Source organism: Physella acuta, unplaced genomic scaffold (genome assembly GCF_028476545.2).
Source record: "Physella acuta isolate Inbredline_101_S28 unplaced genomic scaffold, ASM2847654v3 ptg000913l, whole genome shotgun sequence".
NCBI lineage: Eukaryota > Metazoa > Mollusca > Gastropoda > Physidae > Physella > Physella acuta.
In genome coordinates this window covers 382,501-646,297 of record NW_026732430.1, presented here as the reverse complement: position 1 = coordinate 646,297, position 263,797 = coordinate 382,501, and the positions used below count along the sequence as shown (strand labels likewise).

The following is a 263,797-nucleotide window of genomic DNA, read 5'->3' as shown; positions in this document are numbered from 1 at the left end:
TCCCAGCCCAGTACCACACGTCACCACACCCCCAACATTACACCTTCCCCATTACAGTACACCTCACCACACCCCCAACATTACACCTTCGCCATTATAGTACACCTCACCACACACCCAACATTACACCTTCCCCATTATAGTACACCTCACCTCACCACACCTCACCACACACCCAACATTACACCTTCCCCATTATAGTACACCTCACCTCACCACACCTCACCACACCCCCAACATTACACCTTCCCCATTATAGTACACCTCACCTCACCACACCTCACCACACACCCAACATTACACCTTCCCCATTATAGTACACCTCACCACACCCCAACATTACACCTTCCCCATTTTAGTACACCTCACCTCACCACACCTCACCACACCCCCAACATTACACCTTCCCCATTATAGTACACCTCACCTCACCCCCAACAATATACCTTCCCCATTATAGTACATCTCACCTCACCTCACCACACCTCACCACACCTCACCACACCCCCAACATTACACCTTCCCCATTATAGTACACCTCACCTCACCCCCAACAATATACCTTCCCCATTATAGTACATCTCACCTCACCACACCTCACCACACCCCCAACATTACACCTTCCCCATTATAGTACACCTCACCACACATCAACATCACACGTCATGCCTCGCTACTATACACCCCAACACCCACTTAACCTCCAACACAACACCACACCCTCACCCCCCCCCCCCACCCCCACACACACCACACAACAGCTGTTGGTAAATCTTTCAGTTGCTGAATTCATTAATGAATTAAATAAAAACTCACGTCACAAAATTCTTTGTTTTGGAATCAGATGTATGTTGTATCAGATGTATGTTGCATGAGACGTATGTTTGATGTAGGTTGATGTATGTTGTATCCGAGATTGTTTTATTACTCTATGTCCAGAGTTCTGGTAAGCATAAGTGGATCACAGGAACCAGATGACCTACTTTAATGACAACTGTAATTGTAACGTCACCTTGACCCAAATACTTTGCCAAAAAATGGCACAAAAACAAGATTTTTTTAAATGGTTATGAATTGATTTTAACACCCCCCCCCCTTTCCCCCGGCAAAGGCAGGTACCCTTAAACCTGGTACCTGAATCTAGAGTTTCCAGAACCTTCTCCCAAAAATCTCTTTATGCCCAGCTAAGAGAGCCAGTGGCCTCCATGAGCAACAATTAAACTCGACTAAATTAAACACGACCAAATTAAACACGACCAAATTAAACACGACTAAATTAAACACGACCAAATTAAACACGACTAAATTAAACACGACCAAATTAAACACGACCAAATTAAACACGACCAAATTAAACACGACTAAATTAAACTCGACCAAATTAAACACGACCTAATTAAACCGACTCTGTCAGAGGCGACACACGCAATTCACGGGACAAAAATCTTTCCAATTATTAAAAATCAACAGTTTGAGAATGACGTCATCATTTTGGTGGCGGGAGATGAAATCGATGAAATAAAAATGGAAGTTTCCAGAAATCCACTGCGATCTTCTGACTGTTTGAACAGTTCGTGTGAAAATTACTCATTGAAATATTTAATCATCTCTGTTACCAAGAGCAAGTTGGAAGGATTTTAAAATTTAGTTTTTTGTTTAAAAAAAAGGTGACATTTCCCCCCCCCCCCACTCTCTTAACCGCCCCTCCCCTGCCCTACCCCCCGCCCCGTCCACAGAATTGCTATGATGACTAGAACATTTCTGCCCTCCCCACTTTCGGGTCCACGAAATTCTTAAAAACTAGAACATTTCTGGTCCGTCCTCCCCTCCCACATTTCTGACCCCCCCCTCCCACGCCCCCCACCCCCCACCCCATCCCGTCCCGTCCCTAGAAGCTATTATGATGTCCAGAACATTTCTGTCCCCCCCCCCCCCCGCCCATCCCCAGAAGTTCTTATGATGTCCAGAAAATTCCTGTCTCCCCCTCCCCCCCCATCCCGTCCCCAAAATTTATTATGATGTCCAGAACATTTCTGTCTCTCCCCCCCCCACCACCCGTCCCGTCCCCAGAAGTTCTTATGATGCCCAGAACATTCCTGTCTCCCCCTTCCCCCCCCCCATCCCGTCCCCAAAATTTATTATGATGTCCAGAACATTTCTGCCTCTCCCCCCCCCCCCCCCCACCCGTCCCGTCCCCAGAAGTTCTTATGATGCCCAGAACATTTCTGTCCCCCCCCTCGCCCGTCCCCTAGAAGTTCTTATGATGTCCAGAACATTCCTATCTCCCCCTTCCCCCCCCCCCATCCCGTCCCCTTATGATGTCCAGAACATTCCTGTCTCCCCCCTCCCCCAGTATCCCCCCCCCCCCATCCCGTCCCCTTATGATGTCCAGAATATTCCTGTCTACCCCCCCCCCGCCCCCATCCCGTCCCCTTATGATGTCCAGAACATTCCTGTCAACCCCCCGTTACACCGACCCGATGTGTACCGGCAGGACCAGATCGACAGCATGCAAATGATATTCAACGGCAAACATGTCCAGGCCGGGCCCGGCTTTCAATTACAACTTAGGACCAACCCCAGGAGGTCACGTGACTGTTTGACTTGCAAATACAAACATGGATTTCCTCCCCTTTTTCTTCAAATCATTTCGTATTTTTGCTCCTGCGCTGAAGATTTTGAACTACCTGCAACCGTCTTATGGTCTATCCCTGGCTTCAACGGAGATACTTCATGTTTATTAAAATATAATTATCAGGTCCTCTCTGTGTCCTGTCTCTGTCCTGTCTGGTACTTTCTTGTCTGTGTCCTGTCAATGTCTTGTCCTCAGTGGCGGATTAATGTGGGAGCTTACAGGGCTGTGTAGGGAGGACCCCATTTTAATTAAGGGCCCGATTTTAATTAAGGGCCCCATTTTTTTTTACCAAACTATAGTAAATGAAACTGAAACTTTTGTATGGACTTTTGTTTTTACTGGTTTTAAAATAGTCATCAAATCTTAAAATCACAAGATTATGTTCTGAATTGCCAAAAAAAATCACCAAAATTACAGTTATTCCCCGTGTAATATTTTCAAGAACGAACACACCTTCTGGTGCAAACTTTAGCTGTCAGCGCTTCCTGTCCAAACATGGTTCTTATGTTTGTTGTGGTTAAAGACTTACCAGAAATGACAAGCTAAAAATGGGAAGAAGCATATTAATGCCCTCTATTTTTTGAGCCACCAATTTTTTCTTGTCAACGGTTATCAAATTTTTATTATTTTTTTTAAAAAGTAAAGCTTCCTTTTTTAACCTGACAGCCCATGTGGCAAGTGAAGTAGAGTTCACCACTACCTGTGACCTCGGCGTATTATATAAGTTAAATAAACTTTTTTAATGCCAAATAATGAATGCTTCTTTTTTATTTCAAACACAAACAAAAATTAGATTTCACCCCCAAAAAAGTAGACGTTATACAGTATTAATATCGATTCCTGTCAAACATTGTTTATCTTAAGTTAGCTCTACCTAGGATAATACACAGTGTTGATGGAACAAAATATGTTGATTCCAGTCATATAGCCTGGCTAGAAAAAAAATTATCTTGAACCCTATAACAAGACATATTTTTGTGTATGTCACAAAGTCCATTCGTCTGTTATGATCCTGTACCGTACCATCGTTTTTTTACGAGAAGCAGCTGTATAACCCTATCAAAGCACTCAACATCTAGACAGACAGGACAGAGAATATTTGCAATAGCATTTACAAGAAAGAAGAAGTAAAATAGAGGCTACAACAAAGAGTCTATTTCTTTCTTTGACCTCAGTAAATACTAGGATCGTGTGGTCAGTGTTGTAACCTCCCTAGCCACGATACCAATATGACCTCCCTAGCCACGATACCAATATGAAAGCGTAAAACCACCTCGATCCTCTCAATATTTAGGATTTTAAAATCTTGCCACAATGGAACAGCAAAAGATCTCAAACACAAAATGTCGTTTTTCTCTAGAAAACTGCGACATCTGTGGTTTATCCCATGTGGTCTTCATTTGTGGTCAGCCTCGTTTGGAATAAAGTGATATGATAGACACAAGGAAGGTTTACACGTTTGTAATCAAGTGATAAGAAGGAAGGTTTACACGTTTGTAATCAAGCGATAAGAAGGAAGGTTTACACGTTTGTAATCAAGTGATAAGAAGGAAGGTTTACACGTTTGTAATCAAGTGATAAGAAGGAAGGTTTACACGTTTGTAATCAAGTGATAAGAAGGAAGGTTTACAAGTTTGTAATCAAGTGATAAGAAGGAAGGTCTACAGCTGTATGTTTACTATTCTATAAATAACCTTTGAACCTAATGGTTTGATTGGCTGGATCTAGTAACAGGAGTTTTGTTTTAAAATTTAATTCCTTGTCGAGTGTTATTTCAAAATATAATATTATATGGTCATTTTCCTTTATTAATAACTTTTATGGCCATTTCTTGCAAGTTAAATAATTAATTATATATATACATTTACAATGAAATGGAATCCAGTGTTAAGATATACCACATTAGGTGTTAACGTTCTTGTACGGCAGTATTAATGTTGTTGTATGCTCCAGTATGTAGAGGTCATTTAGTTGACTAGCCCAGTATGTAGCGGTCATTTAGTTGACTAGCCCAGTATAGAGGGGTCATTTAGTTGACTAGCCCAGTATGTAGCGGTCATTTAGTTGACTAGCCCAGTATGTAGCGGTCATTTAGTTGACTAGCCCAGTATGTAGCGGTCATTTAGTTGACTAGCCCAGTATGTAGCGATCATTTAGTTGACTAGCCCAGTATGTAGCGGTCATTTAGTTGACTAGCCAAGTATGTAGCGGTCATTTAGTTGACTAGCCCAGTATGTAGCGGTCATTTAGTTGACTAGCCCAGTATGTAGCGGTCATTTAGTAGACTTGCCCAGTATGGAGCGGTCATTTAGTTGACTAGCCCAGTATGCAGCGGTCATTTAGTTGACTAGCCCAGTATGGAGCGGTCATTTAGTTGACCAGTCCAGTATGTAGCGGTCATTTAACTGACTAGTCCAGTATGTAGCGGTCATTTGGTTGACTACCCAGTATGTAGCGGTCATTTAGTTGACCAGTCCAGTATGTAGCGGCCATTATGCTAACTTGCTAAGTTTAGTACTCTCACATACGAGCGTCCTACTAGGGGTCCCTAACATCGACGGAAACTGAAACAAACTTCTCAATTACCCAAATCACACTTGACACCCGCACCTCCCCTCAAATATCCCCAGTACCTTTTCATCCTCCCCCACCCCATCCCTTTCATCCCCCACCCCCTCCCCTACCACACCAATATCAAGAACTCTCCTGACAGAGAATCCACGTTTAATCAAAGTTGGAAAAACTGCCGGCTTAATTGACAGACGACAAAATGTTTCCAATATGTCGGGGATTGGAGTGATCTGCCCCTGATCTCGGCTCTATTGAAAACTGGGCACCGATCGACTCGCAATTTCAGGAGAGCTCCGTTAATGACGTAGGAGATCCAGCCAATGGTGGAGGGACCAGCTGTTGAAATTTCTCAAGATGGCGGCTGTATTTCCTTCAAGCTTCTTTTTACCCAGAGTTCCGTGTTGTTTCCCCACTAAGCTCCTGGCATATCGAGTGACGGGTGGGATGGCCAGGATTTCATAACAAAGCAAAAACAAACCGGAAAATATTTATTAAAAATCTGGCTTGCTGGAGTGATACTTTATAAAAGAAGGTAGAGTTTTTTTTTCTCTCCGTGGACTATCGTTTGATTTCTATGGAGTTTTTTGGTCATTCTAAGTTGGATAGGATTTAAAACTGTGTTTTTGGATTTTTAAATCAACTTCAAACGAGATAATTAGTGTTACAGTACAACTCTGAGCCGTTATATTTGGCTTTTAAAGTTTATTTTTATAGACAGACAAAATAAGTAGAACTAATATACATATTTTGTACGAGTTTAATTAATAATTGTTTTAATCATCTTTTGGGATAGCATTTTTTGGTTAGGGTTATATTGTTAAAAGCGGTTGAAAACTTTTGCAGGCCGATTATGACACGATTTCTGATAATTTTGTTACATAATTAGTGTAAGAAATCTTGTTACACGGCTGTAGTGAAAGAGCGAAGGGGGATGAATGGGGGTGAATGTTGTTGTTACTTGGTACCCTACCCCGTTCGTAATTGTTCAATTCTCGTGCCGTGAGTTGTAATAGTCCGGTTTGTACCTGTTTATGAAAGGTTATATAAGGTGTATGAAACGTGTGTGATTGCCTCAGTTTTGTCCAGATCTCCAAGGTGAGAATAGGTTAGACAGAGACGTTGCGAGGGCGGGGCGGAATTTGCGGACCGCACCGGGTAACACCACTTGGGGGGGACACCATGGTAAAAAATTACCAAATGTAAAGAAGAAAATTGCTTTTTGTCAGTTCTATTAATGACGAGTTAAATAGAATTTTATGTACAAATCGACAATTATTACAAGAGGGTGGGGGTGACACAATATGACTTGAGAGTGCTAACTAAAGAGAAAACAATGCTACATCCAACTGTATTATTAACAGACAACAGATAAACATTGGTACTGTTAAGTGTGCAGTGATTAAAGCTTATGCACATACATGTACGCGTATGCGCCATATATTATACGCCTATGTTCGCCGGCACAAACAACATTATATATATATATATATATATATATATATATATATATATATATATATATATATATATATATATATATATATATATATATATATTTATTTATATATATATATATTTATATATATTTATATATATATATATATATATATATATATATATATATATATATATATATATATATATATATATATATATATATATATATATATATATATATACTTTGTTTCTTGGGGGGGGGTGACACCACGGAATACCGTACCCGGTGATGACACCCGACCTAGCGACGCCACTGAGGTTAGGTCTATAATAGTTTTATGTACATTTTATACTGCTTGCTTGTACAGGTGAATGAAGGGAAAAAAGTCACAGAAAAAAAGTCACATAAGAAAAATTATATCGGAAAAAGTCATAGAAATAAAGTCACAGAAAAAAGTCACAAAAAATTCTAAGAAATATTGCAAACATATTCTAAGAAATATTACAAAAATATTTTAAGAAATATTTTTATTTAATTGTTGACAATTGTAAAATTATTTTGTCACGTATTCAGTTAAATACACGGTGGAAACTTATGATAAAATAAATGTAGGCTCATCATTGTGTTTGCATATGTTTTCGCTGAAGACCTGATCTTGGTTGGCTTCTCTGCAGCCGGTTTAGTCCATCCATATTGCGTGTTGGTGACGTTTTGCTTCAATCATAGCCTTTGTACCGTGTCGGCTTTCTCTTTTGATCCTAGGCTTTATTATGTAAAGAGCGTGATAATTGTGGGCAACAAAGGTGGTTGAACTATTGATGTGAATTGTGGAGGACAAAAAGTCACATTAACTACATCTTAATGCTATTTCACGCTAATTTAAAGTTAGTATTTTTAAAAAAAACGACTGAAACCATGAAGGTTCGAACATTATATTAACTTATATTAAATATTATATGAAAACGGAATTACAATTAAAACCTACAAACTTTATACTAAAACTCTTTTAGATGTGTTATAAATATTACTTTATGTATACAACCCACGCATATATATCTAAAATGATTACATTACATTTAATTAATCTTAAGTTGATTAGCATAATACATAAAAGTATTAACAAATTCCATGCAAATACACATTTGTTTTTTTCTGTGGGTTTTTTTCCCCTGTGACTTTTTTCCTACAATCACTTGTACAGGTGATAAGAGGGGTGGATGGCAAGGCCAGGCGTGTTTTCTAATGGACATTTTTGTAGAGTTTTCTGAATTCCCCCTCCCCCTCCCCCCTCCCCCGACAACATATTGTACCCGTCCACAACAAGCAACAGCACCCACGTAGATCACGTACGTGACATTAGCACATGACATGTGGCTAATGTCACACACCACACTAGTGGCTGCTAACACTCATCTTTAGAGTGTGGTTTAGGTAACAGGGCGTGGTTTATGTAACAGGGCGTAGTTTAGGTAACAAGGCGTAGTTTAGGTAGCAAGGCGTGGTTTAGGTAACAGGGCGTGGTTTAGGTAGCAAGGCGTGGTTTAGGTAACAGGGCGTAGTTTAGGTAACAGGGCGTAGTTTAGGTAACAAGGCGTAGTTTAGGTAGCAAGGCGTGGTTTAGGTAACAGGGCGTAGTTTAGGTAACAGGGCGTGGTTTAGGTAACAGGGCGTGGTTTAGGTAACAGGGCGTAGTTTAGGTAACAGGGCGTGGTTTAGGTAACAGGGCGTGGTTTAGGTAACAGGGCGTAGTTTAGGTAACGGGGCGTGGTTTAGGTAGCAAGGCGTGGTTTAGGTAACAGGGCGTAGTTTAGGTAACAGGGCGTAGTTTAGGTAACAAGGCGTAGTTTAGGTAACAGGGCGTAGTTTAGGTAACAGGGCGTAGTTTAGGTAACAAGGCGTAGTTTAGGTAGCAAGGCGTGGTTTAGGTAACAGGGCGTAGTTTAGGTAACAGGGCGTGGTTTAGGTAACAGGGCGTGGTTTAGGTAACAGGGCGTAGTTTAGGTAACAGGGCGTGGTTTAGGTAACAGGGCGTAGTTTAGGTAACGGGGCGTAGTTTAGGTAAAAGTGTGTAATTTAGGCGGCTGGGCGTGATTTAGGTAGCAAGGCGTGGTTAAGGTAACATGACATGTTTGGTTAGCAGTGCGTGGTTTTTGGTGGCAGGGCGGGGTTTAGGTGGCAGGGCGGGGTTTAAGAAACAGGTCACACCACAAAGTATGAATGTTTACCACTGACAGAGAAACCACCAACAAATCGAGGTGGGTTTTTTTTAGATTATCTCGGTGTCCTGACACTGGCGATCTGGTTAGTTTTTTATTTTCGACTTTTTAAATCTGCCACACCTTGATTGGACGTTACTGATACAACTACGCCCATGTGATGAGGCTTTAGTGAAAATCTTGTTGTGATCCACGTGTAACGATAATAATGTAATAATACTCTTATAATAATCATACTGTGATACGTATGTAAAGAATAATCGTGTATTGATGCGCCATAATACTCACAATATGATAATCATGTAATTAGATCCCACAATGCATAAATGCCAATGTAAATTTCTGTCACATTGATGGTGCAAACACCAGTAGTAGTTGATTAAATCAAGATTTTAATCAGCAGTAGGTAGACGATTTACTCATCATAATTTCTAATCAGCTGTCTGTTGGGCTATAAGGCTCATCACGTGACACGTGTGCTCCACAACATGCTGTGCTCAACCGTCTGGGAGTACTTTCTTTAACACGTCATGGAAAGGTGTTTTATATTTGTAGTTGTAGCACTTTGATTAAACAAGTTTACTGAAAAGGCGTTTTATTTTTGTAGTTGTTGCACATTAATTAAACTAGTAGACTGAAAAGGTGTTTTATTTTTGTAGTGTTAGCACTTTAAACTAGTTTACTGAAAGGGTGTTTTATTTTTGTAGTGTTAACACTTTAAACAAGTTTACTGAAAAGGTGTTTTATTTTTGTAGTTTAAGCACTTTAAACTGGCTTATTGAAAGGGTGTTTTATTTTTGTAGTTTTAGCACTTTAAACTAGTTTACTGAAAGGGTGTTTTATTTTTGTAGTTGTAGCACTTTAAACAAGTTTACTGAAAGGGTGTTTTATTTTTGTAGTTTTAGCACTTTAAACTAGTTTACTGAAAGGGTGTTTTATTTTTGTAGTTGTAGCACTTTAAACAAGTTTACTGAAAGGGTGTTTTATTTTTGTAGTTTTAGCACTTAAACAAGTTTCCTGAAAAGGTGTTTTATTTTTGTAGTGTTAGCACTTTAAACTAGTTTACTGAAAATGTGTTCTATTCTTGTAGTCGGTTGTGGTCTATTGTCGGTAACTTTTATTGTCGTTTGTGTTCTTTTGTCGGTAATGTTTAAATGACGTGGGTGTAGATATATGGCACACGCCATCAGCACCCTACATCCAACACAACATCAGCATACCACACCTAATACAACATCAGCATACCACATATAACACAACATGACTTTGATATAGATCAGTGCCTTCATGTGCGGGCCTGCAAGCAGCTGTAATTCAAATATGTCTGTGTCGTTTGGTGGTGATGCCCATATTTAAATACAATCAGTGACGTCAATTCGTTAGGGTGTTAATTCTTTGTTTTAATTTAATTTTTCAGGTCACATTACTTCGCCCACCTGTTTCATATAATTAGCTCATTATGATAATACATGTAGTAGATATGTAATATGGTAATTCATTAATTGATTTTCCCTAGAAAAATTCATCATTTGTCGTTATGTATGTTGTCATTATGTCTATTTTACTCATGTATGTTTTACTTATGTATGTTTTACTTATTTCTATTTTACTTATGTCTGTTTTACTTATATATGTTGGTCCTTATGTATGTTAGTCCTTATGTATGATAGTCCTTACGTATGTCCTTATGTATGTCCTTATGTCTGTTGTGTAGTTGTAATACGTCTGGTTGGTGGGTTGGTATGCTGTTTGAACCAATCAAATCATTTTTCATATTTACTTTCTCGTATACAGAGTATAGAGGACGTTTTGTAATCGTGTCGAATAATAAAGACAACTTTTGACAGTTTTCGTCGTTTGCACCTCCCTACTTTACCATATACCAGGGGTTCCCAACCTTTTTTTTACTCTTGAGCACATTCTAAAATACCGGCAGGGTGGCGGGCACCACCTTTTTTAAATCGACAAACTCCTTCCATAACTTGTCATTTTCCCATAATTTATTTTCTCATATTCTTATTTACTTATAGTCATAATGTATTAATAAATAATAAACAAAATTGTTTCAAAATAATAAAATTATTTGGCATTTTTTTCAAATTGCATACACACACAGAGAAACGTATTTACAAAACGTAAAGAAAGTAAACAAAACACATAAATACAAAGAAAACATTTAATAAAAAAATATAATAAAGTCAATGTGATCTTTGGCATTGCATTTCATTGGCCAGAGCTTCATAATTAGGAGCGTATTAAAAATTAAAACTGTAACAAATGGATAAAAATAAATCATATTTTAAATAATGTTCATGAAAAAAAAATCTGTCTCTGTCGAATAGTGAGAGGCGGGCACATACGAATCGTTTAGCTGGCGCCATGGCGCCCGCGGGCACAGGGTTGGGAACCCCTGCCATATACGAACATAAAGGGTGCATTGTAATCGTCCAAAAAAATTGTTCTGCAATTTTGTCTTTGTGTGTGTGTGTGTCTGTGTGTGCGTGTGTGTGTGTGTGCGTGCGTGCGTGCGTGTGTGCGTGTGTGTGTGTGTGTGTTTATGAACACGGTAACTTGAGTACCGTTTCAGTTATGTTGACGGAACTCCATATATAAGTATTATATTAAATGTGCAGTTCTGTATTAACTTTGGAGCGATTTCCAGTAACCGGAAATGGTACATACTCTACTTCCGGTTTGTTAAAAGCAAAGAACTTGAGCGCCGTTTAATTTAGTATTCTTTTAATTTTTGAACGATATCTGGTAATCGAGTGTCGTACTTTGTTTCCGTGTGAACACTTAAACTTAAGTACTGTTTCAGTTGGGTAGAAGATATTTTATATATTAGTAAACTTGGATTATATTCAATTTTTCAGTGACCTCTAATAACCGGAAGTGGTATTTTACTAAAATACCGGTAACGTAAGTAACGTTTCATTTAGATAAACGAAAATTTTATATAGATCTTATTATCTTGAATGTTTCACATTTTGATTGATTTCCGGAGACCGGAAGTAGTACTCTACGGTATTTCCAATTTCTCAAAAAATATCACATAAACTGGTTCGATTTGTTTCAACTTTTTACGTAGGTAAAGACTCGATAACAATGTACTGTGACATAAAATGTGACTTAATTAGATGTTTAATTAACTTTTTTAAATTTAATCAATGTTTCGTTTATAAAGCACTAATTCACCACACTATTATACACATGTTGTTTGCGTTCATTTGGTGCACACTTATTTTTAAGTATCATAAAATAAAATAAAAACACTTCTAAATCCCGATTGTACAGGAAGTGCCATATCCATTAGAGACATAGGCCTATAAAAAAAATTCGAGAAATTTTATAGGAGATCACTCCCGCTTTATTTATATTAGATTTTGAAACTTATGTTTAAAATGTTTTTTTTTTCCAGGCGCATGCCTGATAGACTGACTGGACAGACCCAAGCAGATCGACACAGACAGGCTGACCCTGAAAGACTAATTCTGAAAGACTGACCCTGAAAGACTGACCCTGAAAGACTGACCCTGAAAGACTGACCCTGAAAGATTGACCCAGAAAGACTGACCCTGAAAGACTGACCCTGAAAGACTGACCCCGGTAGATAGGCAAACTCAGGTAGATTCACCAACTATCCCTTGTTCAACTGACCCAATAAAGCTGACCCAGGTAGATGAACCTTGATACACTGCCTAGTTAGACTGACTCAAGTAGAATGACCCAGGTAGACTGACCCAGACAGAGAGACTGACCCAGACAGAGAGACTGACCCAGGCTCTACAACCATGAGCTGGAGAGAGAGGCTCGCCTACCTGGCGACCAAAACAAAAATTTCATGGCGACTTCGAGCATCTGACCTTGAGGAGGAGAAATTAGGATTTGCCAAGTTCATGGCCACTTCTCAGGTAGATAATTCATGGCGTTACGACATACGACTAAAGACCAGGGGCGGAACTACAGTGCCGCTAGACCCCGCAATGCCGGGGGGGGGGGGGGCTGCGCCATTTAGGGGCCCACAGCCGACCATAATAAAAAAAATTATAGTTAGAAAAAAAATTAATTTTTGAAAAATATTTTTCTAAAAATATTACTGTAGATGCGATTTGATTATTTTATAACAAACCATCCCACGCTCTTGTATATACTTTTTCCGTTTGTTATTAAACCACTGTGAAAGCCGATTCCTCTTTCTCCTACAATCAAACACACGCTGTTGTTGGCAAAGTTCTTTTGAAAAAAAGTCCGTTGCGCACGAGGCCACTAGATATTAAGACGACTTTTGCTTCTTTATAGCGTTGGGAAGGGGCCCACGATACATTGTGATTTTACAATGTAAAATGTAAGTTTTTTTTTGTATTGGTAGAACTATTATTCTGTACTATCATGTAATTAACAAATAATCATAAAGAATATAAAACCAATAATTTCGGTTTTTTGTACGTTTACTAATTTTTTTTTAACAAAATATGTGATAGTAAAAGTGTATAAATTGAACTCTCTCCCCTGAATGTTTTACAATCCCAACTTCGGTACTGATGGATAGAAACACATCGGCGTTTCGTTACTAAACAAATTATAAAGCAATTACTTCTCTTAATTATTATTATTTTTTAAAATACTAACTAAAGAATAACATTGTGTAAAAAGGAAAGGTATTTAAAATGAATAATATAAATATTTAAAAAAACATAAAAATAAACATAACACGAGATACCATTACTTACACAAAGCTTTCGTGTTAGATATACTTTTGACCGACTGGAGTTTAATGGCTAAAGGCAGATTTTCCTAACAGACTAATGTTCGCATACATGACAAGTTGTAATTTGTTTTAATTGAAAAAAATCATTTCTTTTCAAAACCCTATCAGGCCAAAAATAAGTATGCTATGTTCCTATTTTGTGTTTATATATATATATATATATATATATATATATATATATATATATATATATATATATATATATATATATATATATATATATATATATATATATATATATATATATATATATATATATATATATATATGAAGGCGGGGCCCAACACATTTTTTTGCGGGGTGGCCCTTTTTTTCTAGTTCCGCCACTGCTAAAGACGCCGAATTATGTATCAATAAGAACACAATTAAAATAAAAATACATTGTGTGTGTGTGTTACTCGTGTTCAAAAATTTTGAACTACATTTTTAAAGGAAATCGCAGGGTTTGTGTTGTTTATTTTTTATTTTTTTTTTAAGTTAATTTTGAGCGGAGGGGGGGGGGGGGGGAATGGCAGTCATGTAGGCTAAGATGTGACGTTATTTTAGGGGAGGGGGATCTTGCTTTTTTGGATGATGCGTGACGCTGGGGACTCCTTAACAATGTGTCATGGTAAATCTTAATTAGTAGACATGTAGTTTTATTGGTAGATAGCAAATGTCTTTAATACAGTTAGACATTATAACATTTTCAAGGTATTAATATGAGTAGAAAAAAACACAGGATATTTAATACATGTTTTACTTTCTCGTAAAATAAATAATCCATCGCTATTTTGTTTTGCCTAGATTGTTGAAGACCATGTATTGCCATTTGCTCCAAGTCTTGTGAATGTTGCTGTTATATTTCCTCTATTGCCATTTGGTCCATGTCTTGTGAATGTTGCTGTTATATTTCCTCTATTGCCATTTGGTCCATGTCTTGTGAATGTTGCTGTTATATTTCCTCTATTGCCATTTGCTCCATGTCTTGTGAATGTTGCTGTTATATTTCCTCTATTGCCATTTGGTCCATGTCTTGTGAATGTTGCTGTTATATTTCCTCTATTGCCATTTGCTCCATGTCTTGTGAATGTTGCTGTTATATTTCCTCTATTGCCATTTGGTCCATGTCTTGTGAATGTTGCTGTTATATTTCCTCTATTGCCATTTGGTCCATGTCTTGTGAATGTTGCTGTTATATTTCCTCTATTGCCATTTGCTCCATGTCTTGTGAATGTTGCTGTTATATTTCCTCTATTGCCATTTGGCCCATGTCTTGTGAATGTTGCTGTTATATTTCCTCTATTGCCATTTGCTCCATGTCTTGTGAATGTTGCTGTTATATTTCCTCTATTGCCATTTGGTCCAAGTCTTGTGAATGTTGCTGTTATATTTCCTCTATTGCCATTTGGTCCAAGTCTTGTGAATGTTGCTGTTATATTTCCTCTATTGCCATTTGGTCCAAGTCTTGTGAATGTTGCTGTTATATTTCCTCTATTGCCATTTGGTCCATGTCTTGTGAATGTTGCTGTTATATTTCCTCTATTGCCATTTGGTCCATGTCTTGTGAATGTTGCTGTTTTATTTCCTCCCTGTGAAGGACCAGATCTACGAGTCCCATCCCATGAGGAACGGATCCTTCCTCCACTCTAAGACCAGCGGGGGCGCGGCTGGGGGCACGGCTGAGGGCACGGCTGGGGGCTGCAGCAAGTCCTCCAGCTGTTCCCAGCTACAGGATGATGTACAGCTGGACGAGGCGGAGATTGGCGGAGATCCCCGAGACAAGATCACGGAGTGGCAGGCCGGATGGAACGTCACGAACGCCATACAGGTAGACATCCAGATATACAGATATACGTCTTGGTCGCCAGGCTTGGACCTTATATATATATATATATATATATATATATATATATATATATATATATATATATATATATATATATATATATATATATATATATATATATATATATATATATATATATATATATATATATATATATATATATATATATATGGTGGCATGAGATTATTCATGTAAAATTGTAATGTGTTTATCTACAATGTCTTTACGTGTATATATGAGCAGTTTGAATGTGCATGCAGTTATTACATACACTTACACACACACACACACACACACACACACATATATATATATATATATATATATATATATATATATATATATATATATATATATATATATATATATATATATATATATATATATATATATATATATATATATATATATATATATATATACACGCAGTGAATGAATTCTTAACTAAGGAACAGATTTTCTAGGATAGCAAGCAAAACTTATAGGTAGGCGGGTGGGGGTTGGGATTACCCCAGAGCATGCGAATGTGGGGAGGAGGGTGGGGAATTAAGCAAAGGAAAAGCAGTGTTGACGGGAATTTCCTGAGGGTTGGCTGTTGTGTGTGGGGATTATCCATGAGAAGACCGGAGGGGTAGGGATTACCCAAAGGTATGCAGGTGTGGGTGGGGATTAAAAGTTATGCAGGTGTGAGAGTTTATGGGTGGTCACGTGGGATGATCGAAGGTCACGATCAATCAACAATCATCTTGAAAATCCCAAAAACAATTTTTTTTATCGCGATGAATATTCGGCATGTGATCTTGATGGACGGGGGCGGGGGTGGAGAGGGGGAACTTCAGATCCCAAATCCCTTGTTCTGTGGTTCCTTGATTACCACTAGGGTAATCGATTACGGCAAAAATCGGTCTGGGAATTAGCGAGTAAGGCGCGCGAGAAAATCGAATGGCAATCAAACATGGTGTTTGTCGTGTACCGTTGGTGGGGGTCGGGGCCGTCTGTGGGGGTCGGGCGTGGCGGCAAGGTGCACGCGCTGGAGTCGATACCACTGCAAGATGGCGGTACATGGGGCGGCGGGCAGAGGCGAATGGGTAGGGGGTGAGGGTTGGTGACACCACACCCATATTTCATTCTCCTCCGCCCGTCCCTACGTCCAGAACATTTTTCAAGACGATCCTTCAACATCTGACCCCTCAACATCTGACCCCTCAACTTATGACCCCTTAACATATGACCCCTAAACATATGACCCCTCCACATATGACCCCTCAACATATGACCCCTAACATATGACCCCTCAACATCTGACCCCTCAACTTATGACTCATTAACATATGACCCCTAAACATCTGACCCCTCAACATGTGACCCCTCAACATCTGACCCCTCAACATGTGACTCCTCAACATATGACCCCTCCACATATGACCCCTCAACATATGACCCCTGACATATGACCCCTCCACATATGACCCCTCAACATATGACCCCTCCACATATGACCCCTCAACATATGACCCCTCAACTTATGACCCCTCAACATCTGACCCCTAAACATGTGACCCCTCAACATCTGACCCCTCAACATATGACCCCTCAACTTATGACCCCTTAACATATGACCCCTCAACATATGACCCCTCAACATATGACCCCTCAAGAAGTGACTGCTCAGCATGTTGACCGAGGGACAACCAGACCTAGCCAGTAATACTTGAATCATGTTGAACCGACTTCTTGGGATGACAATCCTAATCGTTGGCTCATCGATCCTCCCTGATCCCCAGACCTTTGATCCCAAGACCTTTGATCCCAAGACCTTTGATCCCTAGACCCTTGATCCCAAGACCCCTGATCCCAAGACCTCTGATCCCAAGACCTTTGATCCCAAGACCTTTGATCCCAAGACCCCCGATCCCAAGACCTTTGATCCCAAGAGCCCCGATCCCAAGACCTTTGATCCCAAGACCTTTGATCCCAAGACCTTTGATCCCCAGACCTTTGATCCCAAGACCCCCGATCCCAAGACCTTTGATCCCAAGACCTTTGATCCCCAGACCTTTGATCCCAAGACCTCCGATCCCAAGACCTTTGATCCCAAGACCTTTGATCTTAAGACCCTTGATCACAAGACCTTTGATCCCAAGACCTTTGATCCCCAGACCTTTGATCCCCAGACCCTTATCCCAAGACCTTTGATCCCAAGACCTTTGATCCCCAGACCCTTGATCCCAAGACCTTTGATCCCAAGACCTTTTATCCCAAGACCCTTGATCCCAAGACCTTTTATCCCAAGACCTTTGATCCCAAGACCTTTGATCCCAAGACCTTTGATCCCAAGACCTTTGATCCCAAGACCTGTTTCACAAAAGAGAAGCAGCGTGGGGTAGGAGGACAAGCTGCATTATGACGTCATACGTGTTAACGTTTGGTGAGAATGTGGCGCAATGGAGAGAGATCATTGGCTAAAATAGAAATCTAAACAAGCGTGACGTCATTTAGAGACGGCTCTCTGAGTTGTGTCCCCTATCCACAGGGCATATCGTGAGTTGTGCCCCCTATCCACAGGGCATACCGTGAGTTGTGCAACCTATCCACAGGGCATATCGTGAGGTGTCCCCTATCCACAGGGCATATCGTGAGTTGTTTCCCCTATCCACAGGGCATATCGTGAGTTGTCACTCCTATCCACGGGGCATATCGTGAGTTGTGTCTCATATCCACAGGGCATATCGTGAGTTGTCTCCCCTATCCACGGGGCATATCGTGAGTTGTGTCCCCTATCCACAGGGCATATCGCGAGTTGTGCCTCCTATCCACAGGGCATATCGTGAGTTGTCTCCCCTATCCACAGGGCATATCGTGAGTTGTGTCCCCTATCCACAGGGCATATCGTGAGTTGTGTCCCCTATCCACAGGGCATATCGTGAGTTGTGTGCCCTATCCACAGAGCATATCGTGAGTTGTGTTCCCTATCCACAGGGCATATCGTGAGTTGTGTGCCCTATCCACAGGGCATATCGTGAGTTGTGCCCCCTATCCACAGGGCATATCGTGAGTTGTGTCCCCTATCCACAGGGCATACATGAGTTGTGCCCCCTATCCACAGGGCATGTTTATCGTCAGCTTCCCCTACACCGTGCTGCAGGGCGGCTACTGGGCTGTGGTTGCCATGGTGCTGGTGGCCTACATCTGCTGCCACACCGGAAACATCCTCGTCGACTGCCTCTACGACCTTGACCCCATGGGTCAAAGAGTCCGCGTGCGTTCCAGTTACGTGGACATCGCAACGGCTGTGTGGGGAGCACGGTACGGTGCCAGAATCGTCAGGTGTGCCCAGGTAGGAAGTGTTCCTGATATTCTGAGACTTGTATTTGTTAAGCATATAATTTCTTCCAAGTTGATTAAAAACTACGCTAGAGAGATCCACTTTTCTTTGGTTGTTACAGTTGACAGATGTCTTAAAGCCACCTGTCTTACTATTACTTATACCCAAACTGTCTCACACCTGTCTTACACCACACCTGTCTTACACCACCTGTCTTACACCACACCTGTCTTACACCACACCTGTCTTACACCACCTGTCTTACACCAAACCTGTCTTACACCACACCTGTCTTACACCACCTGTCTTACACCACACCTGTCTTACACCACCTGTCTTACACCACACCTGTCTTACACCACACCTGTCTTACACCACACCTGTCTTAAACCACACCTGTCTCAAACCACACCTGTCTCACACCTGTCTTACACCACACCTGTCTCACACCTGTCTTACACCTGTCTCACACCTGTCTTACACCACACCTGTCTTACACCACACCTGTCTTACACCACACCTGTCTTACACCACCTGTCTTACACCACACCTGTCTTACACCACACCTGTCTTACACCACACCTGTCTTACACCACACCTGTCTTACACCACACCTGTCTTACACCACCTGTCTTACACCACACCTGTCTTACACCACACCTGTCTTACACCACACCTGTCTTACACCACACCTGTCTTACACCACACCTGTCTTACACCACATGTCTTACACCACACCTGTCTTACACCACACCTGTCTTACACCACACCTGTCTTACACCACACCTGTCTTACACCACACCTGTCTCAAACCACACCTGTCTCACACCTGTCTCACACCTGTCTCACACCTGTCTCACACCCCACCTGTCTCACACCTGTCTCACACCTGTCTCACACCTGTCTCACACCTGTCTCACACCTGTCTTACACCCCACTTGTCTCACACCCCACCTGTCTCACACCTGTCTCACACCTGTCTCACACCTGTCTTACACCTGTCTCACACCTGTCTTACACCAGTCTCACACCCCACCTGTCTCACACCTGTCTCACACCTGTCTCACACCTGTCTCACACCTGTCTCACACCTGTCTCACACCTGTCTCACACCTGTCTCACACCTGTCTCACACCCCACCTGTCTCACACCCCACCTGTCTCACACCTGTCTCACACCTGTCTCACACCTGTCTTACACCTGTCTCACACCTGTCTCACACCTGTCTTACACCTGTCTTACACCCCACCTGTCTCACACCTGTCTCACACCTGTCTCACACCCCACCTGTCTCACACCTGTCTTACACCTGTCTTACACCCCACCTGTCTCACACCTGTCTCACACCTGTCTTACACCCTACCTGTCTCACACCTGTCTTACACCTGTCTTACACTCCACCTGTCTCACACCTGTCTCACACCTGTCTCACACCCCACCTGTCTCACACCTGTCTTACACCTGTCTTACACCCCACCTGTCTCACACCTGTCTCACACCTGTCTCACACCCCACCTGTCTCACACCCCACCTGTCTCACACCTGTCTCACACCTGTCTCACACCTGTCTCACACCTGTCTCACACCTGTCTCACACCTGTCTCACACCTGTCTCACACCTGTCTCACACCCCACCTGTCTCACACCCCACCTGTCTCACACCCCACCTGTCTCACACCTGTCTCACACCTGTCTCACACCTGTCTCACACCTGTCTCACACCTGTCTTACACCTGTCTCACACCTGTCTCACACCTGTCTTACACCTGTCTTACACCCCACCTGTCTCACACCTGTCTCACACCTGTCTCACACCACACCTGTCTCACACCTTTCTTACACCTGTCTTACACCCCACCTGTCTCACACCTGTCTCACACCTGTCTCACACCTGTCTCACACCCCACCTGTCTCACACCTGTCTCACACCTGTCTCACACCTGTCTCACACCTGTCTCACACCCCACCTGTCTCACACCCCACCTGTCTCACACCTGTCTCACACCTGTCTCACACCTGTCTTACACCTGTCTCACACCTGTCTTACACCTGTCTCACACCCCACCTGTCTCACACCTGTCTCACACCTGTCTCACACCTGTCTCACACCTGTCTCACACCTGTCTCACACCTGTCTCACACCTGTCTGACACCTGTCTCACACCTGTCTCACACCTGTCTCACACCTGTCTCACACCTGTCTCACACCCCACCTGTCTCACACCTGTCTCACACCTGTCTTACACCTGTCTTACACCCCACCTGTCTCACACCTGTCTCACACCTGTCTCACACCCCACCTGTCTCACACCTGTCTTACACCTGTCTCACACCTGTCTCACACCTGTCTCACACCTGTCTTACACCCCACCTGTCTCACACCCCACCTGTCTCACACCTGTCTCACACCTGTCTCACACCTGTCTTACACCTGTCTCACACCTGTCTTACACCTGTCTCACACCCCACCTGTCTCACACCCCACCTGTCTCACACCTGTCTCACACCTGTCTCACACCTGTCTTACACCTGTCTCACACCTGTCTCACACCTGTCTCACACCTGTCTCACACCTGTCTCACACCTGTCTCACACCTGTCTCACACCCCACCTGTCTCACACCCCACCTGTCTCACACCTGTCTCACACCTGTCTCACACCTGTCTCACACCTGTCTTACACCTGTCTCACATCTGTCTCACACCTGTCTTACACCTGTCTTACACCCCACCTGTCTCACACCTGTCTCACACCCCACCTGTCTCACACCTGTCTTACACCTGTCTTACACCCCACCTGTCTCACACCTGTCTCACACCTGTCTCACACCCCACCTGTCTCACACCTGTCTTACACCTGTCTCACACCTGTCTCACACCTGTCTCACACCTGTCTTACACCCCACCTGTCTCACACCCCACCTGTCTCACACCTGTCTCACACCTGTCTCACACCTGTCTTACACCTGTCTCACACCTGTCTTACACCTGTCTCACACCCCACCTGTCTCACACCCCACCTGTCTCACACCTGTCTCACACCTGTCTCACACCTGTCTCACACCTGTCTCACACCTGTCTCACACCTGTCTCACACCTGTCTCACACCTGTCTCACACCTGTCTCACACCTGTCTCACACCCCACCTGTCTCACACCCCACCTGTCTCACACCTGTCTCACACCTGTCTCACACCTGTCTCACACCTGTCTTACACCTGTCTCACACCTGTCTCACACCTGTCTTACACCTGTCTTACACCCCACCTGTCTCACACCTGTCTCACACCCCACCTGTCTCACACCTGTCTTACACCTGTCTCACACCCCACCTGTCTCACACCTGTCTCACACCTGTCTCACACCTGTCTCACACCTGTCTCACACCCCACCTGTCTCACACCTGTCTCACACCTGTCTCACACCTGTCTCACACCTGTCTCACACCCCACCTGTCTCACACCCCACCTGTCTCACACCTGTCTCACACCTGTCTCACACCTGTCTTACACCTGTCTCACACCTGTCTTACACCTGTCTCACACCCCACCTGTCTCACACCTGTCTCACACCTGTCTCACACCTGTCTCACACCTGTCTCACACCTGTCTCACACCTGTCTCACACCTGTCTCACACCTGTCTCACACCTGTCTCACACCTGTCTCACACCCCACCTGTCTCACACCTGTCTCACACCTGTCTTACACCTGTCTTACACCCCACCTGTCTCACACCTGTCTCACACCTGTCTCACACCCCACCTGTCTCACACCTGTCTTACACCTGTCTCACACCTGTCTCACACCTGTCTCACACCTGTCTTACACCCCACCTGTCTCACACCCCACCTGTCTCACACCTGTCTCACACCTGTCTCACACCTGTCTTACACCTGTCTCACACCTGTCTTACACCTGTCTTACACCCCACCTGTCTCACACCCCACCTGTCTCACACCTGTCTCACACCTGTCTCACACCTGTCTTACACCTGTCTCACACCTGTCTTACACCTGTCTTACACCCCACCTGTCTCACACCCCACCTGTCTCACACCTGTCTCACACCTGTCTCACACCTGTCTTACACCTGTCTCACACCTGTCTTACACCTGTCTTACACCCCACCTGTCTCACACCTGTCTTACACCTGTCTCACACCTGTCTCACACCTGTCTCACACCTGTCTCACACCTGTCTCACACCTTTCTCACACCTGTCTCACACCTGTCTCACACCCCACCTGTCTCACACCTGTCTCACACCTGTCTTACACCTGTCTTACACCCCACCTGTCTCACACCTGTCTCACACCTGTCTCACACCCCCACCTGTCTCACACCTGTCTTACACCTGTCTCACACCTGTCTCACACCTGTCTCACACCTGTCTCACACCCCACCTGTCTCACACCTGTCTTACACCTGTCTCACACCTGTCTCACACCTGTCTCACACCTGTCTCAGACCTGTCTCACACCTGTCTCACACCTGTCTCACACCTGTCTCACACCTGTCTCACACCTGTCTCACACCTGTCTTACACCCCACCTGTCTTACACCCCACCTGTCTCACACCTGTCTCACACCTGTCTCACACCTGTCTTACACCCCACCTGTCTCACACCTCTCTCACACCTGTCTCACACCTGTCTTACAGCTGATCGAGCTGCTGATGACGTGTATTCTGTACGTGCTGCTGTGTGGCGACCTGATCCAGGGGAGTTTCCCCAACACGCCCCTGACCTTGACCTCCTGGATCCTCCTGTGCACGGCTCCCTTGCTGGCGTGTGCCTTCCTGACCTCGCTGGTCCGCGTGAGCACACTGAGCATGTGGTGCACGGTGGCGCACATGCTCATCAACGCAATTATCTTGATCTATTGTTTCACCAAGGTAATGTGACCAGCACCCTAGCTCTGTCTCTTCTCATTACCGTAGCATGGTGTGGTGGGCTGGGTGAGGGGTATCTTAGCAACGGTATAGACGCCTCCCCCTCTCTGATTATAAGGTGAACATTACAGTTTGACTAAATTCTTGCTGACAGCCATGATTCACATGACATAGTTGTCATATGACACGTAATATGACAACTGACATTACTGACACACGTAACACCTGTCATGTCTAGCCCTCGTTGATTAGAAAATTGTTAGCGACAAATTAGTCAGAACATGCATGTCAATAATTAGAATATCAGCTGCCCACTAATGTGTGCACTGGACGGTGTGCCCGGGAGGTAGAGCACACGACTTCTAACCCGGAGGTCTCCAGTTCGGACCCTAGACCCGAGTCAGTAGAATAATATGCTCGTCAATAATTGGTATACTAGCTAACGCCAGTAATGTTTATGTCATTTAACTCACGACATAAATATGTATGTCAACCAGCTAACAACATAAATATGTATGTCATCTAGCTCACGACATAAATATGTATGTCATCTAGCTCACAACATAAATATGTATGTCATCTAGCTCACAACATAAATATGTATGTCATCTAGCTCACGACATAAATATGTATGTCATCTAGCTCACAACATAAATATGTATGTCATCTAGCTCACGACATAAATATGTATGTCATCTAGCTCACGACATAAATATGTATGTCATCTAGCTCACGACATAAATATGTATGTCAACTAGCTCACGACATAAATATGTATGTCATCTAGCTCACGACATAAATATGTATGTCATCTAGCTCACGACATAAATATGTATGTCATCTAGCTCACGACATAAATATGTATGTCATCTAGCTCACGACATACATATGTATGTCATCTAGCTCACAACATAAATATGTATGTCATCTAGCTCACAACATAAATATGTATGTGATCTAGCTCACGACATAAATATGTATGTCATCTAGCTCACAACATAAATATGTATGTCATCTAGCTCACGACATAAATATGTATGTCATCTAGCTCACGACATAAATATGTATGTTAACCAGCTTACAACACACTTGTTTCTAACTTGAACGACTCCACAGGCTGACCAGTGGCGATGGTCAGACGTGCAGGTGCGGATAGACATCTGGACATTTCCCATCTCACTGGGCATCATCGTCTTCTCGTACACGTCACAGATCTTCCTCCCCTCCCTGGAGGGCAAGCTTCGCGACAGGTCAAAGTTCAAGTGTATGATGACGTGGACACACCTGACCGCTGCGGTCTTCAAAGCTCTATTCAGGTCCAACATTCATCCAACATTCATCCTACATACATCCAAATTGCATCCAACATTCATCCAATATTCATCCTACATTCATCCAACATACATCCAAATTGCATCCTACATTCATCAAACATACATCCAAATTGCATCCTACATTCATCAAACATACATCCAAATTGCATCCTACATTCATCCAACATACATCCAAATTGCATCCAACATTCATCCAATATTCATCCAACATTCATCCTACATACATCCAAATTGCATCCTACATTCATCAAACATTCATCCAACATTCATCCAGCATTCATCCAACATACATCCACCATTCATCCAACATTCATCCAACATTCATCCAACATTCATCCAACATGAATGCAACATTCATCCAGCATTCATCCAACATACATCCAACATGAATGCAACATTCATCCAACATTCATCCAACATGAATGCAACATTCATCCAGCATTCATCCAACATACATCCAACATGAATGCAACATTCATCCAACATACATCCAACATTCATCCAACATTCATTCAACAATCATCCAACATTCACATTGTACTTATTTCTCAAATGTTATGAAATATTCAATTTTGGTTGAAAAATGTGCTCTCTTGCAACAACTATTTGAAACTATTTAGAACAAACTTTTCAAGCCTATTGTAAATTTCTCTAACAAGAATATATGAGAAAACCGTAATGAAAACTTTCCTGACAAATGTTTAGGGCCTTAAACTCACTACAATCTTGAAAAAAAAAATTGTCCTGGTTTTATAATCTTGGTCTTTTAACCTTCCGTTGTTTTTTTTTTCAATTTCCTTGCGGTTTGGTTACATAAACATTCTCTACATCCTCCCACCCCCCACCCCCCCCACCCCCCCATTTCTACCAACAGCTACGTCGGTTTTCTGACCTGGGGTTTTGACACGCTAGAAGTGGTGACCAACAACCTGCCCTCATTGAGTCTCAAGCTCATCGTCAACATCATCCTCGTCTGCAAGGCCATGCTCTCCTACCCGCTGCCCTACTACGCCTCTGTTGAGCTGCTGGAGGCGGCCTTCTTCAGGGGCGCGCCCCACACCTGCTGCCCGCCCTGCCTAGACGACCAGCACGTGCTGCGATGGTGGGGCCTAAGTCTACGTCTGGGGCTGGTGCTGTTCACGTGCGCCATGGCGATCATTGTCCCCCACTTCGCGCTGCTCATGGGTCTGATCGGCAGCTTCACGGGCACCATGTTGTCCTTCGTCTGGCCCTGCTACTTCCACCTACGTCTGCGCTGGTTCGCCATGTCCCGCCCAGCGAGGGCGCTGGACGTCTGCATCATCGTCCTTGGTCTTGCCTGTGGGGGAATAGGAATTTATTACTCCGCGCATGCGCTGACGAGAGCTTTCCGTGGCTTGCCGCCATCGCCAGTTCACACCCTTAAGCTGCCGCTGAGTAATTGATGCTTGTTGCTTTAGCTGTGTAAATAATTTATCTGAGAGTAACATCGGTACATCACGTGAGCTCAAATGGTTAGGTCACTGGGTCATCAGAACTAGCAGAAAATGTTCAAGGCATAGGACAAAATGGCGTGGCATAGGACATAATGGCATGGCATAGGACATAATGGCGTGGTATAGGACACAATGACGGGTATAGGACATAATGATGTGCATAGGACACAGTGTTAAACAAAAGGAAATTGCCCAAGAAAGTCGAAAAGAGAACATTAAAAAAATGTCGATTTTCGTACTGGGAGAGGCAACGAATTTGGCTACGACAGGGGGTGGGGAGTGTGCCCCGGGCAGATCAGGGGAGAGCAGAATATCTGAACTGATGCCATAAAACTGCAGGAAAACACAGAAAGTCTACGGAAATATTTTTTTTAAATATAGCAACGGTACCGTAAACCCACCGCATTATTACAAGGCCGCTAAACTCTTGTCAAATCAGAATGTAGCTTAAGGAACTTATGAAGTACAAGTAGTGTCTGAAGATTAAGGGCTGATATAGGTAATGATATCTGAAACTGTGAACGCCGACTTGGTTTTAATTCCTTAAAGTTTGTATTTAAATATTGTATGTGTGAGGGGATTTTGTCAAAGAAAGATTTTAATTCCTTAAAGTTTGTGTTTAAATATTGTATGTGTGAGGGGATTTTGTCAAGTTTGTGTTTAAATATTGTATGTGTGAGGGGATTTTGTCAAGTTTGTGTTTAAATATTGTATGTGTGAGGGGATTTTGTCAAAGAAAAAAATGTAGATGGCCAAAGTGTGATAACATGCGTGGAGTTGGTTTGTGTGATAATATGTGTGGGGCGGGTATGTGTGATAATATGTGTGGGGCGGATTCTTTAAGTATACCACACGATGTTGAAAACAAGAGAAATTACATTTTAAAGGAATGTCAAAAATACAATTTGTAACAGAGAATTTGAAATTACATTTTCAAGGAACGTCAATAATACAATTTGTAACAGAGAATTTGTATTTTTTCTCCGCGTCAATTGATGTTTTTTTGTTCAAGCATTTTTACACAGGATTTTTGGTGAACGCATACTGGCTATTCCATCAATAGATCATCCTCACATAATTGTCTGGTATTATATTCCGGTTCATGTTTTTATTTACAACATTTCGAAAACTCATACCCCACTCATTACAAATCGCAAACATTATTTTTTTTAATTGTAACGTCCATTCTAGTCTATTTTCGTTTAAGATCCTGTTGTTAAAAAATAAATAAAAACTCCACAATAAGTTGTTATTTTTCTTTTCTGAGCGGATCTTAGTTGTTTTTTTTTCTGTTTGTTTTGGGTGTGAACAGCATTAGGATTCTATTTCCCCGTCAAAAGCCATATATTGATTGACCTTAATATACACATGAGATAACTAACTCACAAGCAAGTGTGTGTGTTTGTGCGGGTGTGTGACGTGTGTGTGTATTGATAGAGTATTGTGGACCTAACTAAACCCTAAATAAACTTTTGTTTAGTTTTGACGCCAACTTTCAGCAGCGGCTTGCCCTAGAGATGAAACAGCCGTGTCCACTCCCCCCCCCCCCACCCCCCCCCCCCCACCCCCCATTAGCCGACCCTAACCGTCTCCCAAATACTGGCGCTAGCGTCCATCGAACTCTCTCTGTCATATGTTCGGCATGGCCGCGGGTTCCAACAGACGTAGGTCAACTTTAATGACCCCAGCGTACCAACCCCAGTGTTAAGGTGATGGTCACCAGAGTTCACTGGACCGCAGGCGGCAACAATAATGTGCTGTGTCTAGTCAAGCGTGACGAACACACGTATGTCCAGGGTAGTGGACGGACGAGAATGTAACAGGTGGCTGGTAGGTGGGGGTGGTGGACGGTGGTGGACGTTAGGTCGGGTGTTGGTGAAATCCTAACATGTCTGATGTAGCCAACCTGTGGTAGAATTCAACCAGTTTTTCTGTGTGCTGTAAACACGGTGTTCTCACACGGTGTTCTCACACGGTGTTCTCGGCTTGAGACTTACGTGATTCTGAGGAGGCGAGTCTAGTGAGTCTTGGCATTGTGTGCTTTAAACAGTGTTAGTTTGTGGCTTTGTTTACTTTTTGTTGGTAGCAACCGTTGGCGTTTTCGTATTTCTTTGTTAAAAGTATCAATTAACCTGATGTTTTCTACTTCTTTTTTATAGTATCTCTTTGATAACTATTTGTTTCCCTTATTCTTTGTTAGTTTACATCCATTAAAATTAATTTTGTTTCGACGTTTGGTAGGCCAACACATCTTGTCCTGCTTACCATTACTGCTACTGGTGTCGACACGGTGTAAGTTTGCGTTTATTTCCTTCCTGCGTGTTTTCACTGTGGTTTTGGGTGTACTCAAAATGTGGGGTGTGCTCAAAATGTGGGGTGTGCTCAAAATGTGGGGTGTGCTCAAAATGTGGACCATATTTTCGCCTCTCAATAATCCACGGTGTCACTTCCTGGGCTTTGTTTACATTTTTTTTAATCTTCCAATTTTAAAAATTTCCTTCCCAAAACCTCGGTCAAGTGATTGCTGTTATACCCTTTTTCCTGGAGACGTATGTTCACACACAATTTATATTTGTGCCTAATCACGTGGTGTTTGTAATTTGAGTAAAACAGTCTTGTCTCAATAGGCTTTATCAGACGGCAAACATGGAGAAAGATGGAAGGTCAAGGTCGTTAAGTGGGTCATTGACACAACAGACTGACCACAGTGTGTGTCCAGATGGGTCTCCATTCTCATGTAGTGATGTGTCACCACTCTCATGTAGTGATGTGTCACCATTCTCATGTGGTGATGTCTCACCAGTACCCAGCACCATACGACCCCTGCTGTGTGTGGTGAATTTGTTGAATGGTGATGTACACAAGGTGACGGTAGAGGTAGGCGGTTTCAACACATCAACATCATCAACCTAACACAACGTCAGCATCACCAACCTAACCCAACGTCAGCATCACAAACCTAACCCAACGTCAACATCACCAACCTAACCCACATCAACCTAACTCACACCAACCTAACCCACACCAACCTAACCCACATCAACCTAACCCACACCAACCTAACCCACAGCAACCTAACCCACACCAACCTAACCCACACCAACCTAACCCACACCAACCTAACCCACATCAACCTAACCCACACCAACCTAACCCACACCAACCTAACCCACATCAACCTAACCCACACCAACCTAACCCACATCAACCTAACCCACACCAACCTAAACCAATGTCAACATCACCAACGTAATCCACACCAACCTAACCCACATCAACCTAACCCACACCAACCTAACCCACACCAACCTAACCAATTGATCAACATCACCAATCTAATTTAATGCTTGCAGTCTGTATAGTCTCATTATTGTATACATAACAGTTGTCTTAAAGTAACCTGTATTGGTTACTGATTAGTGTCTTATAATCACCTATATTGGTTAGTGTCTTAAAGGAAGTTAAAGTAACCCATATTGATTAGTGTCTTAAAGTACGTTAAAGTAACCTATATTGATTAGTGTCTTAAATTAAGTTAAAGTAACCTATATTGATTAGTGTCTTAAAGTAACCTATATTGATTATTGTCTTAAAGTAACCTATACTGATTATTGATTAGTGTCTTAAAGTAACCTATATTGATTAGTGTCTTAAAGTAACCTATATTGATTATTGATTAGTTTCTTAAAGTAACATATATTGATTATTGATTAGTGTCTTATACTCTGCCTAGAAACATGCAAGGGGTCAGCTGTTGTTTGATAAAGTGTGCGCCCATCTACAGTTGTCAGAGAGGGACTATTTTGGTTTGACATACAGCAAGGGAGCTAATCAAACATGTGGCAAGGGAGATAATCAGTTTAGAGGGGTATTTTTTTTTCAAATATTATTATGCATGTTTTTATTTCACTTATAATAGGCTATTATTATAGGTTACATACTGTTCTATTATATCCTAAAATACTAATTTTAAAGTTAGACAGTTTAGATGTAAAAACAGAAAGTTTTGAGAGTTTAGATGTAAAAACAGAAGGTTTTAGCAGTTTAGTTAGGGTCGTATGCTGTCCAGGCTGATATTGGTGACTATGACCCCATTGACCATGGCACAGGTGTGGATTACATTAGAGACATGCCTTTTGCCCCAGACCAGACTGAAGACTTAATCTACAAAATTGCTGCCTTACACAAACAACACAAGTGAGTGGTGGGATAAACAGCTTGTCTTGTTTCCATGGTTACGCACATTGGCTTGTGTTGTTTCCATGGTTACACTGATAGGCTTGTGTTGTTTCCATGGTTACATTCATTAGCTTGTGTTGTTTCCATGGTTTTACTCAGTGTTACTTCAGATATTTTTACTCTCAACAAGGGGGGGGGGGGGGGGGGGCATTCAAAATTTCAGACGGGCAACATTAGTTAAAGTAGGGTCCTATAAATTTTTCATATTTTGTAGTGATAAAAAAAAATCCTAAATAAATCTGACTACTGTTGCAACTCGCTTTATTTTTAAAATGAAATTAAAGTAAATTAGCTACAAGTTTTACAATGCTTAACCTTTGAACTCTAGAGGTCAAACTCCAGCACAAGCTGCCCTGCACTACCTGGAATACAGTCACAAAATGGACCTTTATGGCCTTGACCTTCATCAAGTCAAGGTAAACTTAGTTGCAGGTCTGAACTTGCAGTTAACAGGTTTTAGTCACAAAACTTGCTTAAGATTCAATTTTTGCCCATTTTTGATTAAAATAATGTAAAATGTATATGTATATTCATATAAATAAATAAAACTAAATTCATTTGGGAAAATGTTTAAACTAATTAATTTATTTATATTTACAGGATGCAGAGAATAAAGATATTCTTTTGGGAATAGGCGCTGCTGGAATATCAACTTACAGAGAAAATATTTTAATTAACAAATTTAACTGGCCAAAAATTCTGAAAATTTCTTATAGAAGGAATAAATTCCTTCTCAGAGTAAAACCTGCTGAAGTAATTAACTTTAAATAATTAAATATTTACATACTGTAGCAATCAATTTTGAATTATTATACATTTAGTTTGTGGAAGCAATTAACCTTATATTAATAAACATCAAATGTTTAGTAATTTTGATGTTTTACTCTTTTCCTGTAGTCTAGTAGCTTTGAAAGTTGGGTTACTTTCAAATTGCCTGATAATAAAGCAGCCAAAGCTTTGTGGAAAATAACTGTTGAGCACCATGTTTTTATTCGGTAAGAAAAAAATGTTTTAAAAACTGCTAGTTAACAGTTAAAAGATACAGTTGGTGTGGGGTGGTTGATATAGTAGTAGTAACAGTAGGGGGTGGTATAGAGTAATGTTCTACAAAACTGACTTCAACATTTGGCTGGGTGAGTGGGCTGCCTCAGCTAGACTACAAATCTTGTCTATTTAATGCTAAAAACAGTTCAAAGCTGTTTGAAATGAAGCTCTCATATCACTTAGTGTTATATGTACACAGCTCATGAAGCTGCCATATCGCTTAGTGTTATATGTACACAGCTCATGAAGCTGCCATATCACTTAGTGTTATATGTACACAGCTCATGTACTGGGGACTTACATTTTCAAGTGTTGTAAACAAAGATTTGTTTCACCAGTTTGAGATTAAACAAAGATGATTTGTTTCACCAGTTTGATATTAAACAAAGATGATTTGTTTCACCAGTTTGAGATTAAACAAAGATGATTTGTTTCACCAGTTTGATATTAAACAAAGATGATTTGTTTCACCAGTTTGAGATTAAACAAAGATGATTTGTTTCACCAGTTTGAGATTAAACAAAGATGATTTGTTTCACCAGTTTGAGATTAAACAAAGACGATTTGTTTCACCTGTTTGAGATTAAACAAAGATGATTTGTTTCACCAGTTTGAGATTAAACAAAGACGATTTGTTTCACCAGTTTGAGATCAGCTGACCAGGCAAAAAAAAGATTTTCTAGGTCTGGCTCCAAATTTCGCTTTACAGGACGGACCTTGCACCAGGCCAGGACTAATGCTGCAGCGCCACAGGAGAGCAACAAGGCCAAAACTAGACATTCTCTTGGCTCTCTGTTTCACAGATCCAAAACTATGAACTATTGTGAGTATTTCAGCCACCTAAAATATTTCACAAAACTATCAACTATTGTGAGTATTTCAGCCACCTAAAATATTTCACAAAACTATCAACTATTGTGAGTATTTCAGCCACCTAAAATATTTCACAAAACTATGAACTATTGTGAGTATTTCAGCCACCTAAAATATTTCACAAAACTATCAACTATTGTGAGTATTTCATCCACCTAAAATATTATATCTGTGAACAGTTAAAGCAACTTTAATGAAGAAAGCTTGTATTTTGAGCTCTCTCTCATGTAATCAAAATATTCTTTAGATATGATTAATCCTATAATTTATGCTTTTATTGACAGCCTTGCTGCCATCTTAAATGACAAGTGCCTTGTCATCTTGAGTGTACCGACCTATGTAACACCTGACAACCTATGTAACACCTGACGTCAGAGAATTGTCAACACCATATTAAAAGTTTGAAACTAAATCATTGTTGTTGTGGCTTGTGCTTCAGTTAAATGAACAGATATGAGATCCTCAAGTCACACATGGGCGGGGGGGGGGGGGGGTTCAGGTTTATGCTATAACTTCCGAATTTCAAAAACAAACTTGGAATTCAGGTTAAATTAAAATTTTTAAAAAAATGTCATTAGGATGTACATATTAATAATGTATTTAAAAAAAAATACTGATAAGACAAATTTAATTTAAACATTAAAAATAAAATTTTCATATTCTCTGATCCTTTTAATTACAATACAAATTATCAACAATAAAGAAATTTAGTAAAATAATCGTTAGAAGAAAGAAGGAAAACTAAAAATTGCAGTTGTTTTGAAATTAAAATTTTTACTTAAAATTGTATTATTGTACGAATTACTTTTAATTTATTGTACTAAATTAAATCCCTGTTAAACTTTAAAAACAAAATGTATGGCCAAAGGGGGACAAACATGAAATTGCCCCAGTTCATAGTTCAGACGTGGTTACTTCGCTTAAATATTTGAGTCAAAGTTATCCCTCTTTTTTTAAAACAAAAAAAATATATGGTCAAAGGGGGACAAACATGAAAATGTCTCAGTTCATAGTTCAGCCGTGGTTACTTCGCTTAAATATTTTAATCAAAGTTATCCCTCTTTAATTAAACATAAAAAATATATGGTCAAAGGGGGACAAACATGAAATTGTCTCATTTAATAGTATAGTCGTGGTTACCTCGCTTAATACTTTTGATTTTTTATTTGTGGGAGCGGGGTGTTATTTATAGAATTAAGCACAATACTCAATGAAAATCACATAATTAGAATTCGATAATCTCTTACTCTTAACAACCTTACAAATTAGATAGTGCCAAACCTAAATTAACCTTTAATATTATACAAAAATAGTACATACAATTTTACTTTTTCAAGGCTTTAAAATACAAACTAATCAAAAATATCAATTTAATTTTAATTTACTTACTAAATAATTGTTGGCTAAATACAATATAACAATTTCGTCAGTAAAATGTTCAATTTTTTCAGCTGCAACTATATACTAAAATTAAAATGTGTGATATATCTAGAATTTTAAATCTTTTGACAAAAACCTGAGTGGAACTTGGGATAAGAATAGGATTTTTTTAAATGTATAGCTTAGTTTTGTATATTGTATAGGTTAAACTGCTTGTTTCACAGTTAAAGAAAATGGCAATAAATGTATGTTCAAAAGGGAACAAACATTACTTTACTTAGCAGTTTACCAGATGGTGATCTAGTTTAATATTTGGAGTTCGTTCAGCTTGTGTGTGTGGGGGGGGGGGGGGAGGGGGGGCGGTCCATTAAAAAAATTAAAACCAGCTTATAATCTTTTTACATAATCGAATTTTAATATCATTTTTAAGCCTCACAATTTGTTTAATGCTTATGGTAAACAAGAAGATTAATCTAAATTCTGCTTGATGTTGACCATAAATAGCTTATAATATTATTTTTTTTTCTTCAAGAAAAATTAATATTTACCTGTACCAATTTTGTTGTTTGTTTTGATATTCATACTTTCTTTACTAACAATGTATTTATGACAACAACAAATAAAATACTTAAAAAAAACTTTTTAAAAAACCACGTTTTTCTTGTGGACTAAAAAGTAAAAAATAAATTTTCATACATTTGATGACAAAAATTGTGGGTACGTTCACCATCAAATTTCCCGACCCATCTGCCCGACCCACGTTTTTTGTCATCAAATGTATGAAAATTTATTTTTTACTTTTTAGTCCACAAGAAAAACGTGGTTTTTTAAAAAGTTTTTTTTAAGTATTTTATTTTCTCCTTTTTAGTCCGTTGCTACACACGAAAAACGTGGTTTTTAAAAAGTTTTTTATATAGTTTATTTTCTACTTTATCTAATCACTTGATTAAGTATGACTTGACTAAGTGTTTTTAAATACACGGACTAAAAAAATCTTGAGCGACCGATACGCTTTAAACAGAGAAAGGGTGTAATTTACGTTGCTGGCGTGGAGATCTACTCACGAATCACGTGATCAAATCTCCCATAAACAAACAAATAAACGCGAAGCTGAGTTAAGGAAAAAACGTGTTTATGTGTATTTTAGCATGCCCAGCGTACCAACCGTGTCACCGTTAACAATGTGTTACCGTGTCCGTTCTCCTTTTTAGTCCGTTGCTACACATGAAAAACGTGGTTTTTAAAAAAAGTGTTTATAAATACACGGACTAAAAATATTGAGCGACAAGGATTCGAACCTGGGTTGTCGCGGCCACAACGCGAAGTACTAACCACTATACGATCACGGCCAGCGCGCTCACATCGATTGGGGCCGAAGTAACTGTGTCATTAGGCCTCCAGTCTTGTCGGTATCTTTAGAAATCATGTCCTCAATTTTATGGTCCTTGGGGCGTAATTAAATTAAGCTAATTACGGTCACTAATTGCTAGTTTTTATGATTGCATCTGAAATTGTTAGGCGAAAGTAGCATGCATGCCAAATTTCAGGTCTCTAGAGCAATCAGAAGTGGGCTAATTTTCGATGTCAATTTTAACAACAAACATCCAAACAACCAAACAAACAAACGCGAAGCTGAGTTAAGAATAAAATACTTAAAAAAAACTTTTTAAAAAACCACGTTTTTCTTGTGGACTAAAAAGTAGAAAATAACTATTTACATACATTTGATGACAAAAAACGTGGGTACGTTCACCATCAAATTTCTCGACCCATCTGCCCGACCCACGTTTTTTGTCATCAAATGTATGTAAATAGTTATTTTCTACTTTTTAGTCCACAAGAAAAACGTGGTTTTTTAAAAAGTTTTTTTTAAGTATTTTATTTTCTCCTTTTTAGTCCGTTGCTACACATGAAAAACGTGTTTTTTAAAAAAGTTTTTTATATAGTTTATTTTCTACTTTATATAATGACTTGATTAAGTATGAATTGACTAAGTGTTTATAAATACACGGACTAAAAAAATCTTGAGCGACCAGGATTCGAACCTGGGTTGTCGCGGCCACAACGCGAAGTACTAACCACTATACGATCACGGCCAGCGCGCTCACATCGATTGGGGCCGAAGTAACTGTGTCAACAAGCCTCCAGTCTTGTCGGTATCTTTAGAAATCATGTCCTCAATTTTATGGTCCTTTGGGCGTAATTAAATTAAGCTAATTACGGTCTCTAATTGCTAGTTTTTATGATTGCATCTGAAATTGTTAGGCGAAAGTAACCTGCATGCCAAATTTCAGATCTATAGAGCAATCAGAAGTGGGCTAATTTTCGATGTCAATTTTAACAACAAACACATCCACGCGAAGCTGAGTTAATAATAAAATACTTAAAAAAAAACTTTTTAAAAAACCACGTTTTTCTTGTGGACTAAAAAGTAGAAAATAACTATTTACATACATTTGATGACAAAAAACGTGGGTCGGGCAGATGGGTCGGGAAATTTGATGGTGAACGTACCCACGTTTTTTGTCATCAAATGTATGTAAATAGTTATTTTCTACTTTTTAGTCCACAAGAAAAACGTGGTTTTTTAAAAAGTTTTTTTTTAAGTATTTTATTTTCTCCTTTTTAGTCCGTTGCTACACATGAAAAACGTGGTTTTTAAAAAAGTGTTTATAAATACACGGACTAAAAAAATCTTGAGCGACCAGGATTCGAACCTGGGTTGTCGCGGCCACAACGCGAAGTACTAACCACTATACGATCACGGCCAGCGCGCTCACATCGATTGGGGCCGAAGTAACTGTGTCTATAGGCCTCCAGTCTTGTCGGTATCTTTAGAAATCATGTCCTCAATTTTATGGTCCTTGGGGCGTAATTAAATTAAGCTAATTACGGTCTCTAATTGCTAGTTTTTATGATTGCATCTGAAATTGTTAGGCGAAAGTAGCCTACATGCCAAATTTCAGATCTATTGAGCAATCAGAAGTGGGCTAATTTTCGATGTCAATTTTAACAACAAACACACGCGAAGCTGAGTTAATAAAAACGTGTTAAAAACGTGTTAAAAACGTGTTAAAAATGGTAATAATGGTAATATTAATACATGATTCTCTACAAAAAAAGCGAGATAACCTTGGCTTTACTGCGATGGAAAATAATTTCATGTTTGCTTCCCTTTGACCATAAAAATTGTGTTTTATTTATTTTACCGTATAGATTATATTTTTTAACATAATAGATATAAAACCATTCTTTCTTTTATCAAAATAGCATCTAACAGGCTAATTTAATGAAAATTTACAGAAATAAGAATGTATGAAAATCTAGAATGCCCATTGATCACACTATTCAGATGTGAGCTAGAACACTTCTACTCCAGGTGTTAGGAGCTTTCTTAAATTAATGAAGGCGTCGTTTCGCTGTAAGATATTTGTCAGTTCCTTATTTTTGAATTATTGATCCCCCCCCCCCCTTTGCCACTGCTCTAGTGCAGACAATTCTATAGAAAATAAATAAACTTCTGGGGGGGGGGGGGGGGGGGCTTTTGCTATTTGGGTTGGAGGAGTAAAAAATCTTTTTTAAAAAGATCCGATCATTTAAAGCCCCCCTCAAATCCTAAAATTGCGATTTTTTTTAAAACAAAGCTTAGTAGACCGTGAGCTTACTCTAACACTAACCCTGATCCTGACCCTAACATTTACTTAGACCCGAATCCTAACCATAAAGGCGGATAAGGAGTTGTATTTATTTTTTGGCGTGCGTATAAATATTCAAATGTCTAGACATCAGAAATAGGTCATGGTTGCGTGCGTGCTGGCAAAAAAAGTGGAAGGCTTAAATTTTCGCCCGTGCACTTTTTGCACTAGTGATCCCAATTTTTTAGAAACTTTTACTGAGATAATTAGGCCTAATTAAATTAAATAATAGGGGTCTAGATCTAGTTATTATTACTGGATAAGGGAGGTAACCTTTAATATTAATTTCTTCGGATCCGGTTCCGGTCACTAGGCACCATTTTACGAAATCTTTTATCAATAATCATAATGATAATCTCATAAGAAGACATGTCTATCTAGATCTACTAGTATCTAGACTCCAAGCGTAGACTAGACTCTATTTCTAGATTCTAGAACCTAATCTATAATACTACAACTAAAAACATATTAAGATCCAAATATGTTAACAGAAATAGACAAATTTAGACCTGTCTAAAGTCTGGAAAGTGCCTTTTAAGATTAGAAGCCCACTTTCACTTTGACTAAAAAACACAAAAACAAAATTATTTAAATTTAATAATTTGAAATTACATAACATTCATAACAATAACATAATCGAACTGTTAACAAACACAAGAACTTTGAATTTAGTTAGATAGTCTTAGTAACTCTTAGAAGAAGAAAGAGTTAGAATGAGAACTGAACTGCATGCCTAGCCCAGGACATTGATCTAGCTAGCTAGATCTACACTTAGGTTAGGACTTAGACTTTAGACTAGATTTTCTAGCTAATCTAGATCTACTAAAATTTTTAAAATAACAAAATCTACTAAACTAAACAGTATTACTAGATGTATATGTAACTATTACTATATTAGTTTTATATAAAATAATTAAGTATAAGAATCTAGATTCTAGTACAGGGGTTCCCAACCTTTTTTTACTCTAGAGCACATTCTAAAATATCGGTAGGGTGGCGGGCACCACCTGTTTTAAATCGACAAACTCCTTCCATAGGCGTAGCGACCCTTCCCGTCACCCGGGGACAAAACTTTCGATTTGCACCCCACCGTCAAATCTCAAATTTTCGATTTGCAACCCCCCCCCCCCCCCTCAAACTTTCGATTTCCATCCCCTTCAACCTTTCACAATAATGTTTATGAAATAAATTCTGTCGAATAGTGGAATAGTGAGAGGCGGGCACATACAAATCCTTCGGCGGGCGCCATGGCGCCCGCGGGCACAGGGTTGGGAACCCCTGTTCTAGTACACCTAGAAATTTAGTTCATAAAAATAAATCTGTTCTAGATTTAGATCATACGAATGGTGATTGATCTATTATCGATCTAAATCTAGATTTGCATCATGATTGTTAAATGGCAATAAAATATAGAATAATGATTAAAAGGCAAAAGGTCAAGTTTAAGATTGACCAGGCTTTACTTGGCTTATAGCATGAGTTAAGAAACTCCTTCATCATTCATGTCCTGTCTGTATTGACAAGATGTAATAGCTGTTCTACAAAAATCCAACTTTCCCATGCTGTATTGTAAGTCTGCATTCAAAGAGTAGAAATGAATGAGTATTAAAACAGGGGCAGCCTAGATTAGTAAAGTTTGCTGTGTGTATGAGGAAATGGAAAAAATAAATCAGTGTACCCTGTCTTCAGAAATTTAAAGTGTGCCCCTCTCCTACCCTGGAGTTTAAAGTGTCTGAAAGAAACCCTAATAAAGCTGTAAATCAACAGTTACATCACTGGCTGAAACACTTTTTAAAAAGGGAGATAAGGGAACTTGCCCTCATGGGCAAGGAAGCACCTAAGTTGAACTGTTAGTTTTGATGGATGCCACACAAAATCCGTTTCTTGAAGGGCAAAACTTGAGCACTGTGGATTCACAAGTAGTATAAGGTCAGGTGTTGACAACACAGGAAATACATTGCAGTGTTGTCAATGTTGAGTGACAATATTTCAGAAAAAAAATCTTTCTGCATTTTTCAAGTTTGTCATTAACAGTTTAAACAAGGATCCACACAGTCTCACTTTGACAATCAGATGAAGGCCACACTGAATCTTTGACTACCTTCATACTAATATATGAGAGTTATTCATATCATGAGCTCCATATGTGTAAGTAATTTTTCTCTTTTAATGTGGGTCTAGTTTTGAGCTCCACCATTTTCTTTCTTTAATACACACGCCCTCTTTTAAGTTACTGTAGATATCATAGATAATATCTGCACGATCCTAGGTGTTCAAGTCACCATCCCAGCACACACTTTCAGGTGTTCAAGTCACCATCCCAGCACACACTTTCAGGTGTTCAAGTCACCATCCCAGCACACACCTTCAGGTGTTCAAGTCACCATCACAGCACACACTTTCAGGTGTTCAAGTCATCATCCCAGTAGGCTACACACTTTCAGATGTTAAGTCACCATCCCAGCACACACTTTCAGGTGTTCAAGTCACCATCCCAGCACACACCTTCAGGTGTTCAAGTCACCATCCCAGCACACACTTTCAGGTGTTCAAGTCATCATCCCAGTAGGCTACACACTTTCAGGTGTTAAGTCACCATCCCAGCACACACTTTCAGGTGTTCAAGTCACCATCCCAGCACACACCTTCAGGTGTTCAAGTCACCATCCCAGCACACACTTTCAGGTGTTCAAGTCACCATCCCAGCACACACTTTCAGATGTTCAAGTCATCATCCCAGTAGGCTACACACTTTCATGTGTTCAAGTCACCATCCCAGTAGGCTACACACTTTCAGGTGTTCAAGTCACCATCCCAGCACACACTTTCATGTGTTCAAGTCACCATCCCAGCACACACCTTCAGGTGTTCAAGTCACCATCCCAGCACACACTTTCAGGTGTTCAAGTCACCATCCCAGCACACACCTTCAGGTGTTCAAGTCACCATCCCAGCACACACTTTCAGGTGTTCAAGTCACCATCCCAGCACACACTTTCAGGTGTTCAAGTCACCATCCCAGCACACACTTTCAGGTGTTCAAGTCACCATCCCAGTAGGCTACACACATTCAGGTGTTCAAGTCACCATCCCAGCACACACTTTCAGGTGTTCAAGTCACCATCCCAGCACACACCTTCAGGTGTTCAAGTCACCATCCCAGCACACACTTTCAGGTGTTCAAGTCACCATCCCAGCACACACTTTCAGGTGTTCAAGTCACCATCCCAGCACACACTTTCAGGTGTTCAAGTCACCATCCCAGCACACACTTTAAGGTGTTCAAGTCACCATTACATCCCAGCACACACTTTCAGGTGTTCAAGTTACTTTGTGTTGGGCTAGCTGCACCATTACACATTAGCACTTTGTGTTGGGCTAGCTGCACCATTACACATCAGCACTTTGTGTGGGGCTAGCTGCACCATTACACATCAGCACTTTGTGTGGGGTTAGCTGCACCATTACACATCAGCACTTTGTGTGGGACTAGCTGCACCATTACACAAGAGCACTGTGTGTGGGGTTAGCTGCACCATTACACATCAGCACACATCAGTAGTTTGTGGGCCATGATAACTTTGACTAAACAAAATAGCTCTTAATATTTTCTTTCCTCAATACACACGTCCTCTTTTAAGTTACTGTAGATATCATAGATAACATCTGCACGATCCTAGGTGTTCAAGTCACCATCACATCCCAGCACACACTTTCAGAAGTTCAAGTCACCATCCCAGCACACACTTTCAGGTGTTCAAGTCACCATCCCAGCACACACTTTCAGGTGTTCAAGTCACCATCCCAGCACACACTTTCAGGTGTTCAAGTCACCATCCCAGCACACACTTTCAGGTGTTCAAGTCACCATCCCAGCACACACTTTCAGGTGTTCAAGTCACCATCCCAGTAGGCTATACACTTTCAGGTGTTCAAGTCACCATCCCAGCACACACTTTCATGTGTTCAAGTCACCATCCCAGTAGGCTATACACTTTCAGGTGTTCAAGTCACCATCCCAGCACACACTTTCAGGTGTTCAAGTCACCATCCCAGTAGGCTACACACTTTCAGGTGTTCAAGTCACCATCCCAGCACACACTTTCATGTGTTCAAGTCACCATCCCAGTAGGCTACACACTTTCAGATGTTCAAGTCACCATCCCAGTAGGCTACACACATTCAGGTGTTCAAGTCACCATCCCAGCACACACTTACAGGTGTTCAAGTCACCATCACACCCCAGCACACACTTTCAGGTGTTCAAGTCACCATCCCAGCACACACCTTCAGGTGTTCAAGTCACCATCCCAGCACACACTTTCAGGTGTTCAAGTCACCATCCCAGCACACACTTTCAGGTGTTCAAGTCACCATCCCAGTAGGCTACACACTTTCATGTGTTCAAGTCACCATCCCAGTAGGCTACACACTTTCATGTGTTCAAGTCACCATCCCAGTAGGCTACACACATTCAGGTGTTCAAGTCATCATCCCAGCACACACTTTCAGGTGTTCAAGTCATCATCCCAGTAGGCTACACACCTTCAGGTGTTCAAGTCACCATCCCAGCACACACTTTCAAGTGTTCAAGTCACCATCACATCCCAGCACACACTTTCAGGTGTTCAAGTCACCATCCCAGCACACACCTTCAGGTGTTCAAGTCACCATCCCAGCACACACTTTCAGGTGTTCAAGTCACCATCCCAGCACACACTTTCAGGTGTTCAAGTCACCATCCCAGCACATACTTTCAGGTGTTCAAGTCACCATCCCAGCACACACTTTCAGGTGTTCAAGTCACCATCCCAGCACATACTTTCAGGTGTTCAAGTCACCATCCCAGCACACACTTTCATGTGTTCAAGTCACCATCCCAGTAGGCTACACACTTTCACTAGCTTTAAGTAAGTAGCGTGGTCAGACATAACGTGGGTGAACTATTAGGGTTTACATATCAGTCAGCTGACGTAACATGACGGATGGGGGGGTGGGACGGGACTAATGACCTCATGCTGCATAATCTTGTATGGTGGTCATGTAGGCCCTACTCATCATTAGGTAGCACGCCAGTTGTCTGAGCTACCAGCACTGAGCCAGTCTAGTTTGTAGACAACTTGATCAGCCCGTTGTTCCTTGTTGTTTTCTAAATGATATTTTGGAACTCAATGTGTTAAAAATTGCTGTAGACACCATTTGAAAAAAATTACATCTATACCAGCGGTATTCTCGTCAGAGTTTCTTCCAGGCATCTCTTTTCGGGGTGTCCCCCCCACCCCCTCCCCCGAAGGAAATCAAATTTATATAGAAAATATTTACTTTTACAGTGTCCATCGTCGTCGTCTCTTTACCCCGCCCCTACCCGGAGAAAAAAGTCTTGAAGAAACACTGGTTCTCGTACACCCAACAGCAAAAAAAAAAATATTTCCTCTGTTGGAATTACTCACCTCGTCATTTGGGATTTTTGTATTATATTATTTATAGACCTGTAGGTCACAGAGGTCATCGGTCAATAATTCAGTAATATTCTTTTGAAAGTTTTTTCCCCTGTTGTTTAAAAAGGTATTTTAAATTGTATACGGTATTGGTAATTTGTCATCTGACAGATAATTATTGTGGTCTGGACAGTTTGATGTAAGATGTGGCCAGTAGCTCTTAGATTCAACTAGATCTAGTAACAGAACCCCATAGAAAGGCTGTAAGTGTAAGTAACTATCGAGTGAACCAAAAAGTAGGTCACCTGTCCCGTACAATGAAAGAAGGGTTGTCTCCCCTGTGTCGCCCGTGACGCAGCCAGGTACCGATTGCGGAAGTGGACAAGTGTTTGAAACATCTCGCTGAATACCACTCATCTAACTTGCAGGTGACCACTAACGTGCTTAAACTTCTGTATTTTTGTCTGGGTTTTCTCTGTCTGTTTGATACAGGCCAGTCGCCTGTTCTTTAAACAAAGGCCATTGCGCTTGATTCATTTTATTTGGTGATGATCCTGCTAGTCCGTTTGTTACCTGTCGTGAGCTGGATGCCATTTTGAGTTTCCTACCTGTGTAGTTCCGTGACACTGTCAGGTAGATTACATGTTCATTTCTTCAACTGACCTATAGTTCGTCTTCGCTAGTTTTTTTTTTTTCTAACAATGTGCTGATATGTGAGTGAATTGATAACAGTTTTATCAAATATTATTTGCATTTAATTTCCGAAATTAGATTTATTTCATTATTTCCGCCATTTCCTGGTTCAACAATAATCCTTACACAGTGCGACATGCCTGAAATACCCTGAGAATTTCTATAGCGTCCAACCATCCATATTTTCTTGATATTCTAGACCCCAGAAAAATAGGCACATTAAAAATTAAAATGAGCTTTTCTATTACAAACTCTGTCATATCACATCAATTAAGTCACCTGGGTGAACAGGTGATTCGTTTAAATCAGGTTTTATTGAAAGATGTCACTGTGAACACATTTGTCATTTAATGACATTTATATTCATTCTGCACATGGTCTAACTTTAACACTGTACTAACATTAACAAATGTGTTCAGTTTGGGATCTCTGTTATAATAAAAACAATCTTAAACTTTTCCAAGATGTGATATTTTAATTTAGGCCTAATTGCCATTGTTATTATATTTAGCCCATATGATAATATGATAAAGTTTTCTCCATCTAATCTTTAATTGTTAAAAGTTTGTTACTTTTAGAGATGGTAAGCTGGCTTTGTCAGGTGATATTTATTTTATTCTAGAAAATATATTTTCATGATGTAGGTTATAAAAAAAATCAATTTCTCTTGTTTTACAAATGTAAAAAAAAATCTTAAAAAGAAAAGGCATAGACCTGTATAACTATGGACCAGCTTAAGTCATACAAGTGTTTGCTTTTAAGCTTAAAAAATATTTTTATTTTAATAAGTATTATTTTCACTATAAAAGTTAGCATAACGTTAAATTTTTTCTACATTTGTTTTTGGTTGTGACTGCTGTTGTGCTTGGGCCTTTATCATTGTTTAAGTTAAAAATTTATTCCAAAAATCTAAATGCTACTAACCTGTTATGCAAAAAAATATGAAGGAAGTGAAAAGGCTGTTTATCAACTTGTCATAATTTGCTACTAGGAGGATATAGCAGAGGAAGATCTCTGCACTAGTGAGTCCAGTAGCTGCAGCATGGATGGACCACAGAGCCAAGGCCCTCCCCCGGGGATCAGGCCAATTGTTCCTATTGATAACAAAACTCGCATCCCAAGACCAATGCAGTGTAGTGTTTTGCTGCTAAATGGGGAGGTGTACGAGGTGGCTGTTGACGTGAGTACCCAACTTGATGTAGTGTTCTGTTGTTAAATGGGGGGGTGTATGAGGTGGCTGTTGACGTGAGTACCCAACTTGATGTAGTGTTCTGTTGTTAAATGGGGAGGGGGGTGTATGAGGTGGCTGTTGACGTGAGTACAGAACTTTGAAATTACACTGTTCAAATCACTATTTATGCCTCCTTTGATAGTATTGTAAAAATCTAAGTGATCTGGTTCAATTATTTTTATTAGGAATGATAAAATGATCCACCAATTATTTTTTTTAGAAACAAGTCAATTTTTTTGTCATTAGAAATTTTCAAACAGTTTTGTTTTTCTATAGAAACGATCAACAGGACAAACCCTTTATGAAAGAGTTTGTGATCACTTGGACTTGCTGGAGAGGGACTATTTTGGGCTGACCTTTAAAGAAGACCTTGACCCAGAGAATGTGAAAGTACGATTATTTTTGTTGTTGTTAATCATTAAGCATCTTAGGGAGATTACGGATGTTACCAATTGTGCATTATGCATACATAACCCATTCATTCTAATAAGTCTACTCGTAGTCTTGTTTTCTTACTAGAATTTGTTTCATTTTTGGCGGAAAATGGAAAACAATGCAGACAGTTCTGCACCAATATAATTTGTATACCTACTATTTTGTATAAGAGACATCTAACTAAAAATAGTATGCAATGCTCTAGTTTTAAAATCTGTTTAACCATTGTCTAATTCAACATTTCTTTTACCTGCCTCACAGTATTGGCTCGATCTGAACAAAAAAATTACCAAACAAAAAAAAAGTAAGTTAATTCTGTTTTTTTTTATGTATATATTATTGATTTATTATAATGCGTTTCATTTCTTTGGATGTTCATAAATCCAATTTTTAAATGTGCATAGTACTTATTTTGTTAAAGAAAAAAAATAAAGCTATAAATCAGGCTAAATTCCTGCAAGCACATTTCACATTGGCTCTTAAAATCTTGTATTATGAATTATTGTCTCTATTTTAGGAGGAAAGATGGAATTTGAGTTTGCGTTGAAGTTCTATCCCCCAGATCCTACTCAGCTTTCAGAGAGTTTGACCAGGTAACTTGTCATGGCATTTGTTCTTGTGTTCAGTCCTGGTATCTGTTCTTGTCTTCAGTCATGGTATCTGTTCTTGTGTTCCATCATAGGTTTTCTAAAAACAATTAAAATGGCTAGTAGAAAAAAAAAGGAAATTTAGGCCTATATTAATATTAGCATCTCTTGCTGAACAAACTCAATCATGTGTCAGGCCTCAATTAAAGTCTTTTGCACTAAAGTAACTTTAACTATTTATATTTCAGATACCTAGTTTGTCTACAGATTAGGAGAGACATAATAAGTGGAAAGTAAGTAAATTTTATGTTAAAATTTCTCTGTTCGTGTTTAGCTTCACTTAGAAATTCTAAGATTGAGAAAAGACTTGCTTATCCCATCGGCAGTTAATGTCTTTAGAAACACTGACGGGTAATGAAATTTTCAAGGTTTCAGCTACACAGAAGGGATTATTTGTGTTATGTTAATTTTGTTTAGGCTGCCTTGCTCTCAGGCTACACAGAAGGGATTATTTGAGTTATGTTAATTTTGTTTAGGCTGCCTTGCTCTCAGGCTACACAGAAGGGATTATTTGAGTTATGTTAATTTTGTTTAGGCTGCCTTGCTCTCAGGCTACACAGAAGGGATTATTTGAGTTATGTTAATTTTGTTTAGGCTGCCTTGCTCTCAGGCTACACAGAAGGGATTATTTGAGTTATGTTAATTTTGTTTAGGCTGCCTTGCTCTCAGGCTACACACGCCATGTTAGGGTCCTATGCTGTCCAGGCTGATATTGGTGACTATGACCCCATTGACCATGGCACAGGTGTGGATTACATTAGAGACATGCCTTTTGCCCCAGACCAGACTGAAGACTTAATCTACAAAATTGCTGCCTTACACAAACAACACAAGTGAGTGATAACATTTTATACATCTCTTTTAGGCTCGCTGTGATAAATGGGGTTTTTTAGTTTATTTTTATTGTAATAACCCTCAAATTGTATGTGAACATCATTTGTTTAAAATTGTCATCTATTAATTTTTAAGAATTTGTTACTGACTGTAAATCTGAACTTGCCTCTCATTTCCAGAGGACAAACCCCAGAGCAGGCAGAGCTGCATTATCTGGAGTACAGTAAAAAAATTGCCCTGTATGGAGTAGATCTTCATAAGGCCAAGGTAAAAATAAATTTAGCAGCACTTGGTTATTAAAACACTACCTTGTTATTCAGTGCTGTTAAACTATTGTGTTGCTTAAGATTTTGTTCTTTGTTAATTATAAAAGCTGTAATTAATAACTACTTTGATACAAAGTTAAATTATCAGCTCAAATGGTAGCTAGAAAGTGATTTTTTTGTTTTTAAATGGCTGCTAGACAAAAACCTGTGTCTTTGATATATGTAAATAGCATTATAGACAATAGAGGCATGGCTTCTTTCTTAAATCTGTATTTTTGTTCATGATATTGCCGAGAATGAACATTTAACTTACTATTAATGTAACATTTATCTGTGGAATACAGCACTGCTTTTATAGTATTTATCTTTTAATTTTTACTGTGTGTTTTGCTCCAACATACCCAACAGAACATATAAGTAATTCACTACAAATGCTAAACACCCATTACTATTTTCAGACAATAATTTGATAAGCTAATTAAAATATATATTGTTGATATGACCATGAAACTTAAAATAACAAAAATAAGGCTTGATCCTGTTCTGCTGACATTTAACTATGAATCTAGTTATAAAAGGTCATGAGAATTTTTTTTTTTTTTGTTTTTGTATCCATGAAATAACTGACCATGATTTTCATCAAATAATTTGTATGTTTACTTTTGTCAATCTGCCTTGTTGCCAGGATTCTGACTATGTTGATATTTTACTGGGTGTGGGAGCTACTGGCATTTCTGTATACAGAGATAATCTCAGGATCAACAGATTTGTTTGGCCAAAGATCTTAAAAATATCTTACAGAAGAAACAAGTTCTTGCTTAGGATTCGCCCAGCAGAGGTAAACACAACAATAGGAATACTAAAGTTTGATTACATACTAGCAGTAGTAACATTAAAGTTTGATTACATACTTGCAGTAGTAACACTAAAGTTTGATTAAATACTAGAAGTAATATCTCATGTCAAATTGGCTTCACACATGGTTATTTATCTGCCTCCCCTGATTTATTTGCCTCATGTCTATCTATACATTGATGCTATCTAGCTGTGAAATTGGCACATAAATTGCAGATAACCTTTAGTCAGATGGCTTCCCAATTTTAACCTTTTATTATGTTGACAGTTTGAGACTTATGAAAGCTGGATTGCATTTAGACTTCCAAACAATAAAATGGCCAAACGTGTGTGGAAAATTGCAGTGGAACACCATGCTTTTCTTCGGTATGTATTCTTCAATGTCTTTATTTTCTTCACTATTTAGCTATTTATTATTGATTCTTTATAAGATATGATTTTCAACGTTTCCTGTGTACTGTGTTCACAGATATTAAGGGAATTGTTTACACTTAGTGTACACAGAGTACGTAATGATTTGATGGAATTACCTAAATAGATCACAAAAACTGACATGTTTAACTGAAATGTAATAACATTCTTATTCCAATGTTTTAAGCCAGAAGCCTTTAAAATGTTGGCTGTCTGCAGTTGTTTTCACTTTCTGAAAATGACTAGGTCAATTTGTTTTAATGAAATAGAAACAAGCATTAATTTAGATACATTTGTCTTTTTTTTCTAAAAATAATAACTTGAATTTAGATAATTTAAAATCATTATTTAAAATTGCAAACGCCACAATCAAATACCCATTACCTTTGTGGGTTTCATTTTGGATCAAATCAAGTTTTGAATGTCTTACACCTTCAAAACTTGTTAACTGTAATTTTTTTTTTTTTTAATGGTTTCATAGAAGCTTTACATACTCAATAAATTTATTGTAAAGGCATTGTATTTCTTCACCCTACAGTCTACTAATTTTTTAATACATCATCTGTAGGTTTTTTTAACTAAGTATTTCAAGTATAGGAATATTCAGCTGACTTTAATATGTTATTAACCGGTTTTGATCACACTTTTTGTAGTTTGAGATCAGCTGATGATGCCAAGAAGAGGACAGGCTTCCCACGGTTTGGTTCCAAGTATCGCTACTCTGGCAGGACACTTTATCAGACAAGGCTCAATGCTTCCATGGCAGACAGACCATCCAAGCAGTTTGAGAGGGCTCACAGCAGACAGTCCCTGAACTCGGTCTTAAATAACAACAAATCTAGGAGTCAGGATAATTGTAAGAATCCTAGCCATTAATATTACAGCTCTCCACCATAACTCAGTCTTAACTCTTTCAGCCCATAATTAATTTTATGTTTCACCGGAGTTGTTTTATTTTTCATTACATTTTTTTTTTTTGTATTTCAGCTGCAAAACTACTCATATTTTTTTTGCCTGTTGATTACTGTGCACTACTGATATGAATTAATTGTAATTGATATGAATTTTAACTAATTATTTATTTATTTAAGATAAAATATTGGTTTTAAAGAAGAAAAAGTAGCGGGTTTTTTTTCGTGAGAATAATAAGCTTGTGTTGGGAAAATTAATATTAAGAATGGATTTTTCTGAGGTCTTGTTCATAGAAAACAAAAGAGCTTTCATTTTTCTACCAAAAAAAAAACATTGATCGGATTAGTATTAGAATAAACACTTTAATTTTATAACAGCAATGTAATTGTTTGAGCCAAGTAATTTTGATGGTTGTGGTTAGGTAAGAAAAAAACTTTTGTACTGTGGAAATAACTACTTTACTTGAAGGTGCATTGGTAAGTGCAACTATAGTTTTTATTACTGTGTAGGCTTTATAATTGTTAAATCTACTATAACAATTTTATTTTTTTTCTCAGTGAGTCATCGACGTGACTTGTATGAATATCGTAGCCTGGATATTCACAATCTTTCGTTTAATGCAATGAAGGAAGATGTGAATAGATCGGCACTTTCAAGAGTAACTGAAGATTCCTTCCAGGAAGACAGAACACCGTTGCAGTCTCCACTACCAAAAGAAGAATCTCCCAAAGTTATAACTCGAGAAATTATTAGGCAACCAGGTAACTGTAGTTTTCAAACATTTTCATCAAATTTTAATGAGATTGTGACTCAGGATCTGTCTCATGTAGCTATTTTCTACTGGAAACTTGGAGGCATATGAGAATTTATTTTAATTTGCTGTGGCAATTTAACGTACAAAGATTTCCCAAAATTTAAACCTAGATTTTGCTCAACAGTTAAAAAGGCCAAAGGGGAAAGTTCATCTTCAGAGGATGAAGATTTTGATAACCGGCTTCCTGCAGTTCCTCAAGATTCCCCACAAGAAGAGAGAAGGCCAACTGTCAGGTATTCTCCTCATGAAGATAGGAGAGGTGTGTCCAACCACATGGGAGGGGTGGCAACTCCTCTAGCAGCAGTAGCCCTGCAGAACAAGAGGAGATCTGAGAGTGACAGATCAGAAAGTCTGGACCGGTCAAGAGACAGTTCCAGTGCAAAGGGTAGCTTAGACTCTATTGATCTGAAGGAAACACCTGCAGCTAAAGTCAAGCCTGCAGTTGCACCAAAACCTGGCAAAGAAAAGCCTCCAGTTGCTAAAGTAAACAATTTTCACTTATCACATTTAGTTTCCATTTTTGCCTATTTATTACATTAAGTATGCAGTGGAACCCCCATAGCCTCTTTAAAAGCTTGGGTTAGTAGCAGGAATGGCAAAGTTGTAATCAACGTTTGAACATATTTGAATCACAGTTGATTAACAGAACTATTTATAGCAATACAATTCATTAACTTCATTCATTGCTTTCTTTTTTTTTACAGAAACCAGAAAAGCCTCCAGTAGCGGAAAAACCACAGAAAGCTCTAAAGCCTTCAAAGAAAGAAAAGGAAAATGAATCTAAGAAGGAAAAAGACTCCAAAAAAGAAAAAGATTCTAAAAAAGAAAAACCTCCTAAAAAAGAAAAAGAAACACCTCCTAAAAAAGAAAAAGAAGCAAAGAAAGAAAAAGACTCAAAAAAAGACAAGGGAGCAAAAAAGGAGGCAGTAAGAGAAGTGTTTATGTAAAAGTTGTGTGTATAGCTCTGTGTTCACAATTGTTATCAAACTATCAGCAGCATACATTTTAATGTTTATATTTGTCTTATCGATTTTTTCAGTACTTTTGTTGTATGTCCATTGATTTTCAATTGCGGTTTATAACATAGTTATCATATTGTATGCTGACTTGAGTTTAATCAGTTTACAAGTAGAACTGATCTTTTTATACCATAAACAGTGGGCAGCCTAAGTAAGAGAGATTATAGATGCCGATATTATCTTTTATCAGTTTTAAATTGTGTATTTGATTTCTTCATTGAAAGGTAAAACTGTTATCCATTTTCATTCTCAGTTTCAACCAATTTCAATACATTTTTGCTGCTTGTTAATTTGTGAGTTTTGAAGAATGGCATAATTGTTTACTTTGTGAAGTTTACTTTTCGTCCATTACAATTGTGAACTTGAAAAAGATTAGTATGGATTAGTAGTTGTGGGGATTTTTACTGTACATATTTGTTTTAAATAGTCCCTTAAATTGAATATTATTGACTGTAAAAAAGACTGTATATGATGTTGGAAAGTGTTTTATATATCATCCATTGTATATTTCACATTTAGTGTTTGCACTGGATTACTTTTAACTCCAGACTGCACAGTTGTCTTGTAGTGGAGCAATATTTAATTTTCTATCCTGCATTTTTAAGGCTTGTTTGGGCATCATTTTAATCCAAGATATGTAACCAAAAAAAGTGTGTTGCCATTTTTTAGGTTAGTTTTTTTTTTTTTTTTTAACATTTTGTACTACCAGATACCAGATTTTAAATAAGATCTTTTTTTAGTTTTTTGTTCTAGACAACAAAGTAAATTTTACTAAAAATTTTTTATTGTAAAATTTTAAGTGCTCAATGTAAAAAAAATATTTATATTTTTAAAGAGCTATTACAGGTAAATATTCTAATGCAATGCCTTCCATTTTAATTAACAATATTTTCATGATCGTTAACTTGGTCTTTAAAATAAAGGTTGAATTAAAATGTAAAATATTGGCCACATGTACTATTTTATATTTGATACTCTTTATTCCTTGTAATTCGTAACCCAACATTCCATATTGTTTACAAGATTGTACATTTTTATATATGCAAAAATTTTGACAGCATGTTTAATGAATTGGCAGTTTTTTAATGAAAGTGTAATGTATACTTTTAATTTCATAATATTGTCTGTTTTTAACTATACAACCATTGAACATTAATAAACATCAACATACAATTTAAAAATGTTTCTATATCATTGTTCTTTAATTATTACCTTTATTTTTAACTCAACCTTGAGCTCTAGTTTTTTAAAACATACAAATTTATTGAAAGACAAAATACATGAGCATTAAGTTTACTGGCATTAAAAATATACCATATTAGAATAGATATATTCTACACACAGATTACATGGCAACAATTGAAATGACAGTCACTCCCCTTAAATACGTAGGTTAATTGTGGCATTTTAAAAACATAACTTTTGTCATAATTTACATCAAGTCAATGATATGAGTAATTTAGAATCTATTTAAATGCAAAAATCAAGAAAGTATTACATGAAACCAGTAAATGAATGGTGAACATTTGAATAAATACAATTATGATTGAATGAAAGCCCAACATGTCTGTAGTATGTAGGTGCTAATTTGTTGAGTGAACAAAATACTAAAATGTTAAAAATATAGAAATAGAAAATGTAGTTGAACTTAAAACACACTTTATATAAAATAATCAACTATCTAGATTGTTAATTCATCAGATTATATACTGTTCTATTAACCGCCTGCTGCTTCCTACCCATTTAATGCTTAATCAAATAATTAGTTTACAAACACTAGTTTACATTGGGGCAAGGTATTGATGGGTCCACGCTGTACACTTGAAAATATAATATAGGGTCGCGTTTTTCTTAGGGATCAGTGCTTAACACTAACCAGTTGGAATATTTTCTATTGCACACTGGAGTTCATCCTCCAAATCTGACGCTAAGGATGAATACAGTAAAGACATTGGTTGTGACGTCGCTTCGTGTGTGGTGAATTTGTGACTGGGTGGCTCACTATAGTTAATTTCTCGCATGAAATGGGGTAACGAGTAGGACGACGAGCACATACCCGTGCTACAATAACACGAGGATGGCACGTTGTTAAAGATTGGTGGCGAAGTCGGACATCGATCAATCGGAGAGAGAGATGTATAGGCAGCGGAGCTTGAATCCGATACAGGCGAAGGAGAAGAGTTCACAAATGGGGATTTCATACTTACAAAGAAATCCACCGTGTCCTGAATGGATAAGTCCGTAATATCCTCTACAAATGCAGCAGATGGCGGGGAGGGCAAAGAATTTTCACTGTCTATGTAAGAGTTGTCAATTTTGTTTATTTCATGAACCATGGAGAGGGGTGTTGTTGAAAATGGCTGTCTGATGCTGGGAATATCGGCGTAATCATAATATGATGGACTAGAACATCGGTATTGTTCGGGAGAACGGTAAACACTTCCAGTGGAACGCGTGTACCCGTAATTGGGCACGGTGTAAGGAGCATATCTTCCGGGTGTCGATAACGAGGGCTGCATAGAAACTGGTTGATACTTCTGGGAAGCTGCATACAAAAATGGGGAAAACATTTGTTGAGCGTGAGAGGAGGAGAAACGTAAAGCCTCCATTCTGGACATGAGACTAGCTCGACGTCTGCAGCTGTCGCACTTACAACACTGTGTGCCCAGCATTAGCATCTGAGCTGCGTTACGGGAATAATTTTTTTTAGCATCATACCCGCTGCTGTTGCTGCTGCTCATACTGCTGTTGGAAAGCATTGTCGATGGTGTGATATTTGCTAGAAGACGCTTCGGTACCATTGACGGGGGACGATGTCTGGCCTTTGGTGCCAGATCTCGTGGGTCATCATCACAACTTGTACAGCAATAACTTTTAACATTACAAGAAACATTTCCATTTAAGTTCTGGCACCGATTGCCTCCCAAGCTGTTTTGCTGCACAGGGATTGTATTTTTAAAACAATTCACATCAGATGGCAATGGCGTGTGCCCATTAAAAGAGTTTGTATTATTTCTATTAAAATTACTGGTGCTGATGATATTACTGTTGTCTTTGCTGCTGTAACAAGCGATCCTCTTCAACACAGGAGCATTGTTAGTGCTCCCCAGTATGATAGGCCCTGGGCTCTTCGTCTCCTTACACTTGAAACTGGTCGGTTTAGCTGTTGTTTTTTGCTTCCTCCTGTCGTTTGAGTCTGGAACTCGAAACCCCTCATGTGTGGTGGTAATGTCGATACAAAGACACGGGTCCTTTGAACAAACTTTACACCTCATGACACATTTACTGCTAGGACACCCCGAACTGGTCCTGTTCAAGCTAATCTGATTCAACTTTGGCTCCCCTTCTTTGTTGTTGGCCACAGTTGGTATGGGTACGTTTGTATTGCTAATGGAAACACTCGTATTCGGTTTAACAAGAGATGGCTTTCCGAACATGCCAACACCCCATTGTTGCTTCATCTCTTCCGGTAGCAAGGCACTTGGACTGAGGTTGTACCCAAACCCTTTACATTTACAATCGGAAGGTTTTTTGCGAGAATTTTTTTTAATTGTATAATCAGCTATAGGATTTTCGTCAGAGAAAACTGACGGTAAAAAGGGGTCTCCGCGTTTCATTGGGCTTGATATCTTCGTAATATTGCCTTTAGTGACTCGCTTCTCTTTGACTTTCAATTTTGCCCCGTTTTTTGTTAAGTCATTACTGGTAGACAAGCAAGTTGGGGGTAAACCAGCTATAGGTGAAACTTCGATATCAAGAACATCGTTTGGACGGACAACAGAAGCTTTTAATGTTGCATCATCGTCTTCAGCACAAAACATCGTTTTTTAAGTTTCACCAGTTCTAAAAAAAAAAAGAAGAAGAAGAAAGAATATACCATATCTAGAACTCTATTCAATACCATGTTTCATAGTTTCATTTTTTTAAAATGTTTTTAATCTTGTTGTCTACTTAGAATGTTCTTTCGTATTTGCAGTTTCAATAATAGGCTCATGTTATGTGGAAAAAGATAATAATAATAGGGAGTGCATTGTTCCAAATTATTACTATTGTGATAAATAAATTACATACGCCAAACAATACGCATATTCCTATTTCATAAATAAAACGATTTAAAAAATAATTTTGGAATGTTTTGCTTGTTATAACAAACTACTGATTCATTACGACCAAGGCTTACAGTGGTCACGGGCCAATCTAAAAAAAATGTTCTTTATACTTCTACATAAGGACTCGCGATACCCATTCTTCTTATCATGGACAAGTCGTTTATATTTTCTTATTGTAAAAAATTACTGGGGTAGATAAGCTAGTGACTGCTATTAAAAATTTGTGTAACTATCTCAAGTTCGCAAATTAATTAGTGGCCAGCTAAATGTCAGCGGGCTTTCACGTGGAGAAAATATGAATGAGTCATAAATTATGTTAGTATATAATGTTAGACCTGTACCTCAATAAGATGTGCGAGTTAATTATTTTCTATCGATGACCCATGGGTCAATTAAATTATTAAAATAACCGTCACAAATGTCTTTGGGGTGATTGCTAACATCCTTGAAGCTAAAATTTACAATTTATTTTCCCCTCAAGTTCGTGTTACCTCGAAACCAATTCCATCATGTTTACTAGCCTTTAAATCGTAACATTGTGCTGAAAAAAGATCAACCACACTCGTTAGGAGCGATCTACTTTTTTAAATGAAAGAACCTGCATATGCTTTCAGTGTTGAAGCAATACGGTGCTAAAATGTGCGCCACACCCAAATGCACACGCATAATCCATTTTACCGCGACGTAAATTAACTATAAATTGCAATACGTTTTGGTCCCCTTTTTAATACTAAATACATTTATTTTAAACAGTGTTAATATTCCCTCGATTATATTATTCTAGTAGAGCCTATTGATACTATTAAACTTGTAATTTTTAATATAATTGAATTAATTAAAACAAAAATCGTTTTCGACCCTCATCTCAGCTTGTTAAAAAGATTGTACCATGCAATTTAATAATCTGTCAATTTGTATTCTAAAACAAATTTAAACCCAAAATAATGACAAACACTTGTAATAATAGGCTACACGTGGCGTTAACTTCTTGGATAGGATACGAAAGATTTTTTAGGCTTATAAAGACTGTAAAGTTTTGTTACGTTAGGCCTACTCTATTCAATCTTTAGTTTATAAAGATCGCGATTCTCAAATCAAATGTTTTAAAATTTTAATGTAATGTTGGTTACGATTATATACGACACTTTATTTTGATTAAGCAATTTCCTGCGTACTAATTTTAATAAATGAAGAAAGTGGATCATTTGGCACTCATATTTGTCAAAAAATAAAGATGTTTTTTTTTTGTTCAATATAAAAAAAATGATTAAAAATTATTAAACTTAAATGTATTTAGCCAAATTTTTAATTTTAGTGGCGATGCTAGGCTATTTGCTAACTAACGCGGGCCATTCTTTCATTGCCCTCAATAAAAATACAAATGTAATGTTTATACTCCCCCCCCCCCGATTTCGTCGGATGCAGCCAGCATCCTCTCTTTCTGAGCTACTGTTGCTTTTAATATTAATAAATATAAATATCATATCAACCATGGACTCTCATTTTAACTGCAATGTATGCTTCCTTGCCAGTGTTTCTTCCAGACTTTTTTCTCCGGGGGGGGGGGGCACTTGAAATTTTCGGGGGGGGCGGTAGACTTTCTTCGGGGGAGGGGCGGACACTGTTAAAAGTATATATTTTCTATATAAATTATATAAATTTCATTTCGTTCGGGGGGGGGGGGGGCGGTAGAATTTTTTTCGGGGGGGGGGGGGGCTTCGCCACCCCTAAGAGATGCCTGGAAGAAACTCTGTTCCTTCTTCCCCCCCCCCATCCCTCTCTTATTTTCTGTTTAACAGTCATGTTTTCCACTGTCCCTAGTGTCGCATAGGCTAGGCCTTTGCAGCTGATGCAGAACTAAACTAACACTATAGCCAGAGAAGCATCAAATGTTGTATAGGTTTGGTCAGAGTATTCAAATATTGACGTAGATCTAGTAATAACTTGCATACAGTAATGGCACGACTTAACGATTCAAAATAAGCTAGAGGAAGTCAGACTTTTTAAGTGAGATTTAACGACGCTAATGTCGAGAGATAGCTAACAAAATGTACCAATGCTTACAATCTTCAGCGATAATCTAGTCTATAGTGTTTATTGTGTTATGTGGTTCTAAAACATGAGGGTACCCATCAGAGCTAAGTGGACCCAGTGTGCCAGGTACCCATCAGAGCTAAGTGGACCCAGTGTGCCAGGTACCCATCAGAGCTAAGTGGACCCAGTGAGCCAGGTACCCATCAGAGCTAAGTGGACCCAGTGTGCCAGGTACCCATCAGAGCTAAGTGGACCCAGTGAGCCAGGTACCCATCAGAGCTAAGTGGACCCAGTGTGCCAGGTACCCATCAGAGCTAAGTGGACCCAGTGAGCCAGGTACCCATCAGAGCTAAGTGGACCCAGTGTGCCAGGTACCCCTCAGAGCTAAGTTGACCCAGTGTGCCAGGTACCCATCAGCCCGGGACCCGAACTTGACGGGTCGAGCGCTCTACCTCCAGGCCACACCGTCCCATATAGTGTTATTCTACTACTCCCCCAAAAATGTATAATTTTGGCATTTTCAACCGATTTACTTTAAAACGAAATAAAAACACAACCTGTAACCCTACCATTGGTTATTACACTAGCGCTAGCCACGTCGGCTAATTTGTGACAGATGGGCTGACGTGTAGGACACAAACACGCACTCACAGACAAACATGATTTTAAGCAACACAGTTAGACACGTAATAAGACATTCTGTATTGATTGAGCTTTGAACACGGAGCGGGATGAGGGTGGAGTGGCCTAAATTACAACTGTAGTCTCTCCTCAACACGGAATGCTTTCTGTGGCATATTAAAATACCAGTAGTGCACATTAAATGCTTTAAATTAAGCAATTAATTAACTTCGCAGACATACTAGTTTTTAGTTATTTTTACAGAGGAACTGACCGTGTTATCTTTATTAAATCTGGCATCGCATTTCTAAAAGTTACTGCGGGTAGTTGTTCTAGCTGATGCTTTGTAACAGTGTTCTAGCGCATGCTGGCGTTTCTGTAGCTGATGTTCGTGTTTCTTTCTGTAGCTGATGTTGGTGTTTCTTTCTGTAGCTGATGTTGTTTCTTTCTGTAGCTGATGTTGTTTCTTTCTGTAGCTGATGTTGGTGTTTCTTTCTATAGCTGATGTTGGTGTTTCTGTAGCTGATGTTGGTGTTTCTTTCTGTAGCTGATGTTGGTGTTTCTGTAGCTGATGTTGGTGTTTCTTTCTGTAGCTGATGTTGGTGTTTCTTTCTGTAGCTGATGTTGTTTCTTTCTGTAGCTGATGTTGTTGTTTCTTTCTATAGCTGATGTTGGTGTTTCTGTAGCTGATGTTGGTGTTTCTTTCTGTAGCTGATGTTGGTGTTTCTGTAGCTGATGTTGGTGTTTCTTTCTGTAGCTGATGTTGGTGTTTCTTTCTGTAGCTGATGTTGGTGTTTCTTTCTGTAGCTGATGTTGGTGTTTCTTTCTGTAGCTGATGTTGGTGTTTCTTTCTGTAGCTGATGTTTTTTTTTCTATAGCTGATGTTGGTGTTTCTTTCTGTAGCTGATGTTTTTTTTCTATAACTGATGTTGGTGTTTCTTTCTGTAGCTGATGTTGGTGTTTCTTTCTGTAGCTGATGTTGGTGTTTCTTTCTGTAGCTGATGTTTTTTTTCTGTAGCTGATGTTGGTGTTTCTTTCTGTAGCTGATGTTGGTGTTTCTTTCTGTAGCTGATGTTGGTGTTTCTTTCTGTAGCTGATGCTTTGTAACAGTTCTAGCGCATGCTGGTGTTTCTGTAGCTGATGTTGGTGTTTCTTTCTGTAGCTGATGTTGGTGTTTCTTTCTGTAGCTGATGTTGGTGTTTCTTTCTGTAGCTGATGTTGGTGTTTCTTTCTGTAGCTGATGTTGGTGTTTCTTTCTGTAGCTGATGTTGGTGTTTCTTTCTGTAGCTGATGTTGGTGTTTCTTTCTGTAGCTGATGCTTTGTAACAGTTCTAGCGCATGCTGGTGTTTCTGTAGCTGATGTTGGTGTTTCTTTCTGTAGCTGATGTTGGTGTTTCTTTCTGTAGCTGATGTTGGTGTTTCTTTCTGTAGCTGATGTTGGTGTTTCTTTCTGTAGCTGATGTTCTGGAACAGTTCTGGCCCATGTTGGTGTTTCTGTAGCTGATGTTGGTGTTACTGTAACAGAATTTCTGGGTGTAGGCCTACGACACAACCTGAGTACTGTTTCTGTTAGGTAGACGAAATTGACCAATGGAAAAGGGAAAAATTAGAAATAAAGTGACGATAGAAAGGAAACACAATAACACGCTGTCACACAATAACACAATGTCCCACTTTAATCCTATGTCCCACTGTAACAATGGCCCTTTGCAACAATGTCCCACTATAACATTGAGACACTATAGCTCAATGTCCCTCTGTAATAATGTCTCAATAATGAAAATTAAACATAGGTCGTGTAAATGTCATTGAACGTAAACCTATCAATAAACTCGCTACAAAAGGGAATTATTATACTCTCCTTAGGTAAGCATCCAGTCTTTTATTTTTAGTCATAACAGCGTATATAGCTTGAGTAAGATCACACCAAAGTAAAAAAAAATAAGTGCATAATTTCTTTTGTGATTTTTGTATGTTATGTGAATATAATAAAAGCTTTTTTCTATAACTATTTTAAAATGTAACAATTATTTTCCACTTTTTACTTTCTCGTATATACGAAGTATAGAGAAAGTCTTGTAATCGTGTAAAAAAAAATCGAGATTTTTACAAATCTCGAAGTTTTACACCTCCCTGAGTCGGAAAAACATATTTTTGCAATATTGTCCGTATGTCTGTGTGTATGTGTGTGTCTGTGTGTCTGTAAACACGATAACTTGAGTACCTTTACAGCTAGGTTGATGAAATTTCATATATAAGTATGTTATCAAAATTGTAGATCTCTATTAACTTTTGAGCGATTTCCGGTAACCGGAAGTGGTACTTTTTCTACTTTGAATTTTTCAAAAGCCTATAACTTGAGTACTATTTCAGATAGATAAATGAAATTTCACATGTAAGTAAAAGATCTAATCCTCTACCTTCTATCAAATTTTGAGTAATTTCCGTTGATCGGAAGTAGTAATTTACGCTATTTCCGATTTCTCAAAAAATGAAAAAAATGTATAAAGTACTAATAATATTCCGCACTATTATGCATATTTTGTTTTGGCGTTCGCTTCTTGCGCAATTCTTTTTTCTACGAGATTCTATTCTATTTTTAAAAGTTTAAGTAATTAAAAATCATGTATATATTCCGAGTTGCCATCCCACGTAGTTTTATATAAGAATATTCGAGAAAGTTTAGGGGAGATCACTCCCGGTTTATTAGTAATTCGTTCGAAATGAAGTTGACACAACATTGCTATAACTAAAAATATGTGCTTCAAATCCTTCTAGTAACTTGTTATCTCTAATTTCAGTTATCTGTACTTAGTTCGTGGTCGACGTCATAGGGAATGAAATTAGCCAACCGTGAAAAGAGTTCACCCTCGACGGCTCTCTGATCAAGCGATCGCTACTACTTATCTTGTTATCTCCCCTTTTATCATTGCATGTTGTCATTAAATATAGTACATTTTAAATTAGATAGTCTCTGTGTTTATATTAAAAATGAGATATTCTTGCATTGTCATCCAAGATCTAGATCTACCACTGTGTGCCACATTTCAGCGCTATCGGACAATTGTAAGAGGGTGAAATTTATATTCCAAGATATGTGGAGCCACACACAAACGCACACACATACATGGTGAGCTAAATAAAAGCCTTTAAGAAGAAAACGAACGGAGATAAAATAATACTTTGAATGATAAAGTAGTTAGTAAACAATGTCTATAGGGCAAGTGAAGTAGAGTTCACTTGTTTCTGTGACCTCGGCATATGAAGAGATAGTGTGGTCAGCACTATGCCCATCCGCCTTTACTTTCCCTAAAGTGAGTTAGGTACCCATCATTGTTGGGTGGACTCAGGGACGGTCTACTGACTTGAACCCGGGTAAGCTGTCCAGCTCTCCACCGCTAGACCACTCCGTCCCATTGTAGTAAACAAAGTCAAATACGTATTTGTACATAACTTTACCGTTTCTGGAACTTGAAAACTCGACTTTTTGAGTTTTCAAAGTATCTGTATATGTATATATATATATATATATATATATATATATATATATATATATATATATATATATATGTATATATATATATATATATATATATATATATATATATATATATATATATATATATCGAGAAACTTTAACCTATTTGTTTATTCACTACTACCCCTATCCTGAAAACCTGTATACACCCCTGCTAAGCCTAGACATGTTATCAATGAAAATGACAGCATGACAAATAAAAGTAATTTTTAATTATGTTTGGGAACGCTGTTGATCTGTGAATCTAGTCACCCGACCTAGTGACGCAACTAGTCGTACTGCATTGCAACCCATTTTCTTAAGACAACTGACGATTACAAGATGTCCAATTAAATTACACGCGTTTTATTGCTTTATTGTTTTTTTTTTTGTTTTTTTTGCAAAGAAAGGAAACATCTTTTTGAGTATGCTTCTCAGGTTGCGGGCGATGACCAAGCTTCAGAAGTGAATGTGAAAGGCTTTAGGGCACTTTATTTATTTCGAGATAATTTGCGTTATAATTTTGTATTGCATTGAACCCGGAAGGGAAAGTCTGTTTTTTGTTTTTTGCTGGATGAAAGCGAGGCTCATTACCATAATAAGTCTAGATAACGATTTATAACATAGACCCAGAGTCTATGCCTAGTTGAATGTACAGTTATAAACTTAAAATTTACACATTTGCTTTTGCCTGAACGGTTACATTAACTCCAGATACGTTTTTGGGATTTCATTAAGATCTACAGGTAGATCTATTTATTTTTAACTTAGATTTTCGTTTAAAATGAATAATTAATTTTTAAAGATGGAGTCCTAGAGTTGGTAATCGGTGTAAAACTCCGGTAATCTATCGTTTTTTAGGTAGATTCTAGATCTAGAGGAGTTTACACTTTTCGGACACACACCAAAAATTACGTAGGACCGAACACTTCGTCGGTTTTTGGCTCATAGAAACTTTAATTAGCATGTCTCACGCGAAACCACGGCGCCTGCACGTAAACTGTTCATTTATGAACACTTCCGTGTCAAGTACTTCCGTTTCCTTTCTCAAGAATTATTTTTAGAAATTTTTTAACGTTGCATGGTACGCACATTTCTATTTTTACACCAGCCGGATGAAGTGACCTAGGGTTGGACTTAGGGGCAAAACTTGAACCAATCACTGCTTAGCTAAAAGGTTACACTATAAATAGCTTCTATATATGTATGGAACATCGTAAATGTCAAGGTTAATGGGTTTTTTCGTGCTTGAACAATAAAAAAGGGGTGTTCGCTAACTTATTTGGCCTTACATGGGATCGGACAGCAACACAAAAATATTATTAAATAAGAATTTAGAGCATAAAAGGGGCTGGTTATTGAAGGGAAAGGGTCAAAATAAGGTCAAGAAGGCAGTGGAATGCAAAAGAGGAGGGGGAATCATGTGACCTGGCTGGCTTAGCAGCGTACTGCGCGAGCCGCAATGGCTGAATGGGATGAACTTTGGGAGTGTGGGAAAAAGGTTTTATACTATTAAAATTACCTCACAAACAATCAATAACACAATATAAATGCATATAATATATGTTTTTATTCATTAAATTGACTTTAAATTATTCTAAATGAACAAAAAGTGCTATGTCCGATGACGGGTAAAGGTGTCCGAACACATGTAAAACTGTATTACATGTGTTCGAACACACGTTAAGACCCCCCAGTCACTATAACAAGAATAGCTTAAGTTCTATGCGTATGAATACAAAATGACACACACATTATTAAAGTAGAATGGTTGCGGATAGATATGATACTTTTTTTTGTTTTCTATGTTAAGCGGTTACTGAATGAGACCGCATGGAATTTTTACGTTGCGTTTTTTCGCTATGTGTGTCCGAAAAGTGTAAGCTCCTCTAGATCTAGATCTAGAAATCTACGTAAAATCGCCCGCGGCTAGTAATGTACGAATAAGTTACCTCATTGTCAAGGCTTTAATAGAAGTATATTAATACGAAGTGTCTACTCGGAAGATTTTTCTCCCCAACGTCTCCACTTAGTCGGCAAAAGATAGCTCTGCGCATGCGCAGTGACCTAGGGTTAGGGCTAGAATGAGGGTTTGGGATAGGGTTAGGGATAGGATTAGGGATAGGGTTAAGGATAGGATTAGGGTTGGTGTTAGGGTTCTGCGCTTGTAAACACACGCATGCGCAGTACCATCGAAAACATCGCCGCTAAGGCAAGTCGTAGTTTCTCTCCATTGCGCATGCGTATCGCATGCGTATCTTATACCGGCTAGAATCGGCCATATTAATATTGTGATATATTTGTGTAAAATTTGATAAATGAATAATAAACCTAATTCAATGGCAAAATAAATACGAAGTGACTACTCGGAAGATTTTTCTCCCCAACTTCTCCACTTAGTCGGCAAAAGATAGCTCTGTGCATGCGCAGTGACCTACAGCTAAGGATAGGCCTAGAATTAGGGATAGGGTTAGTCACCGATTAGTGATAGGATTAGGGTTGGAGTTAGGGTTTTGCAGTTGTAAACACGCGCATGCGCAGTACCATAGAAAACATCGCCGCGATGGCAAGTCGTAGTTTCTCTCCACTGCGCATGCGTATCTTATTCCGGCTAGCATAGGCCAATAAATTTATCAATATAGGCAAGAAATTAACTTTAAACAGCAGTGTTTGCGAGCAGGATTTGCTATATAAAAAGCAGCCATCTGTAAGTTTCACCATGAGTTCACATTGACTTTAATTATCTTTTATCAGCATATGTCATAGCTCGGGCAATAGCTGTTTGAAATTGTGTTGGCCTCAGTTTTGGGGTCATTGTAAGTTCATAAATGTTTATTTATAGTATCATGCCTGGGAGATACTTTTAACAATACAAACTTAACAGCCTTGCAATAGTGAGGTCCGTTTACGTACTTCACCCATTACCATGAAAATCCTAAATGTCATGACACGAACATAGCACAAACAATATTCTAAATTTGGATTTTTCTCAAGTTTTGACAAAAGTAAATTATCTAAATCTTAGACGAAGTCAGTCTCTTTGTTTTTTTATTCATTTTTATTCATTTGTTAAAACAAAAATACAATACAAATAAATAAATAAATAAATCGTGTTTTCCTAATGTTTTGGTGTGTTTCGGTTATTATAATAAAATACGCCCATCTGGAGGTAAATGAGAAGCGGAGAATAAGATACGCTAAAATGGAGTTTTACGGGTAATCGGAATTAGAATTATATTGTGAAATATTTGTGTCAAATATTTTAGATAACTGAATAGTAAACCAAAATCAACTGCTAAATATATCAATATTAGTCAGAAATTAGCTTTAAGCAGCAGTTGGCCTATTTTCTATATAAACAGCGATCATCTGTAAGATAGAGTGTTTTCCCCTGAATCTCTTATAATTTAATAAAAAAAAAAACAACTTAAGATGGATGCTGAAAAGTTTTAATACAGTGTTTAAAAACAGGTAGATCTAGATTAATAAAACTTTGAAACATTTCTTGTAATTTTCAAAATATAAATCTGACTAAAAATGTGAAATAATTGCTAAAATTTTAATGAGTCACCTTTTTTCACATTACTAGTCTCGGCATATTTTACGTACCTAAAACGATAGATTACCCTAGCTCTCTAGATCTACTCTCGTACTCTGATCTAAATCTAGTAGTCTGGCTCATTGCTGAAATGGCGGGATGACCTCTGACCCTGAAATGTCACGCATCTTTTTTTGTGGTTTTTTCGTTTTTTAGGGGTCCTTTACACGACAAATGAAAAAACTTCTAATTTCTCAAAATCTCATCATTTTAATGTGAGATGCTAAATAAATGGATGCCATGCCTGAAAATGGGCGAAAAAAATCGCCAGATGTTTTTAATTAATACACGCTATTCTTGTCGAGTACTCTTGGGAAAAACTGAACTGCCTCTTTAAACGCCCGGATCACAGTCGAAACCCCCGGTACAAAAGTAGTAATATATAATTGAGATATTTATAATGAGTAATTACAGTTATGTTGATTTGCCTTTTTTATATTGAATTTCCATATGAGGTACCCATGCACACATTTCTGTCCGCTATTTTTGGTATCGTTACGTCATTGTTACGCTAGTTGCCTGACAGAATCAACTAGTTTTTGGTTTTTTTTGCGGAATGAACTGTTAAGTCTAGCATTTTCATTATAATTCAATTGTAGCGTGTGCAGAAAAAGAAAAATTGTGGAAATTATTATTGTATTAGTAATTTTATTATGGGACGGAGTAGTCTAGCGGTAGAGAGCTGGACTGCTAACCCGTAAGTCTCGAGTTCGAATCCGGGTTAAAGTCAGTATACCGTCCCTGAGTCCACACAACTCTGATGGGTACCTAACTCACGTTAGGGAAAGTAAAGGCTGCTGGGCATAGTGCTGACCACACTATCTCTACATATGCCGAGGTCACAGAAACAAGTGAACTCTACTTCACTTGCCCCATAGACCGTCAGGTTTGAAAGGGAAACTTTTTTTACTTTTAGTAATTTTGTTAGTATATTGATTTTTTTCTTCACTGTGGGCCGACAGTAGCTACATTGAATTTAATTCGTGAACGGTGGTTTACCTCGCCAACGCTGCGAACCTATTCGTCTATATGAAGTATGAAGTTAGTATGAAGCGTTGTTTAGTATTTCTAACGATGCTCTCTCAGTGGCCTTTTTCAGAGCTAGGCCTAATTACAGGCGATTTTTAGACTCAATTGATCGACCGTTAGCCTCTTTCATTGTTGCGTATTTTAAACAGTGCTAGTTCAGCTGCCTTTTTTTTTGGTGCTAAATAATCTGTTTACAGGCATTTTAAGCGTTTATTTATTATTATTTTTAAGCTAGACCTAGATCTCGTTTAAAAAAATTTTGCTAGAGCATTATTTTGTCTGTTAAAATTACAATTGGTATCAGTACAAGATGGAGAGCTTTTATCGTTTTTTTTTCAAGACAAATTTTATCAAGATAGATCGATTTCAATTTGAAATTAAATATTTAAATTACTTTACCTTACTACATTAAACTACATTTGCTTTATCTATTAAGAGTTTAAAAATAATGTGTACATTTTGTGTAGATAAAAAAAATTAAGCTAAATTTTAAAATTCGTCTTAGCTATGTATCCATTCGGCTCTACTCTGTAATAATTTTAAAATTGTATAAATTAGTTTAGGCCGCAGTTGCGCGGTTCCCTCCTCGTTACGTACCCCTCCCCTTTTGAGAGGGACATCACTTATGGATGACCTACTTATATTGATGATAATGAACACACACAAAAGGTTTTAATTTTGGACCTTCCAAACAGTTTTTGACGTACAATCGAAATTAAAAGAAAAACTGTTAGTTTACAAGTTATCCTTGAAGGAACTTTCTTCTTGGTGGCATTTGATAAAATATAATTGTAAAACATAAGTGGCAACTTAGCACATAGCACCTGGCAAAAAGTATTCCTGGTATCAAATTAATTGGTTATTATCACTCTGTAACATGGGACGGAGTGGTCTAGCAGTAGAGAGCTGGACTGCTAACCCGTAAGTCTCGAGTTCAAATCCGGGTTCAAGTCAGTAGACAGTCCCTGAGTCCACCCAACTCTGATGGGGAAAGTAAAGGTGGCTGGGCATAGTGCTGACCTCACTATCTCTTCATATGCCGAGGTCACAGAAACAAGTGAACTCTGCTTGCCCCATAGACTGTCAGGTTTGAAAGGGAAACTTTACTTTTTTTTTTTGACTCTGTAACATTAATAACTAAAATTTTAACTGTTGTGTAATAACACCATAATATTTTCAAAAGCTGATGATTTGTTTAAATGAATATTATCTTGTCACAAAGAAACATCTTTCAGTCAGAATTATTAAATATAATTTTATCTTACTTCAGGTTTATTGTTTTATAAACTGACGTCTTCTCTTAAGGTAACTTTTTTAGTTGTTTTTATTACAAACTGTTCCTAGACTTAACATTTTGTAGTACACTGCTGATTGTCTTTTTTCTTGCTTTAATTTTAAAATAAAAAGTGGACAGTTGAAGTGGTTTAAAATCCAGCAAAAAAATAAATATATATATTCATTGGCTTATGCTTTTGTTTCAGTGTTATGCTTTGCTTTTATTTCTTGTTTGCCTTGGTTGTTTTACCTAAAATCTAGGTATTTATAAGCTACTGAAAATTCATTTAAAAAAAAATGAAATATATTTTAATCTTGATATTTTAAAATCCAATGGTGTATTTACACATCCATACACATAAATGAAAAAGTTTTTCCATGCAGCTTTTTATGTAGTAGATATATGCAGATTTATATGTGAACATATAGTTTACTAAACTATTTCAGTAGTGTGGATTGCCCTTTTATTTACCTTAGTCAATACAGAATATGTAGCAAACACTTTTTATAACACACTAAATAGATGTTCCTAAATAACAGATAATTTGTCTTAACTATCTTTTAGTATTGTCACTTTCTGCTGCAGACAGAGTCGTCTTAAGTAAACCTGGCTTATTCTGAGTCCTTAAGTAGTTATGTATGGAGTTGGGGAAGGTATGAGGGTACAGTAGCTACATTTTAAATTATCTATATTAAAGGCTAGTAGATTATAATGTTGTTTTACATTAGTTTCTCTGCAAGTTTCAATTTTCTCATAAAAATCTTTACTTTTTCATCTGTTTGAAATTAAACATCCGGTTTTTGATGGCTACAGAAGGCTGAAACTTTAAATTTTACTCTTAAATGTGTGTATGTACTTAAATTATAAACACATGTGGCAAATAGCTCAAGACTAAAATCATATTTCATGTTAACTAGCTTACAGTTAAACCAGAACTTGGCCGACTTTAATCAAAAGGAGATAAAACACTTATACACAACTTAATTTGACTGACAACGGATAGATTTTAAAATATTATCTATATAAGCATATTATCTATATATATATATAATTCTCTTCATGGGGACCATATGAGACACCACACAGTTTAGCCACCACCCTCATCCCCACCTGTCAGGTGAGCGATGGTTCACCCCGAATGTTTTCAATATTAGAGGCAGATAATTCAGTCTTTAAACTATTTGAAACTAAAGGCAGATAATAAATTCTGCTTGATATTTTTATTGTTGGTTGTCGTCTGTAAACGGCTGCTTTCACTGGGTGGGGGGGGGGTAGTGTCGAATTCACAAATTATGAATTGTTGATCAGTAGAAAATAAAACAACTAGATAGCCGCTTATACTACATCGCGGGTCAGCTCGTATTTAAGAATATGTACATGAAGCTTTTTGCTCAAAACATTTTTTTTCTTTTTTTTGTAAGTTGTAATAAAAACAATTACTATATTTTTAAATTGGCCCTAAAGTTTTTCAGCATTAAAAAGTGATTGTGTTTTCAGCAATATAAATGAAGCTAGGAAACTTTAACAGTAGTTTTATTGTACTATATTCTGTCCTTTAACCATTAATGTCCTATTCATTCTACCAAAACTCCACCCATGACGGCCCAATGTAAGGAGCATAACTCTGTATGATCAAGTGAATAGTTTCACAAAATATTTGTTTTTGTCTAAATGAAATTGAAAATTAAGATAAAAACTACTGCTTAATGTTGGGAATAAACCTGGCTTTCCAACAGTATTAAATAGAATATATTATATTCGGTAAAAGTACAGTATAAAATTAAAAAATGTCGGAGAAAATTCAAAACAGGTCATTTTCGGTAGTCAACTTTATTTATTTTTGTCTAAACAACTATGCATCGAATTTAACAGTTAAATATCAATTTGGTTATGTTTAAGATATATAATTCATAAAATACATGCCTAGATACGTTAGAGGCATTATTTTATTTTATTTTTAATATTAAATCTACTAAAAATAGGACAGATGAGTCTAAAATTTCGAGATAGAAAGAAACTATTATTTTTTATCTTTCAAAAGCGCCATTGAAATTAGAAGACCGGAAAAGGATGCTGAAACTATCCGACTTCCTGTTTAGTTAAAAATTAGGATGTGTAGGCCAAATTTTAATGAAACAAATTTAATTTTTCTATGCGTATTGTAAGCGGGCGTTACGGGACATTAACGGTGTTGGGCGGCAGCGGGCGTTACGGGACATTAATGGTTAAGAGGTCAACCATTATTTGATTTCACAAAGAAAATGAAATGTACTATCCCCACCGCAACTTTGGACTGACTAAACACATCCACAGAAATATATTAATACAGCCTAATGAGTTAGTAATTTCTGCTATCCTGTATGTTAAGTCATAAGGCCATATCATATTAGGCTTATATGCGCTCTTTGTCTATGGCTTACAGCAGAGCGATTTAAGTTCAAAAAGAAAATTGCAATCATGGGGGGGGGGGAGCTCTTTTTTTTTTGACAGGTAGGGACTGCATATTCCTTGCAATCTATTACAAAATATCTATTAAAGTAATTTTAATATTTTTTATAATTGTAAGGTACTTCTTTTTCAAAAGCCTATGTGCAATTAACATCAATATTCGTGCGTGTATTATTATACAAATCACAATCTATACCCTTATAGAAACTTAATTTTTTATAACTAATTGAGAATCTACACTTCCATTCTCCCAACAGAGGAATTTCTGTTAATATATTGTGTCATACTGTTGGGCTGAGATCTATAGAGAAAGTTTTGAAAATAAAATGACAGAAGGCCGTCCCTCTATATCTGTAAATGGAAAGAAGGATAAAAGGTATTAAATTCTGCCATCATGTTGGTCTATTGTTCTTTTTTATAACAATGTTACTTCAGTTAAGTGTTTTTAGGAATAATTAGATAGGTTTTATCCTTAAGACGTCTCTGTTTGCTTAAAGTTAGAAAGGTTTCTTTTAAAGATGCACTTCATTTTCCAAAACTATGATAGTCGTCATACATTCTTTATGAAATTTTTTCTCAAGAGAGTCTGATATGTTTTTTAGATTAACTTAAAAATCAATCTTTGTAGATAATATCATATACTTTAAAAACTGAATGGTGAGGATAATGGAGTTAGCAAGAAAATATTAACTTTAACTGCTTATATTTATGCTGTCATAATCTTGTCATATACCATTTGGAATAACACTTCTGCACCTTATAAGTTCAATATGGGTACAATTTTTTTAAATAATTAGCATTTTAGTACTTATGTTTGTTGATACTCCTCGACAGAGGCATAGCGCCCCCCTCCCATATATTTTTTATGTTTATAATTCAAAACTGCAGCTAAAATTAGCTTTTAATTATTTTTTTCAAACCCATTTTGGCGCCCCTAGGGTCGGCACACAGGGACATACGGCTGACTTAAGCTTACGGAAGATGCTGGTGAATGAGCTTCACTTGGGTTAGGGTTATTTACTGTTAATGCTAAGCTCTTTCCATCACTTTAATTCACTTGTTACACTCTTAGGTTAGGTTAGCTTGTCGCCCCTCCTGGGACATAGGACGCTGACAAGAACTTTCCTAGCATCTCTGTCCTGGGCTGGTCTCCAACTGTCCCCAGGTGTATCCCATCTTCTTAGTGTCTTCTTCCAGGTCACGCCTCCAGGTCTTCCTTGGTTAGCCTCTTTTCCTTTTGCCCTGTGGAGAGCCTGTCTTGTTATGCTAGATACAGGCTTCCTGAGTGTGTGGCCATTCTATCTCCATTTTCTTTGAAGGATCTCTTCTTCAGCTGACAGTTTAATTGTTCGTTGCCATAGTACCTCATTTTTGATGGTGTTAGGTCAGTGTATTCTAAGTATCTTTTTCAGGCATTACATACAACATAATTGAACCTTGTTTTGTTACTTTTGCTTAGTTTCATAGATGCTTTTCTCTTTGCTTCCCTTTACTTTTTTCGCCATGCTTTCCTAATATTCTCCACTCTTTTCCACGCAGGCTGTTAAATTAAACCTTTACGTGGAGGTTTTGTTTTTTCTCACTTTTATAATGTTTCCGAAATGAGTTACGTAAATGTCATTAAATAGCTCCAATGCATAATCATTCGTAACTTTTTGGGGTGTTTCTTTTCCACTAACAAAATCAGCTAATCCAGTTACTTGTTTCTAAAATTTTGCTTGTATGTCAAAGCAAATTTGAGCTTGCTGGACAGTTTGTTTCTAAAAAAATTGTTTTCTCGGGGCACTTGTGTAACGAGGTGCAACTATATATTGAATTACTTTTGTAAAAAAAATAAGTTTATTTAGTATTGGACACTAACCAATATAAATAGTGCATTCACCAATTTTTACATACCTTACTGATTTTGTTACTTGTACTTAAAGTTAATTAAAATGTTCAGTTGAAAAGTGAACTACCATTTAATGCCAGTTGGTAAATACTGGTAAAATAAATTAAAATATATGTGTGTATGTATATATATGTATATATATATATATGTATATATATGTGTATCTATAATATAAGCGGGCTGAGCGTGTCCTTCCTTCCGTCCGTTATCGCTATAGATTTTGGGACTATAAAAGTAAGCTACGCACCATGCTGTGCTTTTCAGTGCACCGCAGTGTCTGATTATAAGTAATTGAGTAGGGTTTGTTTATATAACGGCATAGAGCTATTTTATAATTTCCACTGTTTGTACAATTTTGCATAACGTAAAGAGAATATTAAATACACGCACATTGCTAAAACATATTAAAAGGATCAATGTCAAATATTATTTTCTTTTTTATGCCTTGAAAAAGTGGAAGCATTTTAATAACCTTATAACAGTAGGGTAGAAAAATCAAATAAATTTAACTCTTTTTTTGACAAGGGAGGTAATTTAAAAATAAATTAAACTCACGCTAATAAAAAAAAAAATGTGAATGCAAATCTACTGACCTTTTAGAAGGAATTAGTGTTGCAATAATATAATTAGCAAAATGTGAATGCAAATTGTGCGGATGCGGATTGTTAGAAAATTATAATTAGCATGGATTGATAAAAGGCAATCTTTTATTTATTTCATTCACTGAATTTACTGTTAACTACATATAATTTTTAAATAACTATTCCGCAATATTATAGGCGCGTCATCACGTTCATTGGGTGGATGGTGCGCAATTGTTTTAGTTATGAAACTATTGTAAATTTTTAAAATTTAAAGTACTGGGGAAAAAATGCGTGAATTGGTAAAGTGATATATGGTAGGTAAAACACGGATATTTTAAATACTGCCTATTATTTATACTGTTTACTAATTATTATTCTATCTTTCGGTTTGAGGACAAGCTAGGGGTTTTATAGGAGAGGCGTAGCGAGGGGAGGGCATATGTCCCCGGGTGCCGACCTTAGGGGGCGCCAAAGTGGGTTGGAAAAAATGTGCGAGGGGGGGGGGGTGGTGGAAATCGAAAGATTTAGGGAGGGGGGGGGGAAGGGGTGCAAATCGAAAGTTTGAGGGGGTGCAAATCACCGGAAAGGGCGCGATTTGGCGCTACGGGCTAGACTGTGAGCAATATGCCTGTATGATTGCATTTAAATTGTGTCTATGTTATGAGTGTTGTGTTTGTTTTTTCGTTTTTTTTTTTTTTTTTTTTTTTTGCGTTCGTTTGTGTTGTGTTTAGTTTTGTTCTGTTCCCAACTTTGTACATTTAAAAAAGATTTACCGTGGCGGAGCACGGGATGCAGCTAGTATATATATATATATATATATGTATGTATGAAAAGAACAAAAATATAACGATAACCTTCAGTGCATTATTTTTTATAACATACACATTTTGCACAAAATCACATACAAACACACAAGTCCATTTTATCTTTATAGTTGAAGTAAAATAAAATCAAACCACAGAGAAGCCCATTTAGTTCTTAATTATTTAATTCCAATAATATTTGTTAAAAATGTCATGCTACACCCTAATATTATATATTGTGCATGGTAACAGAGCTAGTAGTGACAGTGTTTTATTTTTTCATTTTTTTTCTAAAAACGTGTATAAAGATGAATACAAGTTTTTAAATGTTTTGTTTGTTTTATTACTTTAATGCTTATGTTGTTTGTTTTTTTTAGTTTAAAAAATAAGTAATGTGAAGGTTATCATTGATCATGCACTTCTTTTCCAATATGAAACAAAGTAATTTAAGTAATTTAAATCTTTAGGAGAGTGAAGCCCATTTAAGTTTTAACATGAATTATAATAATAATACTAACATACTTAACAACAGATAATTTGTTTTTTTGTTCATGTTTCTTTATTGGAATTTAGAAACAAATTAATTGAGAAATTTCAGGCAACTTTGAACTAAGTTTAAATTATAAATTCATGTACATTATTATATTCACTGCCATATGCATTACTCATTTTGTCTATATATTAACATTTCTTCCTTGTTTATGCAAGAAATGATGCATGTAATTTTAAACATGTGTTTACAATATGAACTTTTCTTCCCTGTTTAATAAATACTAAGTAAAATATTTTATAATCAACCCATTATTTTAATTTAAAGATACCTGTCCACTTTTTTCTTTTGACTTGTCACTCCACTGCTTTCCATGCATGTCACTATTTGTTGTTTATTTTTGCATCAAATTGTTAATGTTGTTGACACTTATCTATCCCAGCATGCCATCTTTCGCTAATGCACGCGAGGCAGAGGCCTTTAGAAAAGCCAAAATGGAGCTACAGAGCCTTCAAAATCAGTCCCATATGAAAAGACAAAAAGCTTCTGACACCATTAAAGATCTTATGTTGTACACTAATAATAACCTGAAAAATGATCGATTGATCTATCCTGATAAAGTAAATCCGTTTAAGCCAAAGAAAATGTGTACAATTTTATAATGTTTTTAGTAACTGTGATTTATGCATATCTGTTTTCAAACCTGAAAAGAAACATAGCATTTTTGCTAGTCATCCAATTATTTTCTTATCTAAGTTAAAAAGAAATTTTAGAAGTGAGAAAGGATAGAAAACTGTTATTATATTTTAAAGTACTTTGATCGGTTTTGTTAACATGAATGTGTAACACACAAAAAAATAATTATTAGTCTTAAGTAAAAGAATATTAAAATATTAGTTGTGAGAGGTTGTCTGTTTATCCAACTTAAGTATCCTTTATACAACAGTTAAACTTTCATGAAACAGTAGTCTCTTTTTAAGTAACGTTTGTAGAGCTCTGCTACAAACAAGCAAAGAAAAAAATGAGAAAGAACTATAAATCCAAAGTAATGTAGTTTTATGTAAGGCTAGGCAGCAGCAAATGTAAATAAGTTGTGGTTTGATTCTGATATAAAAAACAATATATTATAAGGTATTTATTCTTTTTAAAAAATTTCCTAAAAATAGAAATAATTACATAAATCAATAATATAGCAATAGAAACAGATACAAGTCATTGAATTAGTATATTGAAATGTCTTAAGAAAACTCTATTGGGAGGGGGTCATCTAAAGTTATATTTTATTAATGAATAATACCTAATTTGATAAGCAAGATTGTGTATTCCATTTTTTAAATGCTTACATATCAGTAGTAATTCATTAGGTTTATTTTTTGCTCATTTTTTCCTTAAATTAGTCTAGGCATTGTTGTATGGTTGTTGTGTTTCTTTTATCCCAGTATCTCTCAGCCATGTGCATGCATTGCTATCTAACAAGTATTGTTTAATAGATGTGATCATTTTTTATACTGATATTTGTTCTTTTGATTCATATCTGTTATAGATAAAATAGATCATAACATTTTGCTACAGCCTTTTTCTTCTTCTTATAATTTCAATTTTCCTCTGTATTATAATTCATTTTTATACAGATTGCCATTTGTAACTAATGACTAATGTGTTAGTTGACACAATCTATATCATAGTTTTTCTTTTTCCAGTATATCACAAATCATTTTCAAATGTGAAACCGGCCTTAAATTTGGTTCCACTTTCTTAAAAGATTATACATTGATGGTCTGTAGCTCTGTACTGCCAGTTACTAAATATTTTTATTTCTACATTGAAAATGTTCAATCATTTAATTTTTACCTAATTCTTTCAAATTTAGATTTATTTTTCTCCACATTTCTCAGTTGTTTTTTCCTTCTAAATTCTTATGTAGAGGTTGTTGTCACATACTCAAAACACATTGAAAGATTTAACATTCTTTGTTGTACTGTCCAGATATGGTAAATGTTGAATGTATTACTATTAGGTAAGGGATTTGTGTACAATTGTACAACATATGAAAAATACTCACTGATAGTTAAAGGTGTTCAACTTTTTAAATTTAAAATACATTTGTGATCAGTTTATTTTTACACCATTATCTAGAGAGTAGTGCGATAATTATATTATAACAGTAAAAAAAATAGGTAAAACAATTCTTTAATTTTTGCCTTTTTTAGCTAAGAGGAATAATTATAAATTTTCCTTAATAATTTATTATAGCTTGAAAGAAATCAATGTTCAATCAACAAAACTGTGTTTTATAGCAAAAGCACCTTGTGTATAAATTGTACATCTTATGTTGGTGTAAATAGCTATCAGTTTTTTTTTTTTAAATTGTCAAAAATTATTTATAATTTGTGGCATATTAAAAAAATGATACCAACTGAATATATTTGAACAATGAATCAAAATATTTTTAATGTTGGTGTTTATATATTTAAAACAATATGGGGGTGAGCTGATAATGTGATGAAATCTGAAATATTTTATTTCAATTCAAATTTGTTATAAATGTATAGCAGCAATAATACACAGTTTTAGACTACACCAACATGCACACTTAAAAAATTATAATGTATATTTTAAGCTTTTAGAATAAGTAAACTGTAGTCAAGACTGTTTAAAATATGTTTATAAAAAGTTATTTTATCGGTTCAAGATAACAAGAGTTAAATTAAAATTTTAAATTTTTAACCAAGAAATTTTTTTTAATTTAAATGTTTTTTTAATTATTTAATTTTTTTACTTATCTCATGTTTTATTTTGTTTTTACATCAGTTATACTCCTTTTATTTTTTATAATTTTGTGGTGTGATTGTTGTAGTATAAGTAGTGATTAACATTGAAGAGTTTTAGCTATTTTATTATTTTCTTAGACCATAAAAGAATATTTTTCTACTTGTGGCTCTATTTAAATTTTTTATCCCTTACATAATGTATTGCTTTATTTTTTATTTTTAAAAATATTCATCAGCTGCTTAGTGTTAGTCAATGTTGAGAAGCTAACTGCACTGGTTGTTGCACGTTATATTTATATGTATTTGTTTCAATAGTCACTGTGTACAAATTTCATTCCTTTGACCTGTTTTAAGTTAACCATTAAAATTCCTTTTAACCATAACGCAATTGTTTCATTTGTTTTTAATTTTTCTGACATTATCTTATGTTGCTGTTGTAGTATTGCTTTTTTTCACTAAACATCACTTGAATGAACAAAAGAAAATGCTTGTGCTGCTGAGATATGCTTATTACTCTATTATAGGGTAACTCATTTGGTAACAGTAATACTGGTAAAGCAACATAAGTATTTGTTTTAAAATCTTAACTGGGACAAAACTAACTGTTGGTCTTAATCTCATAATGACCATAATAAAGTAAAAATAAATAAAGCTGGAAAGCCAAGCTTTTAAAAGTCTATTTTTATTGTAAGCTTTCAATGCATCTGACAAAAGTTTCCCTTATCTTATAGTTATAGCTACATTTTTACTCTGAACACTACCTGACATTCAAGTCATCATAAGAAATTACCAGCATTGATTTTACACAACCAACTGTGTTGATAATTGATGTTACCATGGAAACAAGTAGCTTTATTGATCATATAAAAAAGCTCAGTAGCTTATCCTATCTGTCCTAGAATTGCCATATGACATTTCCCTTTTAGTTTTCTTTGTGAGCTCATACAATAGAAAGACTTGTTTAGTTGTAGTCTTATTTACAATTTGGTAAGACATGTTTGCTTTTTGTATTGTGAACATTTGTAGCTCAAGTTTTATCCTGAGTTTTACACCATCATTTCTGTTAATCATTATAAATTTCTTTTTCTTGATTGAAATTTTTAAAATTTTACACTGCTTTTATTTTTAAAATGTTTTTAAATTGAATAAATTGATTCCATGTGATTTCTTTTTTTTTTGCTTCTCAGGTTACTGTTTTAGCAGTTAGTTAAAGGTAAATTAGTCTGTTCATATAAAATAATTATTCTGATTTTTTCTTTATTAGTGTATTAGATTTTCTTATTAGACTAGACCTAGAAACGTGTACGAAAAGAAAGTACACTTGATTCTTCACTTGTTTTATCTTTTGTCATGACGTTGTGCATGATCAGAGATTAAGTTTATTTCAGAATAGTAGCTCTCTCATAATTGACTTAAATACTATATAATTACAATTTAACTGCTGCATTTTGTTTTGAGTAAATAGTAAAATTGTATATGGGGTGGCATAGTCTACTTGTAGAACATGTGCATGCTAACCCTCAAGTCATGAGCAATGTCTCGAGATTGTAGGTTTCCCCTGACCTAACTGCCTCTCATGTCCTTACCAATCGGCGCCAGGCAACAGGGGAGGAAATGAAATGCAGCTGGTAATATGTCATGGGTGAGAGAAATGCTTGATTAATCATCCTGTCAGTCTGCATTGCTTGAACTGATTCTGACTATATAAGAGCGTAAAGTTGTGAGACATCTTTTTCTGTTGACGATGAGCAAATTTGTCAGGATTTCTTGTTATGAAAAATAGTCGTCACCTAAAAAACTATCATTTCTATTACAAAATCTAACTCTAAATCAAATGTTTGTTTTGTGTGTGTAGGTCCACCATGAACAAGTTCCAGGAAGGTCTGCAGCAGCAGCGCCGCCTTATTGAGCAGCTTCGTTGTGAAGCTCAGATTACACGCTTCAGAGTATCCCAGTGCATTGATGATCTGCAGAAATACTGTGACTCTCACATTGAGGAAGACTACTTGATCAGTGGCTTTAGCAAGCCCAGTGAGAACCCCTTCAAGGAAAAAGGCAGCTGTGCAATATTATAAACCACCAGATAGTTTTAGGGCTGTCAGCTCTCTAAGTGTATTCACTTTACACATCACATTTTGGTTTAAAATTTGTCTAAATGATTGTAAGAGTAAGCCCTAACCAGAGCTTGTTGGTGAATGTTGAAAGAATGGAGAGGACTACATCCAATTTTGTACACTTATTATACACCTGACATTATTAATTTTACTATGTTTAATTTACAACTTTTTGAAGATTTAGCCCAAATTGAAGTTGATGTCAAACAAAAATTGTCTCTCCGTTATAGAATCCAAAATTTTGATGTTAAGTTTTTGTTTTTAACTACAACTTTTAAATGTAACTAAGTGTCACTTTCAGTACCTATTTATTTCTTTAATACTTAAATTGTAATAATTTAAATAAAGCACATCAAATGAAACATCATGTTTTTTCTTGTGTATATTTTGCAGAAATAGGCTTATGTAAATAATCTGTAAAAGATAATGGACACTATTAACCACAATAGCATCACATGTAGACACTTATATAAATGGTTCATTGTGGAGACATTTGAATTTTAAGGTTCTATGTGTAGGCCTTAAGGTTAAAACTCTCCTTGTAATCATTATTAAACATGGGGCACTTCTGATGTCTACGTTCAAATATTTGTTGTAATTAAAAGTTGCAGCATCAGTGCCGTGTCCTCGGAACATTAAAAGCAACCGTGAGTTGGTTATATCATGTTATAAAGTAGTCCGCCATTTTAGGCGGGGTTTACTCTGGTGTAGAATTTTGAAATTATCTGCGCGAAAGCTCTAATCAAAGCTTTTACTTCCCCATCCGATTGTAAGATCACATTTTGGTAGTAGTATATAGTCTATCTACTTGAGTTTTAGTTGTGCCAGTGCTTAATGTTGCCACGCCCTGATACTCTTAGCTGGGCGTACGTTAGTCACGCTATATGTTCATCTATCGGCGTGCAACACATTTATTAAAAGTTACGTTGGTCTTATTTTACATTATTGGTTACAGTGGCGACATATGTCAGTAACAACAAAGCTAACATCTCGTCCTGATTTCTAAGCTAATGTGAACGCAGCATGACCCCAAAGATGTGTTTGTTACTGATTGGTTTGGTGGGACAATAAAGCCGTATTATTGATTGGCAATCTCAAATGGTTCACTATGTGACGTATACAGCATACCTACGTATATCCAAGTCCATGTGGACTCTAACCCCCCCCCCCCCCTTTCGTCATTGTCTTATTGGGAAACGGGGCTTGGTAATAGGCTATTATAACAATAAATTATGAGTAAAATATTAATTAAGTCCAAAATATGGAAATCTGTAGTTTTAGTAAATAAAATTCAAAAGAAAAACACCAATATATCAGCGTAGGTATGGCCTGTTGATACAGTTAGGGGTCATCCACTTATGACGTCCACAAAAAATTCGGATTTTAGAGTGTTAGACCCCCGTCCACACGCATCCACTTTCGACCGCCCGCCCCTCCCCCCCCCTCTCCCCCCATTGTGGACGTCAACAAAAATTTAATAGATCTCTAAAAACAAACTACCAATTCACTATTAATCACTGACATGTATTGTGTATCTATTTACTGATTCGCGGCTTTAATATTTTCGATAATGTTTATTATTAGCCCCCCCCCCCCCCCCGAACGGAATGAAATTTATATAATTTATATAGAAAATATATACTTTTAACAGTGTCCGCCCCCCCCCCCGAAGAAAGTTTACCCCCCCCCCCCCGAAAATTTCAAGTACCCCCCCCCCCCCCCCCCGGAGAAAAAAGTCTGGAAGAAACACTGGTAGCATGTAAAGAGAAAAATTAGTAGGTTTTATTTTTAAACGTCAAAGTATAAATATTTTTAACATTTTTAAAAAGGAATTACCGACCTAAAACGCATGAAAAGTATTCAACCCTGTGTGGGGGGGGGGGGGGGGGGCTAACACAGTATTATTTTCTGTACTCGGATGTATTTCGATGATTAATATTAGCATTTATGAGATTAATAAGTTGCAAGGTCTCCAGGTTCTTGGCTTCTATTTATATTTACTAAATCGCTCGCTTTCCAAAGGTGTGATATTTTGTTTATTATTATATTAGGGTTCGTCCGTATAACGTCACACTATGGAGGGGGGTTTCAGAAAGTGTGACGACACCCTTTGCAATAATGTTGGAAACCGAAATAAAGCCGTTGCTTCGCGTGTGGACGTTATCAATGGATGACCCCTTACTGTTATTTTATAACTTACTCCAGAAACGCTATTTGCGACATAGATTTCGGATCGTCCATAAACGACGTAACACACCTAGAGGGGTAGAAGTAGGGTCGTAAATTTTCGACGATGTTTGGGGAGGGGTGGGTTCAGATAGTGTGACGTCGCACTTGTGCTTTTAAAAAGTAATGTTAGAAAACGGATTTTAGCCGTAATTTCGCGCTTTAGAAAACTGTTGAAATACTTTGTTTAAAATTAAAAAAAAATAATACATGTTTAAAAAAAAAATTAAAACTAATTTTGTGGGTGGGCGGGTTGAGATAGGGGGGGGGGGGGTGTCCAATTTTTTTGTGACAGTGGGGAGGTAAAAATCGTCAAAATAAATGTGACATCCTTTTATGGATGGCCCCTATATAGTTTGATGCTGCTAAAAAATTTCCATTGGTGCCCTCCCTCCCTCCCCCCCTTCAAAACAAGACAAATTATAGTTTTTGTAGGCTTACAAAAAACTTTACAAATTGTCTTGAGATAAATGCCATAAATTTATTATATTTACAAAGCATACCAAAATGAAGAAAGTGTAGGCTAGTACTTGTAGTAGTGTAAAATAATTTATCGAATCATTCTAATGTGCAGAATATCAGCAAAGGCAGTAGGAGCCTACATAATTGTGCTCCAAATGACAAGTCCTAATTGAAAGTCCTGTTGAAAAAATGATGTGCAGAGGGGGGAGTCATAAACCTCCACAAAGTAAAAGTGGTCTCATGTTGTTATTGGTGGCTGTGTACTTGTGTCACATGATGTCTACAATTAGGGGGGGGGTGTTAACATCCTTGACATAGCAAAAACTCCATCAACACTTTAAAATCTAGATAGCTTAGCTAATTTAATCTAAATTCTTTTACAAAACTCAAAGTTATCTTGTGTCGAGTAATCATAATGCTAACAATAACATTATAATTACCTGGGGCAAGTGACAGCATAATAATTCTGACTGGCTGCAAAGGTCACATCATCTTTTCATTAAAGCTTACATCTTAGAACCACAACCACAGAATCTAATTAGCATATATCAAATGTGCAATGCTTTTAGTAGTAAGTTGAGACCAGATACTCTACTTTCTCTGTCCCATGATTTTGTTATAAAAGGGAACTTTATTAATATTTGTTAGCAAGCTTTCATCATGAAATCTAAAATTCAAGTTGATAAAGACATCAAACAAAACAATATTTTTATTGCAACACAAACATGTTGAAAGCTCACTCAGCAAGCAGTCTTAGAACAATTGAGTCCAATTTCTCAGTAAAACTGAGAAAAGAAAACATAGTTGTAACCCTTAGCCTTCCAGCCTCACCAAAAGAATTTGACAGATTAGGATCTTTAACAAATCTTAGCATAGCATTGGCCACATCAGTTGGATCACTACTGCACAAGTAACCAGTTTCACCATCACTGACAGTCTCCAGAGGGCCGCCACTTCTCATAGCAATCACAGGACATTTCATATACATAGCTTCAATTGGCACAATACCAAAATGTTCCCGCTCTGGGGTATAAATAAGGCACGAACAGTGTTTTAATAGCGTTAGTTTCTGGCTGTCACTACAAGATCGAAGTAGAGTAACCTTCCCTTCCAACTTTCGTTGTTGGATGAGTAAAGTTAATTCAGAAAAATGCTCAACGTTTTCAACAACTCGTGAATCATAGCCACCAGCCATTATTAGATGTACATCAGCATCAGGCTGTAACTGAAGTAATTTATCTGCAAAAATAAATAATAACACGTTTTGTTAAATATTACATAATTATTCAAACTAAGAGTATTAAAGAAAGTTTATAAAATCATTTTAAATTTTTACAGATGAAGTGTAGTTAACTTTTATAATTTAAAAAATATTTTTTTTAAAAAGTATGATTGCTAATGTAAGTTACTTCAATAAATTAGAATTATATAAATATCACAAAACCAATTGACTGTTCTTGTATAGTTTTTAAAATCTGGAACACAACAAACACAATACAGTGGCACCCTACATTTAGAAATTAATTCAGATAATGCGCTAAGGCCAAACGTGTGTTACCTCTAACATATCAGTTTCAGACAGTGCACTAAGGCCAAATGCCTGTCACTTCTAACGTATCAGTTCCAGATAGTGCACCAAGGCCAAATGTCTGTCACCTCTAATGTATAAGTTTCAGACAGGCACTAAGGCCAACTGTCTGTCACCTCTAATGTATCAGTTCCAGACAGGCACTAAGGCCAACTGTCTGTCACCTCTAATGTATCAGTTCCAGATAGTGCACTAAGGCCAAATGTCTGTCACCTCTTATGTATAAATTTAAAGACAATATCATAAACTTTTCGTAGCATTGATGTTTCTGGTTCAAAAACATTTAATAGAGGCTTTCTTGTTACATAAACAATCTCATGAATCCTACTGTTCCTACAAAGAAATAGATGAAGGAAAAGGCATAATTCAGAAATTGATTTGATTGATTTTTCTGGTTACCTAAAGCGTGAATAGCCAAATTTAAGTTTTTTTTCCTCTCATATCTGTTAATTGAAAGAAAGCAGATCTTGGCTTCTGTTGGTATTAAATCTTTTCCAGGAGGTTCAACTGGTTTATCAAATCCAGAGAAATCTGGTATTGGGTAAAGAACTTCAGGTTGGACATGATGAAGGCTTGAAAATGTTTCATGGAATACACCAGCTAAAGAAAATGAATTGCATAGTATTTAAATTGTGCCTATAATATTAATTGCACATCCAAACATTATCAGTAATCATCATCGTCTTAAGCAACTTAAGGCTATTTTAGTATTTTAGCTTACATTACTACCTTAAATTAGCTGATTCAAACCTAATTCTGCTACTGTCTTAGAACAATGTATATCAGAACAATAATAAGTACTATATAATAGTAATTAAAATCAATTTGCCCCAGGCTATCTACTACCTAGTTTTGTTAATTTTTAAAAAGTTATCTTATGAAGTAGGCCTAAAGCTTTCCATTAATTCAGAATCCACTTGTTAATTATAATATTGTTAAGTTCATGTGCCAGAATTTAAAACTGTAATGATTTAGATTTTCTACATCTAACTTTTTAACACTTGCTAAAGTGACTATAGTCTGAGTCATGACCAGTGGCAGAACTTGAAAAAAAGGGCCACCCCGCAAAAAAAAAATTTGCCCCCCCCCATTTATATATATATATATATATATATATATATATATATATATATATATATATATATATATATATATATATATATATATATACACATATACAAAACAAAAAATATGAACATAGGATACTCATTTCTCGCCTGATCGGGTTTTTGTTGTTTTTTTTCAATTAAAATAAATTACAACAACATCTCATGTGTGTGAGTGCATTAGTGTGTTTTGAAAATCTGTTTTATTGTATGTCAGCCGTAATATTTCTTAACCTCAAGTCCGTCAAAAGAATATAAAATATCAAAGTTGTATGTGTGTAATGGTTTCTCGTGTTATATTTATTTTTATCTCTTTTTATATTTATATTATTAATTTTAAATACATTTCCTTTATATACTATGTCATTCTTTAGTATGTATTAAAAAAAAAATAATTAAGAGAAGTAATTGCTTTTTAATTGTTTCATCTATTAAAAGGAGCTTATGAGCACCCCTATTTGACTATTTAAAAAGGGAAATAAGTCACGGAAGTGGTTTAAACGTTTGCCTATTTTTCACAATGGTTTAAAAACAAAGGGAAAACAAATAATTATACAAGAGCGTGGGATGGTGTCTATAGAATAAAGTTAATCCAACGCAGCTACAGTATTCTTTTAGCAAGACAACCATCAACTAAAAAAAAATTGATTATGGTCTGCTGTGTCTGGCGGCGCTGTAGTTCTGCCCCTGGTCATGACCTAGTCTAAGTTGTAGTACCTGTAAATTTGCTATTAACAAGTATGCAGTCAGCCATCCCTGTGGTTTTTTCTTCAACATAATCAATGGGTGCTCGGTATAGCTTTTTCCACACACCTTTCCTTTGAGTTAGCAGCATATCAGGAAAGTGACAATAAAATATTATTCTGGAAGATGATAATTTTAAAATAGGAATGCATGCTGAAATCTGATCAACAAACAACACATCACATTTAGATCCAAAAAGTAGAAAATACAAAGCAGCAAACACCATTCTAATGTATGCACAAAGAGCATAGCATCTTCCTAAAATTCTTCTTGGCAACCAGTCACCAACAACTGTAACTTTAAGTATTCCATCCTTAGTCTCTTGAAAACAGTGAGAAGGATCATGGTGGGCAGTAATAAATTCTACTTGATGCCCTCGAGATTTTAATGCAAGTGCTGCGTCAATAACAGCTCTTTCTGCTCCGCCAATACCCAAATCTGGATGAATAAATGTGACTTTTCCCATTATGTGTTTATTATATTATTTATGTAAATGAAGATATAGATCTACTGATCTTTGTGTAACTGAAAATGATGCAAGCGATTTTTTGCCAACATAAACATCCGTCATCTGTTTAGTAAGAAATCGAAAGCGGAAGTACTTTTAGATTGAATAACGAAAACCCCAAACAGTTATTAAGAAGCACGAATTGCCTGTTTGCATTGTTTATTAAATAAATAAAGTTTTTAAAAAAGCATAGAATGGAATAAAATGCCGAAATGGAGACAGCAGATTTTCCATTAAAATAATTATAAATAAAATTTTGCTACCAAAGACAGTAATGAAAGATCACAATGCACATATTACAGTTAGATCTGTTTGTGGAAAACAGCTTTTCTAAGAAGCCCTAGATCTATATGTAGCTTGCGTAGCAAAGAAGTCAAACGAGAAGATAAAAAAAGAACGATCACGGCATCTTAATTAAAGAGTGTGAAATAAAATAGTAAATAACATAGTCTTAATATAACTACGGTATCCTGTAATAATATGCACATATTTAATATCATTTTAAATATTTGGCTTAAAGGAAATGACTCATTATAACGTTGGAAAAATATTATTATAATATTAATTATTATTTTAAAATTGTTTTTTTGTTAGTGTCAGTATCTGCAAGTTGATATTTAAACAATTACTGGGCCTAAATCTGGCAACCTAGATTTGGCATGCGTAATGCGCACTAAACAAAATAAAAGGATAAAAATAATTGCAAGATGGCCGAGTCCCGAGATCAAGTTCTAATAGATTTTCAGGTACTTTTATAAATCACTCATGTTACCAATAATTCTAACTTACGAATACTCCTGCTCTACATTTTATTTCCCCTTGGATCTATTTGTTTTATTTTCTTTCAATGTTTTAGCTAAGCACTATACGTTATATTCAATAAAGTTTTAATTGTTGTCATCGAAAGAGACCGTCACTGGACTCACTGCACTCTGATTCAGTGATGACAGTCGGAATTTGAAGAATACGCTACCTTTGAAAAAAGTAATAGTTCTTCAAAGTATATTTTGGGCTTGATTTAGTTTGTAATAAGTGACGAAGCTACATCGTTACATTGATAAATTCCATTACAACAGTGTATGTGTAGTATTGTGTAGGAGTGTAGGCAGTGGCGTCGCTAGGTTGGGTGTCACCCAGTGCGGCACTTTGTGGTGTCACCCCCCTCACCCCCCCCCCCCCCCAAGAAACACAGTATATATAGGTAATCTCATGATATAGCATCTGAAATTATCTGGTAGAGTGTCGGTAACATTTGTTACTGTAAGTGTAAACTAGTGTAAACCATAGTTTATTTGACCGTTGAAATAAAAATAAAGTATAGGGCCTAGTGCATTAAATTAGGCTAATGTTTTAACTTAATTTAATGTTTAATTGACAGAAAATTAGGAACAATTAGTAAATCTTAATATTATTAATAAAGTCAAGTGTAGTAATTGTTTTTTTATTAAAGAAAACAAACTTGCAGAAGATTTGCGACAACTAGATCTAGATTTAGTTAGTAAAATAAGACTATTAGATTTACTAAGTTATAAGTAGTTTAAGTAGTAAGAAGAACTAGAACAATGTTTAGTAGCAGCAATGTTAGCACATACACTTCAAATAATTTAGAAATACAAAATAATAAGCAAAACAGTATTCCGGTGGTTTTTGCAACGGCTCGGCAGACTATGCCATGGTTTTACTGTTTTTTACTGCTGTACAGTTCCGGAATAATAACCAACGCTATATTGTGATTTTATTGTATATATATGTGTGTGAGTGTATTGGCCTACATAATTTAAATATATGTCACATACACTTACATGTGTGTTTATAAGCTTTAATCACTACAGACATAATAGTAACAATGTTTATCTACAGTCTGTTAATAATATAGTTAGGTGTAGCATTGTTTTCTCTAAAGTTAGCACGTTTACATCATGGTGTCACCCCCTTGTTATAATTGTCGATTTGTACTTAAAAGACTATTTTACTTTAATAAACTGTTAATTGAACTGGCAAAAAAGCATTTTCTTCTGTAAATTTTGCAATTTTTTGCCTTGGTCTCACCCCCTAAATGGTGTCACCGACGTGCCTCGCACACCCTCTCCTAGGTTTTTTTGTAACTGAATTATTTCAGTCCTTAAATTGTTTTGAGCATGGTGTTTGTTAATTTGTAATATATATATATATATATTAAGCAATGTATTAGGATTAATTTAGAGTTATTTAAAATTTAGTTTGACTGGCAATTCAACACAACTATTAAAGTAAGATACCATAAATGAAAGTTTTTGTTTTATAACTTATAATGTATACATAATGCAATTGGTACATTTTAAGAATCATATAATTCAAACTTTAAACAGCATGAAATAAGAAAATTTTGTACTCATAAGCTAGTTGAAAATATTGCTACGTTGAAGGCTAAATGTAAATTGTAATTTTTTTTTTCAGAGTGTAACTGGAATTGATGATTTTGATTTGTGCACAAACATACTCACACAGCATGACTGGAATTTAGAGGTAAAAAACAGCAAAACATTAGTCATCCTCCTCCCCCTCCCCCCCTTTATCTCTCTCGCTCTTCTCCTCCCCCCCCCCCCCCCATTTGATTATCATTTTATGCATGCTGGTATACAGTATGAGGGATTCACAGCTACTAAACAGATTCTGTGCCAATGCATCAAATAATTGTCATACCATGGGGGATAATATTTAATATTTTAAATTCTATTGATATATAACACTAGAAAATTGATGGGATTTGAAGAATAAACAAACACAAGTCCTTATACTTGTTGAATTAAAACATAATCTACTGCAAAACAACAAAGATTACATTAGGTATATTCTTTGAAAAGGTAGATTCAAATGGGGGTACTGGTCGCGTATTTTAATATTTAAAAAAAAGCTTTAAATGAAATCTATTTACAATCTTTATCTTATTTTTTAGTTCAATGTATTTTATTTAAAAATGTGTTCTGATGAGTTATGACATGTCTAGAATAAGACATTTTGTTTACATTTATTATTTTAGAGAGCTGTTAATAGCATAATGGGATTTGGCCCATCTGATGGTGGAGGCTTTCCCCCTGATGAAATAGGACCCTCTCCTGCTGAGGAAAATTTTGATGAATCAACACTGAACCCTATCTTGGGGCAAGGATCCGACAGGTTTATTGAAGGCCTTGGGGTGCATTTACGTCCTCCTGATCATGGTGCCTCTGATATGGCATCAGGACCATCCTATAGTTCATCACCACTGAACTTTGCTGGGCGAATGATTCATTTCAATGTTGAATACAGGGATAAAAACACTACAGTTGTGTTACCTGATAATGAAACTGTAGGTGAGTAGCTAACCTATGACTCTTTTATTGTTAGTATTGACCTCTAACCATATTCATTACACTTCTATAATTACTCATGTTTTTTAAATGGGCTGTTACAGAAAATGATTTTAAAAGTTAATATATGAAGAACTATTTTATTTTCATCTCCTATTATAGCTTAAAATAATTGTAACATTACATAAACATTAATTTTAAGAAGATAATTTTGATTGAAAAAGAATACCTTGTTTTATTTTTAGGTAAAATAAAAGAGATACTAGAGACTGAACTTGGTATACCTAGAGCTAAACAGGAATTGAAAGGTCTAGTCAAGCGCAAAGTTGATGACTCAGTATGTTTGTTAAAATCATTGTTTAATATTATAGTAGGTTAATAACCTCATGTTTCAGCTCTAAGGGTCCATAAGGCTATCTTGATTAATAGATGTTTTTTCATGTTGAGAGAACTTGATACAATCATAAATTTCATATTCTTAATTACAGACTTTGCTGAGAGATTTGCACCTTCCAAGAGAAAATTCCCTGTATCTGCTAACGCCTCAGATCACAAACCCTACAGTAAATAAAACACAGAATCAAGATGGTGAAGGGTAGGTAGCATCTTGTTTCTTATGTTTGTAACTACTGGAACACAAGAATATTATAACAACTGTTACATGCTGCTATTGAAGCCTAACTCCCTAGTATCTTCAAATGCTGCTTTTATATAATTGTTTCTGTGCTGCTTTTTCTACTTAATTAAAATTCTCGACATAGGAAAGGTAAAAACTTGCTGCTCACTACTTAAATTTGTTTTTGTTTCATTACATTCATTGTAACTTAAAAAAAAAATTTTCCCCTGAATAGTTGAATGAAATAATAAACAGCTTTTAATCATTAGTTCCATTTTCTAAACAATTTACCAATCTGTTTTTCCTCAAAGGATAATTCATATCACAGTGATGCCAACAAACTTTTAAATGCATATTTAATAGAAACAGATATAATTCATGTTTTTTTTTTATTTACAGAACCTCTCATGGATTAGAAGGTGATAGAGAATATTTGCTAAAAATAACATACAGAGATGATACAAAGTACAGAAATTTTCCATTAAAATTTAACTGCAGTAAAACTGTGGGAGATGTAAGTTGTATGGTTTGCATTACTAAATTTATTACAGGAGTTCTGTTTTCAAGCTAATGTACAGTCTTAATTATGATTTGCGCAATACAATATTACTTTGTGGATTATTAATTTTACTGGGCTGCGATATTTCAAAATTTTTAGACTTCTTTATTGTTAAACTACTGTTTTTCTTTTTTTCTTTTAGGTAAAGCAAAGCCTTATGACATTAACAGATATACCTGTTAGGTTTCAAATTTGGAGTGGGTGGACAAAGGAAGTCACAGACCAGGTTTGCTATTTCTCTGTATTATCAATACACTTTTGAAAAGGATATTATGTATATGAAATAACTTTTTGTAAACTTTCACTTTTTCTACTAGGATAAACTATTTGATTGCTGTCTAAATTACCCAACCCATGAACTGGAAATGACAAAGTCAGAATATTCATCTACAACCTGTAAACCTGCTGACACAGAGGTGAACAATTAAGTTTGATTTTTCTCACTTTATGTTATATACATTCCTACTGCTGGTGTAAACAGTTGTAACTTTTGTAATTGAATTATATTAATAGATAGTTGCATCAGCTTCAGTTCGCTATCATTAAGTTGAAACTACATGTTGTGGTCCTGTTGAGCAATATTTAGATAGATTTTAAAATTTGTAGGAGATGGAGGTAGACAGTGATGAAGAGGAAGACACAGGTTTAGAAAACTATTCACTAGATGATGATCTGTTCTCTCAAGAAGAACCAAAGTCATCGAGGCGTGTTGAACCACTTAGTAAGTTGGATAAAAGCAAAGAACATTATACTGTTTAAAATATAGCATGTTAAATAATTGGCTATCTTAACGAGCCTTTGTTAAATTGATTTAAACTTATCCCTTTTAGTGCCAGATGGTGTTGGAGACGACAAGTCAGCCCTGGAACATTTCACTAGAGAGTTTACCCATAGGTATGCAGCATTCTAATACTTAATTTATTTCTTTTCATCAGCTTAATTGCTAAATTTTAATAATCTTTTTCGTAAAGGTTTTATTTTACCTGTAGATCTTAACTAAAGATGTAAGGGGTGGTGATAATGGAGGAAAGAAAAAAAGGGGATATTTTATGTCACATTGCTCTGTCAAATATGTTTATGGATGAATGTTGAAAAACTGAATTTAAAAAATTATGATCTGGTTAATTTTGCTAATTTGTAATCTAAATTCTTTTATACAATCTGAATATCCGCAGATATGGCGAATGCCACCCCCATTTTTACATCGGTAGCCTTGATGATGCTATTCAGGAATCTCTTGTTGTCAGAGCAACTGATGTAAGTCAAACATTGTATAGCACTTAATCCTAATTTCAAGATGTTTTCAAGATGGCTACATTTGAATCATTGTTACTTTATTTGTAATGGAATATTTATGTTTGTTAAACACAGCGCAAGCTTTTAGCTGTCTACCTCCATCATGACAGCAGCATTTTCTCCAATGTGTTTTGTTCCCAATTGCTTTGTGCTGAGGGAATAGTGAACTATTTGAGTGTACATTTCATTACCTGGGCCTGGGATTTAACTTCTACTGAGAATTCAGCCAAGTAAGTCATTTTGAAGAAGCAGTCACATATTTTTTTTAATGTATTGGATTACTCTTTTATAAATAAGATTGAAAATTGGTTTCTAGCTTCTTAAACAAAATTACCATGCATAATTCTTGGTTAACATAACTTGTTGTCATCTAGTAATGTAATGTGACGTCTGTTATTTTAGGTTTCTACAGGCTGCCACACGCCACTTTGGTAGTGTGGCTGCAACACAAATGAGAAGCTACAACCCAGACCAGTTGCCTTCTCTTCTTCTTATCTCTCGAGCCAAAGCAACCAATGAAGTAATTGATGTCATACAAGGTTAGTACTTTAATAGAATCTTACTTAGAAACACTCCTGAAAAATAAATCCATTTAAATAGTTGTGTACTGCTCAACTTATGAGCCACTGTTTTAATTGTAAGGTCATGTGACACTTGATGAGATGATGACACGGCTTATACATGCAGTAGAAGTCTTTCAAGGACAGAAGCATGCTGATATTAATGAAGAGGTTTGTGCACATTTTTCATTTTCAAGTTATATATTTTTGTTGGGGTCTTTGTGCATTATTTATAATGAATTGTTAGATTATTCATGTAAGATCTTGATTAATAACAGAAAGAAAGAGAAGCCAGGGAAAGAATTAAGCAAGAGCAGGATGCAGCATATCAAGAATCATTGGCAGCAGACAGAAAAAAGGTGACTATTTTTTTTTGTAGTACAAGATATGTGTAACATAGGTATATTGTAAAAATGTAGTTCCTCTCTTTTATTTCTTATTCCATAGCTGTGGCTCTTGAAAACAGTTTTTCAACATTTATTCTTTTTACAACCAATTTTACAACAATTAGTGTTAAAAGTTTGGATATTTTAATAAAATAAAAAATCTTGTAAACAGGCTGAAGCTCAAAAAGTGGAAGATGATAAACGCAGAGAAGAACAAGAACGACTGATAGAAGAGCAAAAGAAAGTTGAAAATCAGAAAAAGGAAGAACAACAAATCAAAGAGGTAATGTATATCCTAGCATTCTTTTATTAGCAATTTTTTCATTTTCAATAGTTGTATTAACAAACAAAAAAACTTACTTTTTTTTAATCAAAAGCCTTTTACAAATTTTTTAGGCCATCAGCAAATCAATAGCAACATCAGTACCAGTTGAACCACCTGAAAATAGTCCAGGTCGCATTTGTTCTTTGAGATTTCGGGTTGCAAGAAGTGAAATAATCACTCGAAGATTTTTAGCAGAAAATACTCTTGAGGATCTACTTAACTTCCTCACTGCCAAAGGATATCACACAGAAGACTATAAAGTCATTACGACTTATCCTCGAAGAGATGTACGTATTAAGAACTTGCATCCTTATGTTATTCATATTTATCAAATAATACAATTTTAAATGTCTATCAAAATTATCTAGTGGGCAGTATCAACTTAAGTTGAGTGTTACTATATTTTTAAAAATGTCCTCTAATTCCAGATTTCCAATTTGGATAAATCATCAACCCTGGAGACTCTAAAATTATATCCTCAAGAAACTCTTATATTGGAAGAACGGTAGTTCTAAAAATAGACATCTGTTTTCCTCAAAGGACGGTGCTTATTGTGTGTGCCAGCATGCGTGGTTGAAGTCTGCCATCTTTGTGTACAGGAATGACATACTTGTATGATATTATCATAAGCAATGTTATATAGCATCATCATCTCTATAGAGATCTCAGAAATTTTGTAGAGCATCAGAGTACATCTTTACTGCATTACAGTATAAAAGGAAATAACATGTTAGGAATGAAAACTTGTACTTCTATTTGTCATCAGAAGATTTCAGAGCAGATTTGATTACATGCTTGTAATCAACTCCAAAGTTTTAATTGGAGAACCAAAACTGAATAAAAATGATTTATTAAGATGAATAATTTGCTTTATATTTTTCAAAAATGTTTTAATTCTGTTGTTTTATTTAAATATTTTATATTAGGCATAGATCTAGAAGTAAAAGCATTTAATTGTTGCTTAACTGCCAAATAAGTTGTTTTATTATGCATGGTTTTTTTTATACATGCTAAAAAAATTTATAAATTCTTCCATTACTAGTTGAGTGTTTTTAATTATTTTTTAGTTTATGACTTTTAAAAAAAAAACAAGTCTCTGATTGTTGTATCTACTTTTTAAAGAATACAATGGCTCATATTGTGTGAATACCTCAGGTATGATAGTCATGTAAATATTATTTATGCTTTTAATAGAAATACTTATTTCCCTCCATTTCAAATGGTTCACTGTATCATACGTGTACATAAATGGCCAGGATAGCTAAACAAAGGGCTACCATCAAGGCAAAAGTGTAGATGTGTACTTGTATAGCATTCATTCTGCTTCATTTGCCCGCTTGTAATAGAATCCCAACAAACAAGCCTGGCTTTCATATTGTGATAAGTGTTAATATTTTGTAAAGTAATATTCAAATAATGCAGTGATATCAGATTTTAACATTGTCAAATAAAGTTGTACAACAATAGAATGAATTGTCCATTCAATGTTCAAAATTTGCTTACATTTGTCATTTGTTTTATAAAACTGCACCAGGATCTATTTCACATGTTTGTTGAATTTAGGAAAATGTTCTAAAAAAAATATGTGGTTGCTGATTAAAACATGAAAAATAAGCTTTGTTTATAATTTAATAATAATTTATTGTTTATGACAATAGTCTACTTCACCTACATACAAAAAGTGGGGAGATACTCAAAAAAATAGAAATTTGGATTTGTCTACTTTAGTCTACATTTATTGTAAGGAGGGGGAAAGTTAAAAAAAAAAGAGCAAGTGTTGGCTAGTTTAGTCTACATGTAAAGGGGGGGGGGGGGAAAGAAGTCAACACTATAATGGAGCAACAGTGGATTTGTCTACTTCAGTCTACATGTAAGGGGGGGGGGGGCATGTCCACTCTAAAATAGGGCAACAGTAAGATTTGTCTACCTTAGCAAATAAAACCTGACAGACATTTAAATCAAGGAAGTTTGTGCAGGAAAGCAGAAGTAACAAAAAGAGTTCTAAAAAAATTATACTTGTTATGAAGTTTCAATGCTGCCATTACATTTCATGTGCAGTCAATCATCAGTACCTCATCTTTAGGCCATCAATTATGGAAGTTTTCTGAAGAAAATTACATTGAAGAGTTGTTTTCATAAAATATGCTTGTGATGCCCACATTTTTCAATTTAAACTATTAAGTTGGCTAGAGTTATCTGTGCATGAGGTAAGGATGCTAGGGTTATGTCAGACAATGAAACATCTGTTTCATGTTTACCTCAATTCAATTGGTTAGGATCGGATAAGTCTTTTATTAGAATGAATCAGAATAGAATGTCAATGTCTTTTTATATATAGAAAGCATACATCCTCACCATATTCCTTTGTTCAAAACTCTACTATGTTTTATTATTGCTTTGTCTTTCCTTTTCTGTCAGTTCAATATTATTTTATCACAATCTGTCCTCTTGTATGAATAAAACAATGGACCACTTTATGTGGGTTAGTAACTGATCATTAGTTGGTCTACCATGTTGGGCACACATATGGGCATGGGTTTCTCTGCTTTGATTGGTGTGGCTTGGATACAGCTATATGTATAGTACAGTGGGTTGGCTATTTTTTCTGGTTACTTGTTTTAAAAATTCATTGTCAAAAGGGGAGGTTACTGCAAATTTGTATTGAAGGGAGGTGGTTTGTATTAACAAAGGAAACGAGTGGAATAGAAAGATAACAAAAATACATTAGCTATAAAACTAAAAAAAATGGGTCGCTGTAGAGAAAATATTTACAGTAGTGATGTCAATTAACTGAGGTTACTGCTGTAGTGGTTTTAATTAGTCAACCTGCTCCAGGTGTTACCTCATTATTGAAGCAGTCTGTAATTGTACTCAGGACCTCAGATTTGTATACTAAGTAAAGGTGGCATGGTCTAAGAATGTACGCTTGTATATCTGGAAGTCATAAGTTTGGTACCGGGGCTATCAAATGTTGGTACCTCAACCAATCTCCACCTTCTGAACAAGGTGGTGCAATAAAAAATTAGAGTCAGGCAGAAACTTGTCAACATGAGTGATGGAATGACTCTACATCTCTTATCTGTCTAGCTTATGGGCATTAGTAATTAGTAGTAAAGTTCCCTATTCGAATCTGACCATCCATGGGGCAAGTTAAGTCGAGTTCAACTGTTTTTGTGACCTCTGCATATGAAGGGATAGTGTGGTTAGCTCTACCTCTAGGCCACGCTATCCCATTATGTCCATTGCTTAGTTATTTTTCTTAATTAATGATAGTCCACACAGTGTAAAGCCAAAAAAACAACAAAATAATGTTTGTTACAAAATAATTTTTAAAGTCTCAATATACAGTTATGGTAATAAATAAACAAAAACTAGATCATGCTATATTAGAGCTAGCGTAAGTATTATTAATTATTATAATTTTAAAACATCTGCTGTTTCCCTTCTTCCTCCACAAGCTGCAGAGCTTCTTTAAAGGTCAAGGTTGGTTTACGGTGCTCACGAATGTACTGAAGAATAGAAGATTAGCATACATTAATTAGATGAAAATGTACTGAAAAATAGAAGATTAGCATATGCAGTGGGAATGATTTCAGTTTTAGCACAAAGTTGTGATGTAACAATAATTGTTTCAGAAATTTATCACCCCGCTGAAGGAAAATAATTTATATAGAAAATATATACTTTTACCATACTAAAGAGAAGAAAATTGTTTAATATACAATTGTTTGGTTAATTGATAGAATACCGCAGATAAAATTTTTAAAAGAAAACAAAATGCTGGCATAAAAAGATGGCTACCTCTTTAGTTTCCTCTAGTGTTGTGTACTTGTGATTGTAGTTGAGTCCGTCCATACAAGATTGGTAGATCCTGTGCTGGATGGCCACAAAATTTTTGATCAGATCTAACTGGGCTTTCATCATCTCTTGTAAAGCCAACATGTTAGGGCTGTAGGCAGTCAAGGCTAGCAAAATAAATCATTCAACATGTTAGGGCTGTAGGCAGTCAAGGCTAGCAAAATAAATCATTCAACATGTTAGGGCTGTAGACAGTCAAGGCTAGCAAAATAAATCATTCAACATGTTAGGGCTGTAGGCAGTCAAGGCTAGCAAAATAAATCATTCAACATGTTAGGGCTGTAGGCAGTCAAGGCTAGCAAAATAAATCATTCAACATGTTAGGGCTGTAGGCAGTCAAGGCTAGCAAAATAAATCATTCAACATGTTAGGGCTGTAGGCAGTCAAGGCTAGCAAAATAAATCATTCAACATGTTAGGGCTGTAGGCAGTCAAGGCTAGCAAAATAAATCATTCAACATGTTAGGGCTGTAGGCAGTCAAGGCTAGCAAAATAAATCATTCAACATGTTAGGGCTGTAGGCAGTCAAGGCTAGCAAAATAAATCATATATACAGAAACCAATGATTAATACTGAGTTTTAAAAATACTAAAACTTAATATAACACTTTCCAAAATAAAAATAATTTTCTCCAAAGCACATGTTCATGCAGGATCTAATAAAATATTTTCAATAGGTCTAAAACCAGCACCTTTAGAAACCCTTTTAATAAACTTTAATAGTGTATATGCTCTCCAAAACAGAACCAAAGAGCCTGCTTTAGTTTCACAAGAATCACAACAGCACACATACAAGAGTACCATGTGTTAAACTTTAAAAAAGAAGTTTAAATACAAAACACCAAACAAATGAAACCTGTCTACCTTCTAGAGCATCAGCACTGATCACATGTGTGGCCACAGGCAGGGGGTCAACATACTGCAGACCATAAGGCACAGATACCCTGAAGCCATACTTGGTAGAATGCTGCGTCCCACCTTGATTGTCAGCAGTAGAGATATCCAACTGTCCCTCCTCCAGCACCACCTTACGCTGTCTAGTCCTGCTCCTGGGAAAAAACTTTTTGTTGGTTTTATTTGTTCTATAGAAAATATGAGGAATGACTGGTCTGTTACAGCTAAAATGTGTTCTTAATGTCTGACTGAATCTCTCTTATTCTCTCATTAAGCTTTTTCACTAGGCATTCTAGTACTAAATATATACATATTTTTTGTCGAGTTCTCCTTACAAGTATGATAAGCATGATTTAGCTTGAGGCAGTTAAGAACATTTTTTATTTTTTTTTTATTAAATAAGCATGATATGGTGATCACTCAAACACCCACCTCTTTTCATCTTTTTTAGATGACTTTTTATGTCTTGATCTTGATGAAGAACTGTGAGTAAGGGATTGTGACTCGGAGTCAGACAAGAAGGAGTCGGAATAGTCTAGATCTGTATCTGTTTGTCTTCTTCTATCACTGCTCTTCTCACTGTGATAAAAAAAAACAACTACCAATATTTAATGGTAACAGATTAATTACTTTGAATTTTTTTTTAAATCAACTAATTTTAAAATATTTCTTACAATTTTTTTTACAAAAACAGAACGATGAGAATTAACTGTAAAAGACTACTCATATGGGCAGCAAGTGTTGTTACAAGCTAGTGAAGTGTCAATTTGACTTTACAAGTATTATGATATTTAATAAAAATTGAGAATACACATTCCACTATGAACATACTTAGATATTTCTGTGACTGAGTCTTGTCTGCTAGCCATTTTTTTCTTAACCACAGGCCCTATCTCTGTAACTATTTCAGATTCTGAAGGTTTTCTAAAAAATTTCTTCCTTTTATCCTCTGATCTCTCTGTTTTGATTTCAGATTCCTCAGATATCTCAAGATCCCTAAACTCTTGTCGGACCTCCAACAGCTCATCCACCATGTGGATACCCAAGTTTTCCAGCAAGTTGGATTTGACATTAGAGCCAGTCTTCAACTCTTTCTTCTTGGCTGCTTTATGTTCAATTGCTGAAGGAGCCTTAAACACAGAAGATGTCTTGTTTGTGCTCACTGATGTATTTGATTGGTGCTTTCTTTTTGGAGATTTCTGCTTGGAAGATACAGGCTCTGGTGATGCAATACTTGGGATGTCCAATTCAAATTTGACTTGAACCAAAGGAAACAGAAATTTGTTCATGTTATAAAAGCGATAACTTTTAAAATGTGATAGTACAAACAAAAATTACTAGACAAATACAAAATTAATAAGTGTCAGACAAGCAAAAAAAAATTACGGCAGACTAAGGGAGAAATGTAAAACCGGTTTGACCTTCCTAGCTTGTTTTATATTATTTATCCAGTCTGTTTTCTAATGTTTTGACCTGCCTGTTGTATACTTACTTTTGACTTGGTCTTCTGAGCTTGATGACTCACGTCTGCCATGTCTCACTTCCAAAATTTCACTCCCCATTGAATCAGGGAGATCAGAATCTTGAGATTGTGACCTGGAATGTTTGCCATACGGTGAGGGAGATCTTTTAAATGGAGATGAAGATCTGGATTTGTTAGGCTCAGCACTAGATGGCCTTGATTTCAAAGTAGATTTTTTACGCCATTTTTGCTGTTTCTTAGCAACCAACTTTTGAGAATAACATCAAGTAAAAAAACAATGATTAGACACTTGATGAAACTATTGAGAGTAACATCAAGTTAAAAAACAATGATTAGACACTTGATGAAACTATTGAGAGTAACATCAAATTAAAAAACAATGATTAGACACTTGATGAAAATAAGAGTACAACTGGCAAAACAAAGACAGAAAAGATGGAACTTCAAGAGTTGTAAGAATAAAAGTAAATGTTTTATGACTGTTGGCCATGTACATGCAGCAGAGTTAATTCGTTTGTATTGCTAGGCATATAAGATAATTATGTGGCCAGCAAAATGTATTGCCTAACATCGGGTACTTAGGTTTACTCTGCTGCTTCTGCAATTCCAGTGGCTGTATACTAATACATGGCTCTATTTAACTTCATTTTCCATTGTATTCAACAAGAAAGATTTACTACAATAAAATTCTACTTTGTAGATTTCTGATGTAAATGCTACTGAATAAATTGAGACTTACATTCTGTGGTCGTCTTGAAGAGGAGTCAGAAACTGAGAGATTGTGGATAAATTCTGCAAGACTCTCTTCTTCAGAAGTTAAGTACATGTTCCCAAGGGTTCGGACTATCTCATTCTTTTTACTTCCTGTTTAAGAATAGTGGAATCATTAAACACACCCATGTAAAGAATAGCTCTCAAAGATTCTGTGTTCAAGTACATGTAAATCTAGAAAGCCAAATCTGACATAAAGAATCCTCTTTAGACCTAGAGATCCATTGGGCAGATGAAGTAGAGTTCATGTTTCTTGACATCGTCATATGAAGGTAAGGTGTGGTCAGCAATTTGCCGAGCTGCCTTTACCTTCCTTAACATGAGTTAGATACCCATCAGAGCTAGGTGGATTCAGTAATGTTCTACTGACTTAGACCCAGATTTGAAATTGAATCTTTCGGGTTAGTAGCCTAGACAAGGCCTACAATAACAGCATATGTTGAATATTTCCTTAAATATAAATAATTCTGTAAGATCTACTCAAATTAAGGTGCTGGTCAAACTGTAACACACTTCAAAAACCCCTCCCCCTTCCGCCTTTCCTCTAGGCAGTTATAGATGTTAAAAAGGTTTTCTGAAAATTTAAAAACAAATATTGTAAGTTAAATTTCAATTTTTTTTAAAACTTAGATTTACCTCCATAACTTTTTGATTTTTTATCTGAAGAGCTGCTTCTCTGATAATGTTGGGGGCTTGGGGTTCTTTTACCCTCTAGCTTTTTTGCACCAGATTTAGTTTTGCTTTTTAAAAACCTGTTTTGTTCAATCCCTACATTTTTATCTGCAGAACTGGGCCGTTTGGCTAACTCAGACCTCATGCCATCTTCTGACCCACTTTCTCCAGAAAAAGTATGATGTAATTTTTTTTTGCTTGTTGACCCACTGCCTTTGAGGGTGTCCTCTTTCTTTAACTGTGGCACATTTTTCTGCACTTCGGAGTTTCCTGGCAATTTAAAAGGTTTTGGCATTGTATATATTATTTTAACCCTAACACATTAATTGTAATTATTTTGAGGGTGAGGGGGAATACAACATTGTGAAATCATTGGTGATGTACTATGATGGGGTGGGGGAAGTAAACCTCACTGTTGTCATTTATGGACAACCACTAGGTGAAAATTATACTTTTTCATCAATGACATTTCTAATCATGATTACAATATTTCTAAACCTATGAAAATTGTATTTTACATACAATTTAAAACTTAGCTCTTACTTAAACACAATAGAAAGAAGGGATAAAATTGAGCATTTCCTTAACTGCAAATATCATAAATGTAGAGCTGACAACTGTAATTTAGCTCTTAGAGTTACTAGGGATTTAATTATGAGTAAGGTTTTTAATAATATATGCCAACAACAAACAGTACATCCATTTTTTACAACAGTTATGTTCCCTGGAGTAGTTTTACCAAACATTACCTAGTTTATCTTGTAAAGGTATCTTCTTCTTTAGAAACTTGCTTGGTGCGGGGGCATGAGCTGAGCTTAAAGGGCTGGCAGAACGGCGACCTTGAGAAGCAAGAGAGTTCCTAGCATCAGCCCCACTTGAGATGGACAGGTCCCCATACTCTTCAAAATTTACACTTCGTGGTTTTTGGGTTTTCTGAGTCAAGTTATTTAAATACGTCTGGAATAATAAAAAAAGAAGTGGATATTAAATTTTTGTATACAAGGGGTCATTCATAAATGACAGCACGCTTTTTAAAACGATTTTTACATCCCCCCTCCGTCACACGTCGTCACAAAAAGCCAGACCCCCCCCAAAATGACGTCACACCTCAGTCTACAACCCCCCTCAAAATTGCAGTTGAATTTTTTTTAAAATATTGATATTTTTCTAAAATCTTGTCTGAACTCTGTCAAAATAGAGTATTTTAATCAATTCCTATTACAATTTATTATAACAGTTTTCTAAAACGCGAAATAACGACTAAAATTCATTTTCTAACATTGCTTTTTTATAATGCAAAAGTGTGACGTCGCACCATCTGAACCCCCCCCCCTCATCACACACCGTCACAAAATTACTGACCCCCCTCCCCCCTACGAGTGTGACGTCATTTATGGACGACCCCCAAACATTATATTAAAACAAATTTAAAAAGTAAAGGGCTTACTGCAAGTTCATCTTCCTCTTTGCTTTTTGAAGGAACTTTTTCACCTCGAAGCTGGCTGTTCACTTTCTGAAGCAAGGCCAAAGCATTACTTCGTCCAGCTGGCATGTTAGGGGCTATAGAGCTCTTGAAGCTTGAAGAAATTAATAATTTTTAGATAGAAGGAAGATAATCTCTAATTTACTGCAATTACCATATCGAGCTTATGTTCATTAGCTTTTGCTCATTCCCATGTACATTGTATAACACTAGATAGGTAGATACTATCAGGGTTTCTTTTAGACATTTTTCTCAGAGGGGCACTAGAAACATCTGGGGGGACGGGGCACTAGAAACATCTGGGGGGACGGGGAAGAGACTGATTAAAGTATATGTTCCTATTAAAGTTATATATATTTTATAAGTAAATAAATTGTCCATCCCCCCCCCCTCCCCCATGAGAGATGCTTAAAAGAAAGGAAAGAAACAATGAATACAATATGGTTTCAATATATGATGACAGACTGTGAAATTACTCATCCCCTCTTTAAAACTGCCTGCCCTTAATATGTGGAATGTTTTAGATTAATAAATAGTAATTTTCATAAGTGGCTGCTTGACAGTAGAGAGTTATCATGCTAAGCCAATAAATGGGATGCTGTGGCCTGGCGGTAGAATGCTAGAAAGCTAACCTGCAAGTCTCAAGTTCAAATCCAGGTTCAAGTCAGAAGAATGTGCCTGATTCCACTCAGCTCTGATAGGTACATAGGGAAAGTAAAGGTGGCTGGGCATAGTGCTGACCACACTATCCCTCCATATGCAAAGGTCACAAAAAAAGGTGATTTCTACTTCACTTGCCCCATGGACCATCAGGTTCGAAAATGGAACTTTACTTTTTATAGCCCATAAATAATTAATTACTGATTATAATATTGCACTTTAAAGGATTTAGGAATACCTGTTAGTATTATAGAAGACAGTCCTCTGTGCTTCTAGAAAAGCTGGCACTGTGTATTTGAGTTATATCAGTAACCATTTCTTCTCCTTTTTGTTTAAGGAGTGGGGTTAGATTAATATTTACTAATTGGAATTAATATTAATAAGAAGATGATAGATTGTAGTAACTATCATTTTACCAAGTTACTTCAATTTTCTTTAGTAATCTTTTTCTGATAATCTAGCCTGAGGCTATTAATGTGATTATGGTAATCTATCTGTTTAAGTACGTAAAATGGTCAGTAATCTGAAAGAAAGGTGACCCATGAAATTTTGGTAATTATTTCAGATTTTTAAGAGGAATTGTGTTTTAAAAGTATCAACAATGTTTCATGTACCAGTTTTTAAACAATTGTATTAAAACTTTTCAGGATTAAATACAGATTAGTGATGTTTTCAACAGATGCAACCAAGCTCATTTATCTTGTTAAGTTGTTTTTTTTTGTTAGGCCTAAATTATAGTTAGAGATTCATCATTTAGGAGAAGCCACTCTAATTTACAGATAAACACTGTTTATGTAGCAAATCTTGCTCTCAAACACTGCAGTTTAAAGTTAATTTCTGGCCTATAGCTTAATTTAGGCTATATACTATATTAATATTAGACACTGCTTTTTGTTTATTATTCAATTTATCTATTCTATTATATTTGACAAAAATAGATCTAGACCCTAATATCACAATATTTAAATTATAAATATAGCCTACTTGTATTAAAGACACACTCATATATTAATGAGTCACCTTTCTTTTACATTCGTCATTACTAGCCTCTGCTGATATTACGTACATAAAACGATAGATTACCCTTTTTCTTTAGTTACTAGATTGCCTAGTTACTAGATCTAGCACTACTAAACTAACTAGTTAGAATTAGTTTTTTAGTAGCCTAAACTTTACTTTTTACTTTAGTTTTCTCTTTTAGTCTTTTTAAAATTTTTTAGTGTAGTTTTTTAGGCCTAACTTTTCTTAAGTGTTTATTTAAATATATAGTAAACTATAGTTTTAGGTACGTAAAATCGGTAATCTATTGTTTTAGGTACGTAAAAATCGCCCGCGGCTAGTAATGTACGAAAAAGTTAATTCATTGTAGTACACCTCCGGTTCAACGTATTTTATTATAAACACAACAGAAACACAAAAAAATTTAGAAAACACTAGGATTAGATCTACTTTTTTGTGAATGTGTGTTTTAATTAGAAAAGGTAAAAAAACATTATAAAAAAGCATTAGGCCTACAGTTCCAATCAAATAGCGAGTGATCGTCAGCGTGAGAAAAATCCCTACACAGTCGAGGGTTCACCGTGAGTTCATATTGACTTTAAACTTTAATTTATCTGCATACGTCATAGATTGAGGTCATTATGAGTTCTTATATGTTTATTTATAGTATCATGCATGCGAGATACTTTTAACAATACAAACTTAAATGCCTACTAACTAGCAATTATGAGTTAGTAGGCATTTAAGTTTGTATTGTTAAAAGTATCTCTAGCAATTATGAGTTTGGTCCTTTACCCATGGAAACCTTAACGGACATGAACATATTTTAAAGACTAAAAAAAACCAACTAAACAGTGTACATTCAATAATTCCAAATTTGGATTTTTCTCAAGTTTTGACAAAAGTAAACTATCTAAAACTAAATTTCTTGAAGAAATAGTTATAGTATATTAGTAACTTAACATTTTTGTGTGTTTCGGTTGTGTTGATAATGATATTATGATAATAATTATATAATAACGAGCCGACCCGCGGCATATCATACGCCGCTATTTAGTTGTTGTTTTTTTTTCTACTTTTCAGTAATTCATAATTTGTGAATTCGACAGTACCAATGCTGCCACTGAAAATATGTGCTTTAAAACACTAACCCCCCCCCCCCCCCCCCCCGTGAAAGCAGCCTCCTCTTAGTTACCTCCTCTAATTTTAAAATCGCTCTATGATTGTAAAATGTAAATATTTAGAGTGAACTACAAATCACCAGGCCATGTAGGGGTGGTGGTGGAGGGTGGGGGGGGGGGGGGGGGGGTAGCGATAGAGAGGAAGAGAGGGGACTGCAAAGGCGCGCTTGCAGCTTGTTTTCTAACGGCTCCCAGAAGAGAATTATAATTTATAATTTATATAATTAAATGGTAATCTATCGTTTTGGGTACGTAAAATCGCCCGCGGCTATTAATGTACGAAAACGTTACCTCGTTGTCAAGGCTGTAATAGAAGTATATTGTGATATGTTTGTGTCAAATATTATAGATAAATGGATAATAAACCTAAAACAATGGCTAAATATATCAATATAGGCCAGAAATTAACTTTAAACAGCAGTGTCTGCAAGTAAGATTTCCTATATAAACAGCAGCCATTTGTAAAATAGAGTGACTTCCCCCTGAATCTCCCGCTATGTCTATAAAAATAAAACTTTAACAAGATGGCTGCTATAGTAAATGAGCATGGTTGCATCTATTGGAAACATCGCTAGTGTTCATTTATTACTGAAAAGTTTTAATTCAATTGTTTAAAAACAGGTACATAAATGAAACATGGAAACATTTTTGTATTTTTCAAAACATAAATCCTCCTCAAAATGTGAAATAATTATTAAAATGTAAGGAGTCACCTGTTTTTCACATTACTAGTCTCGGGCGATTTTACGTACCTAAAACGATAGATTACCAATTAAATATATATTATATATTATAGATATACGTTCAACTGGAGGTTAACGTGAAGCGGGGAATAAAATACGCTAAAATGGAGTTTTACCCAATATAAATACTAAGAACTAAGTTTTGAGGATATTTAATAATAATGGTATTATTTTAATAAATAGATCTCTATCAGTAATCAGTAGTGTTAAGTTAAAATTAAATGTATTTCTGGTTGTTACCCGGAAGTTTACATTCAATAGTTAAGACGGCAGAATTATCTTTCCTTGGTGATCTTCGGTACCTCGACGGAGATTTCCGGAAAAATTGTCGTATACATACGCGGGGTGTTCCGAAGCCTAGCGCGTGGTGAAATACGATTGGTCGTGACCTGGCTATGTTCTAAACAACAGACCAATCGCAGCCAGACAGCTGTATAGGTCACGTGGAAACACCGGCTTTATTTATCGTGGATATCTCATAACTAGTCTCGAGTCCAACTAATGCTGTTCGATTTACGTATTTAGAAGTTAACATATTGTTAAAATCAGAGGAAGCTACAGAAAATGAAAAGTTTTCTATGCCTGCTTCTGGCGGGTCTTGCATTCGCCGACCCAACAGTATACTTTAAAGAGGAATTCGATGGTGAGTTATTTCTTACTTTTTATAAACCAATTCACCTCTTTTAAACTATCCTCTTAATTTTAATAATAGATATCTAGATGTAGGCCTAATATATACAATTTAAATTAGGCCTATTGGCTTAACTAAGCATGTTATAATTATTACACTTGAACCCAGATCTAGATCTAGTATTAGATTGACATTTTAATTTTTGATTATAGATTCTGCTAATTAGAATCTACTCTTAAGAGTAGGGTTGCCAGATCTTTCCATCCTTCCCTTCTCAGGTATGCCGCAAAGCAGAAGGGGGTAACAGTATTATTCATATACTTGTCCAGTATTTATATTTATTTTATCCTGGACAGTCTGCTCAAATACTGGACTGTCCAGTTCAATACTGGACACCTGGCAACCCTACTTAAAAGTTTTTTTTTTATCTTGGTATGCTAGAGATCTAGAGGAGCTTACACTTTTCGGACACACATAGCGAAAAAACGCAACGTAAAAATTCCATGCGGTCTCATTCAGTAACCGCTTAACATAGAAAACAAAAAAAAGTATCATATCTATCCGCAACCATTCTACTTTAATAATGTGTGTGTCATTTTGTATTCATACGCATAGAACTTAAGCTATTCTTGTTATAGTGACTGGGGGGTCTTAACGTGTGTTCGAACACATGTAATACAGTTTTACATGTGTTCGGACACCTTTACCCGTCATCGGACATAGCACTTTTTGTTCATTTAGAATAATTTAAAGTCAATTTAATGAATAAAAACATATATTATATGCATTTATATTGTGTTATTGATTGTTTGTGAGGTAATTTTAATAGTATAAAACCTTTTTCCCACACTCCCAAAGTTCATCCCATTCAGCCATTGCGGCTCGCGCAGTACGCTGCTAAGCCAGCCAGGTCACATGATTCCCCCTCCTCTTTCGCATTCCACTGCCTTCTTGACCTTATTTTGACCCTTTCCCTTCAATAACCAGCCCCTTTTATGCTCTAAATTCTTATTTAATAATATTTTTGTGTTGCTGTCCGATCCCATGTAAGGTCAAAAAAGTTAGCGAACACCCCTTTTTTATTGTTCAAGCACGAAAAAACCCATTAACCTTGACATTTACGATGTTCCATACATATATAGAAGCTATTTATAGTGTAACCTTTTAGCTAAGCATTGATTGGTTCAAGTTTTGCCCCTAAGTCCAACCCTAGGTCACTTCATCCGGCTGGTGTAAAAATAGAAATGTGCGTACCATGCAACGTTAAAAAATTTCTAAAAATAATTCTTGAGAAAGGAAACGGAAGTACTTGACACGGAAGTGTTCATAAATGAACAGTTTACGTGCAGGCGCCGTGGTTTCGCGTGAGACATGCTAATTAAAGTTTCTATGAGCCAAAAACCGACGAAGTGTTCGGTCCTACGTAATTTTTGGTGTGTGTCCGAAAAGTGTAAACTCCTCTAGATCTAGATTCTAGATCTAGATTAGAAAAAGAAAGCAATTGTAATAGTTAGGCTACAGCAAGCTATTAAAGAAATGAAGGCAGGTAATTTTTTCTGGTTATTCCAGATAACCTGGAGGTACCCATTGGCCATATCAAAATGACTTGAAAGTAGATTCATTGGCAGGGTTAACCTTTCTTAGACTTGTATGGGTTTGATCTTGCTCTAGTACTTATTAGTAGTATGCAGTTTCGGTCAGCTCATTAAAATTAAATAGTTGTAGATCAATGCAAGATCAATCTTGATAATAAGATTATTCAGTCATTATTCTGACTTTATATCACACTGGTATGAAATGTACACCCACCTGTGGCATGAAAACATTCATGGATCTAGTAGCCCACCCATTGATATTTACATGTATTCATGACATGGGTCTGTATTCCTAAATTGACCTAAATGCACTCAAAGGAGCTAAATCATAAATGCCCTTCACATTATGTTAAAATCTTTTAAGAAGTAATAAGTAAAATAACTGAGATTTTCTTCTTAGAATTCTGAATACTGCAGCCTTGTATTTTACTATATTACACATATGTTAATGTATCTTATAGATAAATGGGAAGACAGATGGGTGGTGTCCAAACACAAGTCTGACCTAGGGAAGTTTGTCCTTTCTGCTGGTAAATTTTATGGTGATGCTGAAAAAGATAAAGGTGAGTGTTTTTCTGCTTGCCCTTCTATGGGAATATAAAATAAATACATAACTTTACTACTTGTTTGCCATTCTCTTTCTTTGTGTATTGAATTGTCATAAAATTTTGTAGGTTTGAAGACATCTGAAGATGCTCGCTTTTATGGACTGTCAGCAAAGTTTGACAAGTTTAGCAACGAAGGCAAAAATCTTGTGATTCAGTTTACAGTGAAGCATGAACAGAATATTGATTGTGGTGGTGGCTATGTTAAGCTTTTCTCCAGTGATCTTGACCAAAAGGATATGCATGGTGAATCACCATACAACATTATGTTTGGTAAGCCTATTTTAATTCTTTATTGTAACCAGTAAATTTACCTTGAAGTTGGTGCTGTTTCACCTATCTCTGTCCTTCACTTTTTGGATTGCTTTTCAACACAAATAATCTTTTACAGGTCCTGATATTTGTGGACCTGGAACCAAGAAGGTTCATGTTATTTTCAGCTACAAAGGAAAGAATTTGCTTGTGAAAAAAGATATTCGATGCAAGGTTTGTGTTGATGATGTGCCTAGTCCCTATTTTGTATTTTAAGAACACTTATTTTTGTCAAAAGTTATATTTTTTTCTTATTAATTTTTCTATTTTATTCCTTATTAATTTTTCTATCTCAGGATGATGTATTCACTCACTTGTACACTCTGATTGTTAAACCTGACAACACCTATGAAGTTAAAATTGATAATGAAAAGGTGGAAAGTGGTGAGCTAGAAGCTGATTGGGATTTCTTGCCAGCAAAGAAGATTCCTGTGAGTTTTACTCTGTTTATAGACTTAAATTTTAAAATATATTAAATTTTATTTATATATATACACATTTACATTGTATTACACTGTTCTGAGACAGAATACTTGTATTGATGCATCATTTACTCTATCATGCTGGCAATCAAAGTTATTTTCCATCTTCTAGGACCCAGATGCCAAGAAACCCGATGACTGGGATGAGCGTGAGAAAATTGATGACCCCAGTGACTCCAAACCTGAAGATTGGGATAAGCCTGAACATATTCCTGACCCAGCTGCCAAAAAGCCTGATGATTGGGATGATGAGATGGATGGTGAATGGGAACCACCTCAGATTGACAACCCAGAGTACAAAGTATGACTATAGCTTTGCTGTTATAAATTTTCACTTATTTTGTAGAGTACTAAAATTGCAACGTTGAGTGTTTTCTTTGTATAACTAGTATTATTTTTCGTAGGGTGAGTGGAAACCAAAGCAAATTGATAACCCAGATTACAAAGGAAAATGGGTACACCCTGAAATTGACAACCCAGAATACAAGCCTGATGATAAACTGTACCGTTATGATGACTTTGGTGCTTTGGGTCTGGATTTGTGGCAGGTAAGCATTTCGCATTTAAAGTGCAGTACTTATTGTAGTTTTGATGTACATTTACTAAGCAAATATGTGTATTGTTATCATATATCATTTTCTAATAAAATATGTACACATTTTTTCTTTGAAACAGGTGAAGTCTGGAACTATTTTTGACAACTTCCTTATCACAGACGACATTGATTATGCTGAGCAGTTTGGAAAGGAAACATGGGGAAAAACAAAAGATGCTGAGAAGAAAATGAAGGATGATCAAGATGAGGAAGAAAGAAAGCAGAGAGAAGAAGAAGAAAAGAAGAGAAAGGAGGAAGAAGATTCCACAAAGAAAGACGATGAAGATGAGGATGATCAAGATGAGCCAGAAGATGAAGACACTGATAATAAAGAGGATAAAGAACCTAAAGATGAATTATAGGCAGCATTTAGTTTAGTTTTTCTTCCCTTTTTTTTTTGGTCATATTTCACTAGGATCATTTCAAAAAATTTGATAGCTTCATTTTAATCATTTTTTGATAATGTGCATTGTTTTACTCAATTTGGGCTAAATCTTGTGTACGGTATCTGTTTATTCATTGTTAGTATTTAATAATAGCTGTAAAGAAGATGGAATAATTTTAAGAAATGTAGGATGTTTACTTCAGCTATTGTGCATTAAGTTATTTAATGCCTATTGACTGCCAAATAGTCATGATCTTGATGTGCTGTGTTGGTCCAAATTCTGCTGTATTGTATTCCATTTGTTGCATTTTTAATAGGTGCATATTTGATTGGTAATGTATATGTGAATGGTGTGTGTGCATGATTTTTTAATAAAAGATTTGCATTGAATATCATCTATTTTAATACACATAATATACACCTTTTTAGGGGTGTTTTTTCTTTATGCAGTTGTTACCTGTTGGTTGAATATGATTGACTAGTTGAATGTGTGCATCTGACATTTTGACCAATGTGATTACCAGATAGATTTTATTTGGTATTAAACATTTATTTCTTGAACTGGTTGTTTATTTTAATTGTTTGGAAAGTGTGCTTTAAAGTAGCTCTGTAATACCATGTTTAAAATATATGTCTAGAAAAAAACTTTGCTATAGGGCCTAAGATAATAGTGCAGAGTTTTTTCTAGGCATGTATAGTGTACATGTGGCAAGTGTACAGAGTGCAATTTGTAAGAATTAGTGGGTTTCCAGTGTACAAACAAAAGAACAATTTAATAGCGAGAACAAAGCTTTACTGCACCAATAACTGAGCTAATACATTAACAAAGTGCAGTAACATTACAAGTGCAACATAATATTGTGCATATTAAAATTGTGATAATAAATTTTCAGATAAAACCTGGTTTTTCAAGGTAATTAAAATAACCAGTTACAATATTATTTAAAACTGATCTGGCAAATGCAAGATCAATATTAAAGTTTATAAAATAATGTAAAGCCTCATCTGTGCTGCTGGATTTTAGCCTTTTTTTTCTTATGCTTAGTCATTTGTAGACAGTAAACTTGTATTCAAACAAAAAAACGCTTACTATTTTGTATTTTACTAAAAATGTAGAGAACAGCGACATTTATTGCACATATTAAATCTCAATACCATGTATTATTAGAGTATATAAAGGAAATTTTTTTCCACTACCACAGTCATTTGTGTATCCTTTTCATACTATGGTCACTTTAAAACAATAATGGTTATAGCCTGAACATGGAGGCCACTGAACATAGTGGGACCAATTTTCCAATGTAACCTGATAAATGATAGCATATTGATAAAAAAAAACACTGGACTTTTCCTCCTTGTAGTTCTTTATAAATCTGTAAAAGGGAACATAGTTTGCAGATTTTCCAAGGATATAGCATCTAATGTAGGTCTACTATACTAAACCGACAAATGGTATAACTAAAATACAGTGATTTGATTTTCAAATGTCAGCTATTATTATAAGTATAAAAGAATATCATTATCATAGATAGGAAACATTTTTAAAAAATAGCTTTTTGTTTAACAATACAAATGTGTGCATAAGTCAATTGAAATGGGTTTCATTATAAATTTCAAAATAATACTGCATAATGGATACTAATGTTTTCTAAAAAAGAAAATATTTTGGTTTAACTATTAAAAAAGATAGAGCTCTTTTTAATATTTTTCAAGAGTTTGAATTGACACCCAATATTTCTAGCAAAAACTTTATTATGCTTAAGTTCAAGTTTATTTCTCAACTCACATGTATTTTATTATGCAGACAGCAAAACAATAAATTAAAATTTTATTTTATTAAATTAAAAGTGATTTCATTATGTAAAAGGATACTAAGTATTAAAAAATAGTTAATTATATATAATGTTAAAGCATTTAGAAAAAACCCATTTAGCTATAGTATTATACATTTCAGCAACACTTATAACAATTTTCAGGAAGACAAAGTGTATGGTAGACAAATATTTCATGGGAAGACAAATGGAACTTAAATGCTAAAATAAACATCTGCTGTGTGGGATTCAAATTCCCAATAAATATGGAAAAGACATTACAACACAAGGATCAGCTTTGACAAGTTAGTAAAACAACAGCTATCTTGACAATGGCAAAACTACAAGGTATAATACTAAACCACAGCTCCTGGATAAACTGCCCTAGGGTGGTTGCATGACAAGTTCATATTTTAATCTAGGAGAGAGTCGCTGTTCTGAAAAATATCGATAGAAACATACAAGGTAAAAACAACAAATTTAAAAACTTTCAAGTATTGAATCTATACAAAAACTGAGTTGCTTAGTTTAACATGACAGCTAATTAAGTTTCTTAACATGTAGCTAATTTAGTTATTTAACACTTACTGATCCATTCGCAGGAGGTGGTGTGGCGCCAAAGGCATTGAACGCAGGACTTGGCTGTAAGAAATTGAAAGGTTTGAATAATGTTATGGTGGTGACAGGCTCTCTTTCTAGAAATTAAACTCAACTTGGCTAGAGTAGAAATAAGGGTAGATTATGGAAGTGACATAAGCTACCGTCTAGTGCTTTCCAGGTCACTAGGTATAAGCTTGTCTTTATTTCTGCCAATAGTACTAAACCATTATGTCTGAGTCACTCTAGTACCCAGGTTTGTTCAGCTCAACTTTGTGCATACTGACTGTTTTATGTTCAATTACATGTGAACAGAATGTTAGACTTGAAGCCCAAATTCAAAGTCTCACATATCAATTAAGCCTAAAAAATGTACTCACTATTCCACTGGAGGGCTGTGGCAGGGCACCAAAAGCATCAAAGGGTGAGCTTGGCTAGAGAGCAAAAAACTTCATATTATACTGGCAATATGAATCCATTTCAACAAACAGTTTCATATACTAGCTACATGCATCAATTTTAACAAAAACTTTATACTATACCAGCTTTATGCATCCATTATAACAAGTTGTAACATCGAAAAGCAATAACATTTTTATAAAACTTACAATAGGATTTACAATTAAGCAATTTTAAATAAAAATAGAAGTTTTAATCTCATTACTTGCCTACTATTTACACCACAATAAAACAAGATACTTGGATGTATAGAAATATCACAATAATTAATACTAATAGTTTCGCTGTCTGTCTGTCTATCTGACAAGAACGCTTTGTCTGACAAGAACGCTCTAGAGAAAACACAAGCAATTTAAAAACATGCATAGTATTTCGAAAAACGAAGTATGACGTCGACACATTTAGCACAGAGTAGAACATAATCTCAAACCAGAGAGTGCACACAGTCATATGACGTCATTGATTATCGCGTAAACATTGAATTAAAAAGGAAATGTTGTCTAATCTAAATGGTTTGCGTGAAGAGTTTCTTGCATACAATTCTTCGGGTAGGGGCGAAGCCCCACCCCCCGCGTAAGAACGTCTGAGCCCCCCCCCCCTCCCCAACTCAAAAGAAATTTCCTCATCGATACTCTATAATTAAATTACCGCCTAATTAATGTGTCTAATCTAAAAAGTGGTTTTCTTGCAATGGGACGGTAGACATGTTTTTTTTTTGGGGGGGTGGGGGGTGGGGGGTGTGTGGGGGTGGGGGGGGGGGGTGGGGGTGGGGGTGGGGGGTGGTGTGTGTGGGGGGGGGGGGTGGGTTGGTTTCAGTGTTTCTTTCAGACTTTTTCCTCCCCGGAGAGGGGTGGGGGTACTTGAAATTTTCGGGGGCGGGGGTAGAATTTTCTGGGAGGGGGCGGACACTGGAAAAAGTATATAATTATATTTCGTTGAATGGGACAGTAGACATGTTTTTTTGGGGGGTGGGGGGTGGTGGAGGGGTGGGGGGGGGGGTGGTGTGTGGGGGGTGGTGTGGGGTGGGGGTGGGGGTGGTGTGGGGGGGGGTGGGTTGGTTTTAGTTTAGAGAAAAGAGACAGCACTATCAGCCTAGCGCCCGTTGTACCCTTCCTCAACGGGCCATTTTTCTCGTAAATTAAGATTATGGAATTTAAGTGAAATTAAGTGAAGTTTAAGTTGTGGGTTAGAAAAACTTAATCTTACTCTATAACATTATTTATAAAACAAGCCACATAAATGAGGACAAAAGAATAGGATAAAGCATGAGGCACACATGTGGGTTCAGCATTACAGGGTCATGAATTCATGCAACAGCCATTTTTTCTTTCAGAGTTTAACAACTGGAATGATAAGTAAATATTAGAATGCACTTTTATGTAACAAAATTTTTTATGAATTAACAGTATAAAAAAAGTGAAAATATGACTGTGAAAATAAGATTTTTTTTAAAATGAATATTGCAAGCAGAAACAAATAGGTTTTAAAAAGGCTTTGGTTACAATAATGTAATAATAAGAAAAAACCTAACATTGAACATGCTAAATCTGGAATCAATTAATGACCTTAGATTGAACATGCTAAATCTGGATTCAATCAATGACCTAAGATTGACCATGCTAAATCTGGAACCAATCAATGGCCTAAGATTGAACATGCAAAATCTAGAATCAATCAAGTAGTAACAAGCGGGCAACATTTCGTAGTACAGCCAACATTTTTTTTTATTTTACGATGCCATACTGCAATTTTATTTCATGTTCCCACTTACCACATCAGCGGGTTGCACAGAATTATCTGGCCATGGTGCACCAACAGTTGTCACTGAATTATCTGGCCATGGTGCACCAACAGTTGTCACTGAATTATCTGGCCATGGTGCACCAACAGTTGTCACTGAATTATCTGGCCATGGTGCACCAAAAGGATCCCATTTTTCAGTTGGACAACTCTGGAAACTATCATCAAAAGGATCACTGCCAAATTTGGCAACTGCTTTAAAGCCGGGTGTTAAGTGAAATGGCATGATAAAAGGATCCTCATCTTTTGAAAATGACACGTTGGAAAAGAGTTCATCATTTATTTCTATACCACTATCTAATTTCTTAAAAGGAGATTCACCGGTTTCATTGATATGTACATTATTTTTACAGCTGAAGTCATTGTCAAAGGTTTGTGAAGCAAAAGGGTCGCCATGAAAATGATTATGATATGATGCAGGGAAGTCTGGGCTGAAGGATGGGCTATGACTGGGAAATGTGGAGTCTGTAATGGAAGCTTTATGAAAGTGCTCATCAAAACTGTCAATACTGCTGGATGATATGGGACTACATTTATCACTGAGCTGGGACTCATAGTCTCCTGTGTTGAGGGTTAATACATTCTGTTCTGTGGGGGATGATAGCGATGAATGAGTGGTTGGGCGAGGGGGAGGTGGTGGGGGAGCAAGTGAATTGACATGAGAAGGAAGGGGAGGGGGAGGTTCTTCAGGTGAGGGTAGCAAACAGGTTGTGGTGGCTTGCTGGAGCGGCAGCTGAGGTAGAGTATCTGAGGGGATCCTGGCTCTGCTGGGGACTGGTGGAGTGGCTTGTGGAGGAAGTGAAAGCTCGGGTAGAGGCGGCGGCGGTTCTTCTGGCATCTGAGGGTCTTCAGGAACTTGTGGGGAAGGGTGTCTTTGTGGCACAGGCGGGGGTGAAGCAGGGTGTAGCTGGGATGGTGAACCCACTTGTAGAGATGGATGTGGCAAATTGAAAAGATCATCTGCTCCATTTGTGGAGAGAATTTGATCTTGTGTCTTATCTGCCACATTGGGTGTTGATTCTCCAAAAAGGTCAAAAGCAGCATCACTTGCCTGTTGGGCCATCTTTGGGGTAGACTTGAGCTCATTCAGAGATTTTTTTTCTGCCACCCCGGACTGGGCAAACAAATCTTTGGCAGATTTGGGAGCTGCGGCAGCCGGGGAAGATTTTTTTATATCCACCAGATCCCCAAAAAGATCATCTCGTGTGGTTTTAGGAGCTGGTGCCTGCTCAGCGCTGGCCTCTGCACTATCCTTTTTGATTGGCTTCAGCAGATTTGGTTCGTCCTCACCAAACAGGTTCCCCATAGGAGGACTGGCAAACTGCTGAGGGGCAAATGGGTTCCGCACTGCCCCCATGGGAGGGATGCCACTGGCAACCATCCCAGGCGAGGCCATGAAACCATGGGGCACCATTCCAGGCATCATCCCAGCTGCTAAAGGCTGGGGCCCTGTAGCTGGCATGCCAAACTGGGCTCCAAATCCAGCAGACGCAAAAGGGTTCGGAGCTCCGAAGGTTTGTGGCGCTGGCATTCGCTGCTGAGTCCCAGCACCAAATGGATCGCTGCTAAATGGGTCACGGTTTACAGGTAGACTACCTCCCATCATGCTCTGAAAGATCAAACACATTTACTAAAGATTGAAAACCCTTAAATTCTCATGTAATTTAAATTAAACTAACTTTTTAATGCCTTGTGAAACTGGGAAAGAAATCTCACTAAAAGAGAGTCATGTTATTTTAGCCAATGTTTACCCCTTACATCCCTCAAAGCTATCATCCAACAACCCCCCCTCCCTCTCCCAAATAATTTCAGAACCTTCCCCCATCTCTCCATAACGCAATGTGAAAGCATGTTTGTACAGAAAAAAATTGCTTACAAAACTCGGGGCTCCAAGGAAACCTGGTTGTATGGAGAATGGTGAAGTTGGGAAAGATGGCTGACTGTTGAAAGAAGTGGTCTGTAGCCCAGCCAAATCTCCCAGAGCTGAGGAACTTGGTGCAGGAGCAGCTTCTGGGGCAGCAAACAATAAAACAGCTAACATCCGGAGCCAGGGTCAAACATTCAGGTTACTTGGGGCTCAGGTCATTTCAATCAAACATTGCAAGTCTATAAGAATGGCTAAATTATTCACCCACCCTAAACACTGTCACTAGTTCAGGCTGAGATCATGCCAGTGGGTTCATGAACTCATGAAGTTGAGTTCACCTGTTTCTGTGACCTCTGCATACGAAGGAATAGTGTGGTCAGCACTGGAGGAATAGTGTGGTCAGCACTATGCCTAGATGCTTTTACTTTCCCTAACCTGAGTTAGATACCTATCAGAGCTGGGTGGACTCAGGGACGTTCTACTGACTTGAACCCAGATTTGAACTCAAGACTATCTGGTGAGAAGTGTAGTGCTCTACTGCCATTCCAACTCATATGTTACCAGTAGGTAAACAACTGAAGATGAAACTTAATTCTTCTGAAAAAGTCTCAACAACTTGCTGACTCATATAGGTCAACTACTTGTGATTGAGATGACCTGTGTGGGGTCAACTACTTGTGATTGAGATGACCTGTGGGGGTCAACTACTTGTGATTGAGATGACCTGTGTAGGGTCAACTACTTGTGATTGAGATGACCTGTGTAGGGTCAACTACTTGTGATTGAGATGACATGTGTGGGGTCAACTACTTGTGATTGAGATGACCTGTGTGGAGTCAACTACTTGTGATTGAGATGACCTGTGTGGGGTCAACTACTTGTGATTGAGATGACCTGTGGGGGTCAACTACTTGTGATTGAGATGACCTGTGTAGGGTCAACTACTTGTGATTGAGATGACCTGTGTAGGGTCAACTACTTGTGATTGAGATGACCTGTGTGGAGTCAACTACTTGTGATTGAGATGACCTGTGTGGGGTCAACTACTTGTGATTGAGATGACCTGTGGGGGTCAACTACTTGTGATTGAGATGACCTGTGGGGTCAACTACTTGTGATTGAGATGACCTGTGGGGGGTCAACTACTTGTGATTGAGATGACATGTGTGGGGTCAACTACTTGTGATTGAGATGACCTGTGGGGGGTCAACTACTTGTGATTGAGATGACATGTGTGGGGTCAACTACTTGTGATTGAGATGACCTGTGTGGGGTCAACTACTTGTGATTGAGATGACCTGTGTGGGGGTCAACTACTTGTGATTGAGATGACTTGTGTGGGGTCAACTACTTACTCTGTGTGGGTACAGTCTCAGACAGCCCCCATGGGTCAACTAATGAAGCACTTCCTACAGATGTTGGGGATGTTACACTGGCAGAAGTCTGGGGGGCAGGTGCAAACAGTGGATCACTTGTTACAGAGTCAAACTCCAAGTTTTTAATTTGTTCTATGCCCTGAAAAAGTTTTTTAATCAACATCATCTTTTTGAATCTCACAATCCAAGTTTTTAATTATCTATTTCAACCTAATAAACTAGTTAAATATACATATGACTAAGAATGTAAAAGTGAAATTGGCTCTGTAAAAACCTATGTATAAAAGTTGTCTTATTTCATTTTATAAAACATTTATAAATAAATATAAATAACATTTATAAATATTTCTACAATAAATAAATAAATTATTGATAACAAAGTTAGGCAAAGAGAAAATGATCTTATAGCTGATAAATTCAATACAGGTACAATTCAATGAGTTTCTAAAGAACAAGGCACTAAAGCACTACGATATCAGCCATTTATAAACCCATTTGTATACTGGTTAGATACACATTAGTAATTTTCAATCATCTTTCAAATAGCATAAATCTAATAAATATAAATAAAAGCTATGAGAGCTAAATGAAACAGATGCAAGCAGAACAAAGGCTAAACAAAACATAGTGACCCACTTTAAGGATATGATCAGTCTGGTCTTCAAGGTCGAGTAAGTTAGCCACCTGCTCCGCTTCAGTTGGTGGATTAACTGGCGCGTTGTTAGTTGGCACCTACAAGTATTGTACTGCTCTAAATATCTACTACAAGCAAACAAGATTACACAACAATATCTAGATCTACTACAAGCAAACAGGCTTACACAAAGTACACATGGCAAAAAAAAAACATTAAAAAATTTTCTATTATTTAAATTTTTTTTAACTTTTAAAAAGGACAATTTCTAAGATTGTGGTTACATTTTTTAAAATAACCTTTTTTTTCCATTATTTGGTATTGGCATTACTTTTACAATAATTTATCATGATAGGTTTCTTTCTAGAATTAAAATTAGTTCTTTCTCAGTGGGTACAAACTTGCAGCTTGATTTATTATCAGATTTAACTTTTTTGTTTTAATTAGTAAATTAAAATAAATGTGATTACTACAAAAAGCCGAGAGAACAAAATAAAAAACAAGCAAAGACCTTACTAAAGGTTATGCTATTTAACAGTAACATAATTTGAAGTTGGAAAAGCATGCAACAATGTTAGTTTAATGGAAGAGATACAAAATGGTAATTTATAATACCTGATAGATGTTTTCTGCATCAGCATTCGCTTTCTCCGCTGGGGCCTGAAAAACAAAAAAAAAGTTTTATCTCACAACTGTTTTTTTTTCAACAGGTGTTTACTTTAGGCTTCAATTGGGCCCACACGTTGTTTGTTGGCTTATTTTATAGTAAGCTGATTTATATCATTAGCTGACCCATCCCCTATAAAGCTAATTAATCCTTTTCTGACCTATCTGATATACAACTAATTCATCATTAGCCTACTAATCTGTTATAAAAATTAATTCATCATTATCTAAGCTGCCATCCCTATTGTCTGACTGACCCCCCGTCCAGTTTTCTCACAAACTAGTACATAAAAACTAAATAATTAGCTGACCTGTCCAGTCCCCGAGGTCGACCCATCCCCCGTGGGCTGTGAGTTTTCCTCTAGTTTCTCTTTAGCCTCATCAATTTCTTTCTTCTTCATTTCATAAACCACTTGAAACAGGTCCCTGAGGGCCAGCACTACCTGCTCAGCCTGGAGGGAATGGTTGAATATTTGGTGGTGTCTAGTGGTCAAATATTGGGTTCTGTCTAGTGGTCAAATATTGGGTTCTGTCTAGTGGTCAAATATTGGGTTCTGTCTAGTGGTCAAATATTTGGTGGTGTCTAGTGGTCAAGTATTGGGTTCTGTCTAGTGGTCAAATATTGGGTTCTGTCTACTGGTCAAATATTGGGTTCTGTCTACTGGTCAAATATTTGGTGGTGTCTAGTGGTCAAATATTGGGTTCTGTCTAGTGGTCAAATATTGGGTTCTGTCTAGTGGTCAAATATTGGGTTCTGTCTACTGGTCAAATATTGGGTTCTGTCTAGTGGTCAAATATTGGGTTCTGGAGAGGGGACTTTTTACAGGTTTACTACTGAGGGTGAGGGTGTGTGTGTGGGTGTGTGAAGGGGGGCAATTTGACAGAATTAGTGAAGGGGGATGGGAGGAACATTCAACAAACTTACTGCAGCTGCTGTTTTAATAGCAAAGAACTTGTGCGTTCCATCTCCCTCGCCGTAGATGTAGCCAAAGGCTCGGTTATCTGTGGTGTCTCGAGAGATGAATGAGATGCGATGGACTGCGTGTGTGTGTAGAATTATCTGCCCAAAGATATACAGAACAAATTGAATAGCTATACATGTGCAGGATTAACTAGACAAAAATATACAGCACTAATTAATTAGCTTAACATATTAATATTTATGTGATAATTAAAATGGTCTTAAGGAGTTGTAAATAGCTTAAACTTTTTTAAAATTTAAAAATTTTTTACAATGATGAATGAGACAAGTAGATAAAACAGCTTTTCTTTAAAACCATTGATGTCATGATTTTTATTTACAATTCTTAAGGTCGTCTTTATTTTTATTTATCACAGTCAACTAATTGTTAACTGCTACTTCTTAAATAGTAAAATAACTCTATGGTTGGCCTACAGATAATGTGTCTCTATGGTACATTTTTGGTACATCAAGTGTGTCTCTAAATCTATTGTCTCTCTATGGTACATTTTTGTTACATTAAGTGTCTCTATGGTAATCTAGTGTGTCTATATGGTACATCAAGTGTGTCTATATGGTACATCAAGTGTGTCTATATTGTCTAATTTTAATGTGCATTTTGGGTACATTAAACGTGTCTCTACGTATCATTTTGATGTGGGATTTTTGGTACATCAAGTTTCTCTGTTGTACATTAAATGTGCGTAATATATATATACATATATATATATGTATATATATATATATATATATATATATATATATATATATATATATATATATATATATATATATATATATATATATATATATATATATATATATATATATATATATATATATATATATATATATATATATATATATATATATATATATATATATATGTATATATAGTGTCTCTATGGTTCATCTCGTGCATCTCTATGGTGAATCTAGATCCAGTTTGAAAGAAAAAAACCACAGAGACCAACATCAACACATAAGCTTTAGTTTACCAAGTCTTGCTCCTTCTCAGCCTGTTCAATGTGCTCGGATGATTTTGAAACTTTAGGATCTGTTTTTTTTTTACTGAGAGAGGCCTGTGAAAGGGTGGAAGCAGGTTGGGTGAAGCAAATAGTTGAGGGGGGTAACATTGCAGGGTAACACATAGGTAACAATCATTCACAACAACAAGGATATTTTAACATCATGTTAAGCTACATTCACAGTAAGAACATATTTCACGGAATAAATCCTTATAGAGACAAAGTTACCAGTAGATATTTATAAACTAATGTCAATTTTTACTTGAAAAAATTAAACTATTTGAAAAAAAGGAAAATTGCCATAGCTAATTTGTATTAAAATATTTTTTATTCAAATGGGATTATCTATTTAAAAGTGATTACAGTAAGACAGATAATATAATAAAGCTGAAAGAAATAGAATACTCTGTCACTTATTCTATGCTGAACATTTTTTTAGTAAATCAAATATAACATCTAACTCAACAATTTTTCCAGCCTAGTAACAATAAATTAAACCATTTAATTAGGTTTTTTTTGTAATTACATTAAGTTTTAATATTTTTAACATGAGAGAACTTAGCCAACAAAGTAGAACAACAAAATGTAGAAGTAATTTTAGTAAAATAGGAATACAATCATAATAAATTAGGCAGTTTTTAAAAGTTGCATTCTTTATATTTTTGTAGAACAAGCATTTAACCCAAAGAAAAAAATCGGTGAAGAATTTATACCAGTCAGCTGATGTTCAACTACATCAGTTTTGATAGAATTCAAAGCAGGACTTACTATTTTATTTTACATTTAGTTTTAAAATTAAAAAGAGACATTGATTAGGTATAGAGTAGAACATTTTTTAAGTATACCATCTTATAGTTGTTTATTTTCATAAAATAAATCAGTTAGGTGTTCAGAGTTAATACAACAAATCTTGACATAATTCAGATGTTATTATCAACAGTAGCAAACATATGTTTAATCAATTAATGAAGCATTATTTTGTATTTATTTCAAACATCCTTAAAACATAACTTAAATCTGCTTAAATTCACTAGCTTGCCTTAGGCAACTACCAACTTTCTTTTGGTCATTAGTATATTATTTATTTAAATTTTTTTGTAAAAACACCAGAATAAATTAAATTATGGTAAAATGGGTAATAATTCAAGGGAAATGAAAGCCAACATACTTACAGGCACATATAGCTACATATATACTTACATCTTAGCACACCTAGGATGACAATACACAATGAGGGAGATGGGTTTGAAGGTAAAAGATAAGACCTGTTGGCCGTGTGCAAAGATAAGGTTTTAATTTAATTAGAATCAAATTAAATATTTCCTTTTTTTTCTAATTGTGATTCTCTCACAGAAATTAAGTTGTAGAACTCACATGCTCTTTGCGTTCCACAGTAGGTTTTAAGGTCAAGGATACTCTACGATCCAACTGAGGCTGTTAAATTTTATCAACAAATTTGATCAAGTACCTTATGTATTGCACCTCATCTATTCTTAATGCATGGTTTGTTTCAATACACATTTATTTATTCAATTTAATAAATGACTGGAAATCTAACAACTCTTTGCTCTCCATTTATAAACATGACCTTCTAAATTTGTTGAAACTTTTGAATTGAAGAGCATTACATTGAAAGTATAATGAACACACAGGGGCAGTCACTGACAGGGACACATAGCCAATGTTTCATTCAAGATTTGTGTTACATCATGCCGAAATCAAAAACTTACCAGGGAAATGGCATCAACAATTTTCAGCCCTTCTAGGGTGATGTTGATGAATATCTTCTGTTTATGCTGTCCCGAGATCTTGACTGAGTTCTTGAGCTTGGTAATGGTCTCCTGGCACATCTGGTCCCCTCGTGCCTCAGGCACATCCTCTATGCCTATCAGCTTTGCTTTAAAGGACAGGTTGCCTTCTTTGAATCTTGCTGGGTCATTTGGACTAAAAACTGGAAAATTACAGTTAAATCCTCAGTCATTAGGAATATAGTGCTGCAATTCTTAAGTAAGATCTGGTATTATCATGTTAATAGTGGATTATATACAGAAAACCTTCTGTCAGTCTGTCTCACTAAAGTTGGGTCTCTGAGATCACCTTTTATACAGCATAACTGGACATGTAAAATGACAAGTCTGTATATATTTAGAATGTTAAACCAAGGATTAAATCAGAAAATCTGAAGAAAGAGAAACAAAAAAATGGTTTACCTTTTTTACCTCTAGCAGCCATATTAAATTCTCTAGAATATTGGCTAGTCTGTAAAGTTGACATCAAAAAAAATATTTTAAAATACGAAAACTAATTTCTATCTTTAATAAACAATGCACAAATACTGTTCAATTCGAAACATGATTTACTAAATTTACAGATTTTAAAATAGAATCGAAAAACTTTACCTAAGTGAAAGAAAGTAATGTTTTTTTTTTAAAAAAGAATTTCTCCGGTAACTTTTCTATACCTTCCTAACTACAGCTTAACATTTTTCCTAATGAAATAGTATTAAAACACCAAACTTTTAGAAAATGTGATCCCACATTAACCTAGATCTACATAGGAGAAGGACCAAGTCTTCTGACCAATAATTGGCTAACTTAACACATTGAACACAAGTATGGACCAAAAGCTGCAGAGATAAAGGTTGTTATCTAACTAATACCATCAAGTTTCTTGTGTAAGTTATGAAAGATCTAATTACTTATCAAGTGTAGGAGAGAAAAACACTGATTAAAACTACAATGCATTATCAAGCATAGTGATAAGAGCCAAGAAATATTTGTACAATATACTTTCAAAAACACCACCTGAACCAAATAAAGGTTCTTAAATTTTTATTGCTATAACACACAAAACCTTATTCAAGATTTATGTGTATCAATGATAATAACTCAAGTGTTAAATGTAAATGCTAAATAATGCTCATCTACACAACTAATAAGTTAAAAACTGTCAGCACTATCTAGAATTTTGTAACGTTTCAATTGAAGGTGTTCAATTGAAGGTGTTGTTAACTTTTCTTCTTAAACAGCAAGAAAATGTCACAAAAATAAATATGTATAAATACCTTATATAATCATTTGAACACAAGTTTCTAGATAGTTTCCGGTTACTGTCCACCCATTACCTAAAAGAGAAAATGGCAAGTTTACCTAATACATTTTCAAATTAATATTAACTGGTTTGTGACAGTGGTATGGAATAAATTTAATTTAGTTGGGATACTTACCTACAATTCTACAATTAAATGATACTACTTGTAAAACTGCTACAATTTTTTGCTAATTATTTCACATTAAATGACAACTATCTCCTGTAAAATTCTTATCATAAATGATGCCACACTCCTTGGGGTGAGGGGAGTTGTAATTTCATGACAATGTGTGATGAGGGGGAGGGGTGTGTGAGTTTTGATAGTGTGACATCACACTTTACTTTTTAAAAAAGTAATGCTAGAAAACAATTTTAGCAGTTTTTTTTAAACACTGTTTTTGTAAATTGTAACAGAAATTGATTAATGAGCTCAGTGGTTACTGAGCTCAGTCAATAGAAAGAAATCGATGTTTAAAAACAGATTAGACAGCAACTTTGAGGTGTGATGTCATTTGGGGGGGGGGGGGGGGTATGGACTGGCTTTTTGTGACAATGTTTGAGTATTTGCTTTTAAACCTCATCAGCTTCTCATGCCTAAAAGACATCTGCCCTTCTAAATTGTTGTGGTCTGCTCAAGGGCGTGATAACAGTTTACAGCAGTTCTTTTGTTATTGCATTTAGCCATTTTTTATGCTATTTTCAATGACTAATTCAATATTGAATTAGTTTAATGGATTTTCTTGCACTGTCTTCTGAGGGGAATATACCTGGAAAGCTTGAGCAAACAAAATTGCTACATAAAAATTGGGTATAAAATGAGTTGCAAGATTTGCCAAGAAAAAAGGATGACTGCCACTGTGAATTTAAAAAAAAAAATGTTTTTTTATCAATGGTTCTCCAATAATTATTTACTTTCTGGTTTGAAAAAAATGTATAATGATGTAAGTTTTTTAAGACTGCATTTTGTCGTAAATTTTTATAGAGACATTATAATATTTACAAAAACAACCCAAAGGGTAGATAATCATTGCTGATGTGTTTATATGAGTAGTATCAGAAATACATCATTTTAGCATTCATCAAAGATGTCCATTTTTTAAATCACAGTGGGGAAAGGATTTTTTTTAAGGGTCTATTTTGCCACGGTGAATGTTTCTGTAACACAAGCCCATTAAGATCTTGATGTCATGCTTTTCTGGTTTGATTTGATACAACACAGCAGCTTTAATTAAATAACTATAACTGGATTGATTGAAGCTTGAATTTTTTCATGTTAATGTTTCCTGCTCATCAAACCTTGAGTGTTTAGGGCATACATTTTCCACTGAATAGCCAGCAAGATGAAGACGGTGAAGGTTAAATGTTCATGTATTTGCCTAAAGATCGTTTTCTTCTTCTTGTCTAAGGCAAATATTTAAAGCAAATGATACAACTTAAGGGACTATTAATAAAAAATAAAAAGGACTCTTAGCAAGTAGGCCTTTTATTCTTAGTTTAAAAATTCTTTAATAAAAAGAACTGCATTATCATTCCCAAAAGTGCCCAAAACATATTCCAGTGTTGTTAGTAATTACATTTTGTGGGATGAAGTATCAAATACCTATACCAGAAAAGAAAATGGTAGAGTTGGACTAACACTAAAGTGTGAAGAAGTACCGTTATTATTTTTTTTATGAATTGATTATTACTTACACTTTTTTACTACTAACTACTATAAGTCTTAAAACTTCTAAATAAATGGGCCTACTAAATAAATAATGATTAAGAGTTAAGACTAACTAGTAACTACTAGAGTTAGACATTAATATACATCTTAAATTCTTATTACTTAAGAAGACTAAGTAAAAAGTACAATTTAAAGATCAGGCACAAGTGAAAGTCTTAAATATTAAATGTGTATTGTTAATATGATATATTAAGCCTACAGTACAGTGAGAATATGTCAGATTTTATTGTAATTATTTTATTTAATTCTTAGTTTGAAATGTAGACATAATATTACTAACTACGTGTGCAGTCACATTGTCAATGAAGTAAGACAAGGGGGCGTGGCTCAATCATTTTCTAAAATACTCAAAAAGAAGCAAAAACAGTGACAGTGAGCTAACAATTATTAATTTTAAAATTGTTTCACAATTCTAATATTTATTTTTTAACAACTAGATCTAATTATTAAAAGTGGAAAATCGCGTTTCAACCTAAAGTAACCCAGTAAAATACAAATATAGTTACAAGAGATATACATTTTAACACACCTACCTAATAATATTAGTTAGGCTATTTACAAGATGTATTGTACAGCGACTGATTAGAAACAAAAGAGCACCCTTGGATTTTAATATTTACAGGATGATCTCCCTTATAACAGAATTGCCAGATTGGTATATATATATATATATATATATATATATATATATATATATATATATATATATATATAAATATATAATATATAAATATATATGTATATGTATATATATCTATATATATATATATATATATATATATATATATATATATATATATATATATACTTGACGTTTATCAATATAAAATAGAGTAATTTATATAAAATGCATTATTACTTATGATATATTCATAATTTCAGACTGTTTTAGGTTTCTACCCTGTTAGGTTATTGTTTTTTAATATTTACATGCAATCTGTTTCAGTGATACTTTCATGTCTTCATTCTCATAAACCTTAATAATTATTGCAAACACACACAGGCATATATAGCCTATATAAATATATGTGTGTATGTATATAAAGTTATATACTTTCATATCTAGGCCTATATATGTATGAATGTATATTTATTTATATACTTGAATAAAGCCTATATATACACATGCTTATACTTATATACGTGAATAAATATTGCACATATTATGTTCATTAATTTTATTCAGGCCTATTTATTTTATTTCATCATTAATTTTGTCCAAAAAAATACTTGTTTATCTAGATACTTTACACACCCTACAAATTTATAAAAATCTGTAAATGTCGGAAAATGTATACAAATTTTGAACTGGGGCACAGACTGTGTAACACATGTATTGTAATGCAGAGTGTTGAACGCATTGGTCAACAGTGCTTCAATTTGCAAATTCATAATCTTTTTGCTAAGGTTAATATATTATACATCTAAATCTAGATCTAATTATTTATCGATAAAAGTTTGAACCTATTTTAAAGTTTTGTTTAGTGACAGTTGTTGGTATAATTTAGAGTCTAGATCTAGCTAAGCTAGTGTTCAATTTTTAAATTTTATCTTTTCTAAATTTTTTCATCTGTCTGACACTGACAGAAGAGTGAGAAGGGTAATCTATCGTTTTAGGTACGTAAAGTCGCCCGCGACTAGTAATGTGAAAATTATTTTAATAATTATTTCACATTTTGAGGAGGATTTATATTTTGAAAAATAAATATTTTCTTGTTTCATTTAAAAATTATGTAGATTCTACCTGTTTTTAAACAACTGAATTAAAACTTTTCAGTAATAAATGAAGACTAGCGATGTTTCCAACAGATGCAATTATGCTCATTTACTATAGATCTAGCAGCCATCTTGTTTATTTTTTTTAATTGTAAATTTGTAGCGCAAGATTCAGAAGCCACTCTAACTTACAGATGGCCGCTTTTTATTATATATAGCAAATCCTGCTCGCAAACACTGATGTTTAAAGTTAATTTCTTGACCATATTCATTTATTTAGGTTTATTATTCATTTAGGCCTATCTATAATATTTGACACAAATATATCACAATATACTTCTATTAAAGCCTTGACAATGAAGTAACTTTATCGTACATTACTAGCTGTAGGCGATTTTACGTACCTAAAACAATAGATTACCGTGAGAAGACGGGTGTTGGGAGATTGCGAGGCGCTAAATGGCGAGGCGGGAAAATGCGAGAACATAATGCGAGACATACCTGCGGAATTAAAGGTAAATAGCGAGACACTTTTTGCGAAAAAAAAGTTCATGCGTTTTTCATCTTTATTTATTTAAATTAGGCTTTTTTTTTTTTTTTTTTTTAAATAAACAAGCCTTTAGCCATACCCTTTAACACGAGTGTTGTATGTTGTTATTTTTCATCTAGATTTTATTATATAGATAGATAGATATATCTATTTAAAAATCCTAACATCGTTGCTGTGCGTCTCAGTCGACATTAATTTTAAAAATCTAGCCCACTCATGTTTATACAAACATGAGCTGTGTCATTGTGAATTGGTGTAATCTTGTCAGCAGGAGAGATATTCTGCAACATGTATTTATGGATTTTTGTACTTGCAAAAAGTGTAGAAGTAGGCCTATAAACAATTCTAAAAAGTGTAATTTATTTTTTTATTGAGTAATTTTAATTACAAACAAAATTTACAAACAAAATCTTCTGAAACAGTCCTAGCACTACTCAAACACATCTCGTGACACCATCTTTCACACATAGTACATCCAACCTTGTGCTTATATTTATATGGTAAAAAAAGCTAGAAAAAATTGTAGGCGGCAGCTATAATACAAAATTTCTATGCAACAATAGAAAATATGTTTGCGGCGGCAGCGGATCCAGGCACGGTGATCTTTAAAGACGGTAAATCAGGCGGCCTCGGCGTTCCACACAAAAGACAGAAGTTGATCTATCGTCGGCGGTATTTCCGTCGCAGGGTTCGTGCGGCCTCCTGAAATTCCAGGAGGTCCTGGAAAACTCCTGGAATCTTAAAAAACGTAAAAATATCCTGGAATTCTCCTGGAATTTGAAAAAATATAAAAACCTCCTGGAATTCTCCTGAAATTTTAAAAATCCCCTGAAATCTCATGAAATTTTATTAACCCGCGGCGCAAAACCCGACCGAAATTATTTGATTTTGTTTCGCCAATAATTGAATAGTAGTTTTTAAATGGGACGAAAATAAAAATAAACGCATCGGCCGTCGTCCGACTGAATCGCACTGCCGTGATCTACACACCGTGTGGCACAGCCGAGTGTGTGATCACGTGACGCTAGGCGATTGACCCGATTGGATGATACTATAAACAATTTCTAAAGATAGATACATGTGTTCCCGTGTTTGACTTGTCGGCTATTGGATTTTTAAAGTAGACAGGCATGTTTCAATACTTTGTCTTAAACTATTGAAACAGCAAAAAAAAGTTGTAGTAGTATTTACGGCTCAGGACTAATCGTCAAAATTAATCTTCTTTAAAAAACCCGGATAGCTGCGACCCGATCAAACAATGCTGATTCGCGTAACGTTTCATTATTTTATTTTATACATTAATTTTTCGTAAAAATGGCTATAGAAAATAAATTAAATTTTTCCAGTGGCTCTTCTTTTCGGTTGACTAATAATTGTTAATACGCTTAATACTGGCTTGCCAAATCGACCAAAATGGGCTGGGGTTGGTGGGGGAAGACACTGACCATCCTACATGGTATGTAACACCCAACGTAACATCCATAACCTCAACCCGCCCCCACTACTCCGTGACGCGACAAGCCGACGGTCGGCGCCTTTGATGTTGTGTAACACTCGTACGGTGGTTTCATACCCCACCTCCCTTCCCCCTTCACTTTGTGGAGCTGATGTTACTAATCCTTGGGCATAGATCAAGAAATCTTGCCAGACTTTTGTCTCTGAAATTACATAATATTCGTCTGACACGTTCATCGGGTTGGCCGACTAGCCTAGCATCATTGGATTTGGCATCCAAAAATCAATAAAATATCAAGAAATGATATTAATTGGTGAAGTCTACTTGCATTTATACCTCTTTTATAGTGAAAAACTCTTTAAAATTTGGTCCATACCCTCCCAGTATTTTTCCTCTTTCAGGGTCTATCCCGCTTGTTTGAAAAATCTGCTATTTTTTTTAATGACAAAAAAAAATCATAACTTTTTTGTTTATGGTCAGATTTTGAAAATTCAAACTGGTCTGTAGTCAGATTGATAGCCTCTATCCTAATATGTAACTAATATATTGTTTTACTTTTACTGAAATTAAATTTTGCATTGGCTTAGCTAATTAAATATATTACTAAGTACGCTTTTTTTTAAAATGTACAAATTGGGTTTCTTTTTTGTTTTTAAAATCTCCTTGAATTTTTTTTAAACTCCTGGAAAAGTCCTGGAAAACTCCTGGAATTTTATTTGAACTTTTGAGCATGAACCCTGCCGTCGGTTTCGAACAAGGTGGTATTCTAAGTCAACACAAAAGATGGGGGGAGTTGACAAATCATCAGTATGTCTAGCGACAGAAAAATAGGAAGTTTTAACAATGTAAAAGAAACGTCTTTGAAGTCTGGACCAAATACCACTGAAAATCGGGTGCGGTAAATTTTTCGCAGAAATCTTCGCATTTCAATACCACCCAGCGTAAGTATCGGGTTGTGGTAAAATGCGAGACAAAAAGTCACGTGACCTACAGTTTTTTCGCCCTTCTCGCATTTTCCCGTCTCGCCTTTTCGCGTCTCGCAATTTCCCCATGTCTTTCAGTGGTAGATCTAGTCTAATTTTTTAGACTAAAAATCCAAAGCTAGATTCTAGTAATGTGACAGAAAAGTGACTACTTAAATTTTAGTAATTAGGCCCAATTTAACAATGCTATGCCGGATAAGGCTATTCCCAGCCAGCTTGTCTTTAAGTTAGTAATCACTGACTATTGGCCGTATTGGGGCTATTCCCAGTCGGCTGTCATTTCACACAAAATATGACAAGGAATAATATCTTACAATAAAAAAAGCATTTATTGTGACTGAGTGAGATATAGATTAAGACTTAAGAGAGCAGTCCTATTTTTAATGTGTTAGGGCCTAGCCTATATTTTTTTTAATTATTAGGGCCTATGGTTTACCTAAGTTTAGTTTAGCCTTTAGCTTAGGTTCATATCTGCTATGTAGATGATCAATTATACCCTCTAATTAAAAAAAAAGCAATCTATATTATTCAATCAGGGCTAAATTAACCATATTGATTATGTATCAGTTCAGTTAGTATTTCACATTGCTATTAAACTGTCAATTACCATTTTAAAATTCACATATAGTACTTTTAGTAGCCTAATTGTCAGGTGGAAAAGCTTGTCAATGTCAGTTTGAATCATTTTTCCATTGTCATTCTCCCAAGTTGTTTTTTCTCTTAGCATAAATCTAAGAGATGTGTCTTTTTTTCTGCAAATTTACCAGCAGTCACGTCACAAAAAAAAAAGCAAAAGTAACTGTTTCATGAAAAAACGGGAAAAAATAAGATTTGGACAATAGCACATGTCATATGAAAGCACTAGTTGGGTTTGTTTTGCGGCTTGACAGCCACGCACATGAGCACTTGACCACACAGCTTTATGCATTAATGGGTGTTTTAACATTAAATGTAACAAATACAGTCACGACTGTTAATAGCCCAAATACAGTTATTCCCAATCGACTAACACTTCGATTTAAACATTTTACAAGCATTTTTTTTTTGTTACAAAAAAAGTGACTTTCATGTAGCCTACCTGTTTTTAAAGAATTTTATTCAAACTTTTCAGTAATAAATAAAGATGACCAATGTTTTCATCCGATGCAACCAAGCTTGTTAACTTTGCAACCATCTTTTTAAAGTTATTTTTTAAGCCTTTATATCAAAGTTAAAATTTCAGGAAAAACCACTGCTGTTTAAAGTTAATTTTTTTACCTATAGGCCTATTGATAAATTTTGATATTGTGTTTGGTTTCTTATTCAATTATAGCTACAAATATATCAATGTATAAGAATATACCTATATGGCACTATATGTATATATGATGTGAGATAAAGTTGTTATCTACTAAGTAGATGCAAGACATTTTGGCTCAGAATTTTTATTTGAAAGATGTATTAATGCCCTTTAGTTATTGTTTATTTGGCAGACAATTTTGAGTTTTCTGTTCAATAGATGTGTTTATTTATTTCAGTGGTTACAGTGAGATTTTCAGCCTTTTTAGAAATGCCTCAGGGAAAGAAAAGAACTTTGGAAAAAAATAATCACAATGGTACAAAGCCAAAACGCTTGAAAGGTATATTGATTCAAATAATACATTATGATTAATAAACCTCTTACAACAGATAGCCATTGGTAGCATTTATACTTTCTTTTCATGATTTTTAGTCAAATCATACATACTGTTGTAATGTTTTCAGTAACCCATGATTCACATGGATCAGTTCATGGCGTGGTGCTTGCATGTGGGCAAGGAGATGTGGGTCAGCTAGGCCTTGGTGTTGATATAACAGAGAGGACCAGGCTAGCATATGTTGAGATCCCTGATCCTGTTATCCAAGTGTGTGCTGGGGGCATGCACACAGTGTGCCTGACCAACACTGGACAGGTACATTTTTTGGTTTCGACCTGTTAGGCTAGATTTTTAATTCAATTTTAGTTTGGTTTATAATTTTTATTGCTATCGATTTGTACATTTGGATGCAAGAATATAATTTTTTACTGCACTAGGTTTTTACATTTGGGTGCAACGATGAAGGTGCTCTTGGCCGTGATACAAGTGTTGAAGGCTCAGATGCCAAACCTGGAAAAGTTAACATCCCTGCTCCTATTGTCATGGTAACAGCTGGTGACAGTCATACGGCAGCCCTCACAGATGATGGCAGAGTTTATGCTTGGGGAAACTTCAGGGTTGGTATTTATTTTTAAGGTGTTTATTGCGTCATTAATCATAATGGCTTATTGTGACAGTTTATGCTGTGGGGTCTAGACAAAAGGCTGTCTAGAAATACTGCTGTAATACCAAATCTTAGTTCTGGATGATTCAAATGCTTTTTACACAAATTTGACTTTCTTAATTTTAACAGAAATCAGATTTTTCCATTTGAGATGCTAATTTCATTTCCTTCCAATTTCTCAGCTGCTTTTGCATGTTGATTTAAAATTTTGGGGAAAAACAGATTTGACCTTGACGACAACAGCAGATGTGCACATCTCACACATTCTTATTTCAATAGAATATTACACATAGCCTTTCGCCACTCATTTCTTGGCTGTCACTCCACTCAAATGGACGCTCTTTTCATGTTGACGATTACATTTGAGGTCTGACAGAACTATATAAAGATTAAATCTAAGTCAAGATTCCAAATGTCAGCGTATTTATGAATTTTTCAACAAAGCAGCTTAACTACTAAAAATACAGTTAATTTTGGTTCAAATGTTTTAGCAAGAACTAATTCCAATAGACTTTAAAATAAATATTAGACCTTTTCTTCAGCTAATCTGGTTGATTTTATTTTCCATCACATGAGCTAAAACTCAAATTACAATTAGATGCTCTTTACCGTTAAAAGACTTATTACGATATTTACTATGTCCATCTATTTAGCATATAAGGCATAATTTAAAATTGAAAAAAGAGTACTACTAAATCATAACAGTTTAAATTAGCTGAATGTTAAAATAAAATTTCATTTCCATTTTTGTTAAACTGTAAAATTTACATTTTTAAAAAGTTGTTTAAAAAACATTTGCATTACAATTAGACAGGACTTTCGTTTGTATTTTAGAGTAACGTAAAGGTCTTCTACTTAAAATAGTAGCTATATTAAACTATTTTTTGTCCAAAATTAGTGTCAGACTGCGATAAAACATTGAGTGCCTATTCAAAAAAAATTCTTTTTTTCCCCAAAGTCTGCTCTCATTTCTGATTTAAGATATCTATTTTTCTACATTGACTTTTTTTAAAGCGTTTGTCGGCCTTTTGTCCTGCACCCATATTAAAGCTTTGATAAAATATAGTTTAATTACGTTTTTTATAATTGTTAGATTGTTACAATTTTAGGATGCCAATGGATCTATGGGACTTACTACAAATGGGATTGAGAAAACACCTTTTGAGTTGATTCAGGAAGAAGTTATTGTCAAGATGGTTTCTGGCAGTGACCATTTAGTTTGTCTTACTGACAGGGGGGATCTTTTATCTTTGGGTTAGTATTTCTGCTTTGTCAATGTCTATTGTATTGTGCTATTAATCTTCTTATGTTCTTGTATGATCATTATGCTATTAATCTTTCCATTTTCTTTTATGACCATTGTGCTAATAATCTTCCCAGGGTGTGCAGAGCAGGGTCAGCTTGGAAGAATTGCAGAATGCTTTGCGACGCGCGGCGGTCGTAAAGGACTTGGTACGATGTTTTGTGTTTTCTTTTTCCATTAACTTAAAGTCTAAATTACCCCATTGTCTGATTTGTAGCAATGTTTCCATGCTATTCACCCCAGATATGATTCTTTCACCTGGCCGAGTAAAAGTGAAACGTTTTAAGACTCGTAAAATGGCACAGTTCTGTGACGTGTGGGCCGGAGCTTATACAACATTTGCTAAAGAAAAAGAGACTGGAGATATATATGCCTGGGGTTTAAATAACTACTATCAACTAGGTGAGTCTTTGTTTGACTGTAACAGCCTGTCCAGAGAGGGACTGGAATAGCTGCTGATCTTTGACTCTTGTATTCCCTTGATCCAGGATTCAATGATATGGTTAACCGGTTTATTCCTGAACGTGTGACATCATTCTCTGAAAAAGGCTCATGGTCAATGCTCAGTGGTGGTCAACACCATACAGTTGCCCTGGATTCTAAAGGTAAAAATCTATTGATCTATTCAATATAAATATCCTTCATCTTGGTCAGTTTGTTTTGTAAGGTGGCTTCTTCATCTGTGCATCATTCAAAATAGCTTGGGTCACAGTTTTGTATCTTTTAGTTGCAGTTATTGATTAAGTGCAATCACTTTTCATCCAGGAAAAGTTTACACCATTGGTAGAGAGGATTATGGGCGTCTGGGTCTTGATAAAAACTGTGGGGAGAAACAAGAGCCGACGTTGGTCCCTGCCCTGCAGGATTTTACCTGTGTCAATGTAGCAGCTGGAGGCTGTGTTAGCTTTGCTGTAACAAATGATGGTGGGTATTTCATGTCATTTATGGCTGTATTTATTGCACCTCATTTGTGGCTGTGTGTATTTTCTTTGTGAGCTAGCACCCAACCGTCCGGCCTTGTATAAATGTAGACAATGTATTGCAGGTACCCTGTACTCATGGGGCATGGGCTCCAACAACCAGTTGGGCTCAGGTGATGATGAAGACCAGTTTGTTCCCACCAAGGTTGCAGGCAAACAGCTTGAGTCCAGGTAAAGTGATGCCACTGTTTGACTAGATACTTGTACTTATCTTGCCAAATCTTATAGTCTAATGACAGATGATTCCCTTCTTAAAAGCTCCAGTTATTTTACAATAAATGTAATTGGCCATCATGGCTGATAGCTGTGTTATATACAGGGGAAGTGATTTGTTGATTAAATTTTAAAATCTTGTTTACTGTTACTGCATACTTAAAAATTGCCAATTCTGCTTTTTCCAATCATGATAATGAAACTAGATTTGTGTAAAAAAAATTAAGTGGATGTATTCATTTAGAGCAGGGGTCTCCAAATAAACCTAATAAACAGTTTGCATAAATTGGTGATACATATTTTGATTACATAAGGGGTCATTCATAAATGACATCACGCTTTTTTCTGACGATTTTTACCTCCCATCTGTCACACATCGTCACAAAAAGCCAGACGACCCCCCCCCCCCCCCCCCCATCAAAATTGCTGTTGAATTTTATTTAAAACATCAATATTTTTCCAAAATCTTGTCTGAACTCTGTCAAAATACAGTATTTTAATCAATTCCTATTACAATTTATTATAACAGTTTTCTAAAACGCGAAATAACGTCTAAAATTCGTTTTCTAACATTGCTTTTTTATAATGCAAAAGTGTGACGTCGCACCCCCCTCCCCCTCATCACACACTGTCACAAAATTACGGACCTCCCTCCCCCTACGAGTGTGACGTCATTTATGGACGACCCTTAAGCACAGAACCAAGTAGAACTGTAGGGTTTTTTAAATAATGCAACTGACATTTATAATATTATTTTTTAACGATTATATTTAATTTAGGGTTGGGTTGAGTTTTGAGCTAGGGTTGTCTAAGAAAAAAATTATATTTATCAAAGCAAATATAAAAAATTTAACAGAATTAACGAAATAAGCATTTTTTGTAGCTTATCAACTGTAAGCGAATATAAGCACATTGTTTATTTCATCGCCAGCCCTGTGACTGAAATAAGCGTATTATTATTTTGTATTCCGTTGAACATGATTAGCACTACTCATATAGAAGGTTACAGCTGAAAAAAAATTGCTTTGTGGTCAAATACTTAGCTGTTACATTGGTTTGTTCATCTCAAGTTTTTTTTGTATATGATCCAGTTTGATAGCTTTGCTAGTATCTTCCTCTAATGTGTGAAGTGCCAACAGCTGTGTAATTTATGTGTCTGTTTCCTCCTTTATTTAGTGAAATGTTTTTGAACGTATCACATATTTATGTGAAATGCTAACTGTTATCACGTTTCTGTCGACAGGTCCGCTGTTATGGTGTCAGCTGGAGGTCAACATACTGTGGTGCTGGCCAAGAGCATTGAGAATGGTGACACTAATCACTGACATTAAGGACACTTGTTAAATGTTAGCTTCTCTTCCAATATGTTATCTACTTTATACTTAAATTATGTTCAATTTTTAGCAACTGCTGTTATCTAACTGCCAGAAAATGCACATTTTATTTTGTTTTAAAAGTTTTACGGCCATGTTTAAAACTCAGTATTGCAGTCATTGATGCTGAACATTGCCGCAAGTATGTTTGTTATCAGTTCTTTTGTTTTGGATGCCATGACTAGTGTTAAGGGTAGATAATCAGTGCTGATGACTAGTGTTAAGGGTAGATAATCATTGCTGAACTGTTGGTCACCTGGCCAGGTGCTCAACCATCTACAGAACTGATAAGGTTTACATCTAATGCTCAATGTCAGTGGTTTCAAGCTATTGGGTTATGTAATATAGCATGACTTTAATCTCAGTTTTGAAAACATTATCATAGATCTAAAGTAATATGAACTAGTTTACATCGCTCTGTCGTTGTGTCAGATCACTATTATTTTGTTGAATCTATAACTAAAATGAAATGTGCTCAGGTTTTAGAACCTACATTAAGGAAAATACCTGAGATAATTTGGTTTGTTTGAATTTAAATTGTGCAAGCCTCAACATGTAGCTTTTATATATTTTTAAGCACCATTTTAGTCCAATAAAAAATTTTAAAGCCCAAAATAAATGATTGATAAAATTTCTAGAAATATCTGTGTTGTTTGAACTGTTTAACTTATTCAACTTATTGATTTGTATTGTATGCTGTTTAAATCCAACTAGTTGTTTTAAAGTTTGCTATTAAGATAGCATTGTGTATTTTAAAAGATTTTTAACTGCTGTTTTAAGCTGATGTTGAACATTTTATGCCTGTGTGGATGTGTGCTCTCTATGCCATTATGTTCATGTACAGAGAAATAAATTGACATTAAAACAAAAGGTTGTTGTTGTTGGTGTTAGAGAAATGGGCAGGTCGCACCAAAACCACCACCTTACTAACATTTTGGTAGTATGATGAGAGTGTCTCAAGTTTGGATACATGGCTCCAGTCTGTAGGATGTCCCTGAGTCCACCCTGGGTACTTGACTTGTGTTAGGGAAAATAATAGATAGCTGTACAATTCCTTCATACACTGAGGTCACATAATTATGTGAACTCTACTTCATCTGACTGCCAGATTCAAAGGGTAACTATTTTTATAATTATATTATTTATATAAAGGATGCGACAGATGCATTTGTGTTGAAAATTGACCAGGCTGAGATGGCTTTAGGAGGTTTGAGGGACCAAATAGTTGCCCAGCTTGTGACCTACCATTCAATTCCATTTTAGATATCAGCTTTTTAGCCTGAACGGTGTTTTTGGTTACCTAGCATGACAAATTTAAATGGCCAAAACAGTGAGTAGAGGATTAGCTGTATAAAACATGTACTGTCAGTAATATGTGATGCTAAACTTGTGTCATACTCTGATGTTAAATTTGTTGATATCATTCTAGCAGGGATAATCTTTCTAATAATAATTTAGTAACCAGAGCTGTTTATAAGATAAAATTAGTCAGATGTACACAGGAAACATGTTAGTCACACAGCTGTACACAGGACAAAAGTTAGTCACACAGCTGTACATGGGACAAAATGTTAGTCACACAGCTGTACATGGGACAAATGTTAGTCACACAGCTGTACATGGGACAAAATGTTAGTCACACAGCTGTACATGGGACAAATGTTAGTCACACAGGGCAAAAGTTAGTCACACAGCTGTACACAGGACAAATGTTAGTCACACAAGACAAATGTTAGTCACACAGCTGTACACAGGGCAAAAGTTAGTCACACAGCTGTACACAGGACAAATGTTAGTCACACAGGACAAATGTTAGTCACACAGCTGTACATGGGACAAATGTTAGTCACACAGCTGTACACGGGACAAATGTTAGTCACACAGCTGTACACAGGACAAATGTTAGTCACACAGCTGTACACAGGACAAATGTTAGTCACACAGCTGTACACAGTACTAGTTATTTTTGCCTAGACTTTTATTTTTTACCAGTGACTGATAAACTGGTTAAGGCGATTATCTCACTCAAGGTCACAACTGGTACGGGGGGGGGGGGGGGGGGGTGAACAGTTTTAAGTTCACTTGGCCTAAACAATATCTAGTAGCTTTGACTGACTTTCGACACACAAACATAAAATTTTACCGAAGGTCCTATCGTTGTCAAGCTGATGCTCAGGGCGGGGAGCGGGTGGAGTGTGCAGACGACACTGACGGTGTTCGCGTCTGATAAAGGCCAGGAAAGGAGGCGTTGCCTAAGATAATCAACCGTTGCGTAAAGTGCTGGTTTTTTCTCCATATCGACTGCACGACCTGTAGTCTGACACTTGATGGTAGGACCTTAGTTTGTATAACATTCCAGAAATCAGACAAGTTTGTTTTGACAAGTGAGTATAAATGTTTGGGTGGATAATTGCGTCTAATTGGTTGATTGTTTTCTTTCAATTACCTCAGATTGCAAGTGTGACTGGGGGTCGCAATGCCGTCGCAAAAATAGCTTTACATTCTCTTGACGTGTTTATAGACGAGCTTTTAGCTGTGATCGTTTCAATCGTTGTGTAGTGTGTAAATGCAGTGGGCCATAGACATGTATACGCTCTATTTCCTTGCTTAAAGCAAGTCCTGGTATAAGTGATTGAAGTCTAGAGAAAATGGCAATGTAGGTGTACAAATAAATATCCCCTGTTTAGGCCTTTATTATCCTGCTAATTTATGTAATTTTTGAGCTAGTTTTGTACAACAGAATGTCGCGCTTGTTACCTCTGACTTCTGGAGAAATAGGACCATTTCATTGCGACAATTAGTTTGGTTTCTTTCAGAAGTCGCACGTATCTTGAAGCTACCCGTGCATTTAGATTAGAACACGGAACACTACATGCGGTGCTAACATTGACAATGACTAAGTTTTCGCTACATAAACACAGAACTGACTTGCAAGTTTGATTTGTATCAAGCTGTAAACAAATATTGAAAACATGCTGGCTTACACACGGGTTTAGATGGGGACGCTTTAGATTTGTCTCGGGTTTTCGGAAATTTGTTCCACACAGAAATCAAAACAGACTCCAGTTGTAAGTCATTTACTGCCCATTATCCCTTGTGTTATGCCCTGGCAACCTGCTCATAGGGTTTCTGGTACTATGCCTGTCTGGTGACGTAGCATTCATATTGTAACACTTTAGCTTATAGTTTAGCCTCATTTTTACATCTAACACACACAGTTTCATCCAGACATCTCAGAAGTCTACCGCCCCCGGAAAATTTCTAGTACCCCCCCCCCCTCGGAGAAAAAAGTCTGGAAGTGGCTTTGTGGGAATCCTTGATGAGATTGACTTCCTTTTTTTAAAAAAAACAACTTGGCATTGGATTTGAGAAACCTTTCAAATGAAGAAACACATTTTATACGAGATCAAATTAATTAGCCGTGATCTTCGTGTATAACGGGTTAACACGGTCCTTGAAAAATAGAACTTGCCCGGAGCGTAGTGGGTCTGATAATGCCGCAGTCAAATAGCGTCATGGTGGTGCACATACGTTTTCTTAGGTGAAATGTTTTAATAAGTGCAATTGAAATAGGCCTATATGATATATATATATGATATATGATTGATATATATATATATATATATATATATATATATATATATATATATATATATATATATATATATATATATATATATATATATATATACAACATATGGGCCTATATATGGCTCCATATATGCACTCGCCGTTTACAGGTAGCACAAAACAGTGTTATGTTGAATGTGGTCCGTGTGTAGCATACAACATAGTGTTGTATATGTGTGGTCTACAGGCAGGCAGCGTACAACTATGCTCATTTGGGTCTATCCTGTAGATGTTTTTTTCTTAAACTGACTGTCTATGATAGGCGATAGGCTTAACATAAACAAAATAAACATCGGCCTTAAAAGATGTCTCTACTGACTGACTAAATATAATTATAAACAGGTTTAACATATACACACAAAAAAAACCTAAGCCTAATGATTAACTCCACAAAAACTATATCAATCTCTACCAACAGCGTCAATCAACATCTAAAATCTCTACCAACAGCGCAGTGGCGTAGCCAGGATCGTCTCAAGGGGGGGGTTCCAATTTTTTACCCGGGGACAAACTTTCGATTTGCACCCCCCCCTCAAACTTTCGATTTGCACCCCCCCCCTCAAACTTTCGATTTGCACCCCCCCCTCAAACTTTCGATTTGCACCCCCCCTCAAACTTTCGATTTGCACCCCCCCCCTCATACTTTTTATATATACCGAGGGGTCTATGGGGGGGGGGGGTTATGACCCCCCCTAACCCCCCCCTGCCTACGCCACTGCAACAGCGTCAATCAACATCTAAAATCTCTACCAACAGCGTCAATCAACATCTAAAATCTCTACCAACAGCATCAGACAACATGTCATCTTTCGCCCCTACATCATCTGCTACATCATCAAAATCATGTGAGGACTTTGACAAGGAAGATGCCGAGTATTTTATAGGTAAAGGGTTAAACATTTTCGCTAAAGTGTAGTTTCTAAACGGCGTTTGCAACATTTTGAAAAATGCCTAGATCTAGTTCGAAAGTTCATTTAGTTGGTAATGGAAAAGGAAGGAGAGACTAACTAATGAAAATATAATATTCTATTGAACTAGAACATCTCTCTTACAGCACTCTGTATTATAGCATTTCTCTAACAGCAACTCTATTTTACAACATCTGTTACATCGCTGTGTATTATAACATCTCTCTTACATCACCCATTGCTTCAGATATATTCTCTAGATCCTGTACTAGTTGACAATAAAAAGTTAGATCAGATATATTTTTTGTCTCCTGTTGGAGACTGGGTAGTTGTAGGCATAGGAGCATAGCCAGTTTCTTTTTTTTTCAGGGAAGATTTTAGCATTTTCTCTAAAAGGTCGCGTACAAATGTCAAATTAGAAACAAATTTAAAAGAAAACTTGAACTTTGCCATTGTAATGTATTACTGCAGGAATTGATCAAGTTATTTACAAGCCTGAAGCTGGACCAACAGAGTCTCTTGTTTTTAAACATTACAACGCATCAAAGGTAAAAGTTATCTTGTTTAGCTTTAAAAACAAATGTAAATTGTTCATTAGTTCTTCAGTACAAAACCACCTTGTGTTTCTGTATTTCAGGTTGTCATGGGGAAAACAATGAAAGAATGGCTGCGATTTTCCGTTTGTTTTTGGCACACATTTAGGGGAACAGGTAGACCATGTCAAAATAAACTAAAAAATATCCCAACTTTCAATGTTAAAATATTTTGCTTGCTTATTAAACATCCTTTATAATCTCACAAGTGCTCGGCTAGCCCTAGCCTAACAACTGACTCAAGTCATCTGGTGTTTTAATTATATATATTTAAAAAAAGGAGAAAATATTTAAAATTGTACCATTAATTAAACATACACATCTCTTAAAAACATGAATCTAATAGAAATGTTTGAAATAGAGGTACTAATGAGAGAACCCATTTGGTCAGGGCATATTTTGAACAAAATGTTATTTTTTTAAATGTACGTCATGCCAGGATTTTTGTAAATGTGTAAAACATAGAGAGAATGATTTTCACTTATGTTTTTGTATGACACATGTCAAATTTAGGTGCCGATCCATTCGGTCTACCAACCCTAGCTCGGCCTTGGGATGATGGTAGCAACAGTCTAGAGAATGCCAAGAGGAGGCTGAGGGCTTCATTTGAATTTTTACAAAAACTGGGAGTTGAATATTGGACATTTCATGACAGGTGCGTAGATCTAGTCCGAACTACATATATAATACATGGTGTTCTACTTTCAAAGCCATATTTTAAAACACTATTGTGTTTCATAACACATACTTTGATTACAACATTTTAGTTTAGAAATGCATACTGTTTATATAATAACAAAAGAAAAGAACACCTAAAGTCCCATAACTGTAGTGGTAATCTTTTAATGGTGTGGTCTGTTCTTTGAACACCTGTACAGGGACATTGCACCTGAAGGGAAGGATCTGGCTGAGACCAACAAAAACTTGGATGAAATTGTAGACTTTGTTGGACAGCTTCAACAGAAAACTGGCATCAAGCTTCTTTGGGCCACATGCAACTTATTTTCAAACCCCAGGTCAGTTGCAGCAAGCAGAATTCCTTTAAAGCAGGTTTTCTGATGGGGTCTTTTGATCTGAATTTATTATCTGGTGTAGTGTTCAGATTTTAAAAAGATCTGTTTGGTTTTTTTAGAGTTGTGTTAGATGGGTCACATATTAAAGCCAATCCAGTGAGTTCAACAAAGCTTCAATTGTGTTTTTTTACAGTAAAATAAACAGCTTTCTTTAGCTATAAATTTATTATTCTTTGCATCTGTTCTGAAGGTACATGAATGGTGCAAGCACCAACCCTGATGCACATGTATTTGCCTATGCTGCTGCCCAGGTGAAGAAAGGACTGGACATTGCTTTAAAATTGGGTGCTGAAAATTTTGGTAGGCTTTACATCATTTTAAATACAGTATACTCAGAATACAAAAATACATTTGAGTTAGGCCTACCAAAATACAGACAGTGGCTATTTAACAACAAAAGTATCAATCTGACACTATCTTTCAGCACATTGAAAACTTCAAAAGTATGCATGAAAGTAGCTTTATAGACAACATATGTTTACTTTTCATTATGTCATAGCTTCCCATTAATGTCATCATGCTGATTTATCATAATTTTATAAAATGCTTTGAAATACACACTAAAAGGCAATACGATTTTTAATCTACCCCAGCATACACACTAAAATTTCACATGATTTGAAAAGATAAAGCTAATTTTTACTTTCAGTTTTCTGGGGTGGACGTGAGGGCTTTCATTCACTGCTGAACACAAATGTTCGAAGTGAGCTGGACCACATGGCCACATTTTTCAAGCTGGCTATAGGTACATTCATTTATTTTAATTAAGATTCTTAGTACTTGCTGAATGTATCTAAAACAAGTAGCCATCTGAGGTTCAATAGCTGGGGACGGCAAACCATCTAGGAGAAACAGCTCCAAAATCAAACAACTGTGGCCTTGTAGTTTGTTCTTTGATAGACAAGGGCTATGAAAGCAAACCCAAAAAGAAAAGCAGTTGGAAATTGGAGGCAACAGCCTATATGGCACATAACAAGTTGACATGGAATACTTAATTGTTGTTTTAGGAAATCCAGTCCCCAATTACAATTACTAATAAAGATGTTTATAAAATTACAAGAAAATGATGTTTAACTTTTAAATTGTTTAAATATTTTATCCTGCTTTCAATAATTTATGTTTTGTTTACAAAAACAAATATTTTCAGCTTATAAAAAAAAGATTGGATTTAAAGGTGTGTTTTTGATAGAACCCAAACCAAAGGAACCATCTAAGCACCAATATGATTATGGTAATTAAGCTTTTCAATTTGGTTATTACCATAAGGAATTCTACTTGTTTTCACCTTTAAAGTTTAAAGCCTATTTGGTTGATTAACCCAGGATTTAAAAACAAAATATTGTTACTTCCTATTATGCAGATGCCATGACAGTGATTGCATTTTTAAGAACTTACGGGCTAGAGAAAGAGATGAAGGTAAATATATTTCTTGACAACATTATTTTTAACAGGCTACATTAGCAGACAGTTTAGGCCTACATCGTTTATCGTAGATTTTAAATTATATATTTATAATTCTATTTAAAATTGATCAACAATTATGTATGTATATATGTATGTGTAAATACATGTATATACATACATATATATATATATATATATATTTTTATTTTTTTTTATTTTTTTTTTTACCAGATATTAGAATGTAAATTGATTTAAAAGTTTCATATTTTCAGTTGAACATAGAACCTAACCACACCACATTGGCTGGCCATGCTTATGAGCATGATATAGTTATGTCCTCTGCGTAAGTCTTGTTATTGTTCTTTGTTCTTAAAAAAATAGCTTTTTATTGCATGGCTAAACACTGACCACATACTAAACAAAAACATTGCTCAGGTACAACATGCTGGGGTCAGTAGACGCCAACACAGGATCACCTGATCTGGGTTGGGACACAGACCAGTTTCCAATGGACATTAAAAATGCAACTTTGTTAATGCAGGTACAGTTTCTACTCAAACCTGGTAGCCTGATATTTAAGTACATCAACTATCACTACTTGCTGATTAAGTTTTCTGTAACCTGCTGTAACAAATCTATCCAACATTTTAGGTTATATTAAGGCAAGGAGGATTACAACCAGGTGGCTTAAATTTTGATTGTAAAGTACGACGTGAATCAACGGAGCTGAAGGATATGTTCATTGCACACATTGGTGAGCTCTTGATATTTAACAATATGCTCATGTTGGATATCTTTAGGCATTTTCTTGTTAACATTGGTAAACTTTGGAATTTTCTTGTTAACATTGGTAAACTTTGGAATTTTCTTGTTAACATTGGTAAACTTTGGAATTTTCTTGTTAAAAATAACATGGGTAAACATTGGACATGTTCTTGTTAACAATAACATTGGCAGGGGTGCCACTCATTTTTTAAGTGAATCCTGAAAATGAATCCCAAAATTTTACCAATCCTGAAACTAAAATTTGAAATTTTTGAAACCCTGAAACTTAATTCCGCGCGGAATTTCAAAATAAAATGGACTATTATTTCATTATTTTCTGAGACATTTGATTCATATTATGTTCAATTTACATTCCTTTAAAATGGATTTATTTTCTTTGTAACAAGCTTCAAATAAAATTTAATCTTTAAAGGATTGTGCTTACAATAAAATTAGTTTACAATGTTAGTCCCATCTCTAGGCCTACCCCATAATGTGCTATTGAACTTCCCTCTCCCCCCCCCCCCCCAGCCAGCTTTTATAACATAACTATTTAATTTTTTAGAACTTCCTAGCTTGAGTTAAAGTGTGTAGTCAGCCAACTGTTAAGTAACACATGTTTTGCTAACCTCTATGTCTTGTTATTGAATAATAAGCCCACTATATGCAGACCCTTAATAAGATTGTCACTGTATTAAAATACAGGGTTGACTTACTGTAGCTATTCAAGGCTTTAATTATTAGCAGCCACAACAAAAACCTTAAACCCTGTTTTGCCAATCAACCACCAATGGGGTCATCCATAAGTGATGTCACGCTTTATTGACGATTTTTACCTCCCACCTCCCCTCGGTCACATATCGTCACGAAAAGCCAGACCCCGCCCTCTAAAATGACGTCACACCTCAGCCTACACCCCCCTCCCCTAAAAATTGCAGTCGAATGTTTCTTAAAATACGATATTTTTCCAAAAATCTTGCTTGACCTCTGTCAACATAAGAGTATTTTAATCAATTCTCAATTCCTATTACACTTTATTGAAACAATATTCTAAAACGCGAAATAACGGCTAAAATTCGTTTTCTAACATAGCTTTTGGTTAATGCAAAAGTGTGATGTCACACCATCTGAACCCCTCCCCCTCATGACAAAATTACGGACCCCCTTCCCCCTACGAGTGTGACGTCATTTATGAACGACCCCAATGCCCCCACCTTTGATATACATGATCGTGAAATATCGTGGAAGTTTTAAGTTCATGTCGCGGAATAACAGAATTAAGTTAATTTTAAAAATGATTTTAGAAGTAACTACGCTAGTAACAGTGGCGTAGGCAGGGGGGGGTTAGGGGGGGTCATAACCCCCCCCATAGACCCCTCGGTATATATAAAAAGTATGAGGGGGGGTGCAAATCGAAAGTTTGAGGGGGGGGGGTGCAAATCGAAAGTTTGAGGGGGGGGGGGTGCAAATCGAAAGTTTGAGGGGGGGGTGCAAATCGAAAGTTTGAGGGGGGGGGTGCAAATCGAAAGTTTGAGGGGGGGGGTGCAAATCGAAAGTTTGAGGGGGGGGGGGTGCAAATCGAAAGTTTGTCCCCGGGTAAAAATTGGAACCCCCCCCTTGAGACGATCCTGGCTACGCCACTGGCTAGTAATACTCATGTCAGAGATGTAGCCGCCCGACTAAGTGAAAAGCTGATTTTTTTTTTTTACAAGCGGTTGTGAGGGGGCAGTGATAGCGGCTATTTTCTCAGACGCGGTACTTCAAGTTTTTTTAAACATTTCAATGACGTTTTACCAAAGTAAAAAAAAATATTAGATGTAGACCCTGCTAGATTGTGTAACTAAATTATAGCAGGCCTACATATTTTGTTTAATGATATTAAACGATGCAGTTCTAGTTTTTTTTTTCTTGAATCTAGAAGAAGGCCCTTATTAAAAAAAATAATCACGTTAAAATTAAACAGCGCTTGTACTTGTAGAACTGCCTTGACCGAGAGACACGACTCAGACTGTGCTTGCGTGGTCTCGTGACGTAGGTCATACGGTCAGCGCGACCTTGAAGAAGCGGGTAAGAGGTGGTTAAAAAGTGAGGGTAAAGTTGAGTGAAAACAGCACAGTTCTATTTCATACATAAAATAGTCCTTCAAATAGTTTTTTTTCCTTTTCTTTTGGTAATACCAAATACAAAAAAAAAAAAAAAAAAAAAAATTTGATCGGAGCAAAATCTTTCGGTTGTTTTTTTTTAAAAGACGATCGGCGATGCTAGTGAGCTAGATCTAGATCTAGTAATTGTAGGATTTAGTTGTTTTTATTACACAGCCTAGCGATATCCTATTGATGACATCACGTAAATAATGCGAGTTTTACCCCCAACCCATATGGTCATAAATAGCCAGACAACCACACCACGAATGACATCAAAAAGTTTCGTCTACAGACTCACCCATCTGATACAGCCCATTTGTATTTGGTCCTTGGCGCACGCGTGAGATTGTTGCTGACGTCATTTACTATTCATTTTTTTCGGAAAAAGTCATTAGCGGGAGTGTTGACGATAAAAACGATTTTTACAATGCCAAAATTTTCAAGCTTAAAACGATCTAATTTTTTTTTTTTAAACTGCAAACCCGGAAATTTTCAAACTCAAATCTTGCGAATCCGGAAAGGGAAAAAAATATGATTCTCGAATCCGGAAATCCGGGATATCCCGGAAAAGTGGCACCCCTGCATTGGTAAACTTAGGACATTTTATTGCAACATTTGTAGATTCTGTATATTTTATTGCAGACTTTGGACATCATTTTCTAAAATTAAGCTAATAATTCTAGTATAACCTTTTAAAGAATCTTTTAGCTCCCACAAAAAAAAACATGATTTTCTAACTTGTTAGCTGTAAAGTTGGGGGTATCAGTATTTGATGTCAACATTTTTTACCCTTACAAAGGTGCCATGGACACATTTGCCCGGGGCTTGAAGTGTGCAGCGAGAATCTTAGAAGAAGGTGTCATTAGCCAGCAAGTACAAGTAAGAGAAAAGGAAAATAATAATTTTCTTTAAAACTATAAGTTAATTAAATGAATAAAAATTTCTTAAAAATTCTATTTACAATGCAGTTGCGCTATGATAGCTACAGCTCAGGAATAGGTGCAAAAATTGAAAGTGGAAACACAAGTCTAGAGGAGCTAGAGGTGAATATATTTCTTATGAATACTTCTTTCATAATTCAGTCATTTAAAAAGATAGATCTAGATACCTACTTTATTTCCATGAAAGAAGTTAAAATACTTTCTGTATTGTCTGACATGGAGTCATCTATTAGTCACTCATGAACTCTGTTATTTTAGCATAGCAATAAGCACCTTTATTTTAAAATAAAAATGTATTTTCTTATTATCAGCACATTTAAAAGCTTGTCATTTTAACAATTTTAATTTAAATACAGTAAGTTAATAAGCGGTCAGGCTGTTTAATTTTTTATCAAACTAGAGTACTATTGTTTAAAATTGTACTTTCACCATACAGGATAAATCTAGTATTTTTTTTACCTATAAGTATACTCAATAATGAATTTGATGGGTTATTGTCCACACTTGCTTGTAGCTCCCCCCCCCCCCTTTTGTTTTTGTGCATCCTTTCTTGAATAAAAAAATAAAATCTTATACACTATGTATTGTTCCAAGCATTTCATTTTCTAAAATGTATACCTTTTGTGTCTAGGAATTTATCCTACAGAATGGAGAGCCTGCCTTGTTGTCAGGACAACAAGAACACTTTGAGAACATGTTCAACTACTATGTCTGAGTGAGAGAACACTGTGTCAATGTATCAAGTCCATGAAAATTTGTTAACTATATTTTCTTTTTGCCTTGTGGTATTACTGACCATTCATTGCCCATTAAAGCTATCTTTCCAGTCTGCCATTTTGTTTACCCTCATTTCTTGCATTGCAAATTAGTTTTTACATGCTTCTATTTTGATTTTTTACCAATCCCATTATTATAAAAATATAAATTTTTATAAATTATAACCAATGGACCGACATTTTATAACCTCTGAAAAAAAAACAAGCATCAAATAAAAAAAAACACAATGTTTTAAACCGGTGTCCCTCCCTTTAATAACATGACAACAAGCTGTACAGTTTGACACTGACATGGTCCCACAAAACACTCAGAATGTAAATCAGATCTCATCCACACACAAGTGACCCAAGCACTGAAACAACTGTCTCTCATACACCAGATAACTTGCTGGAATTCATGTTTGTTTACATTTTGTGGGCTAGTTCACATCAGTCTCACACATTCTTACTATTTAATGCAGTCATACACAGGTAATCAGTTTTAATTTTGGTTGGTTAAAATTTACAATCGCCTAAGCATTTTAGTTAGATAACTTGTTTTAATGTAAAGACATCAAGCACACTGGAGCAACCAATTATTTCTTATTGTTTACAGTTGTAATTTTCACACATTATTAAAGCAGCAGATAATTTCTCTTTCTGAATTTTAACAGATATGTTAAATTATAACAAAACAGCAAATTTAAGAAATAATTAAAAACCACACACTTTTAAAAAATCAATAGCAAGTCAATAAACGGCAGCACAATAAGTGTAAAGGAAGTGTACATATTTGAACAAAATATTTTGTGCACAAAATTTAAATTACTCTCACTGGTATGTTACACAAATGATAAAAGAAAACACAGCAAAGTCAAATGCATCACCAAAAAGCAGTAAGAAATAAAGTTATAAGAACAATATTTGTTTTGTTTATCAATGCTCCACTTTCCAGAAGTGGTAGTTCAAATAAGTTTGGGCCTAAAAAAGAATTGGTTGTAAAGATGCCTCTAAACATACATACTCAGCAAAATTATCTCTGGAATAAATGTGGAATAAATGTTTCATGAAGGAATTCAGCATGGGGATTTTATATGGTACACAAGTTTGATGTAAAATTTATATTTAATTTCCACATTAAACATTATACAGATGAGACTATATTAGCTTTAACTGTATTCTAAAAAAACAAAGGGATGGAATTTAAAAAAAGCCATTCAGGTGTATCCACCTAATGAACTGACATGTTATTGTATAGATTGATATCCCTCACTTCAAAAAGGACAAGTCATTTTGTAGTATTATGTTCTTTAAGAAATATTTCTGCTAGTACTCATACAGACATTTAAACCCCCAGATTTAAAAAGCTAGTCTTCAATGATTTTGTAATACTTTACTATTTTATACTAAAGTATTTTTAATATGAAAACTGGTACCATTATGGGCTTTCAATTGATAATTAATGATGTTGAAAAATAAAAAAGTAGCTATGACTAGCTTTACAATCAGCATAGTAAAGAATGTAGTAGAAGGATCTTGATACACCAACATACATTTTTTGTTAAATATACAAATTATACAAGTTAAAAAAAATCCACTAAATAGTCCAAAATTTCTTGATAACAATGTAACAGTTCATAAAACTTGGTTCATTTGGCAAGTTAAAACAGCATGAGCGTTGATAATTTCTACCACCCTGAATAGTGAGAACACATTATGGCACAAAGCAATCAACTCACATCATATTACAAGAAACTAAACAGAACATCAAATAAAATGTATATGAACAAAACTGCTGTAAACCTAGTTCCTTTCTCTGAAAAGAAAGACTTTAAAATCTTGGCTCAATTTGACAATTATAGACAACAAATTGTGTGTAATGCCCTAGAAATCTTATCAAGGTTGTACAAGTTATAAATGCAGATCATTTTAATCTGTGATAAGCACTAACCAGTCAAACAAAAGAGAAAATCATTCCAATGAATGCTGAATGCTCATAGTTCTTCTTCTTAGAATTGTCAATTTTCCATATTTACAGCTGTATACCTTAGACAAATGTGATAAGCTTTCATCAATTAAACGAATCACACAATATAACAATAAAAGCAACATCAGCTGAATATTTTGTTATCTAAGTATTTTGTAAACAACAATTTGTAACAAATTTACTTCCCTTGTATATTATTTACACAACAACACTAGAGATAATCTCATTTTTTCACTCCGATAAAATGTATATGCTGAGACCATTTGATTCAATAATCATGCAATTAGTCTGAAAAATCTGTTCCAAAGTAACGGTCCCCAAAGTTGCCTGAAAAGCAATATGGCATTTAACCAGGGTTTAATTCACCAAAACTCAGCAGAAAATAAATGCAAGTCAATGTAACAACTAGCAATTAATAGAACATTAAACACATTTTCTTAAAAACAGAAATAGAGCACAAGACTTACCAATTCCAGGTAAAATATGGAAATCTTCGTTCATCTCTTTATCAACAGCTGTTGTCACAATATTTACTTTTGGGAATGCATAGGCTACAGTGTGAATACCTGAAAACATTTTCATTCATGGAAATTAAAAGAAAATAAAGCACAAAAATATATTTGCATCAATACAGAGCTAAAAAACATTTTTTTCTTTATAATGAAACAGAAGACCAACAACTATTTCAAGAAAAACTAACCTGACTCTGCCATCAACAGAGAACAGAGAAATATTTTTTCTTCAGGCACATCATGATCAAGCAACACACGTATGGCCATCATCGCAGCAGCACCAGTCGCCACTGTAGCATCCAGCAGGAAAATGTGATGATCTTTGATATCCCTCGGGAGACGTGTATAGTGCAACTGGACAACAATTATTTTTAATAAGGTTTGTATACACGGAATTTAATTGGAAATACTATATCGTCTGTAGATAAAAAGACTTACCTCTGGTTCACCAGTATCTAAATTAGTTTGAATTAGAATTTTCCCAATACTGACGTCCTTACACACTTCACACAAGGCTTGCTCCATTGTTTCACCTGCTCTTAAGATGGATACACCTGCAATCTGTAAACAATTAAGTAATAACTCTATTAAAACTCTTATAACAAACAGCATTGTTCTCCACTAGCTTGGTTATATTTTGATCACATTCCCAGCAGGAAGCTTATCTACTAATGGAATAATAACCAGAGAAATACACACCTTCTCCACAGCCAGTCTTCTACCCTTATAAGGAATGCCCTGCGGTGTATCTAACAAAACTTCCTGTAAAAAATGGAATTATTAAATACTACTTGTGACCATAGTGTTCAGGGATGATTGAACATTTTTATGGAAAATGAAGCCTGCCAGATACAAATGGAAGAAAAGGTGAGCCTTTGTGTACAACTTTTTTGATGTTTATTATTTTTCCCCCAAACATGTGTTAAAAAACCAACTTAAAGAAAGTGTTATCAAATGTATTGGTTCTATTCATTCTGTATTCGATTTGGATCGGTAGTCATGGGATAACATGCAATATGTACAGGTTGGGGACTGCGTGGCCTAGCGCTAGGGCACTGGACTAACCCGAAGTTTGAAGACTTTTGGGTTAGTCTCAGTAAAACGTTACTGAGTCCACCGAGCTCCAATGGGTACCTAACTAACGTTAGGGTAAACCAAGGTGGCTGGGCATAGTGCGGACCACATTATCCCTTCATATGCCGATGTCATTGAAACATATGAACTCTACTAAAACTGCCCCGCGTGTCTTGGGCACGAATGGGAAAAGATGTACAGGTGAAAGTGAATTATGGCTTGATGTCTTTTTGTAATACTTAAACATATTTTTCTAGAAACTATTTACAGATCTTTTAATATCTAGATGCCAAATACTACAAGCACGTTTTATTATAATTAATAATTTTAACATTAAGATTGAGAAAAATATGAACATTAAAGGAATTACAATTTAAATACAGTCTGAAGCAGTTTATATTGCCATTTAAAAATTAAAACAATGTTAGTGTGGATATAACAGTAGGTAAAATTTTATTTTGATCATTCAGTTTTTGATAAAGTTAGTTCTCTCAATTTCTATTTTAAAAACAATTTGCTTTGTTGATAAAACAATTTTTCCTCAAAATGGAAATTTATGCAACATTTAGATTGCTTACCCTGAAAGGCAGCATAGATAAGGCAAATTCAAAGAGTAATCTCATCAGACGCTTGGAATAGAAAATAAACTCATCACGAGAAGTTGTTTTGTCCCTACAAAAAAAAATGAAATTATAACAAAGTTCTCGAATAAAGTAAAGCTTAACATTTCTGACCTCAAAACTATAAAAAAATCTTTCTGACCTTATAAATGAATGTAGTCCATTAACTTGGGGAGTTTTCTCTAGAATGTGAAGTGTCCCTGGCATGGGCTGACCATTGTGAGCTGACTGCGCAAGCTTGGAACGTAGCTTAAAACCTCTCTGAAAACACATTAAACAATGAGCCAATAGCTGGTCAGAATGTAGAGCACATGCATGCTTAAGTATCTGGGTCTGATCCAGAACAGCAAGTCTATAGGATTTCCTGAGCATCCAGCTCTGATGGGTTCCTGACTCACATTGAGGAAAGTAAAGGCATCTAGGCATAGAACTGATCACACTGTCCCTCATATGCAGAGGTCTCAGAAACAGGTGAACGATACTTTAACTACCCTATAGACCGCCAGGTCCAAAAAAGTATATTTAACTTTATGAGCAGAGATGTAGCAAAGACACTTACAGCTTGGAGCTGATTATGAACATGTAGCACTATCAGGTTAATGGCTACATCGTTCTCCCCTCCCTTAGGCACAATGATGTCAGCAGATCTCATTGAAGGCTCAATGTAGTGTTCAAATGATGGCTTCACAAAGGTCATATATTGCTTAAGTACACCTTGGGGTTCTCTCCCTCTCTCAGCAATATCTCGACGTAAACGACGAGCAAGTCGAATGTCAGAATCAGTGTCAACAAAAACTTTCATATCCATCAGCTGTAAAAGAAAGGCTTGATATGAAGTTTTACTTTACTAGTATGAATTTTTTAAATTTGAAAAAAAAAAATTAACTAAACCTTAATGCAAACTATAGAAACAAATGAAAAGACATCAACTTAAATACTTGGTACAGAAACCTACCTTTAAGAGCTCTGCATTAGCGAATGCCATAATACCTTCAAAAATGACTACATTAGCACCATATATAATTTTCTGGAAAAAATAATTTAAAAGCATTTTAAAAAACGTGTTTAAAAAAAAAATTTATGCCTACTGAACCAGTAGACTGTCCTAACAAATGTTGCAATAAATAAAGAAAATACTAGAATAACTGTTAAAACACAATGCAAAATTATAATTAAAATAAATATGGTGTTCGTAAATTATTTTCTGCTTTATTTTTTATTATAAAAGAAAAGAAAAAGTTACTTTCGCAAGAATTATGAGGATTTTTTAAAATCTCTTTTTGTTAGTCTTGAGTTAAATATGAGAAGTGGATTTCAACTGGAAAATGTTCTAAACCAAAAAAGAAGTAACAAAAAATAAATTTAAAATCAGTGTTACCATTGTTTTTTCTCTTGAATGTGTCGCAAAATTGTAAATAGGAACATTGACACTTTTGCCTTCCTTAAGACGCCCAATTGTTGAAACCACCAAATCAAAGTCAAAAGCATCAGGGTGGTCAAAGTCGTATTCATTTCTAATGGCTCTCTCATGTTGCTCATGGTTTAAAACCTGGACAGATACAAAGTCATATTTTTTTTTTAAATGGCTCTCTCATGTTGCTCATTGTTTAAAACTTAGGGGTGGCTTGATTAAGATAGATACTGTTTCATTATCTCATTTTGTCAATGAATGTAGCCATTTACCTACCATAAAACTATTTCATAACAAAAATTAGCTCAATAACAGATTTTAGACAACTGATTATTTGACTAGGAATATAAAAAAGAAATAAAGCAAATATTTATTTTAATTACATTTCAAATTATTAGAAATTTCTATCCATTATTCATAAAATAGTGTTAGTAGCCTCAGTACTACCAGTAGATAGATGTTTTGGCTTAAGGCACACAACAGCTAAAGACTTCACATAAAGAACAGTAAAACAATTCTAGACTTTAACTCGATATCCAAATGAAGAGGCTAGTAAGTGAACACTGGGACAACATAAAGGGAGTAAAATTAAAATAATTTTATAAATACCTTGTAGAATGAGTCCATGCTGACCAAACTGACCCATGGGACATCCAATGCTTCAATTATCTTTCTGGCAACTGTGGTTTTCCCTGATGCACTTCCTCCACATAACCCTAAGATAATGAAGATGCTAAAAGTAAGGTCAATTTAATCAAAGTATCACAAAGTGAAAAAAAAAACATTTAAAAACAATTGATGATAATTTGTTTTACCTATAACAAAAGCATTTTTTAATTGCCCTTCTTTATTATACCAAGGGGGGCGACCAGCAGTATAAAGTGTTCTTCTCCCATGAGTGTGTAAAACTCTTGTTTCTTCTGGTTTGGCAGAGCCTGGGGGTGCTCTGATTCTCTTTTTAAGTGCAGCTTTAGAGGGGCTCTTAGGTGCCCTTGAGGGCCCATTAGGACTATGTGGACCTAAATCTGTTGTTATTGTCAGAGGGAGGATTTCACTCCCATCTTGGCTATCCATATCCTCTCCACTGCCACTGTAAATATCAGACATATATTAAATGTATTATACTGAAGAGTAAAAAGATTAACAAACGATTAAGGTTGATGCACATAAATATAAAATACCATTAAAGCTAGATGCAAATAAAAAATGTATAGGCCTATAATTAAAACCACTTATATTTTTAAATAATTTCAGTGTTTTTAAATTTTCACCATGTTAGCTAAACATGACAATAACACACAACCAGATCTATATCAAAGCAAATTAGTATTTGCGAAAATATGATTGCTATTACTAACTAGTCTTATTAAATAATGTGTATCTCAAATGAGATACATTACAATCAATTAAAAGAAACAAAATTGTAAGTTATTATATAATTCCCAAATTAAAAACAATAATCGCCACATCTTTAAAGTAGTCCTGCTAAAATATATAGTCCAACACATACATTTTTAATAAATAATATACAAAATTTGTTACAGAAATAGCTTACAGCTTGTCATACAAGATTTCAGTTTTTTCTGTATAATATTTTAGGCTGTAAAATAATAATTATGATAGTCATTAATAAGTATAAAGTGACATAAGTAGGCTAAACAGTAGTTTATTAAATAATGCAAAAAACTTTTAAATTCGGAATTATTGCTGACAACTTATCACTTTAAAATAGTTTTTGTTTTTTAGTTTACATTTAGGTGGCTAGCATATTAGACAAAAACTAAATGTGTTGACATGTATTTTCAGTCTGGCCAATCTAATATATTATAATAAAAATGCTATAGGCCTAGATGCAGGCCTAAATCATTTACATGTTTTTAAAATAAATAACATTTAGGTCTACATTGGGCTTGATAGTAATGTAGGCCTTTAAATAAAAAAAAATTGCGGTTAGAGATCGTCGGTGGTCACTCCCACCCCTCCCCTTATAAACCAAGCAATATTAGGGCCATTTTAAGTTCATGCAAGCTTATAGAACCATAAAAGTTAAATAGCCAATGTTGTCATAATAACCATGACATCATACTAATAATACAGAACACCAACTTAACTTTTTGACCTTTTCGATGGCGGAAAAAAAGTTTTGTATTTTAAGCAGTAATTAGAGTAACTTTACCAGTCCAGAACACCCTTACCCTGAAACTCCTTTCCAGTTTGAGGTACCTAAATTCGTTACTATTTGACATAAAATGAAAACAAAAGCATAGAAATAATCTCCAGCCAAAGAAGAATAAATATATATATTCACTTTTCCATTCGCATTATAACTTTTAAATATATTCTCTTCAGAACATATTAGGCCTATATTTTTTTCTGTTCTTTTTTAGCTCAGTTAAATAATCTTATATTGTTAACATTTTGTGTGCGTAGTTTTGTGTTTCAGTGCGCAGTTTTTTTTTTTTAATGCCAAAAATAATATAATTTATAAAATTTTCAGCCTCCTCACGACTACCCCCACCAAAATGTATTTAGTAAAGAAAATTGCATATTATAGGCCCTATAGCCTGTGTTCTTTGGTTTATCCCATTCAATTTCAGTATTTTTTCTGAAAAAAAAAAAACAACAACTAAACATTGTTTTGCTAAGACACAATGTTGGGACGAGGCTTTGCTTGTCCCGGTAACATATAAAAATGCCAGCTTACATGACAGGTTGCTTTCAATTGCTCATATCCCACTCTGTGGGTAATTCAATGGATCAAAATTCAATAAGAATGGACATATTTACTACCAATGTTTGAGCATAAAACCTTCAAATAACAGCTCAATTATTATTTAATCTAAGTGAGAGTTACAGAGGTGTACGCAATGATGCACGTAGTCGGGACAGGCAATTTTTAAAATTTCTCTGCCCCTGAGTAAGCTAGATAATTAATTTTGGTCTCAAAACAATCAACCCGTAAAAAATATGGTTTGTAATGGTGTATGATATGTGACAGAAAATTTTAATTAAAATTGTAATGAGAAAACTGAAAATCTACTTAACTTCAGTGACAGCAGTTTACTTACTTTAGGACAGGTCGTGGGATAAGCCTAACCTAAATATTTAAATTAAACTTAAGTAAATAGGCCTAGATATAGGCCTAAGATTTAGTAAAATTTATTATTTTTGTTCTAAATCTAGCTAGATATCAAGGTTGAAGATTTAGAAAAATAGGTAATCTATCGTTTTAGGTATGTAAAATCGCCTGCGGCTAGTAATGTACGAAAAAGTTACCTCATTGTCAAGGCTTTAATAGAAGTATATTGTAGTTTTAATTAATAGTATATTGTGATATATTTGTGTCAAACATTATAGATAAATGAATAATAAACCTAAATCAATTGCTAAATATATCAATATAGGCAAGAAATTAAATTTTAAACAGCAGTGTTTGCTAGCAGGATTTGCTATATAAAAAGCGGCCATCTGTAAGTTCGAGTGGCTTCCCCTGAATCTTGCACTATAAGTTTACAATAAAAAAAAAAACCGAAGTAACTACGCGTCTCGCAGAGCGTGGCCCTTAAGGAATAGACTTCGCCTCTCGCAGGTTGGATTTGCCATCTTGTAATTGAAAATGCTTACTTTTTGCATTTCTATCACATCTGGTGGTTGAGTCAACAATCCGGGGTTAGCTCGGCCGGTACTATTTTTTTTTGTTTACATTTTTTTTTCATATTGAAAATATGACGTAGACTATGATTAGTTTTTTTTAAAAATAAAATTTCCAAACATCGTCACCGGCATGATTGCTTGCTTGCCTTAAGTTTACTATCCAGTGAATGGAAAATCCCACCACGGCCCACAGCCGGCGAGGTCACTGTGCGTTCAGCAGACCTAAAGCATATGTCATAGAATGAACACAAGTTCACGAGATCATGTCTTCACTTCTCTCTTCCTCCCACCCCCTCAAAATGTGAAATAATTAGGCCGATGCTAGCCGGAATAAGATACGCATGCGCAATGGAGAGAAACTATGACTTGCCTTCGCTGCGATGTTTTCGATGGTACTGCGCATGCGTGTGTTTACAACCGCAGAACCCTAACACCAACCCTAACCCTAGGTCACTGCGCATGCGCAGAGCTATCTTTTGCCGACTAAGTGGAGACGTTGGGGAGAAAAATCTTCCGAGTAGAGGAGTTTACACTTTTCGGACACACACCAAAAATTACGTAGGAGCGAACACTTCGTCGGTTTTTGGCTCATAGAAACTTTAATTAGCATGTCTCACGCGAAACCACGGCGCCTGCACGTAAACTGTTCATTTATGAACACTTCCGTGTCAAGTACTTCCGTTTCCTTTCTCAAGAATTATTTTTAGAAATTTTTTAACGTTGCATGGTACGCACATTTCTATTTTTACACCAGCCGGATGAAGTGACCTAGGGTTGGACTTAGGGGCAAAACTTGAACCAATCAATGCTTAGCTAAAAGGTTACACTATAAATAGCTTCTATATATGTATGGAACATCGTAAATGTCAAGGTTAATGGGTTTTTTTGTGCTTGAACAATAAAAAAGGGGTGTTCGCTAACTTATTTGGCCTTACATGGGAGCGGACAGCAACACAAAAATATTACTAAATAAGAATTTAGAGCATAAAAGGGGCTGGTTATTGAAGGGAAAGGGTCAAAATAAGGTCAAGAAGGCAGTGGAATGCAAAAGAGGAGGGGGAATCATGTGACCTGGCTGGCTTAGCAGCGTACTGCGCGAGCCGCAATGGCTGAATGGGATGAACTTTGGGAGTGTGGGAAAAAGGTTTTATACTATTAAAATTACCTCACAAACAATCAATAACACAATATACATGCATATAATATATGTTTTTATTCATTAAATTGACTTTAAATTATTCTAAATGAACAAAAAGTGCTATGTCCGATGACGGGTAAAGGTGTCCGAACACATGTAAAACTGTATTATATGTGTTCGAACACACGTTAAGACCCCCCAGTCACTATAACAAGAATAGCTTAAGTTAGGCTGTTTGATGAGAATTACAGAATGATTTTTTTATTAAAAATGTATCAATAATAGCTAGAACACTAGTAAACTAAGCTAATTTAGCATATTTTAACTTTCTGTGCAAAGTCATTATTACTGAAAAAAATTCCAAAGTCAGGTCAGCCTGTGGCACCCTCCACTGAACGTGACAGAAGGAAAAAAAAACTTCACCCGTGACCTTCATTAAAACAGAATTTGCTTTTGTTTTATTTTTATTTTTGGTAAACATGTGCTTAATCTTACCCAATAAGTGATAAAAATTTGAAAATTAATTTTAATTACTGTTGTAAAGTGAGATAAACAGCTTAATAAACACATGCTTTCTTGAGGGGGTGTGGCACATCGCAATTATAACTTTATATTTCTGTGTTTTATGACTATATTTGTTCACAATTAGCATGCTATGTTTTTTAAATTGATAAAAGGTAAGTATACCAAGTTACAAAATCCGCAATCTAACTTTAAAAAATAATAAAAACGATCATCAACGAAGAAAGCGTAAACATTCTATGGATGATATTTCGAGTCGACCCTTTGAATCCCGGTCAGATCGTCCCCCCGTCGTGGCCTCAACCAACCGGCGGGCTTGTTGCATTGAGTTAAATATAAACTCAAAACAATAATATAAACAATCTCCTTTCAGTAGGTCAGGCCACATACCAGGCACACACAGTGTTGTGTGTCGTGCCTTAACCAAAATAAACTATCTCCCTTCATTATCATTAGATATATTTAATTAGTTAATTAATTAATTAATTTGCTAATTTATAAAATTATGTATGATGCTATAGCAGTAGGTAAGTTAGGGTAAGTTTATTTTTTTAAACTATATATTTGTACTATAAAGAAACAGATTTGAAACAGTTTCGTTGTTTCAATACCACCCTCTCCCCTTCTTGAACTCTAAGTTAAACTTTTAACCCCGTTCGTAGAGACGTGCGGTATGCTGTGAGGCGGCGGGTGGGTAGGGTATATACTCATTGAAGAAAAAATCCACCGCGGTGCGTGTTATTGGCCTTGGGCCTTCGGTGACGTTGTTGGCGTTTGCTGTGAGGGGGAGAGGGGTGTGTGTTATATCCGTTAAAAAAATCGCAACATAGTATTGGCCTATGATGACGTCGGCGCAAGCGGGGAGGGGGGGGGGGGGACAATTTTTTTTTTTAAACCAAGAACTAGGCGTTTAAAGGCTGTAATGAAAATCAAGCACTGGTATAGCAATAAGGTCGAATTTAACGAGTGATGCTTGCTGGGTCTATCATCATACGATTGCTTGGCGATGGGAGTCTCGTCAAGCTCAGTTTACATGATTAACAGTGAACTATTGGGATGCTGTCATGCACAAAGTAACAGCTACCAAATGTAGCACTTAAAACATCGAGTGCATCCCGCTCATTATAAATTTGAAATACAAGTTATGGATTGTCCAAAAACTTGGACTGCCAGAATATATGCATTGTATTATAACATTAATCATTACGATATAACTAAAATGTGTATCCAAATATTTTTAGGCTAACGGGATCTGCATTTAAATAAACAAGACCTATTAGGCTACTTTTGCATGATAGCACAACTACATTTTTAGATTTCATAATGAGTTGCCTAGTCGTGCATTAAATGGCTGTACTCAATAACAATGAAAAAAAATGAAATGCCGGCTTCAAACTTCAAGCTATGATTTCCCCGTATTCTTCTACTAGAAATATAGCTCCGTTGTTTAAATGACCTCACCCTCCTCCTCTCACCTAGTTCAATTTAAAGTTACACTTTCAACCCCGTTAGGATGCGTGAACTACTGATGACATAACTATTGAAAAAAACTGTTCTGGTGTTAAATTGCCCTCCCCTACTCGCAGCCCTTAACTTTGGGGCCATACACACCAGGAAGGTCTAGGTCGGTGTTGTATCTCGTGCAAATTTACTCACAACACGACTACACACTATGGTTGTATCCAGGACTAAAGCTGCGACACTCGCATAGAGTTGGATTTATTCGTTAGATCATTGTGCTTCAAATTCTGTTTCAATATTGGATTAGATGTATATAATGTTGGAATTCGGTTAGTTTGTTATATTATATTTATCTAAATGTCGTGTACCATCAGAAACTAAATTGGTTGACAAGACACATGTGTAGGCTAAAGAATGACCTCTAGATCGAGCCAAAGATGGCTGGTTAAGGTTGACAAACTGTGGTTTTCAAATTTCATGGTGATGCTTTTCTAAAGGATTTTATTTTGTGCTTTCTTTGGGATTATTTTGTGTGATGTGATTATTCAGAAGTAATTTGTAAGTAGAAGCTTTTCACATCCAACCATTTTAACAGTTTGCGATTGATCTGCGGCCGGGCTGATTAATTTACATTTAGCGAAACAACACACTACACGGCGCCCTCAGGCCGTTGTTTCAGCATGCCCTACTAGTCAATTATAGACAACTTTAGAATCAATACATAGAGCCAACACACCGATTTTTATTTAATAATCTTCAAGAGCCATTCCTCTAGGGTCGTTATTTTCACGAAATTGTCGTTTTCCATTTTGTTGTCAAGAAACTGGTATTTAGTTCACGAGAACGTATGAAAACCACTCATGCGTGACCGAAATCGTCGATTGGGTGCCTTCACGTGGTTTGACACGTGTTGACCTAGGCCATTGTTTACATCCAAAAATCACCCAAAACGGCCTTTTTTCGAAAAATTTGTTTGAAAAAATGGCTAAGTCCAGTTTTAAAAAGTGTCATTTTCGGGCCCATTTTAAAAAACGTAAAAAAATCCGAACTACACGTAGAAAAAAATGGCTTTTACGGCCCTTTTTAGCTCCAAAAACGCGTCGCGTGACGTCACCGTGACGTCAGCCGCCAACCAAAACGCGGAGAAAGCGCGCGTTTGATTGGTTGGCGGCTGACACTATGAAATCCTCTAAGGACGATTCGAATGGTATACCCATTCTATTTTTAGGTATGACATAAAAAACAGTCATAAATCTAGCCAAATGATTGGATTCTTGCGCGGCACACATTTTCCCGCGCCTCGTTTTCACCAAACAAGAATATAATAAAATGGCATTATTACTTACACCCTCAAAAGCATTGTTTCCACCCTAATTATATTAAACAATTCTATTTTTATTTGATAGTAAAGATGATATACAAATTGTATATTACAATAAAGTTATTGTAGAACGCACCTGCTTTTAGTTTATTCGACTTGAAACGCAAGCTAGGTCAGCGTGACTTTCTCTCGACTGCCTCGTTAAATACAAATAAAGAAATTAGGTCAAGCTGCCATTATTAAAATGTTAATTATTCGCCCCGTAAATACATGGGCAGTTTCGAGTGAAAATCTATCCGATTACGATACAATCCTTAGTTTTAACTATCATGTACTTCATGAGAAAGAAATGATTCGATATTTTATATGGCCGCCCAAAACACGGGTGCTTCAAAACCGCGAGAACGAGATTTCACGAATCGAAAAACCTAGCTTAAGTTCTATGCGTATGAATACAAAATGACACACACATTATTAAAGTAGAATGGTTGCGGATAGATATGATACTTTTTTTTGTTTTCTATGTTAAGCGGTTACTGAATGAGACCGCATGGAATTTTTACGTTGCGTTTTTTCGCTATGTGTGTCCGAAAAGTGTAAGCTCCTCTAGTCACTTCGAAATAATTATTAAAATTTAAGGAGTCACCTGTTTTTCACATTACTAGTCGCGGGCGATTTTACGTAGATCTCTAGACTCTAGATCTACCTAAAACGATAGATTACCGAAAAATATCTAGATCTAGAATGTTCTAAAATCTGACCTGAGTTAGATTCTACACTCACTGTACTGTAGTCTACAGTGTAGATTCTAGCTAGACTAGATAGATCTAGAAATCTAGATCTAGATCTATCAAAATAATCGTCTAAAAACTCACAAAACTGTGCTTTCTATTTCTATCTTATCTGGAATCTAAAATTCTAAATCTAGATTCTAGTCTACCTGTCTGATGCTGAACTTGTCATGGTTTGGAAAATCACGTTATCCGTCATGTTTCCTTCTTTCATCTAACAACAAAAACAAATATAACATGTAGGGAATGCCAGTTTTTTTAAACACTTTAGGCCAATTTTTTAATTCGCGCCATGCTGGTTAGTTAGGCTAGTAGACTAAACCTTTACTATTTTTCAGCGGAAGTAGTCTTCAGCCTATGTCGGCAATTTAAAAAAAAAAAAACTAGGTCTAGTTATTTATAGTTTAATCAAACTATCACGCGGCGAATACTGCTTAACTGGTTGATTGGCTAGAAAACATCAGCAGACAAATTTGTATTTGGTCTCTAATGACTCTATCTGGGCCGACATACGTGACTAATCTCATAGCACCACTTACATAACTGCGGGTGAAATAGAATTTCAATCATATATCTAGAACTCTCAATTTACTTCAAGATGATTACACAAATTATTCGAATTGGAGGAGAATGGGCATACTCACAAATGAGTATTTCTAATATGTTTTTCTTTGTGTTTATACTTGCGGCAACGCTGTTCCTAATGCTCGCCCTACGGCCTCGGAGGAAGGTATTACACTTATTACAATTATTACAGTATTACTATTTACTAATTTACTATTTACTATTTAGATATAGATTCTAGATCTAAGTCTACTATTTTCTAGATAAAAAAATCTCTAGATTTAGATTCTAGATCTAGATCTATCTAGATTCTAGATTCAAGTATCTAGATCTACATTCTACAACTAGCAACTTACTGCTCTATAACTCTATAGTATAGGCTGCAGACTACAGCTCCCGGGCCCGTTTTCTTGACCACGAATATCTCGCATGCGTTGTAGTACGCTTTAATAGAAGCAATATGTAACATTTGAACTCACAATGACCCCAAATCGGTTTTCCCTCTTGCTGGGTTTGGAGTGGGGGGGACTACGACGACGACAAATCTCGACAAGCTCATAGCAATGTTCATGCTATGACGTATGCTACACTCCTACACTGTTCACATCTAAACCAATATGAACTCACAGTGACCCTGGCCAAACCGTGTCGGTATTTTTCTTGCGCTGACGAGATAACGTGAGCGGGCGATCAATCGAGCAACGATGTTTATAATTGGCGTTTTTAAAAACCTAAATCTAGACAAAAATATATAATCTATTTTTTAAAAAAAACAATTAATAAAAGACACTTATGCAAACAACTGTATGGAATGTTAAACTTAGATAAATACACTTTACTTCACGCAAAAATGAGAGCTTTTATAGGTTCCGATCCCGTTACTGATCGAGAAGCGGGAGATACTTCGTTCTCCACTCGACCACGACGTCTTGCGATAGTTATACACTATTTAATGATTTTGTATATGCAGCTAAAAATAGGTTATTTAGAAATAGCAACACTAGAACTAACGCTAGCTAATCCGCATAACTAAATACAATAAAAGACAACAAAATACAAGCAAATCCACAAGAAAAATAATATACACAAAAAAGGTATAATTAACTATAATTTCAATACAGGTTGTACAATAGCGGCCGAGGCTATTGGGACCCGGGTCCGAATAGCCACTTCCATTTTTAAAACTAGATAGATAATAATAGATAGGGGCCTATCTATAGTCGTTAATAGTGATCTAGAGTCTAGATGACGATGTAGTTTAATTTACTTTTTACATTCTCATATTAGTTAGAATCGATCTAGAACTAGATCTAGTATTAGGTATTAGTAACTTGGCTCAAGTAGGCAGTATAGTTCAAAATAGTTGAGTATAGTGTAGCACTGTAGTGTAATCTACCCAGCCAAGTTCAAGTAACCAATCCAATGGCTTTTTCAACATGATTTTTAAAAAAAAACTCATTTTAATGATGAGTGGCACATCACTGCAAGTAGGTAGTCCAAACTGGCGAAAAAGTGCGTTTTAGGGTCAGTTTTTGCGGTTTTCAAAAAAAAAATTTCACTACTTCTAGTTGTCCTATAAGAATAAAAATTATATGTCAATAAAGTTTAAGTCTTTATCTGTCGTAATCTGGTATTTTTATATCTGTAACACATGTCTGAATGTGTTTTATATTTGTTTGAAAAGTATCAGTTACGTCAACAAATTTCACCGTTTTGCGTGTACCGATCGACCCCACACTGTTTTATTTGGTCGTGGCTTCGCGACGAAGCATCGTAGAAGCATAATCTTAATGTCATTTTAAAGATCGAATTCTAGGCTATCGTTTGATGTATAGATTGAAAAAATAACTTGTTTATTTCATTTAAAAAATACAGATTTTAAACTTTAAATGACGATATATACACGGAAACAAACTAATTCTGTTTCAATTTTTACACCGATGTAAAGTTCAGTTTTATAACTACTTTGTGTTGTAAATTCAAGTATTTCTGATTTACGGTCGCGAAGCCGTACCCCCAATAAACATATAACCCTCGAGTCGACTTTCAGCCCCGAGTAAGTTGCTCACCGAACGGTTTTAAAGGTTGACGACCGATGATGCTAAACGGATTTTACCCTTGCTAGAGCCTTCAAACAAGTTGTAAGTATCATTTTTAAAGTTTCATTTCCATTTTAATAAATGAATTTTAAGTTTGAATGTCAGTTTGGTTTAATTAGTACACGTTATTAATGTAAATTTGAACGCTTCAAGTCCACGGTTTTAGCGTGTGAACTACGCTTGTACACAGGGTGTGTTTAGACGTGAAGCTATTTAATTCAGGACATTCTAGGGACTTAAAATATGGATGCACTTAAGGGCATGGGCGGGTGTACTTTTCGTCATAAATCCACTAAATCATCGATTTCCCACTTTTACTTGATCTATACAGAATAACCATCGTTGAATCTAAAAATGACATTGTTATGACCCTGAAAACATTATTTATTTATGAAAAACCGGGTTCAAAGTAGTGTGTTCAGGGTAATTTGTTCACTTTTTCGGTAAAAATAGCCATTTTTCGACCTAGAAAAGTACTATTAGATTTTGCGGAAGCCTAATGTGTTTCATATCAATGGAAAGGCCGTGACCTCCTTTCTTTATTTGTTCTAAAATTAAAGGACCAATCAAAATACCTATTTTAATGTGATTATTTTTCTACGTCATAAAGTTGTTTATTTTACTCAGTCGGGTTTTTCCGGTATGCAAATTTTTGACCTCAATTTTTTCATTGGCATTCAACGGCGGAAGCTAGTTAGCGATTGGTCGTTTCGCTTCGTAAGTAAACAATCCCTTAGTTTCAGCGCGTTGCTAAGTTTGATCTAGTTTTGTTTCTCTAAGCTTCTGTGAAATACTTACATTATTTTAACATATAATTATTTAAATTAAATATACTTTTAACAGTTTAGATTAGTTTGTGTGAATTATCATAAGCAGTCAGACGATTTAATTTGTTTCTCTTTCGATAATGGGTAGAACAAAACACTCGCTAAAAATAGATACACACATCTAACGAATTTACTAAAGCAAAGGCACATCCGAATGCAACTGATTGCATCTACCTCTACTCAATCTAGCACTATTCAGACAAGCACTGGTGCAGATGTAATATGCACATTTACTAAGAAACTGCGGCAATGTAAGACAGTTTTTACAGACAGAAGAAAGCACTGTTACATCTAGTATGGTAGTGCTAATTGTAAACAACAGCCATGCAGAATTATTGTCGACTGTGATTTGCTTCTTGATGTTATCAATACATTTCCTTGCCCAGAGTGTAACTGTGATGTAGTGGCTACTATTGATGAAAAAAGTGTAAAGGGTTTGCTTCAAGCATGGTGTGGCAGTAATAAAAATGTTGTAAACCGTATGTATACAACTGCAAAAGAATCCAGAACAAGGCCATTCATAATAAACAAAGACATCGTCTTATCATAATTGGCTTTAGACATGAGACCATGCAAAATATACTGCTGTTTCTGCGATAGCATAATTCAGTATTGGGCCCAGGCATGCTATAGAATTGCTGTCAAAAGAAGGAAACCATAGTCGAAGACTCAGTGAAGGACGCCAAAAAAGACGCCTTCGCAACAGCTTTACTACAGCTCTAGGTACAACAAAGAAAGCCAGAAAAAAAAGGAAACTAACAGCTGAACAAGCTCAGAAGAAATATATTCAGCAGCACCATACTTCAGGCAATAAATGTGGTCAATTTTAGTGACATACAGCTGTAAATTTTCTTTTTTTGCAACTTTTTGTTGGTTTTTTGCGTTTTTCTCAGTTTGATACTTTTGTGTACAATTAGTGAAATAACTTTGTTAATAATTATCAGAACTGAACTAAATTTGCTCCAGTTACTCTGTATATATGTTCAAATAAAACTGATAGAACACTTTTGGAAATTTAAAAAAAATTTTTTTTTTATTGTTGAAATAGTGAAAAAATTGGACGAAATAATGAAATTTTAACAGTGATGTATAGGAAAAAAAAGTAAAAAAAAAACTATCGTCTTTTTTGAAAATGTAATCTATCAGAAGTGTTAAACACATGTGTCTTCAGACTATATTAAGTTTTTATGAAATTTGTACAAACCATTTTTGAGTTATTTCCATTTAAAAATCGTCAATAAAATCCAATATGGCCGCCGTCACCATGGCAACGGAGGATTTAAAAAATTAAAAAAAATATTTTTATGCTTATCTCTTTGAGTTATAACTATTAGCCAAGTATTACATCTTTAGACTCGGAAATAAGGAAGTTGGTACTCATCACCCGCCCATGCCCTTAACTATTAGATGCTAGTGTTTACTAATTCTTTAAAATCTATTGACTGGGATCAATGATAGGGTCGTATTACTACAGTTTATCTGGACTATCACGTCAAAATTATGAATCGACAAATTCAAAATGGCCACCAGACTATCCTGGTTACTATGTGGACGAACTCAATTATTTACAGGGAACGAAGGTTAAATACTTATAAAATATTAATGAAACACAAAAGAAATGTATAATTATAATAACTATACATTTTTATCGATTTATTTAAAACAAAAGACACTAAATTTTAAGGACTAATGTGATTAATTTTTTTTATTTTCTGTTGTGTGCTCTGATTCTGATTCCCCTGCTAAATAATGTGAAATGGTCTGCACCAGTCTCCGTAATAAAATGTACCAGATCAATTTTTAGATGGTGGTGCAATTTATTAAGATTCTACATGTTGTGACTTAGTTTTAAATGTTATATTAGTTGTAAGTGTAAGTAGTACTAGTAGTATTTCTCATTATTTATTTATTTTATATGCATATAATAGTAACAATGAAGGACAGTTAAGTTGTCCTATAGGATGTTGAGAACCACAGTATGGCATCTTCATTATTGGATATCTCAACCAGTGTGGCACAAGCAACGAATATTTCAAATTTCATTCAGTAGAATTACTCTTAAAAATATATATAAAGTATAAATTACTTTTAACAAAAAGGTGTTTTCAGGCTTTTTCATATGTTTCCAGTTATAGTCATAGGACAAATAGTAGGCCTACACAATAGGCTGGTAGTAAATTTAATTCTATTTTATTAATCACTAAATCAATTGTTTATTCCATAGCTGGAGACATTTACAGTGGCCTATCCAGAACTTTCCTTACAAGGGAAGGGAAGAAGGCCAAGACCCCACTCCCCCCTACAATTCCCAAAACATATTACTTACTCTTGATGCTCCACAAGATCAAGGTTGAGGGAAACAAGACGTACAAAGATGTGGAGTTGTAGTTTTAAAAACTGTTCCCCCAAAGCAGTTATCAACCGTATAGGTTTGAAAAGAAACCAAAGCATGTGGCATCAACTGCTGCATCACTTGTAGGCATCACGTCTTTATTAAAATACATTACATTACATTTACTCTACTAAATTTTGATTCTGTTTCTCCTGCACTAGATAACTGTGGTATTTTTTAAAATAATATTTTAACTCATGTGATTTTTGAAAATAATTAACACATTTTTCCACGTTGATGTTACCAACACAATAGTTTTAGAGTTATTCCAAAGCAAAAAAAAAAAAAAAATTGAATTTTTTTTTTTTTAATGAAAATAAAAGTGACCAAAACGCATTTTTGTCATTTTCAATTATTTTTTTACCTTAGAAAGACTCATTTTAGATGACTGAAAAAAATTGGGCATATATATTACAAACTTTGCAGCAACTTTACCAATTTCTACACTTCTATGTTATTTAGTTTAAAAAATATGGGTTCTCAAAAATGGCACTTTTTGAAAATCAGTTTTTTACCAAATTTTGCTTTTTTAAAAATCGCATAACTTTTTTATTTATTGAGATATTTTTATAAAATTTGTGGCATAGACCTTACAATTAAAAGTTCTTTCATGACATACTCACTCCAGAAGTCTGCAATCAATAGTTAATTTCAGTTTGGACTACCTACTGCAAGTTCAGACTTACTATAAAAAAATTTTTAAATAGTAAAAGTAAAAAAAAACAAAAACTAAACTTTTAAATTGACTTTAGTTGACAAAAAAACGTACTCACTAGGACACTAGGTGACGTGGTGTTTAGATGGTAGAGCTTTCTATTGCCAACTTGAAAGTCTCGAGTACATAACAGGTTTGACTCTGAAGAAGTTCCTGACTCCGCCCAGCTCAGATTTTTACTTGGGAAGCCAAGGAGGTTGGGCATAATGTTGACCATACTATCTATTCATATGCTGAAGTCATTAAAGCAGATAAGCTCTATTTCATATCCCCGTATCTATTTTGGGCACAAATGGGAAACAATGATGATACTTACTATTGACTATAGGTTTGTACATCATTTTGACTGGTATAGTGATATGCTGCAATATATATGTGTACTATTTAACATATTCGATTATTGAGATTTAAGACCCAGACTTTTTTGGAACTAATACTAGTATAAATATTAAATATTGGCAAACTGACCAGTCAGTACAATGCTGCTTATTTGTAGCTTTAGTTTCAGCAATAAATTAGCCCATTAATGCCAGCAATTCTTTTTGAAGTATAATTTTTCCAATGTACACCTACCAATTTTTACTTAAATAATGCTCATTAACTTTACCTGTTTTATTTTTTGTAGTATGTTTGTGTCAAAAAGCCTACAAAAGTTTTCTCCAAAGATGGTCCAGAAGTTATTATTATTGGATCAGGAGTTGCAGGTTCTGCCATGGCTACAGTCCTTGCTAGGGATGGAAGGAAAGTCACAGTAATTGAGCGTGATCTGAAAGAACCAGATCGTATTGTTGGTGAACTTCTTCAACCAGGAGGCGTTAATGCACTCACAAAATTAGGTTTAGGGGGTGAGTTAAAACTTACACTGAATCTCCTTTTTAATAAATGATTTTTGAAAAAAGTTGCACTTATTACATCGTTGTGACATAATTTTAAAAAATTTGATTTATCAATCCTAATTTTTAATTTTTCAGATTGTATAAAAGATCTGGATGCACACAAAATCAAAGGATATGTTATACATAATTTAGAAGCCAAAGCAGAGGTAGTTGTACCTTATCAAGAATATAACAAAACGGAAGGAAATGAAGAAGTGAATTCAGAAGGAACAGCTTTTCACCATGGAAGATTTATAATGGCTTTAAGGGAAAAGGCTAAGAATGAGCCAAAGTTAGTTCATTTAAAATTATAGAAGTTAGCTTCAATTAGTAGTACTACTAGTACTACTTTTGTAATAAAAATAATTTTAGTTAGTGTGCCAGGGTGGCTCAACAGGTCAAACTTGGTAGTAGTGGCTGAAAATTGTGCTTATGATTGGAGATTCTGACACAATCACTTGAGAGGCTATAATATAACAACTGTTCTGCCCTCAAGCATGATAATGCAATTTATAGAAAATAAATTATTAAAACCTTTGGAAATACTTGTCTGACTTGTTTAATTTTTTTATTTTTTAGCGTGACATACATTGAAGGAACTGCATCCAAACTCCTGGAAGAGAATGGTGTGGTCATTGGTGTACAGTATAAACCTAAAGACGCAGAGGACACAAAAGTGAGTTTCTAAAAGTGAGCCTATTTTAGTTAGTGAAATTCAGCTTCATCATAATGTAATTGCTATAAAATGTTTCTTCTACTGCAGGAAATCTATGCACCTCTTACGTTTGTTGTCGATGGTTGTTTCTCAAAGTTCAGGAAAGAGCTGGTTAAAGAACCAGTTCGTGTTAGTTCTCATTTTGTTGGCCTTCTCATGCACCACTGCCCTCAGAAAAAGAATAATCATGCAGAACTAGTGCTTGCTAAACCCAGTCCAATCTTAGTGTACCAAATTTCTTCTGATTCCACAAGAGTGCTGGTTGATATTAGAGGAGTGATGCCCAAAAACATCAAAGAATACCTGCTAGATTCTGTCTGTCCACAACTTCCAGGTATAGATTTCACAACTAATGGTTTAAAAGTTATGAATTAATAAATCATGAATAATTTTTTGAGTTGCTTCAACAAGTTATTTATATGTTGACTACTTATATGGATATTATTTATAATTGAAATACATTTTTTTTAAATTTATCATTGCAGAGCACATACAAGAGCCATTTAAAGATGGAGTCATAAATGGAAGAGTAAGGAGTATGCCGAATAGCTTTTTACCACCAAATCCAATTGAACGACCAGGTGTTCTTGTATTGGGTGATGCCTACAACATGAGACACCCTCTAACTGGTGGGGGGATGAGCGTTTGCCTCAATGATGCTGTCATCTGGAGAAATCTTTTAAAAACCATTCCTGACCTCACTGATTATGAATCAATCATTGACGCTTTAAGAGTTTTTCATCGCTGTAGAAAAAATAACCATTCATTTGTAGTCAACGTCCTTGCTCAAGCCTTGTATGAATTGTTTGCAGCTGACAACAGTAAGTTTAATGTGTTTATTACAAGAAGTCAAATTAGCTGAAATTTGAAATAATTTACCAGTACTATTAGTTAATTGAACTTTAAGCTTAGATGATACTTTAAGTTATGAATTTTCATGTCTTAACAGCCCATCTAGTTAGCATGAAGAAAGCTTGCTTTGAGTACTTCAGACTGGGAGGTGAATGTGTAGCAGGCCCTGTCAGCTTACTTTCTGTGTGAGTACATCCATCTTGAAACATAACTGACATACACTGTATGTATAACAGACAACTACACCAATATATTTTTTACTTTCTTCCAGTTTACAGGATATTGCCAAGATTATTTTTGCTAGTATCACTGTAAATAGTAAAATGTTTGATGTTATACCATGAAGTCTTGCCATTCTTATTACAAGAACCTCTACTGTTGTTTTATCAAAACTGAATCTGTTGTTTGTTTCCCCAGCTTAAACCCCAAACCACATGTGTTACTTGGACACTTCTTTGCTGTGGCCCTGTATGCTGTGTACTTTGTGTTTATATCTGAACCACTCTGGGCTTTCCATCGTGTGCTCTATCGCTCCGTGATGATCCTTTACAGTGCGTGTGGAATCATATTTCCTCTTGTATGGGGTGAAACCAAGTCACTATTGTTCACATAGGCAGATTAGCATGTTTTTAAACTGTGAGCTTGATAGTTTAACATTTGAAAAATGCATAAGTCAAAAGTTTCCATAACTTGGTCATCACATAGACTTTTTGTATGAGCTCTGTTCTGTGGCTGCGGAACTTCTTGCCATCACTGCTGTGGAAACTCATCTACTTTATGATAAATCTATATAAATTATATGGACGGAACAAAGGTTTTCAACAGATTTTTATGATGAAACAAATAGAACAAAGCTTTTTAATCAGTACAAAAAATGTTCTGCTATTCTTAAAGTTTTGTCAGCAGGTACTTCTCAAATGCAGCATTATGTTGTCAGTAAGTCAGTTTTTTATTATTGTTTTTACATCATTTGTCTCACCATCATCAGTACCATCTTGTTACAAGCCACAGATTAGAGTATAAGTATTTTACATTGTCTGTTGCATTTAACTTTTTGTCTTTTTTATTATGTTCAAATATTTCTGCTTTTATTAAAGTGAAAACTGTATTGAATAACATTCTGAATCATTCATTGCAATGTTTTACAGTTTTCACCATTATAAGTTAAGTTAAAACCTCTAAAAAATTTTGGATATAAAGTAAAGCCATGTGCTTGAAAATAGTTAAATTGTGTTAAAGACTTAATTCTATTGCTAGTATGCTATGTTTTTGATAATAGTTGAATTATGTTCTTTAGTATGCCATGTACTTGATAATAGTTAAATTGTGTTAAAGACTTAATTCTATTGCTAGTATTATAGTTGTATGTGTGAAGTGAAAAGTTGCAAGACGTATGGTAGTGATGTGACGTTCAGAGTTTCTAGTCACACAGATAGCATCATTTACATGTACATTTTGTCCTGTTTTCAGCAGTTTGTTTAATCATTTGTGTAAATTATTACATTTTATATATTTATAAAACTTAACCGAACTTTTTAATAACTACTTTGTGTCACCTACATGACACCATTGCTGACCATGGGATACTTATCAGGATATGGTTAGTTATTTTAAAAGAAAGCTATCATTATGCTATAAATTTAAATAAATTAGAAGTATTATTGCATTGTGAAGTTAATCATTTTTCAGAACAGTCAATCAAAACTGAGTTCTCTCCCTTGCTACAAAACTGTAAACTAGAATAAATATTCGTTCTTCTTTTAACAAAAAAAAAAACACTATGATTTTTTAACATCTACAATTTTAATTATGTATTCAATAGATGAATTATTTAATAATGCAATTAATAAAGCATTGTATTCAAATTCTGGTGTACTTTACCAGCTACACCACTTTTTGTGTGTCATGTGAGAAATATATTCATACTTATGACAATCATGTTCTCTGTTTTCTTTAAGAATTTTATTTTGTACAAATATTTTACATTTATCATAAAATGCAAACCAAAGTCTGGAGGTCTGAACAAAGTATAAGCCACTACATACAGGAGAAACTTCCTCAATTTTAAAATGAATTTTAAAAACCTTACACTTGTGACACAAGTTATTTACAAGTTTGAATTTACTGTTACAGACATACATACAAAAACCGTTATGTTTATATAAATGTAAAGCTGGAAACTAACTTAAAATCTGAGTGCCTTAGTACAAAAAACAACTATTTGACTTGTTATCTATAGGTACACACTGGGTTCTCACTGGTAGGTCAGAGAGATGTAAACAGTTTTGTTTACTGCTCTATCTGTAGAGTCTGTACTAGATTAGGTCTCAGGTCGTGACCAGTACGCTGTGACATGCCTAATGAAGAGTGAGCCCCATTGGAGGCTGTGGTGCAGTAGACCTAACTGTCCACAACTTGACACCATGGATTGCACAAAATGTTGTAATGTTTAAAGTGTTGGTCCGTCAAGTTTTTTGACACACCTAGAGCCTAGCAGGGACGGATTAAGTTTAAGCGGGGGTCCCCGACGGAAATAATTTGCGGGCCCTATAATATCTATGTGTGTGTCTGTTACATGAAAAACTGTTGAACAATAAGTAAACAAATGCCAATAAAAATACGCAATTATTCTAAGAAAGGAAATAAAATGTCAACTGATGAGATTTTAGCAAAAGATTGTGTACACGCTTAACATATGTATCACGTGGCTCTCTCAGTATTATCTATACGACTGAAAGTTGGCTATCCACACAAACATAAGAAAAATAAACGAGTCCAAATCCACCAGGTTCGAAGGCAGGACCAGATCTATATAGCACATACAATTAAAACTGACAAAAAATGACTTTTTGAAAAGCCCCTGTGTCGTCGACAGAATATAAAAGAAAACAAAGAATCTTTCTAACCATCCTACCCGAGTTTCTTCCAAGCATCTCTTCGGGGGGGGGGGGGGGGGAGTCTAGCGTTGGGTGCAGACCGCACCGGGTGACACCATTTACGGGGGTGACACCAAGGCAAACAATTACAAAAAGTACAGAAGAAAAATGCTTTTTTGCCTGTTCCATTAATGATTAATTATTAAAGTTAAATAGTCTTTTATGTACAAATCGAAAATCATTACAAGAGTGTGGAGGTGACACTATGACGTAAACCTGCTAAATATAGAGAAAACAATGCTTCACGCAACTGTATTATTAACAGACTATAGATAAACATGGTTGCTATTAATTCTGCAATGATTAAAGCCTATACACATACACACACTCACACACACTCTCTCTCTCTCTCTCTCACACACACACACACACACACACATATATATATATATATATATATATATATATATATATATATATATATATATATATATATATATATATATATATATATATATATAGTTTCTTGGGGGTGACACCACCAAGTGCCGCACCGGGTGACACCCGACTTAGCACGCCACTGGTCAACCCCTCCCCCCCCCCCCAACGAAATAGAATTTATATAAAATATATAATATAGAAAATTGCGGACAGAGAGAGAGAGAAGTGCGCACATGGGCTTTTATAATATATCAAGAGATTACAGAGTATTTAAATACTAGCACTCTTGCCCGTCCTTGAAGTGAGACGTCATTTGGGGTCATTCCGTTCTAGCTATGGGCTGGACTTCATAGGTTTGGTCCTAGGTATGGGGCGTTATTTAAAGCCGTTCTCTGATCTAGGTATAGCGCGTAATTTAGGGCGGTTCTCTTTTCTATGTATGGGGCGTCATTTAGGGCCGTTCTCTTTTCTAGGTATGGGGCGTCATTTAAGGCCGTTCTCTGTCCTAAGTATGGGGTGTCATTTAAGGCGTCCATCAGTTTGGAAGAAACACAAACTCCAGTGTGTAAACCTTCAAATTATAAAACCGTTAAATGCTCACGTTGAGATTTTTCTCCCCGCTATTCGTGTGGTCTGCTCACGTGCACATTATTTCTATCAGAGTATAATATCGACCTGCACCGTTATCGCCAGCACTGACGCATCCCATCGACCCGGTTGCCAGAAACTATTTCAGCTTCTCATACAAAATGACCGAACTGAGCACCGTAGCTCAGGTTGTCACAGAGGCATTGCCAGGATGGCATCGGGAACGTGTGACAGACACTAAACCTATTGTCGTTTGGGCTTGGTCGTGACAATGTTTTGTTGATGTGTCATCCGTATGCCGTAGCATGACGCAGACATCGCTGGACACATGTGAGTACTCACCCAGGACGAACGGTTGTACGTGCATTCCACGTGTCCATGTACTAGATCTAGTAGACCTAGCTATGTGTTTTATTTTATAATGCTCACGTCAGTAGAGATGTGAATTGTAAAACCCGTATTTATACCATCACAGTGACGTCATTTATCACTGCTACGTGTACATCGCGCCTGTCACGTGGGACAGGATTGGTCGGGGACGAGGCTGGAGGGGGGATGGGGGGAGTAAGTAATACTTTGTGTATCGATACTGTTCAATTACTCCGTGTCGTTGATTAAACACATTTGTAAGAGCCTCTAGTGATGAGTGTGTTTGTGTGTGTGTGTGTGTGTGTGTGCGCGCGCGCGCGTGTGTGTGTGTGTGTGTGTGTGTGTGTGTGTGTGCGCGTGTTTAGTAATGACGACTGTGGTAAGATCACGTGACTCTTTAGTTATAGTTATAGGTCTACATCCTGGGTTAATTGTAGTTTAAAAACAAGATTTGATTGCCCGGATAGTGTTGTTACAAACATAGGCACACTTGTAACATCGTCACATTCATCCAACTTTTATGTAACCCCTACCCTGGCTACCTCATAAGTAGTCTAGCATTTTGGCTACCTCAAATGTAGCCCGACATTCGGCTACATCAAACGTAGCCCATTTTTTCGGCTACCTCAAATGTAGTCTGTTTACAATTACATCGACTGTCTTAAAATTGCCCTGCTAATATCGTAAACCTTTATATTCTCACTTACATTGACCACCCTAAAATAGTCCCGCTTACATCGGCTACTCTAAAATAGTCCCGCTTACATTGACTACCCTAAAATAGCCCCGCTTATATCGACTACTCCAAAATAGGCCTGCTTACATTGACTTTCTTAAAATAGCTCTGAGAGATTCGAAATACACTAATTACATAGTGCTGAAAAAACAACAGGCAACGTATTCCCAATAGCTATTGCAAGCTGTTTTACATTTTTATCCCCTGCAGAGCTAGAAATAGAATTGGGAAGTTAAATCTCGTAATCTTTTGCACAGCACGACCTGAAATATTCCATCAATACAAGGCGGGTCAGAGGATATTTTTAAAAAACGCGAGGCGGGTTACACTTTAGCGTGTCTCGAACCCCCGAGAATACAAAATGGTGGTGGGTCCTTTATTTGATTTCACCGTGTCATTAAGCTGCACGCAACTAACGTGTTGTCTATTTACCGCGCTGGTCGGATTCCGTTAAACAAATCTTTTGATGACGTGAACCGTCGGGTGAGAAAACTCATTTGCTTTGACGCATGCGCGCTAGAGGATTGCGGGTTAGTGTTTTCTCTTGTTTACAATTAGATTGGCGCATTCAGTTTGTTTTTGTACCCGGTACCTGGTTTTAGAGTCATACTCTTGTTTTCACGTTTATCCATTCATCCATCCGAATATTTTCTACAACCATCAATCTTTTTATATCTTGGCTTGATATTACCTCCAAGTACGAATTCAAGCGTACCTTAAACGTTATTCTGCAAAGACCTGTGTCACATCGACAGCTTTTAAAGTCATGGGTGAGGGGGGGGGGGAAGAAGGTCGTCCATAAATAACGTAACGTAACACTCTAGGGGGAGGGGCAGTTCGGACTTTTGTCAGATGTAAAAAGCGTCTCTATACCACCTAATCTAGGCCAGGCGGATGCAATTTTTTTTAACCCATCGAATAAAAATTAATTCATTTGGGAAAGTTTCTGATTGTGATTTTGGAAACAAATTTTTAAGTGGCCATGTCAAGTATTTGGATTTAGCCCCTAATGTTTTTCCATAAATAATGAAATCAATTTGAAAGAAGCATGTGACGTTTACTAATGACAAATCGAGTGACTGACCCAATGGCAGTGTCAGGAACAACATGTGATATTTTTAGAGCAAGGTTCTGAAGTGGAGTTTCTAAATACCCGCTGCTAAAGCAACAAAGATAAAACTATCAAGCAACAAAATAATGTCAGCAAAACATCGCCGCGGCACTAATCTAATTTACTATAAAAAATGTTTGTAGAAGCTATAGAATGCTCATGCATCAAAATCTTTTAAAAGGCCTTAGAATAGTGAAAGAAGTTGATGGAAAAAGAAGCCTTTGTTTTGGACATTAGAACAAGCCAAAAATAGATTAGGTCAAGGTTTTTCTTTCGTGATTCGTGTAAATGCCAGCACAAGCCATTGAAGGCTTTAACAAGAAAATGTAATGTAAAAAAAGATGACTCAAAATTCAATATCAATGATAAAGAAATCAATGAATATAATTAGTTGATATTAGTTTAATGTAATTAGTTTTACGAAGCCAGATATTCGCTGCTAGGTTTTTTTTTTTTTTTGCTGTCAAGGAACGTGCCTGTTGACCTGTCCGTGTGGTGGTGTATCAGGCAGGTTGACCTGTCCGTGTGGTGGTGTATCAGGCAGGTTGACCTGTCCGTGTGGTGGTGTATCAGGCAGGTTGACCTGTCCGTGTGGTGGTGTATCAGGCAGGTTGACCTGTCCGTGTGGCGGTGTATCAGGCAGGTTGACCTGTCCGTGTGGTGGTGTATCAGGCAGGTTGACCTGTCCGTGTGGTGGTGTATCAGGCAGGTTGACCTGTCCGTGTGGTGGTGTATCAGGCAGGTTGACCTGTCCGTGTGGTGGTGTATCAGGCAGGTTGACCTGTCCGTGTGGTGGTGTATCAGGCAGGTTGACCTGTCCGTGTGGTTGTGATGTGACGGTGTATCAGATAGGTTGACCTGTCCGTGTGGTGGTGTATCAGGCAGGTTGACCTGTCCGTGTGGCGGTTTATCAGGCAGGTTGACCAGTCCGTGTGGCGGTGGTGTGGCGGTGTATCAGGCAAGTTGACCTGTGTGGCGGGGTATCAGCGACTATGGAGCAGGATATGTTCAATTATATGATGAGTAGCGATGCCGTGAAAAATCGATGCTGATTATTATCGACCCTAATTTATAACACGTCAGCGGGCTAATCTCTGTTTATTGGGGTCGGCCATGCTTGACGTCGGCAATATTTGTCATTGGTTATTCTTGCAGTTTGCATTGGTCTTGCCTACCAAAAGCTATACATGTCACAGCCATGCTTTCCACTAGCCATGCTTGCCTCTATCCATGCTTGCCTCTATCCATGCTTGCCTCTATCCATGCTTGCCTCTATCCACGCTTGCCTCTATCCATGCTGGCCTCTATCCATGCTTTCCTCTATTCATGCTTGTCTCTATCCATGCTTGCCTCTATCCATGCTTGCCTCTATCCATGCTTGTCTCTATCCATGCTTGCCTCTATCCATGCTTGCCTCTATCCAAGCTTGCCTCTATCCATGCTTGCCTCTATCCAAGCTTGCCTCTGCTTGCCTCTATCCACGCTTGCCTCTTTCCATGCTTGCCTCTATCCATGCTTGCCTCTATCCATGCTTTCCTCTATTCATGCTTGTCTCTATCCATGCTTGCCTCTATCCATGCTTGCCTCTATCCATGCTTGCCTCTATACATGTTTGCCTCTATCCATGCTTGCCTCTATCCAAGCTTGCCTCTATCCATGCTTGCCTCTATCCATGCTTGCCTCTGCTTGCCTCTATCCACGCTTGCCTCTTTCCATGCTTGCCTCTATCCATGCTTGCCCCTATCCATGCTTTCCTCTATTCATGCTTGTCTCTATCCATGCTTGCCTCTATCCATGCTTGCCTCTATCCATGCTTGCCTCTATACATGTTTGCCTCTATCCATGCTTGCCTCTATCCAAGCTTGCCTCTATCCATGCTTGCCTCTATCCATGCTTGCCTCTGCTTGCCTCTATCCACGCTTGCCTCTGCTTGCCTCTATCCATGCTTGCCTCTGCTTGCCTCTATCCACGCTTGCCTCTTTCCATGCTTGCCTCTATCCATGCTTGCCTCTATCCATGCTTGCCCCTATCCACTCTTGCCGTTGACAAAGCTTTTATTGGCCATACTATATTGTTGACCATGTTTACTACTAGATCTAGCAGTGAATGCCTTGATGCCTTGGTCCCCCTCAATGTTCTAATGCCTCAGTGCCCTAAGCATTTCGTGCTGTAATGTCCTGAGCTGCCCTTTCTGCTCTACCTTATATTGATGAGTAGGCTATATAAATATAACTCTAATTTTATTGCTAAACGAAAGAAACGTTTGATTGTTGCTTCTAAAAAAATTCGAGTTACATTCACACAAAGCCGAGCTATTCTCGCAACACAATCGTTATTTTTACTTTTCATTAAATATAAATCTTTTTATCTCAATAAAAAAACAACAACAATAACATAATTTCTTTGTGCAGTTGCACGCCGTCTTGCAAAAAAATATTTTAAAAATATAAAATAAAAATAAAATCAGTATTTTTGCAAGGAGTGTTGATTTTAGGGATTAAAAAAAAATATTTGAGCGTGAGATAATAGTGTTAGAGGGATTCAAGCTCATAGATGACACATGGGTGAAGCCTTTCAGTTGCTGTTATATTTTTAGCCAGACAGCGATCGTTATAGATCTTTTACCCGGAGATTTGAGATTGTGTGCATCTGGTTATTGAGACCATGTCCGTCTGAATGCGACCGTGCCGCAGAACATCGTCGATATTGCGATGCCCAGATTCATAGGCGGATCCAGACTTTCAGGCTGGGGCGGGCATGGGCTAGGTTGTTTTTATCTATACTTTCCTGTCAATTAGCCCCGGTCGCTCCTTCCTGCAATTAGTTCCCCCCCCCCCCCGTCAATTACCCGCTGTCAATTGATCTGTCGGGGAGTGGCAGATTGGAAGGGATGGCCAACAGGATGTAATCTACGGGGGGGGGGGGGGGGGGGGGTAATGTCCAGCACGTGTATACGTGCACGTGCTTGTGTGTGTGCTTATAATAGACGCGGAGAAGTTTAATATTTAAGTCATTACATGGGACTTGTTATATTATGTAAATGTATAGACCGTCCATTTTTCTAAGACCACTGATATCAATTTGACCCTGGATCTTGCCATTTGATTGTTTCTTTCATACGCGGAATGTTTTACAGGAACTGTAACAACGTTAACGATTGTATTCAAAACGTGATGCAACTTCACGATAGGCCCATTCAGACAGTGAACTTATAATACACTGATGTTTTTTTTTAATATGACGGCCAATACATACCAGCGTCTACTGCGGCAAGGAACATGATGCCCTCAGTTAACAACAAAGTGGGTGGCGATTTAGGGCAAAACTAGCCGTGGACACACATTCTGACACAAATTTAGCGTCTCCCTCCGAACAGAGCTTTGCACCAATATCCAAGACAGATATGGTAAACAACACGAGAGAGCGAGCTTTAAGTTCCTTTAGCTCTCGTTAGACTACCGTGAGCTCATAAACTCCTAGATGTTTTGTACAACCGCCAAACAAAAAGAGGTCCGATAGCTGTTGCTAAGCTAAAAGAGATAAGGAGCTCAACTAATTTAAAAGTTATGTGAATGGAACTTTCTGATTTTTGTTGTTCCAAGTTATAGCGTACGTCTCTCAAGCTTATAAAGTTATATCGTACGTCCCAAAATGTTTCAAGTTATAAATGTTTCAAATTATATCGTACGTTCCTAAATGTTTCAAGTTATATCGTACGCCCCTAAATGTTTCAAATTATATCGTACGTCCCTAAATGTTTCAAATTATATCGTACGTCCCTAAATGTTTCAAATTATATCGTACGTCCCTAAATGTTTCAAGTAGTATCATACGTCCTAAATGTTTCAAGTTATAAGGTACGTCCCTAAATGTTTCAAGTTATATCGTACGTCCCTAAATGTTTCAAATTATAACGTCATACGTCCTAAAATTCTGACAGAACCCTCGATGTATAGAGAGCTTTACATCAGTGTGGGCAGATCCATGTTTATTTTAGTTGCCTGTCTGACAATATGACAGGTTAAAATTGATTTCTTTCCCTTTATCTAATAACACGATTTGCCTCCCCTGTAGATCGTCTCACTGGGCCATCATAGCGGGTGATTCCCCGTGACAACATTGAACAAACATTAAGTTAACTTTACGTCTGTGAAGTTTTTTCCTTTCTCTAATTTTTGAAACTTTCAGCCTTTTGCCGCCCTGATAACCTTCACTGACACATTAGTTGTTGACTCAAAATCTTAATTTTTTTTAATTTGGTGTTGATTGGCCGCTTCATCAAAGATTAGAGCAATATAATTCTTATTTTATTGTAGAACTAAATAGTTGCCCTGTTTTTTCTATTTAATATTGCATCGCATTTATCTTAAATCACACACACGAGCTAGTTAAAAAAACAATCTTGTTTGTCCAGTTGACGAGGTTCGTTTGTACTCAGTATCTCAGCCAATGATAATGTTGATTTAACTAGACGCGGCCTGTGTTAATCATTGAATAATTGAAACAAACAACTTTCTCTCAGTCGTGCGTCAGACGGCAGTAGAGGTTCCTGGTGAGAAGCTGGGCGACAACAGTTTCAAGTCATGGGGAGGGGGGGGGGGGGAAGGAGGGAGGGGGCTAAATGACCAGTAATTAATAAATTAAAAGCGTTAATGTAAAATGTTGGACATTACAGCCAGACATGATGTGTTAGACATCACGTGGTGATCATCACAAGACCAGACGTAATGTGCTAGACATCACGTGATAAGATATTACGTGACATGGTATTTTGTTTGGTTTTAAACAAAAATCTTCAGCTTGAGCATCAAAAAGCTTTATCGAATTTTCAACTTTTTCTTCATTTATTTCCGTACACGTAAATAACAATTGAAAAATACCCCTAAATATAGTCCTAAGAAATTTGAAGTCAAATGAAGACAAATTTATCTGGCGAGTTAACGGGAGTAATTGTTTGCCAAACATCACATCAAAATCTCCATGGAAACGAATTTCTTATATAGAACTTTATCTTAAAATGGCAAACCAGTTACTGATAAGGCACGCCCAATTGTTGATCGAAGACTGTAATTAATTAATGCTCCCCTCCCCTTTCCAAAATACCCTACACGAGCTTCAGGTTCGACAAATCGTGTGGCGGGAAAGCGAGTACTGGCCCCTGACAATAGCCACAAGCCATGTCTTAATGAAATTTTGCATAAATCGGAAACTAACATGCTGCAAAGCTCTGGCTATTGATTGGTTCCCGTGGGATCTGCTACAGTTATCTGTACGTCTGCTCTGTGCTGAGGTTTACCTGTGTTTGTAAACCTGGCCACGCTGTTATTTTCACCGAAACAGTTTTTTTTCCAAAGGAAAGTTCGAACAGTGATGAATGTAGCTGTGTGTTTTACGTGTTAGCGTAAGGTGATGTTTCTGCTTGAGTTCTATCTTAACTTTGAGTGACGGATTGTGTAGTAGTGTGTGTCTGTGTGTGAGTTGTTCCACACAGCTATGATCTGTGTGTGTGTGAGGGGTCCCCTAATGGTCACCCATGTCCCCTAATGGTCACCCATGTCCCCTAATGGTAACACTTGTCCCCTTATGGTAACACATGTCCCCTAATGGTCACCCATGTCCCCTAATGGTCACCCATGTCCCCTAATGGTAACACTTGTCCCCTAATGGCAACACTTGTCCCCTAATGGTAACACTTGTCCCCTAATGGTCATCCATGTCCCCTAATGGTCATCCATGTCCCCTAATGGTCATCCATGTCCCCTAATGGTAACACATGTCCCCTAATGGTAACACATGTCCCCTAATGGTCATCCATGTCCCCTAATGGTCACCCATGTCCCCTAATGGTAACACATGTCCCCTAATGGTAACACATGTCCCCTAATGGTAACACATGTCCCCTAATGGTAACACATGTCCCCTAATGGTAACCCATGTCCCCTAATGGTAACACTTGTCCCCTAATGGTAACACTTGTCCCCTAATGGTCATCCTTGTCCCCTAATGGTCATCCATGTCCCCTAATGGTCATCCATGTCCCCTAATGGTAACACTTGTCCCCTAATGGCAACACTTGTCCCCTAATGGTAACACATGTCCCCTAATGGTCATCCATGTCCCCTAATGGTCACCCATGTCCCCTAATGGTAACACTTGTCCCCTAATGGCAACACTTGTCCCCTAATGGTAACACATGTCCCCTAATGGTCACCCATGTCCCCTAATGGTAACACTTGTCCCCTAATGGCAACACTTGTCCCCTAATGGTAACACATGTCCCCTAATGGTCACCCATGTCCCCTAATGGTCATCCATGTCCCCTAATGGTAACACATGTCCCCTAATGGTAACACATGTCCCCTAATGGTAACACATGTCCCCTAATGGTAACACATGTCCCCTAATGGTAACACATGTCCCCTAATGGTAACACATGTCCCCTAATGGTAACACATGTCCCCTAATGGTAACACATGTCCCCTAATGGTAACACATGTCCCCTAATGGTAACACATGTCCCCTAATGGTAACACATGTCCCCTTATGGTAACACATGTCCCCTAATGGTCACCCATGTCCCCTAATGGTCATCCATGTCCCCTAAAACAAAAAAACGGCTAGGATTAAGATTAAGACCAACAACCATACAGCCAGGATTAAAACAAAAAACGGCTAGGATTAAGATTAAGACCAACAACCATACAGCCAGGATTAAGAACAACAGCCATACAGCCAGGATTAAAACAAAAAACGGCTAGGATTAAGATTAAGACCAACAACCATACAGCCAGGATTAAGAACAACATCCATACAGCCAGGATTAAAATCAACATTCAGGATTAAGATTAAGACCAACAACCGTACAGCCAGGATTAAGAACAACATCCATACAGCCAGGATTAAAATCAACATTCAGGATTAAGATTAAGACCAACAACCGTACAGCCAGGATTAAGAACAACAGCCCGACAGCCTGTATGAAGATAGAACTCCCTGATAGATTTTCCACAGAAGGTCCGGGCAAGAGAAATCGTTCTGCTATACGTTATCGATTCCAGTGCCACAGTAAACCTAGGGCCGTCACTGACTAGTGATATATGGTTGCCCGTTTTACCACTTTTTCACTTTCAAATAGAAAATATTACTTTCTGTTTTAAAAAAAAATAATTTTCATGTTTTTATGGTCTCAGTAATGTTTTTCATCATGCATTAAAACATACCTGATCAACCTGGAGCTCTATTTAATGATTTGTTGTTTCCAGTGTCTCAATTAACAAGAAGGGTTTGTACTAGCTACAAGTAAATATCGTGTTGGTACGTGTATAAAGGTGGGTCACACGCTTAGTCACAACCAGAGGCGTAGCGACCCTTCCCGGCGCCCGGGGACAAACTTTCCGATTTGCACCCCCCCCCCCCCTCAAACTTTCGATTTGCACCCCCCTCAAGATTTTGATTTGCACCCCCCCCCCCTCAAACTTTCAATTTACACCCCCCTCAACCTTTCAATTTATTTTTCCAACCCATTTTGGCGCCCCCAAGGTCGGCGCCCGGGGACATATGTCGCCCCCCCTCGCTACGCTACTGGTCACAACATCGGGTTTCACATCAGAAGACGCCACTGCACTATATGTTTACTTACATTAAATATGGCGTCACGTGGTTTCCATATGTGCGTTAATAGTACCTATTAATAGACGTACTCAATAGACATATTCATCAGCCAAACTTATTTTTCTTTCAGACTGATCAGCCCATTTTATTTTCTTCCAGACTGACCAGCCGACCACAATGTCCAAGTTCTCGCCCCGAGGTCAGTCCCAGATCATGGTCCTGAACGGCAGCATCCTGAACATCCACCTCTCGGAGCAGCAGCACATCATCGTCATCAACAGCACGCACATCGGCGTGGGGCCGCACGAGGCCTTCAAGGACAGTCAGCTGAACGAGCTGCTCTACGTCATCATCGTCATCGTCTTCTACGCCACGGCCTTGATGACGCTCATCATCACCCAGATCAAGCGACAGCGGCGGGAGGGCACGGAAGTCGACTACTACGACGAGTACCTGCAGAGGAATTCAGAAGTCAAGCAGACGTGTCAGACAGCGACCAATATCGTTACCAAGGCGACGCGCCCGCCGCCCGCTTTAGCCACTGCCGCCTTCGCTGCGGCCGCCGCGGGCACCCTCCTGGGGAGAGTGCCAATTATTCCCGACGAGACCACGGAGAATTTAATCAGCGAGTCTGAGGATGCCAGGGAACACCCAGTAGGGACAAAGGGCTGCTTGAGCTCGGAGTTTGGGCCTTCACGAGGCCTGAGCTCAGAGCTGGGGCCGTCAAGAGGGCTGTACCAGAGAGAGAGGTCACCCATGCGTGACAAGTCGCCCATGCTTGAGAGCATCCCTGACGAGGAGGCTTAACAATACTGACAATAAGTTAACAATACTAACACTAAGTTAACAATACTGACACTAAGTTAACAATACTGACAATAAGTTAACAATACTAACACTAAGTTAACAATACTGACAATAAGTTAACAATACTGACACTAAGTTAACAATACTAACACTAAGTTAACAATACTGACAATAAGTTAAAAATACTAACACTAAGTTAACAATACTGACAATAAGTTAACAATACTGACAATAAGTTAACAATACTGACACTAAGTTAACAATACTGACAATAAGTTAACAATACTGACAATAAGTTAACAATACTGACACTAAGTTAACAATACTGACACCGAGTTAACAATACTGACACTAAGTTAACAATACTGACACTAAGTTAACAATACTGACACTAAGTTAACAATACTGACACTAAGTTAACAATACTGACACTAAGTTAACAATACTGACACTAAGTTAACAATACTGACACTAAGTTAACAATACTGACACTAAGTTAACAATACTGACACTAAGTTAACAATACTGACACTAAGTTAACAATACTGACACTAAGTGAACAATACTGACACTAAGTGAACAATACTGACACTAAGTTAACAATACTGACACTAAGTTAACAATACTGACACTAAGTTAACAATACTGACACTAAGTTAACAATACTGACACTAAGTTAACAATACTGACACTAAGTTAACAATACTGACACTAAGTTAACAATACTGACACTAAGTTAACAATATTGACAATAAGTTAACAATATCGACAATAAGTTAAAAATTCCTGACAATAAGTTAACAATACTGACAATAAGTTAACAATTCCTGACAATAAGTTAACAATACTGACAATAAGTTAACAATACTGACACTAAGTTAACAATACTGACACTAAGTTAACAATACTGACACTAAGTTAACAATACTGACAATAAGTTAACAATACTAACACTAAGTTAACAATACTGACAATAAGTTAACAATACTGACACTAAGTTAACAATACTAACACTAAGTTAACAATACTGACAATAAGTTAACAATACTAACACTAAGTTAACAATACTGACAATAAGTTAACAATACTGACAATAAGTTAACAATACTGACACTAAGTTAACAATACTGACAATAAGTTAACAATACTGACAATAAGTTAACAATACTGACACTAAGTTAACAATACTGACACCGAGTTAACAATACTGACACTAAGTTAACAATACTGACACTAAGTTAACAATACTGACACTAAGTTAACAATACTGACACTAAGTTAACAATACTGACACTAAGTTAACAATACTGACACTAAGTTAACAATACTGACACTAAGTTAACAATACTGACACTAAGTTAACAATACTGACACTAAGTTAACAATACTGACACTAAGTTAACAATACTGACACTAAGTGAACAATACTGACACTAAGTGAACAATACTGACACTAAGTTAACAATACTGACACTAAGTTAACAATACTGACACTAAGTTAACAATACTGACACTAAGTTAACAATACTGACACTAAGTTAACAATACTGACACTAAGTTAACAATACTGACACTAAGTTAACAATACTGACACTAAGTTAACAATATTGACAATAAGTTAACAATATCGACAATAAGTTAAAAATTCCTGACAATAAGTTAACAATACTGACAATAAGTTAACAATTCCTGACAATAAGTTAACAATACTGACAATAAGTTAACAATACTGACACTAAGTTAACAATACTGACACTAAGTTAACAATACTGACACTAAGTTAACAATACTGACACTAAGTGAACAATACTGACACTAAGTGAACAATACTGACACTAAGTTAACAATACTGACACTAAGTTAACAATACTGACACTAAGTTAACAATACTGACACTAAGTTAACAATACTGACACTAAGTTAACAATACTGACACTAAGTTAACAATACTGACACTAAGTTAACAATACTGACACTAAGTTAACAATAATGACACTAAGTTAACAATACTGACACTAAGTTAACAATAATGACACTAAGTTAACAATACTGACACTAAGTTAACAATACTGACACTAAGTTAACAATACTGACACTAAGTTAACAATACTGACACTAAGTTAACAATACTGACACTAAGTTAACAATACTGACACTAAGTTAACAATACTGACACTAAGTTAACAATACTGACACTAAGTTAACAATACTGACACTAAGTTAACAATACTGACACTAAGTTAACAATATTGACAATAAGTTAACAATATCGACACTAAGTTAAAAATTCCTGACAATAAGTTAACAATACTGACAATAAGTTAACAATTCCTGACAATAAGTTAACAATACTGACAATAAGTTAACAATTCCTGACGAGGAAGCTTAACAATACTGACAATAAGTTAACAATTCCGTCAAAGAGTTTAGGCCTACATGACGCTAGCTTATAGACTTACTTGGAACATTGTTTATATACTCGGAGTGCATTTACAAATGTTTCTATCTACTTACTGTCTCTGCATCTCCGTACTTTTTCTTTTGGATGTATTGAAATCAGAAGTGAGAAGTGGGCGACCTGAAATTATTATGTCGCAAGAAGACGCGAGCTTAATTAAATTCTATTGTTTTATTTATAGCTATTAAGGAAATGCGACCGTGTTCAAATAACCCTAGTGAAATGCCAGTTACTGTTTAGACTTTTTTTTTAAAGCTACATGTAATTGTAAACAGTGTAAAGAAAAACATGTGCCAATTATAATGTGTTAAATATTTATGTTATTCTGGTTCAATTTGAGTGAAGATGCCGACTCCAAGAAACAGGGAGACATGATTGGTTGAAACTTGCAGGTAACACGCATTTTCCGCGAAACCTCGTTACTACGATGGTTGTACCATTAGGTCGTTACAATGGTTTCCGGTCTACCAAACGAAAAGGAAAGGGTTGGCTAAGAGTGACATTGGAAGCAAAAAACAATATAGATCTAGTGATATGAATCTAGCTAAGGGAATCTAGAGATGTGGTTGTTGCCCTTTGATCCACAGGCGTCAGTGAATCATATTGGACGTGTTCGTTGTTAGACGAAACACCTTGAAATGATCTAACACCAGAGGCGTAGCGACCCCTCCCGGCGCCCGGGGATAAACTTTCAATTTGCCCCCCCCCCCCCACCCATATATTTTTTATATTTATAATTAAAAAATGCAGCCAAAATGAGCTTTTAATTTTTTTCTAACTTATTTTGGCGCCCCTAAGGTTGGCACCCGGGGACATATGTACCCCCTCTCCCCGTCGCTACGCCTCTGTCAAACACTGCTTAATTTAAAACTGTCCTAATTAAAACAGATTGATTTAACATGTACAGGATGTGTACTAATAATTTGTGAGTGCTTAATTAATGCACAACTATGTTGCAGTTATCTTGCTTTTGTACCTATCTTTTCTCGCAATCATCTTGATTCATGCTGAAAACTATTAGATATAGGTGTCCATGTGTGACCTCAGTTAGTTTTAGTCGATGATATCGCAAACCCCTCACAAGAAAGTCAGACTTCACCCCCCCCCCCCCCCCCCCCATTTACTGAAGACAATTTACGTGTTGATGTTGTTTACGTTTTTTTTTGCAGTAAAAACTCACGCCTTATCCCAAGTGGCTCGCCGTCACACAACTCGGACACCCACCCCATTAGCCTCTAGGCACGTGATGCATTTTTTGTGTGGAAGACTCTATGAGAGAGAGCTCCGTGTTATAGTGTAACTTATTGTGAAAGTGTGGAGATGTTTTTTTTTCCAGGCGGGAAATCATGACGTCAAAATACCTTTCACTGGTGTAGGATCGGGAGCCGGTTGGAGTACGGCTATTTGTTAGGAATTTTCTATCCCCCCCCCCCCCCCGCCTCCCCCACACCATTGTAAAAAAAAAAAAACTGCGACATATTTTAGTGATACAGCAATGAAGTTTTTAAAAAGTGTGAATGAATCCATTCTAAATTGTACCGATAACAGCTTACTACTGTATTATAATGTTACATTGTGTTCGTCTGACCATTCAAAAACAAAAGCAGATTGTTTTCCTCTTTAAAAGAATACAGATTAAAGAATGTCATTAAACATTGCTCTCCATTACTACTACACTACATGAAATGGTAAAGCACCCCTTAAATTTTTTAAACAAAAAGTAAAAACCTGTTATTTTCTAACAAAACAATAAAATAATGTAAAAAAAAAAGCAAAATTTTAAAATTCAAACCCGTTGTGCCAAATTTGACTGTTGTGTACATAAAAAAATATTTTGGCTTCAATAATGTCTGGCTTGTTTTTGTTTACCTGGCAACTTGTATTGTTTAGTTAGGCAGCGGCGGAGAATGTTCAGCGTGTTATTCCTGGATGAGAAGGGCGCAACAAAATGAAAGCCTAGTAAAATACATTTTAGCCTGATAGTTAGAGGACGCACCTACCATTAAAATATAAAACATTTACCATTAGGCAGACACATAGACATCTGTTCATATATCTAATGAAAGTAATATAAACTCTACTTGTTATTTTTCAGGAGTGAGGGGACGTCTTTTTTTTTAAAGTTATTGAAAATTGTCTTTCGAAGAATATTGTTTGAAACAGTAGGCCTATACGTTTTCCAGATCAGTATGTGAAGTGCTGGCTATTAGAAATTCCCTTATTAAAATTATGTCAATCAGGTTTTTTTTTAGGGTCAGATTCCCTCCCTTTAAACTAATACTAATAATGATCTCCCCTTAACTTTCTCGAGTGTTTTTACTTTCTCGTATAGGGAGTATAGAGGAAGTAGTATTGTATTCGTCCGTATGTTTCTGTGTGTATGTCTGTGAAAACGATAACTTATTACTGCTTGGTAGATGAAATTTTATATACAAGTATAAGATCTATATGAAATTTGTAGTTCTGTATCAACTTTTCTACTTTTGGTTTTTCAAAAGCCTATCTTGAGTACTAATTCAGATAGATAGATGAAATTTCATTTATAAGTAAAATATCTAATTCTTTACCTTCTGTCAAATTTTGAGCGATTTTCGTTGACCGGAAGTAGTACTTTACGCTTTTTGCGATTTCTAAAAAAAAAAGCATATAAAGTACTAATATTCAATACTATTAAACAAACATTGTTTGCTATGCGCAATTCTTTTTTCTATGATATTCTATAAGTAATAAAAAAATTGATTAAAAATCATGTCTATATCCCAAGTTGCCTTCCCCTGCGGTGTTATATAAGTATATTCGAGAAAGTTTAGGGGAGATCACTCTAGCTCTATTATATAACAGTATTAATAGTATCAGTTAGGAGGGTGGCACTTTAAAATTGTTTTTTTATACTTAATTTTTAAAAAAAGAATAGAAATTACGGACCACGTGAACGCAAAGAAATCGAGCTGGTAGAAATTATATTTTTTGAGACATAGGAAATAGCGTCAAGTACTACTTTAGGTCACCGGAAATCAATCAACATTTAAAATCATCAAGAGAATAAGATCTTATAGTATGTATAAAAGCTCGTCCATCTAAGCGAAACAGTGCTCAAATTGTCGTTATTTTATAAACCAGATAAGGAGTAAAGTACCACTTCCGATTTTTGGAGGTCACTATTGAAAGTGATCAAACATATTATACTTAATAATACTTATAATTTCATCTACCTAACTGAAACAGTTCTTAAATTATCATGTTCACACAGAGTAAAGTAACACGGTTTCAGGAAATCATTCAAAAGTTGAAAGAAAGCTGCACATACAATGTAATATGTATATGTGAAATTTCATCTACCTAAGTAATAGGCTTTTGAGAAACCGGGAATAGATAAAGTACCACTTCCGGTTACCAGAAATTGCGTCAACCTACATACAGACAGACATAGTTGCAAAGCTAAGTTTTCCGGCTCTGGAAGGTTTTAAAGCATTAAAAGCTGTCAAAATGTCATGTTTACATTTTTCAGTTCCAATAAATCTTTTTTAAATTTGGCTTCTGATAAAGTAGGAAGGTGTAAGATGGTAAAAATGTCAAAATATCTGTTAATTATTCAGCATGATTATTATACTTCCTCTATAATCTGTATACACGAACATAAAAAGTGAAAACATTGAACTGGATGACCTCGGGTCAAAACACCTAGTTGAATGTGGTTTCAAACTTCCTTGAATACGTTAAGTAACAGTTCAGAAATATTCTCTTTCACAACACTTTTACAAATAAAATAAGACAATTTTTTATAAAAATTTTATGACTATAAAAGTATGAGAGTAAATCAGCAGTAATTGGTCGGTAATATAAGTAGCTGTATATTGTCAGTCATACAAGGAGCAGTAGGCCTATATTTTCATTTATACAGGGTGAAGTGAATGGTCAACAATAGAAAGTAATATCAAAAAAATTTCTCTGTAAAAAATTTTCCTCTGGACACAAGAAAACCATGAAGGTGTAAACTATTTTTGGCAAAGAAAAAACAACTTAAAAACTGACAGTCATAAGAAACAGATAAAAAGTAATTTAAAATAAAATCATTTAAAGATACAAGTCAAAACAAAAGTCCACCCCTCAACAATATGAGCTTTAAAAATACAGCAGTAAATCTATGAGGACTGTAAGTAGACAGGGTTTTGCTCTTTTTAAATTACATCCTTTTTTAAAGAATATAAAGATGTTTGCACAATGATAACAATAAATGTTTTCTTATTTTAAGACTCCATTAAAGCAAGAAAAATGAGAAAAAAAAAGGATTAACAGGTTAAGCAAATACATGATAACAACTAGCCCACCACCCCAGTCTGATGCTGACATACATTTACATTTGGCTGCAACTTCCAGTGGCCACCCATTTTGATTAACATAGCAAAAAAAACCTAGGCTGCCAGATAATGTTACAATCAAATGTGTTAAACAGATCAATCTGTATAATTAAAAAATCAACATAAAAAATAACCTCCCACTCCCATGACTGAACCATAAAAAAAATGTTGACCAGCTTGTTATAATAACCAATTTAAAAATACTTAGTTAAGTACAAATTAAGTACAAAGTTTGGACCACTGGCAAGAGATCACTGATACATGATAAAAAACATGAAATTATACTTGGCTTTTCTGGCCTAGGGAAGATTATATAAGAAGCAAGGTAATTATTGCTATCACAATCTATTTTTGATGTATTTACTCGTATAACAATTTTTTGTTCACATATGGTAGTTTCTTAAAGCAATGTTTAAAATATCACAAATTGTGGACAGTGTTGGACTATGGAGTCGTCAGGTGCGGCTACTAGGTGGTGCTAACTACACACTGACTCTTGGGCCACACTGACTCCTAGGTCACCTTGGCATTGGTATAATATTGCATATAAACGAAATTTGAACCTTTCATTTGTCAATAAATATTTCCCTATTTGAAGTATACATCACATGAAGTTACTTGATCACATGAAACAAATTTTAGTTTAAAGGACTCATCACTTCCTGTAAAATATACTTCATTTGTTGTCATCACAACCTTTTTCAACCTTAACAACAAGGCTTGTAAAGGAAAAAATAGAGATCTGCATTAGCAAAAGTTGAGAAGCACAGAATAAATAGTTAGCTGTGAGATTGCTTCACTCCTACACCAAAAAGCTGTAAATATATTCATACAAATATGCCACATTGGCAGAATCTCCTGATTTAGTGTATATTATATTTACAAAGAACAATTATTTTTCAGAGTGAAAATTCTACCAATTACACTTGAATTTTATTTTGTACTTTGATTAAAAATATTCAGTATCAAACTGCTTTGTTTAAAAAAATATTTCAAATCTACAATCATTTTTTTTTCTGTAAAAATAGTAATGAGATTGTTTTAAAATATACAAAGATTTAAAAAAAACCAATGGTAAATGGAATAGTTCTAAAAATGTTTTTGTAAAATGGAATGTACATGTCATGCATAACCTCAACTAGAAAGCGCCATGTAATAATCAGCAAATATACAATTATACATTTCAATACAATGTTTGCATTGTAAGTACCTTTTGCATACAAGAGATATTCAGCAGTAATTTGTGTCTAAGTCTTAACAATAATTTAAACATTAAAACAGCATAAAATTGCATCGAGTATTGCAACTAACAAAAAATATTTCTTGCAAGTACAAAGTAAGTTTTGTAAACAAATTTAAAAAAAAAAATGAAATGCGAAGTACGATCCTCAGATTCCCTGCGATTACAGGTATTTAAATAAACAACAGGGTTAGTTGATAATAAAACAAAAAATAAACAGCACACAGTAATAAATATGAGCCACACGTACAGCAGTAAACAATGAGTTAAGTAGAATAATACTATAAGTCCACCACCACATGGTATACACAAAGTCCTAGGTTACACTCAGCTCCTTTAGTCATCAACAGCAAGACTATGGCATCACAAGTTAAACAGAGATTTTATAAGTCCTTTGACATTGGCTCTAACTGACTGGCTTTTACAAAATAAACAAAAAATATTTGCAAATTTTAACATCACTCTTACAAACAAATGGACCACTATAAACTAGCAGTAATGTTGGTGACCTTAAGCAACTAATGTTGGTAAAAAATTGTGTCAGTACAAACTTTTGTACAACTCTAATGGACTAGCAGTGTAAATGTACAATGTGCCTGCAAGAGCAGAACAATAACATAATATTTAAGTCACTAATTCTTAAGTCCCAAAGGAACAAAAAGTTCCAGAGGAACAAAAACACAATAGAAGTGGACAATTTTTTTTATAAACCAAAAGGCTTTTGCTATATTTTCTTTCACATTATACTTTGTGGAGGTGCTAATGGCATACAAGAAATTTTTATTATCTTTTAAGTTAATTTAACTAGATAAATATTTCAGTAACTACCATAAAATAGCTAAAAAACCAGAGCATAAGAATAATATCATAACAAACACTTGTGAGTAAACATTGACTTTTTACCCAGCGTTCTCTTCTTGCCAGATTGTAAGCTGATTGTATTTCTGTCTGAGTTATGGTTAGAAGAATCCATATGGATGAAACCTGAAACAGTCAAAAATAGCAAACAGATAAGTAAAGAAATATAAGGGTCCCCATCCATGCATAAAATAGATCATACAAGCTGTAGTGTTATTTGAACCAGAGGTTACAGAATGTCACCCACTTCAAGAAAAAAAAAACAAGTAACCAGATGAATAATCAAGTACATTAAGATATCAAAAGGTGGAAATCAGTTTCAATTTCTAACAGCTGAAACTACCAGCCACCAAGCATTACCTTCTCCAATTCTCTGAGTACCTGTCTCTGGCTCAATCACTGTATTCAACCTTTCCAGATATTTGCCAGCCAGGTACCTAAACACTAAGACAAAATAAAGACAGGTGAAACTACCAATCAATAAACTTGTAACATACAACACCGAGATAACCAGATTTTTACGCACTAGTTCTCAAGACACTTCAACAGCAGACTAACTTTACTATATACAAACCCTTTCAACAAGGACACAATAAACAAATCCTTAAGGCTAGGAGCTACAGGGAAAACACTTTTTTGTTATTAGCCAAGCAAATTCACTGAAACTTCACCCATATAATGTATGCTCAATGGGATTTTTAAAAATGGTGTCCAAAAAGAAAAATATTTTTGGTTGCCATGGTTACGTCCGCCATATTGGATTTTTGTTTATCATTTTCAAAATGCTAAGGCTCAGCAACCACTAGAGGTAAACACACAGAAATGCAAGCATTTTGTAGAGTGATGTTAGCCTGAAACTTTCTATAAAGTACTTTTTAAGAAAAGGGTTTAAAAAAATTATTTTTAATTTTTAAATCCTAGACTGTTAAAAAAAGCTGAAATTTGCTCAAATTCAACATATTTCAGTCCATAAAATCTAAAGTAAGAAAAATCTTTAAAAAATGCTTTATAGAAGTTGTTTATATATGTTAGAAGAATAATCAGGCTAAGTTTCATTACAATACATGCAGAACTAACAGAGGAGTAGGGATTTGAAGAGTGAATTTTAACGTTTTGAGAAAAACGCAAAAAACTAAAGAAAAATGAAAAATTTCATTCATAACCTAACAAATACTAACAAAATTTGGTTTTAATTTATGCAGGTTTATTTAACATATAAACATGCAATGAAGTATTAAACTTGCAAGTACATTTTAAATAATAAAGTAAAAAAATTGTCGTACAAAGATAACGCGTCAAATACGTAAAGGTAAAAAACATTATTATTTTTTTAAAATAAACTGTTTCAAAAAATGGGCTGAACCACACCTAACAGTTCTATTTAGTTAAGCATATTCACATTTCATTTTGGCAACTGCTACTTTTTACTGCCATCTAGCATTTTCTTTTTCCAGATTAGTCATCCGGCAAAATGTTTCAATGGGTTTTTTTTTAAATCCTTGCTACCACTATAACTATAATAATTGATTTATTCATATCTTCAGCTCTTTTTATCTCTTCCTGTTAATACTTGTGCACTGACCAAAATAAATGCTCTTTTTCTAAGTTATTGTCTGGTTTCATACTGCTTGGCTCTCTCTTGGCAAAGGTCAATTCTATAAAGGAAAGTAGAACATCAAGTTATTTCAGTGGACAAAAAAAACCACACTTTACCACAGACACATTTTGCATTGAATATTTATTGAATCCTAAACTAAGTTGCAAAATCATTGTAAGTTATAAGCTATAAATAAATTTTACAACTGTTTTGGGTCCAGAACAAGATTTTGAAAAGCGGTTTACCGTCACTCGGATATATGATTTTCCTTTTTGCAGTATTTAAAAGTTGCCATATTCTTTCACTGAGTTCACTTGGTCACTAGCTCTTCAATCATTTTCTCCAGATATTGTTATGTGAAACAAAATTATGTGTAGGGAAAGTTACCTTGAACCAGGACAACTTGTAGGGTTTTCAACACACACTGTAGGCCTAAATCATAGGGGAAATGAATTTATTAATAAAATATACAAATGTCAAAAGAAAAGTAATCATAAAACTATAATGATATATTGTATGAATATAAGATTAGGAGAATCACTGAATAGAATTTGATTCATTAGTTTGAGGAGATAAAAATCTTTTGAACTAGATCTAGATCTAGCTAGTATCTGAACCACTAATGAGTCTAATGACAAACAGGTCTACTAACCTAAATAAGATGTTCAAAAAAAAATATGTAGGTCTACTAATTAATCTTTAAATTCAAATAGTTTAATGGATATTGAAATACTCACTGCTTGATGTCCGTGCATCTATTCTTTGTAAACAAAATTAAGGCTGTAGTTGTCATAATCAGCTGTAGACTGTAAAACACATGAGCCTAGTTTGTTGTGTACTCTGTTATCCTTGTTAGGCATTAGGACACTTGTAACATGTTTAGGCCAGCTTCACCCGGGGATTACTTAAGTTATTACCAAAATCGTTCTATCTGATAAGTCTGTTTTGGGTTCGATCACAGGGTGATAGTGTATTTCTTGCTGTGTAATAACTTACTAGATCTACACACACACGTAAAACACTGCTTACTCTTCTCGTTAGCTTGTGTAGACTAAATCTAGTAGCAGTGAATCAACAAAGAATGGTGGCTGGTATAAAATCACGATACTTCTAAACAGTTTAAACATTATTAAACCGACAAAAACATTTGATACGATGAGATTTGTCTAAAAAGTTTGTAAACAGCTGATTGAATATCCACAACAAGAATGGGTGCATCACTAGGCACGCCGGAAGCGATAAACTAGCTAGCGAATCAAAAATTTTAACACTGATAATGCCGAGTCCGCCAGCCAATAGAATTTTACCTTGCTTCTGGGGTAAGGCCGAGTAGGAAAATTTGGTATATGTAGGTCAAACTCTTTAAAAAGTGTGTTTCATTTGAACATTCGAAATTAAATGGAATATTTTCATTGGTTGACAAATTTACCTTGTCGTTATAGACAAGAAAAGGAGCTTTCCGGCGATACTAAACACGCGGTAGCTATTTTTAGTTATCTGTATGTTTTATAGTAGTAAACTTTGGCAATTTTCGCAGTGTTTTTGAAAAATTAGACAAAACATGCATATACATGCCTCACAAAAAAATTAATTTAAAATAAAAATAACCATTTTCCAACAATATGTTATGTGGTTTTGTATTCAGAAATGGATATACTTTAATAATTAGGTCAAAACTGAAATTCGACATCTGACACCCAACACACATAAATCCGGTGCCGCACACAGCCACAACTTCACAGAACTCAAAACAAACTTAAACTACCTTCTTCAACATTTAAATTCTCTTTCACTGATGTGGGGTAAAAGCGAAGTCTGAGCTTCTTTGCAAGATCTTCTGCTTCATTTCTGGATTTAAAATATATTAAGCAAAAATTAATGAAACAATCTGACTTAAATTTCAATTTGATAACGGTGTACAGATTATCTGCACAATTCCACAGATGAAATATATTAAAATGTAAATACTCAATACTTACGTTTGAACAAGAGCGTCATCAATCAGATCTATTTTATTTTGTACAATCACCATGGCTATTTCTCCCACTTCATTCTCAACCTGACAGATAAAAAATGTATGAAAAAATGAATATTGTGGTTTTTAAATTTAGACTTGTGGCTAATAATTCAGCAATATTTAATTTTACACCTGGCATGCTTGGTAACACAAATATTCCATACTTATGATTTTCTAATATTTAAAAATATAGGCTGCTCAAAATTTGTTTTAACTTAATGTGTTTTGATATAGTAACTACAATCATAATTTCCGATATATTTGCCTATACTGCTAGATACAAAGTGGATAGGTAATATAACTTAATAATCAAACATATTGTCAGCCTTTACTTGTTCAACCTCATGGTTATTTACTTATCATAACAGTTTATTTTTTGAACAGATTGATTTTATTTTTCAAACAGCATAATTTTATTTTTCAAACTAAGATTTTATGCAAAACAATAATTGTATAACCTTTTTTTTCCAAGATTCTATGGCTTCAAATGACTCCCTGTCAACAGTAGAAAATGCCAGGACACAAGCTTGAGCACCTAAAACAGGAAACTTTATCAGTTGTTACCATTAAAAAAAACATGTGTTAAATTTACTTTTATTGTATCAATATCTAAATAAGAGTAAAAGTGACCTCTGTAATAAGCTTTGGTTATGGCATCGAATTCCTCTTGCCCAGCTGTATCCCATAACATCAGACGCACATCTTCACCATCAACCCTGCCAATTATATTTATCTTGCTTTATTGAGTATTGAGGCTCACCAATTGTTCACATCCACAAAATCAATTGTAATTTTTGACCCTTACCTGTTCACTCTGTATACATTTAGGTTGTGTGATGTAGCATACAAGCATTTTAAAGTTAATTTAAAATGTAGACATCCACATGACCCCCCCCCCCCCACACACACAAACTGACTTAGGCATTTAAATCTGTGGACCATAATAAATGTTCAGGTTTAATAGGCAAACTATATTAGCTATATAAACTATAACAGCCAATCTTTAACTTACTCTATTTGTCTTTCTAAAAAATCCACCCCAATTGTTTTCTTGTAATCTCTTGTGAAAATGCCCTTGCAATAACGTTGAATCATGCTAGATTTTCCAACAGCTCCATTACCAACAACAACGACCTTGATGGCCACCTCCACCTCCTCCTCCCTCATGGTGGCACTTTCTTTAGAATTTGATGCACCCAGTGTTTTGTAAACTGTGCCGATATTTACCCTCCTGTAAACAAATTACAAAATGCCACACTTCGTCTAATATAGTTAAAGTGATAGTGGCTAATAAAAATTGCAATGTTCTGCTGTAAAAATAATACCATTATAGCTGAAGATATAGAAATCTAGAGCTAGATCAAGATTTTTACCTCAATACTACTACACTACATACATATTACTACATAACTACATAAGGCGGACTAAGTCAATACCACTGATTGTTAATGTTAGGCCTACCTCTCTTCAATCTTGATTCTTGTCTAAATTAATCAGGATTAATAAAGTTAATCTAGCTAGATTAGACCTACATAAATTTCTAATTAAAATCACATGTAGAATCTAGAAGTAGAAATCTAGATTCTAGATCAAGATTTTTACCTCAATACCTGTGATTACCTCTCTTCAATCTTGATTCTTGTCGTGGTTCCGTCACTGAGGAGTCAATCTCGTCTGTACATTTATTTTAGAGATTTACAACATAATGAACGGCGATGGAAATCTAGATTCTAGTCCTAACTAGATTCTAGATTTATCTACTATCTTGGACTTATGGATCTTGATATCTAGGCCTAGACTAGTTCATTTGCTTTCAGTGAATAAACAAATTTAAACAAACATTTTTTCCACTACTTTTCAAGAATCAAGGAAATAGAAAATAAATAAAAAGTAATGTTTAAATACCGACTCCTACCGTGAACACAGTGTGCTCTTTACTAATACTAGCCTAATGATTAGGCATGGCCAAGAGATGAGGTCCAGTTATGCTTTTCTACTTTTTGAATTTCGCCTTAGTTGGAAATGTAATTTGTAGACTCTATATACATTTTCTTTCAACATATTATGTAGATACCTAAAAGCGTTTTTGTTTGATGTCCACACATAATTCAGAACATAACTGAAACAGGTGTCATGTTGTGTTCTGGTCCCTATCTCCCCCTACCCTGCTTATGCAACTGGTGCAAAGTGATGCTTGTTCAGTACGTTATATGCTTAGACTTGCATAAATATAGTCTAAACCAGAGGTTTAGCTAGGGGAGGGGGCGGGTGCCGACCATTGGGGATGGCCAGAGAAAGTAGAATTTTAAAAATAATAAAAGCTAATTTTGGGCGTGATTTACTGAATTACAAACTACCAAAGTTGAGAAAATAAACTGCTACTCAATTTTACAGTCTTATTTAACTGTTTCCTACATCAGTTGTGTAAGACCAAAATAAAAAATGTTTTTCGCCAACGTGGATAACCATAATGGCCTATATAGGCCTAAATGGGGGAAGCGGGGGCAGTTTTCCCCGGACGCCGAAATGGGTTGCAACGACTCTGGTCTAAGCATATATATATATATATATATATATATATATATATATATATATATATATATATATATATATATATATATATATATATAACTGCCCCCATCAGTGAATAAACAAATTTAAACATTTTTTCCACTCCTTTTCAAGAATCTAGGAAATAGAAAATAAGTAAAAAGATCATCTACTTAAATGTGAGATTTCGTCTATCAGAAACAGTACTCATGTACTCATGTTATAGGCTTTTGAAAAACCCAAGCTCCACTTCCGGGAAATAGCTGAAAAGTTCATATAGTTATAGAACTGCAAATCTATCTCTTCATGGGGACCATGCGAGACACCACCACGTAAACGCACGCCGTTACTGCCGCGCTCTCTAGGCATATAGCTACCACCCCCACCATTCTGGTGAGCTAAGGTTCACCCTGAATGTTTACAATCGTAGAGCCGGCTATTAGGGGCAAATAATTTTGCTTTTTAAAGTAATAACAAGTTCTGCTTGATCTTTTCATTGTCGTCCGTAAACTATCGTCATGGACGGCTGCTTTCGGGGGGGGGGGGGGGGGGGGGGGAATAGAAGGGAGGGTAGTGTCGAATTAACTAACTATGAAGTACTGAAAAGTAGAAAAAAAAAACTTAATTAGCGGCGTCAGTTCGTTTGTTATAAAACTTTTATATGAAATTTCTTCAGCCTAGCTGTAACGGTACTCAAGTTATCGTGTTCACAGATAGAAACACACACACCCACACCACCAAATTTGCTTCTTCTTTCTTCTTCTTCGTTCTTAATTTTAGCGTTGGAAGGGATTCCCTCCAACACAATTAAGTATACGTGTCAACTGGTTATGTGCCATTGAGGCCATCGACTTCGATTTCAGCCTGCTTTTCTTTTTTGATTTTTCTTCCATAGCTTTTGTCCTAGAATAGTGGCTGTCCCCAGCTAACGAGCCTCGTCTGCCCGAAGGTTCGAAATCGAGACTTTTCGGTTTAACAACCACGAGCTTTTCCGACTCGACCACGCCCCTCCGAAATTGCTAAACTAAGCTTTTCCGACTCCTGGGCGTGTAAAGCGTCTAAATTTGTGAAAATCTCGATTTCGATTTTTTGCATGATTTTTTGCTCGTATACGAGAAAGTAAAATACAGAAATATTTTAAATTAAATTTATTATAAATTATTATTGACAGAAAAATATCAACTTAGAAACTACCTTAATTTATCTTTAGGTTAAGAATTACGATTAAGACATAGCAAGCACAAGTGTTCAGTGTTTCTCCCAGACTTTTTTTATCGGGGGGGGGGGGGGGGGGGGGGGGAAGGGAGGGGCTCTGACCCTTAGAAGAGATGCCTGGAAGAAACCCTGCAAGTGTTCCGTAAATAGCGATGTCATTTTTTTAAAATCGACAAGCAAGTATGCCACAGTTATGAAAATAAATTCAATGATTTCTAAATTAGGTTTTTGTTAGATTTCAGTTCTATTGTCAGTTTCCAAGGATAAAACTGCATGGGATGATAAAACGAACGAATGTTTCAACCTTTTAGGGTAACATTCATTCATCGTTATCATTGAAAATCGTAACTTAATAGCTTAATTATATCAAGTTACTGAGAGAAGAACGGTCAACTATTATGCTAAAATTGTTTCCCATTCCCCGTAATCCTTACTCTTCTTAGCTTGTTCTGTGTTCGCGTCTTTTTTGGTTATGCCCCTTTGCAAGTAACAAACTAATTTAGCATACTAAAAAATTAATTAGGTTTTTATATATTACGAGCCGGCCCGCAGCATAACATACGCCGCTATTTAGTTGTTTCAAATTCTCAATAATTCATAATTTGTGAATTCGACAGTACCAACGCTGACACTGAAAATATTTCTTTAAAACACTATAAGTAGCTCGTTAAGGACCATAACCCCCCCCCCTTCCTTCCCTCCCCCCCTCCTCCCCCCCCCCCCCCTACGTTTAAAATCGTTGGCTCTGCTTGTAAACATTTAGAGTGAACACAGCTCACTAAAACCATGTAGGGGTGGGGAGGTAGGGAGAGCGTTTGCAGCTTGTTTTCTAACGGCTCGAAGAGGAGAATTATATATATAGATAGATATAAGCCTATATATATATATATATATATATATAGTCAGAGGCGTAGCGAGGGGGGGGGGGGTGGGCGGGGGTGCGGACCGCACCGGGTGACACCATTTAAGGGTTGACACCAAGGCAAAAAATAGCAAAATATATAGAGAAAAAATTTGAGGGGGGGGGGGGGTCCAAATCGAATGTTTGAGTTGGGGGGGGGGGGTCCAAATCCCCACTTCTTAATAAAACCAACATTCTGTCTCAAGTAAATTGCCATAGGCCATTGGCGACAAAATGCTCATATCGCTATTTCAACGATTTAATGATACCACAAAACCACAATTTTTTCAAGCATAGGGCTTTATATAGGCCTGTATACATCATCCCTTTGTGATCGTAAAATTAGTACTGTATTGATTACAGAGGCGTAGCGACCCATTTCGGCGCCTGGGGGGGGCGGACTTTCTATCGGCCTAAAACTACTAATACTACAAGTACATACATACATACACACACACATACAGATCTTCTTCCAGGTATCTCTTCTGGGGGGGGGGGGGGGGGGGAGGGGGCTATAGAACTTATATAGAGAAAATACACTTTTACCAGTGTCCCCCCCTCTCCCCGGAAAATTTAGTTGCCCCCCCCCCCTCAAAAAGTTCAAGTGGCTCTCCTCCCCCGAGAAAAAAAGTCTGAAAGAAACACCGCACACATAAATAAATAGTCGGGACAAGACTTTTAATGATTACCAACACTTTACTCATTGCTGCGTTTATTTCCTTTTAGATGCGTGATCAATAAAAAATAAAATAACGCTTTGGCCGCATTTCGGGCTTTGGTCGTAACATGTAGCTTATAGAATACTACTATAGATCTACATAAATCTAGAATCTAGAGCAGGGGTTCCCAACCTTTTTTTACTCTAGAGCACATTCTAAAATATCGGTAAGGTGGCGGGCACCACCTATTTTAAATCGACAAACTCCTTCCAGAGGCGTAGCGACCCTTCCCGTCAACCGGGGACAAAACTTTCGATTTGCACCCCCCCCCTCAAATATTCGATTTGCACCCCCCCCCCCCCCTCAAACTTTCGATCGCCTTTAACCTTTCAATAATGTTTATGAAAAAAATTCTGTCTCTGTCGAATAGTGAGAGGCGGGCACATACGAATTGTTCGGCGGGCGCTGTGGCGCCCGCGGGCACGGGGTTGGGAACCCCTGATCTAGAGCATCTATATATATAACATTCTCTTCTGGGAGACGCTAGAAAACAAGCTGTAAACGCGCTCCCTACCATCCCCACCCCTACATGGTCTTAGTGAGCTGTGGTTCACGCTATGTTTACTTTCGTGGAGTCGGGTTTAGTGACGGCTATTAGGGGCAGATAATATAGTTTGAAAAGATTTTAAACGTTGGGGGGGGGGGGAGGAAGGGGGGGGGGGGGTTATGGTCCTTAACGAGCTACTTATAGTGTTTTAAAGAAATATTTTCAGTGTCAGGGTTGGTACTGTCGAATTCAAAAATTATGAATTACTGAAAAGTAGAAAAAACAACAACTAAATAGCGGCGTATGTTATGCCGCGGGCCGGCTCGTAATAAATAATAGATTTAGCTCTAGTTCTAATACTGGCTGTAATACTAATACTATTAGATCTAAATAGGCCAGCCTTTTTTTCAATATTTTTGTCTCCAAAAAATAACAGTCCTAGATCTACATCTTCTGTAAATGGCATCAGTGTTTCTTCCAGACTTTTTTCTCGGGGGGGGGGGGGGGGGGCACTTGAAATTTTCGGAAGGGGGGGGGGGGAGGAGACATTCTTCGGGGGGGGGGGAGGCGGACACTGTTAAATATATATTTTCTATATAAATTTCACTTCGTTCAGGGGGTGGGGGGTGGGTAGACTTTTTCGGGGGGGGGGAGCACTCCGAAGACTGAAGAGATGCCTGAAAGAAACTCTGAATGGCATTGTGACAATCGTCATAATCGTGAGAAATAGGCTTATACTTAATATACAGTACAGGTCATCCCCCCCCCCCCACAAAAGTTTAGAACCCCTAAACCTACATACTACGACTACATACTACACGAAATCTCGAAGGTAGGCTACCGCAAGTGTTAAGTAACTCTTCGATGAAAGAAATGCACATTTTTACCTGCTCCTATACAAATATCTGAGCGTCTGAAGTGCTGGCCAATCTAGATCTAGACTCTAGATCTAGATTTCTAGATCTAGTCTAGATCTTCTAGTTAAGTTACTAGTTAGGCCAGTGTTATTGTAAGACTAAGAGCAGTGTTCTGAGTAGTGCCAATGACAGTACAGTCACTGAACTAGGTTTAAGGTATTCTTATGTCACAGAGTGTGTACTGTTTGAGTGTTAGTGTAGACTGCTGTGACACTGTTGTTCATGTTGTAGATCTAGTTGTAGTCAAGTGTGTTACTGTTACACTGTGTTAGTGATAGTGTTGTGCTACTAACTAAACAGTCTGATTTCTATTAGTATTAGGTAGGCCCATTTCTCACTTTGGACAGGATCCTTTTTATGGTAGGTTGATCTACTACCTAATAGTATTAGGCCCTACATTATGAATATTATAATTAACTTCAGTATTAAGTATTAAGTATTATTAATTAGTTAATAATTAGGCTATTAGATTTTTTAGGCTGTATATAATAATTACATTTACTAGCATTAGTAGCACTGTATAACAATAAAGTTGAATAAAGCTGTTCACTTTTAGCCTGTCCTATATTTTATTTTTATACCTACTAGATCTAGATTAGATCTATATCAAGCTGCTTACTTTGCATGTTTAATTTTTAAAGTGGTTCCTTCAGGCATCCTTTGGGGAATAATTTGCAAATATAGGTCTATACTGCCCCCAAAGTCCTTTATGAGTTAACATTAACAATAAGGAGTCATCCATAAATGACATGCTTATTTACTAAGAGTTCAACCCCCTTCTCTCCATTGTTTCACATTGTCACATAACGTCAATACCCCTATCCTTGAAATGACTTCATACTTAAGACTTCAACTCCCCTAAAAATTGTGAAATAGTGGCTTAAAGAAATTTTTAAACTTTTAAAATGCTAAAGTGTGTCGTCACACTTTCTGAACCTTCCCCTCATCATACGTTGTCACAAACTTCCAACCTCCCCAACGACTGTGACATAGTTTATGGATGACCCCTAATACTAATCTACTTTACATTAAGCATAAACCTATTAGGTTAAGTATTCCATTAGCAGCACTGGGTACTGACATTAGTGAATAACTAGTAGTAGTAGTCGGCATATTCGTTTAGGTCTAGTAGATATATATGCTTTGAATTAATTTTCATATTAAACTTAAACTAGCCATTCCTTTCTTGTGGTGCAGCTGGATACATCTAATTCTAAATTTCATCAGAGTTGTTACAATGCATATTTAACTAAACTCTACTCTAATAATTTGGTAGAGTGATTAATTTTAACTTGAAGAGAAGAAAAGGATTTTTTTTTTTTCAAACAGTAATAACTTTATAGTGTTGGCTAATGCATTTGCCACAATATTATTTTTGTTAATTATTTTAAAAAATAATGAAACATTAATTTGTTGCACACAATTTTGTCATTTAGACAACAATATTGGATACAGATTTGATGTCTTCATTTTTTGAGATGTTATACAAGTACTGATTCAGGTTGATCAGCAATTAATAACATTACCATGACTGTAAGTATATATTACATATTACACATGTCACAATATGTTTACCATTTCACAATATTGTATGAAATGAAAACCATTTTCCATTCTTAAAATTACTAATGAATAAAAATAAATAAATATGGAAAAGCTTTTGAGTCAGTAATATTTATATATATTTCTTCTAGCCCTGTATTATCTTTTTAGTGAGTTACATCTTCTAATACCATTATCACTTGTTAATATTAATACTTACTTAAACATATTTTGTGGCACATAAGATAAATAATGCATTGGCATCAAAGCTGTGTTGCTTTTGCATGATCAGTAAATTTTTCTCTTTCTTAGTGTTAGCTTTAAATGTTGTAGCCTAACCATCAATAGGAGTGCTTCTCTTAAAAAAGTTTTTAAGAGAGTTTCAATTGCTTTTCAATTCCCTGTTTTAAACTGTTTTAACGTTTCATTACTGTTTCTCTTTATTCAGTACACTTGTAATTTCTCAGAATTTGTGAGTGTACTTAATTTCTGAATGTCTTTACATTGAGGCTGGTATGCAATCTTGGCTTTGCACATAAAAACATTTATTCTATTCAAACATTTAATAAATGTTTGGTAAATAAATGATATAATAATTACCAAAAAACTTCGTTCATATATATCAGCTTGCATAGACTTGATATACCGTAACTTGACTTTTTTTTTATCTACACTATATAATCACAAAGACAGATATTGCTTTATCTGTAGAAGGAAGTAAATTAATTGTTAAGTTTAAGCTTAAAAGGTGAACTAAGTTTTTATAGTTTATCTTGTAATAAATGAGGAGACAGGAGCAGGGAAAGAAAATATTTTCCACCTTAATCATCCTCATCACATTAATATCTGTCTAGCCCCACATTTGTTGTGTTATTTGCTGATGGTTAAATAAACCTACATTAGCTTGCTGCTCACCTGTTTCTTGAATCAGTTGAGTTTACTGCAGCATTAGGACCTGACGGTTGGTTTGTGAAAGATCTGGATGTTTTATTTGAACTTTATATCAAATTATTAGTTTGCTATGGCAACCAATCAATGCATTTATGAGAAGTGTGGAAACTTAATCAGTGATGTTAGTGTAAGTTTGTATAGCTTCTAGTGTGTTGTGTTTATGTTTGTATTGTTCCAGTGTGTTGTGTTAAAGTTTGTGCAGCTTCTAGTGTGTTGTGTTTAAGTTTGTACAGCTTCTAGTTTGTTGTGTTTATGTTTGTTCCAGTGTGCTGTGTTAAAGTTTGTATAGTTTATTGTGTGTTGTGTTAACGTGTGTACAGTTTATTGTGTGTTCTGTTAACGTGTGTATAGTTTATTGTGTGTTGTGTTAACGTGTGTACAGTTTATTGTGTGTTGTGTTAACGTGTGTACAGTTTATTGTGTGTTGTGTTAACGTGTGTACAGTTTATTGTGTGTTGTGTTAAAGTGTGTATAGTTTATTGTGTGTTGTGTTAACGTGTGTACAGTTTATTGTGTGTTGTGTTAACGTGTGTACAGTTTATTGTGTGTTGTGTTAACGTGTGTACAGTTTATTGTGTGTTGTGTTAACGTGTGTACAGTTTATTGTGTGTTGTGTTAAAGTGTGTCCAGTTTATCGTGTGTTGTGTTAACGTGTGTATGATTTATTGTGTGTTGTGTTCACGTGCGTATTCTTGAGTCACTACTACACAGTGTTTAGCTCGTGTTGTGCCAACATTACAGTCTACATGCTATAAAAAAGAATGAGGTGAGCTGGCATACAGCTCCCCAATTTCTGTCTATGGCAGGTAGACTACCTGTATTTAATAAAAAAAGGTGTACATCCAACAAGGTGAGAGACGTGCTGTAGTCTGAAGGAAGGTTATCAAAACATCTTTGTTAGATCTCTAGTCACGTGGGTAGCTGCTAGATAATAGATATGTCGGAATCTGGGCTGGCTAGGATAAGAAAGAGATGGGGTTGTCTTATGTTGATAACGCCCTTATAATGGTACTGCCATTATTCGAGACAGAGTTAGGTAGTCAACCAAGAAAAGGTGTATCAAACTCCGGGTACTTTCTGCCTCCGATTTGGATTGTATTTATTAGAAGGGTGATTACTCTGTGAAATTTTGGTCTAGGTTTGTAATTGGCGTAGTCTCTAGCAATACCATTACTGTAAAAGTTTGGTCTAGGTTTGTAATTGGCGTAGTCTCTAGCAATACCATTAATGTCAAAGTTTGGTCTAGTTTTGTAATTGGCGTAGTCTACTAGCAATACCATTACTGTCAATGTTTGGTCTAGATATGAAATTGGCGTAGTCTACTAGCAATACCATTAATGTCAAAGTTTGGTCTAGGTATGAAATTGGCGTAGTCTACTAGCAATACCATTAATGTCAAAGTTTGGTATTGTAACTCTCTGTCTGTGCCTTTTACCATTAGCATAAATGTAAAATTTTAGCCTGGGTTTTTGTGATTGGCGGACATCATTAAATGTTCTTTTATTTCTTAGTACGCCGACAAGTTTCTATTGGCTGCCTTGTGCCCAACTAAACCATCCTTACTCTTTAGCCTAGCTACACACTCCAGCGCCCGAGGCACTCGCCATTTTGCTGCCCCTTTGTACATATGCGAGGTGTGGGAGAGCTGGATTTAAAATTTAATTATCACCACAGTTCATTTTAATAAAATAAAAAGAAGCAAGTGCCGCTCGCCGTGGGGGGGGGGGGGGGGGGGAAACGAAGTCTAGCCCCCGAAACTACACCATAGTCCTTATTCCTTGATTACAATATATTTTGTCTCTTTCATAGACGGTCCTATTCGTTTAAAATGTTTTATACTTCAACCCCCCCCCCCCCCCACGCCAACTGGCCACTTGGTTGCTTGAACCCAACACGGATGTAGTAAATCATCAAGCACCGGCTAGCAACATGGTGCTCGTCTCCTGGTCCGATTGTGTAACAAGGGGAGCTACTCTACACAAGTACCGCCACCAACTGTTTTTATGTCATGTTGCTAAATATTTGTCACCATTTTAGGAAGTCCACACGTTTTCACGCTAGCAATGTATACATTAAGCGTTGAAGTTTCGCTTCACAAAAACTGATTATTAATGGTGACAAAAACTGATAATTAATGGTGATAGCTCGTAGATTTTTACAATGCTGCGTGAATTAAAAAACCCACATAAACCTCTGACGTCTTCACAATTCAAGATTTAAAACAAACTTTGAACTGAATCAACCCCAAAATTTGTGTTGTTGATTTGAATAGTTGTATGATCATGAATAAGCCGTATGTCATACGTGTGTATATGTATGTATACGTGAGCCGTATGACATACGTATGTATATGTATTTATACGTGAGCCGTATGCTTGTTGCGCGACTCTTGACCAGTGCTGATGTAGTGATCACTGACCAGTGCTGATGTAGTGGCCACTGACCAGTGTTGATGTAGTGGTCACTGACCAGTGCTGATGTAGTGATATCTGACCAGTGCTGATGTAGTGATATCTGACCAGTGCTGATGTAGTGATCACTTACCAGTGCTGATGTAGTGATCACTGACCAGTGCTGATGTAGTGATCACTGACCAGTGCTGATGTAGTGACCAGTGCTGATGTAGTGATCATTGACCAGTGCTGATGTAGTGATCACTGACCTGTGCTGATGTAGTGATCACTGACCAGTGCTGATGTAGTGATCACTGACCAGTGCTGATGTAGTGATCACTGACCTGTGCTGATGTAGTGATCACTGACCAGTGCTGATGTAGTGATCACTGACCAGTGCTGATGTAGTGATCACTGACCTGTGCTGATGTAGTGATCACTGACCAGTGCTGATGTAGTGATCACTGACCAGTGCTGATGTAGTGACCAGTGCTGATGTAGTGATCACTGACCAGTGCTGATGTAGTGACCAGTGCTGATGTAGTGATCACTGACCAGTGCTGATGTAGTGACCAGTGCTGATGTAGTGATCACTGACCAGTGCTGATGTAGTGATCACTGACCAGTGCTGATGTAGTGACCAGTGCTGATGTAGTGATCACTGACCAGACATGACCGACGTAGACAGTATTACGTTACGCCGCGGTGAATGGGTTCTCTTTTGCACAGATTGTTTTTTTTTTTTTAATTTTATTTTTTACTTGAGACCGTGTTGTAACGTTTTATATAAAATGTTACACAGTGTTCTCTGTGTACTATCTTTACACTGTTCTCTGTGTACTATCTTTACACTGTTCTCTGTGTACCATCTTTACACACTATCCTGTATATAACAGCTTTATACTTTGTTCTGGATATAACCGTTTTACATTTTGTCCTTTATGTAACCGTTTTACACATTGCCCGTTGAAGTGTTCTTCTTGTAACTAATGTAACAGTGCCTTTTATAACATCCTGTAGCTAACAGCTGTACACATAGCTTGAACGCCCTTCTGTCCAAGTGTTGGCTAAACTACTTCCTTGTGTCTAGATGTCATGTTATAGATCCCAGCCTTGCTACACAGTGGCCTCCGTATATAGTCAGACATTATTTTAGACCACACGAACTGTAACCTACTTTAGAGATACCCACGGTATATAGTGACGATAGGGGGGCCTTGTTTATAGACCTTTACAGTATATTTCTCTAGGGAGAGATGGGGAGGGAAGTTAATAATTTGTCCCCGGAAGTAAATTAACCATTAACGATACATGTGTAGAGACCTCTGTGGTGTGTCCCCCCCCCCCTTCTATGTAAGGTAAATAAGTCCACTGCGTGTAGCTACACTCGACTGCCACTTCCTGGTTTATGTTCGAAACCGTCTTAATGAGGATCTGCTCATTCACCATACACACACCATGTCACATGTAGACTAACGTCACTCACTGGAGTAGCTAGGAAATCACGTGATTCAGTACAGTAAACTTGGAGTAAACTTCGTGTAAGTTTTTAACGTTATTTTAAAGCATGCGATCTCGAGAAACATACATTATGCTATGCCTTATCCCCTGTAATCAGCCGAATAACCGCGTCTCATTGAAAAGCGTGTGTAAATATTGTTTGTTAGCGAGCTGCCAAATCCCACAGCCGTGTCTGGCTGTGTCCATCACGTGATTAAAACGTCTTAAGAATTTCCACAGTCGATAAACAAACATTTTTACAGACGTGTTGAGCACGGTGTAAACATTTTTGTACACCCATGTATTGGTAGAAGCGACAACCCATCAAGGTAAATTCACCTTTAGAAAACGTTGGTCTTCCACTAGATCTATCTCATACGATGTGGTCTAGACTATACAGCTGATGTAAGGTCTCTCACTATTTATTATACGATGTGATCTAGACTACAGCTGATGTAAGGTCTCTATATATTTATCATACGTTGTGGTCTAGACTATACAGCTGATGTAAGGTCTCTATATATTTATCATACGTTGTGGTCTAGACTATACAGCTAATGTAAGGTCTCTCACTATTTATCATACATTGTGGTCTAGACTATACAGCTGATGTAAGGTCTCTATATATTTATCATACGTTGTGGTCTAGACTATACAGCTGATGTAAGTCTCTCACTATTTATCATACGTTGTGGTCTAGACCAGGGGTCTCCAAACTTTTCAGTCCGAGGGCCGCATTAACTATCAAATTTTAGTTCGGGGGCCAAGGGGGCCAATTTGTTTCTAGGCATGTCGTGATTTTTCTGAGCAAAGTTCCTCAGCCATTACCAACAAACGTTTTTTTCCGTGGACAAAAAGATCTCCGCGGGCCGGACGAGAGGACCTCGCGGGCCGCATGCGGCCCGCGGGCCGTAGTTTTGAGACCCCTGGTCTAGACTATACAGCTAATGTAAAGTCTCTCACTATTTATCATACATTGTGGTCTTGACTATAGAATCTACATAACATGCATAAGGTCTCGCACTAGACTATACATAGCAATTGTAAAAAAATCTCAGCATTTATCATATATGCTGACTAGATCTGGTAGCCAGTGGCGTAGCGAGGTCGGGTGTCACCCGGTGCGACACTTAATGGTGTCACCCCCAGAGGCGTAGCGACCCTTCCCGGGAACAAACTTTCAATTTTCGATTTGCACCCCCCCTTCAAACTTTCGATTTGCACCTCTTAAAAGACTATTTAACACTCGAATTAATCACTTAATTAAGTGGAATTATCATTTTTGTCTATATATTTTGCTATTTTTTGCCTTGGTGTCACCCTCCTAAATGGTGTCACCCGGTGCGGTCCGTACCCCCCCCCCCCCCCCCGCTACGCCTCTGCTGGTAGCAACAATGCCTACTAGAGGTAAAATTGTATAAAATACCGAAAGATATCGGACTCTAGTCTTGACTTTTTTTCCACACACTGCCACAAGCCAGCGGCATGCTTTTATCACAGGAACGTATCAACCCTTTATAAGTTGATGGATACACATTGTGTCTTCAAGACGATACATTTCTATTGAAATCAAGTACCCCACTAATTTAATGTTTAGATTACTCACACGATTCGGCCACGACTTTTATTATGGGATATTAAAATCTTTGTTGTGATGCGGGGGTGAGGGGTTGTAGACACAGAATCTACCGTCAGCACTGTTTTTAAGCCTCAACCACTTAAAGTAGACCCACACGATCAACGTTTGACTGAGCTGGATGGTTAATGTCCACGCTAATGAAATTTAAAGTTCAGTTAAATACATACGTTTATTTCTGTATGTATGCTACACACAATTGTCGCCAGGGGATGAGATGGTATCATGTCACTTTGTGAAGATGGTTTGGTCAAAATAGTTTTTGAAAATGTTTGATATTGTGTGTGTGGGGGGGGGGGGGGGGGGTGGCACAATTTTTAACGTTTGAAAAATGCCAGTCGGTGTCGTATAGTGATTAGCGGTCAAGTGTAGTCTCCCAGTTAGTGATTGGCTGTCATCTTAAGCTCGTCAGGTCAACGGTAGACGTCGCGTGCCAGGGACCTGCTGTCAATAAAATAAATCTGTTTGTAAATACTGCTACGTGCTCAGGCTTTACTGCAGCTAATGGTTTATTTTAACACTGCCTTAATAGACCATCCTTTCATCTTCTGATCACAAATCACAGTTATACTCCCCTTTTTTTTTACCAGCATGACATCCCATGGCTCGTCTGTCCCCACATACACCACTCGACATTTCATAATCTCAAGAGTTTTTAAGAAGTTCACCTCAAATAAAAAAAAAATAATTTTAAAACTAAGAATAATTTGGGAACCTTTGAATCGTCATCAGTCGTTACTTACTTCAGAAGGAGATGATTGGTGGTGTGTGATGGCTTGTGTGTAAGCCCGTGCAGGTCTTTGTGTGTGTGTGTAGAAGGGTGTGGGTGTGTGTATGAACGAGTGATCCACTTCCCCGTCATAAGCGCGCCACTCAGATATTTTCTAATATTAAAGCACGGTAAGATTTAGTTTCCGATCTCCGCAGTAAGTGCGTGGTTTGTGATGTTCAGAATGTTATCTGTTTGCGTGAGATAAGCCTGTAGGCCTCCCCTCCCCTTGTTGTTGCCGCTGTGATAGCAAAACATATTCGTTGTATGACAAAACACGTAGATAAAAGTCGTTTGTTAGCACGACATTAATTTTTGGCAAGTTAAAAAAAAATATCCCATTCCAGACGGAAATGGAGTTTATCTGTTTGTACGCAGGGGTTGTGTGGTGAGCACTAAATCAAACAAAGCTCAAGATCTCTTACGTTAAACACACGCACACGCCTGTGATACGGCTATTTAAGATTGATCGAGCATGGACACTTGTCTCTCAATTTAATCTACTCACTTTTATGAAGCTAGGCGGATGTTGCTGGCAGCAACGATATCAATTTTATAGGGGAGCGTCGTGTAGAGGGGAGGATCGGGACAGGCTGTGGTTGTCTATACGGGGTACAGGTTAAATATGGATGTTAATACAGTTTTATTTGCAATTACCAATCTGCAATAGTTAAGACATGAACTACTGATGGAACAATCCTCTTGGTAAGCCCTTGATAGATATCACATAGATTATTGGCGTATATATCTTTCTCATGTTGACTAGATCTGGTGTATATGACTGTTGTAGATATCCCATGTTTTATGTGCTGTGTATTACTGAACTAATGTCCTACCGGCTGTCACTGGAACCCATCATTGAGTTGAGACATTAGTCCTTGCACAGCTGTCTGTTTCTCAGGGCAGGTTAAACCTTTAGGCACCTGGCAGCTGGTTAAACCTTTTGGCACCTGACAGCAGGTTAAACCTTTAGGCACCTGACAGCTGGTTAAACCTTTTGACACCTGATGGCAGGTTAAACCTTTTGGCATCTGACAGTCGGTTTAACCCTCTGGCACCTGACAACAGGTGAAAGCTTTGTCCACCCAGTGGGAAGTTTGTTTTATAAGTACTGCCTTAACCAATGGCACCTAGGAGATTTATATGATGGAGAAACAACTCCGTGAATATTTAAAATCATTTACTTTTATTTAGCTGCCTAAATATGTATTTTAAAGTGGAGTTGAAAAAATTTAATGCTTTAATATGTATTTAAAGGTGGATTTACTGTACTCAAATCAAAGCTAAATAAAAATGAAAGTGGAATGATTTTATTGTAAACTTGTATTATCTTCCCCAGGACGTGAAAACAAGACTTAAGCTCTTTGAGTCCATTCAGGGCTCTGAAGATATGGCTAGTGTTGCCAGGCCTAAGCCTTCTGTACCACAAAAACCTGGCAATGAAAACAACATCCAACCCAAATGGCAGCCCATGAACGTCAGCACAGATGACATCAATAAAGTCAGAAAGAATTTTAATACACCTGCCGCTAAGACAGAACCAAAAAGTACGCCAGATAGTGGGACTGCCACACCTTTTAAACCTGCATTAAAACCAGTGGCTGGTCGTCAGTTTAATGTGACACCTCAACCTGTAAAATCCAGCCAGCCCACGGAGAAACCAGCTGCAGAAAAGGCAGCAATTACCCCTAAACTAACATGGCAGCAGCAAAGGCAACAAGCACTTCAGGCGTCCAAGCTACCAGATGGTGACAAGAAAGACGCAACCTCCCCGCTCAAAGAGGAGAAGCCTGCAGAAGAATCCAAACCCTCAGTCCAGTCCCTGATCAGCAGGTCAAACTCTTCTGTGCCCTCACCATCTCCATCCTCTCGTGATGACACTGATGGGGAGGACCAGAGGGGGAAATTTGATTTTCGTGCTTTAAGAAACTCTCAGGTGGTAAAAACCCCTGCTCAGGGCCAGGAGAAGCCAGTCCCTCTAGCCAGTTCCCACGGCAACGGTCAGGAGAAGCCAGCGCCTCTAGCCAGCTCCCACGCCAACGGTCAGGCTGTGAAGGAGTTGACCAGCCTCTTAAAACCTGCCATCACCACAGGACCAACATCCCCAAAGATATTTCCATTTAACAAGGTAGGTTTTTTAAAATGATTTCACAGGTATATCTGCAAACACTGAGGCCACTTGTTTTTTTCTGAGCTTTCTTATGGGACGCTCCACAACAAAGGTTGATTTGAGTTTTTTGTTGGTCATGAGGCACCTCTACACTGATTATTGTATTTTGGTTCTGAACTGAAATCCTTCTTTACTGGTGTCTTAGTTAAAAATTAATAAATTAATTAAAAAAAAAGAAAAATACAAGCGTATTAATTACTAAATATGCCAAGATTGCTTTGATTTTTTAAATTTTATTTGAAAAAAAAATCTTCAATAACAGTAAAACATGAGCAAAATCTGAATAACCTGTTGATTTTGTGAACAGGATAGTCCAAATTTACCAGCCCCGAGATCACCACTGAACAAAGAAAACACAACACCAGAGCTGAAGAGGCAGAGGGATGAGCCAGTAGAGGAAAGGAAGAGTGACAACAAGAAGTTTAGGAAAATACTTTTGTTGCCTACAACCTCCAGCCCACCAGAGAAGCCTGCTCTACCCACTGATGTTGATTTAAGCCTCATTGAAAAACAATATCAGGAGTCAATTAAAAAATTAAGTAAGAATCAATGCTTTTTTTGTTGATTATCTTAAAATTAATTATTATTTTGCCAAGCTTTTATTAATGGAGATATTCCTGACAGATAATGTTGACAAGATGTTAAGCAAATACATGACAAGTAATGTTGACCATTATTATTTATTATCATCATGGATTATTTTATATCTTGAAGTATGCTATAAAACACAGTTATATGTAGAGGTTTTAAGAAATGTAATTATTACAAAGGTGGAGCTGAGGATGAGACTGATAGCATCTATGATGATGGAACAACTCAAGTTGAAATCAGAGCTGGATCAGCCAACCACAGAGTTTCTGCCAGAGTTTCTGAAATGTAAGCTTGGATAAGTCAAAGGTTTCTGTAAGAGTTTCTGTAAGAGTTTCTGTAAGAGTTTCTGTAAGAGTTTCTGAAATGTAAGCTTGGATAAGTCAAAGGTTTCTGTAAGAGTTTCTGTAAGAGTTTCTGTAAGAGTTTCTGTAAGAGTTTCTGAAATGTAAGCTTGGATAAGTCAAAGGTTTCTGTAAGAGTTTCTGTAAGAGTTTCTGTAAGAGTTTCTAAAATGTAAGCTTGGATAAGTCAAAGGTTTCTGTAAGAGTTTCTGTAAGAGTTTCTGAAATGTAAGCTTGGATAAGTCAAAGGTTTCTGTAAGAGTTTCTGTAAGAGTTTCTGAAATGTAAGCTTGGATAAGTCAAATGTTTCTGTAATAGTTTCTGAAATGTAAGCTTGGATAAGTCAAAGGTTTCTGTAAGTTTCTAAAATGTAAGCTTGGATAAGTTAAAGTAAAAAGTATTATTAAAAATCGTAATAGTTAAGGCTCACCCATTCATGACATGGTATGGAGAGGGTTCTGAGTACATTAAACATCAAAGTACTCACATGTAGCAGCAAACTGGAACTGTCCAAAAGTATTTCTATTGGTTGAAAACATTACAGCATAACTGTCAATCTTTATTGTAGCATTTACTGGAGAAAACATTACAGCATAACTGTCAATCTTTATTGTAGCATTTACTGGACTTGTTCACTGACTAGTTAGTAAATAATATTTAGTTACACTTGTACATTAATTTTTGTTTACTTTTCAGCCCAGATCTTGCAGCTGAAGACGAAGGTGCAATCTATGATGAAGGATTTACCCAAAAACCTAGTACTCAATATTTCTATACAAAAACCTTTTAATTTACTTTAACTGCTTGGTTTATGTTATCAAATTTTTTTTTTGAATTTTACCACATTTTTAAAGGCCATTAACTCTGGATATGACCTTTGTGTGTGAATTATTTAAAATAAAGAAACATGAACTATGTATTATTAAAAATATTTTTTTTTCTTCATTTTTTAGTATTAGAAGAAATATATGCTGATGGGGAGACAGAAAAGCAGGTAAGAAAACTACATTTGATTTATGCTACAACTTATAGTCTGGTTGTTAGTGATAACTATCTTTTCAACTGAAACTAAATTTGATTTATGCTACAACATATAATCTGGTTGTTAGTGATAACTATCTTTTCAACTGAAACTACATTTGATTTATGCTACAACTTATAGTCTGGTTGTTAGTGATAACTATCTTTTAAACTGAAACTACATGTGATTTAAGCTACAACTTATAGTCTGGTTGTTAGTGATAACTATCTTTTCAACTGAAACTACATGTGATTTATGCTACAACTTATAGTCTGGTTGTTAGTGATAACTATCTTTTAAACTGAAACTCACTAGGGTTTGAATATTGATATACCAACATCTTGAGATCAGCATATCTACAGTATGTGTAACATTAAAAAAAAACTTAAGCTTATTTAGGGACAATTCAGACATAACTAAAAATAAGTTAATTAAAAAAAAGTTTATCAGGATCAATAATGAAGACTTTTCCCCATTGCCTAGGTTGGTGACCTTCAGCCCTAGGGCTAAAACAATCATAGTTGATATTTATTATTTGCGTTTTTTGTTTAAATTTATTTAAAATGAAATTTCTTTTTTTTTTCAAAATGAAATATCCTTCACAGACATATAACTTGGTTATCTAGTTATTATTAATGTTATTATTAATAGTTACTATAAGCATAATAATAAAATAAGAACGATATATATAAAGATGACAGATAATTGATGTACAATGTTTGTTCCAGGTTGACAATGCTGATGACCTATATGAAGAGTAAGTGATGTTGGAACAATGATAGACTCCATAGTATTTTACTTCATGAACATTAGCCATGTATATTGTACTCTGTAGACTCTGTGTGTTGACATTTATTATTCTCTTCTAGTGGCTCATCCGTGCCTGCTGCTAGCATAGAAGAAGACAGAAAAAAGAAAATGAAAGAAGAAGCTGAAGCCAAAAAGAGGGAGGAGAAGGAAAGAAAGGAGAAGGAGAAAGAAGAGGAAAGACGTAAAAAGAAAGAAGAAAAGGTTTGCTAGTTGTATTGTAGGGTCAATCACCTGTCCAAACATTTCTCTGTAGCCATTTAAACTGTTCATTTAGTTAGAACTAGAAAGTGTAACTAGCTACCTATTTTGTTATCTTGTACAGATCTTTACTTTGGTTTAATCAATCATTGTTTATACTTTAAAATGTATATTAAAATCTATTTCAGGAAAAGAAAGAACGGCTTAAGCAGTTAAAGAAATTTGGGGTAAATTTTTAAAAATTTGTTAACATAGAACTGGTTTTAATTCATCTCACTGACATGGTGTTGATAAACCAACATTAGACATTGTGTAGTCTTGTTGTTACCTGCCCAAGGTTTAAATGTTTGTTAAATATTTACATGAGTGTGCTTGAGCCTGCTTACAATATATACACATCTAGTTTTTGGTTCATGTCCATGAGCAACACAACTCATGCCGAACCTGTTGGGGCAAGCAGGTGGTCTCTACTTGATCTACTCTTTTGGGTCATTTAGGATAAAGTTAACAACTTTCCCATGGCTAGGGTTTCTATAGAAACCAGACTTGGTAATTTGATTTCTTCTTTTATCAGCTTGATGGCACAGAGAAAGATGTTGGCAAGGGGATAATTAAGCAAGATTATAAAGGCTCTGGTCAGAACTTGACCGTCAAAGCAGGTCAGGCTGTAACAATCCTACGGCTAGACAAGAACCCTAAAAACAAGTGGCTTATACAAACAGATTCTAGCAGTAAGTTCTGAGATTTTAAAACAATTGGCTTATACAAACAGATTCTAGCAGTAAGTTCTGACATTTTAAAATAAGTGGCCCATACAAACAGATTCTAGCAGTAAGTTCTGACATTTTAAAATAAGTGGCCCATACAAACAGATTCTAGCAGTAAGTTCTGACATTTTAAAATAAGTGGCTTATACAAACAGATTCTAGCAGTAAGTTCTGACATTTTAAAATAAAATCAAGTGGCTTATACAAACAGATTCTAGCAGTAAGTTCTGACATTTTAAAATAAGTGGCCCATACAAACAGATTCTAGCAGTAAGTTCTGACATTTTAAAACAAGTGGCTTATACAAACAGATTCTAGCAGTAAGTTCTGAGATTTTAAAATAAGTGGCCCATACAAACAGATTCTAGCAGTAAGTTCTGACATTTTAAAATAAGTGGCCCATACAGATTCTAGCAGTAAGTTCTGACATTTTAAAATAAGTGGCCCATACAAACAGATTCTAGCAGTAAGTTCTGACATTTTAAAACAAGTGGCTTATACAAACAGATTCTAGCAGTAAGTTCTGACATTTTAAAACAAGTGGCTTTAACAAACAGATTCTAACCATAAGTTTTCACATTTAATAGAAGCAGTTTGCTCTTGTGTAGCCCCATTGACTACAGTAAAAACATCAACTCATGTATTTTTCTCCAGTTGGCTATGTTGAGAGTAGCAACATTGAAGTAGATCCTTCCATCATTAAAAAGGTAAGCTTCTCCTTTTTCTGTCACACAAATTTCATTACCTTGGTAGAAATAGTCTCCGTTTATTTTTATTTTTTTACTAATAAGCTTTTAGAACAGTATTATTTATGATGCCATTAGAACAACTTTATGTTTATTTAATAATTGAAACTGGATTAATTGATGACCCTATAGCTGTACCAGATACAGATTCATTTACAAGTTGGTAATAACCATTCCATTTCTCTGCATACATTACAGTGTTTTTCTCCCAGATGTATTGTGCCATCTTTACTTAGAAAATGTCCCCATGCATCTGCCATTCAATGCTTGTAAATGTTCAAACAGTTAGCCTAAGCTTAGCATGATGCTCCATTCTTTGTTCCACTGGCAAACCACATGACCATAGAATTTATGTTGTTGCTGTGTGTGAAGACCTGTTGATGATTTCTGTTGGAGTGAGTACTGACTCAACCATTAACCCTCTACTGAAACCTATTTTGTTCTGTAAAGATAATGCACAGTACCTTTTCTGTTGGAGTGAGTACTGACTCAACCATTAACCCTCTACTGAAACCTATTTTGTTCTGTAAAGATAATGCACAGTACCTTTTCTGTTGGAGTGAGTACTGACTCAACCATTAACCCTCTACTGAAACCTATTTTGTTCTGTAAAGATAATGCACAGTACCTTTTCTGTTGGAGTGAGTACTGACTCAACCATTAACCCTCTACTGAAACCTATTTTGTTCTGTAAAGATAATGCACAGTACCTTTTCAAGAGCGAGCCTGGAGCAGTCTCTGGTTAAGCTGGTGTCTAGAGATTCCATAGTGAACGTAATCCTTTCATGTATTGCATGAATATTTGGTGGTGGCTCAAGCAGGACATTGTCAACTGGTCATTCTTTTACTGTCTTTTTTTACATAATAAACCTGAACAAACATTTAGTATACTTATATTTAACCAAGATAAATGTACTTTGGCTAGAAAAGAATTTTACCATGTATATTTCCTTTACTTATGCAAGTTTTAAAATTTTGTTTACCATAAAATGGTGGTGCTTATAGGCTTTTTTCTTCTTTTAAATCTTGCAATTTTTAAAGTTTTTGTTTCACACAAAATTGGGCAGCTAAAGTCAAATTTTTGTTTGACACAAAATTGGGCAGCTAAAGTCAAGCCTTAAATGAATGATGCATGAGATTTACCCAATTTTTCAGCTTCACAAGCTTTTTACTTTAAAATTGACCCCAGTTAAAATTTTTCAGCTTCACAAGCTTTTTACTTTAAAATTGACCCCAGTTAAAAAAAGGTAGTTTTGTTGAAATTGTTATCTGCAATCTCAGTGTTGGAATTAAAATAAACCGGTAGTGATCTCCCCTAAACTTTCTCGAATATTCTTATATAAAACAACAGGGGATGGTAACTGGGGATATAGTTATGATTTTTAATCCATTTTAAATACTTAAACTTTTAAAAATAGAATAGAATCTCATAAAAAAAACATTGCGCACCAAGCAAACGCCGAATAAAAACGCGTATAATAGTGCGCAATATTATTAGTACTTTAAAAATTTACATTAGTTTTTTGAGAAATCGGAAGTAGCGTAAATTACTACTTCCAGTCAACGGAAATTACTCAAAATTTAACAGAAGGTAGAGAATTAGATCTTTTACTTACATGTGAAATTTCATTTATCTATCTGAAATAGTACTCAAGTTATAGGCTTTTAAAAAATTCAAAGTAGGAAAAGTACCACTTCCGGTTATCGGAAATCGCTCAAAAGTTGATACGGATCTACGATTTTGATAAAATACTTATATATGAAATTTCATCAACCTAGCTGTAACGGTACTCAAGTTATCGTGTTTACACACGGACAGACAGACAGACAGACAGACACACACACACACAGACATACGGACAAGATTGCAAAATTATGTTTTTCCGTATCAGTGAGGTGTAAAACGTCGAGATTTGTAAAAATCTCGATTTTTTTTTTTTGCACGATTACAATACTTTCTCTATACAACGTATATACGAGAAAGTAAAAAAATCACTGATGATTTGCAGCTAATAACCTATGTGTAAACTATGTGCCAGCATAAGAAATATTAATGATCATTGGATGGAGGCTAACAAGCATGTGTTTCAAATGTCATTTTTAACAATAGGGTACTCAGTAACCCCCTATCATGCACCTCTTGATGAAATACCCCCTGTCAGTTACCCCCCTGTTCCATCCACTTAAAAGAAACTGCTGTAGGACATTATCTTCCTGTCAATTACCCACTGACACTAAAGCTTATATGGTTATGGATAAGGTTAAGGATATGATCAGTGATAGCAACAGAGTTTGGGAAAGGTTTATGTAACTGTACTGGAAAAAATAAAAGAAATATGCCTTATTAGCTTATCAAATGTATACTCAGCCAGCCTATTCTAAGCATTTTATAGAATGCAGGGTTTCTCACCTTACAAGTCATGCATTGTATGTATTCTCAAGGAGGGGGGATTACTCTGAGGAGTATCTGTTGGGGTAATACATGGGGGTAATGTCCTAGCCCAGGATGAATCACTATTTTAAAATGTGGAAATAAATAGTAAAATATTTATATTATGTTTGTGGGCCAAAATTAAATTTTAAAAATATCTAGATTTAATTCCATAGTTATATCAATCTGCTAGAAACACTTTACATTTTAGAATAAATTATGACACTAGGAAATTATTCATAAATGCTTACAAAGTGAATCAAAGTCATGTTGAAATACTATAAAAGCTGGAATTTACATTTTTTAAATTAGGTCCAGAATTGTTTTAGACTTGTTTGTGTGGTATTACAAAATTACCATAGTAAAATGAGCAGTCTGTAGGTAAATTGTAATGTGGTGTAGTGTAGCAGTAGCTGTGTGCAACTCACAGTTGGTAGGTTCTACACAACTCACTGGCTTTCATGCACCTTTTGTGTTGTGATGGCATGGATGTTTTACTAAATGAAATGATCATCATAGAAAGTCTTTTTTAACACTAAAATTATGTAGAAAATAATATTAAAATATCATTCAAGACAAAAAATTTTTTTTTGGTATTAATAATTGAAAAACAATTTTAGTCATTTAGTAGAGGTGAACTCTGAAACAGGAGAGGTTTTTAGTATACTTTGTCATTGTTCTATTCACTATTATTGATCTTTTTGTAGTATATCTTTTTATTTCATCTTGGTGGAAGCCTGTTATTTTAGTCAACAGTGATTTCTCATAAAAGTTAATTAAACTACCTACTGTCACAAAACTATATTTAACTGTCTTAATAATGGAGCCGTGTTATTTGGAATTTGTGGTAAATTTTTTTTTTTACATGTGTACACGTGATGTAATTTATAGCAGTTTTAAACCTAAGTTTTATTGTGCTATTAACCTTTTATAAATTTTATTATAATGTTATGTGACTAAGTTAAAAAACCACATAAAGTGTTGTAGAATAGCCCCACTCTTTGATTGTAGGATAACTTGATATGTGTCTACAGGATAATTACTGAACACAATAGCTCTTTATTTCAATTGTCTAAAGAGGGCTCAGTGTCTTCTGCCACTGAAATGTGTGATACAAGTTAATGTTTTAGTAGGGAGAAATGCATACAACATTAAGAAAATATTGGTCTGCTAAATAAAATTAAGTAATACCAGACTCTAAAGAAATGTTTTAAATTTAACTAAGATAAGCTTTGGTTTTAATTTAAATTGTATTTTGAATAGGTTTATTATTTACATTAATTTCTTGTATTTGCCTAAAAAATAATTAATTAGTGTATAAAAATAACAAAAACTAACAAGATATTGATAAACATTCTTTAACAAGTTTTTAAAATGTGCCCTTCTTGCAGGCCATGGACAGCTGTAGAACAACTTCAGTCACCAGGTAGGTTTTACCTTTATACTGTGCTCTTTACTCTCACCTATTCTCTTTACTTTTACCTGTGTTCTTTACTTTAACTGTGCTCTTTATTTTTCTCTTATTTTTAGACAATTAAATCTATTAATTCCCTTCTCCAAAATAAAATGTTACCAAATATTTGTCCTCAATAGATCTATTGTTAAACAAAGATATGTATCGCTGTTTGATGTAAATTTATAACACCTGATGTCTTTCTCTTAGTGACCAACCTCTCTATGATGATGTACCAAATGATGGCTCACAAGATATGGTGGATGATGGAGGTCTGTTGTATGTTTGTTGTTGTAGCTGTTACATTGTACCTCATACACACCACGTCAATGTATTGCCACGAACCCTCATCTGTTGTGCCATTTATTCTGTTGTGCCATTTATATACGATTTATCACCCTGTTAAGGCTAAATCTTGTGTGGACTAGATAGGGTAGAGGTTTGAACTCAGTGATGATAGTTGTAGTAATATATAGCATTATTGTTGTTTATTGTTTGACAGTCTTACTGTAGTAATATGTAGGCATTACTGTTGTTCATTGTTTGATGGTCTTACTGTAGTAATATGTAGCATTACTGTTGTTTATTGTTTGATGGTCTTACTATAATGATATTTAGGCATTACTGTTGTTTATTGTTTGATGGTCTTATTGTAGTAATATGTAGCATTACTGTTGTTCATTGTTTGATTGTCTTACTAAAGTAATATGTAGCATTACTGTTGTTCATTGTTTGATTGTCTTACTAAAGTAATATGTAGCATTACTGTTGTTCATTGTTTGATTGTCTTACTAAAGTAATATGTAGCATTACTGTTGTTCATCGTTTGATGATCTTACTTTGATACTTTGACTCTGCATCCACAGAAATTTACGAGGAGTGTCCTTAAGAAAAAAACAGAACTGAAAGATCTAGATGACAACATGCACACACAGTGGAATTGTTTCCTTTAAAATGTTTAGTTTTAGCATCAGTTTAATTTCATTTGGAATACATTTTTTGTTACTTTAAAAATATCAACATAAAGATGTATACTTTTAAGTTGTATATAAACTAGACTTATATTTAACCCTTTCGTTACTAGAAGTAGTTGAGTTACTTAAAAATGGTTCAAGAAAAACTATTTTTGTAAAAAATTTTGTTTTAATTTTGACTTCATGAGATGGAAATAGTGAGAGTGAGTGTTTTCCTTTCTTTTGCTCATTTTGTTGCTATTTTTTGTTGAAGTATTGCCTTTATTTAAATTATTCTTATGTTTGTAAAGTCCTACTTGATTCCAAAAAAAACAGATAACTGTGTTATTTCTTAGTATTTTATCTGTGATTAACTCTGTTTGATCGACATGAGTTAAACTACATACACACGTGCTTCCATTGTACACAAATTTTATAATAATTTTTTATATTCCATTATTTCATATTGACATTTTTTATAGAATCCCTTTTCCAACAGTGCCTTATGTGATGTTTACAGGACATTGCAACTGCTGCATTGTATCTAGATATATGAACATGTGCACACACCAAAAATAGATTAGATATGTGGATATCTTATCTTCATACATTTAAAAATTATGCATATGGTTTTTATTTAACTCAGTGCTAAATTTTTTATTTTTGCATTCCATTTCACTTTGCTCACATTTGATAACAAATCTTGACCTAACTGATGGCTGTAAAAAGTTTTATTTTATACATTTTTTTACATGTATTAAATTCGGCAGGCCCGACATTTTCTGTTGTAGAGCACCTTAAAATGTGTTGCTCTTGCTTCCTCACCAAGTTCCTAGTATGTGAGATCCATCAAACACTAGAGTTGAATAATTATCAGTGCTGAAACATCCTTAACTTATTTTATAGAGCTTTTTTCTTTCTTCCTTGTTTTGTTAATATAAATTTAATTTTTTTTAGATGTAAAGAACAAATATCGTTTTTATTGCAGTTTCTGTTTTGCATTGTAAATATCATTGTCGACACAACTGATATATTTATTAATTGTGTAAATGAAAAAAAAGATTTGTTAAGAAACAAGAATTCTCATGAGAAATGTTCAAATATAACGAGAAATTACTTGTCATGATAATTAATTAACTATGGGAAAAATGCCCTGTTGTAAATTAGTGGTTATATATTATAAATCAAGTTTTTTTTGTCCTAGTAAATATCAAAACTGCATGAAATTTTATTTTTATTATCACGCTTGGTTTTGCAGTTGCAGTGTTAAAAACTTTTCATCAATACTATTGTCAATGCACAAAATCACAAATGTATTTTTAGACTATCTTTTAACGATCAAATTGCTGTATTTCAAGAACCTCACAGGTTTTTGTTAGTATTTTTATACCAGTTTTTATGAAGAGTTGATGTGTGCAACACAATTCTTGTAACAGAGGCAAATCATCCTTTAGTTTTTTTACTGTTACAGACTACTTAACTTTATTGGGCTCAAGTTTGGCCATACAGCAAGCAACTTATCTGTACATAAAACTGAAGTGTTACTGTTATTCTAATACACCTTTCTTTTTGTGATAAATACTGTCTTAGATTGTTGAGTAGTTTTAAGACTAGAATCCATTAAAGTTTTGTGTAGATATCTAACAGTACAATCTTAGATTGTTGAGTAGTTTTAAGACTTCAATTCTCAATGTTAAGACTTCCCTCTAGTTTTGTGTAGATACCCATGTCTGTAGTGTTGTACATTTTTTTGTAAAGTAGTTTCCCAGACCTCCATGTAAATTGTGCGGCTGTTGTTTGAATATTGATTGCCAAAGGGTGGGACTGGGGTTGTAAATGCTCAAAAAATGATGCAAGAAATGACAAACACTGAGGGGTTAAAGAAAGATTTAGATATGTTTACACATTTTGATTAACATTTGTAGATAACAATTTGCTAGCCTATTATTTTGTAGTAAAACTTTAACCCAACCTAAAATCATTTCATATTTATGTATTAATTTTGCTCAATTCACAAAATTGAAAAAATAATAATACAAATCACTTTTTAAAAAAATGTTATTATTAAATTACTTGTATAACTTTAGTTGAAAAACACATCACTATTTAAAAAGTTTGATTCATTATATTATTTATTCACTATGTTTATTATATTTATGTAAGTAAAAAGATTTTTTAATGTCATTTGGAACAATACCATAGCGTACAAGGATATATTTTTTTTTACAAATTATAAATATACACAGAAAATCTTTAATAGTAGGCCTATTTGTATTTGAAGTCTCTTTCATCTCTAGGCAAATTAGTGTTTTTTTTCTTGAAGTTTCTCTTGCAATAAATTTAGCAAAAATATTTTTACTTCTATATTAATTAACAGAATTCAATGAAACTTATGCCTAATATGTTTATAAAATTACTTAAATGCCAATGTTGAGGACAGTATTTAACTATTTGTATTCATAATTACCAAAATATGTACAGTTTCAAAGCTCTTCTGCAATTATTTTTCCTGAATTAACTAGCACACAATCAAGTTATCTGAAGTGTAATTGTACTTTTGAGTAAATATGTTGATACAAAAGATGAATTTTCACATGGACATTTATCTGTGTGAAATCAGATTTTAATTGTTCTGTTGGAACTTTCACTAAAAAGTTGTCAAAATACAATGAAATATTCTCCATGTACATCTTAAATCAAAATTAGTTGGAGTCTTTGGTTTTACCTACAACTAAGTGCACTTAAAATTGTATGCAACCGTTTATTTACAACCTACTTAAAAGTGCACTTAAAATTGTATGCAACAATTTTTTTTTACAACCTACTTAAAATAGTATGCAAAAGTTTGATTAAACTATTAGATAAAAAAATTATCCTGCCTTTGTTTTTGTGGTAGTTGGTGAATACTGGTTGTGTGGTGGTGAGGTAATGAGTTGAGTAAGGTACCAAGTGATAGTGCGGAAGTACTGAGTACTGACACTAACAGAAACGTATGTGATTGCATGTTAAAAAATAAAGATTTTATTAGGAGCCTTCAGCAGACATCATTTTATTAAGTTGCCAAAAGCAAAAAGTCAGAGGCTTCCAGTGGTAAGTGGTATTGCTAAACTTAACACACCTTCCATGATCCATAGTGATACAAATAATGAAACACGCTTACATAGTGTGTTAACCCAAACCTGTTTTATTTCAATAGCTGTGAAAAGTCTTAAGCATAGGAAAATAATATTTTCACAATAAAACAATTCATCATCTTAATATTGCCATCAGTCTCTCAGTAACATTTCCACAACAGTAATTTAAATAATAACAGCAATTTAAACACAAAATTAAAAATTAACAGTTGGGCAAAACAAATTCAAATCCTTATCTGTAGCAGTGATGCAGATAAAAATTACAAGTTTTAGCATTGTCAAATAGAATTATGAAGAGAAATGAAAATAATGAAGACCATACAATAACAACTCTTTTACATTAAAAAAAAAGGATTCTTAGTTAAAAACATTGTCATAGAGTTTGATCTCTTGTGAGTATTCAATGTTCAAAAATTCACAGGGATAAATTGCTATATTAAACATAGAAAAAATAATATCACAAAAAATACTTCGCTTGAGCATAGAGAAAACATTCTAGGGGGATGTGTATAAGTATCTTTTCTGTTATAAATATGTATCATTCCTGTTATAAATACATCTCTAAATTTGATACATTTTAAAATTTAAGAGATTAGTTTTGGTATAAAGCAGATGTTTGGTAAGGCACTGAGTATTTTACAAAAAATACTTAAAACAAAATGAAATTTTTTTTTTAAAACATGTGAAGGATGTATAATTTAAAACATTTTTTTTTACATAAACATTTCATTAAATAAATTAATAGAGGATGTCTGTTATTGAATAAGCAGGTGCACATTGTTCATGTGGAATTACATGCTTCATGGTCAACTCTTGGGTATGGAATCAACAGTGTTGTACCATGGTCAACTGTTGGGTATGGAATCAACAGTGTTGTACCATGGTCAACTGTTGGGTATGGAATCAACAGTGTTGTACCATGGTCAACTGTTGGGTATGGAATCAACAGTGTTGTACCATGGTCAACTGTTGGGTATGGAATCAACAGTGTTGTACCATGGTCAACTGTTGGCTGGAATCAACAGTGTTGTATCATGGTCAACTGTTGGCTGGAATCAACAGTGTTGTACCATGGTCAACATTTGGTGGAATCAACAATGTTGTACCATGGTCAACTCAAGGCTGGAATCAACAGTGTTGTACCATGGTCAACTTTTGGTGGAATCAACAATGTTATACCATGGTCAACTCTTGGGTATGGAATCAACAGTGTTGTACTATGGTCAACTGTTGGCTGGAATCAACAGTGTTGTACTATGGTCAACAGTTGGCTGGAATCAACAGTGTTGTAACAGTGTTGTACCATGGTCAACTCTTGGGTGGAATCAACAGAAAACAATTGTGCAAAAATAAATAAACCAGAAAAACAATCAAGTTTTGTTAACAAACAGATCTCACAAGGTCTCTAAAGATAAATTGAAAACATGATTTTCACAAGTTCAACCAAAAATTCAATTATTTAAAAAAAATGTCAAGTCACGTTAACTAAAAAAATTTGATGAACAAAAAATTGAAGAAATTATATCTATTTAAGACTCACAAAAAAGTAAGCAATCACATAAACTGGAGCCTGGAGCAAAGAACAAACAGAATAAAGCAGGCCACAAACAGCTCTGTGTTTCCCATAGACCTTCATATGGAATGCATTACACAAGCATGTAATCAACTTGAATTAATTGTTGAGACAAAATATTATGCATTATGATGTAACAGCTACAACACACTAGTTTAAAACTAATTAGGTCTTTAACATAGAGATGTAAAAAGAAAACACATAATGTTATACATAATACAGAAAATTGCAGGTGATTAAAAAAAATATAACTTTCTATGAGACCTCCATATCACAGAGTACCAGCCAATATTGGTAGCAAGTTAAACAAAACAACATTGGATTTTTTGTCTGAACTTTGTAAACTATCAGATTACACTGTTTTAGGGGTACATGTTTTTTAGGCATACATGAAGAATTACAGTTATAATTGATATTTTCAGAATACATGGCCACTTAAATATAACTTAGAAAAATATCTTTAGGATTTGAAACAAAGATCAGCAGGGATTGTCTCTTCACAATAATATCAAGAGGGAATTTGAGAAGTTTTGTCCTCTATCTGTTAATGAGCCAACCCATATTGTTATACAATTAGGTATTTAATAAGTATTAGGCATCTAGTCATGATGGTAACAGTATGTACATTTAAACATTAGATAAGCTATTACAGGTTTTTTAATTTAAATATCATTCAAGGGTTTTTAACATGATTTAAAATGGTAGAAAAATATCAAATAAAACAAAAAACATTGATGACTTAAGGTAAAAACAATCCATTCAGTATACCCCTGTAAAAAATATAAAGTCTTTGGCTAATGGCATTACGCAATGACTGTAACAGACAGCTTGTATTTCATGGAATGTGGAGTAGATTATTGGAAGAGAAAAGTTCTTGTATACAGTCATAAACTGGTTGTCCTGCGTCAACAACGGGACCCAGCAGTCCCATGACTTTATCGAAGTCGTGCTTACACATGACATCAATCAGGTGTTTCTTTGTTGGCAGGGCATACACTGCTATGGCCGCCACCAAGTGTGTAATGTTTGGGTGGTGGTGGTACAAAGTCTCCTTGTAAACTTCCCAAGCCAGTTTGGACATTTTCTCATGCTCGTCACCTTGCATGATTCTTCTCATGAAAGCCAAAATAAACTCTAAAGCATGATGTAGCCTTAGCAGCATGCGGGTGCCAGATGCATGTGGCTGTTTAACATGTGTTGTCCTGTTCGCTATCTCATGAGCCATCATGGACTGTACAGTCCTGTAGTGCTCACCATTGATGGAGTCCATGTGATACTCTATTGCCCTAATTTTAGACTCCAGGTCTTTTGCTACGAAACCAAACAATTTCCCAGTGAGCTTAAAAAATCTACACAGTTCATGGAAAGCAGACAGATATTCTTTTAGATCCAAACTATTTTCACTGGAGAGACACAGCTGAAAGGATTTCAGAACTTCATCCAAATTGAAATCATGTTTTTTACTGCTGTCAAATTTGGCCATAGCTGTGGTGTTCAAGGTAGATCTAGTAAATCTGTTGTTTAATCCAACCACTGACTGAAATAAAATAAGAGTAAAATTCTTTAACTATTACATTTATATATAAACTTTTATATTTTAACTAAAAAGCTTAGACAATAGCATATAAATACAGATTAAATTTAGCTACTCTTGTAGGCTCAAGTGTTTTTAGTTTGTTCTATATATATCGTAATATATGTAATATTAAATTAAAGTATTAAGTAAACGTAAGACCCTCAGGCCTTAGGGTCTGGGCCTATATGGCCTAAATTTTATTTATTTTATATCGGTAGGCCTAGAGTATAGTGAGAAAACAAATGATTTCAACCATGACATTATATATGCTTATTCCTAAGCTTAAGCAAAAAAAATTTAATATTACTAAATATTAGACAACTTGCTCATAAGACATAGAACAATAAAGTAAATAGAAAAAAAAAATTAAAATTGATCTAAAAATGTATTAATGCTTAGAAAGAATTCTAAGTTTGAGGACCTATCATTTTAGTGGACTTCACATGCAACGATTTAATTTATTAGCCTACAATGTACAGGTATTGAGGTACAGTTCAGGCTTTGTGAGTAATGAGTATTTAACTTAGATATTCAGCGAAATTAAAATTAAACTACTTTTAATTCATGTCTGGTTTGATTTTCAGTTGCATGTTAGGCCTAACCCCAAAACCCAACAATTTGAATTTGACCTCTGAAGGAATTCCTGGCCACTCAAAGGGCTGAATAAATACTTTAAAGTTTTTACTTGTAAGTAAACATTACAATGCACAATGACTTCACTTTCATTAAACACTTAACTTAGGTACATAGAAAATCAATATTCAATCGGTTCGCCAGAAAAGAGAAATGAATTAAAAATGTTGCCATACAAATAGTTAGGCCTATTTGAACTCACAATCGAAAAATACACACTTAATTCTAAAAAATGAAAAAAAATTTCATTGGTTAATTTAAAAAAGCCTCATGAAAATGACTTAGAAATAGAATATGCACAGATAAAACTATTGTTTATGTCACTATGACTATTCCCCATATAGATCTAGATCTATATGGGCTAGATCTATACTTTTTTTAGTCTACACAACACACTATAATCATAACACTAGACTAATGATTAAACTGTACCATGGCCTGAATATTTTATTTTAGTTATAAATACTTGCTTGACTTTTAAACCTTTAAGATATTTATTCGGTCTGAGCTAGTGAAAAATCTATTTTTTTAAATTTAATAGGCCAAGTTTGCATAGTCCTACGTCCTACAGTATACCTATTTTATAACATTATCCGAATATCTGTGAATTATTGATTCAGATTTTAACATACCGCCCCAGTCGGTCGACGTCTGCTAGATTTACCTCTGTGCTTACACATACGACTGCATGCTAGATAATGATTTATACAAGGCGCAAAGCTCGCGTGATTATCAGGTTACGGTTGGTCAGTGGCGTCGCTAGGTCGTGTGTCACCCGGTGCGGCACTTCGTGGTGTCACCCCCCCCTCTCAGAAACAAAGTATATATATATATATATATATATATATATATATATATATATATATATATATATATATCGAAAGTTTGAGGGGGGGTTCAAATCGAAAACTTGAGGGGGGGGTGCAAATCGAAAGTTTGAGGGGGGGGGGGGGGGTGCAAATCGAAAACTCGAGGGGGGGGGGTGCAAATCGAAAGTTTGAGGGGGGGGGGGTGCAAATCGAAAATTTGAAAGTTTGTCCCTGGGAAGGGTCTCTATGCCTCTGGGGGGGTGACACCATTAAGTGCCGCACCGGGTGACACCCGACCTCGCTACGCCACTGATATATATATATATATATATATATATATATATATATATATATATATATATATATATATATATATCTGTTTGTGTGTCAACCTACATATGTCTATAATTTAAATACATGCCGCATATGCGTATACGTATGTGTATAAGCTTTAATCACTGCAGACTCAATAGTGACGATGTTTATCTGTAGTCTGTTGAATGTAGCATTACCTTCTCTACAGTGAGCTCGTTTACGTCATGGTGTCAGCCCCACCCTCTTGTAATAATTGTCCATTTGTATTTAAAAACTATTTAACTTTAATTAATTATCAATGGAAATGGCAAAAAGCATTTTTTTTCTGTACATTTTGCAATTTTTTTGCCCTGGTGTCACCCCCCTGAATGGTGTCACCCGGTGCGGTCCGCACCCCCCGTCCCGCCCTCGCGACGCCTCTGCGGTTGGTGCAGGCGTTAACGCAAGTGATTCTTAAACTGTTAACTGTGAGTGCAGTGTTTCTTTCAGATTTTTTACTCCGGGGGACGGGGGACGGACTGTATATTTTCTATATAAATTCTATTTCGTTCGGGGTGGTATTCCCCCCGCCCTCCACCGAAGAAATGCCTGAAAGAAACACTGTGTGAGCAGACACAGACTTTATCACAGAATCTATGCCTTAAAATTGGTGAACGTCATAACGAACAGCGCAGGGGAGTGAAGGCAGTTGTTATATATAATGTCTAGGCCTATAGATTTAGATAGTGGGGTATTCAGGTTGGACTGGTGTAAACACGTTCAAAAACAACAACACAAAACGTAAGCAATAAATATAGCCTACTTTCATTATTCTCTACAGGTCAAAAAGTGTCGTATGACTGTTACCTCTTCCCGTACCGATGTCTGGGTAAGGGCCAGAAATAGAGCTTGCTGCGACAAAACGGCCAGTGACTAAAAGTTTCCGACCAATCGAGCAGTCAATCGACCTCATCGTCGACAAATTGACCCCGTCAACAAGGTACCCGTCAGTGATAGACCTACTGCACCAGACACAAACTATTTGGCTCCTGTCACTACGGCTGCTGCCAATACCTCTCCCATCAGTTGGGTCCATGTCATTTGTCCCCCGACAATAAGGCTCTCGTCATTTCTTCGTCTCACAAGTCGTACATTTAGTCCTCGTCGTATGAAACTCATACCGAAAGAAAAGCTCCTAAAAATTAATATATTGACATTACGCCGTTGCTGCGGGTTGGCGCAATATTTTAAAACGATTTAGTCAATGCTTTCCCAGTTGTGTATTTTTAGAGTTATTTATAGAGTTTTTAGAGTTATTTATAAAAAAAAATGTAAACAATGAAGGCATTCGGCGACCGCCCTGTTGTCAGAAGAGTGTGCCACGGTGTCCATCTCACCATAGGGCAGAGGCGTAGCGACCCCTCCCGGCGCCCGGGGACAAACTTTCAATTTGCCCCCCCCCCCCAATATATTTTTTTATGTTTATAATTCAAAACTGCAGCTAAATTGAGCTTTTAATTGTTTTCTAACCCATTTTGGCGCCCCTAGGGTCGGCGATCGGGGACATATGTACCCCCCCCCCCTCGCTACACCTCTGCCATAAGGTCACCATTAAGCTTTTGAAAAACATTCTTTGGGTTTCTTTTACGATTTAATATTTGTTAGGAGCCATTTTGACGGGAGCCGAATTGTCAACGTAAGCTATTTTAACGAGGTCATTTTGACGGGGCCAATAAGTCGGGGCCATTTTGCGGGTCAATTTTGTCTCTGGCCGTGTAGTGAGTAAGGGTTTGCTTTAGGCTAAGGGTCTCTTTTTTAATGTCATAGTTTCTTCCAGGCATCCCTTCGTGGTGTGGGGGGGGGGGGACGGGACGGGGGACGACGACGACGACGAAATGGAATAGTGTCTACCTGGCCTATGGTCTAGACGGCATGCTGCCACAGTGACTTGTAAGACCAGTCGGCTGCCATGACAGCGGCGGTGCCGACATCAAGGCGAGGCCTCACATCAGAACGTTTTTAGTTAGCTTTAAAACTACAACCTGGTACTTGCCTAAAAATATTTTTATTTTAAAATGAGACTAACCAAGAAGCTTGGACATTTTTTAAAAACGAAAGTCATTTTAAATTTTCTTTATGGTGGGAATTTGAGCCCATATTGACTTCCGTTCATTTTAAAATTAAAATGTGAGTTTTTTGGTTGCAGCATTTAATAAACCGGGAGTGATCTCCCCTAAACTTTCTCGAATATTCTTATATAAAACCACAGGGGGTGGGGACTCGGGATATAGTTATGATTTTTAATCCATTTTAAATACTTAAACTTTTAAAAATAGAATAGAATCTAGTAGAAAAAAGAATTGCGCACCAAGCGAACGCCGAATAAAGATGTGTATAATAGTGCGGAATATTATTAGTACTTTATAAATTCACACGCGTTTTTGAGAAATCGGAAATAGTGAAAATTACTACTTTCGGTCAACAGAAATTACTAAAAATTTGACAGAAGGCAGAAAATTAGACCTTTTACTTACATGTGAAATTTGATTTATCTATCTGAAATAGTACTCAAGTTATAGGCTTTTGAAAAATTCAACGTAGAAAAAGTTCCACTTCCGGTTATCGGAAATCGCTCAAAAGTTGATACGGATCTACGATTTTGATATAATACTAATATATGAAATTTCACCAACCTAGCTGTAACGGTACTCAAGTTATCGTGTTTACACACACACACACACACACACACATACGGACAAGATTGCAAAACTATGTTTTTCCGACTGAGGGAGGTGTTAAACGTCGAGATTTGCAAATATCTCAAATTTTTTTGCACGATTACAATACTTTCTCTATACTTCGTATATACGAGAAAGTAAAAAGTAAAACCTCCTAAAGCTGCTTTCATTTACCCATGCTTAACAAAGCCGTCTATCTTAAGTCATGTCATGTCAGTGGTTCTATCTTAAGTCTGGTCATGTCAGTGGTTCTATCTTAAATCATGTCATGTCAGTGGTTCTATCTTAAATCATGTCATGTCAGTGGTTCTATCTTAAGTCTGGTCATGTCAGTGGTTCTATCTTAAGTCATGTCAGTGGTTCTATCTTAAGTCATGTCAGTGGTTCTATCTTAAGTCTGATCATGTCAGTGGTTCTATCTTAAGTCTGGTCATGTCAGTGGTTCTATCTTAAGTCATGTCATGTCAGTGGTTCTATCTTAAGTCTGGTCATGTCAGTGGTTCTATCTTAAATCATGTCATGTCAGTGGTTCTATCTTAAGTCATGTCAGTGGTTCTATCTTAAGTCATGTCAGTGGTTCTATCTTAAGTCTGATCATGTCAGTGGTTCTATCTTAAGTCTGGTCATGTCAGTGGTTCTATCTTAAGTCTGGTCATGTCATTGGTTCTATCTTAAATCATGTCAGTGGTTCTATCTTAAGTCTGGTCATGTCAGTGGTTCTATCTTAAGTCATGTCATGTCAGTGGTTCTATCTCAAGTCTGGTCATGTCAGTGGTTCTATCTTAAGTCCGGTCATGTCAGTGGTTCTATCTTAAGTCTGGTCATGTCAGTGGTTCTATCTTAAGCCTGGTCAGTGGTTCTATCTTAAGTCAAGTCATGTCAGTGGTTCTATCTTAAGTAAAGTCATGTCAGTGGTTCTATCTTGAATCATGTCAGTGGTTCTATCTTAAGTCATGTCAGTGGTTCTATCTTAAGTCATGTCAGTGGTTCTATCTTAAGTCAAGTCATGTCAGTGGTTCTATCTTAAATCATGTCATGTCAGTGGTTCTATCTTAAGTCATGTCAGTGGTTCTATCTTAAGTCTGGTCATGTCAGTGGTTCTATCTTAAGTCATGTCAGTGGTTCTATCTTAAGTCAAGTCATGTCAGTGGTTATATCTTAAGTCATGTCAGAGGTTCTATCTTAAGTCATGTCAGTGGTTCTATCTTAAGTCATGTCAGTGGTTCTATCTTAAATTAGTCTGGTTTATCACATAGGTTTCGCAGCAAGCCTTCTAATATTGACTAGCTGACTTGGTTGTATCGACATCGATGTTAACACACACGCACGCACGCACGCACACACAAACGCTGACATATTAGATAGTAACTAAAATTCCTTTGAAAAGATAATGTTGTTTGATAATTCAACATTTTATTGTAAATTAATTAGCTACATTGTTTTAATACCAGTATTGAAAAGCTAACAAAATACGTAAGTGTGTTGGATAAGTTTAAATGTTACGGGCTACAGGTTGGAAGACAAGGTGTTACTGTAGCTAAGAAAAAATGTAAACTTGTAGAAAAGTACCTACATTTTAAATTCAATGTAAGCTTTCAGAATAAATGTTTGATAATTTACACTTAAACGAATAGTAAAGTTTTATACGAAAATAAAACAAGAACTTACACGCGCACCCTCCGTCCTCACATTAGATTGTTTAATATAGATCTAGATTGTAACGATTCAAAACTGCCTTTCATACTACATTCACATTTTTCTTGAAAAATTAATGATAGATTGTGTTCTTAGTAATAAACTTACATGTCAACTTGAAAATAGGTTTTAAGGATAATGTACATTATTTAAAATAGGACCATACGTTTAAAAAGTTATGAATTTATTTGAAAATATTTAAATCCAAGAAAACGTAGCCCCAAATTTTCCCAGAAAGACGCTTCTAAGAAAACAAGATCAGTTTACATGAAAAGTTTTCTTGTGATGTAGGGGAGTGTATCATCATTCTGACAAGTTGATCTCCCCTACATAGTTAACAGCTTTTACACAGCCCAAGCGCGTTAACTCTATGTAATTAACAGCAAAACCTGTGTTTTATCTCATGCCAGTGTGGTGTATTCTATACAATTACAATGGACAACTGTTCACACGGATCTCAGCGTGGTTTCATGTAACACAGAAGATTGCTATCAGATAGATATGATCTATCTACAGATAAACTTTAAGTCGCAGATACAAATCTGGTCACCGGCCTTTCAAACGTGGGAGACGATTCTAGGATCTACAGCATAGTGGCCCCACTTTTATACAGTCTGGTACAAGGTACCCACTTTATTGATACAAGGTCCCCACTTTTATACTGTCTGATACAAGGTCCCCACTTTATTGATACAAGGTCCCCACTTTTATACTGTCTGATACAAGGTCCCCACTTTATTGATACAAGGTCCCCACTTTTATACTGTCTGATACAAGGTCCCCACTTTATTGATACAAGGCCCCCACTTTATTGATACAAGGTCCCCACTTTTATACTGTCTGATACAAGGTCCCCACTTTATTGATACAAGATCCCCACTTTTATACTGTCTCATACAAGGTCCCCACTTTTATACTGTCTGATACAAGGTCCCCACTTTTACACTGTCTCATACAAGGTCCCCACTTTCATACTGTCTGATACAAGGTCCCCACTTTTATACAGTCTGATACAAGGTCCCCACTTTTATACTGTCTGATACAAGGTCCCCACTTTTATACAGTCTGATACAAGGTCCCCACTTTTATACTGTTTGATAAAAAGTTTCACACATTTACACTGTAATAATACAAGGCTCCCACTTATACTGTCTGATACAAGGCACCCACTGTAACAAAGATGATATACATATAAGTGTCTCACATGAAACAGCAGTAACAACATGTAAATAATGTTTCGATAATTATGATATTCAGTTCCGATAGCCACGAATGTTTGAAGTAGGACCAATATTAACCCACGAATGGTTGAAATAGGACCAATATTAACCCACGAATGGTTGAACTAGGACCAATATTAACCCACGAATGGTTGAAATAGGACCAATATTAACCCACGAATGGTTGAAATAGGACCAATATTAACCCACGAATGGTTGAAATAGGACCAATATTAACCCACGAATGGTTGAACTAGGACCAATATTAACCCACGAATGGTTGAACTAGGACCAATATTAACCCACGAATGGTTGAAATAGGACCAATATTAACCCACGAATGGTTGAAATAGGACCAATATTAACCCACAAATGGTTGAAATAGGACCAATATTAACCCACGAATGGTTGAACTAGGACCAATATTAACACACGAATGGTTGAAATAGGACCAATATTAACCCACGAATGGTTGAACTAGGACCAATATTAACCCACAAATGGTTGAACTAGGACCAATATTAACCCACGAATGGTTGAACTAGGACCAATATTAACCCACAAATGGTTGAACTAGGACCAATATTAACCCACGAATGGTTGAACTAGGACCAATATTAACCCACAAATGGTTGAACTAGGACCAATATTAACCCACGAATGGTTGAACTAGGACCAATATTAACCCACGAATGGTTGAAATAGGACCAATATTAACCCACGAATGGTTGAACTAGGACCAATATTAACCCACAAATGGTTGAACTAGGACCAATATTAACCCACGAATGGTTGAACTAGGACCAATATTAACCCACGAATGGTTGAAATAGGACCAATATTAACCCACGAATGGTTGAACTAGGACCAATATTAACCCACAAATGGTTGAACTAGGACCAATATTAACCCACGAATGGTTGAACTAGGACCAATATTAACCCACAAATGGTTGAACTAGGACCAATATTAACCCACAAATGGTTGAACTAGGACCAATATTTACCCACGAATGTTTGAAGGAGGACCAATATTAACACACTAACCTTTAAAGGCATCTAAATAAACAAATAGCAATTCTTATATAACATAACATTCTTCAATAAGAGATTCTATTAACTGTATAAAAATAATCAATGACAATGGTCAGACATGGCTATCGGTATGTATAATCATACATACTGTTTATAATTACACTTGTTAAGGGAGATAAACAAATTCTAGAGCATATTTTTACATAACAAAATTTTTCTTGATCACATGACTGAACAAACGGGTGACTTGAATGACGTCACGGTGTCAGATTTAGGCCTCTCACGTGATACGGGTTTGATCTGTCTCAGCAGTAGCTTGTCACTTCCGGCCGGATAGACAGCAGACGGCGGGCGTGAGTAGTTGGGGCAGCCATTTTTCCCGACTCTGTCCCAGGACCTGCTGAAAGAAAGCCAAAATTATTCTATGACCACAGGGTCGTCTGGAGGTTTATATAAGGATATAAACAAAACACAAACAGATTTTGCCAATCAGTTCTGGTGCAGTTATAAATACAAGGCTTTCATACAGCCCGCCCTGGGGCGTCTGGGCGGTAGTGTGGACAAACCCGCGCCTAAACTTCTATGATCCAAGAAATATATAGCACCAGCTTTGTTTTCATTGAAATGGCTCACGTCTAACATAATACGAAATTGTTAACGCATTAATGAAATCCTATTATTAAGAGGATTTCATTAATGCGTCTTAACTTAAAATATTGCGTCAGCCTTTCTTCTAAGAGCGAATCAACGTGCGGGACGGGTACGCTAGTATATATAATATATTATATATATATATATATATATATATATATATATATATATATATATATATATATATATATATATATATGTGTGTGTGTGTGTGTGTTTGTGTGTGTGGGTATATGTGTGCATGTGAACTTATTTGTAATAGGTCTTTTTTTCTATTTTAGCTTTGGGGAAGGGGGGAAGCGGCTGAGTTACTAAAGCTACCCCTTAGATCCATCAAGTCATTGGGTATTTAAATTTCTCATTTTTATTTTTACACATAGAGTATTTAGTCTAACATACCATTTTACTGTAGACTAACTAGCCGTTTATGTGATTGATATACCCAAACATTTTTTGTGCAAAGACTTGTGTGTGTGCTAAAACAGTATGCTAATAATAGACCGTGTTGGTTACCTCGGGCTGCGGTATTCAAACATGTCTGTGTTGCCGACCTTCCTGGAGGGGAGAGCACTCAGGACGGAGGTTGGGTTGTCTCGGGAGTTGTCTATGATCGTGTACGAGAAGAAGGAGCCGTCCGTACAGCCCACCAAGACAGTCCGGTCGTCTGCACAAACGTGGACGTGGCATACGCATGCGTGAACGTCGCAGACGGCCAAGGGAAACCCATCAGCCAATCGGGTGACGTACAGCGTCGTGTCCTTGTAGGAAATCAACACCGTGTTCCGTAGGGCAAAAGCTTGGGGCGGCAGGGCCGAGAGGGAGGCCACGCCTATGAAACGTCCCAAGGTTGTGTGGAAGATGTTCGCCTTGTCGTCGATACACATCGTGCAGTCAGGGGTGAAGGTCAGAGGGTGCGCGCCTATCTCGTAGCTCGGTGTCGGGAAAGGAATACAGAGCACGGTCAAGGAACCAGTTCGGACATCCAGCAGAAAGAAACCGAACGTTCTTTGAGGCTTCTCATTCGTGTGGTCGTCTTCATCATCCGGGGCGTTATCTTTAGAGTTTTTACAGGAAAATATGGCGGCGATTAAACTGGTGTTTTCCTGTGCGCACGGCCAGACTTGGAGGATGTCGTACAGATGGTCAGAGAACTGGATGCTACTGGAGTCGTAGGTCGACTTCCTCATCTCGCCGGCCAGGTCAAACACACAGATGCACGCGCTCGACTGCTCGCTGTTGTTGTTGATGTCGTCTGCTGAGTGGATGACCAGGTACTGGTCGTCGTGCGTCACAAACGGCTTGGACTTGACGCACGTCACAGTTGGTACATACGTGTGCTCGAAAAACTCCCGCTTGTCAAATTTAAGGGCAGACAGGTAGTAAGGCGCGCTGAACGAGTTCTCCTTCTGCGCCACCATGAGCACGGAGTCAGTGACTCTACAACTGACGCAGTAGCCCGAGACATTCCCGACCTCCAGGACAATGCGTCTCTCCGTCCTGTCCCACAGCTTGAAGGCGGTGCCGGACAGTCGCGGGGTGGTGGACACCAGCACCCAGTTCCCGTCGGGGGAGGTGGCGAAGTCCTGCACTGGCGCGTCGTGCGTCAGCAGGTCCGTGATGACGCCACTGGACATGTCAATGACGCCGAGCTCGTCGCCCTGCTCACACTTGACGAAGGCCAGCAGGTTGTGGGCGGCCGGCTGGAACTCTCGGATGGCACCGGTCAGCTTATCACGTGTGTTGACCCTGCTCACCCCGTCTCCAATGTTCCACACCTGAGGGAGACACAACATTTGTATGTAGCAACACAATATGTATGTAAAATCACAATATCTGTATGTGGGTACCCATTAGTATGAGTCCCCATTAATGTGAGCACCAGTTAATGTACTGCAGGCACAGTCAACCTGCGACCTACCTGCAAGTCTGTGCTGCCGTCAATGTGGGTGATCACCTGACTTCTCGTCTGCGAGACCACTAGGCCTGTGATGAGGCCGATGGGGGCTTGGATGACCTTGACCATCGTGGATGTGGGGATGTGCCAAACATAGACGTTTCTGGAGAAAACGGAAAAAGCCATGAGATCTTGTTTACAGTAGGGATTTTAGAAATTATCCAGTAGATTTACCTAAAGAAATGCGCAATAGCCAATAGAAAGAGAGAATTTTTGGTGAGGCAAACCTTAGCATGGTAGCCACTGACCTACCTCTGGTAGCCACTGACCTACCTCAGCATGGTAGCCACAACATAGCTGCTGTCCGCCGTGAACTCGGCTCGCTCGAACACGGACTGCACGTAGTTGGCTCTGGGTAGCTTCATCTCTACTGGGACGTCGTCCGGCTTGCTGAAGGCTGCGATGATCTTCTCGGAGGTCCGGTGATAGACGAGCAGAATTTTACTACCGCGGATCAGCAGAAGGGCGTCGTTTGGTGAGACTGTGAGCCTGGAGCAAACGGAGGATAGTTTTAACTAGCCTCTGCCGTTTCGTGAGTACTTTTAGAATGGCATGTTTCATTTATCATGTTTCATTGATCAATGATTTTAAATGAAGACATTTTCAAACGGGTCATTATTTTTGTTTGTCTTTAAATTAACGTTTAGTCACAAGCTTAAAAAAAGGTGGGAGAAATGAAAGTCTGAAGTGTTTGGCATTTAATCAATCATGTAGGCAATGGTCGGTAGTTGACGGCGTGAGAGTTTTTGCCTACCCCAAGATGGCGTCTCCTGGCATCCGGTCCTCCAGCACCGCCCTGTAGGTCATGTCGACCTGGTTTCCGTTCAGGTGCATGATGGTCAGTCTGGTATCGCTGTCGTTGCTGATGAAGGCGCGGAGCCCGTCTCGTGTGAGCAGGAGGGTGGTGGGGTGGCAGCCGATGGGGACAGTGAGCAGGTGCTGCAGGGTGTACACGTCATAGGCCAGCAGGTGGGCGTTCGAGTTGCAGAAGACACGTCTGCCGTCTGGCGTGATGCAGCAGACGCGAGCCTTGCCCTCTAGCGGGATGATGTGGAGGACTTCGCCTGTTCGGATAGTAACACAGTCATTGTGACAGGGGACACAACCACACAGTCATTGTGACAGGGGACACAACAACACAGTAATTGTGACAGGGGACACAACCACACAGAGCTTGTGACAGGGGACACAACCACACAGTAATTGTGACAGGGGACACAACCACACAGTAATTGTGACAGGGGACACAACCACACAGAGCTTGTGACAGGGGACACAACCACACAGTCATTATGACAGGGGACACAACCACACAGTCATTGTGAGAGGGGACAAAACTTGTTGGACAAAGTCGCACAGCTAGTGAAAGAGAAACAGCATACGCATGATTGTTGCTAACGGTGGAAAGTAGTAATAAGAATAAAAAAAAACAGCACTTTAAATGGGATTGAAACGTTTTTTCTTTAAACAGACCGGAATAAATTATATGGAGTCAGTGGTAAGCCATTTGCGAGTAAGGTGACAGTGCATGGATTTAATTCGTAAACATATTAAGGGAAAGCACTGTAGTTTTCTAGTACTTTCACAATTATTTGAGTTACCACCCTTGAGGAAAATTTTGAAACTCAAGAAAAAATATACAACTAATATTAAATTTTACTTTAGTTTATAGAGAACATAAATTTAAAACAGAAGTTTAAAGTTATACAACAACCATTACAACACATGTGCCACCATTTATACAACAACCACCAGAACAAATGTCCCCACGGTCACACAACCCTCGGGACCCGCGGGTACCCACCTGACGGGATGGCACAGATACACAGGACACTGTTGGCCAGGGTGACGACGGCACAGAGCCTGTCGTCTGTCAGACAGATGGGACCTTTCTTGTACAGACTCGTCTTGCCCTCCATGTGGTTCAGTACAATGATTTGTTTCAGGAACTCTCCGCTCTCGGAGGCGTGAATTTTGATAGCCTTCTCTGTCACGTGATCGACTATAATTAGATACTTGTTGTTTGGTGTCGTGTGCAGTTCGCCGTTGGACACCAGAACTGTAGATTTTAATTCCCCGGTGGTCAAGTCAAAGGTGTGGACGTAGGGGTCGTCCCTTCGCTTGGCGAGCAGGTGCTTGTCGTCGTTGATGAGGGTCATGTGCTCCATGACCCCCGGGCACTCGAGGGTCAGCTGCAGGGAGCTGCCCGGCACGTGCTGGTAGGGGAAGTTGGGGATCACGCCCGAATGCTTCAGCCCGTCCGTGTCGCACTGCCGGATCAGGGACCGGATGTTGGGGTGGGTGGGGTAGTAGGGCAGCAGGTGCCCGGTCAGCTGTGTGGGCAGGGCGCTGAGGTCACGCTCGATGGTGGCGCGGGAGACGCGGAGGGTCTCCTCCAGGAGGGCGACCTCCTCCGAGGGCTGGAGCTCCAGGTCGTCAATGACATGCTGGAGCGAGAGGGCCCTCGCCTTACAGAACAGCCACTCGTAGTTGAAGTAGACCAGGGCGTCCAGCTCCTTGTGGCGCCCCGCGAGGTGCAGGTGTCGGGGGACCTGGTTGTACATTCGCTTGTTGTAGCGCAGGCTCCCGTCGTCATGGTTACCGAAGGTGTACGGCTGCTGGGGGACTTTTCTGTCCAGGTTCACAGACGACCGGTTAGGGATATTAACCGGTTTGGCCCGGTTGGCCCAGGTTCCCAGGAAGTAATCAGCGATGTTGGAGTGGACCAAGGTGACCACAGCCTCGTCTCCTAGGTAACGGGAGTTGACGGCGTGGATGAAGCTGTCATGGTGCCACATGGTCACCGTGACGCCGTCAGCGTCCCTGTAGGACAGGAACATCTCCACGTCCTGCTTCAGGCCGATCCACTTGATGTAGGGCACCCTCCTGAGTGGTGGGTGGAAGTCTCGGAACAGCTCGTTCAGCACGTCCTCGTCTAACGAGAGAATGTCCTCCATCTCGCAGTCGCTGAGGCCCGTGCACGACGCCACCATGTAGGCGAACGCCCTAGAGACCAGCACCAGTCCGTGTTTGCTCTCCAGCCTGGCCAAAAGTTCTGCGATTCCTTCCTCGCAGCTCCGGGGAAGCTTCACGCTCTCGGCGTCTGTGAATGAGTTCCACTCCTTGGCGATGTTAGCCAGTAGTTCCACGTACAGCGGCAACGGCTCGCCCTGGATGACGTCTCGTAAGGCCGCCATTTGCTCGGGGGTGACCGATCTGTCCATCGACTTGAGCAGGCTGGTCAGCATCTCCGCGCACTCGTCCACCGTGGAGGGCAGGACCTCGAGGAAGCTCCCAGCGTCCCGGGGCAGCACCTCGTGCTTGAGTCTCTCCAGCAGCCCGTGGGAGGTCTGGTGGGCTGTCAGGACCAGCTTGACGTTGGGAGGAAGGGATGCTGGGATCCACTCCAAGTTGAGAGAGACACCGTCGGAGTGTAAGAGTTCAAGGCCATCTATCAGGACAACCAGTCTGAAAATAGAAGAAATAACTTAAGCACACGGTATACAATGTTTATATCAGTCGACGATATTTGATACAAAACAAAATGACAAGACCACTGAGCACACACATGACCAGACCACTGAGCACACACATGACAAGACCACTGAGCACACACATGACAAGACCACTGAGCACACACATGACAAGACCATTGACCACACAAATGACAAGACCACTGACCACACCACACACGACAAGACCACTGACCACACCCAATGATTGCTTACCTTGTCGTGTCTGGCACCGATGCCAGCATCTCTCTAAAGCACTTGGTCAAGTCCTTGAGCTCGAGGGGGAGGTTCTCCCCGGACAGTCCGGCCAGTCCAGACTGTCCAGACTGTCCAGACAGCACAGACAGCTCACAGGCCAGCGCCACCTGTTGGCTGACACTGATCAACAGCTGACGTAACTCGTTAGACCTGGGGGTGTGTCCAGCATAGCGCAGGACTATGACGTAATCGTCCTTCAGCAGTTCGGACATCTGCATAGTTAAAATGGTCAATGTAATCAACATTATATCAACATTTTAACATCAACATTTTATATCAACATTTTACATCAACATTTTATATCAACATTTTATATCAACATTTTATATCAACATTTTATATCAACATTTTACATCAACATTATTTATATCAGATGGGACTTCAAAGGTTTTAGGTGGACAAAATTTGATGTGAACCTTTAAACTAGTTCATTACTGCAACTACAGAGTGTTTTATCCAACTGTGACTACATGGACTAACTGCATCTAGATTTAATATAGGCTAATGTGTACCTACATGAAAAGATGTACCGGTTGTGTTTACATTGAATGCTGTTCCCACTGTACTTCCAGCGAATACTGTACCTAACTGTAACTGTACCTGACTGTACTTAACTGTACCTAATTTACCTGTACTTTACCGTACCTAACTGTACCTCTATTGAATGCTGTACCAAACTGTACCTCTATTGAATGCTGTACCTAACTGTACCTCTATTGAATGCTGTACCTAACTGTACCTCTATTGAATGCTGTACCTAACTGTCCTACATGCACCAAACTGTACCTCTATTGAATGTTGTACCTAACTGTACCTCTATTGAATGCAGTACCTAACTCTACCTCTATTGAATGCTGTACCTAACTGTACCTCTATTGAATGCTGTACCCAGCACTACCTACATGGAAGGCTATCTTAGATGAATACTGTACCCAGCGCTACCTACATGGAAGGCTATCTTAGAGATGAGCTTCGACTTCCCCGAGCCCGGGGCCCCATGGATGACCAGCGGCCGGCAGGAGAGGCCCGTGACGTAATCCTGGAGCTGCTGCAGGGTCTGGTGCTGGTTGTAGAAGCTGGAAGCCGTGTAGCGACACCTGGCCCAGTGTTGTCTGGCCTCGTCACACAGGGTTAAACTACCTGGGGAACATAGCACAGGGTTAAACTACCTGGGGGAACATCAGACAGGGTTAGACTACCTGGGGAACATAGCACAGGGTTAGACTACCTGGGGAACATAGCACAGGGTTAGACTACCTGGGGAACATAGCACAGGGTTAGACTACCTGGGGAACATAGCACAGGGTTAGACTACCTGGGGAACATAGCACAGGGTTAAACTACCCGGGGAACATAGCACACGGTTAAACTACCTGGGGAACATAGCACAGGGTTAAACTACCTGGGGAACATAGCACAGGGTTAAACTACCTGGGGAACATAGCACAGGGTTAAACTACCTGGGGAACATAGCACAGGGTTAAACTACCTGGGGAACATAGCACAGGGTTAAACTACCTGGGGAACATAGCACAGGGTTAAACTACCTGGGGAACATAGCACAGGGTTAAACTACCTGGGGAACATAGCACAGGGTTAAACTACCTGGGGAACATAGCACAGGGTTAAACTACCTGGGGAACATAGCGCAGGGTTAGACTACCTGGGGAACATAGCACAAGGTTAAACTACCTGGGGAACATAGCACAGGGTTAAACTACCTGGGGAACATAGCACAGGGTTAAACTACCTGGGGAACATAACACAGGGTTAAACTACCTGGGGAACAGCACAGGGTTAAACTACCTAGGGAACAGCACAGGGTTAAACTACCTAGGGAACATAGCACACGGTTAAACTACCTGGGGAACATAGCACAGGGTTAAACTACCTGGAGAACATAGCACTGGGTTAAACTACCTGGGGAACATCACACAGGGTTAAACTATCTGGGGAACATCACACATGGTTAAACTACATGGGGAACATAACACAGGGCTAAATTACTTGGAGAACATAACATGGTTAAACTACCTGGGGAACATAACAGGGTTAAACTACCTGGGGAACATAACATAGGGTTAAACTACCTGGGAAACACCACACAAGGTTAAACTACCTGGGAAACACCACACAAGGTTAAACTACCTGGGGAACATCACACAGGGTTAAACTATCTGGGGAGCATCACACAGGGTTAAACTACCTGGGGAACATCACCCACGGTTAAACTACCTGGGGAACATAGCACAGGGTTAAACTACCTGGGGAACATCACCCACGGTTAAACTACCTGGGGAACATCATACAGGGTTAAACTACCTGGTGAGCATTACACCGGGTTAAACTACCTGTGGAACATCAGGAGGAACGATTCAGGTATAAAATGAAAACTTTGAGTTGACCTACATAAAGTGACCTTGAAATGTGAGCACCTACCCTGGACGTCTGGCAGTGGCACGCCCTCGTCTATCAGCCTGACGCAGATGTCAAACAGACGCTGGCACAGTGTCTGCAGGTATTCCTTGTGCAGCTGGGGGTGGATGACGTCATCGTACCGCCACAAGACATCGTGATGTGTGATGTTGGCCTCCCCCACCAAGTTCCCCACCCGCTTCTTCAGCTTGGCCAACTTTTCCTGGGCTACCGGGTCCATCTCCAGCCGTGACGTCATCTCGTCCATCTTCAGGTCAGCGAACCTGGGAGTTCTGGAATCTTCCGTGTAGTTCTTCAGGTCGGCGATGGTCCTCGTGATTAGCACAGATCTTAATCTAGGATTATCGTTAATCTCGGTGCCGAGCAAAATCTGGTTCTCAAGATCTGTAGAGATGATTACGTCATTAATGTGGTGGTGGCTTTATAACCTGCAAGCTTTGGGTTTGTTTATGGCTCTCTGACATCATGACCTACTTTTGTTTGATGTGTACCCTAGTGATAGGTACCTAACCCCCTTTATGTCTGGGTACCTGACCCCCCCCCTTATGTCTGGGTACCTGACCCCCCCCTTATGTCTGGGTACCTGACCCCCCCTTATTTCTGTGTACCTGACCCCAACTATGACCAGTACCTGGTAAATCTGGGAAAGCGAAATGAAGTGGTGCTAGTCATACGATCCCACCACAAATAGAAGTCAGATTGCCGATGAACTCTACTTCCTCTACCACCATGACACTTCCGGATGTTAACCTGCAAGTTGAGATGAGACAAAACTATTTTGGCCACCTACCCGAAGCGAAGTAGCGGCCCTTTGAGTCACTCTCCATCGTCCCATTCATATAGGCAAGCTCCGCCCCTCGCAGTATTAGCGATTTGATTTCCTGTTGTAGCTCCTCCCAGTTGGCCTCTTCGGTTGGTTGGCCATCTATGTTGGCCCCTCCTGATGTTGGGCCATTTGTATTGGCCTATGAAAACAAAACCTTTAAAATCTACTTTCTGAAACCCAAGGTTTACACAATACATTTTATAGGCAACCGACAAGAACTATTTCTCTACAGACTAGTATGGAAGACCATTAGACTCAATGTTCTGAAACCTTTCTGATAACATTGTATGATTGTATAAACCTAGTCAACTTTGTTCTAGCAGTATATTTAGCCGCGACAAATTTGAAGTAAAAAAGCCAAGGTCTAACCTCCGCCATTTGAAGTTTACACACGAGAACGTTGTTTTCATATCTAGTCCTGGATGGTCAACTTTGACCTTCAGGGGCTTAAACCTGGGAAAACCCTAACTAAACTGACGGGCCGACCCCTTGGAAGAGAGGGTCTTTTTAATTTTTTTTTAAAGATTTCCCCCCAACGCCAGTTTGATGCTTAGGGAAAAATAATTTCCAATCATTATATAAGCATCAGTACTTAATATACCTCCCAATTAGTGTTTCTTCCAGACATTTTTCTCCGGGGGGGGCACTTGAAATTTTCGGGGTGGGGGGGGGGGGCGGTAGACTTTCGTCGGGGGTGGGGCGGACACTGTTAAAAGTATATTTTTTCTGTATAATTTTCATTTCGTTCGGGGGGGGGGGGGAAGCACTGTTTCTTCCAGGCATCTCTTCGGGGGGGGGGGGGGGGGGGTCCCAAGCTTTCAATTTTCAAGCCTTTTAATTTGAACGTTGAATTTGTATAAATCGTGTTTCGCCCAAATCAACAACTTTTTAACCCTTATGATGTGGTTCTCATCACCAGAAGAATAAACCGGTAGTGATCTCCCCTAAACTTTCTCGAATATTCTTATATAAAACAACAGGGGATGGTAACTGGGGATATAGTTATGATTTTTAATCCATTTTAAATACTTAAACTTTTAAAAATAGAATAGAATCTCATAAAAAAAACATTGCGCACCAAGCAAACGCCGAATAAAAACGCGTATAATAGTGCGCAATATTATTAGTACTTTAAAAATTTACATTAGTTTTTTGAGAAATCGGAAGTAGCGTAAATTACTACTTCCAGTCAACGGAAATTACTCAAAATTTAACAGAAGGTAGAGAATTAGATCTTTTACTTACATGTGAAATTTCATTTATCTATCTGAAATAGTACTCAAGTTATAGGCTTTTGAAAAATTCAAAGTAGGAAAAGTACCACTTCCGGTTATCGGAAATCGCTCAAAAGTTGATACGGATCTACGATTTTGATAAAATACTTATATATGAAATTTCATCAACCTAGCTGTAACGGTACTCAAGTTATCGTGTTTACACACGGACAGACAGACAGACAGACACACACACACACAGACATACGGACAAGATTGCAAAATTATGTTTTTCCGTATCAGTGAGGTGTAAAACGTCGAGATTTGTAAAAATCTCGATTTTTTTTTTTGCACGATTACAATACTTTCTCTATACTACGTATATACGAGAAAGTAAAAAAGTGGGAGTGGGCTGACGTACATTTCTCGTATGTTCGTATATTTTAGTAAGTGTTGGGACATCCAGTGTGGGATCCAGCTAAAGAAATGTAGGTTTGTGACAAAACCTTTGTTTTTTAGCAAATATTTAATGGCTGCTTTGTTAGAAAATGATGCAAAATTATCATAACTGTATCTCAGCACAACCTACCTATAACCTAGCACAACCTACCTGTACCTCAGCACAACCTATCTATAACCCAGGACAACCTATCTATAACCCAGCACAAACTACCCGTAGCTCAACCTACCTGTACCTCAGCTAGCAGCACAGATTTCTCCTTTAAGATGTAGACGGGCGGGATGTTATTGCCGTCCATGACGTAACACCTGTCCAGGAGGGGGGCGTTCCTCGTGTCCCTCCCTCTGTGGCCGTGGAGGGCCAGTCGGATGGCGTCATATTCTTCCGACATGATGACGTCAGGGAGGGAAACTGGACCGTACTTTTGTCCAATAAATGCCTAAGAAGAGAGAGGGAGGGATTGGGTAAAGAACAGACGCGCAACGATTCTTAAGTATGGGGGAGGTGGGAGGTGAAGTGGCGGATAGGAGGAGGTAGTACCATGATTGCAAAATATGTTGTGCTATTACGTTACTCTTGTGTTTTGTTACAAAGATCATAAACTATGAACAAGACCATCACTTCCATCACGTGACATTGAGGTAGGTCAGCAGTGAGAGGTCAGGGGTGAGATATGACAAATGACAATGACATCTTACAATAAAGTTTGGCCCAGCTGAGAGTCCATGACATCTCTGAATTTCTCTGATCCTCAGTGACGTCAGGTCACTCTGACATGTCATCATCTGGGGCGACAGACCCCAGTGGAGGTCAACGATCTGGAGATTAGGAGATTAGGATTAGGTGAGTAGAAGATTAGGGCAGGGTGGATTAGGTGATCTGGACATTAGGAGATTAGGACTGGGTGAGAGGTAGATTAAGGCAGGGTGGATTAGCTTAATATGACTTAGCATTCAAACATAGTTACAGTCGACCAGACAGACAGTTGATAAGACAGACAGAAGACTAGACAATTGACCTGACAGTTAACCAGACAGTTGACCAGTCAGTTGACCAGACAGACAGTTGACCAGACAGTTAACCAGACAGTTGACCAGTTAGATGACCAGACAGACAGTTGACCAGACAGACAGTTGACCAGTGAGATGACCAGACAGACAGTTGATCAGACAGACAGTTGACCAGACAGACAGTTGACCAGTGAGATGACCAGACAGCAACACCTAGCCTCCCCAGAGAGCTGTTCACCTGAAACTCCATGCTGTATTTGTCCCTGCAGTAAGCCCTTAGCCTGGGGTAAACAAACTCCACCAAAGCATCCCTCTCGGTCACGGAGTCTGAAAGATCAACAAACACGCGTAAACCCAACTATCTGCACAGTGGCGGCCTTAAAGGGGGCTCTACAGCAACGTTAGAGGCGAGTTAGAGAAAAACGGACCATGGGTTCAGACTAGGGGGTCATGGGAGTGGGGGTCAGGCAAGGGGGGTCATGTGAGTGGGGTAAGACGAGGGGATCTTAGGAGTGGGGTCTCAGGAGGGAGTCATGGGAGTGGGGTCACGAGAGGGAGTCATGGGAGTGGGGTCAGGGCAATGGGGATGTGAATCCTTGATGTAGCTTTATTTTATTTGAACTTCATACCAACAAAACTATTGGTCAAAAATTAACTACACTCGCTTTCAAAATCGTAAAAATATGCCAATATTATATTTGTAAAATATTGATAAAATAGTTTAAAATATGTAAACATTGACCTGTCAGGTAAACCTCACCATCTGACCTCATGAGTCCCTTATCATAATGGAACACAGGTAAACCCTGACCACACAGGTAAACCCTGACCAACTAGATAAACCCTGACTACACAGCTGACCACCCAGATAAACCCTGAACACCAAGGTAAACCCTGACCATACAGGTAAACCCTGACCACCCAGGTAAACCCTGACCACACAGGTAAACCATGACTTACCTGTCCCAGTGGAGCACAGGTAAATCCTGACCAACTAGATAAACCCTGACCTCCCAGGTAAACCCTGACCTCCCAGGTAAACCCTGACCACACATGTAAACCCTGACTCACCTGTCCCCGTGGAACACAGGTAAACCCTGATCACCTGTGCTTTGACCGATGGAATTTCTTCTGGTGCCAACCTGCCAGTGAGCAGGTTGTGTTCTTTGACTGACAGCTGTGACGTCATGGTTTGGCACTAGAAATATGACTGCTGTCAAAGTGACACCTGAAAAAAAAATCAATTTTCTAACCCCCCTAAACAACAATCACGTTTCAAGCAGCCATTTTAACGAGAATAATTTTGAAAATAAAATATTAACTTTTTTTGGGTTGGTTTATCTTTTACTTTTTATTTGTTCTAAAGGATGGATTCATGGGGAAGTATTATTCAAGGGGGGGGGGGGGGGGGAGATAAACATGTGTTTTGTATCATGAAGCAGACGAGAAGTCAGATTCTCGACAACTTTGGTCTTAATGTATTTAACACGATGACTTTGTTTTGGCCCATGTTGCCACTATGGTAAACAGACATGTTGTCAGAGTATCAAACTGCTAGGACTGGATGCCACATTTGGCAGGACTTTCGCCGGTGTCAACACGGGAATCAGACACTCACGACACCTTGTCTAGACACTGTCAACAAAACTGGCCAGAAAATTGGCTTCTGATGGCCAGTTAGGATCTCTCAGCTAATGTGCTTAAATCTTTGGCATCGTTTGCCTGCCTCACTGCGCATGTCCGTACCGCCATTGTTGACCTAAAAAGTTGGGGGTGGAATTGATTTGTTTTTCTATTTGTGAATCTGCGGACATAGTTTTAAGTTAAAACTGAAACGTTATGCATTGTGAATCTTAATATTATGTAACTATATTAAGAAAACATGGCGGCTGTTTATATATAAAAATGTTGTCGTAACCGTCGGAAACAAGGCCGGTAACTCAGACTACAATTGGTAAAGAAGACTTGTTGTAAGCAATGACGATAGAGAATATAGCCACTGCATCAGAAAGACACTTGAATTAGGGAGCGAGAGAACACAGGTACAAAATACAGAAAGTAACAGAACACAAATACAGAAAGTAAAAGAACACAAATACAGAAAGTAACAGAACACAAATACAGAAAGTAACAGAACACAAATACAGAAAGTAACAGAACACAAATACAGAAAGTAACAGAACACAAATACAGAAAGTAACAGAACACAAATACAGAAAGTAACAGAACACAAATACAGAAAGTAACAGAACACAAATACAGAAAGTAACAGAACACAAATACAGAAAGTAACAGAACACAAATACAATAGGCAAAGTAACAAGAAAACACAAACACAGCAAAGCTACAGCTATGGGTTTCTGTAGGCAGTTGTACGGATGTCGGGGTGGGGTGGACAGGGAGAGATTCCAGTACACATTCCTGGGTTTTTTTTAAGTTACATGACGTTTTGTTGACGCTAGTTTAAATTTTAGCTTTTTCCTATTAAAATCAATGATTAATGAAAACACAAACCAATGCATTTGGCTTTAGCTTGCTGCTTTAATTATTTCAATGAACACAACAAGATTATTTAGGCTTAGCCCTCCCACAATCAGACAACATAAGCTGTGCTACTCCATTCTACAAACTTTTATTTAGTCACCCATAATTCAAAACTTTATTGCACTGGAAATATAGTTTGCTTTTTTACATATTGCCTATAATTTATTCATAATACAATGCAAAGTATTAAAACATATTTCAATAAAATAAGTTTTAAAAAAAGTTAAAAAGTTGCATGTACTTTCAATCAAAGTACCAGTACTTACATGTACCATGTTGTACCAGTTGTTGTCAAGCTGTTTGTGTTCTGTAAACACAGTTGTCCCCCTTCACACCGGTGCCATTAGAACTACCCACTCTATAAATTTCAACCATGTATGGAAAGCCGTAAGCTCATTTTATGCGAGAATCAATAACTACTTACAATGTAAATAAAATGCCCGTCGTAGCCCCTCCGTATAAAGGTGTGTTGAATCGATCCAGTAATTTAAATACGTGCCCTCCTGTGTTGTGTACTTTAACCTTTGACCTCTATAAGCTACACGTCAGATAAGGAGGAGCTCTGCCACGATTTCTTGTGATTGGTTATTGATTTTTTGATGAGTGTGTATGATTTGATCCTCCCTAGAGGGCATAGCTGAACACGGCAGAGGTGTCAATATCAATGGAAGATTTGGAGAACTTGCCGTGGCAATACTACATGGGTTAGAAAAATGTGAAAGAAATCTTAGTTTGGCTGAAGTAAACTACGAAAATTTATCTGGTCAAACTATTAGGTCTCTTTGTTTGAATGATAAACCACATAAAACACTTCACACATTTATACCCGGATAAGGATTGCTCTTACTATAATGGATTAATCCTTAATTTAAAAACAAACAGACAGCAATGGGGAAAACATTCACCCTATATTTAGTTTTGGTTTAGCTTTACTAACTAAACTAATCTGACGTAACCTAGCTAACTAACGTGACCATCTCATGGGAGTTTTGTCTTGTGTCATGGCTCTCGTAGACACATAGTGGACACACAGTGGACACAATCTGGACACACAACGGACATAATATAGACACACAGTGGACCCAGTCTGGACACAGCGAAGACAATATGGACATACAATTGACACATAGTGGACACACAGTGGACACATAAGCTACACATAGCAGACACATAATGGACGTACAATGGTCCTGTAGAGGACACAACAATCAACAAGTTTTGTGTGGTCAGGGTTTGAACTATCGATTGAGCGAAGATCGATCACTAATAATACCAACATTGACAATTAGATTATTCCGTATTCGACCTTTCACCTTCCTATTGTAAGGTCACTGTGCCAACTCCCAAAAGACGCGTATGCTTCAGCAGACACGAACACACGTGACCAAACTGTCACCATATTCGTTGTTATGGGATACGGAGGACGCCGGGTCACGTGGTTTAGCGGCATTACAGTTCATAAACAAGCATTACTTCCCTTTTCTTTCACAGACACTGTGTAAGAATGTGTGTGTGTGTGTGTGAATATTAATCTCTAATTGTGTTGTGTGTGTGTTTATCTCTAATTGTGTTGTGTGTGTGTTTATCTGTAAATGTGTATGTCCGCAGACAACTAGTGTTTATAGAATTGACACCCCTACACTAGCATGCAACTCTGAGCCCGTGTTTCTTCCAGACTTTTTTCTCCGGGGGGGGGGGGCACTTGAAATATTCGGGGGGACGGGGCGGCGGACTAAAATTTCCGGGTGGGGGGGGGGCGGAAAATGTTAAAAGTATATATTTTCTATATAAATTATATTTCGTTCGGGAGGGGGGGGGGGTGCGGTAGGATTTCTTCGAGCCCCCCCCCCCCCCCCCTCTCTATTCCCCTCCCCCAAGAGATGCCTGGAAGAAACTCTGTTCTGAGCCGATCTTTCGATTGAATTGCAACCGGAAACTGTCATGATTTTTTAAAACCAATCTTCACATCAACTTTGTTCTGGTTGTAACAGGGTACAGTCGATAGCACTCACTAACTTTGTATTATGGGGGCTTTACTTTATATATCACACGTACACACGCACGCCACACACACACACACATGCCAACGCGCACACACGCACACAATGCATGCAGGCACGAACGCATACAAGCAGACACATACACAGACTCACAGACACACTCAAAGCTAAATTCTCACACATACACTCACACACTCCACCACAACAGATTGACTCACACACAGACACCCGCATCTCACGTGGTTCCCATACTTTCTCACGTGGTTCCCATACTTTCTCATGTGGTTCCCATACTTTCTTGCGTGGTTCCCATACTTTATCATTTGGTTCCCATACTTTCTCACGTGGTTCCCATACTTTCTCACGTGGTTCCCATACTTTCTTGCGTGGTTCCCATACTTTATCATTTGGTTCCCATACTTTCTCACGTGGTTCCCATACTTTCTCAAGTGGTTCCCATACTTTCTCACGTGGTTCCCATACTTTTTTGCGTAGTTCCCATACTTTTTTACGAGGTTCCCATACTTTCTCACGAGGTTCCCATACTTTCTCATTTGGCGACCCATTTTTATACACTATCCACTATCCAGTTCTAAAGGCCATATCCATCCTACACTATCCACTATCCAGTTCTAAAGGCCATATCCATCCTACACTATCCACTATCCAGTTCTAAAGGCCATATCCATCCTACACTATCCACTATCCAGTTCTAAAGGCCATATACATCCTACACTATCCACTATCCAGTTCTAAGGGCCATAACCATCCTACTCTATCCACTATCGACATAGTTTAAGACGTTCTATAAATAGACCACATTCCTGCTCGTTTCATCTCGCTGCTGTGACGTCATTATTTCCTCAACTTGCCACTCGCCAATCGAAACTTCCCACGAGCCGCCATGTTGTGACGTCAGACCGTCAAGTCATATAGCCATGTAAATCCCGCCCCAAATCTCTAACGACGTCACAAATCCCCCCTCCCCCCACTTTCCACATGTATGGCCGCCAGTGATATTCAGGGACGTCAAAGATCAGAGCTGGCATGTTAAGTCTGCTGGTCAGTTGTCTGTCGGTGGGTATCTTTGTGGTCATCTGTTGGTCATCTGTTGGTCATCTGTTGGTCATCTGTTGGTCATCTGTTGGTCATCTGTTGGTCATCTGTTGGTCATCTGTTGGTCATCTGTTGGTCATCTGTTGGTCATCTGTCGGTCATCTGTTGGTCATCTGTTGGTCATCTGTTGGACATATGTTGGTCATCTGTTGGTCATCTGTTGGTCATCTGTCATCTGTTGGTCATCTGTTGGTCATCTGTTGGTCATCTGTCATCTGTTGGTCATCTGTTGGTCATCTGACATCTGTTGACCATCTGTTGGTCATCTGTTGGTCATCTGACATCTGTTGGTCATCTGTTGGTCATCTGTTGGTCATCTGTTGGTCATCTGTTGGTCATCTGTTGGTCATCTGTTGGTCATCTGTTGGTCGTCTGTTGGTCATCTGTTGGTCATCTGTTGGTCATCTGTTGGTCATCTGTTGGTCATCTGTTGGTCATCTGTTGGTCATCTGTTGGTCGTCTGTTGGTCATCTGTTGGTCATCTGTTGGTCATCTGTTGGTCGTCTGTTGGTCATCTGTTGGTCATCTGTTGGTCATCTGTTGGTCATCTGTTGGTCATCTGTTGGTCATCTGTCATCTGTTGGTCATCTGTTGGTCATCTGTTGGTCATCTGACATCTGTTGACCATCTGTTGGTCATCTGTTGGTCATCTGACATCTGTTGGTCATCTGTTGGTCATCTGTTGGTCATCTGTTGGTCATCTGTTGGTCATCTGTTGGTCATCTGTTGGTCATTTGTTGGTCATCTGTTGGTCATCTGTTGGTCATCTGTTGGTCATCTGTTGGTCATCTGTTGGTCATCTGTTGGTCATCTGTTGGTCATCTGACATCTGTTGGTCATCTGTTGGTCATCTGTTGGTCATCTGTTGGTCATCTGTTGGTCATCTGTTGGTCATCTGTCGGTCATCTGTTGGTCATCTGTTGGTCATCTGTTGGTCATATGTTGGTCATATGTTGGTCATCTGTTGGTCATCCGTTGGTCATCTGTCATCTGTTGGTCATCTGTTGGTCATCTGTTGGTCATCTGTCATCTGTTGGTCATCTGTTGGTCATCTGACATCTGTTGACCATCTGTTGGTCATCTGTTGGTCATTTGACATCTGTTGGTCATCTGTTGGTCATCTGTTGGTCATCTGTTGGTCATCTGTTGGTCATCTGTTGGTCATCTGTTGGTCATCTGTTGGTCGTCTGTTGGTCATCTGTTGGTCATCTGTTGGTCATCTGTTGGTCATCTGTTGGTCATCTGTTGGTCATCTGTTGGTCATCTGTTGGTCGTCTGTTGGTCATCTGTTGGTCATCTGTTGGTCATCTGTTGGTCGTCTGTTGGTCATCTGTTGGTCATCTGTTGGTCATCTGTCATGTGTTGGTCATGTGTTGGTCATCTGTTGGTCATCTGTTGGTCATCTGACATCTGTTGGCCATCTATTGGTCATCTGTTGGTCATCTGACATCTGTTGGTCATCTGTTGGTCATCTGTTGGTCATCTGACATCTGTTGACCATCTGTTGGTCATCTGTTGGTCATCTGACATCTGTTGGTCATCTGTTGGTCATCTGTTGGTCATCTGTTGGTCATCTGTCGGTCATCTGTTGGTCATCTGTTGGTCATCTGTTGGTCATATGTTGGTCATCTGTTGGTCATCTGTTGGTCATCTGTCATCTGTTGGTCATCTGTTGGTCATCTGTTGGTCATCTGTTGGTCATCTGTTGGTCATCTGTTGGCCATCTGTTGGTCATCTGTTGGTCATCTGTTGGTCATCTGTTGGTCATCTGTTGGTCATCTGTTGGTCATCTGTTGGTCATCTGTTGGTCATCTGTTGGTCATCTGTTGGTCATCTGTTGGTCATCTGTCATCTGTTGGTCATCTGTTGGTCATCTGTTGGTCATCTGTTGGTCATCTGTTGGTCATCTGTTGGTCATCTGACATCTGTTGACCATCTGTTGGTCATCTGTTGGTCATTTAACATCTGTTGGTCATCTGTTGGTCATCTGTTGATCATCTGTTGGTCATCTGTTGGACATATGTTGGTCATCTGTTGGTCATCTGTTGGTCATCTGTCATCTGTTGGTCATCTGTTGGTCATCTGTTGGTCATCTGTCATCTGTTGGTCATCTGTTGGTCATCTGACATCTGTTGACCATCTGTTGGTCATCTGTTGGTCATCTGACATCTGTTGGTCATCTGTTGGTCATCTGTTGGTCATCTGTTGGTCATCTGTTGGTCATCTGTTGGTCATCTGTTGGTCATCTGTTGGTCATCTGTTGGTCATCTGTTGGTCATCTGTTGGTCGTCTGTTGGTCATCTGTTGGTCATCTGTTGGTCATCTGTTGGTCATCTGTTGGTCATCTGTTGGTCATCTGTTGGTCATCTGTTGGTCGTCTGTTGGTCATCTGTTGGTCATCTGTTGGTCATCTGTTGGTCGTCTGTTGGTCATCTGTTGGTCATCTGTTGGTCATCTGTTGGTCATCTGTTGGTCATCTGTTGGTCATCTGTCATCTGTTGGTCATCTGTTGGTCATCTGTTGGTCATCTGACATCTGTTGACCATCTGTTGGTCATCTGTTGGTCATCTGACATCTGTTGGTCATCTGTTGGTCATCTGTTGGTCATCTGTTGGTCATCTGTTGGTCATCTGTTGGTCATCTGTTGGTCATCTGTTGGTCATCTGTTGGTCATCTGTTGGTCATCTGCCATCTGACATATGTTGGTCATCTGTTGGTCATCTGTTGGTCATCTGTTGGTCGTCTGTTGGTCATCTGTTGGTCATCTGTTGGCCATCTGTCATCTGTTGGTCATCTGTCATGTGTTGGTCATGTGTTGGTCATCAGTTGGTCATCTGTTTGTCATCTGCCATCTACTGATCATCTATTGGTCATCTGTTGGTCATCTGTTGGTCATCTGTTGGTCATTTTTTGGTCATCTGTTGGTCATCTGTTGGTCATCTGTTTGTCATCTGCCATCTACTGATCATCTATTGGTCATCTGTTGGTCATCTGTTTGTCATCTGCCATCTACTGATCATCTATTGGTCATATGTTTGGCTTTATGGCCATTTGTATGGCCATTTTATTATTTAGTGTTTGTTTTGCTTTCTGTTGACTAAGAAGACATTACTGGTCGGGTCAATTGCTAGAGTTCATCAAATCACAACCTTAACGTCTATTCAATGCAACAACCTATAACACCAGTTTGTCAACTAGTCAATTTCTGACTTGCTAACCTCCATATCGACGACCCTCAACCTCTGACCTAACCCATGACCCAGACAACCCCCGACCTTTGACCCCACATACCGCACTGGTTGGTGGCTCCCCCAGTTGTTGAGTCTCCGCTAAATTTTTTCCCCGTCTCGCCCACATTTCCCGCCCGTCCCCGGGCACGTGCACCTATGCCTGACATTCCCGGGGATCTACCCCCAGACCAGACACCCAGCGGCCCAGTAGATTATCGTGTAAGTAGCGGCTCAGCTGTAAATGAGGTTTTAATCCGCCCCTGTGTGGGAGAGTTCAGCCCTGGTCAACAAGGCAGGGGACGCTACTCTGTCAGTGCAAAGAGAAAAATTGTGACAAAACACCCATAACACACGACTGACACATAGCTCAGCAGATTTGCTGGAGGTAAGTAGGAGGGGGTGGGGAGGTGGCAGGGGGAGGGAGGTGGTGGGGATAGTAGGGAGGGAGAGAAAGGGGGCAATAATCCAGAACTTGAAAAAGTATCATGTCCAGGCAAGCTCATTCAGTTTTAACATGTTAAGTTCTAGATCTAGTATACAGAGATTAAAGGAAGTGTTGTAATCGTGTTTAACGATTAACAGATATTTTGCCGGTTGTTCAATCTCTCACAGACCTTCAGAATAGGATACTTTTGTATCAAAGTTTTATAAAGCGTTTTCTAAGAAATTTTCACATGTGTTTTCTCAAAGAAATAAAAAAAAAAAAAGAAGAAAAAAAAAGTTCTGTATTTATATTGCCGGTTGTGTGAAATTCCATCCACCTAACTGTTATGAAAGAATAGTCGTGGAAGTTTAGGGAAGATTACACCCGCTTTATTTTTTCCCCTGACCTGCACGTCAATTAGACTTAGGCCATGTCAAAAGACCAACATTGACAAATATACACTTCACCAATGGGAACTGACAAGCTTAGTGTATAACATGCTTGTTGAAGTATTTTTTTATGCTGCATTTACATTTGCAATGCAAATATACTTTTTATAATCATGTCATCATTTTTTCAATGATGTTCAGTCACATCTAGATATGTACCTCATGCTTGCCCTCGGTACAACACGACGCTGAGTACAGTTGTGTTGTTAAGGTTCTTTTGTACCAGAAATTTTAGCTGTACCAAATGGTCGATGTACCAATAAATGGCCGCCTGTACCAACAAATGGTCGCCAAATGGTCGCCTGTACCAACAAATGGTCGCCTGTACCACCAAATGGTCGCCTGTACCAACAAATGGTCGCCTGTACCACCAAATGGTCGCCTGTACCAGCAAATGGTCGCCTGTACCAACAAATGGTCGCCTGTACCAACCAATGGTCGCCAATGGTCGCCTGTACCAGCAAATGGTCGCCTGTACCAACCAATGGTCGCCAATGGTCGCCTGTACCAGCAAATGGTCGCCTGTACCAACAAATGGTCGCCTGTACCAACAAATGGTCGCCTGTACCAACAAATGGTCGCCTGTACCAACAAATGGTCGCCTGTACCAACCAATGGTCGCCAATGGTCGCCTGTACCAGCAAATGGTCGCCTGTACCAACCAAT

General features: G+C 36.8%; 18 protein-coding genes and 3 long non-coding RNA genes across 47 annotated transcripts; 13 read left to right on the top strand and 8 right to left on the bottom strand.

The window, feature by feature from the left end:
• Positions 1 to 18,562: 18,562 nt before the first annotated feature.
• On the top strand, positions 18,563 to 26,427 carry LOC131953172 (vesicular inhibitory amino acid transporter-like). Its single transcript, XM_059316227.1, has 4 exons — positions 18,563 to 18,793; positions 23,439 to 23,672; positions 24,786 to 24,985; positions 25,878 to 26,427. The coding sequence occupies exons 1-4, from the start codon at positions 18,566 to 18,568 to the stop codon at positions 26,425 to 26,427; spliced, it is 1,212 nt and encodes a 403-aa protein (XP_059172210.1). The 5' UTR covers positions 18,563 to 18,565.
• Positions 26,428 to 28,395: 1,968 nt separating this feature from the next.
• LOC131953170 (uncharacterized) lies at positions 28,396 to 30,337 on the top strand. The gene is made up of 4 exons (XR_009388604.1): positions 28,396 to 28,498; positions 28,720 to 28,770; positions 29,106 to 29,355; positions 30,212 to 30,337. It is a non-coding gene; the product is annotated as an uncharacterized LOC131953170 (long non-coding RNA).
• A 197-nt stretch (positions 30,338 to 30,534) lies between these two features.
• Positions 30,535 to 33,018, top strand: LOC131953163 (protein 4.1-like). Its single transcript, XM_059316221.1, has 6 exons — positions 30,535 to 30,675; positions 31,046 to 31,133; positions 31,318 to 31,470; positions 31,615 to 31,712; positions 32,406 to 32,584; positions 32,919 to 33,018. The coding sequence occupies exons 1-6, from the start codon at positions 30,608 to 30,610 to the stop codon at positions 32,933 to 32,935; spliced, it is 603 nt and encodes a 200-aa protein (XP_059172204.1). The 5' UTR covers positions 30,535 to 30,607; the 3' UTR covers positions 32,936 to 33,018.
• Positions 33,019 to 43,462: 10,444 nt separating this feature from the next.
• On the top strand, positions 43,463 to 52,451 carry LOC131953178 (band 4.1-like protein 3). 2 transcript variants are annotated; one of them, XM_059316233.1, is made up of 14 exons: positions 43,463 to 43,575; positions 44,832 to 45,020; positions 45,348 to 45,461; positions 45,768 to 45,810; positions 46,024 to 46,099; positions 46,342 to 46,386; positions 46,807 to 46,986; positions 47,167 to 47,254; positions 47,939 to 48,091; positions 48,377 to 48,474; positions 49,173 to 49,375; positions 49,989 to 50,192; positions 50,370 to 50,728; positions 50,950 to 52,451. In XM_059316233.1, the coding sequence occupies exons 2-14, from the start codon at positions 44,883 to 44,885 to the stop codon at positions 51,190 to 51,192; spliced, it is 1,944 nt and encodes a 647-aa protein (XP_059172216.1). In that variant the 5' UTR covers positions 43,463 to 43,575; positions 44,832 to 44,882; the 3' UTR covers positions 51,193 to 52,451. The 2 variants fall into 2 exon arrangements, with proteins under 2 accessions (XP_059172216.1, XP_059172218.1); XM_059316235.1 differs by lacking the exon at positions 43,463 to 43,575 and adding an exon at positions 43,591 to 43,780.
• Positions 52,421 to 55,949, bottom strand: LOC131953177 (uncharacterized). The gene is made up of 2 exons (XM_059316232.1): positions 55,865 to 55,949; positions 52,421 to 55,107 (listed from the first exon to the last, which is right to left on the bottom strand). Exon 2 carries the CDS (start codon positions 55,083 to 55,085, stop codon positions 53,136 to 53,138), a length of 1,950 nt encoding a protein of 649 aa, XP_059172215.1. The 5' UTR covers positions 55,086 to 55,107; positions 55,865 to 55,949; the 3' UTR covers positions 52,421 to 53,135.
• A 6,146-nt stretch (positions 55,950 to 62,095) lies between these two features.
• Positions 62,096 to 77,653, top strand: LOC131953166 (uncharacterized). Its single transcript, XR_009388603.1, has 3 exons — positions 62,096 to 62,291; positions 67,443 to 67,477; positions 77,623 to 77,653. It is a non-coding gene; the product is annotated as an uncharacterized LOC131953166 (long non-coding RNA).
• A 4,278-nt stretch (positions 77,654 to 81,931) lies between these two features.
• On the bottom strand, positions 81,932 to 85,261 carry LOC131953222 (alpha-1,3/1,6-mannosyltransferase ALG2). Its single transcript, XM_059316318.1, has 3 exons — positions 84,649 to 85,261; positions 83,225 to 83,425; positions 81,932 to 82,476 (listed from the first exon to the last, which is right to left on the bottom strand). The coding sequence occupies exons 1-3, from the start codon at positions 85,139 to 85,141 to the stop codon at positions 81,974 to 81,976; spliced, it is 1,197 nt and encodes a 398-aa protein (XP_059172301.1). The 5' UTR covers positions 85,142 to 85,261; the 3' UTR covers positions 81,932 to 81,973.
• A 562-nt stretch (positions 85,262 to 85,823) lies between these two features.
• Positions 85,824 to 93,727, top strand: LOC131953191 (FAS-associated factor 1). Its single transcript, XM_059316261.1, has 18 exons — positions 85,824 to 85,929; positions 87,620 to 87,688; positions 88,203 to 88,515; positions 88,758 to 88,849; positions 89,001 to 89,107; positions 89,528 to 89,642; positions 89,830 to 89,913; positions 90,005 to 90,103; positions 90,294 to 90,408; positions 90,518 to 90,581; positions 90,863 to 90,944; positions 91,059 to 91,213; positions 91,386 to 91,522; positions 91,626 to 91,714; positions 91,822 to 91,902; positions 92,102 to 92,212; positions 92,326 to 92,541; positions 92,683 to 93,727. The coding sequence occupies exons 1-18, from the start codon at positions 85,891 to 85,893 to the stop codon at positions 92,761 to 92,763; spliced, it is 2,049 nt and encodes a 682-aa protein (XP_059172244.1). The 5' UTR covers positions 85,824 to 85,890; the 3' UTR covers positions 92,764 to 93,727.
• A 1,868-nt stretch (positions 93,728 to 95,595) lies between these two features.
• LOC131953206 (uncharacterized protein C19orf44) lies at positions 95,596 to 105,294 on the bottom strand. Of its 4 annotated transcripts, none has more exons than XM_059316281.1 (12): positions 105,237 to 105,264; positions 102,312 to 102,397; positions 101,378 to 101,507; positions 100,680 to 100,887; positions 99,895 to 100,200; positions 99,227 to 99,351; positions 98,497 to 98,734; positions 97,836 to 98,262; positions 97,437 to 97,583; positions 96,975 to 97,159; positions 96,056 to 96,219; positions 95,596 to 95,763 (listed from the first exon to the last, which is right to left on the bottom strand). In XM_059316281.1, the coding sequence occupies exons 3-12, from the start codon at positions 101,480 to 101,482 to the stop codon at positions 95,677 to 95,679; spliced, it is 1,992 nt and encodes a 663-aa protein (XP_059172264.1). In that variant the 5' UTR covers positions 101,483 to 101,507; positions 102,312 to 102,397; positions 105,237 to 105,264; the 3' UTR covers positions 95,596 to 95,676. The 4 variants fall into 4 exon arrangements, with proteins under 4 accessions (XP_059172264.1, XP_059172262.1, XP_059172265.1 ...); XM_059316279.1 differs by lacking the exon at positions 105,237 to 105,264 and adding an exon at positions 105,113 to 105,161 and having other exon boundaries at positions 102,312 to 102,433; XM_059316282.1 differs by lacking the exon at positions 105,237 to 105,264 and adding an exon at positions 105,113 to 105,161.
• Positions 105,295 to 105,415: 121 nt separating this feature from the next.
• Positions 105,416 to 110,162, top strand: LOC131953211 (calreticulin). The gene is made up of 8 exons (XM_059316295.1): positions 105,416 to 105,639; positions 107,684 to 107,785; positions 107,897 to 108,100; positions 108,219 to 108,313; positions 108,436 to 108,570; positions 108,734 to 108,922; positions 109,026 to 109,169; positions 109,297 to 110,162. The coding sequence occupies exons 1-8, from the start codon at positions 105,561 to 105,563 to the stop codon at positions 109,576 to 109,578; spliced, it is 1,230 nt and encodes a 409-aa protein (XP_059172278.1). The 5' UTR covers positions 105,416 to 105,560; the 3' UTR covers positions 109,579 to 110,162.
• A 216-nt stretch (positions 110,163 to 110,378) lies between these two features.
• LOC131953212 (disabled homolog 1) lies at positions 110,379 to 126,226 on the bottom strand. Its single transcript, XM_059316296.1, has 15 exons — positions 126,150 to 126,226; positions 123,865 to 123,924; positions 123,011 to 123,059; positions 122,531 to 122,751; positions 120,771 to 120,854; positions 119,737 to 119,871; positions 119,123 to 119,263; positions 118,761 to 118,805; positions 118,148 to 118,243; positions 117,491 to 117,650; positions 116,145 to 116,278; positions 114,240 to 115,877; positions 112,390 to 112,443; positions 112,001 to 112,054; positions 110,379 to 111,849 (listed from the first exon to the last, which is right to left on the bottom strand). The coding sequence occupies exons 3-15, from the start codon at positions 123,030 to 123,032 to the stop codon at positions 111,826 to 111,828; spliced, it is 2,808 nt and encodes a 935-aa protein (XP_059172279.1). The 5' UTR covers positions 123,033 to 123,059; positions 123,865 to 123,924; positions 126,150 to 126,226; the 3' UTR covers positions 110,379 to 111,825.
• Positions 126,227 to 126,923: 697 nt separating this feature from the next.
• On the top strand, positions 126,924 to 137,325 carry LOC131953210 (regulator of chromosome condensation). Of its 2 annotated transcripts, none has more exons than XM_059316293.1 (11): positions 126,924 to 127,023; positions 131,839 to 131,940; positions 132,065 to 132,252; positions 132,375 to 132,554; positions 133,711 to 133,855; positions 133,982 to 134,053; positions 134,148 to 134,306; positions 134,393 to 134,509; positions 134,670 to 134,828; positions 134,950 to 135,055; positions 136,341 to 137,325. In XM_059316293.1, the coding sequence occupies exons 2-11, from the start codon at positions 131,871 to 131,873 to the stop codon at positions 136,420 to 136,422; spliced, it is 1,278 nt and encodes a 425-aa protein (XP_059172276.1). In that variant the 5' UTR covers positions 126,924 to 127,023; positions 131,839 to 131,870; the 3' UTR covers positions 136,423 to 137,325. The 2 variants fall into 2 exon arrangements, with proteins under 2 accessions (XP_059172276.1, XP_059172277.1); XM_059316294.1 differs by having other exon boundaries at positions 126,928 to 127,023; positions 131,860 to 131,940.
• Positions 137,326 to 138,675: 1,350 nt separating this feature from the next.
• On the top strand, positions 138,676 to 148,757 carry LOC131953209 (uncharacterized). 4 transcript variants are annotated; one of them, XM_059316292.1, is made up of 16 exons: positions 138,676 to 138,800; positions 140,889 to 140,984; positions 141,480 to 141,556; positions 141,646 to 141,718; positions 142,115 to 142,256; positions 142,480 to 142,617; positions 142,865 to 142,974; positions 143,324 to 143,419; positions 143,822 to 143,905; positions 144,035 to 144,090; positions 144,351 to 144,421; positions 144,514 to 144,619; positions 144,730 to 144,832; positions 147,787 to 147,866; positions 147,956 to 148,030; positions 148,560 to 148,757. In XM_059316292.1, the coding sequence occupies exons 2-16, from the start codon at positions 140,900 to 140,902 to the stop codon at positions 148,641 to 148,643; spliced, it is 1,380 nt and encodes a 459-aa protein (XP_059172275.1). In that variant the 5' UTR covers positions 138,676 to 138,800; positions 140,889 to 140,899; the 3' UTR covers positions 148,644 to 148,757. The 4 variants fall into 4 exon arrangements, with proteins under 4 accessions (XP_059172275.1, XP_059172274.1, XP_059172271.1 ...); XM_059316291.1 differs by having other exon boundaries at positions 138,688 to 138,854; positions 140,857 to 140,984; XM_059316288.1 differs by having other exon boundaries at positions 138,689 to 138,854.
• Positions 148,758 to 148,940: 183 nt separating this feature from the next.
• Positions 148,941 to 164,612, bottom strand: LOC131953207 (uridine-cytidine kinase-like 1). Of its 3 annotated transcripts, none has more exons than XM_059316286.1 (14): positions 164,578 to 164,612; positions 155,843 to 155,887; positions 155,103 to 155,377; positions 154,897 to 155,003; positions 154,255 to 154,425; positions 153,832 to 153,903; positions 153,436 to 153,687; positions 153,019 to 153,137; positions 152,835 to 152,928; positions 151,882 to 151,944; positions 151,621 to 151,743; positions 151,371 to 151,536; positions 151,138 to 151,236; positions 148,941 to 150,997 (listed from the first exon to the last, which is right to left on the bottom strand). In XM_059316286.1, the coding sequence occupies exons 3-14, from the start codon at positions 155,359 to 155,361 to the stop codon at positions 150,954 to 150,956; spliced, it is 1,569 nt and encodes a 522-aa protein (XP_059172269.1). In that variant the 5' UTR covers positions 155,362 to 155,377; positions 155,843 to 155,887; positions 164,578 to 164,612; the 3' UTR covers positions 148,941 to 150,953. The 3 variants fall into 3 exon arrangements, with proteins under 3 accessions (XP_059172269.1, XP_059172267.1, XP_059172268.1); XM_059316284.1 differs by lacking the exon at positions 164,578 to 164,612 and adding an exon at positions 163,324 to 163,523; XM_059316285.1 differs by lacking the exons at positions 155,843 to 155,887; positions 164,578 to 164,612 and adding an exon at positions 163,324 to 163,523.
• On the top strand, positions 163,554 to 174,142 carry LOC131953208 (squalene monooxygenase). The gene is made up of 8 exons (XM_059316287.1): positions 163,554 to 163,904; positions 170,397 to 170,616; positions 170,743 to 170,938; positions 171,226 to 171,322; positions 171,410 to 171,695; positions 171,847 to 172,182; positions 172,311 to 172,398; positions 172,631 to 174,142. Exons 1-8 carry the CDS (start codon positions 163,773 to 163,775, stop codon positions 172,824 to 172,826), a joined length of 1,551 nt encoding a protein of 516 aa, XP_059172270.1. The 5' UTR covers positions 163,554 to 163,772; the 3' UTR covers positions 172,827 to 174,142.
• LOC131953213 (uncharacterized) lies at positions 165,812 to 169,144 on the top strand. The gene is made up of 2 exons (XR_009388607.1): positions 165,812 to 165,879; positions 168,889 to 169,144. It is a non-coding gene; the product is annotated as an uncharacterized LOC131953213 (long non-coding RNA).
• Positions 174,143 to 176,357: 2,215 nt separating the features above from the next.
• LOC131953214 (uncharacterized) lies at positions 176,358 to 187,096 on the top strand. Of its 2 annotated transcripts, XM_059316299.1 has the most exons (3): positions 176,358 to 176,448; positions 185,597 to 185,648; positions 186,105 to 187,096. In XM_059316299.1, the coding sequence occupies exon 3, from the start codon at positions 186,123 to 186,125 to the stop codon at positions 186,750 to 186,752; it is 630 nt and encodes a 209-aa protein (XP_059172282.1). In that variant the 5' UTR covers positions 176,358 to 176,448; positions 185,597 to 185,648; positions 186,105 to 186,122; the 3' UTR covers positions 186,753 to 187,096. The 2 variants fall into 2 exon arrangements, with proteins under 2 accessions (XP_059172282.1, XP_059172281.1); XM_059316298.1 differs by lacking the exon at positions 185,597 to 185,648.
• Positions 187,097 to 193,009: 5,913 nt separating this feature from the next.
• On the bottom strand, positions 193,010 to 207,944 carry LOC131953220 (ras-related protein Rab-23). Of its 5 annotated transcripts, none has more exons than XM_059316313.1 (8): positions 207,832 to 207,944; positions 200,293 to 200,511; positions 199,911 to 199,996; positions 199,739 to 199,815; positions 199,243 to 199,322; positions 199,029 to 199,111; positions 196,027 to 196,110; positions 193,010 to 195,792 (listed from the first exon to the last, which is right to left on the bottom strand). In XM_059316313.1, exons 1-8 carry the CDS (start codon positions 207,873 to 207,875, stop codon positions 195,674 to 195,676), a joined length of 792 nt encoding a protein of 263 aa, XP_059172296.1. In that variant the 5' UTR covers positions 207,876 to 207,944; the 3' UTR covers positions 193,010 to 195,673. The 5 variants fall into 5 exon arrangements, with proteins under 5 accessions (XP_059172296.1, XP_059172298.1, XP_059172299.1 ...); XM_059316315.1 differs by lacking the exon at positions 207,832 to 207,944 and adding an exon at positions 200,883 to 201,136; XM_059316316.1 differs by lacking the exon at positions 207,832 to 207,944 and adding an exon at positions 200,891 to 201,136.
• Positions 206,015 to 229,179, top strand: LOC131953219 (FYN-binding protein 1). 8 transcript variants are annotated; one of them, XM_059316304.1, is made up of 17 exons: positions 206,015 to 206,225; positions 206,385 to 206,429; positions 207,506 to 207,602; positions 216,200 to 216,988; positions 217,338 to 217,569; positions 217,801 to 217,906; positions 218,659 to 218,720; positions 218,916 to 218,956; positions 219,712 to 219,740; positions 219,853 to 219,994; positions 220,180 to 220,218; positions 220,566 to 220,722; positions 221,413 to 221,465; positions 222,201 to 222,278; positions 225,327 to 225,361; positions 225,599 to 225,660; positions 226,255 to 229,179. In XM_059316304.1, the coding sequence occupies exons 3-17, from the start codon at positions 207,597 to 207,599 to the stop codon at positions 226,275 to 226,277; spliced, it is 1,854 nt and encodes a 617-aa protein (XP_059172287.1). In that variant the 5' UTR covers positions 206,015 to 206,225; positions 206,385 to 206,429; positions 207,506 to 207,596; the 3' UTR covers positions 226,278 to 229,179. The 8 variants fall into 8 exon arrangements, with proteins under 8 accessions (XP_059172287.1, XP_059172291.1, XP_059172290.1 ...); XM_059316308.1 differs by lacking the exon at positions 206,385 to 206,429; XM_059316307.1 differs by lacking the exon at positions 206,015 to 206,225 and having other exon boundaries at positions 206,313 to 206,429.
• Positions 229,180 to 229,510: 331 nt separating this feature from the next.
• On the bottom strand, positions 229,511 to 233,934 carry LOC131953203 (ceramide-1-phosphate transfer protein). Of its 4 annotated transcripts, none has more exons than XM_059316276.1 (2): positions 233,922 to 233,934; positions 229,511 to 232,585 (listed from the first exon to the last, which is right to left on the bottom strand). In XM_059316276.1, exon 2 carries the CDS (start codon positions 232,529 to 232,531, stop codon positions 231,884 to 231,886), a length of 648 nt encoding a protein of 215 aa, XP_059172259.1. In that variant the 5' UTR covers positions 232,532 to 232,585; positions 233,922 to 233,934; the 3' UTR covers positions 229,511 to 231,883. The 4 variants fall into 4 exon arrangements, with proteins under 4 accessions (XP_059172259.1, XP_059172256.1, XP_059172257.1 ...); XM_059316273.1 differs by having other exon boundaries at positions 233,834 to 233,928; XM_059316274.1 differs by having other exon boundaries at positions 233,890 to 233,927.
• A 4,565-nt stretch (positions 233,935 to 238,499) lies between these two features.
• Positions 238,500 to 256,260, bottom strand: LOC131953180 (NACHT and WD repeat domain-containing protein 2). Of its 2 annotated transcripts, none has more exons than XM_059316245.1 (15): positions 256,179 to 256,260; positions 254,440 to 254,596; positions 253,607 to 253,695; positions 253,057 to 253,176; positions 252,588 to 252,797; positions 250,649 to 250,823; positions 249,862 to 250,242; positions 248,369 to 248,562; positions 247,381 to 247,634; positions 245,457 to 247,120; positions 244,407 to 244,716; positions 243,926 to 244,141; positions 243,617 to 243,755; positions 242,212 to 243,473; positions 238,500 to 241,447 (listed from the first exon to the last, which is right to left on the bottom strand). In XM_059316245.1, the coding sequence occupies exons 2-15, from the start codon at positions 254,555 to 254,557 to the stop codon at positions 241,270 to 241,272; spliced, it is 5,310 nt and encodes a 1,769-aa protein (XP_059172228.1). In that variant the 5' UTR covers positions 254,558 to 254,596; positions 256,179 to 256,260; the 3' UTR covers positions 238,500 to 241,269. The 2 variants fall into 2 exon arrangements, with proteins under 2 accessions (XP_059172228.1, XP_059172229.1); XM_059316246.1 differs by having other exon boundaries at positions 238,500 to 241,444.
• Positions 256,261 to 263,797: the final 7,537 nt, after the last annotated feature.

Excerpts from the sequence above, each read along its gene's own strand:
- LOC131953212 (XM_059316296.1), bottom strand. The coding sequence starts at position 123,032 with ATGGCTGCTAGAGGTAAAAAAG. Across the intron at positions 122,752-123,010 it reads GGCTGCTAGAGGTAAAAAAG|TTTTTAGTCCAAATGACCCA; the intron begins GTAAACCATTTT and ends GTAATTTTCCAG. Across the intron at positions 119,872-120,770 it reads CTGAGAAGGAGCAAGACTTG|ATAATTCTACACACACACGC; the intron begins GTAAACTAAAGC and ends ATCTTTGGGCAG.
- LOC131953211 (XM_059316295.1), top strand. The coding sequence starts at position 105,561 with ATGAAAAGTTTTCTATGCCTGCTTCTGGCGGGTCTTGCATTCGCCGAC. Across the intron at positions 108,101-108,218 it reads ACCATACAACATTATGTTTG|GTCCTGATATTTGTGGACCT; the intron begins GTAAGCCTATTT and ends AATCTTTTACAG. Across the intron at positions 108,314-108,435 it reads AAAAAGATATTCGATGCAAG|GATGATGTATTCACTCACTT; the intron begins GTTTGTGTTGAT and ends TTTCTATCTCAG.
- LOC131953219 (XM_059316303.1), top strand. The coding sequence starts at position 208,633 with ATGGCAACCAATCAATGCATTTATGAGAAGTGTGGAAACTTAATCAGT. Across the intron at positions 218,721-218,915 it reads AGGATTTACCCAAAAACCTA|TATTAGAAGAAATATATGCT; the intron begins GTACTCAATATT and ends TTCATTTTTTAG. Across the intron at positions 222,279-225,326 it reads CTAGAGATTCCATAGTGAAC|GCCATGGACAGCTGTAGAAC; the intron begins GTAATCCTTTCA and ends CCCTTCTTGCAG.
- LOC131953177 (XM_059316232.1), bottom strand. The coding sequence starts at position 55,085 with ATGTTTTGTGCTGAAGACGATGATGCAACATTAAAAGCTTCTGTTGTC.
- LOC131953206 (XM_059316283.1), bottom strand. The coding sequence starts at position 101,482 with ATGCCAGCTGGACGAAGTAATGCTTTGGCCTTGCTTCAGAAAGTGAAC. Across the intron at positions 98,735-99,226 it reads CTTCAAGACGACCACAGAAT|TTGGTTGCTAAGAAACAGCA; the intron begins GTAAGTCTCAAT and ends TATTCTCAAAAG. Across the intron at positions 97,160-97,436 it reads TCTAAAAAAGATGAAAAGAG|GAGCAGGACTAGACAGCGTA; the intron begins GTGGGTGTTTGA and ends GTTTTTTCCCAG.
- LOC131953210 (XM_059316293.1), top strand. The coding sequence starts at position 131,871 with ATGCCTCAGGGAAAGAAAAGAACTTTGGAAAAAAATAATCACAATGGT. Across the intron at positions 131,941-132,064 it reads AAAGCCAAAACGCTTGAAAG|TAACCCATGATTCACATGGA; the intron begins GTATATTGATTC and ends TAATGTTTTCAG. Across the intron at positions 134,054-134,147 it reads CGGCGGTCGTAAAGGACTTG|ATATGATTCTTTCACCTGGC; the intron begins GTACGATGTTTT and ends TATTCACCCCAG.
- LOC131953180 (XM_059316245.1), bottom strand. The coding sequence starts at position 254,557 with ATGACGTCACAGCTGTCAGTCAAAGAACACAACCTGCTCACTGGCAGG. Across the intron at positions 248,563-249,861 it reads GCCACTGCCAGACGTCCAGG|GTAGTTTAACCCTGTGTGAC; the intron begins GTAGGTGCTCAC and ends TATGTTCCCCAG. Across the intron at positions 244,142-244,406 it reads CCAGGAGACGCCATCTTGGG|GCTCACAGTCTCACCAAACG; the intron begins GTAGGCAAAAAC and ends CGTTTGCTCCAG.
- LOC131953178 (XM_059316233.1), top strand. The coding sequence starts at position 44,883 with ATGGATGGACCACAGAGCCAAGGCCCTCCCCCGGGGATCAGGCCAATT. Across the intron at positions 46,387-46,806 it reads AGAGACATAATAAGTGGAAA|GCTGCCTTGCTCTCAGGCTA; the intron begins GTAAGTAAATTT and ends AATTTTGTTTAG. Across the intron at positions 48,092-48,376 it reads TTAGGATTCGCCCAGCAGAG|TTTGAGACTTATGAAAGCTG; the intron begins GTAAACACAACA and ends TTATGTTGACAG.
- LOC131953207 (XM_059316284.1), bottom strand. The coding sequence starts at position 163,388 with ATGAAAGAAGGAAACATGACGGATAACGTGATTTTCCAAACCATGACA. Across the intron at positions 153,904-154,254 it reads ATTCAAGAGAAAAAACAATG|AAAATTATATATGGTGCTAA; the intron begins GTAACACTGATT and ends TATTTTTTCCAG. Across the intron at positions 151,237-151,370 it reads TCTGTTGATGGCAGAGTCAG|GTATTCACACTGTAGCCTAT; the intron begins GTTAGTTTTTCT and ends AAATGTTTTCAG.
- LOC131953163 (XM_059316221.1), top strand. The coding sequence starts at position 30,608 with ATGCCTTTTGCCCCAGACCAGACTGAAGACTTAATCTACAAAATTGCT. Across the intron at positions 31,471-31,614 it reads TCAGAGTAAAACCTGCTGAA|TCTAGTAGCTTTGAAAGTTG; the intron begins GTAATTAACTTT and ends CTTTTCCTGTAG. Across the intron at positions 31,713-32,405 it reads GAGCACCATGTTTTTATTCG|TTTGAGATCAGCTGACCAGG; the intron begins GTAAGAAAAAAA and ends TTGTTTCACCAG.
- LOC131953172 (XM_059316227.1), top strand. The coding sequence starts at position 18,566 with ATGTTTATCGTCAGCTTCCCCTACACCGTGCTGCAGGGCGGCTACTGG. Across the intron at positions 23,673-24,785 it reads TGATCTATTGTTTCACCAAG|GCTGACCAGTGGCGATGGTC; the intron begins GTAATGTGACCA and ends ACGACTCCACAG. Across the intron at positions 24,986-25,877 it reads GTCTTCAAAGCTCTATTCAG|CTACGTCGGTTTTCTGACCT; the intron begins GTCCAACATTCA and ends TTCTACCAACAG.
- LOC131953191 (XM_059316261.1), top strand. The coding sequence starts at position 85,891 with ATGGCCGAGTCCCGAGATCAAGTTCTAATAGATTTTCAG. Across the intron at positions 90,104-90,293 it reads GTAAACCTGCTGACACAGAG|GAGATGGAGGTAGACAGTGA; the intron begins GTGAACAATTAA and ends TAAAATTTGTAG. Across the intron at positions 91,523-91,625 it reads AGTAATTGATGTCATACAAG|GTCATGTGACACTTGATGAG; the intron begins GTTAGTACTTTA and ends TTTAATTGTAAG.
- LOC131953203 (XM_059316276.1), bottom strand. The coding sequence starts at position 232,531 with ATGGCCAAATTTGACAGCAGTAAAAAACATGATTTCAATTTGGATGAA.
- LOC131953208 (XM_059316287.1), top strand. The coding sequence starts at position 163,773 with ATGATTACACAAATTATTCGAATTGGAGGAGAATGGGCATACTCACAA. Across the intron at positions 170,939-171,225 it reads AAGGCTAAGAATGAGCCAAA|CGTGACATACATTGAAGGAA; the intron begins GTTAGTTCATTT and ends TTTATTTTTTAG. Across the intron at positions 171,323-171,409 it reads AAGACGCAGAGGACACAAAA|GAAATCTATGCACCTCTTAC; the intron begins GTGAGTTTCTAA and ends CTTCTACTGCAG.
- LOC131953214 (XM_059316298.1), top strand. The coding sequence starts at position 186,123 with ATGTCCAAGTTCTCGCCCCGAGGTCAGTCCCAGATCATGGTCCTGAAC.
- LOC131953209 (XM_059316292.1), top strand. The coding sequence starts at position 140,900 with ATGTCATCTTTCGCCCCTACATCATCTGCTACATCATCAAAATCATGT. Across the intron at positions 142,257-142,479 it reads TATTGGACATTTCATGACAG|GGACATTGCACCTGAAGGGA; the intron begins GTGCGTAGATCT and ends ACACCTGTACAG. Across the intron at positions 143,906-144,034 it reads TAAGCACCAATATGATTATG|ATGCCATGACAGTGATTGCA; the intron begins GTAATTAAGCTT and ends CCTATTATGCAG.
- LOC131953220 (XM_059316313.1), bottom strand. The coding sequence starts at position 207,875 with ATGCCAATGCATTATTTATCTTATGTGCCACAAAATATGTTTAA. Across the intron at positions 199,816-199,910 it reads AACCAAAGCTTATTACAGAG|GTGCTCAAGCTTGTGTCCTG; the intron begins GTCACTTTTACT and ends TTCCTGTTTTAG. Across the intron at positions 196,111-199,028 it reads GAATTTAAATGTTGAAGAAG|TGTTTAGGTACCTGGCTGGC; the intron begins GTAGTTTAAGTT and ends ATTTTGTCTTAG.
- LOC131953222 (XM_059316318.1), bottom strand. The coding sequence starts at position 85,141 with ATGGGAAAAGTCACATTTATTCATCCAGATTTGGGTATTGGCGGAGCA. Across the intron at positions 83,426-84,648 it reads TGTTAATAGCAAATTTACAG|CTGGTGTATTCCATGAAACA; the intron begins GTACTACAACTT and ends CATTTTCTTTAG. Across the intron at positions 82,477-83,224 it reads TTTGGCTATTCACGCTTTAG|ATAAATTACTTCAGTTACAG; the intron begins GTAACCAGAAAA and ends TTATTTTTGCAG.